General features: G+C 37.8%; 8 protein-coding genes across 24 annotated transcripts in view; 5 read left to right on the top strand and 3 right to left on the bottom strand.

The window, feature by feature from the left end:
• Positions 1-606: 606 nt before the first annotated feature.
• On the bottom strand, positions 607-42,111 carry LOC141349035 (SUN domain-containing protein 1-like). Of its 9 annotated transcripts, none has more exons than XM_073857620.1 (23): positions 40,100-40,385; positions 37,559-37,653; positions 23,328-23,522; positions 21,171-21,363; positions 20,721-20,949; positions 20,067-20,147; positions 17,625-17,732; positions 17,290-17,388; positions 13,767-13,862; positions 13,043-13,141; positions 12,279-12,372; positions 12,081-12,139; positions 9,936-10,138; positions 9,331-9,591; positions 6,496-6,588; positions 6,361-6,404; positions 6,038-6,182; positions 5,689-5,955; positions 5,498-5,582; positions 5,297-5,412; positions 5,047-5,214; positions 4,656-4,748; positions 607-2,138 (listed from the first exon to the last, which is right to left on the bottom strand). In XM_073857620.1, exons 1-23 carry the CDS (start codon positions 40,109-40,111, stop codon positions 2,022-2,024), a joined length of 2,952 nt encoding a protein of 983 aa, XP_073713721.1. In that variant the 5' UTR covers positions 40,112-40,385; the 3' UTR covers positions 607-2,021. The 9 variants fall into 9 exon arrangements, with proteins under 9 accessions (XP_073713721.1, XP_073713722.1, XP_073713724.1 ...); XM_073857621.1 differs by having other exon boundaries at positions 40,316-40,336; XM_073857623.1 differs by lacking the exons at positions 37,559-37,653; positions 40,100-40,385 and adding an exon at positions 41,820-42,111.
• A 471-nt stretch (positions 42,112-42,582) lies between these two features.
• Positions 42,583-59,565, top strand: LOC129436583 (centriolar coiled-coil protein of 110 kDa). Of its 3 annotated transcripts, none has more exons than XM_073857617.1 (14): positions 42,583-42,669; positions 44,337-44,485; positions 44,599-44,727; positions 44,821-45,784; positions 45,909-46,027; positions 47,097-47,265; positions 48,339-48,445; positions 50,452-50,568; positions 50,658-50,741; positions 51,794-51,910; positions 52,131-52,207; positions 54,871-54,933; positions 55,040-55,102; positions 55,683-59,565. In XM_073857617.1, exons 1-14 carry the CDS (start codon positions 42,648-42,650, stop codon positions 55,753-55,755), a joined length of 2,253 nt encoding a protein of 750 aa, XP_073713718.1. In that variant the 5' UTR covers positions 42,583-42,647; the 3' UTR covers positions 55,756-59,565. The 3 variants fall into 3 exon arrangements, with proteins under 3 accessions (XP_073713718.1, XP_073713719.1, XP_073713720.1); XM_073857618.1 differs by having other exon boundaries at positions 44,332-44,485; XM_073857619.1 differs by lacking the exon at positions 55,040-55,102.
• Positions 59,566-59,569: 4 nt separating this feature from the next.
• On the bottom strand, positions 59,570-87,650 carry LOC141351137 (dynein axonemal assembly factor 5-like). Its single transcript, XM_073857616.1, is given in 14 exon segments — positions 59,570-59,906; positions 64,431-64,622; positions 66,527-66,683; positions 67,158-67,308; positions 71,400-71,547; positions 72,017-72,185; positions 72,266-72,409; positions 79,433-79,663; positions 82,925-83,157; positions 84,232-84,350; positions 84,623-84,747; positions 85,062-85,246; positions 87,054-87,594; positions 87,597-87,650. Coding segments are annotated over 14 exon segments (2,559 nt in total). The 5' UTR covers positions 87,636-87,650; the 3' UTR covers positions 59,570-59,781.
• Positions 87,651-88,642: 992 nt separating this feature from the next.
• On the top strand, positions 88,643-173,919 carry LOC129436575 (cAMP-dependent protein kinase type I-beta regulatory subunit). 2 transcript variants are annotated; one of them, XM_055194785.2, is made up of 12 exons: positions 88,643-88,794; positions 89,449-89,642; positions 95,692-95,862; positions 99,188-99,279; positions 133,844-133,905; positions 136,529-136,575; positions 137,747-137,803; positions 142,501-142,659; positions 150,613-150,673; positions 154,549-154,670; positions 169,348-169,429; positions 172,295-173,919. In XM_055194785.2, the coding sequence occupies exons 2-12, from the start codon at positions 89,466-89,468 to the stop codon at positions 172,465-172,467; spliced, it is 1,203 nt and encodes a 400-aa protein (XP_055050760.2). In that variant the 5' UTR covers positions 88,643-88,794; positions 89,449-89,465; the 3' UTR covers positions 172,468-173,919. The 2 variants fall into 2 exon arrangements, with proteins under 2 accessions (XP_055050760.2, XP_055050761.2); XM_055194786.2 differs by lacking the exon at positions 137,747-137,803.
• A 14,381-nt stretch (positions 173,920-188,300) lies between these two features.
• Positions 188,301-212,370, top strand: LOC141348995 (platelet-derived growth factor subunit A-like). 5 transcript variants are annotated; one of them, XM_073857613.1, is made up of 7 exons: positions 188,301-189,002; positions 189,597-189,696; positions 196,023-196,148; positions 197,579-197,769; positions 206,593-206,722; positions 207,188-207,315; positions 210,116-212,370. In XM_073857613.1, the coding sequence occupies exons 1-6, from the start codon at positions 188,940-188,942 to the stop codon at positions 207,268-207,270; spliced, it is 693 nt and encodes a 230-aa protein (XP_073713714.1). In that variant the 5' UTR covers positions 188,301-188,939; the 3' UTR covers positions 207,271-207,315; positions 210,116-212,370. The 5 variants fall into 5 exon arrangements, with proteins under 5 accessions (XP_073713714.1, XP_073713713.1, XP_073713716.1 ...); XM_073857612.1 differs by having other exon boundaries at positions 188,396-189,002; positions 197,576-197,769; positions 210,119-212,370; XM_073857611.1 differs by having other exon boundaries at positions 188,405-189,002; positions 197,576-197,769.
• Positions 212,371-215,590: 3,220 nt separating this feature from the next.
• LOC129436576 (coiled-coil domain-containing protein 137) lies at positions 215,591-228,691 on the top strand. 2 transcript variants are annotated; one of them, XM_055194788.2, is made up of 8 exons: positions 215,591-215,704; positions 219,458-219,590; positions 219,743-219,888; positions 227,113-227,240; positions 227,719-227,938; positions 228,079-228,158; positions 228,230-228,309; positions 228,393-228,691. In XM_055194788.2, exons 4-8 carry the CDS (start codon positions 227,192-227,194, stop codon positions 228,579-228,581), a joined length of 618 nt encoding a protein of 205 aa, XP_055050763.2. In that variant the 5' UTR covers positions 215,591-215,704; positions 219,458-219,590; positions 219,743-219,888; positions 227,113-227,191; the 3' UTR covers positions 228,582-228,691. The 2 variants fall into 2 exon arrangements, with proteins under 2 accessions (XP_055050763.2, XP_055050762.2); XM_055194787.2 differs by lacking the exons at positions 215,591-215,704; positions 219,458-219,590; positions 219,743-219,888 and adding an exon at positions 226,309-226,471.
• A 1,115-nt stretch (positions 228,692-229,806) lies between these two features.
• Positions 229,807-236,978, top strand: LOC141351136 (BTB/POZ domain-containing protein 17-like). The gene is made up of 3 exons (XM_073857610.1): positions 229,807-230,020; positions 232,972-233,257; positions 235,672-236,978. Exons 1-3 carry the CDS (start codon positions 229,936-229,938, stop codon positions 236,744-236,746), a joined length of 1,446 nt encoding a protein of 481 aa, XP_073713711.1. The 5' UTR covers positions 229,807-229,935; the 3' UTR covers positions 236,747-236,978.
• A 6,301-nt stretch (positions 236,979-243,279) lies between these two features.
• Positions 243,280-243,793, bottom strand: part of LOC129436573 (inward rectifier potassium channel 2) — a 2,359-nt gene continuing 1,845 nt past the window's right edge. The window contains exon 2 of the mRNA XM_055194783.2: positions 243,280-243,793. This exon is cut by the window's right edge and continues 998 nt beyond it. Coding sequence (XP_055050758.2) covers positions 243,280-243,793 — 514 coding nt within the window.

Here is a 243,793-nt window from a genome sequence, read left to right as displayed (position 1 = left end):
TTTAGTTGAGGTAGGGTATATGATGTTAGGGTACAGTTCATCCAAAGATTTTCATCCTGACTTCTGTTGAACACAAAAAATGTTATTTACTGAAAATACGTAAACAGGTACAGAACATATGGAAAGTGAAACGCGCATTGTGTGTGCATGACCGTTTGGTGGAGGCGATCTGCGTGAATGTGAAAAAAATGCATCCGATAAATTATCACTCCTGCGATATTTCCCTCCTACAACACTGAACAATGTCCACATTACACACAGTACCTATTAATAATCAATAACACGCCTATAACATGCTTATTAATAACAAATTAATTCGTTTAGGGCTTTAAGCAAAACACAAAATGCATACACATTAAAAAAGCTTGCATCGCCAGGTTTGGGATATTAAACTTAAAAAGCAATTTACATGGTTGCCTTAAAATGAGTTAATTTGACTTAAAAATATGAGAATTAAAATTTTCACCTAAAAATTGTGTCTACTAATATTTTTAAAGCAACCAGGTATTAACTTGCTTTAAGTTGAACCAACAAACTTTTTTTTACAGCATAGTGATCTTGCCATTGTTTCTCACTTGTTTCTCTATAAGAGGAAATGACAAATAATTTTTTTTGGTGAATTTTGTTTTAATAACTCATTTGCTGTACTTCAGTCTGTTCTTAAAGCGTCAATAAGAAATCATGTACATTTTCTTAAAATTAAAATCCTTTACCAGTACATTTTATAAGACAAAAAAACCTAAAAATATAAACAGACCAATATGCACTGAAAAGCATTTTTACAAAAACACACAGCACAAAGTCCTATCTCGGTAAAATAAATAGTCATGAACAAACGAAAAGTATTTTACAAACTGAAAAGGTCAACATTGACCAGATGTGGTTCTATAAATGAACCTTTGACTTTTTAAACATATCCAATGAATTACATAGGACTTGTGCAACAAACATTTTCTTAAAACATGACAGTGTATTATCTACTGAAACTAAACACAAAATAATAACGTGGTGCACCCCTTTACGTAAAATCAACACTGATATGAGTAGATTAAAAATGACTAATTACAATAAGTTACATTCCTGCAGGTTATCACGACTGCAATGTGATACTGAATCAAATGAGTGACGGGTCCAGTTATGTTAAATCTACAGAGATTAGTCACACAGTGTCCATAGACGTCCATTTTCTTTCTGTCCAGATGTCCTCTGTACACACGAATCAGTGTCCCATACAATTTCCAAAAAGTAGAAAAAATAGTGCCTGTTTGGGTGAATCTAACGAAAATATGTCCGGGTTGCAAAATTAAAAATAATTACATCATACTTTGCGGTGGCATTTAACCATAATGCAAAAAATTCTTATACATCTGGAGATAGTAATGATTACTGTAATACAGTAAAATACTGTAATACGATTTTTTTTACTTAATGTATAAACTTTTTATACGCTCAAAATTTAACATTCAAATAATTTTTTTATATTACAAACGAGCTTGAAAATCTAAAAAAAGTCAATTTAATGCAATTTCTTTAACTAAAAATCAGTTTTGACCTGAATTTATTCTTGACACATTTCATGAGACTTAAAATAAAAAAATAAAGGTTTAAAACCAAAAACAATCACTTTCTGTGACCTTGCGGACAAATTAAAGCGGCAGTGACTAGGTTAAACTCAAGCTTAGTGACTTACATGAGCGTCTCTACAACAAAATGTACACAGAATGAGAAGTATGTCCTGTCTGAAGGCACAAATACCTCTACGGGTGAGAGCCTACGAGAGCAATTGTTTTTACGTGACACGAGGTGCCGCCGAACGTGGGAAATCAGTGCAAGAACAAGGAAATGAGTGTATGTGAAAATATTTAGCTTAATTTTTCTCCTGTGCTCCCTTTAACTCCATCATTCGTATTAAAGTCTTTAAAATGTAGCTCATGAAATCAGTTTCCTCTGTGCTGCGTCAAAGTCCAAGCGTTTTCTCTATGTACATAAAGGGATATAGATGTATTGTAGAGCAGATGTGATTATTGAGCGTGCGGGCTGCCGTGAACTCTGAAACGGTATAGGCAGGTGTATTCGGGGTGACCCCAGTTTGACAATACTCTCATCTCAATGATCTGGAAAGCCTTGTTGTTCTTCTCCTGTAGGAAAAGGATAAATCAACATGGTCAGTACACTATATATAAAGCCCTCTTTTAAAAAGGCAAGAGATATGCTTTAGTTATCTTAGTACATTACACATGTCACAAATTGTTAAAACATTTATTGAGCTTATTATATTGTACTGGAGTACACTGCAAAAAATTATTTTCAAGAAAAAAAAATAGTATTTTTGTCTTGTTTTCAGTAAAAATATCTAGAAATTCTTAAATTAAGATGCTTTTTCTTGATGAGCAAAATGACCCAAAAAATAGGTCTAGTTTTTAGACCAAAAATATCAAATTTAATTGAGTTTGTGCATAAAACAAGCAAAAAAATCTGCCATTGGGGTAAGCAAAAAAATCTTGAAAATTTTTCTAAAACACTAAATTCAAGAAAAATTTGCTTACCACATTGGCAGATTGTTTCATGCACAAAATCATTTAAACTTGATATTTTTGGTCTAAAAACTAGATTTATTTTCTTGGGTCGTTTTGCTCATCAAGAAAAAGTATCTTAAAGGAACAGTATGTAAGAAATTTATATCAATTAATCATAAAATGGCCCTGATATGTCACTAGACATTAAGAAATCATTTTCACTTCAAATACTTATATCACTGACAACAGTGGTCTGGCCAGGATATTGTCATTTAAAAAGTGGAGTTGCAGCCCTGAACTGATGTTTATGTTGTCATTTTGTGTATTGGCCACCTGTTGTGTGATTGCAGTACCAGTTTTAGCCACAAGTTTTGTGATTGCAATACCATTTTTGGCCACAATCCTACATACTGTTCCTTTAATTTAAGATTTTTTAGATATTTTTACTGAAAACGAGACAAATACAATTTTTTTTCTTGAAAATAATTTTTTGCTGTGTATAATACAGTAATACTGTACACTGTTTTTAGGATAAATAAATGCGTAGGCTGACTTGCATTAACAATGTATTATTTACTTTATATTGGTTATTTAAGTAATGCATTTATTATTTATTTGTCATTTAAGCAATGCATTTACCATTTTTTTTTGGTCTTATTGGTAGGCATGGGGTGGTATAAGATTCTGGCAGTATGATAACCTTTAACAAAAATACCACGGTGTTGCTGTATTGCCATTGCAACACTAAAATGTGTTATTTTCAAATGCCAGGTAAATAAAGCCTTTAAATTATAATATGCTTTCAAAAATATATAATATTTTCATAATATATTAAAATGTAAATATCAAATCAATCACATGAATTAATGATTTAATGAATTTTGTATAAACACAGCTCATACCTTGGAGACGGTATCACAGAATTTTAGTGGTTTTAAAACCTTGACTGTTTAAAACCTTGGTATACCTTGAAACCGGTAACTGGCCCATGCCTACTTATTGGTTATGCATTTGCTATTTATTCATCATTTGAGCAATGCTCTCACCAAATTTTGTCTCATTGGTAATGCATTTGCCTTTTTTTTGTCATATAAGCAATGCATTCACCATTTTTTGTCTCATTGGTAATGCATTTGCCATTCATTTAGGTAGCACTTTATTTCGAGTCCACTTTAGACATTTTACTAATTATAAGTAACTTTGCAACTACTTATTATCAACCACCAATCTTTAAAGAATTAGTAGACTGTCTGCTTAATATCTACTAACACTTTATTGTGATGATATCTCAACAGACATTCAACTGTCTAGAAGTATCTTTGCAGGTGCATGTCAACTTATTCCACAAACCCAAACCCTTCCACTCTACTAATACTCTAATGACAGTTAGTTGCTTTATAGTTGCAAATTAATGAAACTTAGTTGACATGTAGTTGCAAAGTTATTTGTATTTAGCAAGTGTGCAGCACAAGCACTGAAAAGTGAAGCCAAAACGTCTCAATCGCCCCCAGTGACTGGTCCCAGTATAGGTCATAAACCCGCTTCCCCATGTTATTCAGTGTGACCTGAGACCAACTAAAAAATTAAAAATTACACTTCAATTATCTTTTTTCCGAAGCTGGTTTCTGTCATTTACTGTAGTTTTTATCACACTGATGTAAATGCAAGTGTTTGTTTTTAAAATAAGTTTGTGTTTAGTTAGTTATTTAATGATATAAAAACGGGGGTGTCACGTCATGATTGACAGCATTGATATCGTGTGATATGCGCATTCTGCGAGGGCGGGGCTTGATTTCACGGCTTTACTTCCTGCTCACTACTGCGCAGGACTGGTCCCAAAATCGCTACTGCACAGACTGAAGATGTCAGCGCCGTATCGGGACACTGGCGGCTGCACTTTTCACCAATGGAAGAGAGCGAACGGGCGTCATCCATATTTTTTCAGTCTATGATAGTCCACTTTAGATATTCTAGTAAATATCGAAATATAGTGTAACCTTTATTCATCGTACAAGCAATGCATTCACCAATTTTTGTCTTATTGGTAATGCATTTGCCTTTTATTCACCATACAAGCAACACACCAATTTTTGTAATACATATATACATAAAATAAATTCAATCCTATATGTATTTTACCATAACAGGGAAGGTCTGTAGGGACTCTCCATCTTCTTCATAGGTGTAGTCACCTAACAGTTGTCCTCCTTCCTGGTATTCATCATCCAATCCCTGTGAAAAGGATGATACTTACTATATTGCAACATGGTGAAGTTAGTATCTAGCCAAAATGTGACTACTGCAGGGTACAGCGGGGTTCCCCAAATCTTACCCTGGAGGGCCGGAGCACTGCAGAGTTTAGCTCCAACCCTGATCAAACACACCTGAGCAAGCTAATCAGGTGTAACCTAATGGGTAAGTTTAATTAGGGTTGGACCTACACTCTGTAGTGCTCCGGACCTCCAGGGTAAGATTTGGGGAACCCTGCTGTACAGTAAGTAGATTTGACACAAAAAGCATTGAGTCTTACATAGACTGTGAATCGGCGTGGTGCGCTGGTGATGTTGCCGGACGGAGAGAGGGATTTGGGAATATGTTCCAGACAGAAGGATGTAGGGAACACTTTTAAAGACAGCCTGATCACCAGATAACCATGGGAGCCTTTGAATGCCCAGCAGTTGCCTGGGTACATTTCCGGCTGAAGGGCAGACACAAATTCAGATATTTATTCGAGTTACAAAAAGATACGCACTGACATAGTAAACAATGTGTGCTCTTACCTGAATGACAACACGTGGAGACTGCGAAAAATACCACAGCGGTAGTCCAAACAGGCTCATGAGAGCAGTTTTTGTCTCGTATGTTTCTGAACACCGTGTGCTGAGGATGCTGCCACCTGCACATACAGACTCAGGTCAGAATGACTTGAAACCATCAGTGAGTTCAGTGTGTGTGTGTGTGTGTTTGGTTGATGTGCCCACCTCCAGACTCCAAAGCGTAGTCCACCTGTCCCGTACGGTCCTCCGAGTATAACTTCAAAGCGCGCTGGACGATCAGCTGGACTTGCTAAGAGATTAAAGGAGCAATGAGTATACAAAACTACAAAGCAGGATTTTTTTAAGGGATATATCATGTACAGTAGCTGTGATGTTGGCATGATTTAAATGAGTACCTCCTCTGACATCCCCGCAGCCATGGCAGTCTGGGAGACGGTTTGAGTGACAGTTTCTGCAGTGGACTGCTTCACTTCGATCTCCTGCAGCCGAAGCGCCACGTTTCCCAGGATGCTGCGCTCCAGCGCCGTGAGGGTTGCGGTCAGATCAGACGAGCGCGTGTACTGAGAGGCCAACCACGGCAGCAGGGGCTCTGGGATTTCGGCAGCGCCACTGTCACGACCGTACAGGAGAGCGTACAGCTGCTCTCTCACCTGTGCTGATACCTGAAGAACACAATGGAAAATATGGGCCGATGTTTGTAGATAAATATTATTAAACGAACCTCCTCCATATGATAAAACTCACCGTTTCGTGCATGGTATCCAGCCGATCGCATTTCCCTTGACATCCCATAACTCCTTGCAGGTCTGCTCTGATGCGCCCGAGTTCGGCTTCCATCCTTTGAACCTCAAGGAGCAACGCATCGTGCTTCTCCTGAGACACTCCAACACTATAAACAGACCACAGCATTAACACCGAGACAGGATACAAGCTTTACAGTAAGACTGTTTTTGGGCCATTTTTGCTTTTATTAGATAGACAGGAGAGGACATGAAAGTACAGGGTGCAGAGAGGGGTAAGGGATCGGCAAAGGACCTCGAGCCGGAATTCGAACTTGGTATCTCTACCTGATGGGGGCTGCGGCAGGTGTCTCCTGTTTAAGATGGATTTCCTTTGATAAACATAAGAATATTGCTTTGTTTACAGGTACAATATAATAAATAATAAAAGTTTTCTTTATAAGTCGATAAATTGTGTATTACTGTAGTTCGGGTGTTCAGGTTCTGCAGATAAAGTTCAAGCTCTCTCAGTCGGGCTTCGAGAGTCGCCTGATGCCGTACATGCTGTTCTTCAATCTGAAATGCATAATAAGAGAAAAAACCCATACATTATAATTTACAATACAATATGGATACATTTTATCAGTGTGGATGATTCTTGCGAAATTAGACTTATGAGGTGTCATGAAACATTTTGATAAAAAGTAAATGCTATCAATCAATCAATGTACTATTTTGCACATGATTTCAAATAACATCATACAAACCAATTTAGTTGTTTTTCCCACATTTAAGGGGAAAATTTTCATTACCGCAACGTGTCGATAACTGGATTTGGGTTTTTTGACATGGAAATATTTGGGTCATTCCTGGGATTCGGTAATATTTCAGTCCCCTAGATTTTTGAAAGTGGTGGTTCACCAAAATGAAATGTTAAAAGCTTTTCACAATACTTTGGTATGTCCTTTATAATGAATAAAAAATAATTATTGTATTTTAATAATTTTTATCATTAAAAAAATCTTACAAGCAAGCATTTTGTCATGTCCCTAAGGTTCTTCGCTGAATTTGTACTTGGAAAATAATTAATAAAATGTGCACAGTGTCTATAATTTTCGGCAATAATGCAAGTATTTATTTGTGTTCTTTGCTTTTTAAAATATATATTTTTTTAAAAATGCAAGATATTTGATAAATAACAACTTATGAAGTTACGTCCCTCAGACTAAACTCAACCCCGTCACGCCAAACATTCTCAGCCCATAATTTAGACTCCACCAATATTTGACATCATTCACAGGAAGTTGCATCATTTAGCTCTCTTCAACAGCAAGGTGCAGAAGAAGATGAGTTATTCACACTTTTTATTCATTTTTTTGATGTGTATTATAGTCAGGGAGGGTACTGTCAACAACTCAACCCCATCACATAAAATTATGATGGAAAATTATGACTTTTCAAAAATTTATTTTCATCCATAAAATATACTTATTTCATTGGCTGCCATGAGGCGCACTCTTTCTTTGTTTAAATTCTCACTGCAGTTCAGATAATAAAGTAAAAAAACTAAATGTCTTTATTACATGGTTGCCTAAAATAAAAGTGTTTTGTTTGAGTCTAATTTTTGTATTAAACAAATACAAATTAAAAGTAGGCAGATGGGTCCTTTCAACCCTATTATAGTATTCTCAACCCTGTCACATTAATATTTTTGGAAAATAAAAAAAAATTATTACCACCCGACATGTTAAGGGATAACACAGTAATTGAAGAGTTTCGTTGCAAAACGAGATAACAGTTTTTTTAATTGTTCAGAAATTGCGTTTTTTGGTTGTGCATTCCAATTAATTTCAATGCACCTGCAGTTGGTTTGTTTTGATTCAAAACCTTCATAACTTAAAAAATACAGCTAAGTAGCACCATAAAACAAAATAATAACATGATAACATAATAATAAACATGTTTTGACAAAAATGTTAAAAAATGAATTTATCTCGTTTTGCAACGAAACTCTTCAATTGTGGTTTTAGTGAAACATTTAAAAAAAAAATTCTTACTAAAATAAAGAGACCACAGACAAACAATTTAGATATTTGCAACACATACAAAAGGTGAAAATTATTATGAATGTTACATTTGAAGTCATTGAATTGGTATGAGGGTCACATGAGCAATAGGTAAATGTTTGTTTTATAACAAGTTTTGTGTAAAATCCTGTTTAAACGTATTCAATTTTGTCCGTTAAGGGGTTAAGAATAAAAAGTGTACAAATCTGAAAAAAAAACTAAAAATAATAAAAAGTCTCTGAGATGCCTGAGATGGAAAATAGTTTGATATGTGCCTAATAATGTGGGGTACTTAGAAATGTAATCATATGTAGTTCAAAAATATGTAGTTTTTAGTAAAAAAAAAAAAGTCCAAGTTGAAATATTACTGAATCCCAGGATTGACCCATTTATAATAAAAAATCTAAAAAAGCTTCAGTGCATGTTATACTATAAACATTTACAGTAAAGAAACATGTGGTATTTGGTGATCATTGGTAAATGTAGAGACAATAATAAGGAATATAAATGTGTCCAAGACCAATTTTCTCATCCTCCGCAACAATTTTCAATCATTGTTTTGTTTAAGCCCTCAAGGAACTAACATTTTCAAAAAAAATAGTTGGAAGGGACATACTTGACTGTGACACTAAAAATGGCTACCAGGTAAGCAGTTCTTATTTTTTCTCTCCAGATAAAAGTTGAATTTTTGTTTGTCATAGTACCTAGACAACTTTTAGTTCTCATTACCAAAAACATGAGTTTGTAAATGCATATATTTAATGTAATATCATGTTGCGGTAATGATCATTTTTGATAATGATAATAAAAAAAGTAAATAATTTTACAGGAAATATTTGTTTAATCCCCTAAAAATAATGTTTATGGTAAGTTCAGACCTTAATCTTTCATGTGCAAAAAAATAATAATAATTGGCTTCAAGGCCTTTTGAAAAAAATCTGATGGATTTCGTGAGAATCTCCCGTATGCGTTTCTTTCCTGGATATCAAACTCATGACCTTTGCACTCCTAGCAGTGCATCAGTTTACCTACAGAAACACTTTTTTTCTTTCTTTCTTTCTTTTCTTTTAAACGCCATACCAGCTTCTAAGGCTATATTCATGGCGAGAATGAAGTATAATTAAGTATCTTGATATCAAAAGTATCAAGAGTAAAAAAAGGTTTCCAAATATTTTTATATATATAAACCTTAGTGCTTCTCATATATAATCTATAGGCATAAAAATCCCTTTGAACATTTTCACTGTCTCACCTGTGTCCTGCCGGTGGCCTCTTTCTCCATTTCTCCTTTGATCGCTGTGAATTTGGGTTCGATCATCTGTGAGACCCAAAGGCCGAGAGCGTCTCTGTCCGTCTTTGTGTCCACCTGCGCCTTTAGCTCCTGAACCAAACCCACAGCCTCCTGATGCTGCTGCTGTGCCTTCAGCTCCCCCTGCTGGATGTTCTCCCACATTGCAGCCACACGCTGCTCCAGTCGCAGCAATCGCTCGCTGTTAATAGACTCTGATGCAGGCTGCAAAAGAACAGCAACATTTATGCATCATACTATGATTTCAAATCTTCTATGTTAAATGCTAGTTGTTCACACTGCGCCCTCTCTTTTATGATACGAGATAAATTTGGATCCATCTGTTCGGGCAATGAAATCAATATCTGGCACATCTACATCTTTGGTTGCTATAGTGATTTCAGCCGGATACCGAGATACTATTTCTTCTCCAATAACAGAGTTGGTGTCAATATGCCGGGAGCTTGGATGCAATTCATGCTTTTTGTTGCTCAGTTACTAATGTGAATCAGATGTGTAAATGTCAGCTTACTAGCTTGATGGTGGATGAAGATGTTTAAGATCTTTACCTGTGAGGTGACTGGAGGTTGGATGTGATGTTCTTGAGCCAGTGGCTCTGATGGGAAAGCAGGAAGTGAAGGAAACGATGGTAAGGAGGGGAGAGACGGGAGGGAGGGAAGTGATGCAATAGTGGGCATCAGCGTCTTCCATTCGGTGAGGTTTACGGCGGGGAGGAAGGTCAGAAAACCGGCTGGACCAAGATACCACAATCCTGCAAAACAGAAGAGGTAAACATGGATTAAGTGTTTATAGGCTGTACAATGGCTCATAAAGTGAAATACAATTCACTAGCAAATTAAAAGACTCTTGGGATTTTCCCCAGTTTAGTGGGAGCAAAAGTTCGAGAGAAAACGAAAGTGAGATAGAGCTTGCGTGTGCATATTTTGGAAGTGTGTGAAAGCAATAAACAGATTTATCAAAACCACATGAGTTCAACTACAAATAATTGTCCAAGTGTGGATGTTTATCAGTTTTGGTTTCTCAGGGTGTACTCGTACTATGCGTACCGTACCGCACTGGAGTACGTTTGACCTCCAAAGTATGGTTTGTTTGTCTAGTGTGATAAGTGGCACAGTTCGTTTTGATATAGCGGCAAAAGTGTGTAATTTATCATCTATTTCAATGCAATATGTAGAGGTCTTCTTGGGTCCAGAGAAATGTACTTGAACCGAAATTACCCGAATCACTTTTTACCCAAACCCGACGTCCATTTTTCTAGACAATCCCGTCTGATCCAACCCAGTGGCAATTTTTTTAACCCCGCAGGACCTGAATGTAAACGGCACCGACTTGTGTGCAGTCTGCATCCCAGCATGCACCAATCAGACAGACAGAAACCCAGTGGCCTCGCAACCAGTTTGGCTCACTGCCCTATTTAATTTAATTTGTTATTTGACAACGACGCTAAAATGTGCATTCAAAATTGATTGACAGGTTTGGCACAACGAAGTTTAACCTACTTGCCAGCCATACAATGTCACAAACGCTCTTGGCAAACAGAGGAGGGGTTGGACTCGATGCACACGTTAGTTTGGGTCTTCTCAGATCCGTTTGGCAAAAATTCATTTATTTTAAATAAGCTAATATTATACCCGACCAGTGTCTGAGGCACACCTGAGATATTTAGATGCGATATTTAGGGTCTCTGGTCGGACCTCGGGTTTTCGGGTCCAAGTGGACCTCTAATGAAGACCAAAAGACTTGCAATGTAATGTCAATGTAATTACATTAACTATATGTGACCCTGGACCACAGAACCAGGGTCCATTTTTGGAAATTGAGATTTATGCATCATCTGAAAGCTAAAGGAAAATAGGATTGGACGATATTTGGCCAAGATACAACTATTTGAAAATCTGAAATTTGGTGCAAAAAAAGCTTTTAAAGTTGTTCAATGATGAATACATTTTTTATATTTACAGTAGGAAATTTACAAAATATCTTCATTGGACATGATCTTAGCATGCTTATGATTTTGAGCATAAAAATCTATAATTTTGACCCATGCAATGTATTGTTGGCTATTGCTACAAATATACCTGTGGGACTTATTTTTATTTTAGTGCTGGGCAAAGATTAATCGCGATTAATCGCATACAAAATAAAAGTGATTTTTTTGCATAATATGTGCGTGTACTGTGTCTAATAATTGTGTATATTTAACCACACACACACATTCATATATTCATTTCAGAATTGTTTTACTTATATATAATTGTTTTTAATTTATTTTTAATATAGAATATATAAAAATATAAATAAACATGTAAATGTTTCTTAAATACATACATGAATGTGTGTGTTTTTATTTATACATAATAATTACACACAGCACATACTCATATATTATGCCAAAAATCACTTTTATTTTGTATGCGATTAATCTTTGCCCAGCACTATTTTATTTATTTATTAATTTCATCAAACAAGAAAATAAAATTTTCTTCAAGTATACAAAATCACACAAAACGTAAAATCATAATAATTAACAAATTGCATCGTGATATGTATCGTATCGTGAGGCCCTTGCCAATACCCAGCCCTAATATTCAAGCCTTATGGAGATAAAATTACTTTCTATAGTAAATCAACAAATGTAAAGCTGTGAATCACACAGTCAAACTTTCACACCAGTATTAAGAGACAAAACTTACCGAACAGCAGCAGAAAAGGTAGCAGGAACAGAAGAAGCTTCAGTAGTTTGGGAAGACACCTAACAGATACAAAAACAAAAGTGATTTTTTTTGCAAACATTTACATCTTGACCCATCCGCAAATAAACACTATAAATATGACTGATAAATAGATAAATGACAATATTGATATTACAGTTAAAAGCCTTTAACTCTTACCTGGTGAGAAGAAAGACGTTGATCAAAGACATTAATGTTACCAGCTGGTACCACCCTGTTCCTAACCACCAGAAGGCGCCGGTCGCTGCTTTCCCTGTTCAGTGAATATGCGTAAAAGACATTAGTGATAAAAGAACATCACTTCAATTAGAAATTAAGTACCCAAGTCTCAATACGAAAGACTAGAAGTGTGACTAAAAATATAATTAAGGAATCAATTATTGAGTGCTTGCATTTAGAAAATTAAATATTTTTTTAAAAGTTTTAATAAAAGTTATGTGAATGTCAAATAGGGCATGCATGTGATAATTTAGTCATGACAACAAATGTTTTTGCATCACTCAAACTAAATTATTATAAAATAATTATTTGCATGCCCATTTGGTTAAAACTCACTGGTGGCTCCTGTGGGCCCAATCAACCAACCATTCAATAATTTTCCAACAAATTAAATTTTTTTTTATAAGTAGTACATTTAGTCTTTCATATTCATTTTAGAAAATAAATGATTTAGGGAGGAAAATAAGTAGTTCAAGAATCAAATACAGTTTGAGTGACATGAATCACCGAGCTGAAAGATCAAAAAGACAGTCTCTGATGCTTAAGTGATTTGACAGAAGAGTAGTGTGATTTCACTGTGATTGAAAACAGCCATTAAAAGAAAGATGAACATAAAACTGACTATATTAGTGCATGTTTGACATGAGGAAGAGCAGGACGTGATAGAGACAGACATGCTTTACAATACTCTAAAGTATATCAACCTGGAGACAACACTGCCAACCACAGAATGGACTTCAGCTTACGAGCCACAAACACAGGAGCTGAAACAAAACCTCTGCAAACCCTCAGCAGACCAGAACCTGAATGTAAACCAGCAGATATAAACTCACAATCCCACAACATAAAGATATGAATCCAGTAATTTTGCAGAAAATGCAACTGGGGATTCTCAGCAAATCCTGAAATTATTCTGGATATCATGTCATTGTTTGTTATAAATTATTATAAATCAACAGCCTTGTGACCCTGGACCACAAAACCAGTCATAAGTCGCACGGGTATATTTGTAGCAATAGCCAACAATACATTGTATGGGTTAAAATTATTTACAAAAATTAAGAGCCATATTAAAGACCAAATTAAAATGTCTTATCGTAAATATATCAAATGTATTCATCATTAGATATACATGTTGCTTATGACTTCACTTTAAAATACTTTTTTTGCACCCTAAAATTCCATATTTTCAAAATAGGACAATATATGGCCAATCTTAACATGAAAGCTGAATAAATTCATTGATGCATGGTGTAAATCTTAATTTTAAAAAATCTAACCCTTATGACTGGTTTTGTGGTCCAGGGTCACAAGTTTAAATTTTTTTTAAATAAGCCTGATAAACAAAAATCACTTTCGAATGCCCAAAGAAAGCTGTCAAATAATACAAAAGCATAAATGTATGTAGATTTGATAAATGTGTATAACCTGTGTAAGACACAACAGCCCACAGTGCGGTGAATATGTGACGGGTGTAGGAATAATGTTTCGATTCCACATACTGCTTCTCTTCATTAACATCACCTGTGAATCCGTGACATGAATCAGTATCATCATACAACTTTATATATGAATGCAGTAAAAAAACAGATACAGTGATATAAAGTGAATAAATTCAAAATAAACTATTGAAAAGAAGTCAAAGTTAAAAGACTAGAAATGCCACTTAAAAAATTATATGAGCTTTAATAATAATAATAGCTTTGCTTTCACTGGCACTCGGGTTATGTACAACCATGACAGCAATGCAATTTGGTTTCAAGTTCATGTGGTCGCTGCAACTTTCCAATGACATTTAACACGATTGGAAAATGTTTTAAAAAAAAAAGTTTAATTTCATATAATTGTATTTCATTCAGTTTATTAACTGCATCATTTAACCAAGATTTCATTCAAAAATAGGAAACATCTATTCAACTGAAACGAGCTTAGTGCTGGGCAAAGATTAATCATGATTAATCGCACACAAAATAAAAGATTTTTTTTTGCATAATATGTTTGTGTGCTTTGTGTAATTATTCACAATCATGCATGTATTTAAGAAACATTTACATGTTTATATATATTTATTTCTATTTTTCTATATTCTATATATATATATATATATATATATATATATATATATATATATATATATATACTATATATATATATATATATATATACATATACATATACATATACATATATATATATATATATATAGAATATATACTATATACTATATATATATATATATATATATATATTCTATATATATATATTCTATATATATATTCTATATATATATATATATTCTATATATATATTCTATATATATATATATATTCTATATATATATTCTATATATATATTCTATATATATATTCTATATATATATATATATTCTATATATATATATATATATATTCTATATATATATATATATATATTCTATATATATATATATATTCTATATATATATATATATATATATATATATATTCTATATATATATATATATATATATATATATATATATATATATATTCTATATATATATATATATATATATATTCTATATATATATATATATATATATATATATATATATATATATATATATATATATATTCTATATATATATATATATTCTATATATATATATATATTCTATATATATATATATATATTCTATATATATATATATATATATTCTATATATATATATATATATATTCTATATATATATATATATTCTATATATATATATATATTCTATATATATATATATATTCTATATATATATATATATATATATATATATATATATATATATATATATATATTCTATATATATATATATATATATATATATATATATATATATATATATATATATATATATATATATATATATATATATATATATATATATTCTATATATATATTCTATATATATATTCTATATATATATATATATTCTATATATATATTCTATATATATATATATATATATATATATATATATATTCTGAAATTATTATGTATGTGTGTGTAGTTAAATATACATAAAAATTACACAGTACACACACACATATATTATGCAAAAAAAAAAAGTTTATTTTGTATGCGATTAATCACGATTAATCTTTGCCCAGCACCAGCTTACGTTTCTCTTTAAAGTCCCTCTATGGTGAAAATCAAGTTGTTTTTTATGTATATATGGTTTTGTTAATATGCATTAAGACAAACCATGTACAACTTCATTGTTCAGCACCATTGCTAAGTATTTTCTCCATAAATTTAGGGACAGTCTCATTCCTGCGGTATAAAATTGCCTTGGATTCACAAGCATGTAACCAATCATATCAACACAGTTGAATGTGTGGATCAGTAGTTCGACTTTTATTTTTTAAGATGCCTTAGGGTGTTTTCACATATAGTTCATTTTAAAAGAACCAAACCCAGTTCACTTAAAGTGAACCAGGAAAGGAACTAGCTGAATGTGACCTCAGTCCTTTTGGTGTTCACAATATAGTGGACTCAAAAGAGGACCCAGTTCTTTTTTTGGTCCTCTTCAGAACTGAAGTGATCTCAGACCTTTTCTTGTTCACATCACAACTTCAAAAGAACTCAGATCCCAGCTTTCTGTGCAGCAGTTGATTTTGATACAATGTCCAAACAACATGCAAAGCGGACCTGGACCTTATTGATTTCACATATCAAAAAGAAATCGAACCACAAAAGAACCCAAAAGCGAACCGTACTCAGACCACCTCCTGACGTGGTCTGAGTTCGGTTCACTTATGGGTCCTTTTAAGGGGGTCTGAGATCACTTGGTTTGTTCACATATACACCCTGAACTGATCTGAGAGCGTTTGGAGGGCTCAAACGAACTAGGTGTGAAAACACCCTTAGACTCGGTGCTTAAACAACAGCTCTACTCCTGTGCTACTCAAACATGCAGGATAAGTGCTGTAACATGTTAACATCAGCGCAAAAAGATTATAGTGCTGCAAAAGCGCAGTTCACGTATGCATTGTGTAAAACCGAACTAAGAATCTATTTACATATACATCTATAGTCGCAGTGGTGCGAAAGAGTGGAGGCGGAGACAAATTAGCATACTATGGTCTGTGCGGCTGAGTAGAGGCATGGACTAATTTGCATATTCATAAATCCACGTATACTAAATGAGGCAAAGATGTATTATTACATTCAAACTGTTTAATAACAAAGTAATGGCTGTAACAGGTAAAACTTTTAAATATACTGTTATGATGCTCGAAAATGCGTTTTAAATGATACAATTCTTGACTATATGGAGACTTTAACATCAGCGCTGATAAAAATATGTGCTGCAAATGCGCAACTCGCGTATGCATTGCAAAACCATACGTGTCCGGAACTGCCGAATGCAGAATCTATGCACACGTATATCTATGATCTGAACTGGTATTTAATATATTATTTAATAGAGACAGGGACTTTTTCGCATGTTCATCGATCTGCGCATACCAAATAAGGCGTAGAATTACTTTTTGATCTATTTTAATTCATGAAGAAAAAGGAAAAAAGTTTGATGCTCAAAGATCAGTTTTAAGGGATAAAATTAAAATCGACTACAGGGGACTTTAAACAAAAATAATATTTGTTATTTTAAGTGGCATATCTAGTCATTTACTGATAGAAATTAAGGAAATTAATTGTTAGTCAAAGAATTTGAATGAGAGACAGTCACCAGATCTGAAAAATCAGAAAGGAAAATGTTTAAGATGTTTCTGCACCGCTGGTTAAAATGAGTTCAGAAAAGAGTTTTGTGCATTCACTGCGCTTGAAAAGAGCCATCAAATGAGTGACGGTCATAAGAGATTAATACACCACTGACTTTCAGTGCATGTGAAGAGTTTAACACACGTGAGAGAGGAAGACAGACATTCTTCATAACAGTAAACTAAAGTATATCAACCTGAAGACAACACTCCCAACCCCAGAATGGACTTCAGCTTACGAGCCACAAACACAGGAGCTGAAACAAAACCTCTGCAAACCCCCAGTAGACCAGAACCTGAATGTGAACCAGCAGATATAAATATCCAAAAATCTTTTTAAGGGATAAAATTATTGACTACAGAAGTATTTAATACTCCATCCATATTCAGTTATTCCAAGCATTAGTTACTTCTACCCATAAAAAAATACAGTTTAAACTCCAAATACAGTTAAAAATAAATCATTAAATAATAAAAACAAAAAATGTAACTTCAATTACAACTGTATGAAAAGATCTGATAAAAGTATAACCTGTGTAAGACACGAGAGTCCACAGTATGGTGAGTATGTGATGGGTGTAGGATGTGCGTTTATGTTCTGTGTGTATTTCCACACGCTGTTTCCCTTTACAATCATCACCTGTGAATCAGCAGTGATGATAAACACAATTGTAATACATCACAGTACGTGGAAATATAAATACAGGACCAATAAAAAGTTAATACACTTTTGACTTGAAAAAAACTGTATCAAAGTACCTGAATAAAAATCAAACAATAAAATAATACAGTAAATAATGTAAAAGCTCATGACAAAAGCATAACTTTGTGTGCGTCACATATGCGAGGCAGATGATTTTTACGGACTGAAGCTCAGGGACCAAAAAGAAAAACAAAGCTAAGCAGTGTGCATTTCCCATAATGCAAAACAGTTTTATACATCCACAAGAACCTTACTGGTTTAACAAAACACAGAAAAAAAAGGTAAAAAAATTAGGGGTGTCAAAAGATTAATCGTGATTAATCACATACAAAATAAAAGCCTGTGTTGTGTTTGCATTTGCATATATATATAAATAAATACACACATACATGTATGAATTTAAGAAAAATGCTATTTAGGTATATTTTTTATTTATAATAAAATATATCAAAATATTTATAAATATAAATGTTTCTTAAATACAAACATTAATGTGTGTGTATTTATATAAAATAAGTACACACAGTGCACACACATAAATTATGCAAAAACATTTATTTCGTATGCAATTAATCTTTTGACAGCCCCCTAAAGAAAGAAAGAAAGTTTGAATATAAATAAGCTTCAGTACTTTTCTTTCGCAAGTTGCATGAGAGCACTGTGACCAACACAGCTGTGTTGAAACCAACATAAAAAGTGTCTAAAGCCCTATTCGCATGGGAATCTGCCATGTCTGTAATTTGTAAAGTAAAAACATATTTCGTCAAACACAGAGGTCCTGCGATAATATTAGTCCCATGCGAATCGCCACCTCTGTAATTTGGCCAGGATTTGGCGGGGTCGTATATCAAGGCTGTGTGCTTTTTAATTCGTTTTTCTGTTTCTGGACCATTCGCTGAGGAGCGCGCACACATACAGAGAGGCAGCCATCTGCTTCTTATGGCTTTCCTTGCAAAACTTGAGGGTTTTTGTTATATATATCTGCCTTTAAATATCTAATCAGTCTCTCCTCGTCCATGTTTGATTATTGATATTTAAAATGTGCAGTACTTTCATTAAATGAGATCTCTGTATAGGGATCAGTGACAAGGTGAGAAATTGTTTTAAAAGCATGCATCAGGTTTATTTCAAAGCACATAGTGCATTTACGTTAATTTTATGCAATAAAAAATTATATTTGCACCTTTTGTATGAAAGTTAAGACCTGAAAATGTCAAATGGTGTAACCGCCAATTGCGCCAAACACAGAGAAATATTAAATATTTTATCCACCTTGATGGCATGCAAGCGTAATAAAAAATAATTGTATTAGTTGTTTCTAAATCTAAATTTTAATGCATTTTTGAAATATTTGTCCTGACATATGCTGAAAACAGCTCTGTTTTCTAAATAATCTTTGACACATGATGTAAAAATGTATGTAAAAAATCATATTACACTAAACTAGATGATTTTATTTTATTTAACTTTTTTTATGAATATTTATTAAAAAATACTAGTTCAACCAATTGAGACAGACCGGTTACACCACATTGACATTTTTGCAATTATCCCCGAATATTCTTTCAAAATGAAATGAAAACAAAAATGGTGCAAATAATTTTTATGAAAGTTAAGACTGAATGGACCAGAAAATGTCAAATGGTGTAACCGCCAGTTGCGCCAAAGATGGAAAAATATTAAATATTTTATCCACCTTGATGGCATGTAAGCGTAATAAAAAAAAACATTTTATTAGTCATTTCTAAATGTAAATTTTAATGCGTTTTTGTAATATTTGTCCTGACATATGCTGAAAACAGCTCTGTTTTCTAAATAATCTGACACATGATGTAAAAATATGTAAAAAATCATATTACACTAAACTAGATGATTTTATTTTATTTAACTTTTTTATGAATATATTTATTAAAAATACTAGTTACACCAATTGACACAGACCGGTTAGACCACATTGACATTTTTGCAATTATCCCCCAAATATTCTTTCAAAATGAAATAAAACCACAATTATTACACTTATTCCATAAAAAATGTATGTATGATAATGTATGCAAGTAATCTGCAAATTTATTGTGAAATTTTAACCCCATTACATTTAATTGAACCATACGGACACAAACTAATTAACGTCACGTCACTGACCCATAGGCAGAGCTGTCAGCCGCAACATTACAGGACCATTTCTAAACTGACGCTCAATGCCACATCACATATTAGTATTTAATAGTGCTTGTTTGTTACTGTTGTGTGTTTTGTGTGTGTACTTACAAAGTGATCCATTGAGATTGAGGTGTCTGTCTGTGGTCATCAGATGCCCCACATTTACACTGCCACAGTAACTGTCATGAACTGCAACACACATACACGCAACAAAAATCAAGACACGTGCAATCCCAGCATGCATTTCATAACATTAGCACTGGGGCGAAAAAGTGGGTGTGAATTTGCATATTTGCATAGATACCACACTGAGATCCTAAACAACCCTAAACATCCTCTGAGGCAACCAGGACTATTTTTTTAAATAGATATTGTACATCACAAACATGTGTAACCCTGAGATCACTAAAAAGCGACCCTGGACCACAAAATCAATTATAAGGAAAGATAGAACAAAGTTTGGTCGAGATACAACGATTTGAAAATCTGGATTCTAAGGGTGCAAAAAAAAATCACATTTAAAGATGTCCAAATAAAGTCCTTAGCAACACATTACTAATAATTAATACATTTTTGATACATTTACAATAAAAATGTACAAAATATCTTAATGAAACATAATCTTTACTTTTTATATCCTAATGATTTTTGGCATAAAAATTGATAATTCTGACCCATACAGCGTATTGTTGGCTATTGCTACAAATATACCCGTGCTATGTCCAGGGTCACACTTCACAGCTTAAATTAAGGACATCTCACCTGTCTTGTCTACACTGTTCATACAGGCGTCTGCAGCGGTCTGATGGGCGGCTGAGGACATCGATAAGGACTGCGATAAAGAATATGCAGTTTCATCATTTGTCATCTGGTCCGAATTGAAGGAGCAATCCTTACAGATGTAGCCGTTCGCTTTAGTGTGCGTCTCTGTTTTACTAGTGTCTCCATTCTCCAACATCAAACTGTGATCGGTTCGCCTCCGCCGCGTTGAACACAACATGACAAATAAACAGTAAAGAGTCAACTATTTTTGTGAAAACTACAGGAGTGATTAGAAACCTGCCCGATCTAAAATGTTTATAAAGTGATGATTGAAGAATATCTACAGAATTATTGTATAACAGGCAGTGCTAGTTATGAGACATGCTTTTCTTTTGGACTAGTTTAGGGTTAATAAGACCAAAAACAAGTAAATAATTGTCACTGACTTGAGTACGAGTGTGCGGTTGAGCTCTGTCTGAGAGTCGACTGATCCAGAAGGCTGGAGATCAGAGATGCATCACTGGCGGTGCTGATGATGCTCACGTCCGATGCGTACTGAATCTGATCTTTCTGAGGAGTCTGAGTCACGCTTTGGGACTCGTACATGGACGATTCTCGTTGTTGCCTTCTGCTTCGAACGGACCTTTTGGGAAAAACATAATGTTAACATAATTCATTTGAGGTGGAGATAAAGGTGAAAACACATCCAGACTTTAACCCCAGCGTGAGCCCCACAGCTTAAAATTTGAACACATGCGCTTACTAATGCACCTTTTGAAGCATTTCTTAAAAAGCAATATATTACACTAGATATGCACACTTCACCAGTTGTATGGTAACGTCTATAACTATTTTTTGAATGAACTACTGTTGAAAGTAGTTTCTGAACTCCTCATGTTCACGATTATAACTTTTCATACCTTTGTGTCAGGCAGATGGCCCATTAATCACCTGTGGCAGGCAGGCAAGTTGTAAAAACTTGCTTTAAATCATGCAAAAAAATGCCACAGAAAAACACCTTTCTGAGCAGTATTTATTCTTTCTTTGTTATCTTTAAATGCCATGCAAGATTCGAAGACTATATTCATGGCAGGAATAAAGTGTAATTATATAAAGTAAGCCTAGAAAAGATGTTTAATATTCATTTAATATTCGCTAAAAAACAACCAAAAAGACTATTAAACATGTAAATGTAATGCCAGTTTTTTGATCAATATTTGCATAATTACATGTAACGTGATAAATTTACATGTATTCATTCAACAGAAGTTGAGAAAGCCCATAGAGTTGTCAGATGATTAATCGCGATTAATCGCATACAAAATAAAAGTTTTTGTTTGCAATATACGTGTTTGTACTTTATGTAATTATTATGTATATATAAACAAACATTTATGTACATATTTAAGAAATTGTATATATATATTAGATTTTATTAAAAAAGTCATTTTTAAATTAGTGATGCACCGATTTTTGAGGAATTTGAAACCATCGGCATATCGGCGATGGTTAATAGCACGAGAAAGGCTGATACAGATTGCTTATAAATTGTATGTCTGTTGCATAATCCAGCATTAAAAAAAACCTCATTATCAAAATAATTAAATACTTCCCAAAACAAAATAAAATCTGTACAAATTATAGTTTGTCAGAAGTGCAATGTGGGGAAAAAATTGTAAATCATGTAGTTAATCACGTGAGAGATTACATATTCACGTAAAATATGCAGTCAGATTAAGAGTTTTTCGGAAAAATGTCTGCAGTCATTTTTTTCAAAATCTTGAAAAAAACAAAAATCGCCAACATTTTATCTTAATTTTATTATGTTGGTCAGTTGAATGTTAGATAAATCCAATCCATGTTCAGTAAAAAATTATTCGATGCAAAAAGTAACACACATAACTTATGCAAACACAAACTTTTATTTTGTATGCAATTAATTTTTAAATTAGTGATGCACCAATTTTTGATTAATTTGAAACCATCGGCATATCGGAAATAGCACGAGAAAGGCCGATACAGATTGCTTATTAATTATTAAGTTGCATGTCTGTTGCATAATCCAGCATTTAAAAAAAAAAAATTAATTAAATACTTCCCAAAATAAAATCTGTACAAATTATAGTTTGTTAGACATGCAAAGTGGGGGGAAAAAATTGTAAATCACATATAGTTAATCACGTGAGAGATTACATATTCACGTCAGATTAAGAGTTTCTCGGGAAAATGTCTGCGGTCTGTTTTTTTTCCAAAATGTCGGAAAAAATTGCCAAAACTTTATCTTAACTTTTATCTTACTCTTACGTTGGTCAGTTGAATGTTAAATAGATCCAATCTATGTTCAGTAACAATTATTTGATGCAAAAATAACACACACATAAATTATACAAACACAAACTTTCATTTTGTATGCAATTAATCGCGATTAATCGCTTAACAACATAAACCTAAGTGTATGAAAACCGAGCCAATGGGTGATTCTGTCTCTAACGTGAGGCCCACATTACGTAAACGTGTTGGCACGAGGGTGTGGATGTCTACAGATAAGAAGTGATGTCGCTCACTGAGGCTTGTTATCTTCTCCTGACAGAGAGATGACCATCTGACCTGTTCGCACTCGTTGTTGAGCGCTTGTAGGAGCTGACGTTGTGATTCTCTGTGAGCTCAGCAAAGCTGCCATCGGCGTAGAAACCGGCGCTGGTTTGTAGTCTTAAACTCCGGCGTGACATTCTGGGCGAGTCATACACAGGATTGATCTTGTGCTCCTTCTCGAACTCGAGCGCGGTGGAGGAGTAACTGGAGCTGAGGAGGACAACAGAGAAGATGAAAACTCAAACCTGTGCTTACAGCACTTTTTATAAAAACAAACACCTGCAGTCCCAGACTGCAGAATCCATCTAATCCAAGCTTATTTACACAGAAGAACAACTCTTAAAAACCCAGAAATGTTTCAGGCAGATCTGACTTAAGATTTTGAGGGCAAGTTTTGAACATTTTGGTCTATAATTACACATGTAAGATAGGATTTGTGCATCTGCCTAGGGCTGTCCGGACCAGTTAAACCTGGGTGTTGCAGTAAAGAAGGTCACCAAGATGCTTATGGCAATGCTACAGGAGTTACTGTTGTCTCTATGAGAGACCAGAGAAACTTAAAGGGCACCTATTATGCAAAATCCACTTTTACAAGATGTTAGGACATAAATATGTTAGCAGTGTGTGAACACAACAACCCTACAATAAACAAAATCTACCCACAACAACCCTACAATAAACACAAAATGCACCCACTCCTTTAAAAAAAATTTTATTGAACCAAAGCAGTCTCATAATCCTGAGTTTACACCAGTCGCGGTAGAGGCGTGAAGCGCGAGTGATTTCAATGTTAAGTCAATGTGAAGACGCGTTGACGCGCGTCTGGAGGTCCCGCCGGCGCGGATGAGGCGTTTGGCGCGGAAGACGCGTTTCCGCCTCATTTGCGCGTCTAGCTTGGCGCTCATTCAACCTGAAGGAACGCTTGATATTGTCCGTAAGCAGTCACCCGGAGCTATATGACACAAGTTCTTATTTCAATAGAAACGGGAATAAAAAGGACCTCGCTTGGAAGAGTGTCAGTGAGGACATTGGGGAACCTGGTAAGTTGTAATACACATTTCACTTTTGAGTAGAGCCCAACCGATATATCGGCATTCATAATGGCCGATAAATTAATATAAAAAAAAAAACGGACGACATAGCCTTCAACCATGTCGTGAGTGTTGCCGTTGTATAGTTTGTCCACCAGAGGGCACTCTACAACCTCCCTGTTGGCAACACTCGTGTATAAGGCGTCACACATCCTGCAACCTGCTGATCCAGCCAGAGTCGGGCAGAGAGAACAACAGTTAAGTGAGTTCATGGTGAGTTGGTCACGAGACAATAAAAGAAACAAGTTTCTTTTTAAAATGCATTATCATATTATTTTAGTTAAAACTCATAAATAACTACAAATAACTAATGTTAGGGAAATCTGTTAATGTTTTGTTACGCGTTTTTAAATAAAAAAAAATATATCGGCCGATATATCGGAATATCGGATTTTAAAACCAACAAACATTAGCCTGGGTGCCAGCCAATCTTAGCCCCGCCCACAAGAATTTGAGAACGGGCAGATCGGTCTGGCGTTTTTCCGTTGAGGAGCTGCTATGCTAGGACTAGAGCTGGGCGAACCAATCAAATTGTCAGGGCGGGCTTTATACGATGATGGACAGATAATCAACAGTAACGTAATGAACCACGTCACCAAAGAGCGCGTGTGTTGAATGGCTGCCGCTGTAGAGTTCAGATGTGTGGATTCTGACATTGGGTCTGTTCTAAAAGATATTGACAGAGCATTGATTTTAAAAGAGGAACAGAGAAACGCGAGCAAGGCATTTGTTGATGTTTTTGCCGTCCTTCCTATTCGGCAAAAGTTGATCGCAACTGAAATGGCTAACGTTATCATGGCGATGCAACTCAGCGTGCACGACGAGATGGATATAATTAGCGGTCGTTGCCAGCTTCTTTTCGAAAGCCCGGAATCGTGGTTGCTGAATAAGTGGAGGGACATGTTAGGCTCCAATATTTTCAAGCAAACGTAATGGGTATCGTCGTGGATGAAGTTCACCTAACGTACAAACGGTAAGAGATAGTCTTACTCTATGACTTAGTAAATACTTCATGTTGTGATATAAACTAAATGTTGTAAACATAATAGGTGTTGATGTACATTCGCTAACTCAGTATAATCACAATGTTAGTGTCATTGTAGCGAAATAACTAGCAGTTCGGTCAGGCTGCAAAGACGTAATTTCAACATACACTCACACACACACTCCGTTGCTCTGTTTGGTCGTAGGTCTATCCAATTGAGTGCAGAGGCATTTTTCGGTTGAGACACGCCTCATAATTATAGCTCAATGGAGCGGTATCAGACTCAAATTCTGACTAGAATTGAGTATGACAACGTCAGGCTAAACAAACATTTGTATCGGCCTTCAAAATCCTTTATCGGTCGGGCTCTACTTTTGAGTCACGTGACGTTTATAGACCCGCGCTGTTTATTTTCCCCCTATAGTAAGGTGACCAAATACAAACCGGTAACTCTCAATAAATGCACGATCAACATCAGCCATCTTGCAAACAGACAACCGCATAGCACTTGCCCCTCCCACAAGCAGCGGATTTTGCCTCTGACACGCGTCAAACGCTTGCTTTTTCCGCGCGTCTACTTCGCTCTACACGCGCGAATCCATTTAAACTGTTCAAGCAGCAAACTAGGCGCGGTAGAAACGCAGTTCTTGTAAACGCACCATTGGACATGCTGTTTTTTCAACTATAAAACAAAAATATAAATCATCATTAGTTATGTTCTCTTATAAAATTACGCCTTTTACACTTACACTGAAGTGCATTTTAGGGTGCTTAAATAAGCATTAAAAAAGTCATTGAGTCATACAACATCCAACACTTACAAGCAAAAACTCAAAAGGTTTAGAAATCTGGAGTAATGTGATAAATATTACTTTACAGGCCAGGTGCATCAAGTGGTGTGGTGTATACAACAAAATGCCCGTGGGATCAGAATGAAACCAAATATTTTCTAGGGCCTCGACAGACCCTACATCTAAACAATATTAAACATCAGGATAAGCACGTGTGCAAAGTAAAGATTTATCCTCAAAAACATAGTAGTTAAACTAGTAGGAAAGTGTAATGAAACACATCTTTTTAGTAGGGATATACAGATATCTTTTATCACCTACCTATGGTGTGAAAGGAAAGCAAATAATGAGTTTATATCAAGACAACAATTCACTAGGGCTGCATGATATTGAAAGATGTGATGTGATAATTTGATAAAAAATACGAAATACAATGTGATGTAATAATGCTGCAAGTTTTGTATAAAAAAATATTTATTTTTTATAAATATATAAAAATTACATAACCAACAAGTTTTACATACTTTCTGGGAAAAAAGCATTGCTCTTTCTCCCCACTTGTCTCTCTGCTATCTGCATTATACATTATACGTTGACTAAGGGTGTCACGATTTCGATTTTAAATCGAAATCGATCGAAATTAAGTCACAACCTCGAACTTCGAATTAAAAAAATGGGATCGTCGATGCTGCCACGCCCCCATGTCACGTCCGGTCGGCTTGCCAAGCAGGGGAAAATAAACTCTAAGAAGTGCCTTTAAAAACATCCATCCAGCGGAACGCGATTTATATTTTAAACACGAGGGATGTATTGCTACAACTCCTTGAAATGCATATTATAAACAGGATTACTACCTAGTGATCTGCCTTCGGACAGAGCGCAGCTCTGCAGGTGCACGAGAGAGCCGCAAAGATGCAGCGGGTTATATTTTAAACAAAAGGTATAGTTTGCCTCAGCTCGCATGAAACGCATAAAACTGAACAAATACGTAAGGATTATTACTTTAGTTTATGTTTAGACTTTGGACAGATGCGAGAGCACGTGCACGTGAAACAGAGAGAAGCGCAGCTGCTTATGACGCACCGGTTGTATTTCAGATAATAGGAGTCCAAGACGTGCGCATTAAGTCTATCTGCTGCGTGCAAGAAGGAATTCTCTCTCTACAAGCTCTCTCGCGTAAAGTAAAGCCCACAAACCCCCATGCGAGGAAAAGCACGCAATGTGCATGTTAATGTGAAACTATAATAATAATTATAATAATAATAATAATAATAATAATAATGGCATATACTTTTTTCTTAAAAAAAAATCATTAAAAAAAATCGAGAATCGAATTGAATCGTGACATCAGAATCTAAAATGTAATCGAATCGAGGATTTGTAGAATCGTGACACCCCTAACGTTGACTACAACATTTTAAAATATTAAATTAATTCTGTTATCACAAACCATTGCGATATGCACATTTGCAATATTTCAATAATTTTGATGTATCTTATAGTTTCCCGAAAGTGATAAAAGTTTAGCTCCCAAGGACACAAAAGCATGTTAATAATGTTTCATGTCAATTTTTTCATGTGTTAAATATGATCATGTTAAGATGTTACATACAGTCAAGTTTAACATAGGAAGCAAACTTCAATTACACTTAAAAGAAAAACACTCGTTCACTTCAAGTGATTGTTAAATGCTCATTTCTGACTCTAAATTAAGAAAAGCAACAGGATTACAGCATCCATCTCATCCAGAGCCAATTAAAGTCTTTTAGCCCATTCGTGCCTGATGCTGTGCGCCGAAACATTACATCTACAGCCGGTTACTTTTATTTCATGTTTCTAAGTGCTATAGAGGCTTAGATATTACGTTTTTGGTAGACGTTGACAATTCTTAGTATTTTTTCTAATAACCCTCAGGAGATAAGGGTATTTATCCTAGAATAACAGGTCTAAGGCGTTTTAGGAGTAAATGGGTTAGTAGCCTGCTGTCAACTACACCTACCACTGGAGAGCATCCACAATACACAGGTTACATGTAGGTCCAACATCACCATCGGCCTGGTACTCTAAACATGATCATGACAGTTAAGAGACCAAATCATTTTTATATGAAATAATCATCATTAGGTGATTATGTAAATGTAACAGGCAGAACCTAAAACTAACATTTTGCAACACCTGCCGATGACCAGTGACTTGAGTAAATGTAAAGGCCATAAAACTGCAAACTACTTCTGTACCAACTAAACATATTAAGGTAACACTGCAATAATGTACCATGCCCAAATATGATAAAAATGACAGACTATCTGGCGATTATCACGGTATAATACATTCACAAATGCATATTTTGTTTGCATTTGGGGTTTAGGGAGTGTTATTTTTAAGTCCCAGCAACAGGTCTTTTTTAAACTATTATCAAAAGATCTTTTTCATGTTTAAATACTTCCTTTTAGCTCAGCTTAATAGGAGATAACAAAACCAAGTAAGGGCAGTTTACATAGTAAAAGACACACCCTAATAATTCATGCATAAACGGTCTCAGCATCTGATAACAGACCAAAAAATAAACAGAGGAAATGATATGCAGCTCAAGTTTCTAAAAATAACATAACATTATGCATTCATTCAAGCTATACATCAATATGTATGTTCCTAGAAACCCTATGACCATTGCGCTGCAAACACAATGCTCTACCTATTGGGCTACAGGAACATATTAACTACTGTCAGTAAAGCACTACTAGTAGTATGTAGCAGAATGTCTGTGTATTGCTTTAAGAAACACCAACTGGAACAGCGCCAAATCAGATTGAATAAATTGCATCCACCCAACCAGGGGTTAATTCTTAAAACTTCCTAAAAAATTACTAGAAGTCAGATTATCTTTAGCGTGCACGCTCTCTGAAGAGGCAGCAATATGACATCATCACCCTTGTGGTCACACTAGACTTCACTTCTTCACCAGTATCTTACCATCACACACTGTGGCTTGTTTTCCAATGGATGACAAAAGTTTTACATTGATGCACTATTAGGCAAAACTTTTTTTAAATTAAAACATTTATTTGATTCAGTGAGTGGTTTTCAACCTACATCACTGCACGTTCTGTGTATCTTCCTTATCTGACAGGCACAGTTTAAGCTATAGACCCATATCTATCTATACATAGAGGCCCTATAGCAGCTGTTTCTGTGTGCAAATATATAGAAAGCTCTTTGCCATATTGGAAAGGTCAAAGTCGGTTCAAAAAAGACTTAAGAGCAAACCACAGGGTTCCCACACCTTAGTTAACTTCAAATTCAATTACCTTTCCAGGACTTTCCAAGTCCAATAACCTTAAAATTCAAGGACTAAATATGGGGACACATTTCAAGTAAGAGCAAGTTTACATCGTGTTACCTTTTAAGATACATTATTACAGTTCCCTTTTGAGGGAATTGCGCTGCGTCACTGCGCTGACACTTTTGGGACGCCTCCAGGGGTAAGTGCATCTGAATGTGTATATCAAATTCAACCAATGATGAGGCTTAACGACAAAGACAGGGTGACACGGGAGCCAGGGAGTATATCACTATCTGAAATATTTCCGAAGACAGCTTTAAAGGGACACAGGAAGTATGACAAGGGAGACGCAGCGTCTCATTCCCTTCTCAGGGAACAACAGTTACATACGTAACCCGAGATGTTTTCATGTGTCAAACACAACTATGCAAAAAAAGCATTTTGGTATGAATGAACATTTGCATACAGAAGAATATATAAGCATTTCAAGCGAACAGTGTGGCACGTGTGCTTAAAATGCTAGAAATTTTATGATATTATCCTACACTACACAGGGAATAATACGGATTTTATTTCCAGAAAACTTCTTGCATAATATAAATTCAAGCACTTCCAATGACCTGTATCTATGTATGTATATTTTCAAAAACTTCCATGAATTTTCCACCCCAGATTCACAAACTTACAAGGATTTTAAGGACCCATGGGAACCCAAAATGATTTAGCACTTGTATGAATATCTATAGCTGCATCAGTCTTTAGCACCTTTAGCATTAAATAATTCTCCATATAATGGTAAATAAGAACCACATAAAAAGTGCAGTGCTGTGGATTTTCTAGCACCAGAGATACAAAACGTGAACCCACTTTGGGAAACATAATTGAAGTTTTCTCAAAATTTGAAGCCACAGGCAGAACAACTACGAGACTACAGCTGAAGTCTGCGAACAAACACGATTGACAGGAAAATGTCTGTCAAAGAAAGTGCCAACAATCTGGTTGCTCTAGATTCAATAACAAACGTGAGAACATGCCACTATTAACCACTGACATGTATGATAAATGTGTGAAAAGATAAGAGATAAAGAACAAAGTTGTACAAAAAGTATTTCCCCCATCATCCAGAAAACATACAAAACCTTCATTGAGATGCACATTCGCTTAACTATGGCCAATCCACCCCCTCATACAGTCACTGCCAGACTGAAAATATTTTACAGCAAATATTAAAACTTGACCAGATCCCTAAAGCATCGAGTAAGAAGTGGGATGAGACTAAATATAGTATATTATATAATACACTATTATATGTAAAGTGGACCAAAATCCAGGTAGTGTGAATATATACTTTCTATGTAAGCATATGGAAAACGTATTTATCTTAAAGTACATTCGAATAACTTTTAATGCAAAGCAATATAAGAAAAACATTATTTATCACACAACAGTTCATATCAAAATCACAAATGTGCAGCCGTACCCACAATCCATCTCTCCGAAGACAAACACAGTAATACAAGATGTCTGACATGAGAAAATCTGATTATTGAGGACACACAGAGCTCCAAGTGAGATTAGGACGAGTGTTTGCACTGAGGCTAAAGAGTTCAGGCTTTACTTAGCAAGGTCCTACGGAGTTCAAATCCATGTCTGTTCAATGGTCAAGAGCTGCTGTTTCTGTCTTCACTTATACTGAATAAATACAGCACCAGCCGACCATTTGTGCCCACTTACTATAACAGCACTTGATCCTGCATCTTTCACACTATAAAACACAAATACAAAACACTTACTGGCAACATTTACACAGGGATTCCCTGATATTTAAAAAGTGTCTTACAACCTCACAAATAGTTATTTTCATCTTACAGTTAGATATGATCCATTATACCCCTTTAAAGCCATAATACATAGATTTCACCCGTAGAGGTCGCTATTACACAATAACAAAGGGGAAGCTTAATGACGTTAAAGGGCTCGTTATAGTCGTGCGTAGGTCCTACGGCGTAGCCGCGATGGCGTAGGTTCCGCGTCGATTTTCATTTATACTTTTGCATCGTCGTCCGCGTCGATGTGCAAACACGCGGCAGGCCGCTGGTAGGCAGTAACCACGCGTGTAACCACAGTAGCAGCGCGAACGCCAAAGAAGAAGCAGCTTTGCAAGTTAAGCCACAAACGAAGAAGAAACGGCAACATGTATATAATTTGAGAAGACCAGCAATGATGGATGTAAAAAACAGCGACTTTTGTTGCAGTTTGAGTTAAATCACTCCTCAACTTGGCTATTCTTTGTTTTCACCGTCGCAAACGGAAATACCTGACGCAGTTTTTTTACCTGACGGGAGGGGTTCTGGTTGACCAATAACAGTGCTTGTGGTCCGCGTAGAACTGACGCGCTGTTAAAAATTTTGCGAGGTGCGCGTCAGGCTACGCAGAGCTACGCACAGGCTACGGATAGCCAAAATCGCCCTTAAGAGGATAGCAAGATATCAAGATATCAAGTCTTTAAAAAGGCGACAATTATTATGGGGACAAGCCATTATTTAAAATAGGAATTTCTCTGGATTTACAAATCCCTACGGAACTTTTGGGATAATGTAAGCAAGTATACAACCAACTGCATTAAATATAACAAACTGTTCAAGTGGTTATTGTATATTTTAACACAATATTCTTACATATTGTGAAAACAAAGGAAGCAGAATGTAACACTCAAAAATGACTTATTAAAATCATTCAGTTATTGCAAACCATTGCAATATGCATATTTGCTGTATCACTACTATTTCGATATATCTTACAAACTTTTTTATATTTAGCTTTTTAAATGCAAATGATGAACATTATATTGATGAAGAAGAGGTTGCATTACCAGTTGATGTGACGTGCAACAAAAATTCAAATGTGATTGCAAATTCAGTTTTACATTTTACCTCATACATATTTACATTTGCCCTGAAGCTATCACTCGGATTAATAAAAAGTATTTTCACAGAAGCTGTCAGGCTATTATGCTTCTCTATCACGCTGTTCAAAAGAAAAACAACCCATTTTGTAAGAGAAGCATCTGTTATTAAACAAGCCACATATTGTTTGAAATTTTATACAATTCTCTTTTGAAATCTGGCGTAATATTAGCCTAAACTGAGGAGATAATGAAATATTCTAAATTCCTAAAATGTTGACAAATAAAACAAAAATGAAACAACAAATTAAAGGTGCAGTGTGTAGATTCAGTCCACACAACTCAACCCTCCATTTTGAAGCACATAGAGAAGCTACGGCAGCCGCTACAGGACAAACTTGTTGTCGTCTGAGACAACATAGGCCCTGACCCAAATGTTTCACTCCGGACTTATGGACTTTCTCAGTCCACACTTTGATAACATTATGAAGTGCAGACCTTAGGGACCCTTGAATCAAGTCCACTAGTGAGCACCGGAGTCGTATTTCGGGAAAGACTCGTCAGATGCGTCACAAGAAGTTGCCCAATCAGTGTGAAGGGCTTTCGCAAGGGCTTCTGGGTTGGTAAAGTGCGTGAAGTCTATTCCAGTGCAGGCTCCGCCAAAGACCGCATCAAGGGTGCAAAGGGGGTGCTGATGAGCACACTTCGGAGCGTAAAAATGACAGATGGGACACCTTACGGACTCGTAGACCAAGCGAGCATGCGCAATTTAAGGCCATGAGACTGAAAGTCCACATGAAGTGCGCCATTGGGGCAGGGCCATAGTGACAAACATGCTTTGTGGAGCAGTTTGTCCATTTAGGGCTACTGTAGAAACATGACAGCGTAAAATTCCGACTTCAATGTAAGGGGAACCACGATATATAATCACGAGATAACAATGGTTCATTTGTACATATATTATATCTCTATATTATACTCCATTTCTGTCAATAGACCCAACTCAAATTTACACACTGCACCTTTAAACACTGCAGGTATTGAAGATTAGTGATGTCACTCCATCTAGCACAAACTCTAAAAAAAAAAATAGGCCATAATGTACTGTATTAATATATACCAGTTTTCCTTATTTTTCACAGCTGTCTAACCTCTATGTTATATTTTCACTGCATTGAGGTTAACAGAAAAGTCTGTAAAATGAATGTAAAATTACAGTGCAGCTAATGCAGAACAAGGTTGCACTAAATGTCACTTCAGTGAATTCAGGATGCGACATGTACACAACATAATAATTCGGTTGTCAAGGCCTTCAGCAGCTGACTCATTCATTACTTTCTCCGTGTTTGCAATATTAACAACAACTTCTGCAATGTTGTCTAAGAAAACCCCTGCAGTTTCCTCCTGAGGTCTAACCTGCAGCAGCTATATTAAAACCATTCTTAGTTCTTCCTAACCCAGTTTTACTCACAACTGCTGTAACAACGGTAATGCATGCAAATCTAGAAAATATTTTTAAAAATCCTGCTTCTGAAATGAACTACATTGTACAATTAACAACAACAACAACAGATTCTGAGGCCAACATATCTTAACTACAAGAATGCAAAATACAATATTGCAGCTGCAAAATTGTCTAAATTCAGGTGTTACAAATTTAAACTTGTCATTAGAGTAGGCTAACTTTTTCAACCATGCAGTCTATACGAAGCCTTAAGACTCATTCAGGCTCCTCTTAAATAGATTTGAAATGCCCATTGATAGGAAAATAGGTTTAAAAAAAAGCTGAACACGCATGTGTGCTATTCTCACAGTTGAGCTCAAACAATTCCTCTCTTTGTGTGCACATGTCGTCTGTCACACGTTAAGTAACTCTGATTCGTCATGTCGTTCTGAATGCCAGCGACAGATGGCTCAACGGATCAGATCGACATACAATCTCACTTCTTTTTATGACACTCTGTGCCTGAGGTCTACACAGTCATGCATCCTACATACTGCTGAAACAGCCAATGAGACTTAAGCTTTCAACAGCAAAAGGATAAACAAACAGAAGGATCATAACCCGACAGTTATCTGCAACATAAACACAGACATATCAGCTCATTTACACCTCTAAAGCCTTTATTATTACAGTAATCAGTAATTATCCACATTATCAACATTTACAGTCAGAATATGCACGATAATGAACAATGCAATATACTATAAGTTAAAAGATGGGTCGATATTTTCTTACACCCCTAGGAGATTCCTTAAAGGAATAGTCTACTCATTTTCAATGTTGAAATGTGTTGTTACCTTAACTAAGAACTGTTGATACATCCCTCTATCATCTGTGTGCGTGCACGTAAGCGCTGGAGCGCGCTGTGACGCTTCGATAGCATTTAGCTTAGCCCCATTCATTCAATGGTACCATTTAGAGATAAAGTTAGAAGTGACCAAACACATCAACGTTTTTCCTATTTAAGACGAGTAGTTATACGAGCAAGTTTGGTAGTACAAAATAAAACGTAGCGCTTTTCTCAGCGGATTTAAAAGAGGAACTATATTTTATGGCGTAATAGCACTTATGGGAGTACTTCGACTCGGCGCAGTAACACCCTCCCTCTCCCATTATGAGAGTGAGAAGGGGAGCGGACTTTTCAGGCGAGTCGAAGTACTCCCAAAAGTGCTATTACGCCATAAAATATAGTTCCTCTTTTAAATCTGCTTAGAAAAGCGCTACGTTTTATTTTGTACCACCAAACTTGCTCGTATAACTACTCGTCTTAAATAGGAAAAACGTTGATGTGTTTGGTCACTTCCAACTTTATCTCTAAATGGTACCATTGAATGAATGGGGCTAAGCTAAATGCTATCGAAGCGTCGCAGCGCGCTCCAGCGCTTACGTGCACGGACACAGATGATAGAGGGATGTATCAACAATTCTTAGTTAAGGTAATAACATATTTTAATATTGAAAATAAGTAGACTATTCCTTTAACATATCCTTATGAAAGCTAATGATGGTTTTACTACAGTAAGCACACACACACACACACACACACACACACACACACACACACACACGGTACCGATAGTAAAACCATGATTTTGCCAATGGTCATCAATACAGTAAAAAGACATGGTTACATGACATGACTTTAACTTATTCACCGTATTCCCCAGAGTTAGATAAGTGCATACATACACTTTTCATCATCTGACGCACCCACCGCCAGCCTAGCTTAACACAAAGACCGGAAGCAAATGGCTCCAGCCAGCACACCGCTCCCCACAAGCAACAAAACAAGAGCCAACATTTTCCCATCTATATGCTGTGATCTGTATAGTCACAGTGTGTACACTACAACTAACAGAGTTATATGAGACACAGCCATCTTTTAACCGTATACATACTGGGAATTATATTCTCAGAAGGTGAAGCACTGCTGCTTGGGTGAAGTGATTTGCTCGCAGCACCTGAGAAGCCCTGTGGTGAGGAGTAGAGTAGCAGTGCTTTGCCTTTTAAAAATACAAATCACAACATATAAACAGGAAAATGTTGGCACCATTGTGTCACCCATTGGGAGCAGCATGCCAGCTGGAGCCATCAACTTCCAGTCCTTCTGCTAAGCCAGGCCAGGTTAGAGGTGGGTGCGCGTCAGACAGAGTTATGGCACACGCACAGAAATGGACTTATCGAACTCTGGGGAATAAGATGAACAAGCTAAAGCCCCCAAAAGTCTGCGTTTCCCTTTAATTTTCGTGAGAGTAGTCTGCTGTAAGTTATACCTACATGTTTTAAAGCTTGTACAGCAGAACTTTTGTCTGGTCTACATTATGGGGCTGTTTACACTTGGTATTAAGATGTGTTTTCATCGATCGGATCACAAGTGGACGAGAGAGACACATTATGTTTACACCTGTTATTTAAATCCGTCTCTTTTGTCCACTTTCGACCGCTTCTGTGCTGAATACTATGAGGGGGTGGTCTGTGAGACGGTGGGCGAGTCTCTCTGCTGTCATTCAAACCCGAGCGGGAGGAATTATGAGTTTATATGGACGCAAACTAATATTATGTCGGAGTGCACTGCTTGTTTAAGCAAGTAAACATGCTGCACAGTGTTTTGTACATGAGTATGTAAGAGCTTTCTTTGAATTTTCAGCGCAATTGATGAAATAGAATCGCGCATCTATCATACGCTTTCAAAACAAAACTACGGAGATCAGGCGCATAGTTTTATCAATGAAAGGCTAAAAATAGCGCTGTTCACCGAATGTTCACGCCAGAAGTCAAAAAAGACGTAAAACTTGTGTTTAATACCTCAGTCGCGTGTGGCTGTTCGAACGCATTCAACCACATGTGCGTTCCGCAACTCCAAAGCGATCCGATCGAAAGTGGTTTCGACCACCTCTGGATGTGGTTGAAAGTGGTCGAAAGTGGACGAGCTCAAAACGTTTTGAACACCGTTTACACCTGGCATTAACGTCGTCCACTTGTGATCCGATCGACGAAAACACATGTTAATGCCAAGTGTAAACAGCCTCAATTATGACTTTAAAGTAGACCTGCTTTAAAATGTGACTGATAACCTAGGACTGCAATAAAAGACAATTTCTAGCAAACAACTTTTCCTTACAGAATCATGACATTTAAATTAGCCTATTATTTATTACTATTATTTATTACCATTATTTTAAACAACCGTTTATGGAATTCCCACTGTAACTTTGTAACATGCCTGAGGTAAAACCAGCATAAAAGTAGACACCCAAAAGAGCCACACCTGCATACTATCATCTCACCTTCCCATAACCAAGACACTATTACACATCTGAACAAAACTGCTGACTCCAAACATCAATGCACGGATAATGTGATTTACAACAAACTTAAAAGTAAAACACGGACATGTTTGGATATTCTCGATATTCCAGATGTTCTTATTCAAAGCACAAACACAAAAGACTTCAGCGTCAAACAGGTTTAACTCGCTATGGAAATACCAGAAAAAACAGCAAATTCACATTACTTGATGAACGTCAGTGGAGTCACACATATCTATGTTTTCATTGAAATGCTTATCTGCAAGACCTTTCATTTCTGTTAATTTAACAAACATGTAAACTCATATCCTACAGACAGATATGTTGAAACTTCTGGGATTCAGAAACTGCATCATAGTTTCGTAACACTATATCTCACCTGAGTGAATAGGTATAGCCCGTGTTATCCGGGGTACAGTTTGGAGGAGTATACGTGTGCAGGCGGGAAAAATCCATCGCGAATTGTTGATCACGCTGTGAAGATGAAAGGCAAAGAGAAGAACAGACTTCTAAACCTACAGCAACAACTAACGTGTGATGGGTGTGTCTGTACACTACTCGTAAATGCAACAAGTCACACCCACCAAAGCATGCATACAATGCGCACGCATTTTTGTGGTCTATAGTTCAGCCTGCCTCTGGTGAGGAAACTTTTGAGTGAGAACAAAACTGTTCCAGGTGAATAAACATGAAGATATCATGAATTATAAACTAATCCTCTTTCATAGTAAATCATGGTCCTGCTGTTTTGTCAATTGTCCAGGAAGGGTGGTGGACCACACCTACAGCCAACAACAATACTGTACTGTACAACTAAAATACACCGGACAGAGAAGATTTACAATTTAAAAATCTCTTCACAAATGACTTAATGACTTCTTGTTTGTTGAATTAAGACTTTCAACATCAGTTATAAAGCTTACTATACACTTATTATTGCAGTTATATTGTGTAATTTCCATGTCAGAACTTTATTATGGCATTTTAAATGACGTCATATATTTCAGGATTCTCCATGAATGTTGTGCACAAAGGCCATCATTACCTTAACAATATCTTAAACTTTTGGGGTGGGTGGAGGGCAAAACATTTAGGTCTACATGTATTAAAAAAAAAACATGGGGGGGACAATTGGGCTGTTGTTTTTATTTTTGTTGGGGTCTTTTTTAAATAACTTGGTATAAAATTGTCCTCATTGTATTATTCATGACAGATTTGATTTCATTCAACACATTCTCCAAACTATTTTCTGTAGTGTGTAGACCATCAGCTTCCTGACAGAAGTTAAACCAATGCCTTGTTAACTTAAATTAGGTGGATTACTCCAGTCCAAACATTAGAAAATGGATAAGAGACATCATTGGTCCCAGACAGATCCTGAGGCAAAACATAAGAATCTAAAATGCTTGAATACATACAGCGTAAATGCACTATAAATGTAAAAATAATTGACGACGGGCCGTTGAATTATTCAAAAATAATGCACACCCATGGTGGTAACTTATGCAATTATTGAATTAAATTATTCCACTTATACTACGATTGCCACAGACATTGCCCTGGTGGTTATTTTAAGACATTTGACATGTCAGGTGTGCGTTTATCGAAAAATAATGCATACCCGTTTAACATTTCTTAACCAATCAGAATAAAGGATTCAACAGCCCTGTGGTGTAACTTTAAATAGATAACAGAATCTTTATAATCTTTGTTTCCTCTAAATGTTTATATAACATGGTTGCTCCAAAAAGCTCCCCAATACCCAGAAGGCAGGCTGAATAATGGGAATCAATCTATTTCCAAACTCGAAGACATTTCACAAGCCCAAACAAGCACAAGTATGTTTCAAATCTAACACAAAAATTCCAATAAAAATCAATGGGGCAAGCCAGAAGCTCCTTTCTACCAAAACGGACATACTGTACACTGCGACCCTCCTAAACTCTTATCTTTATGCCTTAAATGGATAGTTACAAAAAATAAAAAAATAAAAATTCTGTCATCATTTACTCACTCTCATGTTGCTACAAACCTGTATGAATTTCTTTAATAAGATGAACACAAAATATACAGTTTTATAACCAAACCAATGAGTCCCATTCATCTTCATAGCAGGAAAAAGAATACCATGGAAGCGAATGGGGCTCATGAACATTTCTCAAAATATCTTTCCTGGTGTTCACCAGAACAAAGAAATGTATACAGGTCCGCAACAATTTAAGAGTGAGTAAACAATGACAGAATCTTCATTTTTGTGTGAACTATCCCTTTAACGCTTATCTGCATGCAATTTGCATCGTTATCTCTTCCTCGAGGGCGGATTTCCATTTAGAAACGCGATAAACGCACAACTCTTCACACATGAACTCTCATATCTGCAACATGGGATTAAAACATTGGCAGGGGTTCAAATCTTAGTGAAGAGGCTACTTATGTTATGTTAAGATACATTTTGGGGGCCAGCATTCGTGTTAATTCGCTAATACCCGTTACGAATGACTTATGATGCTAAAATGCGTCTGTAAGATGCGTATGTATGGAGCGCAAATATGATTCCCTAGGTAGGCAGCTCAATAGGATTTGAGACGCAGCATTGGATTGCAACATTTTACAATTTTATTATATAACTAACTGTAAAAGCGTCTCTGCGCACGTCAGTAGTGTGTTTACAACTGAAAACGTATATAATATGTGTAATATAATACATTAACAAAGTATTAAATGCATGCAAGATAGTTATTTATAGGGCCGTGTTCCGTTTGGCTGTCAAGAGTTTTTGGAAAGAAAGGAGCTTTACTGACTGACTGTCCACCAATGATGAGTGAATAAAATTACACTTGAAATATCTACATATTATCTTTTCCCCGTGCACATTGCTCGAATGAAACCATACATAATAAACAAATACGGCAGCACTTGCCAGTTCGACCATCAGTGTCTATAATCTCTTGTTGTTTTGAAGATATTCCAGTTGAGAAATGACAATCCGAAGCTTACATGCGCAAAACGTGCGCCGCATTTCGATGGGCGGTTGAAAATAAAAAGTAATAATTATTTCGTGCAAATATTAGATCCGAACTCTTATCATTATCCTAAATCCTCGTGGTAAGAGAGAAAAGTTACGCGCTTGACTCACAATTACTACTAGGAAAATCCCAAAATGGCTTCCACAACACAGAGTCAAGCCAGACGGATAAAGTACAAGAACGTTCCTCCTTCCAGACTCAACGCCTGTCAATCAAGCGGCATACTTTGAATCTATTGGTCGAAAGCAAACGCCCCGCCTTATTGCTAACGTCACAAAACACTTGGTAATAAGGATTCAGAAGCTCATCCATAAAGCTGTCAACAAATTCAACCCTTGAGCGTTGACAAGTAAATACTTAGTTTGATAAGTAAGTAGGGCGATAAGCGCTTGAAGGTAATTTTATATAAATTAAGACGTTATTTTTAATTAACCGTAGATTGATTGAACTATTTCTTTTTAACCAATCTAATGTTTAAAGCAGCTACTAACCTACATTTAGACTTAATATGCATTTAAACAAACCACATCTTATAATACAAACCACAGCGTTTCCAAAAACGGACGTGAAACTATAAAAAGAAAACCACCACATGTGTACATAACTTCTTTGTAAGTCACAACCACAAAGCAAGTGATCTGTAAAACGTGTTAAACCAAAACAGGTACTTTATATTTACTGATCCCCAAACAGATTAGGAGGCGCTCAGACGCAAAAGCCGCTAAACGCCACCGCGTCAAAAAATCCTCCTCATATTCAGATGCAAATCATTGCAAAGAGGGCAACACGTGGAATACATAATACACAAGAATGAATAAGAGAAAATTACACAACACAATGTTTCGCAAACAGGTGTTACACAAGCAGACACAAAAGTGTATCCTTAAATAAGAAATTATTTAGTCCCAAACAATGTTTTAAATGTAAATTATTTATTTTGTACAATCAATATGTGTGTTTTCTTTAGTTGATAGTCAGAAAGTAAAACATTACACCAGTGGATGTTCTTCAACCCCGGTTTTCTCGAGGACCCTCTTCCAAAAGTTTTAGATGTCTCATTATTTCAAACACCTGACCAACTCATCAGCCTCCTTCCTCGAGGACCGGGGTTGAAGAACACGTTACAAAAATGCAATTATACAAAGCCAAACACAATTTCAAAGTGTGAAACACACTCTTATAAACCGAACCAATTGTTTGCATGATAAATGATGTGTCTCTTGTTGAAAGCAATGGCAACTTCTCAACACAACCTTTACATAAGAGATCCAACAACACCATCTGATGGTCATTCGACGTACTGGCGTTAAAACTTTATAGTGGAACATATTTGAACACTGGATACAACACGTACTGGGTGGAGTTACCGCCTAATGCCAAAAAATTACGGGGCACGTTACACATTAACTTCTGCTTTATGAACAGTTACAGGAAAAACGTGACTTTGGATACTTTAGTTTCAGAAAGTCCAAAGCATTGACTACTAATGCCTCTGCTATAACATAACACGAACTAAAACAAGAAAAGATTCACTCAGATCATACACCGCAATAAATGACTATAGTGAAAATGCACACACTAATAATTATATAACGTCAGAAAAACATCACTTACTGTTTCTTCTTCTGTTACTTCTGCAAACGCCCGAGGCTGCGCAGTTTGAGTTTAGCTGTCACTGGTTTGTTAGGTAGCTTCAGATTCCTCTCATACAATGCGTTTAGCCTAAACCGATAGTTTCCCGACTCGCTTAGTAATTTGTATGAACCAGTAGACTCTAAACTATGATGCCTGTCTGTCTGTATTAGAACATGATGTGAATAAAGTTCAAGTTCATCACCATGAGGCGACGCCGAAACCATTGAATTTGTTTAAGCGTTGAGGTGGCGCGCGCTCACAGTGAGCGAGGCATGAGTAAGAAACCACGCCCTCTAGTGACGTACCGCCCACAGCAGCTGCAGCGCATGACTGAAACGCCACTGGAAAAAAAATATTATTATTTTTTTTGTTTAAATAAAAAGTCCACAATCTCACAATTTTATATTAAAATAAACATAATATATGATGTTATCACTATATAACAGAACTGAACGGTATAGTTTGTTTGATTTCTTTTTTTGTTTCATAATATACGTAAATCATAACGATCAGGACTATTGCCGTAAATGGTCAGAATCCTTTCGATTTTTATGTTTGCTTATTTATTTGTTTGTTATTTGCCTCATTATGCAGAAATACAGTGCACGAAAAAAATTGTGTTTTCTTATGAATAAATTCATTAGCTAAATTAATTACTGAATTTACTAAATAAACTAAATTTACTGCGATTTTAAAATAAATCTAGCTTTATTTTCCAGATGTGTTCAATGATGCTGACGAACGAAAGGGGGCGGTGCTGAAGAAGAACATCCACGCGGCACCCGCAAGAAGATACCCCATCGTTAAATGACAGACGGACATTTGACAGGTAAGATTATTAAATTAATCTTCTGTGCACATGATGCTGTCTATGCAACGAGGATATGGTGATTGTTATTTGTCTTACAGGCCGTTTTTATAATTTTCTTTAACAAAAGACACGAATACGAAATATGCATCTGCAAAAACAACCTGCCTGACATCATCACTATAGACGAGTGATACAATAACATACACTTAAATGCATTTTTGCGTATGTTCGTGTTTTATACATAATCAGACATTTACCTTATTTTGTTGAAATTGCTATATAGCCTGCATTGCAATACAAGGTATAGGATGCTCAAATTTTAACCGCTGCGCATTGGTATGTGCTGACGAAAATGCTTCAACACCGTTAAAGCACCGTTAAATATAAAGCCACCTATTGAGATATTTTTGAAGCTATTTATATAATGTTATATTGTGTGTTTATATACCAAGATGTATCAGTAATTAAAAGATCCCTGTTAAAATGTTTGTTTTTTTTACAAATACCATTATGAACCTATGGTACCCACCAACAGAACCCAACAAATGATCAGTAATGAGTGACCCACAAAAACCATTATAACAATTAAACCCATTTAAAAGGGGGGGGGGGGGGGGTTGTAGGTAGCACGTATTAAAGAGTTAAAAAAATCAAATATCACAGATGAACCCATATGGTACCCACCAACAAAACCCAACACATTACCAGTAGTGAGTGACCCACAGAAACTATTATAACCATTAAACCCATAAGACATTTTGCGAGGGTTTATATTGTTTGGTAGCAGGTAGCTATTGAAGAGTTTAAAAAAATCAAATATCACAGATGAACCCATATGGTACCCACCAACAGAACCCAACACATTACCAGTAGTGATGAGTCACCCACAGAAACCATTATAACCATTAAACCCATTACAAATGTTGTGAGGGTTTATATTGTTTGGTAGCAGGTATTAAAGTAAAAAAAAATCAAATATCACAGATGAACCAGAACCAAATACATTACCAGTAGTGAGTGACCCACAGAAACCATTATAACCATTAAACCCATTAGAAATTTTGTGAGGGTTTATATTGTTTGGTAGCAGTTATTAAAGAGTTAAAAAACTCAAATATCACAGATGAACCCATATGGTACCCACCAACAGAACCAAATACATTACCAGTAGTGAGTGACCCACAAAAACCATTAAAACCATTAAACCCATTAGAAATTTTGTGAGGGTTTATATTGTTTGGTAGCAGTTATTAAAGAGTTAAAAAAACTCAAATATCACAGATGAACCCATATGGTACCCACCAACAGAACCCAACACATTACCAGTAGTGAGTGACCCACAGAAACCATTATAACCATTAAACCCATTAGAAATGTTGTGAGGGTTCATTTTGTTTGGTAGCAGGTATTAAAGAGTTAAAAAATCAAACATCACAGATGAACCCATATGGTACCCAGTACCCACCAACAGAACCCAACACATTGCCAGTAGTGAGTGACCCACAGAAGCCCTTATAACCATTAAACCCCTTTAGAAATGTTGTGAGGGTTTATATTGTTTGGTAGCAGGTATTAAAGTAAAAAAATCACATATCACAGATGATATAGGGGCAACATCTGTATTGATAACATGTGTCTAGCTTGTTTTTAACTATTTAATCTTATCTTGTTTTGCTCTAGAGCAGAAATGGAGAGTTATGAGGATTTCTGTGCAAGAGTTTTGTCTAATCTGCAATCAGAAATGATGCATCAAATGAACTGCATTCCTTTACCTGCTAAACGGGGAGCACAGTCCTTCATCTGCTTTCATGGCAGGGCCATACTGTCTCCAGTGGTAAGAGATATATATAAAAAAATCTTATTTTATAGTTTACATATAGATGCATAAAAAGGATCAGCCATGTGATATTTTAAATACATTTTTAAGTGTGCATTTTGTGTTTACAGCTTAACGAGGAACAAATAAGAGAGATGGATGAATACAAGAAAAGAGCTATACACCTGGAAGCAAAAAGACGGATGCATCATAAAAATAATCTCCTTAATCAAATCCAGACCGTTTTGTGGACGAGTAAGGTGAATAAAAACATTTTGTTTCATATTAAAGAGCATAAATGCTTTATAAAGTTAAAACAACAGAATTTACCTTGTAATCGCATTTAATTGCAGGAACCAAAAACATTGGACGTTCCAGATCTTGTGAAGCAACCCACTTCTTCTACAAAAGCAGCGCACAACAATGAATGTACAATGCATGATACTGCAAAACTAACACCTGGTGGTGGCACAGAGCCATTTATTTTAACTAGTACACCATTAGCTGAGAGCTCGGGAGCCAAAGAAGCAAAAGCTGGAGAGGAAAAACAAATAGAAGAGGAGATTAAAAGTGAAGAAGTGTCTCTGCAGCACTTACTAAAGAAGTCACGTGAATTTATTGAAAAAGAACAAGGTCGCCAGGGGTCAAAGGTCATCATCAGCAAGAAGGCCGATCCAAAAGTGATGCCCTCCGAAAGCTCGTCGGATAAAGAAAATGGCTCCTCTTTACCCTTCTATACACCCTGCAGTCTCCCACCCAGCCAATCCTCTCACAGTCCTCTGATCAGCCCGGAGCCCGGTGTAAGTCTCAGGCCCCACCGCGGACGCCCCCGCCCCATCTCCGCCTGCAGTATCTTCTTCACTTACCCCGACGACACCAACCAACCAAGCATCACGGCCAATGGGAGGTCACCGGATGCCTTGACTCCAAATCAAGAGAGGAGAACACTTGGAGTGGAAAATGCGAATTCAAATCGATTCGGTAACCACAGTAGGTTCAACACTGAAACCACGAACACAAAGGGGGGATTAAAAACCTCTCCAGTGGATCCTGAACTCACAAGCCCCTTGTTCAGGAGGAGATGTCACACGATGGATAGCCAGCCACCTTCACGTCCACTTATAGATAGGAGTCAGGAACGAATGCCTCGGTTTATGGCCGGGGTCACTCCGAAAACTCCTCCTCGACTCTCTCCTACTTCACCCATGAGGAAGACCTTCACACGAGAGACTCCCATATCTCCGTCTTATGGCAAACTAGCATCCGAGATGGAAGGAAACAGTGTTATTGGCACAGCATTGAAGGAAAGGAGAACAGGTAATAGGACTATTTTAACTGATGAAACGACTTACATATTTTATCATGTATTGGTGTTGCCCATGACTGTAACAATTAGGCTGCATGATTTTTAATCTTCATATCATTTGTGCCTGTATTTAAGATGAGATGCAATGGCAAATCCATGCTGCAGAAATGCAAAAGCCTCTGGAGGAGGACTATGCTTTCCGGATGTCGTGTCTGGTGGCTGAGCAAGAGAGAGAACAACTGCGTCTCATTCAGGTTAGTGTGAGTTTATGTGCCTGTAAAATCCAGACTCAAAGTCTCATAATCGAACTATGAGAATAGGAGCTTCAAAGATGAATTTCAATCATGATATTAATTTAATTTCAGTCTTTGACATGATCATACTCAGCAGTGTTGGGAAGTTCACTTTCTACATGAACACAAATTTTTAAATGAACTAGTTTAGTTCATATTTCAAAATTTTGAACTAGTTCACAGTTCCAAAAATAAACTAATTTATAGTTCTTTTTTCCCATATTATTTTTTTTAATATTATTGCCATTATAGCCCATATAGAACCACAGACAGCAATTATTTTATCAGTTTTAACACTGAAGCTTAATGCATCAGATATCCAACTTTAAATCCTTATCCAACCAGGCTTTACATTAGCATTGACTGAAAATTTTTTGTATTTACTTGCACATATCTTGAAAGGCTAGTCGGGTGCATCAAGGGGGTCGCACACCTGGCGAGAATCGCTGCGCGGGTATCACACACCGCATGTGCATGTTAAATAGCGTGCGCTTAGTCAGAGTCTATTTCAAGATCCAAAATATCTGTTAGCAGCCTATGTTAATTGTTTTTTTTTATCGTTAATCGTTAACGATGATAACGAATATGATGTTATTTAATGTGAGCGCGGCAGGGATTTCAGCAGCGTCCAGAGTCAGTGTTGTTTTGATGACGCATGCAGCTGTGAAACACTGGTGGCTGGTGTTGCCAGATTGGGTGTGTTTTCCGCTACACATTAAGGCCTGTTTACAGTGTTTTTTAGCCGGGTTTTTGCCTGGAAGACTCTATAGAAATCTGGGACCCTATTAAACAACGTTAAACTGAGAGAATGTGCCGTTCACAAGCACCAGAATGAACGAGTTCACAGTCACGTTCATCAGGCAGTAATATAGTACGTTCAGTACACGTTTGCCCAAAATATGAACTTTCATTCAATGAACTCGTTCAGGCACAACACTGGTACAGTACTCAGTCAATATTAAACATATCAAGGTTATATATGTTCTTTATATTATAACCTTCACTGTATCTTTGTTTGTGTTTCAAGCAGGAGTCGGAGGAGAGAGGTAGGATGCTCAGGGGTCAGGGTGTTTTGAGTCCTGTAGCAGACGGGGACGGGTGTGAATTAAGGACAGCTGGTGAGTTTTACCCGGTTGTCAGCCCCATATGCTCTCTGAGCCCTGGAGACGGATCATCGCATCATCCGTTGTCCTGCATTGGTATGTCAAACTTGTCTAAAAAACAGTACAAAACTTTATCTTTTTTGGTATACAAAAAGCTTTACAAAACATAATACAATGTTGTACCTTTTTGGGTACATTTTACTGTAAAGGACCTATTGTTAAATGCTTTGTACCCCTAATTTTTAACTGGTATACAATAGGTCCTTAGGTGGCCGGTGACTTCTCTTCCGAAGGGTGCGAATTTAAAATGTGTGTTCATTGCATCATGTGAACCATGTGCATCATGTGTCGTTTCATAATGCGTGCCTGCAGCACACTCGTCAAAAGGGTTTATAAAAGAAATGGTCGCGTTCACAAAATAATCACAAGACAGTAAACTCAGATTTTGTAAACGTATCTGGCAAACGTGTGCATCTTTTGATCATAAACCCCTTCGAAGCGTCTGCAGCAGACACTTATTTTGACATGACACATGATGCATAAGTTTACATGAACGACACCCTACTGAAAAATCCAGCTAAAACCAGCATAAGCTGGTAGCTGGTTTTGGCTGGTTGTGGCTGGTTTAAGGTGGTTTATGCTGGACCTCCCAGCCTGACAGAGCTGTCATGCTGGTGGGCCAGCTGGTATTCCAGCATGACTAGCTAAGTCCAGCTAGACCAGCTTAAAATGTGACCAAAACACAGCTAGACCAGCTTGCTACACCAGCAAAACCAGCTTCCTACACCAGCAAAACCAGCTGGAACCAAGCTGGGGACCAGCTAAAACCAGCTCACCAGCTTATGCTGGTCTTAGCTGGATTTTTCAGTAGGACAAACACATTTTGAAATGACGAGCCACACAAAACGGGCTAAATGCATGTTGTGATGAGCTTCGCATCATGTGCACTCGAAAAAGAAATCACCGGCCGCCACTGCCTTAGGGTTTAGTATTAGTAGTACAACATTTCAATGGGTTGTAAAGGAATAAAGAAAAGGTACAGTTTTGTACAGTGAATATGCTGTAACAAACACAACACATAAGATTTGTCTTAACCATATTAACCTAGAGCAACATTTTTGGATTGCAAACAATTGCCAGAATTTTCATCTGATTTCTACTTTTTTTAGGTTATCCATCTAACATGTTGGATATCCAGTCACCTTCCATACAGACTTCTGTTTACATACGAGGCCTAAATCACAGCACAGGAAAAAACAGAAACAGGATGAGCCAGGTAGTGATCATCTATTTTAAATGTTACATTAAATATAAATGTAGTTTAACCTTTTAAGCGTCACCCCACCCTATTGAGTTAAATCTACACTCTTGGAGCTTTCAAACAATATACAGTTTGTCATGATTAGATAAGAATTCATATGCAAACATTGAAGTAAATGTAGTCGTCCTGCTGGTGGGACAGTGACATTTAGCAGAAAATAAATGTTTTGAGGCACACTCTCTTCATGAATGAATCAATTACTCTCCCTACATAATTTATTTTATAAAACACTGTTGAAATGTCTAATCCTCCAGAATAGACCTTTCCAACGATATATAGTTTGTAGTGATGGATTAAAATTTACAATATTACAATATCAACAATATTAATGCAAACTTAGGTGTCCCGTATTCGGGACGGCGACGCTTAACAGTTTTTAAACTTCAATAAACCTCCAGACCAATGACGGCCGGTGACTTTTTTCGAGGGCGCACAATGTGAAGCTCATCAAAACTTGTATTTAGCCCAACATAGGTGTGGCTCATCATGTCAAAATACGTGTTCGGTGCGTCATGTGAACCTATGTGCATCACGTGTCATGTCAAAATACAAGCCTGCTGCAGATGCTTCGAAAGGTTTATGATAAAAGAGACGCTCGCATTGCCAGATACTCGCTTAATCTGTGTGTAATCAGAGTTTAGTGTTAAAGGGATAGTTCACCCAAAAATTAAAATAATGTCATTAATGACTCACCCTCATGTCGTTCCAAACTCGGAAGACCTCCGTTCATCTCTGGAAACACAGTTAAGATGTTTTAGATTTAGTACGAGAGTTTGTTGACCCTCCATTGAAAATCTATGTAAGGTGTAATGTCCATGTCCAGAAAGGTAATAAAAACATCATTAAAGTAGTCCATGTGACATCAGTGGGTCAGTTAGAATGTGTTGAAGCATTGAAAATACATTTTACTCCAAAAATAACAAAAATTACGACTTTATTCAGCATCGTCTTCTCTTCCGCGTCTGTTGTGAACCTAAAGTCACGTGACTGCAGTGACGCGGCTGACGTGTTATCTTGTGCACCCTAGCTGGTTGTTTTTTTGTGCGGCTGAGCTTCGTTTACAGTCTGAGGGAGACGCACGCTGTAAGTTTGAAAAAAAACAACAACTTCCCAAACATGTCTGAGGATAACACGTCAGCCGCGTCACTGCAGTCACGTGACTTTAGTCTTCCGATTTTGGAACGACATGAGGGCGAGTCATTAATGACATTATTTTCATTTTTGGGTGAACTATCTCTTTAAGTGATTGTCTTGTGAGTATTTTGTGAACATGAGCATCTCTTTTATCATAAACCCTGTGCAACAGGCATGTATTTTGACATAACGCATGATGCTTACGGTTCACATAACGCACTTAAAACACGACGAGCAACACACGACACTTCAAACAAATATTTTGAATTTGCGCCGCTCAGAACACACATTGTAAAAAAAAATGCAGCATGATTTTTAAACAATTTATTTATAAAGTCAATTCAAACTACCTTTTAAAGTTTTGACTTGTGATATATTGGCAAGTTGAAATTGTTTACCTTAACATTAAAATATTTTTGATATGATATTATTTTTATAGTGCATGATTGGTTAATATGGACACCCCAACAGTTGGGTTAAATTAACCCTTAAAAAATGTCCATATTTAACCCAATCATGGGTCATGTGAAACAACCCAGCATTGGGTTGTTGGACTGTGACCTGTAAAAAATAGTCAAAATATGTACCCCAGCTGTCAGTTAGTGCTGAATCCTTTCAAAAAGTACAGCTTTGGACCAAAAAAGTTTATGTTTGCATTTGGCACAAATGTGTACCTCGGAGGTACTTATATATCTATACTTAATAGTACATATAGGACCTTTTTAATGAATACTACTGCCCCAGTGATTTATTTTGACAATTTTTTCCTACTCTACAGAGACTAATTTGAAGGTAATATTCTTTAAATGTAAAACTTGTTTGCTTAGGTTATAACAGCAGAGCAGCAGAGGGCACTGTGTCACCTCTGTGCTATTGTTAAAGGATTTCTGACCAGACGACTCCTAACAACCGAAAAAGTCAAACATTTGCGTCAAACTGTACAAGTGAGAACATGAACTTATTTATTCAGATATATATATAAGCATATATAATGCATTGAGTTAATACATGTTACGTGTGGGTTTCTCCTCAGGACACGCAGGAGTTTATTCGTTCATTCAGTGCCAATCAAATGTCTGAGCAGGATTTCTGTCTACAGGAGCGAGTCAGAGCTCAGGTGATAGATCTGTAATAACTCACTATTCAAATCATTTAACTCAAAATCTTCTTAAAATAACATAACAGGTGAACTGTAAGAATTAATTTAAATAAATATTGAAGTGAAAATTAATACAAATTTTAAAGGTTTCCATTTCAAATACCATTATGATCCACTGCTTACCATAAAAACTATTGCCAAATTAATTTATGTAGTTTGTCTCTTTTTCCAGTAGGATTTAATGGTGTTATAGTTACCCATCTGTCAGATAACATCCCACCAACAGAACAGAACAGAACACATTACCAGTAGAGACCCCTAGAGACCATTATAGTGTCCATTAAAACCAGTACAATTCCCATTATAAACATTAAATCCATTAGAATATCTGTGATTTTTCTATTGTTGTTTCAGCACATCAACTAAAATTAAATAAATAAATAACATATCGATTTGAACTCAGACAATCTGGTTTGTTGTTAAAAAGTTATATTGTTGGTTTAACACGGTGCTTCTCAGTTGTTTTCTGTCGCGCCCCCCACTAGGAAGAAGTAAACATTTTGCGCCCCCCAACTCTCCACCGCGACTGTAAATAGTATAAAACATCTGCAAAACATTGTATCCTTATTAACATTAAAGAAAACACAAAAATAGAAATATCGATCAACTTACAACAAAGAATAACTTTATTAACATTGTTTTTTAGTCTGTAACAAAAAAGACTTAAAATGCATCAATTTGCCTGAAAAAAATCCTTATTTATGGTATAATATTTTTTGACCATTTGATACTGAAAAATTAAATTAAATATAATCAATAAATAATAATAAAAACTCAAGTGGCTTATCAGCGTGATTGGGGTGTAATGTCTATAAGTGACAGTGCAAAAAAATCACTTCCTGAAAAAGTATTTTCCCCTGGTGTCGCTTCGAGCCCCCCCTGGGGGTCCCCCCCACTATTTGAGAAGCACTGGTTTAACATCAGATACTATTTAAGTTCAGGACATAGTACCTTATCTTTATAAATCTGTGTGAGTTTATAGCTCTTGGTTTTGTCTGTTTACCCTCCAGTTACGCGCGGCCCTGTTTGACATTCATGACATCTTTTTTACAATGACACTGGAGGAGCGTTTGTCTTTGCTACAGCAGGACCGAGATCTTCGCACAGAGAGAAAGCTCAGAGAAATGGTACTGATGTCATCCATCGTTTTGTTTCATGATCCATTATTATTTTTCTTATGGGAGGAGATCAGTTTAGTTTGTGTTGATTCGACACACCTTGCCAATTGTTGCTTAGTGTATTATTATTTCTTTTATGGATAACACAAAGAATGTATTTTAATGTTTCAGCATGACTGGACCGTTTAATTGCATGTTAAGAAAATAATGTGTTTTTTTTGGCACACAGGAAAAAGCAAAATCTCCAAAAGACAAGATGATTCTGTCTGCTGCTACCCAGAAATCCCTTGATAGAAAAAAACAGAGGTGAGTGGAGGAATGACAATGGGACAAACCTGGCCGTTGTGTTAAATTAACCCAGGAAATGTTTTATTTGACACAACGAGTTAAAACAATCCACCAATGTAAGTTAAATTATAACCCAGTCGTCTGGGTTCATCCCTTTTTGACCCAATGCTGGGTTGAAAATAAAACAAGCATTTTTTTGGAGTGTATGAATGCTTTTTATTTTATATTTGATATGTGAATAAAGTGACTGGATCAAATAAACCAGATCCAGATTACCGGTTAAACTTAGCTGCATTATCTAACAATTTTTACTTCAGTGTAAAATTTCCAAAGTTTATTTAGGAAAGCCAAAAGCGTTCTTTCTTTCTTTTATGGTCATCCAGAACCAAATTCCATAGTGACACATTCCTGGCATTCACCCCATAAAATGAAAATATGATACAAGATCACAGTCATGACAGTACTTCACTAAGGTTGTGTGGTGTGTAAAATGATTTGCCCTGCAAGGTGATACATAAAAAAAATTACTTTGTCATAATGACATACAGTGAGGAAAATAAGTATTTGAACACCCTGCTATTTTGCAAGTTCTCCCACTTACAAATCCTGGAGGGGTCTAAAATTGTCATTGTAGGTGCATGTCCACTGTAAGAGATATAATCTAAAAAAAATTATGATTTTTTTAACTATTTATTTGTATGATACAGCTGCAAATAAGTATTTTAACACCTGAGAAAGTCAATGTTAATATTTGGTACAGTAGCCTTTGTTTGCAATTACAGAGGTCAAACGTTTCCTGTAGTTTTTTTTTTATTTGCACACAATGCAGGAAGGATTTTTGCCCACTCCTCCACAGATCTTCTCTAGATCAGCTTGTCGCTGAGAAACACAGAGTTTGAGCTCCCTCCAAAGATTCTCTATTGGGTTTAGGTCTGAAAGCTGGCTAGGCCACGCCAGAACCTTAATATGCTTCTTACAGAGCCACTCCATGCTTATCCTTGCTGTGTTTCGGGTCATTGTCATGTTGGAGGACCCAGCCTCGACCCATCTTCAATGCTCTAATTGAGAGAAGGAGGTTGTTCCCCGGACATCCTCTCCTTAATACAGTGCAGTCGCCCTGTCCCATGTGCAGAAAAACACCCCAAAGCATGATGCTACCACCCCCATGCTTCACAATATGGATGGTGTTCTTCGGATGGTACTCATCATTCTTCTTTCTCCAAACACGTTTAGTGGAATTATGACCAAAAAGTTATATTTTGGTCTCATCTGACCACATGACTTTCTGCCATGAGTCCTCTGGATCATCCAAATGGTCATTGGCAAACTTAAGATGGGCCTGTACATGTGCTGGTTTAAGCAGGGGAACCTTCTGTGCCATGCATGATTTCAAACCATGACGTCTTAGTGTATTATCAACAGGAACCTTGGAAACGGTTACAATAAATAAGATTTCCATTGATGAAAGGTTGTTGTTTTTGTTAGGATAGGAAAATATTCAGCTGAGATAGAACTATTTGAAAATCGTGAATCTTACGGTGCAAAAAATAAAATAAAAACTGAAATATTGAGAAATCGCCTTTAAAGTTGTCCAAATAAAGCAACACATATTTCTAATGATAAATACATTTTAAAAAATATTTATATTTACACAGGGACGTAATTTTCACTGGGGACGAGGGGACACTTAAAATCCTGATTGTGCCCCCCCCACTTTCAAAATCGTTTGTTTTGATTTTTTTGTAACATTGATGTTGTCATCGGCATGAAAGAGCAGGACAAGAAAGGTGTCGACAAGGGTGCCATAAGGGGGGATGCTTAGGCCAATTCTAAGGGCCCATGAACTTTTGTTTACATTATGTAGGGTGATTTTATGTAGAAAACAGTAAACCACAAATAAATGTATACATAGTTTAGTGGCATTTTTTTTCTTGGCAGAATTTCCTGAATTCCAGATTTTTTTTCTTGGCACTATTTCCTGTATTTTGTATCATCATAGTCCCTAAACGTATGTAAATGCCGGAAATGTGATTTAAGTCGAAAACATTTTGCCCTATTTTGTACCCCCCCTCACTTCTCAAAGTTTCAACCTTGTATTTACGGTAAGAATTTTCGAAATATCTTGATGGAAAATGATCGTCACTTAAATTTTAATGATTGTTGTAATTAAAAAATCTATAATTTTCACCCATACAATGTATTGTTAGCTGTTGCTAACAATGCTGGACCAAGGTCACATATATATTTAAAATAATATAATAAATATATACAAATATGGTGTAAAGTCTGGGGAAATATACTTTTGTGGCCGCGTCTGTGAAATCCAAGAAAAAGTTGCATAATCTAATAATAAGATTAGGAGCTTCAAAGTTCGATTTAACTCAAGTAATTTCAATCTTTGACATGACCTTACAATCAGTATTAAAGATATAGCAAGGTTATATTTTCACAGAATGTTCTTTACAATATGCAGAATGTTTATATGTAGAAAATAGTAAATGACTAAAAATGACTTTAGCTGGGTTTTCACAGGCATTGTCACAAATATCTAAAAACTTGCCACCAGCAAGTGAGACAATGATCTTTGAACTTTTAATGTTGTGATTAAATAAAATTCATCTATTTGTATAAAGGGACATTTAAAGGCATTTACTGACTGATCTTGTCTTGTATCTCATCAGAATGGGTGAATCTCCAGGTCAGACGAGAAAAGTGCAGAAAAGCAAGAGTCCTCCTACCAAACGGTAAACAATTACACACCAAGTAAATAAAACACTTCACAAAACAGTCACAAAGCATTATATACTTGCACAGGATTTCTAATAAATCCCCCTTCTTCTGTCATGTAAGGATCCTACAGCCCAGTCAGGGTCAGAACGCTCCTGTTTCAGGCCAGCAGCTACCGCGTCGAGGGTCAGTACTTCATCCTTTGATCAACCCGTCTCCCTCTCTAAGCACTTCCATTAACTTTAACACTTCTGTTGATGGAATTTGAACTTTAACTCAATCTGCGGTGGACACTGCTAAAAATGCCACGAAACCCACCAGACGTGTCAGCTGACATTTAAAATTGGCCGCATTTATTTGTAAATGTGTCTGGCAGGATCAGATTCATTCATTTAGTTAATAGAAGTTTTGGATTAAAATATCCGTGTATTGTATTGCATAGAGCCTCTTGGTATAAATAAATCTTTCTTGAAAGCTTCCTTGAAAATCTGTTTCAGCCTAATCCAGTACAGTAAACCACAATGCATTTACTTGCACCAAAGTAATGTGAAAAGGATTTAACTACAATCTACAGTTAACAGTTTTGAAAATTGACATTGATTTATAAAACAAGAATGTAAAACAATAAGATGCATAGTAGTATAAAACATAAGGCACATAATCAACTGTTTTATATATACTGTATAAACATATAAATGTATAAATTTTTTATTTCAGTGTGTGTGACCGATAAATAAGAAATGCTTTTTTTTTAAATGTGTTTCAGGAGTTACAAAAAGAGTCCAGAGGAGAGGGTTCAGCATTCGGAGAGGCTGAAGAAACAGCATTCATTGGGTTAATCTGATATTTTACTGTACATATAGACGGTTTCAGTAGTAACAACATAAACAAGCGGCTTTCGTGGTCAACAGGCAACTTCCGGTAAACTCCTAAGAATAAACAACAACAAAGTACTTTAAACATAGTTTATTTATAAAACAAGCAAAATAAACAACACATAGATTAACTAGGAAACCAAAACATTTGTTTTTTTCAACGAGGTATTTGTTCAAGAGTTCAGTTTAGCACCTGAAACCGGAAGTAAAGTTCAGGCCAGACGCGAATCGCGTCACCGCACGTGCGTCCGATGAAACGGTCTATACAGTTAAAAAAAATAATGCTGTGCAGCTAGCACATTTTGTTCCAATTTAAAACCCGAGAAACATAGAGATGTCCTATTAAAAAGATTTGCACATAAAAAGGAGCACTGTTACCCCATCAGCCAGTGTGACATACGTCATACACAACATATGAAGAGTTTCGTTGCAAAACGAGATAACCCCCGTTTTCTTAATTGTTCAGAAATCTCGTTTTTTGGTTGTGCATTCCAATTAATTTCAATGCAACTGCAGTTGGTTTGTTTTGATTTAAACCTTCATAACTTAAAAAAATTCAGCTAAGTAGCACCATAAAACAAAATAATAACATGATAACATAATAATAAACATGTTTTGACAAAAATGTTAAAAAATGGATTTATCTCGTTTTGCAACGAAACTCTTCACATATAGTTACTCTCAATATTACTCTATGGTTTGCTTCTGACTATTAGGGGGCGTGTACACCAAAGCATTTAAACGCAACTAAAATGGCAGGCGGACATCGACTGTGGGCGCTTGCCAGCGTTATTTCAGCTAAGCGCTTTGGTTGCCGTGATACTTTTGATTTGTGTATCAGTTGTTGAACGTTGTGCCGGTTGGTTGTTGTGGAATTTGTCCCGCCCCTCCACCACTGTGATTGGACGGTTGAGGGAAAAGTGACTTTGAGGGGGAGTGCACACCAAGGCGCTTACGTTGGCAGCCAGCGTACGTTTTCAATTGTTTCTAATGGAACCGTTGTGCTTTTCAAAAACGTCAGCACCTGGCGGGTTTTGTCAGCACTGAGCGTGGTTTTTCCACAAATGTTCAATCAATGTCACTTCTAACATCAACGTCACTCTCAGCCGTCCAGTCGCAGTGGAGGAGGGGCGGGACACATGTCGCAGCAGGCAACTGGCGCATCAATACAAAGCAGAAGTGTCATGGCAACCAAAGCGCTCGGCTGGCAAGTGCCTACAGTCGGCGTCTGCCTGCCGTTTCCGGCCGCGTTACAACGCTTCGGTGTACACGTCCCATAAGCCCAGAATACACTGCAGGATTTTTGCACTCCTATAAGACAGGGGTTCCCACGGGTCCTTGAAAGTCTGTGAATCTGGGGGAAATAATTCAAGGCCCTGGGAAGTTTTTGAAAATATACATACATAGATACAGGCCATTGAAAGTGCAGTGTGTAGTGTAGGATAATATCATAAAAATTCTTGACTTTTAAGCACACTGGCTAAACAGTTCACTTTAAATGCTTATATTTTCTGTATGCGATGTAATGTTGATTCATGCCAAAATGCTTTTTGCATAGTTGTGTTTGCCACATGAAAACTGTTGTTCCCTGAGAAGGGAATGAGGCGCTGCGTCTCCCTGGCCATACTTCCTGCGTCCCTGTAACGCCGCCTTTGGCAATATTTCAGATAGCGATATACTTCCTGGCTCATGAATCACCCTGTCTTTGTCGTTAAGCCTCACCATTGGTTGAATTTGATATACACATTCAGACGCACTTACCCCTGGAGGCGTCCCCAAAGTGTCACCGCAGTGACCCAAGTATATATCGCTGCAGCCCGGAGACTGCAGGTGGGAGGACCTTATGCCGCAAGTGGGAGGAGCTTATTCCGCAAGTAGGAGGGATTTCAGAAATGTGCAAGTAGGAGGAGTTTACGCTTCAAATGGGACGGTGGTGAATCCTCTGGAAGTTTGTACAGCCCACTTGTGGCTAAAGCTCCACCCACTTGCTGCTAACCCACCCATTTGCAGCTGGCTCCGACCTCTGTTTATACCCCTTTCCAGTGACGCAGCGCAAGTTCCCTCAAAAGGGAACTGTAACAATGTATCTTAAAAGATAACACAATGTAATCTTGCTCTCACTTGAAATGTGTCTCCACATTTAGTACTTGAATTTGAGATTATTGGACCTGGAAAGTCCTTGAATTTGAAATAACTAAGGTGTGGGAACCCTGTATAAGATCATTACCTTATCACACTGTGCGACATGGATTGTTTAAACTCGGGTACGACAAGCATGTAGACTGTACGATGATGACACAAAGCTTCGGCGGCTGTGCCACACGTTAGCGCAATGTCACCAGCATGCGCTCGTGGTAAACAAATATTAATACACAGGTCGTAGCAGCAAACACACGGTGCGTTGATCATGCTGAATCTATCGTAGGCTAGTGATGGGAGAAACGAAGCTTTTCGAAATTGATTCAGTTTTTCGAAGCAGTTCGAAACCCACACACGCTGGCGACCCCTGCTGGTCAAAATAGTGTAAAAGCAGATGTGTCCAAACATTTTACACTTTTTTTTTACAAACTAATAATAAGATTTTTATTAAAATATAAAAAAAATAACTTAATTAAGACATAGTTAAAAGTGTATTATGTGTTTTTAGTTTTATTTAGGGCAAACAAATGAATAAAACGAACTACCTTTTTAATTATGCACATTTTTGTCATTAAATCTGTCTATAAAAAAAAAGAAGACAACATGGCAGTGTTATTAGTCTGAAGGATAAATGTTTTATGAACTTTAATAATAAAACTGACCCGAGTTCACCTAAACATAACTGACTGGTCATGTGATCAACTCCCCCTAGTGGTGAACCATCGGATTTTCGAAACGTTTCGAAACAGTTATGACGTAATGAAGCCTCTTTTGCTAAAATCACGTGACTTGGGCCAGTTTGAAACAAGCTCCGAACCACTGATTCGAAACAAAAGATTCGTAAATGTTTCGAAGCCTCTCGAAGCAGTGCTTCGAAAACGACCATCGCTATCGTTGGCTATTTTTGGACGCAAGACCGGGAAAACGGCTGTCTTTGAACCTCTCTCACTGTACGACATAGAACCACCGATGAAGAGCCACGATCACAGAAATGGTGACGATTGTTTCACGATAGCAATCTTTCATCTGGGACAGCCAATAATCATGCAGTGTATCCCGGGCTTTAAGCGTTTCACACAAAGTTAAAAATTTTTTAACTCTTGGCGGAAAAAAAACGCAGAGCGCAGGCATTTAAAAAAAGTAAACCTGCCAAAATAAATAGATAAAATAATTGATCAAAATCTTGGAAAATTCTCTGCTCTCAAATGCTGGGGGCGTGTCCCTTGTCTGCGCTGAAACCACGCCCACTGTCAGGAAAGCCGCTGGAAAATCTTCAAGCTGAATGGATGCTTGTTGTCTTCAGTGCGTCACCATTTTTGCCTCAAATAATCTTGAACACAGAAATTTTGAAAAGCTGTTTACCGGTTTAACTCCACAATTTAGTACTTTAGTACCCAGTCTTTGTAATGTTTCAGCAATACATTTATAATGTGTTTAGAAACCATTCTCTGAAATTCCTTTTTTTTAAGTGCACCTTTATTTAATAAATATAGAAAGACTAAGTGGTTTCATTTTAAACAATTACACTGGCAAGAAATGTTTCACTCTGTATAGTTAACTTTCAGTTTTATTGAACAATATGAGCAGTACAAAACAATAACCAAATAAATTTCACATCTTTTGTGTTACCTCTTAGCTGATGGTAAGAATGTATTTTAAGTATAAATATTATTTCATATTATAAAATTACTAAAGTTGCAATGAGATTACAGATCACATAAGGATTAAAACATCATTCTGGTATCTCTTAACTCAAATTCATAACAGACAAACACTTTCCTTCACACAAGTTTGCTGAGTTGTGTGTCCGTTTGCATAAATGCTCATAGGCGTGTGTGTTTGTATCGAGTCTTATAATGATTGAATGTGCTGCAGGAGTTTATCACAGAAATCAGGGTTGCGTTGTTTCTCTCGTACGGCCTCGGTTTGTTGTTGTAAGAGATCACAGTCAACCTTACTGGCAACTTTCAGGACATCTGTGAAATGAAAAAAAAAAGAAATTACAATTTCATATGATCATAGTTTGGAGTTGTGGTGCAGCAATTCAGACATACTGAGCTTTAATGCTCATCTGGTTCGAATCCATCCTCTCTATCGATCCAACAAAGGACCAAAAACCAATAATAAAACAGACATCATGTTTATTAATAATCCACCAGGTAATACAAGTCATCATTTGTTTTACTCTTATGCTGTTTACAACCTACAGTAGCAAATTTTAAACATGTGACCAAAACTCTATACAATGAAGCGCTCTATTGTTGCACTTTGATATAAAAGCATCCATTGCTTGACTTTTACAAAAACATCAGACCTACCCTCACGAACAAAACAAACTACAAAGCCGGCCTGTGTTCTTTCAGCGAGCGTGTCTTTGTTGTAGGGATTCGGTTTGATCCTGATTTGTTTGGTGGTGGGGATTTACTTTTATCCTGCGCTTTATTCATTCGCGAATGCGCTAGAAAACAAAGTTTTCTTTGTGTGAAGACATGAGTGACTTTCCTCAGTAACTTAAGCACAGAGAGAGTGTGCTGTTATTACAAGCTTAACCCACGGAATGAAGGATTATGGGATATGGTAAGCGTGGCGTTATAAGGGAAATTAATCGCATCTGAGGTTTCTTTGAAATGTGAGACACAATAAAAAAACGACAAGATGAGATTAACATTAAAAAACAGACACACAAACGATGAATTGTTTTTTTTCCAGGCAGGCTGTAGGGAGTGTGCAGACTGAATATAACAAATTACAGATGTGATAACAGTTTCAACTTGCTACTGTCAACTTTGCTTTGCACAACTCCCCTAGCAAAATGTTTTAGATTTTATAGCACAAAAAATGTTAGAAGCTCAGTATAATGTAAAAGTATATTACAGTACACGTATATTATTATTAGGGATGCACCGATACATCAACCAATAATCGGTATCAGCAGATAAAAACACCTTTTTTTAAAACAGCCGATGATCATGGCAGTTTGTATGCTCTGGATTTCACAACATAAAAATTTAAATAAAAAGCAAAACATTTGGTATCTATTGGTATCCGTAGATGTCAAATGCCAGTACAGCCGATAAAAGCACTTGTTCCCACTATGGTACATTGGCCGATTGCTTAAAAACAGCAGATGATCAGGGCAAATTATATCACTTTAGAAAAACACTTTAGAACAACATAATAATTTAAAACAAGGAGTAAAAAGCCAAACTATCGGTATCTACCGTATCCGTAGATATTAAATATCGGTATTGGCAGATAAAAGGATTTGTTCCCACTATAAGAGATTGGCAGATTGTTTAAAAACAGCCGATGATCAAGGCAGTTTGTACGCTCTGCATTTCACAACATAATAACTAGAGCAAAAAGCTAAACTATCTGTATCCATAGATATCGGTCAAATATCGGTATCGGCAGATAAAAGCACTTGTTCCCACTATGGGACATTGAGCAAATTGTTTAAAAACAGCTGATGATCAGGGCAGATGATATCCTGGCAATCAAAATGGGTGGAAAAACACATCAGAATAACATTATAATTTGAAACAAAGTAAAAACCAAAACTATCGGTATCTATAGATGTCAAATACTATAAATGTCAAATATCTGCAGATAAAAGCATTTGTTCCCACTATGGGAGATTGGCCGATTGTGTAAAAACAGCCAATGATCAGGGCAGTTTGAATGCTGTGCATTTAACATTAAAATAATTTGAGGGGAAAAAAACGATCAGTGTCAAATATCGGTATTGCCAGATAAAAGCACTTGTTCCCACTATGGGACATTGTCAGATTGTTTAAAAACAGCTGATGATCAAGGCAGATTATATCCTGGCAATCAAAAGGGGTGGAAAAACACATCTGAACAACATAATAATTTGAAACAAAAAGTAAAAACCAAAACTATCGGTATTTGCAGATAAAAGCTCTTGTTCCCACTATGGAGATTGGCCGATTGTTTAATAACAGCCAATGATCAGGGCAGTTTGAACGCTGTGCATTTAACAACAAATAATTTGAGCAAAACCCGAAACTATCGGTATCTATCGTATCCGTAGATATCAAATACAGGTATCGGCAGATAAAAACACTTGTTCCCACTATGGGAGATAGGCAGACTGTTTAAAAAAGTGGGTGATCAGGACAGATTATATCCTGGCAATCAAAAGCGGTGAAAAAACATCAAAACAATATAATAATTTGAAACAAGCAGTAAAAAGCTAAACTATCTGTATCTGTCGGTATCCGTTGATGTCAAATATCGATATAGGCAGATAAAATCACTTGTTCCCACTATGGTAAATTGGCAGATTGTTAAAAAACAGCCGATGATCAGGGCAGATTTGGTATCGGCAGATAAAAACACTTGTTCCCACTATGGGAGATAGGCAGACTGTTTAAAAAAGTGGGTGATCAGGACAGATTATATCCTGGCAATCAAAAGCGGTGAAAAAACATCAAAACAATATAATAATTTGAAACAAGCAGTAAAAAGCTAAACTATCTGTATCTGTCGGTATCCGTTGATGTCAAATATCGATATAGGCAGATAAAATCACTTGTTCCCACTATGGTAAATTGGCAGATTGTTAAAAAACAGCCGATGATCAGGGCAGATTTTATCCTGGCAATCAAAAGGGGTGAAAAAACGAATCAGAACAAAATAATAATTTGAAACAAAAAGTAAAAACCAAAACTATCAGTATCTATAGATGTCAAATACTGGTATCTGCAGATAAAAGCACTTGTTCCCACTATGGGAGATTGACAGATGATCAGGGCAGATTATATCCTGGAAATCAAAAGGGGTGGACAACACATCAGAACAACATTATAATTTGAAGCAAAAAGTAAAAAACCAAAACTATCGGTATCTATAGATGTCAAATACTGGTATCTGCAGATAAAAGCACTTGTTCCCACTATGGGAGATTGGCCGATTGTTTAAAAACAGCCAATTATCAGGGCAGTTTGAACGTGTGCATTTAACAACAAATAATTTGAGCAAAACCCGAAACTATCGGTATCTATCGTATCCATAGATATCAAATACAGGTATCGGCAGATAAAAGCACTTGTTCCCACTATGGGAGATTGACCGATTGTTTAAACAGCCGATGATCAGGGCAGTTTGTACGCTCTGCATTTCACAACATAATAATGAGCAAAAAAACCCAAAACTATCGGTATCTGTAGATGTCAAATACAGGTATCGGCAGATAAAAGCACTTGTTCCCACTATGGGAGATAGGCAGATTGTTTAGAAACAGCCGATGATCAGGTAAGATTACATCCTGGCAATCAAAAGGGGAGGAAAAAGACATCAAAACAACATAATAATTTGAAACAAGGAGTGAAAAGCAAAACTATCGGTATCTATCGGTATCTGTTGATGTCAAATATTGATATAGACAGATAAAAGCACTTGTTCCCACTATGGTACATTGGCAGATTGTTTAAAAAAGTGGGTGATCAGGGCAGATTATATCCTGGCAATCAAAAGGGATAAAAACATCAAAACAACATAAAATTTTTAAACAAGGAGTAAAAAGCCAAACTATCGGTATCCGTTGATGTCAAATATCGATATAGACAGATAAAAGCACTTGTTCCCACTATGGTACATTGGCAGATTGTTAAAATACAGCCGATGATCAGGGCAGATTATATCCTGGCAATCAAAAGGGGTGGAAAAACATCAGAACAACATTGAAACAAAATGTAAAAACCAAAACTATCGGTATCTGTAGATGACAATCTAAGTATTTGAATATCGATATTGGCACAGAAATTTTGTGTCGGTGCATCTCTAACTATTATTACATTATCAGCTATACTGATGTTTAAATCTAATAATAAACTTATGAATAATTAAATGATTATATAGCATAATGAGTTGTTTTCTCAATGCAGCATCTGTAAATATAAACGGATGATGTGAGAAATGGCTTGGATGCTATTGTTGCTATGGTTACCCTCTAACGAAAATGACTTCATCTGTTTAGTGCAAGATGAACATGGGTGCTCTACAAAACTTGCACAATAAGACAAGAAACGTGTGCTAAGAAAATAATAGGGTTTAGGATTTAGATTTCATGTTGACTTAAGAAAGTGTGTCTTTGAACATTAGAGTTGCACCGCTCTCTCTCTCTCTCTCTCTCTCTCTCTGTGTGTGTGTCTATGTGTACCAGCACACTGGCATGTGATTATAGAGAGCTGTCGACAGCTCATGACTCTCTGAAGGCCAGTAGCAGAGAGATGTGTGATGGATAGAGTGTAAAACCACAGGATAAATGAGGCGCTTTGAAGTGACGAACGAGGAGGCTCGGCGGAGCTACCGCAGGCCAGCGCTACACCATTAACAAAGATCTGAATCACTTCCTGTTGGAGCAAGAAGAGATTTATCTTACACCACGAAAGTGTCAACGCCAGTATGACTGCCATGGGTTGAGATCCAGGTCAAAGTCATAGCAGATAATTACTGAAGAAACGAAAAACTGTTACCGAGCACAGAGTCCTTGACTTTGCCGTCTGGGTCGTCCATGTAGAGGAGAAGCTGCTGGAACAGGAACTCCAGGTGCGGCCGGCACGAGTGAACGTCGTAGTTTTTGCCCAGAGATGAGAACCACGTGCCGAGAGACCTCAGAGCTTCAATACGGACGTCTTCACTGCTGTCATCCACACGCTTCAGCAACTCTAAAACACATACGTAATCGTGAAAGCACTGCAGCTTTAGCACACCAAACACTTCTGAAGATACTGAATACACAATGACCATACTTATTATACATATTTCAATTGAGCTGGATAGTCCGATTAAATCCTATTAACAGGGAATGCTTGAATATTGCTAACGGCACTGAAACGTTGTATTAGTGTATTACCAAGTATTATTATTAGGGATGCACCGATACCAGTATCAGGGTTGGGACCCATATCAAGCTCATGTTCTTGTACTCATACTCGTAAAAATACTCGATACCAAAGACCCTTCCAGTGCACACAGAGACACCAGCTGCAGCGGACACAATGACGACCCACGCATGGCAATCTGCATGCTTTGTTCCCTTTGTTTGAGGTTATTGGACACAAAAATTTGGGCTTTGAAAATGTGGGATGATAAGCACATAAGAAAGATTTAGTTTTTCATAATATGAGTTGAAGTTGTTAAAAATAAAGATGCTGATATGTTCATTTACACCAGCCACAGTACAGGCTGATTAACATGTTAAGTCAATGCAAAAACGAGCAGTAATCGCGGTGCGAATGGCGGATGACATGTTCCGCGCGAATTGAGCATTGTCGCGGGAAACGAGTTGAAAAATCTTCGGCGGATTACTGCACCGTGTAACCAATCAGGACCTTGCTGTAGTAGTGACGTGATTACAAGAAGCAAGCAAAGTGGTGGAGTCTCAGCGGAGTCGCAGAAGCCCCTCCTATGAGACGAATTTCCGCGTGAATGTCTCGAATGACTAGAATTTCACTCGCGAATGAACGCAAATGTTCAAGGGTCCAACTACATGTTTATAGCGCGTTTTTGCCGCCTCTACCACGGCTGGTGGGAATGCACCATTAGAAAATTGACACATAAAAAACCAGAACAACAGGCATAGGTATCGGCGAGTACCAGAGGAAAAATATCGGTACTCGTACTCGATCCTTAAAAAGTGGTATCGGTACATCCCTAATTATTATATTATCAGGTATACTGATGCGTAATTCTAAAAATAAACTTATGATCAATTTAGGGCTGCAACTAACGAATATTTTCATAATTGATTAATCAGGCGATTATTTTTCTGATTAATCAACTAATCGGATAAAACATAAATGTTTGTTTTATATGTAACTAAATATTCACTTAAATATTATTTAAGATTTAAGCAGAACACCAATGCTACGCTCTGCATTTCACAACATAATAATTTGAAACAAGTTAAAAGCAAAAATTTCGACATCTATAGGTATCAAATATCAATAACGACACAGACAGTGTGTATTAGTGCCTAAGTATTATTATATTATCAGGAATACTGATGCATAAATCTTATACTACACTGATTAATAATTTATTTGATTATTTTCTTAATCGATTAATCGGGCAATTATTTTTTTCAATTAATCAACTAATCGGACGAAACCATAAATATTAGTTTTTTATATTTAACTAAATATTCACATAAATATTATTTAAGATTTGAGCAGAACACCAATGCTACAATGGTACGCTCTGCATTTCACAACATAATTATTTGAAACAAGTTAAAAGCAAAAATTTCGACATCTATAGGTATCGAATATCAATAACGACACAGACATTTTGTATCAGTACCTAAGTATTATTATATTATCAGGAATACTGATGCATAAATCTTATACTACACTGATCAATAATTTATTTGATGATTTCTTAATCGATTAATCGGGCGATTATTTTTTTTCAATGAATCAGCTAATCGGACAAAACCATAAATATTATTTTTTATATTTAACTAAATATTCAAATAAATATTTGTTTAAGACCTAACTTTCATCCATGTCAAATTAAACATCCCATCTCCTCCGGCTCAAGTCTCTCTCTTCTCTTTAACTAGTATTACCTGGATAGATCTTGTTGAGTGAGTCTGTGTTAAGCTGATGTGCTGTGATCTTCAGCAGTGAGTGAAGTGACCTGCAGGCCAATAACCGGGCCAGTTTGGAGTCTTCTTCCAGGGCAGAGATCAGCTGAGTCCTGAGGGTTTCCTCCACTGAAAGTACCTACATTAAACATCATCATTCACACTAAATACTACTACTACGCATTCTATAGCCCTAAGCCCTATTCGGAGTTTAGGTTTCATCATTGCTACACTACAGCGAAGACATTTAAAATGTATTTCAGCAGCAACAAGTGCTAATTACAATTTTAAAATGTATTCAATTATACAACAGTATTTTATATACATGTATTCAAATAACCGGGTCATGTGAATGATCATGCACATGCAGCGCAATAAACTCACACATCCACCACAAATTTATCTTCATCCGAATGAGTTTTATTGTGGAGGAGGCATGCAAATATATTTTTACAAACCTCATCCTCACGAGAAGCAATTACTGTCCGAATAGGGCTTATGAATAGTTTCATGTTTGCTGTTTGTTAAAAAATCTTTCATTAAAAAGTCACATTAAAGATATTTAATGCAATACTATTGTGTTATCATGGTATAGTGTGTTTTTAAGTCTTACTTGCTCGGCCGGGAAAGTCGCCCCGTGAAGGAGAGCCAGTAGACAGCTGAGAGCAGCAGTCCTTACAGCCGCAGCTGACCGACCTGAACGCCACACCAGATTAGGCAACAATAAGTCCTGTAAGACCATCTCCACACATTCACTAAATCTCCTATAGTGACACAGAAACCGAGAGAGGACACATCTATCTTTATGAGCATTTATTTATGTGACGATGGACAGCTCTCTATCATCATATGACCTGACCCTTCCTAAAGAAGATATTCTTCTTATTGACTACATATATGTCTGGTGTTTACCAAAATATGTAAAGAAAGTATTTAATACTAAAAAGTAGCTCGTCTGCACTAATCATAATAAGTTTAACTTCAAATTTTAACAATATGAGTTGGTTTCCCAAGAGGGAAAAAATGTCTTGCACCGACACATCTTAACATATATCAGTGCCATTGTTTTGTCTCAAGATGCACACCAGTATTGTTTTTTGTAATTTATGTTTGTAAAAACTACTTAAATGTCCTTAGTCCTGGATTAATCTAAACCCTGTCTGGGAAACCGCCTGCCTCTAGAAGGCTATGGTATGTATGTAATAATAATAATAATAATAAACTTTATTTTCTATAGCGCCTTTAAAGGTAGCAGGGTTTCCCGCAGCACTTTTCAGTTCAGGCGGCCCACCTAAGCTGGGATACCCTACCACCTTAACTCATTCACCGCCATTGATGAGTTATCTCGTCATTTATGAGTTCATATTTAACTAATAAATATGCCTTTCTGGACGAATTTCAAAGTGAAAGTGTAATACGCTTTTATCCACCAGATGGCGCCAAAACGAATTTATCAAAAACGGAAGTTAAAAGATTTTATGATTTATTTTAACTGCCTTTATGTTTGATAGTCATTCTGAGTCTGATCTCTAACATAAATTCCTTTAAAAAAACGCAATTTTTTAAGCTTTTTGCTCAAAATGTTGTTTTTTTGAAGAGAAATATCCATATTTCAGTGGTTAAATTAAGTAGAAAAAGTATATATATAATTAAACGTTTTTTCCCCATTTTGTTTGTTTGTTTGTTTGTTTGTTTATTGTTTGTTTGAAAGCAGAGGATGTGTTCTTTAATTTGATATAATTTGTATGTTTATATATTTATAGAAAATAATTTTTCCTGCAAGGAATTTTGTGAAAATTTTGTTAAAACCACAAAAATGCAGGTGGGCAACTTTTCTCAAAAAGGCTGGCGGTGAATGAGTTAACTAGGTCGTCAAAAAAAAAAAAAAAAAAAAAAAATCGCTGCACAAAAGGCTGTCAAGTGCATCTCGGAGAATAGCGTGGACACGCTTCACACCGCGAGCGGGAACGCGCCACATGGCCGAAATGAGAGAAAGACCTGGTCCGTCACTGTCTGGAGGATAACTAGCCTGTTGATAAAACATTTAATTTATTCATAATCTAGTATGTGTTCATTTTCTGTCATAGTTTCTTCAAAATTGAGTGTTTTAAATAAAAATATTTTCATCATGACGCGTACGCCCCTCCCCTTTAAATGCCACGCCCCCGGCACGCCCACCTGCACAACCCTACCACCTTAACTAACAAATTTTCTGCGGGAAACATTGGGTAGCATCTCAAAACGCTGCATAAGGGAAAAAAGAAACAAACAATTATACAAACAGTACATTAAACAAGTCAAATATAAAACCACACAAAATAAGAACGTACTGTCAGGATAAGTGAGTTAAAGCAGAGTTCACTATGTAGTTAAGTAAAAATGACTTACCCTGTAGATGCACTGAAAAGCGCAACAGTGCCTGGTTTAATCAATTTTTTTAAGGTAGGGGGAGTGTGTTGCAATCAACTTTATTTAGCAGCTAGGAGGCTGCTCAGGTTGCAGCAACAGTACAAGTTTGTCTAGTTAGAAGTTGTTACGTATCACTGAATCTTTTTTAGTTTAGACATGTAGCTTTAAAGGTAAATTGATTGCAACCACTTACCTTAAAAGAGAGTTCAAATTCAATGAATCATTTTTTTCAGTGTGGCTAGAGAAATATACATGAGTGTATGTGTGTGGTTCATCTTTTTTTACATTTTCTTATTTCACTTTGCAAATCAAAGAGCCACATGAAACAGAGGATTTTGTTTGAGGTTAACTATGTCATACCACATTAAGAGAAGGGGATTTTACTACAGTGTAGTATTTTACTGACATTTTAATATGAAGATTTAAAGGTTCATCTTTGAAACTGATGATATTTAGGCATCACAAAGTTTTAAGATCTCAAAATGCATATTTATCACTGTCACCATGAATCACTTTAAATCATATCATTTAAATAGTGGTGGGTACAGACAAAAAGTAAATTCATCTACTTTCTATGAGCCAAGTTGTGCTCATCTACGTTTATGAGATAAAGGAATATTTCACTTTAAAGGTGCAGTGTGTAATTTTTAAAAGGATCTCTTGACAGAAAAGCAAAATAGTATACAAAACTATATTATCAGGGGTGTATAAATACCTTTTCATAATGAACCGTTATGTGTTTATTACCTTAGAATGAGACGTTTTTATCTACATACAAAGAGGGTCCCCTTACATGGAAGCCGCCATTTTGTGCAGCCATTTTTCTACAGAAGCCCTTAACGAACAAACTTTTTTACTAAGTTGTCTCCAACGATGACATGTTTGTCCCGTGGCGGCTACTGTAGCTTCTCTATGTGTATCAAAAGCAAGAGGTGAGCAGTGGACTGAGCCGTTGGTTGAAATTCACGACCTCACCACTAGATGCCGCTAAAATTTACACACTGCACCTTTAATAAAAATCTGATAATTTACTTACCACCATGTCATCCAAGATGTTTATGTCTGTCTTTGCTCAGTCCAGAAGAAATTCGTTTTTTTAGGAAAACACTCCAGGACTTTTCTCCATATAGTGGACCTCAACAGTTTACAGCCTCAATGCAGCTTAAATGTTTTTAATGCAGCTTCAACGCTCCTAAACGAGGCATAAGGTCTTATCTAGCAAAACAATTGTAATTTCAGACAAAAAAAGTACTTTTAGACCACAATATCTTATCTTGCATATTACGTAATCACGCAGAAAGGTCCCACAAGACGTGTGTGAAACTACCGCTCCAGTGTTTACAAGTGTGGAGAAAGAGGACCGTTCCGACATTGTTGTATGTGGAATAATACTTATTAATGTCTTTGTTTCAGTTTATTGTTTTAAAGTGTGTGTTTCACATATATGTGACACATGACCTTTCGACGTGATTACATAATACGTAAGGTCACGCTGATGCATCAGACGGCTAGTGCAAGACGAGAAGTTGTGATTAACATTTTTTTTTTTTTAGGTGATAATGATGATCGTTTAACTAGATAAGACTCTTATGCCTTGGTTGGGATCGTCTAGAGTCCTTTGAAGCCTCACCGAAACAGCAAACCGTTGAGGTCCACCAAAGTCCACTATATGGAGAAAATCCTGGAATATTTTCCCAAAAAAAAGCATCTCCCTTCGAGTGAACAAAAAAAGACATAAACATATCGGATGACATGAGTCGAGTCAACCATCTGATCTTTATGAAAGTGGAGTAATTCTTTAAAAAATAGTGCTGTTTTGCAAGCTTTAAAGGTGCAATGTGTAGATTTTAGCGACATCTAGCAGTGAGATTGTGAATTGCAACCAACAGCTCAGTCCACCGTTCACCGAAATGCATAGAGAAGCTATGGTAGCCGTAAAAGGACAAATATGTTGTTGTCTAAGACAAAATACAGTAGTGACGAAACACGATCTGTAGAGGAGTTTGTCTGTTTAGGGCTACTGTAGAAACATGGTGGCAAAAAATGGCGACCTCCATGCCAGGGGACCCGCGGTGTATGGAGACAAAAAACGGCTCATACCAAGATAACAAAAACAACACAGTTCATTATGTAAGGTCTCCACACACCACCGATAACGCAGCTATGTATATTATATTGCATTTCTGTCAAGGGATCCTCCTTAAAGTTACACACTGCACCCTCAATGCTATTGGGTATAACTGCACACTTAAATTGTTAATGTTTTTGATGCATTTATATTTATGCAATTGCCAGATATTTTATTCAAAGCAACATAAAGTGCATTTAAATTAAACATTTTATTAGTATGTGTGTGTTCACTGGGAATCAAACCCACAATATTTGCAATACTCTAACAATTGAGCTACAGGAACTGCATAAAGTTGTGTTTGTGTGATGAACAGACCCCTGTGAGTCCAATGTGTTGTTGGCATCAAGCAGTAGTTTGGACAGCATGGTGAAGATTTGAAGCCTCATCTCTGGGTCTCGACTGGGTTCCACGCAATTCTTTAGCAAGGGCAGGAAGGCTGACAGGAACTCTCCGACTACTGGACCTGAATGAAAAACTTGTGTAGATTAGAAGAAATATAACCAACAAATTCATAATAAAAATACCACCACTGCACTGTAACGTAAAAAGGCAACTTAAAAAGTAAGTTATCTGTCTGCCTTAAAATCTTGAGTTAATTCAACTTAAAAATATTAATGAATTCAAAAAAGCTGCGTAAATTTTTTTGTCATATATAATATTTTTTAATTGAATTACCTTTTTTTACCATGTGTGAGAGAATATTAGATAAGTAAATTTTTAATGTCATTTTAAAGCCTTGTATTGTATGCATAATGGGTGATGCCCTTATGGTGGCTGCCTTGATATGTGTACCAATATGTACCTCTGAGGTAACTAATTTAAAATCTTTAGGTGCAAGGTTGTTGTGTATTTTTTGAAAAGGTACCGTCCCAGTGACAGCAAGAGATCATTTTTTTGACAGTGCACCTAGTATGATGTGCTTAAACTCAAACCTGATTGGACGGCGATGATCTCCAGCTGTGTTTTCTGAATGGAGTAACTCGTCCAGGTATGATGCGACTCAAACAGCCACTGCAACAGATCAGCCATGTGCCGTCTGTACAACTCATACACTCCTGTGAGACTCTGAATCTCACACAGACATTTCACCAACTCAACAGCCTAAAAGACAAATGACATTCAATCTATCCGAAACTGTGATGTGCCATACCATGTGTGAAATCTGTGCGTGTGTGTTTTACCTTACTGTGCTGTTCATGCTGCGATGAGAGACTCTGAACGGACACCAGAACCTTCAAGAGCTGTATACTGATGACATCACAGTCCACCTGACTTACATGCAGCACAGCATCCACACACGCCAACAACTGATCCAGATACAGCACCTGAGAGACAGACAGACAACATCTGTGCTTTAAAAATTCTTGTTCGATTGCACTTTAGCCATTTTGTTACTTTAGCTCAACTGTTAGAGCATTACGTTAACGGCACAAAAGGTCATGGGTTTGATCCCAGGGAATGCACATACTGATCAAATGTAAAATGTAGCATAGGGGGGTTTCACATAAGCACTGTTGGTGCGGGTCAGTGTGCCAAGAAAACATCTCCCACACCATTACACCACCACCAGTCTGCACAGTGGTAACAAGGCATGATGGATCCATGTTCTCATTCTGTTTACACCAAATTCTGACTCTACCATCTGAATGTCACAACAGAAATCGAGACTCATCAGACCAGGCAACATTTTTAACAATTTTGGTGAGCTTGTGCAAATTGTAGCCTCTTTTTCCTATTTGTAGTGGAGATGAGTGGTACACAGTGGGATCTTCTATTGTTGTAGCCCACCCGCCTCAAGGTTGTGCGTGTTGTGGCTTCACAAATGCTTTGCTGCATACCTTGGTTGTAACGAGTGGTTATTTCAGTCAAAGTTTCTCTTCTATCAGCTTGAATAAGTCGGCTCATTCTCCTCTGACCTCTAGCATCAACAAGACATTTTCACCCACAGGACTGCCGCATACTGGATGTTTTTCCCTTTTCACACCATTCTTTGTAAACCCTAGAAATGGTTGTGTGTGAAAATCCCAGTAACTGAGCAGATTGTGAAATACTCAGACTGGCCCCGTCTGGCACCAACAACCATGCCACGCTCAAATTTGCTTAAATCACATTTCATTCCCATTCTGACATTCAGTTTGGAGTTCAGGAGATTGTCTTGACCAGGACAACACCCCTAAATGCACTGAAGCAACTGCCATGTGATTGGTTGATTAAATAATTGCATTAATGAGAAATTGAACAGGTGTTCCTAATAATCCTATATATATATATATTTTATATATATATATATATATATATATATATAGTGACTTAAGTAAGGAATAATTGACGATGGGCCGTTGAATTATAAGAAAAAAAATGCACACCCAAAGTGGTAATGCTCGGAGTGGGGTTACACCGGGGTGTGCATTATTTTCAAATGATTCAAAGGACCGGATTCAATTACTCCGCTTGTACCACGGTTACTACAAACATTGCTCTGGTGCCTATTTGTAAGACATTTTAAATGTTAGGTCTGCTGTTATTGAAAAATAATCAACACCAATGAAACATTTCTCAGCCAATCAGAATACAGCATTCAACAGCCCCGTGGTATAATTGTTTATAATAAACACTGCAATATTAAATAAATAAAAGTTTAAGTTTTGATTTGGGGACTTTAAATGCACTTTGGATAAAAGCATTTGCCGAATGCATTAAAAAAAAGTTACATTATGTAATCAAATTTGATTTGCATTTCAATTCAAATGGGGTGTGTGTATATGTGTGAGAGAAAGTTTGCATTACACACATACACACACCTAAACTCGGTGATCTCCCAAAGCTATGAGTTTTTCTTTCCATTACTCCCTGTTATTTTCCCTTCCTACAGCTCTTATCCCCTGAAAAGTGATCACATGTCTAGACAAAGTTTCACATTCAGAGCATCAACAAGATCATGACATGGTTTCCTCTGCTTCACAGCTCTGTCATTAACAGAGGCTGAATGGTTAACCTGCAGATGTTTGGAGCGGCCTACAGGAACAGTGTGTGCGGGATACTTTTACAATCCATTTAAACGAACACAAAACTGAGAAACGCTTCAAGAAACGCGTTTAGGGCTTTTCTGTTACTGATACTCAAGGTGGCTTACCTCAAAAGTCTCAAATAACACTATTCAATCCGACAGATCCTAAAGAGGGCACCCGACTCATTTTAAACATGAGGGTTATTATTCCGATAATGTGCGAACAATAATTATAAATCTTTTTCCATACAGTTCTTCCACTATGTAATGCATATGACTACTTTTAAGACTTTATGAGCAGATTTCCAGATAAGAAGCAATGCTTGTAAAACAGGAACACGTTCTCCAGTTCACGCCTGAGGCTCTCAGCACGATAACAGTGTGTTTGACAGATCTGACAACTGTTTCAAACACACCGTCCTAACCAGAGCTCCCTGCCAATCATTTTTGTCCATAAACAAGCCGCTGCCTTGACATCAACCCCTCGGCAGAAGTCTGTCTCGCTTCGACGCCGTCTCCAGCCTCTCTTCTGTCGGGACAGAGGTGAGCAGGGCCACAGCTGTCAGCAGTGACATGAGCCGACAGGTTTGCATTTCAATCGTTTCCCTGAAGCCCACTTATGTTATGTTTTTTGAGGTCTCTTGAGCCAAAACATGGTCGTGATTTCGTTTTTCATGTTCGTTTTCTCTGATTGTAGAGGGACCCCAAGCCTGATGTCACAACGCAACTATCTGTGAAGATAGAATGCTTAATCAACGTTAGGTTTACAATGATATGACCCTTTGCAGGAAACGTCTCTCTATAGATCAAAACCTTTACGTTTTCTTCTCTTTGAGACACCTGCTTATCTCTGAGATTCATGAGCGTGCACACAGTCCCCCTATAGCAACCCAAAAACAAAACGCATACAAAAAGATGCTGTTTTTCCATGACCTGAAGGCATGACAAAACTATCCTGTATCAGGGCCAATTCACGAACCCATTACACGGACACACGTCTTCTAATAAAGACGACATCTGAGTTTTCCGTTTAACACGTCTTCAAAGGAAGAATGCAGGCGTATTATTTCCTACCTCTTGTTCCTACGAGGCGTTCTTTTCCAATGACTTTCTGACAACATCAAAGTGGCGGCTGATATCAGCTGTCCTGTACAGGACACAGGCCACAACATCTGTCTGCCAACACCTGCGTTCCCTAGGTAGTGTGCTGTTTATATCTTTTTAGAAGTGCAAATTAAAAGTTTGATGCACTATGTCGCATACTCGATTACATTGAAAAAAAATGATTCATTGAATATAATCAAATTTTTTTTAAGGTAAGTGGTTGCAATCAATTTATTTATTTAAGCTACATTTAAACAAAAAAGATGTAGCTTAAATAAATTGATTGCAACCACTTACCTTAAAAAATTGATTAAATTCAATGAATCATTTTTTTCAGTGTATACGCAACTCAAAGCTCGCAACAGGCCAATTGCAAGATATACCAAAACCTTAGAAATATCGCAAACATGCTTGACAATGTTTTATATCAGGGTTTCCGATACTGGGGTCAGCAAACCCCTAGTGGTTCGTGAAGGAACTGCAGGAGGTTTGTGAGTTGATGAGAAACATTCAAATAATTACTTACAATTTAAGGTGCATTAACTTTTAGATGGATCTCCGGCCTCAAATCCGTCAGTCAGCGGGACGAAGAATGTTTTCAGGTCGCTCATAATACCTTTTTTAACATCAATCAGGTACTGAACTTTTACTTTCTTAATAACTCTTTTAACATTAAGCAAGTCCTGCACTTTACTTTCTAAATCTTGCATGTTTCAAAACTGAAACCAAAAAGACACGCATGTGGACGGACGCAGTTTTGTATTTGATTAAGCATTTAGAATGGTACACCTCTCTGAAAAGTCCAAATAAAGATAATTTTAGGTGTTTAATGACTATTTAGAGCATTGAAATCGCTGGACAAGGGCTAGTCTACCTCAAAAACTGGGGTCCATTGACTTTTCTTAGTACGAATAAAAATTGCTATGGTCAAATCAAGGGGGACCCTTTTTGGGTGAAGTACTCCTTTAAAGGGACACTTTACTTAAAAAAAGGCTCATTTTTCAAATGAAAAATTAAAATTCTGTCATCATTTTCCGACTCTTCTGTTGTTTCAACCCTGCATAAATGTCTTTGTTCTGCTGAAAACGAATGAATATATTTTGAGGAGTGTTCGTAATCAAACAGTTTGTGAGCCCCATTCACTTCCACAGTATTCTTTTTCCTACTATGGAAGTGAATGGGGCCCACGAACGGTTTGGTTACATTCCTCAAAATATATTCATTCGTGTTCATCAGAACAAAGACATTTATACAGGTTTGCACTGCAAAAAATGATTTTCAAGAAAAAAAAATCTTTGTTTTATTTTTGTCTTGTTTTCAGTAAAAATATCTAAAAATTCTTAAATTAAGATGAGCAAAACAACCTAAGAAAATAAGTCTAGTTTTTAGACCAATAATATCAAATTTAAGTGATTTTTTTGTATAAAACAAGAAAAAAAATTCTGCCAATGGGGTAAGCAAAAAATCTTGAACATTTTTCTTAAACACTAAATTCAAGAAAAATTAAAGAAAAATGGTCCCATTGGCAGATTTCTTTTGCGTGCTTTATGCACAAAATTAGGGATGCACCGAATATTCGGCAACCGAAAATTTTCGGCCGAAAATGGCCCAAAAGAGCATTTTCGGTTTTCGAAACAATACGACCGAAATGTTGTGATGACACAAACAGAAACTGCGACCTGCACGTGCTTGTCTGAAGCAATGAAAAACAATGTAAAGTTTTTATTCTGCGCTGTTTGGGATTCCCAATCGGTCTCCGTGTGCGCGCGCGTTTAAGTGCCCTCAATAGTGCACACACGAGTGAGACGTAAACAAGCGAACGTAAAATCTTTCTGTTATTGACAGGGCACATATAAACAAAATGATCTTCAAAGTATTCTTTTTCTAATAAAAACATTTGTTTATGTCTTAAGTGTATGTATAGACTACAGTCAGAAAGTCTCTGCTTATTTAAAGAGACAGTAACCTCAATTAACCTACTTTAGTCTGTGTCATTAATGTTAATCAAACAACCCAAGACAAAAAAAATCACTTCTGTAGCTCTAAAATTAATATTATATTTAATGTATACAATAAAGACAGTGTTATGGCTCATTTAATTCGATTTCTGTACCCAATGCTAATGTTAGCCCTTATTAATGTGCAACTTTGTTCTTTTTTATAAATGTTTGCAATTTCTTTATTTGTTATTAGATTTCCCCATCCCCCTTTTGCTGATCTGAAAAATAACCCGATCCGTGCCTCAAAAACTGTAATGTGATCCGAACCGTGAGTTTTGTGATCCATCACACACCCCTAGTAAAGTTAGTACACAGTGATAGCCATAAATGCATTTGTACTAATAATTGGTCGTTTTACTCATCAAGAAAAAGCATCTTAATTTAAGAATTTTTACATATTTTTACTGAAAACAAGACAAAAATACTAAGAATTTTTTCCTTAAAAATCATTTTTTGCAGTGTGTAACAACAAAATTTTCATTTTTGGGTGAACTATCCTTTAATACGGTGCAGCCCCACTTTTTAGTATTCAACAACTTTGATGATTAGAAAAAAACTACTCCGACATTACACAGAGGTTACCCAATCAGAATAGAGATCATTCACATACACACATCTTAAAAGGTACAGTAGCAAAAATCGGCAGTTTAATAAAATATGACAATGTTGAGCATTCTTATTAATAAGAATGTGGGATAATGCACAATTCAATATGCCTGCTGTGGCAATGGATGTCCCGCCTTCAAGTAAAAAAAAAAACAATCATCAATTGATAAAGATTGATGCTTTTTTTGGGCAGGAGCTCTGCTTTCCAACCTGTGCGCATGCACAGTAGCTGGAATGGCTTTAGGAAGCTTAAAAACAAAATTATGGAACAGTTGATGTCAAGTTGGTCAGAAATATGTTGTTTAATTGTGATTTCAGAGATGTCTGTCTAACACCATTTAAGTAGACAGGACTTTAGTCTTGCATGACTGAAATAACTGCACAAAAGCGTTGCACAGATGGCCGTCTAGTGGTGCGATTTTGCTAAAGGGACTTTGGATTAATTCTCTTTAATGTAGTTAAAGCAACACTGTCACAAAGCTAAACAGCTGCTCATGTATTATCCTTTCTTCCTTGTTAATTACTGCGATATTAACACCACATGTTTTCATTTTCTTCTGAACCACCGACATCGGTCACTGTTGCACGGCCCTTTCTCTCTAGGGGAGGTTTAAAGGTCCTGCAACATCTGTGAAAGACCTTGTCTTTTCTCTGTCAGTTTGTCATTGTGTCTGTGGAAATGCTTTTAAAAAACAATTTATTTTAAGAAAGGAAAGTTCTGGTGGGTGGATGAGACAAGAGATTGTAGCTGTCTGGCATGAGACAGGGCCACCTGGGCCAAACCCCGTCTGAAGGCTCAACAAATCAAACGGGGTGTTGCAGGATTGCAGCAGACGTCGGGGGTCAGGGTGAATTTAGCCATTTTTCTTTTATTGCACTACAGAGGAAATTCCTGCAAAGCCCACATGGGTGGTGACTTGGCACAGAGGAGATGGCAAAGTCAGAAAATATAGTGTTATTTCTGATATCAAAGAGAGCCGAATGTGGATTGAGGAAAAGACTCTTGGGTCTGGGTGGGATTTTTCCACTCGATCTGAGCCCTGTGACTGAGATCTGTTCAAACACATCTGAAACATGAGCAGGTGTGTGTGTGTGTGAAGGCCTGGAAATGTGTCATAAAAAACATTCTTTAGGAAAACCCACTTGAAAATGTGGTGAAAAATAAACTAGCCAATTTGTGTGGCATCAGTGGCTTTTAATGCAAACGAATTAGAAAAACAATGATTATATTGAACTGATGTAAGAACAGGACAACAATTTTAAAGTGCACGTTTTGTTGGGCTGCATAATTGACCACAGCTTTAAAAATGTGATGAACTGTAGCTAAAATGATTTTATTGGTGCTAAAATTTCATTTAAAATGCAGACGATTTCTGATCCAGTTTACTACACTAAAAATATATCTTACATTTATTTATGCTTGCATGTGCATTGATACAATTTTTGTAACTTTGTTGCATCACTGGTCACACCATTGCCAATGCTGATGTCACCAGAAATCAGCTCTTATTCAAAATGGATAACCTGTGGGCACTTTGTCAGTGTAAATCTCTCTCTGTGTAAATAAATCTTTACGATGGAAACTCAAAATCCAAGAGCAACTAACTAGAGAAAATGTCAATGTGTCTCACCTGTTGGGAGCCCTGTGAGACATCAGGGTGTGCGATTGTTTCTCCGATCTGTAACAGGTGGGGGCGTAGCGCCTCTCTTGAGCTCCCTCTCAATACAGCAGCCAGAACCATAAGAGGAGCCCAAGGAGAGGCAGACGAACAGGAAGTGGAGTCTGTAACGTGAGGTAGAAGCAACTTGAGGTAGACCTCCGGACTGACAAACACCCCCAAGAGCTTTGCCGACTCCAAACACTGCCATAAAAGAGATATACAGAACTTAGCCTTTCAATTAAGGATTGAAGTGCATCTTTTAAGACAAACTTGAAGGGATAGTTTACTGGAAAAACATCATTTATTTACACTGAAGTTCAAACTTGTAGAAATCTCTTTGTTCTGCTGAATACAAATGAGGATACTTAAAAAAAATTGTAACCAAGCAGATCTGGGGCACCACTGAAAAATAATACTATGGAAGTAAATGGTGCCCCAGATCTGATTTACAAAATATCTTCATTTGTGTTAAGCAAAAACAAAGACACTACAATAAATTTAAAACAATTTCAGGGTGATTAAATTATGACAAAATTCAGGGTTCCCACACCTTAGTTAACTTCAAATTTAAGAACCTTTCAGGGACTTTCCAGGTCCAATACTCTCAAATTCAAGGATTAAATGGGGGGACACATTTCAATGAGAGCAAGGTTACATCGTGTTACCTTTTAAGATACATTGTTAGGGGCCAATCACACAAAAAGCGTTTATGGGAGTTGCAGGCGCCTTTTTGAATGATATTCTATGGGCAGGGAGCATTTGCACGCTGTTTATGCGCGCCGAACGCCTTGTGCGGCTTTCACATAGGAAGCGGTGTGCGCTGTGCTTGCCGCTTGTGCTCAATCGTCACAGAGCGCAGCGCAAAAGTTAAACTATTTTGAACTTTGACCGCGGCTTGCGCTCGTGCTTTGCTCGACGCAACAACAATCCGCCCTCGCGCGGCGCAAGCCATTGAAATAAATGGGTTTCATAGCGCAGCGCAGCGCGCACTGCGTCCTATGTGAAAGCCGCATTGCGTTTTTTGCCGCCAGCCACAGCACGTGCTTTTGAAGGAGCGCTGAGAGTGGAGAAGCGGCCAACGTCATTCGCGTCTTTCCATGGTCCAATCGAATGAGGGGAGAGGCGGGCCTTACGTTGTGGTGAGGGAAGTTTACAGTTGCTTTAAAGAATGGGTTAGTTAACAGCAAAAGAGCGCTCACTAGTGTTGGGCGATATGCCCTATTTTCAGATCGTCCTATCGTCAGCCTGTGAGATCGGCGATAGACGATATTATCGGGAGGCGGGGCAGTAGTTTATTCATTTTTTTATTTGTTAATTTTTTACTCATTATAACAAGTCACTTGATGGGTGGACAAAAAAAACAAGAGCAACACCGTCATGACCGCAACCTTCTTGAACCTGATGCCATTAATGCGAGCGCGTCATTAAAACCCTATCATGATTACTTAAGCAATGCATTGGTTTAGTGCTGTTACAGAAGACTACACGTGTCAAGCAGTGGTGCTCTCATGAGGTGCCTTTTTAAACGCATCGGTCCAGCGGAACGCTATCATATTTTAAACACAATCATATATTAAACACGAGGGACGTGTTTCTACAACTCCTTGAAATGCATATCATAAACAGGATTAGTGATCTGACTTCAGACAGAGCGCAGCTTTCTGCACGTACGCGAGAGTGAGAGACAGGCGCTAATATGCAGCGGGTCATATTTTAAACAAAAAGTAAAGTTTGCCTCAGCTCGCATGAAACGCATTAAACTGAACAAATACATAAGGATTACTTCTTTAGTTTATGTTAAGACTTCGGACAGACGCGAGAGCGCGTGCACGTGAGACAGAGAGAAGCGCAGCTGCTCATGACGCGGCGCGCTTTTAGTGGTAGAAGGAGACCAAGACGCGCGCATTAATGCAGGTACGCGCAAGAAGGAATTCTCTCTTTACAAGCTCTCCACGTAAAGTGAAGCCAAACCCTCATGTGAGGAAAAGCATGCATTGTGGGTGTTAATATAAAACTATGATGATAATAATAGTAATAATAATAATAATAATAACCATTCGCCAACTATCGTCGTGACTATCGCCATGAAAGCCTGACATTGGCGATATGTCTGAAGATCGTCGTTACACGATACTATCGTATCGGCACAACCCTAGCGCTCACGCTTCAATATTTGATTGACAAGACAGCTGACTTGGTGGTTGCTTAGCAATATAAAAAGCCGCATCGCACTGCTAATTTTTTTTTAAAACTCGCGCCTTGCATTTCCAAACGTTTAAAGCGCGTTTGGTGTAATTAGCCCCTTACATTTCCCTTTTGAGGGAACTCGCGCTGCGTCACTGCGGTGACACTTTGGAGATGCCTCTAAGTGCGTCTGACTGTGTATATCATATTCAACCAATGATGAGGCTTAACAACAAAGACAGGGTGAAACAGGAGCCAGGAAGTATATCGCTATCTGAAATATTGCCAAAGACGGCATTACAGGGACGCAGGAAGTATGGCAATGAAGACGCTGCGTCTCGTTCCCTTCTCAGGGAACAACAGTTACATACGTAACCCGAGACGTTTTCATGTGTCAAACACAACTATGCAAAAAAGCATTTTGGTATGAATTAACATTCGCATACAAAGAAATAAGCATTTAAAGTGAACACTTTAGCACGTGTGCTTAAAAAGTCTAGAAATGTATGATATTATAACACTACACAGGGAATAATATGAATTTTTCATCTGGCATAAAATAGATTCAAGAACTTTCAATGACCTGCATCTATATATGTATATTTTAAACAACTTCCCAGATTCACAAACTTTCAAGGACTTCAAAGACCCGTGGGAACCCTGAAAATTTAATGTTTTCAGTGATCTTCCCCTTTAAACATTGTGTGAAAGTCTTGCAGAGAAAATATGATTTTATGGAATATTGCTAGTGGTGTTGGGCGATATGCTTCATTGTGAGATTGTCCTATCATCAGCCTGTAAGATCAGCCATACACGATAGTATTGTGCTGGGCAATAGTTTACTCATTTATTTATTTGTTCATGTGTTACTCACTTATGACAAGCCACTTGATTGGTGGACAAAAAATAAAGCTGATTTACTCGAAGGGCTGCTGGCAACACTGTCACGACCACAACTACTGCCATTAATCCAAGGGCGTCATTAAAGCCCAGGCCCTCTAAAATTCTTACGCACCATGGATTGGGAACAACACACTTTCTGGTTCTAAACCCCTGAGTGTCTAAATGGAAATGTCTGATAGGGAACATTTTGCCTATTGAAACATTGGAGAGGAAGCCATAACCCATGTTTTTGCGGCTGGTAGTTTTTTTTATTTAAAAAAATCATTATATAGTATACACAACCTTGGAAGAGCACAGATGACCTGCCAGATTTTTAAAGACAATGCTACTCCATTACTAAACTGAAACAATGACCCTGACTGTCTGCACCATTACCTGCGTCCTAACATCGATCTCTGCATCTGCGCAGGCGTGGTAAATGACTGTGAGCAGTAACTGCAGGTGTTGCGTGCTGTGATCTTCAGCGTGCAGCAGTAAAACACGCAGCAGCTGGGCGGTCTTCACCCGCGTCTGCACTAACCAGTCGCCCATGTCCCGACTCACAGCAGGAAGCAGCTTAGACAGATTCCTCACCACCAGCTCCCTGCAGCCCAGGCCAGGACGCACACCTGTTGGATAGACAATAAAATAAATGTTGCTTTTGAGCATAGTCAAATATTTGATAACTATAAGACTTTTGGTTGTATAAGTAATACAATACCTAGATATAAAAATAAACAAGATCATTTCTGTGGCTTTATACTAGGATAGTTAAAGGATTAGTCCATTTTCTTAAAAAAAAAATCCAGATAATTTACCCACCACCATGTCATCCAAAACGTTGATGTCTTTCTTTGTTCAGTCGAGAAGAAATTATGTTTTTTGAGAAAAACATTGCAGGATTTTTCTCATTTTAATGTACTTTAATAGAGCCCAACATTTAATATTTAACTCAACACAGTTTTTTTCAACGGAGTTTCAAAGGACTATAAACAATCCCAAACGAGGCATAAGGGTCTTATCTAGCGAAACGATTGTCATTTTTGACAAGAAAAATTAAAAATATGTACTTTTAAACCACAACTTTTTGTCTAGGTCCGGTCCAGCGTGACCTAACGTAAATGCGTAGTGACGTAGGGAGGTCACGTGTTACATATATAAAACGCACATTTGCGGACCATTGTAAACAATAAACTGACACAAAGACATTAATTAGTATCAGTTGACATACAACAACGTCAGAACGGTCCTCTTTCAACACACTTGTAAACACTGGGACGGAGTTTCGCGTTCGCCCTCTGTGACCTCTTGACATCATGACGTATTGCATGGGGTCAGCTGGCGCATCACGGCCGGATCTACATGACGAGACGTTGTGCTTTAAAAGTGTATATTTGATATTTTTATTGTCAAAAATGACAATCGTCTCGCTAGACAAGACCCCCATGCCTCGTCCGGGACCGTCCACAGTCCTTTGAAACTCCGCCGAAAAAAACCGCCAAGTGTTGAGTTAAGTATCAAATGTTGGGCTCTATCCAAGTCCATTAAAATGAGAAAAATCCCGCAACGTTTGCCCCAAAAAACACAATTTCTTCTCGAAATTGGACTAATCCTTTAAATCTGATTACAGTTAATCGGTTGTTCATGATTTTTTTCGGTATATAATTGTCTATTTTTTTAATAATTGCCAAATTTAGACTTACTATCAGATGTGTAGAGAGCAGGTGCAGGCAACTGAAAGTCCATCTTATCCTTTAAATCATCTTCATTTTCCTTCTCCCACTGAGCTCCTATCTGCTTCCATAAATCCTCAGCAAGTAACCTTGAAAAAAATAAACATTTAAAAAAAACATACATTTGCAAAGTACCAAAAATATCTGAGGACAACAACAACAACAAAAAATTAATTCACTTTAATAAACGTTTAAATGATCTAAATGCTCTTTGCAAACATGATGTGACCTACTATTGCATAAACTACCCTCCAGTTAAAAACACAAGGAAACAATGCCATTAGTCTTTTTTAAAGATCATAAGGATATAAATATATTAAGACTGAGATTACAGCTTTTAAAAAGTTATATAGTATCTCACCTGATTTCAGGTATCTCGTCGCTGAGGCTGCTCAGAAGAAGTGGGATGAGTTTGTGGAAGTAGGAATATCTATCCGGCAGGTGCAAAAGCCAATCACCTACGACTACAGTAACTGCCTTCCTCACCTAAACAGAGCAGCATAGCACATGAGCCAAAGTCCTGGTTTGACTTGAATGACCAACAAAAGCCACAATTTTCACCAAAATTTCATGCCAATTGCACCTTTAGAAATATTATATTTACTGAAAAAATGGTGACGTGTTCAATACTTATTTTAACTGCTGTACATCAACTTATTTGATGGATAAAAATAAACATTCCTAATCAAATAAACCCTGCACCAAGAACTGAATTCATTTCAATTATATAGTAAAACATTTATTTTAGTTAATAATATATGTATTTTAGTAAAACGAGCCAAAGCAGCTACCAGCCTCACCCGTGGCGAGTCGTCAAACAATCTCTGTGCCAAGTGGGACAAAACATCGTCCACATTCTTGCCAGCGCTGTACTGAATGAGGGCACCGATAGCCTGTGTGGCAGAAACCCTCACTTGGGAATGCTGGTGAGAAACAGTCTGCAATAGGGGCTTCAGTAGACTCTCTGCCTGCAGATGGAAATGATCTGAACAAAAACAAACAAATTTAGACAAACAAATCACATCTGGCCCCATCATTTACTGGCTGCATTCCAATATGGTTTTCTTGTATTTTAGGGCATGGATCGGCAAACTTTTTATTACAGGTCTCACCTAGAAAGGTATAATCTATATAAGACCTACCAAAATATTTTAAAGGGGACATTTCACAAGACTTTTTTAAATCTTTGGTACCTCCAGAGTATGTATGTGAAGTTTTAGTTCAAAATACCATATAGATCATTTATTATAGCATGTTAAAATTGCCACATTCCCCACATTCAAAGCCAAAATGTGTGTGTGTGTGTGTGTGTGTGTGTGTGTCCTTTTAAATGCAAATGAGCTAATGAACTAAATGGCAGTGCCGTGATTGGATAGTTGCAGATCAAGAGGCAGTATTATTATAATAAGATCCCCTTCTTACATCACAAGGGGAGTCAAATTTCAATGACTTATTTTTTCACATGCGTGCAGAGAATGGTTTAACAAAACTAAGTTACTGGGTTGTTCTTTTTTACATTTTCTAGATTGACAGAAGCACTGGGGACCCAATTGTAGCAATCCCTTCAGACCTGATTTTTCAGGTGTTTTATCAGTGTGAATTATTTTGATTGGTTGATCAGGATTTATATTGGTTTATACTACAAAACATGTGATGTCCATTCCAGTGGACACAGGGTCTGAAGGGGTTAAACATGGAAAAGTCAGATTTTCATGATATGCTGCATTTAAAATGGAAAAACATTCATACTCTGTATGTAGAGAGTAGTTCATGGTTACATTGTCATCATTGTATGAATAAAAGTTTAATACCATGCAATAAGGGCTGCATAACGATTAATCGCAACTAATCTAAGTTTTTTTATGTCATATATATATATGTGTGTGTGTACTATGTCTATGTATAATAATTATGTATATATAAATACACACACATGCATGTATAATTTTAAGAATAAAAAATATATAAATTTAAAATATAAAAATGTATATACATACACATGTAAATATTTCTCATATATTAATATGTGTCTACAAACCATCATCGTTTCCTGGGTTGCGTATGTGTGAGGCGGGTCTATCAAAGAAGGTCCGGATTCAATTGGGGTAAATGTCAACATTGGCTTTCAGAGATCAGGCACCCTGCCTTTAATTGTTATGCTGCCCTACACGCATTAACTAAATAAAATATCAAAACCATTATCATTGATATTCATCAACTAGACTAAGCTGATTTTGTGTCATTTGTTGGCGCTACTTTGTTTGCAACTGCGACTTTATAAAGTGACTTTATCCCACTGTGTGACCCACATGGTCCATACCCACAGTATAATTATGAAAACCCCTAGTTTACATTTGTGCATAAATGTTTTTATCCTTAGGGTACATTAAATCTATACATTTTTATTAGTATGTCACATGGGATTGAACCTATGAACTTTTGTTGTGAATCCAGTGCTCTGCAAAATAAGTTACAAGAGCATCCTTTTGCAGTTTTGGCTAGATGGGATACAGCTACGGCCTAAATCTCGTGAGACGTTGGGTAGGGTTAGGTTTGGGATTAAAACAGCGCTCATTCGGCGAGATTTTGGCCGATGCTGTATCCTTTCTTGCCACAACCTCATTGCCCGTTACCGTGACAACCAACAACACATCAGGAAACAGTAAAAAAAACCTTTAGCATACTAAGTAAAAAAAACCAAGCTATTCTGTCGTATATTGATTTATTCATGATTTTTAAGACGACGTCTGTGCAATGTGACTTCCTTTTAGCTGTCAATTCTGCTCACTTACCAGGAACACACTTGGCAAAACTGATGGTACATTTACAGCTCTCCTTCTTGACTTCTGGGAAAGGATCTGTAATGGTCCTCTGCAGTACCTTCATCACGTCGTCCAAGTAGGGCGCCAGATGTCTGCCACACACCTCCACCACCAGGGCCAGCATCTCCATAAGAGCCAGTCTAAGCTCCTCCGCCGGCTCCAGGATCTCCTTCCCGCCGAGTCTCTGCGCCAGAGCGGGCATGACATAGGGCAGGGTGTCCTCTGGTTTGGGGACAGATCTAATAAAGGCTGTTATGATCTGAATAGTCTTGTCTCTGCATGCTTCCGTCGGGTCTGACAGACACTTTAACAGCGATTTTAACAAACACTCAAACACCTCCTGCAGCACAGCGCTGGACAAACTCTGATCGACGCTTTCTCTCTTAATCGCATCTAAAGCTCGCCTTCTTGCGCTTTTATTGTCGTCGTTTAAACAGTTTAAATGCCGAGACAGCGATTTTAAAACATCCGTTGCCGCTCGTTCATCGCTGGCGGCCGCCATTGCTGCTTCACACGTGTGTTGTTGTTGTGGTTGGAGACCACAGTTGTCATAGCGACCGTTGCTTTTACGACATTTCAACTAGTTTTACGGCTGTTGTACATTCAAAGTTGTAAAACTTTAATTGTATCATATTTATTTTAATAATGTGATTACAAAACAAATAAAAAAACAAGAAACTGTAAACTAAAAGCCGACACAGTTAAACAAAGAAAAAACAAACAAAAAATTAATTAATTAATTAAATGGCACAAAATATTAGCAGTGCTCAACCCACATTTGGTAAGTATGGGTGAAATCATTGTAAAATAAAATGATTTAATAATAGATAGTTTGAAAAATGGTTATAATAAAATATTGCCTTATATTTGCTGAATAAAAATAATGACATACTGAGACAAAGACATTTGTAAAGATATTATTTATTTACGTTATCAGAATTAAACTCCCATTATATTCATGATCAAGGCAAATCAAAACATACTTTTCAATTTAGGCCCCAGAGTTTGTAGGCTAAGTATTTGTTAAATAAATAAGTATTTGTTATAGAAGGTTTTAAATCAAAACCTTTTATATATTGTGAACTATCTGTATAAGTAATCTTCTCCCTTGCAACGATTAAATGAATAATTCAAGAAAAATCTGCGTATGATTAAAGAATAGTGCCTTTGGTGTTTGTTAAACTAGTCACTCATTATAAAATCTGACATGGTCACAGTCCTTTCCACATATAAGTGTGTATTCAATCACAAAAAGCCACTGTTTACAGAGGTCAGATCTGTGATCTTACAGCACGTGAAAGTATGCGCGTCATTCTATTTGACGCACAAATCTATAATGACGGGGATTGGCTAAACGGAGGATTATTAAAACCCCGTAAAAAGCCACGCGCAACACAATCCTTTAAACACAGAACAACAACACATTGTATTTTATTTCTTATAAATACTGTGTAGTGTAATATTAACGTATGTCATCTAACTCTATTCTATGACTGACGAATAATCAGCCAATGACATCAAGTACCGCGAGAGCGATTCCAAAACACACTTTTCGAAAAGCTCTCGCGATATTCTAGTGTCAAACGACGATCAGTCTGCGCATCGCTGCATGAATGCCAACGTCCAATAGGGAGACGCATTGACGTCACAGGGTCTCGTGAACAGCAGGACCAAACGAGCAACATCCCTGAGCTCAAGCCGCCAAATAACGGTAAGAAATATTATTATTAAATACAATGACGCATGTAAATGTTTCTGTCATGATATACAGACAGATGCGAACTTTAAGATCATTTAAAACCATTCACATTTATACACTACGCGTGTTTTATCTAGAACAATAATATCAATACGTGATAAAGGCGTAAACAGGTGATGACAGAGTGATGCTCGAGAGCCAAACACACCGACGCCTCATTTTTACTCACGACATATTAGGTGTTTCTGAAACGAGTTATCTGTTTTATGAAGGTATAGGTCGACGTTGGGGACTGAATCGTGAATTTTCAACATATATTTTGATGTATGAAACGAATCACTGCAATAGTCAATGTAACATGAATGGCCTGTATCACTTGCAGTGTTTGTTGTGAAAAATGAAAGACGTACAAAATGCACAAATATTAAAGCGTCTCTGTCTTTAGGAAATATTTGTTATGTAGACTATCAAATATATGGACTGAAACTATTGAATCTTGCATAAAATGAACTCTGTACTGTATGTATTGGCTGTGTGTACGCTTTTATATGGATATAATGTGTGTCTTTTTAATTGTGACTCATTTAGCAAGCTGACTTTATCGGTGATACTGTGCTTTAGTAAAGAACATCTCTCATTGCATCTCCCTCCCTCCATCTCCTGCAGCATTGATTAAAGATAAGATGGCCACCTCCTCCTCATCCAATTTGGAAGAAGACGAAAGTCTCAAAGGCTGCGAGGTTTTTGTGCAGAAACACAACATACAGCAGATCCTGAAAGAGTGCATCGTCAACTTGTGCATCGCCAAGCCGGAGCGGCCCTTGAAGTTCCTGCGGGAACATTTCGAAAAGCTGGAGAAGGTGATTTGCTGTCATTATATGTTTTTGTTGTCCATTCTAGTCGTATGGGTTACAGATTTAGTTTGTAAAGGATGATGGTTTGGGATCGTGGCTACTGGCACAAAGGATGTGGATGTATTCCCAAGGAACTGGTGAAGTAGGATCTGGAGAGTTATTGAGATCATTGCCGTCCCCTTTGACTTGGCACTTAACCTTAGTTTTTGCACCAGTGGGATTGTTGCTGTAATGAATGTACTGTACATTGCTTTAGGAAACTGTATCTGCTGAGAGCTGAATATGCTGTGATATTGGTAATGAATGGCTTTTAGTTTCAGTCATCTCTCCATTAACATTAACTATCATGAGCTTTTATTAACTTCTGACACATTTCATTCCACAAAGAATGAAATCCGTGTTCACACTATCAGTCCAAATCTGATTTTTCAGATTTTTCTACATATCCGATATAACTTACCAGTGTGAACGACAAAAACACATTAAATCTGATTTTTACAAATCCACGTCAAGCTACATTCATGTTTGGTTTGAAATCCTGAATTTTGGTCAATATTGCCCAGTCCTACATACAAGTATTGTGTTTTAAAAAAAAATGTTTTATATGTTTTCCTTATTCCACGTTTGTGGTCATTTATACTTTATATTTTATTTTTTAAAGAGCATCAATATTGTTCAAGCTCTCATATCTGGTCCTAAAAAGATCTCATAGACCTACATTAAATGAGGGACCTGGGCAATACTTTATCTAAGGACTAGAATATGATTAAGGCTTTATGTAGAAAATTCCTACTGCTAGTTCTTGTACCTTTTAAGTTTTTTTGGGAGAATTCCAAACTGCACCTTTGCACTGCGGGAAGGGGGCGCTGCTCGAGGGGTGCTTCCAGATTAAAGTTAGCAACTGAACTTATTCATGAATTTATCAATTTATGCATCATACCGACCTACTTATAACCCTCAGGTGTTCTTGTACTCTGAATAACTTATCGTTTCATACATTCATTTAGATTTGTTTTGATAATGTACACATGTGTATGCTTTACACTACAAACTGCGAAGTAGGGCTTAAATTCTTAATTGTGGGATGGTGATAGCAAGTAACCACCTAGTCTGAGCCTCAGACGTCATACCCACGGACTGTTGGCTGAACGTCTGATGAATACAGAACACTTATCCGGAAACACTTCAGCAAGTCGTCCTCTGATTGGTTGAATTAAACAGGATTTCCGCGAGACGTGTGTCTGTTATTGTGGCGAAATCTCTACGCCCCTAAACATGACGCGGCACAAAGCATGTGATTGGTTGCTTTACATGTCAGTCACATGGCCTCTTGGACAGTCCCTGGCCATTCAAAATATATACCTGCCCAGAACAAATGCATAGCAACACCTTCATCATTAAAGGCGCTGTAGCATGTAAAACTGAAGCATGGATGAATACTAAGATTTCTTCACATGGTAATGACATCACTATCAAACACGATTGTTTCCTTCTTATGTAAAACCTTGTGCATGCAAAAGAAAGCTGGAAAACAGGCCAATTTCAACATAACACCAACTGTGACGTTACAGTCGAGATGTAGCCCCAACTTAAATTACACATTAAATTAAGTAAAATGTTGTTATTATGCTAAAAAACAAAGTTGTGACTGCTGAGTTAGCACTTTACACTAGTTAATGCCATCGTTTAGGCTGAAGTTCTACTATTGACGTTGCAGTTACGTTTTGCAGGTCCATACTGGGAAACACACACATTTTCCACTCAGAAACGCCCTTTAAAGGGACAGTAAGGAGGGTTTTAAGAGTTTTAATAAACAAAATCAATGTCTTTATTCATAAATATGTCCTCGTTGGTGTCAAATGACCTCTGGCAGTGATCTGACTTTTCTTTGTAAGCTTAGAATTTCTCCTATTTACTTACATTGAACGGCTAAGTCCAAGAAGCTTTCTTGTCGTTCTGCCGTATTGATAAACTATAATAGCAGAGAGGGACTAAAAGCAACTAGCCTGCCAACGCGTTTCCACAACGCGTTTTCATTCAGAAGACGAGAACTAGCTGAAACGGACAAGGAGATCAGTGATTACATAACGGATACCGTAGTTGCAACACGCATTTGGAAAAGCGAGGCGCTAGAGAGCACTATTCGTTTGAATGCAAAATACAATTTCACCACTAGATGGGGGTAAATCCTACTTATTGTCCCTTAAACAATCACAAAACAATTGATTATTCTTCAAATTCCATATCTTCATCTGACACAGGCTCAAACATAAAGTCTGTTTACACACACATAGAGCTACTGAAGAAGCTGCTCTTTGAAACAGCCAATCAGAGCAGAGCTCAACATTATTATTCATGACCCTTTCAAATAAGGTAAAAATAGACCATTTCATTCTAAAGGTTGTCTCGATGCTATCTGATGTTTTTGTACAATTTCTGATTTCAACTACCAATCGTATGCACGCAGTGGCGGCCAGTATATTTTTTCGAGGGAGCTCGATGCGAAGTTTGTCGCAACATGTATGTAGCCCATCATGTGTGTGGTACGTAATTCCAAGATATATGTTCTGTACTTTGAGAGATCCTGTGTGCATCACGTGTCTTGTCAAAATAATTCCTGCTGCAGACGCGTCTAAAGGGTTTATGATAAAAGAGGCGCTCGCATTAATTCATAATTTCACGCGTAATCAGAGTTTAGTGTTGAGGGAGTGTCTTGCGTGTATTTTGTGACCGTGAGCGTCTCTTTTATCATAAACGGTTTTGACGCGTGTGCAGCAGGCACTTATTTTGACAAAACACATGATGCACATGGTTCACATGACAGTCCAAACACATATTTTGAATTTGCGCCTCTCGGATGAGCAGTCACGAGTCAGCACCGTTTGCACGTCTCAATGGTCATACATTTAACTGGAGGTGCTAATATCATGATCATGTGGTGTAGGAACAACAGGCGTTTTATACTCGCAGATGCTTTGGTTTCTAATGTTAGCATCAAACAGCCGATGGGATTGTGTATTCAAAAGACACGATCAAATGGGAAGATAAGCAACACAGGGCATCCTTGTCTCGTGATCAGAGAAGAAGTGTGTTTGTAGGATAGTTTGAGTCATGGTAGACATTTCATTGAGCCCCTTGGGTTGTTTACTGACCCAGATTTTTTAAAAGTCTATCACCTTCTGTTTAGACTGATGGAAATCTGTGTGTGCTAAAAAGCAATACACCACCCTGTGTTTGTCCTCTGAAAGTGTGTTAGAGATTGGATAGGATTAAAATGTTTTTTTTTTGTAGGGCACAATCAGCGTCTTTTTTTGAGTGACTAGACATGCAATTTAAGATGCACAATATTAAAGACAGACTCATGTATCATCTGGTAAGGGTTAGCTGGGCCTGCTTTGTTGATAAACAGTAGTATTTGCTCATGTAATAGCTAAAGTAAAATATGGCTTTGATAGTTTTTGTTTTAACATTTTTTAGTGAACTTTGTAACAATATTAAACAGCCATTTCACTGTAAATTATAATGTTTATCAAAATAATTTGCAAGAAGCAAGATAAGTCAACAGTGATTGCAAGGTATTTGGTTTCATTTATTTATGTAATTTCATTTATTTTTGGGCTATGGTCTATGAAGTTGTCACTGACAGCCCAAAGTTTGTCTTGTTTTAGCCTAGACATCTGGCCTGTGTTTGGACGCCTATTAGATGTCTTTTAAATATAAAATTGCTTGCAGGGTAGTCGTATTGGTTAGCAAACATACCGTAGTACAAAATTCATTATGAATCTGAATTTTGTATTCACAAGGGTTGTAAATATTAATCTGCGTATTCTCATTTTTTTATAGTTCTGCTTCTGTAGGTCTGAGCACATTTGCTGGTGTATTTATGGCTTCAACCTGTTCATAATTGTGTAGTCGTGTATGTAGAGTGCTGATCCTATAATGGGACTCAGTCAGACAGATGTTTAGATAAATCTAGTCTGTGTGTCTGCGGTGGGTCTCTATCTTCTCTGTTATAGTGTCAGGTTTCCTCCATGCATTAGTCAGGCGCATGATCATGTTTTCTCTCACAGGTGTGTTTGGACACTTAAAGTGTTGTTTCGCACACAGGCCTGTTGATGGCTGTCTATAGCTGTTGCGTGCGTGTGTGATCGACCCAGCTGTTCTGTTGCATCTGCCGTCACTTTGGTATTTGTGTCTTGGGATATTCCAGAGAAAGATGTTAATGCTTACTACTCAATCCAAATATTGTGTCTTTACTCTTTATCCTTAAAAGAGATGCTTTGATAATGGAATTAACAGGATGAGGTCAAATTTGTTTAGTGATGTTCTTTAAGAGTACTACAAAGGAAAAAATGTATCATTAGGGCAGTGTTTATTTATTTAAAGGGTTTTTGCCAGAAATAAGAAGATCCAGTTTTTTAACCCCTTATGTATTGTTGGGGATGTTTTTGTCTTAATTTGGCCACAACTTTCTCTGTGTTTTAGCAAATCCAATGCTTTTTGGTGACAAATCTTATATTGACACACATTTTGGGAAAATGCTTCAACATTTTTGAAAAACTTAACAATACACCGTGGGCTAATTTACTACCCTTTCGTGTTGTTTGGGACATCTACTAAATTAACCTACTGTAAAAATGTCAGACCACAGACTGCCCACACTGCAACTGTCAGATTTATATTGCACACTAAATAGGAAAGCACTTCCTTGGTCTGAAAAGCTCTAATCTGATTGGCTGACTACCCAACATCCAAGTGTAAAAGAGTGGGAGTTTATCAGTTTGTCTGGACACCGGACAAGTCATGGTTCTCAATAAAACAAGCCCTTCAGAAGATGAAACAATTACTGGATCTCGAAGTTAATGGCAGCACTTCTTTAAAAGATTTAAAGTTAAAGGGACACTCCCCTTTTTTTGAAAATATGCTAATTTTCCAGCTCCCATAGAGCTAAACATTTGATTTTTACCTTTTTGGAATCCATTCAGCCGATCTCCGGGTCTGGCGCAATAGTTTAGCATAATCCATTGAATCTGATTAGACCATTAGCATCGCGCTAAAAAATAACCAAGGATCAAGGACTTTGCTGTTGTAACATGGCTGCAGGATTCGCAATGATATTACGCAGCAGCCGAAAATAGTCCCCTCAGTAACTTTCAATGGCAGGGGACTATTTTCGGCTGCTGCGTAATATCATTGTGCCTCCTGCAGTCATGTTAAGGCAGCAAAGTCCTTGAATATTATGCCAGAATGAGAGTATACTTCATAGCCATATCTGCCTAGAAAATTGCAACTTTTAATTTGCTGTCGGTCTTAGTACACGATGTAACTACAGAAAAGTCAAGTTTTAAATGGGAAAAATGAAGAGTTTTGTTGCAAAACGAGATAACCGTTTTTTTAATTGTACAGAAATCTTGTTTTTTGGTTGTGCATTCCAATTAATATAAATTCAAATGCAGTTGGTTTGTTTTGATTTAAACCTTCATAAAACCAAAAAATACAGCTAAGTAGCACCATAAAACAAAATAATAACATGATAACATAATAATAAACATGTTTTGACAAAAATGTTAAAAAATGGATTTATCTCGTTTTGCAACGAAACTCTTCAAATATCCAAACTTTTTCGTAATTTTTTAGCGCAATGCCAATGGTCCAATCAGACCCAATGGACCGCGCCAAGCCAAGCCAAAAGTGGTAGACCCGGAGATCAGCTGAATGGACCCCAAAACGGCACAAATGTTAAACTCTAGGGGAGCTGGAAAATTTTTATATTTAAAAAAAAAAGTGTCCCTTTAAGGCACTTATAAGTTAACTAGATGTCAGCGGTAAAACCAGCTGTATATTCTGATTTACGTGTTGTGAAATCTACTGATCACTTAATAATCTTTCCATCCAGTTTGTTATTATGCTGTAACTTTTTTCATAAAAGAAAACAAACCGTGATTGGTTACATGTCACTCCGATGGCACCTTCCTGTCTAAGCAAACAGTTGTTGGAAAGAATTTGTATGAATATTAAATCAGGCATATCATTGACTTCCTCTCTCTCTCTACAGGAAGAATGCAAGCAGATCATGGCCCGTCAGAAGTCCAACTCGCAGTCGGACTCTCACGATGATGAAGTTTCTCCTCCTCCTCCAAATCCGGTGGTGAAGGCCCGACGCCGGAGAGGCGGGGTCAGTGCTGAGGTCTACACGGAGGAAGATGCCGTCAGCTACGTTAGAAAGGTTGCAAACACACACAAATATATCATATTCACAGTAAACATTGGCTTATTTACATTTTTTATATATGTAGTTTAATATTAATAGATTTGAATAAAACCACAATTGTGACCCTGGACAACAAAACCAGTTATAAGTTGCACAGGTATGTTTGCAGCAATTGCCATGTAGATATTTTATCATTAGTAATATGTGTTGCTAAGGGCTTCATTTGGACAACTTTAAAGGCGATTTTTTTTCAACATTTGGATTTTTTTGCACCCTCAGATTCCAGATTTTTCAGAATAGTTGTATCTCGGCCAAATTTTGTCCTATCCTAACAAACCAAACATCACTGGAAAGCTTATTTTTTATCTTTTTTTTATTGACTCTTATGTTTTGTGCTCCAGGGTCAGAATTAGTTTTGTTATTCCTGATTTGTGATGTTGGTTTATTCCTCTGAGTGTTGTTTGGTCACTTCATCTTAGGGGTCTAAATTCATCCCAGTTCACATACTATCTACTGTACATTGTAAGCTGTAGTATGCCAGATTAAAATTAGTGTGTCCCAATATCATAGTAATGGTTTAATCATAGTCATTCAAATTTATTTTGGTTTCTGGAAAGCAAATAATTTCATTGCAAAATATTTTGTCTTGTTTCTTAAATTGAGATGCATTTTCTTGAGCAAAATGACCTAAGATAAATAAGTCTAGTATTTATCAAAAAAAAAAAAAAAAAACCATAACATTTAAGTGAATTTGTGCTTAAACAAGCAAAAAAAAAAAAAAATCTGCCAGTAAGGCAGGAAAAAAATCTTGAACTTTTTTCTTAAACACTTAAATCAAGAAAAAATCATTGGCAGATTTTTTTTTGTGCTTGTTTTTAAGACACACTATGCAGTTATTTTACCTTAATATAACAGCTTCAAAGTTATTTCGGTGGTAAACAAAGTCATAGTAGGGCGAATCGTCCTCCTGTTGAAGCTCGGGGTGGACGCCGCTAGCAAAACCAGCAATGCAAGCTTGAGAGGAGCGACCCTGACAAATCTCGCGAGAATCACGACTTGCTTTACGGCAACGACGTCACACACGTTAGGCTTGTTCGACTCAATGATGGAAAAGTTAAGAGCGCGTTCGGAAGAGAGTAGGAAAAGGAAAAGAGAATATGATCGCGTTAGGAACCGGACAAGAGTCCCACTCGGTCAGGTTTTTACTCGTTGGCGTGAGCTAAAAGACAGCACTGGATGGGATGCTGATCTGGCGATCATGTTAATGGACTAGTAGGTAAATCTCTTATGTGTAAACTTGTTTGCGGTCTATGTTGTTGCACTTGCTTGTAGTTTGTCATGCAATTATTATGACAACAGTGGTCAAAATCTCAAATAATTATCAGGACAGAATAAGCCTAGAGGTTGTAAATAGTGTGTAAACTAGAGTTCTCAACGGGCCTGAAAATTACAACCCGACCCGACCCGGCCCGTGGCTTTTAAAGCCCGGACCCGATGTAACCCGACACATGAACGTGAATTATCTGTCCGAACCCGACCCGCGGCCCGACGCCGCCGACCCCCCCCTGCCATTTTTTCTCATACACGTAACGTTAGGCTATTATCATGACCAGCAGACGGAAATTCAAACCAAGCTTTAATGTTCACGCCTTATAACAATACAAACAACTGAAACAATAAACTTTAAATATAGGCTATATAAATAAAATATGCCTAAAAATGAATTCACCTGCGGCAAGTTTACTTTTCTCCATCTCTTCTTCTCCAGGCAACAGGCGTGCACGCACTGATAGCAATAAGCTCTGGGGCGGATCCCCAACGGATCTGCTCTGAAGCGGATCTGCAACGGATCCGCTCTGAAGCCGGCAGCTCCGGTCTGGATCCGTTGATGATCCACCCCGGAGCTTATTGCTATCCCCCGCCCCTCTCTGTGATGCATGTTGCAGCAGCCAGACCAGACTTTCTTTACGGTGAAAAGCAGTGATGATTAATAATTTTTTTTGCGGAGCGTAAAAGATTAAGCCCGAGGTCCGACCCGACCCGACTCAGTTGCTTATATTTTTGACCCGAACCCGGCCCGAATTCGCGGGTCCCGTCGGGTTTGTCGGGCTGGCCCGACCCGTTGAGAACTCTAGTGTAAACATGCACAATTTGCAAACTATTATGATAAATAGCAATAATCATGTATAGTGACATTATAACGACTAATGTTATTTAATGCAACGTACACAATTAACTTTGTCATGGCATTTTGTAATGTTTACATTACAATAAAAAAACACAAATGAAATTATACAGTAGACATAAACTAAAAACTGTTTACTTGTGATATAGCTGCAATCATGTAAAAACGTTATAAGCCAGCAAACGCGGTAGGCTACTTTATTATTATATGCCTACTCTACACTTGGAATAAACTTCTTATTATCCTATTACCATCATCTGTAGTTTAGTAGACTATGCAGCCTAATATTTGTATGAAATTGTAAAAACATTACCTGGTCATTATTTTCGGAGGTGGGGGTGGGAAATTATGACAGTTGCAAGTATTACCCAGCGACTCTAGGGGTCGCTGTTTGACAAAAACTGAAAAATGCATAGAGCGCCTTTAAGCACAAATTCATTTCAATTGTATATTTAAAAAAAAAAGTAGACATATTTTCTTAGGTCATTTTGCTTATCAAGAACAGAGGTCCCCAACCACCGGGTCGCGACCCAGTACCGGGTCGTGGACAAGTTGCCACCGGGTTGCAAGAATGTACCTCGCAAGTCATGTAAATATGTGAAGACGTTCAAGTGATATAGCAAATTAAAAGTAATTGCAGGCTTCTTCAAAACAACTTTAAAATGATCCAGCGATCGTGGTACCATGATCAAAATAAACTCTTTTACTGCAGTAATAATATTTTAACGGGTAAACTTTTAACGTTTAACATTTACCGTTAATTATTAAGACTAAAGTAAAAAAAAATCAATCCGCCAACATATGATTTTACACGTCTAAAGAATATACACTATAAATAAAGCAGTTATTAATTTTGATCTTAACTTCAGTTTAAAACGTTATACTGTATTCGAACAGCAACTCACTGACCCCACCTCACCCCCATGGTCCGCAATTTTTTTTAAGCTAAAACTGGGCAGCGGTGTAAAAAGGTTGGGGACCCCGATCCAGAAAATACTTGATTTAAGCATTTTTTGATATGTGTACTGAAAAAAAGACAAAAATACTAAGTAAGAAAGTCGTGTTTTGCAGTGTTGTCATCTACTGATTTATTTTTAGATAACACCTGGTGTACACTTTAATGTATTGTATTGTGCATTGCTGCAACATTTGCAGGTCATTCCTAAGGACTACAAGACTATGACAGCCCTGGCTAAAGCCATTTCTAAGAATGTGCTTTTCGCCCACCTGGATGACAATGAAAGAAGGTAAATGTAGTTTATTTGATGTAGTTGTTTTTGATACATTAAGTATAATTGCAAACGTATACAAACTTTTATGCTCCAGCATTTCCAAATGACTGGCACAATCCTGAGATACTACATGATGAAATAATATGACTTCAATTAATGCACATCTAAGTAGTTATTTGTAAAAGTGCTTCTGTCGTAATTTACGTGCGTACGTTTTAAATCTAACATTCGTAAACCTCAAGCAAAGGGTTTTTTATGTGCTTGTCGAGAGGGGCTTTCTGCGTAGCCACTGTATTCATTCTGTTTCTCTCATTACCATGGCAACCCATCACGAAATTAAAGAGGAGGCATTGTGAAGGACAGTAGTGGAAAGTGTGTTTTAATGTGGGTGTGGGGAAACGGTGCTACTTGGATTGTTTTGCTTTGACTTTGCGTCTGGGAGATGCCACAAACCCTAACAACACAGAGGGGGAAAACCTCTTTCAGGTTTCCTCCGTCTTTATGCGTGGAATACTGTTTCACAACTGAAGAAAATCCATTATCCGTTTAGATCCACCATGAAGAGGAACAAAATCTCAACTTTCTGCTTTTAAACCCTGTGTGAGAACATTCGAAACACCCAAAATACACAAAGTACCCGAAACATTGAGCGATTCCGTCCTGGAAATTCACCACACTTATTATCAGGCAACATGGTTTCTTGCCAGGCGTAGCAGATGTGTGTTTTTATGTGTTAGTGTTTACATCTTTTTTGTTTGATAATAATCATATAGTCATCATCATTTATCAAAATGACACGAATATTCACTGTACAAAGACCGATATCACGAGTAGCTCCTACATGATGTGATGGCAAAACTTCACTGAAAGCTCCAGAAAGCTCTTTCTATTTCTAATTCAGGGAACATTATTGTTGTTTCCATGGTTACAGTTCTTCGCCCCCGTCGACAGCCACGTACAGTGTTCAATTATCTGCTTATTTATCCGTAAATCAGAGCAACAGGGTTGACGTAGACAGACAGGGTTGATTTTTGCGGAATATGACACTGCGGTTTCTGGTAAACGATGAGGTAATGACATTATGTCAGAGTCATTTTATTGGTTTATAGAGTTATGTTGGCCCTACATCGCAAAACTGTTTTATGTTGGCGTATGATATGGCAAGACTGTTATCGTATTTTTAGGATGGAGGGGTAATTAAATCTAAACTTGAGGAATTAAATCAATGCACTGTTGGTTGCTAGGAAGTGTTTCTTTTTTTGCCTGCAGTATCTGTCTTTGTGGCATCTGCATTTGTAGGCTTTGTTACTGTAATTTTTTTAATAGTCTGAATGCTACTTAAGCCTGGAGTATAGTCTATTTTTAGGTGTATGCAAACGCATGCGCACAGTTGAATGCACAGCCTTGCAAAGTTTAGTTTATCACAAAATACATCTTGATTTTAGTTTGTCACATTGCAACACAATGTAATGCATCTCCTGGGCTACATACTACATTCTTCTGTAGGCGCATGCGCGACCTACGCATACAATGTATACGGGGTTTCAAAATCTGGTGGTGCGCATACAGTACCCACTCACTCTTCTGACTCTAATTTCGCTGTACTTTATATAGTGACATTTAGGGGTGGGCAATATAGCCTCAAACTTATATCATGATATTTTAAGAATTTTTGCGGTAATGATATTTATGATGGTATAAAAAATTATGGAAAAGGAAGGGCAATTTCCATCCAATGAGCTGTCATTGATGACAGACTATCTAATTCAAAGTGTAAATCTAATAGTGTCGAAAATAGTATTAAAGTGCAAAAGTAGTGACACAATTACACAGCATGAGTCAAATTTAAACAAAGTACAAACAAGAGATGAAATGGTATGAAAATTTTACATCACTATGACACTACCACAGATTTTCAGTAATCTTCACAGATCCCAGTAACTTAAGTCATTAGCTAACTATTTAAAATTTTGATTTTTGTTCGCATAAACGTCAAATAAATAACATTAACATTAATCATGGCACATTTGGGTTTGTGAGGTAAATGCTCATGTAGTTCAGATAAAAATCAAGTGAATAAATCAGATTTTCATATAAACACAGAAGAAATCAGCAAGACATGCTGCTCTTGCTCTCAGGTGTTGTTGCTGTGCGCGGTAGGGAACGTAAATGCACCATATGTCATGGATATCATGATATGACGTTTTTTTATCATGTAAAAAATTATACCGGTATTATTGTGAACGATATGATATGGCACACCCCTAGTGACATTAAAGGGGACATATCATGAAAATCGAAAAGACTTTTTTCCATGTTTAAGTGCTATAATTGGGTCCCTAGTGCTAACCTAAAAAATTTGAAAAAGATCAACCCAGTAACTTAGTTTTGGTAAACCATTCTTTGCAAGCATGTGAGAAAATAGCTCATTAAAATTAGGCTCCCCTTGTGATGTCAGAATGGGATAATACCGCCCCTTAATCTGCACTATCCAACCACGGCACTGCCATTTAGTGCAGAGGTCAGCTCATGTGAGCTAAAACTTCACATACGTACTCTGGGAACACTAAAGATTTAATTTTACATTTTAGAAAAGTCTTGTGAATGTTCCCTTTAAATGAATATGATTCTCTTGATAACGAAATATGCGTTACAAGCACTGTACACGGACCCTCGTGTACTTGCAAAAAATGGACCATACTTCGGCCTTTTCCCCCGATTTACAACCATAATCTTATTACAATTTAAGCTGTCCGATTGGATTTCATAGAGAATGTTAGAAGTCAAAGTAAAGATACCGGTAAGTACGTAAAGTAACTTGCAATTTTATTTTTCAAAAAGAGAAGAAGATGTAGTGGCAAAAGGTACAAACCACAGCTTTAATGTCTGTGGTTGTTATGGCCCTGTCTGTCTGTAGTGTATCATAGATATACAACAGGGGTACCCACACTCAGTCCTGGAGGGCCGGTGTCCTGCAGAGTTTAGCTTCAACTTGCCTTGTTTCTAGTAGCTTCTAGTATGCTTACTAAGACAAATTAGCTGTTTCAGGTGTGTTTGATTATGGTTGGTGCTAAAATCTGCAAGAGTCTGACCCTCCAGTGCCGATTTTGTGTCTGTTCTACAATATGAATGTTTTTTGAGAACATGGCATTGCAGTACACTTTAAAAGACCCAGCCCCCTTAGAGTAACCATGTGTTCCCTATCCAAGTTTATGGATTGAACATTCAGTTATCGGCCCAGATCTTTCAGCACTAGGCTGCACCTCCCCTAAATTGCTCTTTGCAGTAAACTTAATGTCCTAACGGGTGCCCCAGAGACACATGTTTTGTAAATGTAAGCGTAGTCACCATTGGCATAGTTCTGGGTTTGAGATTTCGCAGGCGTGGACGCGTACAGCCATATATAGTGGAATGTGCCATGCGTTGGTTGCTTTATTACCGCAGTCAGTCGGAGCTTCTTGTTATTATCATAAGAGACACAAGGCCAGATGTGATGATAATCACCACTGCTGGAGCTAAACATTACAACCAGATGGCAGATATTGTAAAGGGGTGTCTGGCATGTGACCCTTAGGCCCACCCCGCAGTGTGGATGTACAGGTTGTTTGTATATGGGATGTCGTTTTGTTGCTATGGCAATGAAAGTAATGACCTCATAGCTGCATGGGAAATGCCCTCTGGCAAATGTGATGCAGCTCAGCTCAAGCTGCTAAACTAAATATAATATGATTGATTATGTTACTACTTACTATATGTTGGTGACCAGGGTGGTTGTCTATTAGTGAAGGTTTAGACCTGCAAAGCTAATGTTCAATGATTGTAATGGCTTAATAGTCCATGATTGGTTAGTGTTTCAAGACAATTAGACATTTGATATGCTCTTAGGCCACATCTAAACGAAGCCAGAGCTTTCCCAATTCGATCTTTTATTTACTCCTATAAAAGTCCATAAACAGGGTGTCTTCTCAAGAAATATCTGCGTACACACGAAACCACTGAAGCCGGCTCATATCGATGTGGTATACATGCCAGACCAGTATGAGGCACTGCAATTCTACTAAAAAGAGAGATACACTAAAAATGGAGAAGACAACTTGGAGCATGCACATAAATCTTGTTGTTGTGTTAAATCATGTTGCTACGCGTGTTAAGTGACATAGTGTTGTCTGACAAGTGTCGAGGCCATAGACTGTAATAAATATAGACGTAGTGTCCGTGACGTCACCCATAGGTTCAAATAGTAGCCCGTGCACCCCTTGCGTATAGCTGAAAATAGGTAAAGAGCCGGGACCTGGGTGAATCTGAGGTGGCTAGGTGCTAAAATCATGCCCGCCTAGCTCGACTCCAGTGATACCCGTCACTGAAGTATCACAAAATGTGTCTGTACACGGATTGGCTGTACATATGAAAATGCAAGGGTGTTGTTCAAATATATCCAATATGGGACCCGGTTTCATGCTCCTGTCACTTTCAAATACAACAGGTCTCTGTGTGGACGGGCTCTTACTGTGGTTCACACCAGACGCGTTCAACGATTTGCGCAAGTAGATTACACACAAAGTCAATGCAAAGACGCGAACAGCCGCGAAAACACGCGCTATTCGCCTCAAACGCGCCTTCGTCCAAGTTGAAAATATTTAACTCGAGCGACAAATACGCATGACACGAAGTTAAAGCAACACTAAAGAGTTTTTGCTCTTTGCTCCCCCTACAGGTTGGAAGCGGAATTGTCCATTACCACTGTCGTAAATAATTTAGCCTACTGCAGCAAAGCTGGCTCTGATTGGATTGTAGGTCTGCAACACTAAAGAGTTTTTGCTCTTTGCTCCCCCTACAGGTTGGAAGCGGAATTGTCCATTACCACTGTCGTAAATAATTTAGCCTACTGCAGCAAAGCTGGCTCTGATTGGATTGTAGGTCTGCCGTAAAGCAAGTTTTTGCAGGACTGCGACCCGACGGTTGGAAACTTCTTTAGTGCGGTTTTGGCCGATAGAGGGCTGCAAAGCGAATGTGAAAGTGCCGTTCACCCTGTGGATGAATGACTGAAACTTTTATTATTTTGTTATTTTAAGATAAAAAATTAAAAACTCTTTAGTGTTGCTTTAAATCCCGCGAGTAATCTAGAGCGAATAACGTGATGCCCCGCGTTTGGTGTGTACGTAGCATTAGACTCTAAAAATGTTGGGTTAAATTTAGTGCTGCACAATTAATCGCATCGAAATCGCAATCGCGATGTCAGCCTGTGCAATTATATGACAGCAAAATGTTGCAATTATATTAAATAAATAAATGTGTGAACTTGTTAACACAAACTTTCTGATAACAGTTTGATGATTTTCCTTGCTGTTTAAAAAAAGAAAGAAAAACGAAAAAAATGGCAGTTCACGTGTGGCATGCACGTGGGTGGCGTGCGTTGTCACTTGTGTGTGCTCAGCGCGGAAATACCAGAGCGAAGATGGATGCAGAGGAGATTGACAGTGATCTGGTAGCAAAAAAAAAAAAAAACTCTGTTGTTTGGCGGTATTTTGGATTTAGGATTACTGACACTGAGCAGTTGCTACATCACGTGGCAATTCGAAAACATTTCTAGTTTTACAAATACACATTTTAGCATTATCACTAAACTGTGTGTGGATTTTCCTTAAAACCCATTAAGTTGACTCATGATACCATTTATTATAATCGCAACCGCACATCGCAATATTAGCATCAATAACCGTAATAGGAAAAATTTCCCAAATCGTGCAGCCCTAGTTAAATTCATATCCAGCATTGGATCAAAAAGGGATAAACTGGGTTGTTTTAACCCAAAAAGCTTGGTGGTTTAATCCATTGTTAGGTCAAATATAAACACTTCCTTGTTTCATTTAACCCAACGGCAGGGTTTGTTCCCTTTTTTATTTGACACTAGGTTGAAAATAACCTGGCATTTTTAAACTGTATATATACAGTATGTCTCCAAGATTTGTCCATGTATTCGAGTCGTTCAGATTTATAGCAGCAATTCTTATTCGTTTTAATGTGAAATTAAATAAGCATGCTTTTTTAGGGGTGGGCCGATACGATATTCAGTATACTATATTAGTCTGATATTGGCAAAAATGGCCAGATCAAATATTGTAGAAGTCGGGCGTACGATCTGATCCAATACCAACACAGACCTTGTCATGGCAACTTGGGGTAAAGCGCGACTTGCTGAGCATCATGAATTTGCACAAAGTTGCACTTTAAGTTGTCCAAAGTTACACATTAAATCTCATTTTGAATTTTTGTGCTGACTAACTAAAAATGTTGCTACTAGTCTGTTTGAAACATTTAAATAAAAATGAAGCAGCATTATTGCACAATGTTTCATTTAGTCTTGAATTTGCAGTCATTTGTTGCACAGTAAAATGTTTGAGTTTTTTGTACGGCTAACAAATGTGTTATTTGCAGCTTAATTGATTAGGGAGGAAAATTAAAAGAATAGATTTTAGGGTGACCTATGACAAAAAAATTCACCAATTTATTATATCTAGCATGAGTTTATAATTTATGTTTTTGTGTATTTCAAAAAGATTCTCTTTGTTTTCCATAAATATCCTCTTCCTTGTTTTCTGTGTCCCCAAACTCTCCCTCTCTCCACAGTGACCCTCCGCATCTCAAACAACAAGCTATTGTGTTCTAATTAAAAACCCATGATACCAGCAATCAGCAGTAACCAGCAATTAAGCAGCAATGAACCATTTAACTGAGCGACTTAATGTCAAGGGGCCTGACCATCAATTTAAGGTTTGGCACATGAATATTTCTAAAAAAAAAATACATGACGTAAGTCACAACGTGCATGTACAATGCCTACACAGAAGATTAGCGTGGCCTCTATTAATCTCCATTTAAAGGTTTTCCTTAAGTAAAACTAAATTAGTTTCAAGCAAACACTTTCATTATGTAGATAAGCCCGTTGTAACAGGTGTTAAATGTAGCAATAGGCTTCCATCCAAACCATAAGCTGTGCAGTGCAATTAAAAACATAAAAAGACTTTTAGTTTAGTTTTGAAACTTTCGATGAAGGATAAATGTCTCCAGATAAGAGTAGTTTTATCGTGTCCAACCACATCTGTTCTGCTTCCCTTTATAATGTAAACCTGCTGTTAGCATAATGGCTATCTGGTTTCCTGGTCAAATCTGATATAAACTTCATACGATTGTAAGAAACAGCTGTTTCACACACCTGCAGACCAGACAGCACTATTAAAAATGACCTTTAAAGTAGACAGTCACGGGCTTGTAATGGTAGCTAGTGTGGCTATTGAGTTTCAAATGCATTTCACGTCGCAACAAAGTAGATTAGAAGAAAGGACGATTGGTTTTAATATAGATTAAAATGAATGAAAAGTGTTCGAACTGTAAAAACAAGAAAGCAAAGCATCAGGGCAAACATGTAGTTTCTAGCCAAAATAAGTGATTTATGGTTAATTTGTTAGTGCTCTGCGTACAATGCTTTTCTTTTGCATTCCTTCATTTGTGGTGCTTGGTATGGCAAGCGTTACTACTCTGCATACTTCGTGTTATGGATTTGAAAAAATCCTTATTCACACTATTAAACTTTGGCACGTTACCCGAGTACTTCATGTTTTAAGGCCAGAAATCGTAAAAACTTGAGGATGTGGTTTTTGGGTCAGTACCCAAGCACTCACAGCACCCTAGCAACCACATACTAAAGCAACAGCTTAGCAACCACCAGCATCGCTCCAACAGCCACATAGCATCATCCTAGTAACTACCCACTCTCCCAGTAGCCACATACATGTATAGCAGCACCCTCATCTTAACCGCATAACAACATACTAACAACCAACCACAGCACCTTAAAGTCTAATTTATACTTCTGCATCGATTGTACCGCATAGCCTACAGTATGCAGAGACGCGAACCCGAGAGGTGACTGATGTGCACCTCCCTCAAAATGTAACAACGCTTCAGTTCTACGCAGTGTTAGGAGTAAAGGGCCGTTCACATTATAACGATAACTATGAAAATATAGTTTTGAAAATCGTTTTATATTAAAGACAAAAGCGGAGTTCACACCATAACTATAACCATAAAGATACAACGAATGATATCGTTGGCATCACTTTCCGGGCAATTTTTCCCCCACCTGATGAACAATAAACCATTGACAGCCTATCAAATCTATTTGAACTTCAAGTGCACGTGCACTTCAACTGACAGTGGAAAAGCTCAAAGCGGAGGTCTATAACATAAAATTACCTCGGGTATCCAGCGCTGAAGCATTTTTTGTACTTTGTAATGCTTTTTTCCTACCACACTGACTACGCCAAAAGGTATTGACTTTTTAGATTACACAAACTAGATTCACTGTTTAGACTTATGCGAAACGTAAATAAAGTTACAGTTATAATGTGGACGCTAATATATTTATTGTTATAGTTAACGTTATAGTTACCGTTTTAATGCGAACGGCCCTTAACGCTTTATCAAAGTAATGCAACTACAGTAATATGTTACTTTTTGCTGTAACATAGTAATATTATGCATTACTAATAAAATTTGGTAATATTATACCTGTTACAATCTTCAGTAATGCACGTTACAAAAATGTGGTAAAATTAGGTGTTATTTTAAAGAAATGACCAATGCCACAGGAAAAAGCTACGAGTAAAATAGTATGTCCGTTTCCGGTTGCTGTATGCAGCATGTTCATTATTGACTTTTATTTTGTATTTGAACTGCAACTTAGGTGCGCGTCAAAAATAGAATAGGTGCGTATATTTGAAGAGTTTGGTTCCAAAACGCAATAAACGGCATTTTTGAAAAAAATGAGTTACTGCCAGAATCAGTGTTATATCAGGTCAGTATTAAAAAGTAAATTCTTAATTTTACGCAAAATCCAATATCCGCCGTGTTATTCTGTCATCTTTTTTTTCCTCTTTTTTCCCAAAATGCAATAAACACCACTCCCCCTTTTCTACAGAATGCCATAAATCCGCTCCACAGATTACAGCGCGCCATTCACGCAATGTAAACAAACAATGGTGGCGCGTTGAATACACGGAATATAGTTTTCCTCATCTACTTTGTACTTTGTGATCAACAAACAAACAAAAGCAAAATAATACTTTAATAGCATTGATAAACCTGTGATGGTTTTCTGTGACGGGAAAGAAACGTAAGCCATCAACATCTAATAATTTACGCAAGAGGCACTCGGGAGACGAGTGCTTGTTTGCCCGGGCCGACAGCATCAAGTTTCTGTCATGATAACACATTGACCCCAGGGGATCTTATGAAAAACTTTCCATAATTTTACTCAATCGAGCAGGACCAAAACATTTTACAGCTGATCGCTGTGAAAAACGTTAAGCGACGACGTCAAGTATAACCTCAGCAATGACGGTTTTCTTAATATCACAAAGTAAGTGTTTTGATTAATGCCATTAATGTTTATATTTTTAATTAGTGTGTACAACTGGTCAACTAAATGAATATAAAATGGCAAAGATGAATGCACATTTATATAGGCGATTGATTCAATAGATTTATAGCATTTTGAATAAAAACTTGTCATGGATTTATTGCATTTTGTGGAAAAAAATATCAGTTTTTATAATAAATCTTTGAAAATCAAGTTATGGATTTGAATTTTGTATGTTTTTATAACCTAAAGATGCTATGTGAAAGTTTGTAACAGAAAATAGTGGTTTTCATCTTGTCACTTTCTTGGTATAGAAAACACGTTTTTACCGAAATTTGTCAAAATGGATTTATTGCGTTTTGGAACCAAACTCTTCATCTGGAGAATACTTCTGGGACATGCCATGGAGCGGTTGTATCAAACACTAACTAAAGTGGCACGATCAGCTCCAGTAGCCGTGTCGCAGCGTTGATGCGCCGCACACGAATGCAGTGTTAACATGAATTAGGCGAATGAGAGGGCGAGCAAGTCAAAGCAACAGAAATTGAGTTTCTATCAGTCTCCCATGGTGTTGCCTTGAACCCCGAAAAGTAAAGAGACTTTTAGAAAGCTTGTCAGTAAAACCTGTCAACACCAGCAATGACAAGGTAAGCTAACGTTGCTATACAGAATAGATTGCTAGGCTATGCCCTATGCTATCTAACAGCTAGCAATCTAAACTACAACGTAACATTAATGTAGACCTAAACACGGTTATCTAAATTTAATTTAGCCAATTTAAACATCGCTGTTTTCAATTTTTAGCAGCCTTTGTACGTTAGCCTATATTTTTTTACGCATTGCTTGCAGTGTTTCTCTGTTTGCCTGTGTTTTATTAAGCAATTAAGGGGTGGTTTCCCGGACAGGGCTTATAGTCCCAGACTAAAATGCATGTCTTAGCTGCCTTAATTGAAAAACATCTTGCACTGACACATCTTAACATACTTCACTGTTATCTCTTTAAGATCATGCAGCTATCTTTATTGTTATGCATGCGCTATAATTCCAGATTTTTTGGGCTTTTTTTCCCCACTACCCAGCAAGCAATTTTGCATCTAATAGCAGGTCAAACACACCCCAGACATCTAGGCTAAAACAATGCAAAATTTGTCTGTCAGTGAAACCTTTATAGAAGTCTAATCATAAAAGAAATGATATGAAATAAATAAATTAAACCAAACACCTTTTAATCACTGTTGGGATATCATACATCTTAGTAAAAATGGCATGTAACCAAATGTAAGATTATTTTGGCTAGAAGTGGGTTACTCATAGCTGGGTATATAGTTGTTTTCTCGCACTAAATACTAAAAGATAAGTTTTATTTATGTATGACCAAAGATTTTTTTCCACTTCATGGTACGATTACTAAGATTTTGATGATTTATCTGACATTGGCCGCCAAAGTTCTGCATAAAACTGCATGTACTTACTTGTTGAGATGGCACATGGATGTTTTCGGATTTGAGATGAAATTCTTGTAGCAGTCAACACTGAGACTGCGAGTGTATTGACTGCATTGACAGACTCTTCTGTCCGAGACAGAAATAAACGGGTCGTAATGTGATGCTGTGAAAGTTACTGAGCGGATTTACCTCCTGCCATCTGCAGTGACATTTTGTAAATAGAAATAAAATATTGTGACAATATGCATACTAGAACTTGCAGATATAACAGAAATATATAACCACTGTATAGCTCAATTGAGCGCACGCATATGTAAAGGAATAGTTTGGCCACTTTAGGGGTTGTAAATGACAACAGATTTGTATTTTGGGGTGAAAAATTGAGGTGCATTGTTTAAATACAATGACAAATTGGTTTACTGATAAAAACTGTTAATTGCTTTTCGTACGCTGAAAGATTTCATTAATCCAGTGCTGGTTTCTCAAATGTGTGTTGACGTATGCGTGTCCTTGTCTTCACTTAAGGAAGAGCATGAAGCTGAGATAATCCACCAATTAAGTGGCAAGTAATGACCCTTCTGCCCTTTGACCCATGACCCTTGACCCAGCAGCCTCTGCCCTTTACTCTTATAACTTAGCGCTGATGGACAGCGAACATCTTTGGAAGCCACAAGGTGAATCAGATCAGAAATAAACTCCTTAAAGTAAATTTTTCATTGATGATTCACCACACGCAGATTACGGAAAGGTGCGGAGTGAAATCACACGCGGGACGTTTCTGTCGTCGGTTCTTTGAGTGTTTTTAAATAGCGCGAATCGATAGGCCACACATGCAGCTGAGGTCTTGTGAGGTGAGTTTATTTTGTCCCGGTCTGTTTTAGACGGATGAAAATGGGATACGGAGGAAGTTGCAGGTGACGTAACTCTGCCGCATTGAATGAACAGACTACCAGACGACACCTGCTTTGGATGCATGGATGATCTGAATGACAAAGATTGAAATCAATGCGAAATCAAACTTTCATGCTCTTTGAGACTTCAACCTGGTTTTCACAGACAGGATCACAATAATCGACAATTCTCTTAGGTCTTCACTAAATCTGCTTTCTGCTAAGTTCACAGTCCACCAAATCCCACACATTTGTCATCTTTTTACCAGATAAAAATCTGGATAGAAACTAAAAGAACGGCACGTCTCAAAAAGCAAGGTATCCTCCTGTAGCATCTGTCAAATGCATATGAAACACAATAGTCGTGAGACCTTGCACTACCATCCACCATCCTGTAAGAGATGCTGTTTCTCCAATTCACGCTGTGAGCGGGATGATTAACAGTCGAAGTGGTTTAGCAGAGCGAAGGAAACATCAGCGTGAGAGCACACGGCGTTATATCAACTCTGTTATTCAGATTCAATGTTTTACTGCAATGTTAGTTGGTAAACTTTGGCCCACAGAAGGTTGTGGCGTTTGCCTGCAATGTGGGTCGTATATGAAGGTACTTGACCACTTTCACACAGGTGTGTTTGCTCTGGCAGCGGTGTCGTAAGCACGCTCGTATAAACATACACACACTTTCGAATGGAAAGGGAAGGAGGAAATAACGTTGTTGGCTTATGAGTAGCCCTAATTGACTTGGCCTGAGGGTCTGGGCAGTCATACAGCTTTTGTGTGCGTATTGGTGCAATGAAGGTTATACCAGCTGGATGTTACGCTCCTTTCATTCTGGCGCAGAATTAATGTCGGCGATTTGCCCTGTAAGTGCTACTTGAGGTTTAAGGTGCCTGTTGTAAATTGCGAGTCTGTGTGTGTGGTCAATGTTTAGCATAGCTTTGTGTTGTCACAAAGGAAGTTTCTGGTAATGAGGTCACTCTCTCTTTCTCTGTCTGTCTTTCTCTTTCTCACAGACTTCACCACGCTTTTCCTGTAAATTTGTTGTGTCCTACAGTATTTCCATGTCTTTAAATTCCTAATATCCTCCCACATGTTTATTCAGATATACAGTGTATAATGGGCTGTTTGGACCCATCTGGATCCCCTGACATGACCTTTGACCAGTCACTCTTTCCCCACCGGCCTTGTGGAATTTACTGGAACTATATTTGTGAGCATTGCTGTTTTGCATTCTTTAATAGGCTAATAAAATATATATAGCACATTATTACATGGTTCCTGATTCTGGTTGGTCAGTTATTTTCATATATTATTTTCGTAATTTGGCAGACCATTTTATTTAAAGCGACTTACAAGGTGAACTTGTTTTAAGGGGTGGTCACTTAGGAGTGTAACAATACATCTATATGGATCAATGCATCAATCAAATTTCAACGATTCGATGCCACACATAAAATATGGATATGAGGAGGACACTCTCCGCATCCTTATTCCTTGACGTAATGTCCATCTACGCATTTCCGCCAAAGCGCGCATTTTGACAATGGGGTCTCTGCAGAACAAAAAGAGGCGTTTCTCTCTTTTTGTGGCGTTTTCAAACTGAAAAAGGTGTTTTTCACCTCTTTGTCTGATGTCTGGCTCAAATTGAGTGTGCGATTCCCAAATGCATTTTTGAGAAGGAGGTCTCTGCGGAACAAAAAGTGGCGTTTCCCAATTTTGGGGCATTTTCAAACTGAAATAGGTGTTAAAAATAATTATGTATGTACTCCGTACTTTTTTTTTCAGATGTCTAATCTGAGTTTGAAACCGCCTCAGAATTGGGAATCACCCCTTTTTTGTTCCGCAGAGACCTATACTTCGGCATTTTCATTTATTTTTTGTGTGCTATAGTCTCAGCAAGTGAATGCAATGCAGCAACGAAGCAGTTGTAGCTGCGAAAACAGAGCGAAAGCGGCAGAAGATGTTGTGAATGCTATCGGACGCAAATCGTGGGTTTGAAAATATTTTGTATTTGGACAAACACATTGGCAGAAAACCTTTGTTAGCAACAGCTAAAACACTAAAGATTTTGACCATGCCGTCATAAGCTTGATTTTATGTAACATTTTTTCGCTCATTCTTTATTTTTCTTTATTTAAAAAAGTGTATTGTTTTCTTAGTTTTCTTAAATATCCCAATTGGGACAGAGATTGTACTTTTTTGTTATATATTTTGGTTGCGTTACTGAGTTATTAATAATGTTACTGCTTAACTAGGCTTGTAATATTAAAGCATCGTTAAATTAATCTAATCGAATCGTAATTGGATCAAAGAAATGTTTGATTTATTGGCAAACATTTCTGGCAGCGATAATCGATACTTTATTGTTTCATAATGGACTGTCCGATTTACACCCCTATGGTTACACAAGAGTTTTCGTTCCATTGATTTCTATTCATATGCATACGAATGTGTCAGACCGAATTAGAGGTCAACCGATTTATCGGCATGCGCACCCTTTCTGTCTTTAAACTGTCTCTCTGCTTTCTCTCTTGCGCCTATTACTCAAAACAAAACTGACACGATGGCGAAAGGTCGTAAGACCAAATCATATCTTGAGAGGAAATGTTTTTTGTGTTGTTACAGTAACACTTTGTATACATTTTTTTGTTGCTCAGCCTGGATTAGCACACAACACGTCCGATTTGCGAACTGACTCCTTTGAACCGATTCGTTTGAATAAACGGTTGAAACACACAGCTCTGTCCAACAATGAACTCACAAGACGTCACTGTCAGCACAATCAGTCACTCGTAGCGCCTCAGAAATGGAAAATGTGTTTAAAAAGATTTGGTCTAAACTAAAAAACATAGACGTTTATGTGTAGGAGAAGGTTGTAAAACTCTTCAGAAAAACCTGTCATCATTTTTTTAAATACTTTGGCTTAAATAGTGAAATTTTTACATTAAAAATATCTTCTAATCATGAGGACATTTTGATTATTATGTACAAATAAAAAAATCCCCCAAACCTATCACCCATTAAAATCGGCATCATATATCGGCCCTGATATCTAAATATCGGCATCGGCCAGAGAAAAAAACATATCGGTTGACCTCTAGACCAAATGTGTCGTGCAAAGATATTTCGCATTCAGCTGCATTCATATCACATGGAGATATGTAACCAGTAGCAAACCTGTACATCATAGTGTGACCTTTCTCTCTACTGAAAAACGAAAATGGACAAAGCCAAAGAACTTATATTGACAAAGCACTCTCCGCCCATATTCGCAGTAACATCAAAAAAATATTTTTATGCTTAAAATCTAGTGTGACCGCCCCTTTATCAGTAAGTGATAAAGGGATTCCCTGGGAATCAAACCCATGACTTTTTGTTCTCTGCAGTTATAACTATATAATTTAATGTTCATATCTGCATGTTATGTAAGGTTTGGATTTATTGGCAGATCAGTGTGCATGGATCCCACCTCATTTCCCATCTATGTGCCGTCTGATTCTCCTTCTGAACGTCTGTTAGTCTGTTAAACCTTCGGCTGACCTCTGCCGCCTCTTTAAATTTGTTCCAGTAAGTGCAAATCCAGCATTTGTAGACTCTCTTTTCCTCTCTGCTCCTCCCGTGAGCAGGGTAAACAACTTTTCCTGTTAACACCAGAACAGAAGGGTGAGATATTTGTGCTGAGCTCACCTCTGCAAACACATTGCTTCCTTTCTTCTGATGGTCAAAGAGAACCCATTGAGTTTCACAGAGAAAAAAAGGTTTTTAATTTTTTATGTTTGTAGGAATAATTCAAAGCTACAAGAAGAGAGGATTGAGTTGGGAGTAATTGGGGAGCTTGGGCTTAAGCTGGTTGTAAAATTCTGTTTTGTTTTAATGCATAGGCGAGTGTCCCTGTATAGCGTGCATGATAAAATTTCGTCATCAGAATTGTATGCGCGCATTGTATGTTAGTGGTGTACCGCATTGGTTCCCAGCGTTTTTCACTTTTAGTTTCCCACAACAATATTTAAAGCCCTCCACTCACTTATTTTTTTCCAAGTAAAATTAACTAGAACTTGGAATGACTAGACAGATGTATATTTGCTATTAAAATGCCCAAAAAAAGAAACAACTTGATTTTTGCTTGTTTTAGCTTATTTTAATCCTTGTTTTGTTCAATTTTTAATACTTTTAAGTCATCTTGAGGCCCCCTTGGAAATCTTCCGAAGCCTCCCTGTGGGCCCCGGCCCCCTTGTTGGGTAACACTGGTGTACCGGATTGCATTTGATCCGGGATTCATATGGACCACGACCCACGGTTCGGCTCTTATGCGATTTAAATAGGAAAGTTTATCATTTGCATGTGTTTCAAAGGCATATGAAATTTGCTTTCCATCTGTGTGTGCATGCGCCTTTAAGTGCACTAAAGTTTAAGTGCACTCAAAAGTGCATACATGGAGAGACGCGTTTCAAAAAGCAAGCAAACATAAAATCTTTCTCTACTTGACAGGACACATACAAACAAAATGATCATGAAAACCACAGCATTCTCATCTATAAAACCAGTCCGTGCTTCTCTTAAAGAGACAGTAGCCTCAATTAACCTACTCAAGTCTGTGTCATTAAAGTTAATCAAACAATCCAAAACAAAGAGAAAAACATTTTGCTGATCCACAAAATGATCTGATCGTGCCTCAAAAACCATAATGTGAGTTTTGTGATCTGTCACACCCCTGTTGTACGCGCACCGCTGAATTTTTGTAGCTGCGCGTAGGTCGCGCAAGCATGTACAGGAGAATTTCGTATGTAGCCTATAAGAGGCATTGCATTTTGCTGCAATGCGTTGAACATCTGTGTACACGTAGGAGTCAAACAAGGCTGTGCGTTCGACCGTGCATGTACATTCAGACATTTATACCACAAGCTATCCAACTGATTAGTAAATATATCTAATTTTCTCCTTATCCAGTCACTGAATATTTTTCTGTGGGTACATCATTTGCCCAGATTCCTCGTTTGGTTTCTTTATCAGACTTTTGTCATAATCTGACTTTGGGAGTTGGTAGTGCAGGCCAACTATGTGAGAACATACAGACGCTTATCATTAATCCCATTTTTGCATGCCGTGTCCAAATGCGAGTATGCTGTGTTAGTTCTTCCTGACCCAGAAAAAACATTTTATTGCTCGTAGATATTACTCGGGAGAATAAAGTTATGTGCTTTGTCTCAGATATTTCTCCTACAGTTCCTAGGGCGAGGTGACAATAGAAACAATTTGCTGACCTACAGTAAGGGTGGGGAGTGGAATTTTGAATTGTCTGACTTTTGATTGGAGACTTTATTGTCTAAGGCATTGTTAAAATCTTTTATTATGGCTTTTCTCAGTTTTTTCTCCAGCAATAATGTCCATCCTGGTTTAAAACAGGTTTAGCATTGTGTTAGCTGCGCAAAAGGTCATGGGTTTGAATCTAGGGAACACATATAGCGATAAAACTTGAATAAAGCTAGAAGTATAGTTCAGTTTTTATTCATACGCAAGGGTCCACATACAATGCATGTGATGCAAATTTGTCATCAGAATAGTATGCACGCACTGTACACTGCAAAAAATGACTTTCTTACTTAGTATTTTTATTGTTTTCAGTAGAAATGTCTAAAATTTCTTAAATCAAGGTGTATTTTTAATGAGCAAAATGACCTAAGAAAATAAATCTAGTTTTTAAACAACCAATATCAAATTTTGCTTTAAGTAAAAATATCTGCCAATGGGGTGAGAAAAAAAAATCTTGAAATGTTAACTTTTTTCTTAAATGCTTAATTCAAGATTTTTTTATTTTGTTGCAATGCGCATGCGTCAATGGTCTGTGTACACATCAAATAAAAAAATATTTGCAAGGCGGTACATTCGATTGCACACATACATTCGAGCACACATAAAAAACAAACCATACGCCGGGCTTAACTTGTAATGCACCATAAGTCGATTTGAATGAAAGCATCTGTCAAATGCATAAATGTAATTCAAATATTGTTATTGCATGACATGGATAAATGAATGAGATTAATTTGTGATTTTTCTTTTCTATGGTAAAGGTTAACAAAGGCTTTATCCTGAATGGACAATTATTGCCCCCACATCTCTTTCTCCTCTCTTCTTCTTTTCTGGCATTGTCCTGTTGTTCTGCTGTTTTTCCTCCCTCCCAAACATTCCTACATTCTTTCTCTTTCAACACTGTATGCATGTTGTGCAGGACGAGAGGTCATCACACTCACTGTTTCTGTATTGTGAGGGCATTTGTGTGTGTGTGTGTCTTTTGAGGTGTGCATGAGTCAGTAGATGTCTTCATTCATCCACATAATGGTTTAATTAGGATCTCCTTTGATGTGGGCACATGTAGGCGTATGCATTCATTTATTCATTCATTGGTGGTTTTACTAGATCGAGCATCACTAGTACTATTCTTCATACTTGGGGTTAGGCATTTTAAATATTAAATTTGGATGAGTAACTCCATTTATATGCTACAGACTCAAATAATGGAGGTGTTTGATTACTGATTACAGTAAGGTTCTTTGCATATTGATAACGAAATACTCAAAAGTTTTCGCGTAAAAAATAAATTTTGTGTCAATCACGTTTAAACACTGCATCCGAAACTTTCGTCTATCATAAAAATATTCAGATCAGGTTCGATTTTTTGCATCCGTAGCAAGCACTTTGAGAGGTGTTTTGACATCACAGCCACTATACAAGCGAAAGCCAAATCAAGAATAGAGTTTGAAGGGTTGATCCACATCGTCCAGGTCCAACAGCACAGCAAACAAAGTGAGGAATACAAAGAGACGAAATATAAAGACAGATAGTAAGTGATATGATTGTTAGTTAAGGGATTAATTAATACGCATGGGATACAGCATGCAAGGTTTGTGTGCGTGACAAATTTGTAAGATAACAAATACGAAAAAACTCATATGAAAATTACGGATGATTTACATTTATTCATTTAGCTGACGCTTTTATCCAAAGCGACTTACATTTGTTATATATGTCAGAGGTTGCACGCCTCTGGAGCAGCTAGGGGTTAAGTGTCTTGCTCAGGGACACAATGGTGTGTCACAGTAGATTCAAACCTGGGTCTCTCACACCAAAGGCGTGTGTCTTATCCACTGCGCCATCACCACCCCCAGATGCATTTGAGGCGTCAAATTCGTGTCTACTGTGCGTAGTTGGATGCTTGAACATTTTGAGTGTACTCGCTGCATTCGTGCGTGAAAGCCGCGCATGAAATTGTAGTCATCGAGACCTTCACGCGGAAATTCGCGTCATGGGAGGGGCTTCTGCGACTCCGCTCGCTTCCTGTAATCACGTTACTACTAGAGCAAGCTCATGATTGGTTAACGTGGTGCGATTTTACGCTCAAGTTCAGATTTTTCAACTCGTGCGATTGAGATTTCAAGCGAGGTCCTTTTTATTCCTGTCTCATCTATAGAAATAAGAACTTGTGTCGTATAGCTCCGGGTGACTGCTTATGGACAATAACAAGCATTGGTTGAATGAGTGACTCCAGGCGGGGCTGCCACCACAGCAGCAAGCAGGCTCCTGATTGGTTAAAGCGGCACGAAATTCCGCCAAAGTTCCAATTTTTCAACTCGGGCGTCAGTCGCAAAGTCGCGTGAACCGCAAAATGCACAAAAAGCACATTCGCGCATACCTTGTACAACGCTCAATTCGCGCGAGCTTCACGCGTGAAAGAGACAAAAACGCGTCTTCCGCGCCGAACACCTCTTCCACGCCGCGGGACCTCCTGACGCGCTTCAACGCGCCTTCACATTGACTTAACATTGAAATCACTCGCGCTTCACGCCTCTATCGCGGTTGGTGTAAATGCAGCATAACGCGCCACTTTAAACGCCTCATTCGTGCTGCGAGACCTCCAGACGCGCGTAAACAGGTCTTTACCTTAACTTAACATTAAAGTCACTTGCGCTTGACACCTCTATCGCGGCTGGTGTGAATGCAGCATCAGATGATTAAAGAGAGATCCAAGCTGTATCTAGGGACCAGTTTATTATAAGCCCTTTTTACACAGTGATTACGGAAAATGCACACGTGATTTGTCTGGCATCATTTGCTTTTTGGTTCATTCACATTGCCAATGATTTTCCCAAATCTGTGCGTGCATTCACACACATACTGTAAAGATCCTGTAAAGATATGTGATGTGTTTGAAGTCTTGCATTCGTAAATTCTTGAAGTTTACTAATGTTCCGTGATTTTTCTTCCGAGAAACCATGCGCTTGCATTATTGTTTATGACAAGACCATAAGGAGCATGTGATGCGCTGTTCTGTCATGCTGGTGAATGAGCTGCCTGATCTCTGCTTTAGTCCACTTTGTGGTGAATGTTGGTCTGCGTTTAAATCCCTGTGTCAAATAGTTGACACATAACTTCTTGTTGCGATGACAAGCGTGTCCACACTATGACACACCTCTTACGGCATTGTTTCTGTGGGTTTTTTTTCACATATAATGTGTTCTGTAAATGTTATGGCAATGCTACTAGGTCCTCTTCACAGGAACGATCCCAGAACATTTACGAGATGTGTTTGTGTTCACACTGAAGCCTCTTTGCCAATTTTACTGAACTGTTCTGGGAACAAGTGCTGTGTGAATGGGGTTATAGAGAGTTAAGGGTGGGTTCGGGCTAGTCAGTCTACCACCCAGAACCCTTTAGTAACGTCATTGCAACACCCTGGTGGCGGGTTTCTTCAGATGTCAAAATCTAGTTTTAATTTAATGAGGTAGATTGCATAAGTTATTTCTGACATTGACGGCAGTCTGGAATTCATTGAAGCTTTACAGCTTGGCTTTTGATGGGTGTGCTGTCAATCACTGACAGGCAGACAGACAGACTGCATACTCAGAGCCCAGACTTAGAGATGAAATCCCTAAAGGGAAAAGTTGGTCCAAAACAGCTGCAACAGAAAGCAACATTGGGATTTCCCTGCTTCATAGCAAACCTTACGCAGAGTGGACAAACACATACTGTACTGTATAAGAGCACTGTGTGTATACACTTTTGGCGCTTTTCCATTGCATAGTACACCACGGATTGGTTTAGTTTGGGTCGAGTCAGCCTACTTTGGGAGCTTTTCCATTGGCTGCAGTACATAGTACCCAATAATTTTTTTAGTACCACCTCGGTTGGGGTTCCAAGCGATCCGAGCTGATACCAAACGTGAAGCGAAAACACCGTAGATCACTGATTGGTCTGAGAGAATTGTCACTACCAGGGTTAGGTAGGGTGATAGTGAATGTGTTTATCTCAATCCTGTAAAACCTAAAAGTTAACTCAAATTAAACCAAACCATTTAAGGGCACTTCAGTCAGTCCAGTTCGAACTGGATGTGCACTAGGGGTGGAACGGTACACAGAAGTCCCGGTTCGGTTCGTACCTCGGTTCAGGCGCCACGGTTCGATTCACTTTCGGTACAATGGAGGGAAAAGCAAAACAAAAATGAAGAAGGCATTTTTTTAGTACTTAAGATAATCTTAAAAACATAGGTGTCCTCATCAGTGTTATTTTGAGATGTCATGAATATGAACTGAAATGCATTTAACATACTATCTCGTATTCAAAAATGTATACCACTTTAAGTAATCTTGTACTCATCTTTCATACAAATATGGGTTCAAATGTATTACAAGTGTTACCTAAATACATTTTAAAATTACATTTTGGCCTTATTTCATATTAATGTACTAAAGAACAAAAAAATAGGCTTGTAGGATGAATTAATAGGTGTGTACGACTAAACGAGGTGCTGCAAGAAACGACAAGTGGATGACGTCAGAGTAACGCGAGAGCGATTTGAAGTCAGCCTCCTCCGCAAGATTTCTCGCGGTACTCTGACGCTGATGGCGCTGCGTAACGTTGGGCACACTTTAAAAAAGCAGCTGAACTCGACAGAACTCGTCCATTAATTGTATATTAGCAGGACAATTTATCTCCTACTTCTCAGCGTGAGAAATACAAGGTGTGGCGTGTGAACTGACTGAAATGCGTGTGTGTCAAGGTGAATGCGTGAGACTTGAGAGCCCTGATTAGATGTATTTCCACTCACATACCTAACAATTGCTGAACAACGCCGATGCACAGTCCTCGTCTTTTCCCCACTCTCTCGCCTGTACTATTGTAACTGACTGGAAAACTGAAGTTTTGCCAAACTTGCAATCTTAAAGAGGCCGACAGAGCGTCTAACTCTTGTGGAACACCACTTGCCATCCTCGCTAACGCTGCTCACTAACTGACTGGACCGGCGTCGACCTGACAAAAAAATGCAGAGTGCCAGAATGTAGACGGGCTCTGATAGAGCGCATAAATAGGCGGAGCTCGGCTGCATCGGTGCCAATCAGAGCTTCAGAGCTAAAGCGGGGCAACAGATTAGCAGTCCATAAATAACCCGCGTATCTAACAGTAGTTCCGCATTACATTAATTATTTTGCACGCAAGTTTTTTTTATTTTCATACCGTGTATTCTCCATTTTAAATTAATGCACCGAATCGTGACCCCCGTACCGATTCGTTTCGAAACGAATACATGTACCGTTCCACCCCTAATGTGCACAAATGTTGGAATATTTGTTTCTGAAAAATATCATTAGAAAATTAAAAATGCTATTCCATTATTAGGGATGCACCGAATCCAGGATTTGGATTCGGTCGAATACTGGGCTTTTTGACGGGGTTTGGGTTTGGCAGAATCTTAGATTTATTTTCCACCAAACCGAACCCTAGGCTTGCGCTACGCTGGTCGACGTCACGCGACCGTTGATTACACACATCGGGTGCTGACGTGGAGATAAGCAGGGGTTTGTTCGGTGAGCCTTAGGGGCCGTTCACATTTCGTGGACGCACCTGGAAAAAACTAGCGCATCGCACCGCATCGCTTTCATTATGCATAGGCTTATGGTTATTGTCAAAATAGTTTTTCTCTCTTGTCATCCTGCATAATAATCCTTTTTTACAGTTAAGATCAAATAAAATGAAAAATACACTGCTGTGGACATTGTTTACTTTATTAATGTGTTTTACTGTGTTAATAGCATAAGGATGCGATTAGGATTCGGTATTCGGTTTCGGCTGAATCTTAAACAGTGGATTCGGTATTCGGCCGAACCCAAAAAAAATCTGGATTCGGTGCATCCATATCCATTATCTGTATTTTTCATGAGAAAAGAAAACTGTGTCACCAGGGTTAAGCATTTATTAGAAATGTCTCGTCTTATTTAACTCTTTTTTTTACTTTATATGTAATGACTTATAATATACAGAATATAAAAAAATCATTTGTAGGCTATGTGTTCATAAATCTTTGTTCATTAACATCTCAAGCTATAGTTCAAATATCTGCCAAATGCGTATTACACACAGCGGGCTGCAACGAACGTATGATGAGCATCAGAATTCAATAACATTACTTAATTACGTTAAAAATTAATACAATGTAAAATTTAATATTAAAGGAATAGTCTACTCATTTTCAATATTAAAATATGTTATTACCTTAACTAAGAATTGTTGATACATCCCTCTATCATCTGTGTGCGTGCACGTAAGCACTGGAGCGCGCTGCGACGCTTCGATAGCATTTAGCTTAGCCCCATTCATTCAATGGTACCAATCAGAGATAAAGTTAGAAGTGACCAAACACATCAACGTTTTTCCTATTTAAGACGAGTAGTTATACGAGCAAGTTTGGTGGTACAAAATAAAACGTAGCGCTTTTCTAAGCAGATTTAAAAGAGGAACTATATTTTATGGCGTAATAGCACTTTTGGGAGTACTTCGACTCGGCGCAGTAACACCCTCCCTCTCCCATTATGAGAGGGAGAAGGGGAGCGGACTTTTCAGGGAGTCGAAGTACTCCCAAAAGTGCTATTACGCCATAAAATATAGTTCCTCTTTTAAATCCGCTTAGAAAAGCGCTACGTTTTATTTTGTACCACCAAACTTGCTCGTATAACTACTCGTCTTAAATAGGAAAAATGTTGATGTGTTTGGTAGCTTCTAACTTTATCTCTAAATGGTACCATTGAATGAATGGGGCTAAGCTAAATGCTATCGAAGCGTCGCAGCGCGCTCCAGCGCTTATGTGCACGCACACAGATGATAGAGGGATGTATCAACAATTCTTAGTTAAGGTAATAACATATTTTAATATTGAAAATGAGTAGACTATTCCTTTAAATATAATATTTAACTTTATGTATTACCATAACCAACTGGAGCGGTTTTTGTGCAGTAATCACCAGGATTAGTAAATATCTTCCTCAGTTGACGGTCACGTAATAAACAGGACAACAAGCAATTTGTTTTTAGGATCTCAACAGTCGTCATGAAAGTAGCAAACTTGCTTTATTGTCATTATAAATGCAGATATTCCTGTCAGATCAGGTTTGTCACAGGGAGTTGGCAGCGCCTTTTATCCGTTGGCTTGTTCTGCCTGAGGAACAGACTTTCAGTTAATAGGCCTATATGCAAATTTTTCTTATCAACAAAATGAAATAAACAAGAGAATTATATACCACAGTGTGTCAGTATACACCAATATTATATTCTCTATATAGTTTGTTTATGTTGAAACTATTCAATGATAATTATAAGCTTGATGTTAAATTGTGACTTAATAAAAATTTAAAAAATGACATCTTAGCTTAATTTAAATTAAGCAATAAGGTACGAGAGGCTGTGCTGTATCGTGAATAAGTAACGGCTGAAGGGCGTTGTTAGGCACGACGCGAAGCGGAGTGCCTGCAACCCCTTCAGCCGTTACTTATTCACGATACAGCACTTGCCTCGAGTACCTTATTGCTTTTATAAAACGGTTACCACACAATATTAAAGTAAAAAAAAATATTAGTGCAACTTTCATGAAGTTAAATCAATAAAAGCATTCCTTCCGCTAGAAAAAATAGTCCTTGAATGCAAACAACAACATGGAAGCTCAAATAAAAACAACAAACTGCTCTCAGCCTTTGTCTCATTATATGTTTATGTGTTGCTAAGGGTGTTGCTAAGGGCGCAGTGATATTAAATAGAACCGTTGGGTGAAGCGGTCATAGCAGTGTTTTATTGTGAATAAAGCACACCTATTGACCAATCAGAATCAAGGATTGGAACTAACCGTTTTATAATAAATATTCGAATGTTCGCTTTTTATGAGCTCAAATATTAGAAGATGAAAACTACCCATCCCTAGTTGGAACCAGTGACCACCTGGTTACCAGTCCGACTCTACCTGACCTTCACTGACCTACAGATTATTCCCGACCTGTATATATTTCTTTGTTCTGCTGAACCCAAAGGAAAATATTTGGAAGAATGTGAGTAACCAAACATATTTATTTATTTATTATATATTATATCAGTTATTATTTTAAATACGATAGCAGTAAAATTAGGTCTGTTTGGTTACATAACTGATGACAGAATTTTTGTTATTAATGGACTATCCTCTTAAGTAACAAGCAATAACATTTAGAGTTTGTCTAAAAATATTATCGTTCAAAATTTTATTCTTTACAACCGTGTTTGATTACCATGAATTTGAAAACTTGTGGTAAATCCAGTACAGCCAGAATCAGTTTGACGCAGGCGCGTACATGACACATAGTTTTTTGCACAAGAAGGCATTTAAGGGAGGATGTATTGTATTCATTCATGGTAAACTTATTAGACAGATTTATTTATTTTTTACCACAGAAAATAATTTCAGGGACATGAAATATTAAATTGTGATTTTCTAAAATAAAACTTGTTTTAAGTGTGTGTATCAGTTAATTTTAACAAAACCATGATAATATTGATAACAGTCATAACTTTGGTCACTATAATCATGATATGAAATGTTCATACCGTCCCATCTCTAATACATGTCATACCTATGTTTATTACACTGTCAAAAATAAAGGTACGAAGCTGTCACTGGGGCAGTACCCTTTAAAAAAGGTCCTAATATGTACCATTTAGGTACAAATATGTTCCTTTAAAGGTACATTTTGGCAGTTCAAAGTACTAATATGCACTCTTTGGGTACAAAGGTGTACCTTTTTGAAAGGGTACTGTCCCAGTGACAACTTTTGTACCTTTATTTCTGAGAGTGTACATCTATGTCATGCAGCGTGACCTTTCATATTCTTATAAGATAATTGAAATTTCATTGTATGTAGCAGGCTTTACCCTTTAATTCTCCCTATGCCATAGTGATGCTGCCATGCTGCATGTCTTGGACAGGGACTTTACTGTGTGCATGTTATTTGTAAAATATATCCTGTCTGAATAAAGCTTGCTTTAATGATATTTGAAAAGTCCTGGAAAGTTGAGGAACGTCCTGGAAATTGATCTCTGAAAAAGAGTGGGAACCTTGATTTAGGACAGTTTCTCTGTTTGACTTTTTCATTTACAAATGCGGTCAATGATTTGTCGTTCACATACGTCCTCGCTCTTTTGACATGAACACTATTCTGAATTCTGGGATGCAGATAAATGGATGGTACATCACCATTCACCATTGTTTAGATGGGTAAATTGAGGGTAAAACAGTAGGAAAGCTCCTGTGTTTGTATAACTGATTCTAAAATTACTAAATATTTTGTCTGGTAATGTACTCTTTCATTTCCATGTAAGAAAATATTTGTTGCATGTTGAGCTTTGAGACAGAACGCAATAAATCCATTTTGACTAATAAAAATGTGTTTTCTATGGGTAAAAATGTGTTTTCTATACCAAGAAAATTACAAGATGAAAGCCACTGTTTTTTCCAAACTTTCACATAGCATCTTTAGGTTATAGAAACATAAGAAATTCAAATCCATAATTTCATTTTTAAAGGTGCAGTGTGTAATTTTTAGAAGGATCTCTTGACAGAAATGCAAAATAATATACAAAACTATATTATCAGGGGTGTATAAAGACCTCATAATGAACCGTTATGTTTTTATTGCCTTAGAATGAGACGTTTTATCTACATAAAGGGTCCCCTTACATGGAGGCCGCCATTTTGTGCTGCCATGTTTCTATAGATACCTTTAATGGACAAACTTTTGTACTAAGTTGTATGCGGTGATGACATGTTTGGCCGGTGGTGGCTACCGTAGCTTCTCTGTGTTTCAAAAGCGAGGGGTGAGCAGTGGACTGAGCCGTTGGTTGCAATTCACAACCTCACCACTAGATGCCGCTAACATTTACACACTGCACCTTTAAAGATTTATTATAAAAACTGATAATTTTTTTCACAAAATGCAATAAATCCATGACAAGTTTTTTTTTCTTCAAAATGCTATAAATCTATTGAATCAATATATGAATGTGATTCATCTTTGCCATGTTATATTCATTTAGTTAACTAGTGGTATACACTGATTAAAAAATAACATTAATGGCATTAATCAAAACATTTTTAAAACTTTTTTCAAAACATATTAGGAACACTGTCATTGCTGCTGTCACCCTTGGGATGTCGTCACTGAACTTTTTTGACAGCAATCACCTGTAAAATGTTTTGGTCCTGCTCGATTTTCGTTGACTTTGGGTAAAATAATGGAAAGTTTTTCATAAGATCCCCTGGGGTCAAAGTGTTAGCATGACAGAAGCTTGATGTTGTCGTGTGAGAACAAGCAACAGACGGCATTTTTCCCTTGCCCGCGTGCCTCTCACGTAAATTATTCGATTTTGATGGCTTACGTTTCTTCCACGCCACAGAAAACCACCACAGGTTTATCAATGCCATCAAAGTATTATTTTGTTTGTTTGTTGATCACGAAGTACAAAGTACATGAGGAAAACTAGGATTCAGTGTGTATTCAACGCACTGCTATTGTTGTTTACAATGCGTGGATTGGTGCGCTGTGAATTGTTAAGCGGATTTATTGCATTCTGCAGAGAAGGAGGATACAATACTGATTTTGGCGGTACATTTTTTTTTAATTGCCGTTTATCGCGTTTTAGAACCAAACTCTTCAAATACAACTTGCTATACTTTTTATAACTTACAGATAGTACTGTATTCGAAATCTTTACTTAACATTTGCTATTGCTTTTGAGATAAACCAGTTTCACAACCATTTCACAACTGATTTTTGCACTTGAGGCAGCAGAATAGGGGTTGGTTGCTCGAGAGGATGCATTTGTAAACAGGTATTTGTGTTCGACGGTTGTTGTTAACAAGTTTCGTGCTTGAAGATTCTGCTTTACGCCGCTTGTAAAAGTACACAGGTGTGTTACTGAATGTCAGACTCTATCATCTGTTTAACACACACTTTTCCACTCATGAAACAAACACCCACAAGACACACAGACATCCAGGGTGTGTCTCATAGTTAGATGTCATTTACTAGACATTTCTTGTTTTCGGTTGTCAACTCATTGATCACAGTATGTTCTGAACACTGCATACATCCCGAATAATGAGTCAATCAAAAGTTCACACTTTATATAGAAGGTAAAGTCAATCGCAAAGGATCAAGGGATGCAGTAGCCAGTGCAGTATTCTCTGTTGTATATTGCAAATGTACAAAATGTAGGTCTTCAAGGTGCATTCGCACCAGACGCGGTAGATGCAGCAAAAACTCGCTATTCGCACATAGTTGGACGCTTGAACATTTGAGCCTCGCGTGAAATTATAGTCATTCGAGACATTCACACGGAAATTTGCGTCATGGAAGGGGCTTCTGCGACTCTGCTGGTTTCCTGTAATCACGTCATTACTAGAGCAAGCTCCTGATTGGTTAACGCGTCACAATTTTCCTCCAAAGTTCCGATTTTTTCACTTGTGCGTTTTCCACGGCAAGCTCAATTTGCGCGGAAAGCACCATCCGCGCAGGAAGGCTATTCGCGTTTGTGACTTAACATGTACAGTAAATCACTCGCACTTGCCGCCTCTACCGCATTTGGTGTGGATGCACAGTACGAATAGTATGGTAGTATGCTATTCTGAGCAGATTCAAAATAATTTAGCGAAGAATGCAATTTACAAGTTATTGTTTTTTCCTTTAAAGGGACATTCCACTTTTTTTTTTTAAATATACAAATTTTCCAGCTCCCCCAGAGTAAAACATCTGATTTTTACCGTTTTGGAATCCATTCAGCTGATATCCGGGTCTGGCGCTACCACTTAGCATAGCTTAGCACAATCCATTGAATTTTATTAGACCATTAGCATCGCGCTTAAAAATAACCAAAGAGTTTCAATATTTTTTCTATTTAAAACTTGACTCTTCTGTAGTTACATTGCGTATATTACGCACTGCCCGAAAATAGTCCCCTGCTATTGAAAATAACCAAGGGAACTATTTTCGGGCAGTGCATATCATCACTACACCTGCTGCGGTCATGTAACATCAGCAAAGTCCTTGATTATTATCCCAGAATGAGATTATAGTTCCTAGTCATATCTGTCTAGAAAATCACAACTTTTAATTTTCTATCGGTCTTAGTACACGATGTAACTACAGAAGAGTCAAGTTTTAAATAGGACAAATATTGAAACTCTTTGGTAATTTTTTTGTGCGATGCTAATGGTCTAATCAGATTCAATATATTATGCTAAGCTATGCTAAAAGTGGTAGCGATAGACCCGGAGATTCCAAAAAGGTAAGAATCAAATGTTTAACTCTAGGGAAGCTGGAAAATGAGCATATTTAAAAAAAAGTGGAATGTCCCTTTAATTAGTAAAAAGTATATGTTTATGATTATGATTACCCAGTATGCAGCAGTCAAATGATCATTTTGTGAATGAGTTGAACATACTTTTTTTAGGAAGGGCCATGTAGTTCAACAGGTCTTTCTGTCAGTCAACTCATCTCTGTGGACCTTCAGGGGACGTAAAGATTGACACAACTAAATCAGCGAATAGGAACAGGGGCCCCAACCAGTTATATGACATCATCTAACCTATCTCTCTCTCTCTTCACTGTTCATACATCATTTTAAGCTTGATATAATTGAAATCACAATCTGTTCAGCTGTGTGCTTCCTGAGGTTTGACAGCACAGGGCAGGCTCAGGCTTGTAAGGACGTATAAAAGAGACCTTATGTCTGTGATTTTAACACTTTCCCTTTGAAAGTGTAAAAACCAATTAAAGAAATCAAAGCAAGATACTGATTTAGTAATTTCAAAAGCTTTGTGGTCACACGCACACGAACAAAGTCACTTACAAACCACTGTGTAAATGCTCTTTGTCATGTCATCATGTCTTTCTTTGTGTGATAGCTCTGTATCTTTAACTTAAGTGTAGTTGTTTGTGTTGTCTTGATAACTTCCTGTTTAAGTGACAGATCTTGATTGCGCTTTAACATACACCAGACTTTATGCCAAAGTTTTGCAGTGTATGCTGTTGCATTGAGGTGCGTCACGTGTAGTATGTCATTAATCAGACTCGCTTCAGTCACTCGTGATGTGAACACACACCCCATCAGATTGTGGTTTTTAGATATGAACAGTAAATACTCTGCTGAAGGTTTTCTTAGAAGTCTGCACTCAGTCTTCATGGTGACTTTAACCTCAATTGACACACATTATGTTGTTTGGTCTGTCCCACCCCAATTCTGCGGTGAATCCTTCAACAATCTAAATGAAGGGTCATGTGTTGTTATCTCTGAATCAAACTCGCCAACTTCTCCTCCTCCCACCCATTCATGGACAGGTCCAGACGAAACCCTCATACCCTCTCATGTTCTTCTGTACCTCCTCAGTTCTTAATTCCTTCCCCTGGTGACATGACCAGCTTAGAACAGTTGGGCCAGTCTGGTTTGTGATGGTTTGGTGCTGGTCACATAAACATAGGATTTTATGTCTGTTTTTGTCATATTACTTTCAGGCTTATTGCCAATAAGAGTGCTTGTAGAGGGGTTTTCAGTTTTTTTTAAAGAGCACCTATTGTCCGATTCACGATTTTATATTTATATTGGTGTTTATGTGTGTATTAGTACATGTTAAAGATATGCAAAAAGGTACAAACCCCAAAGTAAACGATGTTAAAGTTATCGTCTTTAATGTCAATCTCTTTTCTTGGACTACAACAAACACACGGATTGTAGGCAACAGTTTACTTCCTGGGATTGGTGATGTAGACAAGACCGACATTATCATAATTCCTCCCGCTTCGGACTTACAGCCTGTAAGTTAACTACTGTAAGCATTGCATTGTGAGCGAATCTTTCAAACATGGTAAGGAGCGTCACATTTTCGTTGACGTCGGAGGTATTCAGGCCAATCACAATGTACAGATTAGCTGGCCAATCAGGGACACAGAGCTTTTCAAAATTGGGAGAGTGAAATCTGGAGCTACAAAAATATATGGTATGTGGAAAATAATGTGTTTTAACCATAAACCACGCGAACACATTATATTATACCAAATACACAAAAGAACGTTGTTTTTAGCAATGAAATAGGTGCTCTTTAGCTGTGAAGAACCCTTGCAGGAAAACCAGTATCCCATTATATGGAGATCAGCATCCAATCCAAATGTCTGGTGATTTTTCCCCTTAAGGTCTTTACGAATAACTATTGTTTTGTAAAATAATACAAAATATTATATTATATATTCTCTATATTATGTATATTATTTACACTTTGCACTGCAGTGGCTTTCTGAGGCCTACATTAGAAATGGCATTGGGGCAACATAGAGGATGACAGCATCAATCAAAGACAGCCAGATGCTTTTTACCAAAACGAATTACAGTGCATTCAGTGCATCTATTTTACAATTATGTGTTTACTGGAAATGGAATCGATTCATTTCAAGTTTATTTTTATCACACTTTTAGCAGCTTTACAGTAAATGCATATTATTAAAGATAATATATAAAATTGTTTTTTACAAAAGATGGACAATTGTCTAAGGGATTGTAATCAGGATGTTATATTTTTTATGCATTTGGCAGATGCTTTAATTGAAAGCAACTTACAGTCCATCACAATGTAAACATTTTTTATCAGCATGTGTGTTCCCTGGGTTCGAACCCATGAACTTTTGCGCAGCTAACACAATGCTTTACCACTGAGGTATAAAGAAGCATGGATTAGGAGAAAGGATGTTTATAGTGCTATTTAAAGGGGTCATATGACTTTGCAAAAGAAAATAATTTTGTGTATTTGATGTACGCTAGGGATGTCAATTTATGCAATTTCCCATAATCGATGATAGGTTAAATTAACAAACAATCAATCGAATAATAGTTAAAAGTAATAGTGCAATAAGCCTTTACTGCAGTGGCATGTAGCCAAGGACATAAAAGTGTGCTTTAAAACAACAGCTTCCTCACTCGAATTAAAAGATTTAATTTTGTATAAAAAACATGCTAGTTGGATTGTAAAATGAGTCAGTGTAGTTAGTGTTTTGATAAAATCATCAATTTAAACTTATCTCGTAATGAAAAATGAGTAATAGACACAGTGTATACCCCTGCCTCACATGGGCACTCTGCAATAGTCACATGAAGTTAAAAAGCCCAGGTGTGTGTTTGACATAGAGCATCGTTGTGATCATGGCTAGTTTTGTTTCTGTGCGCTCGCTTCATTTTTTTCTCCGGCTGTATGTGTTTTGCGCATGTGCGTGATCTTGCTTATTTGACAATCGTTCAGTTTTATCTATTTAATTCTTATCGACAATTAATTGAAGATCGATTAATTGTTAACATCCCTCCTTTACGTGGTTCAAAAAACATTTTATTTTCCACATACTGTACATTATTGTTGCTCCTCTATGCCCGCGTTTCTGAAATGTGCTGATTTTGACAAAGCTCATTGTTTTGAAAAGTGTGGTGCTCTCTGATTGACCAGCTATCCAGTGCGTTGTGATTAGCCGAATACCTCAACCGTATGACGGAAATGTTACACCCCTTACCCTTATACGACATGGTGGTGACGGCAACAATACTATAGCAAGAATAAAAGTTATGCCTTCTTTCTTTGCATATACACTTGGGTGGAGCAAATCTTCCCACACAGTGTTATAAATATATGGGGGGGGCTTGTTTAAATGAAGCATTTTAGAAAGGCATGGATGAACCTTCACTTTAAAGGGCACCTATTGTGCAAAATCCACTTTTGGACATAAATGTGTGTTGGCACAATCACCATACAATGAAAAAAATCTGCCCGCTCCTTCATTTTAATCTTCATTAAACCAAAGCAGTGTCATTAGAGATGCCGTTTTGATTTTCTTATCAATGTGAGGTCACATTGATAAAGCCCCACCCTATCTATGGGGTATTTTGAGCTGAAACTTCACAGACACATTGAGACTTATATTACATCTTGTAAAAAGGCCATATTAGGTGCCTTTTATGAAAGCATATCTCTTTGGGTTTGAGACTTTAATCTTTGCGACTTTACAGATCTTTTATATGCACAAATAGCTTTTAACACTTCAAAGACAAAGGAAAACATGATCGCATCATGTAACCCCTTTAAACAAATATGCATATCAAATTCTCCAAGATGCATATTTGCACATAACTGTGTAAAATATTTGTCTGCAAGATTGTAAACCAATGAAGTTAAAGTTTCCTAAGGGGCCACCTTCTCAACCCTCTCCATCTCCCTGTACGTCAACATGTCTCTTCTGATCTTATAAAAATGGAAATTGTCATATGACATCACATTTTTAGATGAATTATCCTGCTTTAACTCATCATCTACTTTTTTAAATACATTATATATCACTGTTCACTTTTCCAGAGATGATCATCCTGTAACCCCTGTAAGTGGTGGACCGCCGCGGGTTGTGAATCAGTTTGAATGCGGGGAATCCCCACGCTTAGACAACTGATGAGAGCTCTCGTGTGAGCGGGGGAACGTTTTAAACAAACATCCTTTACACTTGGTAAACTTCTAAAACAAATGAGAAACCAGGAAGACCACCTACTAGACGCTTTCTCATTTTTACTTACGACTGGATTACGAGCTTTAGAATCTTTAATCATCACTATACATTTTCTTGTGATGTTTATTCCAAGCAATTTATTTTTATATTCACAAATATGAACTAAGGGGAACTCATTTTCACTGGTGCATGATGATTTTGTTTGGGTTTTTGTGATCGGGGACTTCCTAGCAACGCCCTAGCAACCGCTTAGAACACCAATGATACTGTATAACAACGTATATGACAACAATGTAACAATGTATATATTATAGCAGCAAAGACCATTTCTCCAATGAATGATATCCATTTCTCTCTCTCTCTCTCTCTTTCTCTCTCTCTCTTTTACAAACACAAACACAGTCTTTTGTTCAACAAATACATTTACTCACTCTGCACCCAAACACAACATTAATATAAACACAACATGCAGGGGCATTGACGACACCACACAAGCAGCAGTGAATAAACACTGTTATGACCTATTGCAGTAACCGGAGAGGTGTATTGTGGGAAAGGAGTCAGGGGTCGTGTGTAGTGACTGACACATCAGTAGCTATTGCAACACAACGAGTGGAAGTACATTATCAGGGTCATAAACTCTTTCACACAAGCGCAGTTGTGTCATTTTGTTTAAGGGGCGTGTTTCGTGAAGTTCACAATATGTGCATTCATTATCTGTGTGCTGTCTGTATGGCGGGCGGACGCGTGCTTCTGTGCATACGGTGTCAACTGCATAGATGACAGGAAGGGTGCAATACAGTAGCATTGACCGGGTCATGAGGCATTTGGTTTTAGCATCTACTGTACTAAAGATGTCATAAAGATTGCATTGATGTTACACTTGAAATTAATTCTGGCTGTTTTATGTGATTCCAGTTTAAAATTGAAAATGTATATGTTTTTTTTTTGCAGTGATATATTTGACGCCATGTTCCCGGTCACACACATTGCTGGGGAGACGGTCATCCAACAAGGTAAAAACAATAAGACTGACATAGCAAACACACATAGTTTATTTATCTATGTAAATTGGGATATACCATAGACGTTTTCCTACCCTTACATTGAACATGTGCATTATTAAAAACTTTTTGTGACTAAATATGTCTCCAAATGAAAATATTGTCCGATTTGCTGTAGATGTCTGTAAACTTTCCCCAAAAAGTTTTGTTATGTTGGTAGGTACACACACAAACACACAGGGTTGTTTCATTGTATTAGCGATAACCCTTCATTGTTGTCATACCAGTGTAATGATCTTTAGGTTTAGGGTTACCCTTAAACCTAATCCTCATACAAGCCTATAGACATCAGTAGGTTTTACGGCACCCCCACCTAGGATGTTGGTGCCCCCCTTATTGTACACTGCAAAAATGGCTTTCTAACTTAATATTTTTGTCTTGTTTTTAGTAAAAATATCTAAAAATTCTTAAATTAAGATGTATTTTCTTGATGAGCAAAACAACCCTGGAAAATAAGTCTAGTTTTTAGACAAAAAAAATAAAAAATTTAAGCGAATTTGTGCTTAAAACAAGCAAAAAAAATCTGCCAATAGAATAATATTTTTTTTCTTGAATTAAAGTGTTTATGAAAAAAAGTAAACTTATTTCAAGTTTTTTTTTTAATTCTATGGGCAGATTTTTTTTTTTTGCTTGTTTTAAGCGCTAATTTACTTAACTATATTTAACTTAATTTTACTTAACTACACTGCAAAAAGTGATTTTCAAGAAAAAAAAATTCATTAAAAATATCAAAAAATTCTTAAATAAAGATGCTTTTTCTTGATGAGCAAAATAACCCAAGGAAATAAGTCTAGTTTATAGACCAAAAATATCAAATTTTAGCGAGTTTGTGCATAAAACAAGCAATAAAATCTGCCAATGGGGTAAGCAAAAATCTTCTTAAACACTAAATTCAAGAAAAATTTGCTTACCCCATTGGCAGATTTTTTTGCTTGTTTTATTCACAAATCACTTAAATTTTATATTTTTGGTCTAAAAACTAGACTTATTTTTTGAGTCGATTTAAGAATTTTTAGATATTTTTACTAAAAACAAACAAAAATATAAAGAATTTTTTTCTTGAAAATAATTTTTGCAGTGTATAATTTACTTTATTATATTTTTGTCTATAAACGAGACTTATTTTCCTAGGTAATTTTGCTCATCAAGAAAAAGCATCTTCATTTAAGAATTTTTAAATGTTTTTACTGAAAACAAGACAAAAATACTAAGTAAGAGAGTCATTTTTTGCAGTGCAGACTTTCTTGTGCTTCGATAATTGTGCATATTACATTTGTGACTAACGCAAGTCAGGTACTAAAGTTAGACTTACTATACAAATCAGCAGATATTGTACCAATATCATTTTTATGGTGAAGTATTGCCGTACATATACAATACAGTTGGAGTGCCAGTTATTTAAGTTATGAAAAAGGTAATATTTCAAACAATGAGACATTTAGTTTTGCATATAGTCATACAGAGAGCATACATACATGTCGTGCATGTTCTCTCTGCAATGCAAATGTTGAAAGAGTTTCGATGCATGTATCTAACACGGGCAGATTGCCCATAAAAGTAAGACTAGGAATGTGCTCGTGTGTGCGCAAGCGTGTATGTGTGCGTTTTTGTTCTCGTCAAATATTTGACTGCACTCTGTGACTCGAGGATCGTTTGGCCAAAAAACAGAAACTTCAGAGCCGAGGTGATAAAAGACAGGAAGACAGGAACAATACGAAGAAAAATGAGCTGAATGGGTTGAAAGAGAGAGACACGGCGAGTGAGAGAGGGCACTAGCGCCCGGTGAGTGTGTTAAGATGAATTGCGTGTGTGATTTACGAGCGCTCGGTGCGTTGGGCGTTAATTAGACCCGTGAACCCGCGTGAACTCAGCAGAGCACGGATCACAGACTCCTTAAACTCTTAAGCACACACACAAACACACACACTTGCTACCAGAATCCCAAACACCAACTTCAACGCACTTACACATCAAAGCCCTTCTGAACCTCGAAAGAAACGCTCCACGCAACGGCCTTTAACTTGGAAATCAGAGCTCGTGGATTTTGGCACGCCCAACCGTCCATTAAACTCTCAAATGGGCTGCAGGAGATCTGGGAATCATTTATATGACATCGCTCTGGGAGGTGCTGAGGGGTTTTAAAGTGGTGTGCCATCTTTTATCTTTTATACGTATGTGTGTTCTTGGGAAATAGAAAGAGACTGAATCTGGAACTGAATCTTTTTATCCTGAATTTACAGTTTATATAAAATCACAGTTGCAGTTTATATAACATGCCTTTTTGTGCTTGTGGTGCTAATAAACATATTAATGGGTTGAAAAATAAGGTGAACTTGTGATTGCCACATAAATTTAAATTGTATTATATTGGAGCGCTATATTGACCATCTGCCCCCCTCCTTTTTGCTTTTAAATGTCAATGTAGATATTGCTTGAAAAAAAAAAACAAGTCAAACACTAGATGAGTGACAAAAACTTTATGTAGGTTTAAGGGAAAAGACAGAGAAAAGATTTTTTGTTACTAAAGTTGATTGATTGGACGAAACTGATAATGGTCTCTTTTTCCCTTTATCAGGTGATGAAGGAGATAACTTCTACGTGATTGATAAAGGAGAAGTTGATGTGAGTTCAGTGTTTTATACCCATTTCTCATAGACATCGGTTGGTGTGGTAGTGAAAAATACTAATACTAATTCATCTAAATGAATGAATCTGCCCCTTATTATCACCTGGGCACGCAGGTTCATTTGCACTGACTTTAAGGTACCTCATGAAAACTGCCGCAGTCATATTTCACCATAAAATCAAAAGCCAAAAAAGGAATTATTTGCATAAGTGTAATTTGCATGAAACAATATGTAGGATTTCAAAATATGGACACTTCCAAAGATCAATAGAAACTTACGAACCACATGAAGTAGGTTGGGATGTTTGTGTTTTACAGAAACACTATCTTCTGCTTTGTATTCCTTTTTTTTGTATTGTTTCGGTGAGAATGTGAATTGCAACCAACAGCTCACTCCTTAACGCGTGTGGTAGCCACCACAGTCACACAGGTAGCCGCCATCTCAACGCCTAAAACAATGTAGGGATGAAAAGCTCTTGGCGACTTTCATGACTTTCCGCGGTGTATGTAGATAAAACGGCTCATTCTAAGGTAATAAAAATAATACAGTTCATCATGTAGGGTCTTAACTGATAATATACACTCATCTAAAGGAATATTAGGAACACCATACTAATACTGTGTTTGACCCCCTTTTGCCGTCAGAACTGCCTTAATTCTACGTGGCATTTATTCAACAAGGTGCTTAAAGCATTCTTTAGAGATGTTGCCCGAAATATTGATAGGATAGCATCTTGCAGTTGATGGAGATTTGTGGGATGCACATGAAGGGCACGAAGCTCCCGTTCCACCACATTCCAAAGATGCTCTATTGGGTTGAGATCTGGTGACTGTGGGGGCCATTTTAGTACAGTGAACTCATTGAAACTAATTTTAAATGATTCGAGCTTTATGACATGGTGCATTATCCTGCTGGAAGTAGCCATCAGAGGATGGGTACATAGTGGTCATAAAGGGATGGACATGGTCAGAAACAATGCTCAGGTAGGCCTTGGCATTTAAACAATGCCCAATTGGCACTAAGGGGCCTAAAGTGTGCCAAATAAACATCCCCCACACCATTACACCAACACCACCAGCCGGCACAGTGGTAACAAGGCATGATGGATCCATGTTCTCATTCTGTTTACGCCAAATTTTGACTCTACCATCTGAATGTCTCAACAGAAATCGAGATTCATCAGACCAGGCAACATTTTTCCAGTCTTCAACCGTCCAATTTTGGTGAGCTCGTGCAAATTGTAGCCTCTTTTACCTATTTGTAGTGGAGATGAGTGGTACCCAGTGGGGTCTTCTGCTGTTGTAGCCCCTCCGCGTCAAGGTGTGCGTGTTGTGGCTTCACAAATGCTTTGCTGCATACCTCGGTTGTAACGAGTGGTTATTTCAGTCAAAGTTGCTTTTCTATCAGCTTGAATCAGTCGGCCCATTTTCCTCTGACCTCTAGCATCAACAAGGCATTTTCGCCCACAGGACTGCCGCATACTGGTCGTTTTTCCCTTTTCACACCATTCTTTGTAAACCATAGAAATGGTTGTGCATGAAAATCCCAGTAACTGAGCAGATTGTGAAATACTCAGACCGGCCCGTCTGGCACCAACAACCATGCCACACTCAAAATTTCTTAAATCACCTTTTTTTCCCATTCTGACATTTAGTTTGGAGTTCAGGAGATTGTCTTGACCAGGACCACACCCCTAAATGCATTGAAGCCACTGCCATGTGATTAGTTGATTAGATAATTGCATTTATGAGAAATTGAACAGGTGTTCCTTATAATACTTTAGGTGAGTGTATAATCTCATTCTGGCGTAATAATCAAGCACTTTGCAGCTGTAACATGGCTGCAGCAGGCGTAGTGATATTACGCACTGCCCGAAAATAGTCCCCTGCTGTTGAGAGTTACTTTGGGGACTATTTTCGGCTGCTGCGTAATATCATTGCGCCTCCTGCAAAGTCCTTGATTATTACGCCAGAATATAGTCTTAGTACACGATGTAACTACAGAAAAGTCAAGTTTTAAATATGAAAAATATCTAAACTCTTTGGTTATTTTTTAGCTCAATGTTAATGGTCTAATCAGATTTAATGGATTTTGCTAAGCTATGCTAAAAGTGCTAGCGCCAGACAATTCCAAAATGGTAAAAATTAAATGTTTAACTCTAGGGGAGCTGGAAAATTTGTATATTTTTAAAAAAAGTGAAATGTCCCTTTAATGTCAGGGTGACATTGTTGATGTTGATGCCAATGAGAACAAAGAATATGTTGAATAACATGCTCAGATTTTCTGATATGGCTGTTTATATAAGTCTCATAGATATACTGTTTATGATTAAAATAGAGACACTGGCTTTTCTTAACACTACAGACAATCAGACCTACTTATTGTAAGTATTGTTTTACTTCCCCAAAGATAAAGTTAGTGTGAAATCATATGCCATCATCTCTTCAGATATCTCTCTACTTGCTTTGTTTTAGAGGAAAGTGTTAAAATAGCTTTTCTTTGTTAGTGCATCTGTTTTATTCAGAATTTGATTTAATCATCCAGGGCATCTGTTCAACCTGTGTGCTTTTACTAAAATGAGCTTTCTAGTAACAGGCCATATGTCTGATTTATTTTTTTATTTTTTTGCTGAGGTTTACCTACAGGAAGTCATTTTTTTCTTTATTTCAACAAGATGCAATGTTTAAATTATTCCTGGATGCACTGTATGTGTGATAAAGCATTTCATTATATTGACATAGACAGCCATATTATTCAGTATGGCTGCATTAACTGGGGTCATTTCACCCACCTGCCTGAATTCTTCCACCCCCAAAAGCCTGTGTGGCTCATAAAAATGACTCTGTTGGATTCACACAGGCAACACTACTATATATAAAAGGTTTTTTTGCATGAGTGGTCTACGGACTGATATATCAGTGGTAATGTTTCTCCTGTGGTCTGGATGAGCGCTGAGGGCGTGTTGAGTCAGCGCTGGGTCAATGCCACATCAGATTGCTATGTATCAAGCTCTTGATTCGAGGCCAGCGTGCTAAGACCTGAGTACCTGAGAAGACCTCTCGTCTCGGTCAGCTAGTCGTACGGACACAAAATACATATTCACAGATATTAAGATGGTTTTGTGATATTGTTATCGAGGTAGCCTGAATTTATAAACCTCCCAAGTGACTGCACACACAAACAGACTGGAATGTCAAGATGTTCCTTGAATGTGACTGTAATGTCTCTAATTAGAAAAAGGGATAAATCTGCTATGATGCTGGAGGACGTCGTATTGCGCACTATTTGGGTGCAGGCTTACATTTGGGATTCATTACTGCTTGTGCACTCTTATACAGCAAACACAGTCAGATAAAGAAACTTAACTTAACTTGTACGGTTTGTTTCGATTGCATCATACAACAATACAAAATCCACTGTCTTTCAAAGTTAAAGGGATCGTTCACCCAAAAATTTGAAAATGTCCTGGCTATTCCAAGCTTCATAATGGTAGCAAATGGTGCTTTTGATTTGAAGCCCAAAAGTGTGCATCCATCATTCACAGAAGTAATCAACACAGCTCCACGGCGTTTATAAAGGCCTTCTGAGGTCAATTAATGCGATTTTTGTAAGAAAAATATCAAGATTTAAAACTTTAGGGGGCAGTTTCCCGGCCAGGTTTTAGATTAATCCAGGACTAGGGCTTAGTTATATTAGGACATTTTAAGTAGTTTTACAAACATACTTTACAAAAAACAATACTAGTGTGCATCTTGAGACAAAACAACAGCACTGATATATATTAAAGGTGGGGTGCGTGATCTCTGAAGCCATTGTTGACATTTGAAATCACCTAAACAAACATGCCCCTACCCCAATAGAATCTGGACCTTCTTTTGATAGACCCGCCTCACTCATATGCAACCCAGGCAACGATGTCGGTTAGTAGACACGCCCCTTACTGCTGATTGGCTACAAGTGTGTTTTGGTACTCGGCCCAACTCCCTTTTCCAAATTATGCAACGCCCCGCCAACAATTATTCCTTGTCTAAACAGGCCATTCAAACTTGAGGATTTTAAGGATTTGGGAGACAAAAAAAAGCAAAAAATCCTATAGTTTTACTCTAAGAACGGGCCCAAACCCTAATTTAGGATCAGAATACTATAAACACCCTGGCTGTGTTCGAAATAGTACACTATACCCTAAAATGGTGCACTATTAGAGGGAACATCCATTTCTAGTGATGTCGGAAATTAAAGTGGACATTATTAAGTGCACTCATTCAACCCCACAATGCACCACAATAATGAGTATACAACCGAAGTACATTCACAGCTAGCCGCTTCTCGTCCACCACTGCTCACGCCAAATGAATTCTCACGTCTTGGCAGAAGATGGCTCCCGCAGCGCTCTGGTGAGCTCAAGTGTTCAAATTCGCTCACTCGGTTTTCATTCACTCCTATATGAGTGGACTAATGTAGGGAATAATGAATGAGGGCTATTTCGGACAGAGCCTTGTTTTTTTATTTGTGCCAGTAAGTAACCACTAGCAACCATTGGGAACACCTTAAAATTCCCATAGCAAGAGTGAGTCCAAGATGGCGCCGTTACTGGAAGCTAATTATTACAGTTTATAAAGTTATATTTTTCGCATCAGTTACCCACAGAAGACCTTTATTAACCGTTTGGAGACGTGTGGATTACCTATGTGAAGGATGAATGCACTTTCTTGGGATTTAAAGTCAGAAGTTGTTCCCTGATCGCTATATTCCAGCATTATAAAGCTTGGAAGAGCAAGGACTCCAAAATGTGTTCGTCTGAAAGATGATGGACATATGTATCTAGGATTGCTTGAGATTGAGTAAATTATGGGATAATTTTAATATTTGGCTGGAGTATCCCTTTAACAATCCCATAGCATCCTCCTGGCAACCATCCAGCAATCGAACATTCCCACAGCAACCACCTGGCAACCGTTCAGGACACCTTAACTGGCCTATAGCATCCTCCTGGCAACCATCCAGCAATCTAACATTCCCACAGCAACCACCTGGCAACCGTTCAAGACACCTTAACAATCCCATAGCATCCTCCTGGCAACCATTCAGAAACAACCATTTAACAAATCCATAGCAACCTCCTGGCATCTACCCAGAGCAAATCAAGCGGCCACTCGCACCTTTAGAGAATATGCACTCCAAGGGACAGACCAAAATTAGCATCTGCAGCTATCGGCAGGTTTTCACAGATGCCTGCTGACATTCGGGTTGAATGTAAACCTGTAAAATAGCCAACTTTAGGACAGAAGGTTTATTGAAACGAAAATCCAGATCGCCTCACCTGCTCATTCCTTCAGCCCTCTGGCAGCTTCTGCGTTTTTTTCTCTCTGATGAGGCCGTGACCCAAACCTGCTCGAGTGGCCACAGCAGAGATACCTGAGGAATGTGCCTTCAGATGGCTGGCGAAGAGCCTGACCCAAGCAAGACATAGGATGATTTATTTCAGTCCATTGCGTTAACATTTTTTATCTGCTTTCATAAAATCTACAAGTGGTTTGTATATCAACAGGCGTAACCGAAGTACCCCCAGTGCAAAATGAGCTCTTTGTGTGTGGTTGTTAAAAAGATTTACTGAGATGTTTCTGGGTTTCTTCACTAACTTCTGATGGTCATGCCAAAGTATCTCAGGGTGAATGTGTTATCTTATTCCACTTAAGACACACTAGAATATCTAAGGAGGTTGGGAAGATAGACGCCCTGAGCAGTGTGTTATCAGAGCACCTGTATTCACCACCATGAATGCCCTCGACTGTCAGTTATATGAATAAGAGATCCAGCAATCCTTAAAGATTGTCATCCCAATTTACAGTTCAAATCACATCTATACCTACATGATCTCTTGCTGGTAAGAACACAACAGCAGTTCTTTTTGTCTCCACAGGTGTATGTAAACGGAGAATGGGTGACCAGCATTGGAGAGGGGGGCAGTTTCGGAGAGTTGGCTCTGATCTATGGGACACCCAGAGCTGCCACTGTTAAAGCAAAGACTGACCTGAAGTTATGGGGTATAGACAGAGACAGCTATCGACGGATCCTCATGGTATAAACACACTTACACACTTAAATTACATAGTCTACACTGTCTCATATCCACATATGCCCAAATGTAAACTGTCCCTGTGTATATGAGCGAAAGTGTGTGTGCTTGTATAGAGTTAGGCAAATAAAATTGAGTGGCGCTCTCTGCATTGAGGTGCATATTTGCGGATGTTGAAACATTTCGAAGTTGCCTTGCGACACTTTGGGTTGGGTCTGGAGTGTTAGGAATTATGACGTTAACCAACAGTTAACCCACATAGTTTTGTTACACTAGCACAGTTCTGTACAATTCAGTGTTTTTTCTTAAAATTTGGTTTAAAGTTAGTACAGATTGATTGTTTTGTGAGTACCAAGTGTAAGGGATGTAGTCATGTGAATTTGAATCTGCAGTCTTTTCCTGAGAGCCCTGCGCATTTCTTTATGATGCCATACATTTTCCAATAATCAGTGTGTATGCACATTTCATGATGTCATGTGTTTTCTTGTACTATCCCTGTATCCACATACTTTGGACTAGTGATGCCCCATTTTATTTGGCCTGCCCTAGCCCAGTGGTTCCCAAACTTTTTCAGCGTGCGGCCCCCCTTATGTACAGTGCATTTTTTTGTGGCCCCCCTAAAGAAAATTTATGACAAAAACAGTTTTAAAATGCAATATTTTAATTAAACAAAACATATAAAATTATACCTAGTAGTGCTGTTGGTTAGTTGGGCTTATTATTTTTTAGGTTTAGTTACACAGAATTCATGATAAATTAATGTATTTTATAAAATGTCATAAAACTGGGGCCCCCCTGGCACCATCTTGCAGCCCCCCAGTTTGAAAACCACTGTATCTATTTTTACAACCCGCCCATGCCCTACATACTAGGCATTGCAATGTAAATGAAAATAGGCTTTATTCAGCCTAAAAGTGCTTGGAAACAGCCATTAGATTACATTGCCATGTAAACTGGCACAACATACAATTATGAAACATAGAAACCAGCATGGTCATATTATTAACAAGATAGGATAATGATTCGCATTTACAAAGCAGCGTTTGTATTCATCTGTATAGAAGAACTATAAATAGATTTAACAGCTTGACCCTATTTTTTTAATTATGTAAATTCCCGACCTTAACTTCCCTGCACCTTGTCTTCAATCTTCACTTTTGTTGTTGTGGCTGACAGCGAAAGCTGCTTGGTGCTTTCGTGACGTGAGGCCAAAGGTTTAGGGACATTTAGGGCTATGGGGAATTGCGCGCAACATACATGTTTTTTATTTTGTTTTTAATGACCAGCCCGCGCAAATGAAGTGAAAATGTATTTACCTGCCCCAACCCGACTTGCGGATGAAGTACCTATACTCATCAATCGTTAAAACAGTACGTCCTATATGGTATGAATATGGGTAGTGTGAATTTGGACGTAGTACATCATTACGTGACATACGTCGTCTCGTCATAACATCAACTGAGCGTTAACTTGGATGATGTTAAAAAAAGTGCAATTTATCCACAACGATCAACTGTTTTCCTTATATATTTACACCTGAATAGAGCCGCGTTGCCGTTTTCTGACATTTTTCAATATGATCACACTCTTAAGGTGGACGCACACCAGACGCGCTGTTAATTGTTCTCCCGACAGCATCAAGCTTCTGTCATGCTAACACATTGACCCCAGGGAATCTTATGAAAAACTTTCCATTGTTTTACTTGAAGCCAACGAAAATCGAGCAGGGCCAAAACATTTTACAGCTGATTGCTGTCAAAAAAGTTTAGCGACGACGTCCCGAGGATTACAGCAGTTTGGATTAATGCCATTAATGTAAATTTTTTTAAATCAGTGTATACGACTAGTCAACTAAATGAATATAACATGGCAAAGATGAATGCACATTTATTGATTCAATAGATTTATAGCATTTTGAAAAAATAAAAACTTGTAATGGATTTATTGCATTTGTGGTAAAAATAATCAGTTTTTATAATTAAGATGCTATGTGAAAGTTTGTAATAGAAAATAGTGGTTTTCATCTTGTCACTTCATTTGTATAGAAAACACGTTTTTACCGAAATTAGTCAAAATGGATTTATTGCGTTTTGGAACCAAACTCTTCATATGGCCTATTAATAGAAGTCAGTAAAAGACAGAAATTGAAGTCGTGATTCAGTCAAATAAGATTCTTTCGTAATTTTAACCAAATGTGCTCTCTTCCTCATGCAAACTTATCATATGACTACAGAAATTCTTTATACTACAATACTTGTACTTTTTCTTTTATGGTACTTAATAAAGGCATAATTTTCATCTTTCTTTATAAGCTCTCTGCTGATTAGTGTAGATGCAGTGGTGTTCCAGGATGAAATTTTTGATACTCCAACTTACAAAACTCCTTATCCTTTGGTATCTTTTAGCTACTTAGGACCCATTTACACTGCAAGTTTAAAGTGACTCAATACCGTTTTTTTACTCTTGTGGCACAGATTGAATATGAATATAAATATGAGTTTAATCCGCTTACCCGCTTCATATCCCTACCGTGTCTATATATATAAATATATATTAATTTCTCCCAAGGGTTTTTGTCCTTCTAGGAGTTTTTCCCACCGGGTTTTCTCCTAGGGGGTTTTCGTCCCCGGGAGAGTCAGCCGGCTTAACTTAGCACTTTACTGTATACGTTACATCATTAATACGTTCGCTTGTGCTGTTTAACCTTAGCCGCTATATTCTACTTCTTATATTATCTATAGATTTTCTGTGTTCTCCCCTACATCTACTCATGTAAAGCTGTTTTGCAACAATTAACAATTGTGAAAAGCGCTATATAAATAAAACTGAATTGAATACCTATGAACGTGTAAGCAGAAAAAGCGCATAGATTCTGATATTCTCAGATCGGATTCAGGTCACATTTGAAAAATTTGTCAATCCGACTGAATTTTATACGGTTGAAGGTTACGACGATACACGATTTACATGCACCCTAAACATTGCAATCTAATTTAAATGTTCGTTTACATGTACATTATATAGAATCCGAACCGAAAGTCTGCGCAAGCGCACAGCCAGGGTTGTCAGATTCGTGTCTAAAAAACCATCGGAATGGACGTTCAAAATTAGCCCAAAAGCACCCCAATGACTATTCACAGCCCAAATACCAACAACTAAGCAACAAAATCATTTAATCTTTAACCCGCAAAAAAAAAAAACTGGTGGAAACAGTTTAAACAGTGGCCCAAATCTAAACTCGGAAAAAAAGCAGAGGACTTGGCTATGCTACGTGGCGGACAGCATCTCTCGACGAGTTCACGCTTTATCTCTGGATAAAAGTCAAAACTGAGTTGGAGAAAGTTGTTCTTAAGAAGTTTTCAGATATAGGTAATGAAAACACACTTTTCAGAAGGCACAATGCTATTTTATTACTTTAAGTCCCCTAATTTTTTAAAAGTATACATAAACGCTGCAGAATTTAGTACATTGCGTAACCCCATTAACGTTACCTTAAAGGAATAGTCTACTCATTTTCAATATTAAAATATGTTATTACCTTAACTAAGATTTGTTGATACATCCCTCTATCATCTGTGTGCGTGCACGTAAGTGCTGGAGCGCGCTGCGACGCTTCGATAGCATTTAGTTTAGCCCCATTCATTCAATGGTACCATTTAGAGATAAAGTTAGAAGTGACCAAACACATCAACGTTTTTCCTATTTAAGACGAGTAGTTATACGAGCAAGTTTGGTGGTACAAAATAAAACGTAGCGCTTTTCTAAGCGGATTTAAAAGAGGAACTATATTTTGTGGCGTAATGGCACTTTTGGGAGTGCTTCGACTCGCCTGAAAAGTCCGCTCCCCTTCTCCCTCTCATAATGGGAGAGGGAGGGTGTTACTGCGCCGGGTCGAGGTGCTCCCAGGGGTGCTATTACGCCATAAAATATAGTTCCTCTTTTAAATCCGCTTAGAAAAGCGCTACGTTTTATTTTGTACCACCAAACTTGCTCGTATAACTACTCGTCTTAAATAAGAAAAACGTTGATGTGTTTGGTCACTTCTAACTTTATCTCTAAATGGTACCATTGAATGAATGGGGCTAAGCTAAATGCTATCGAAGCGTCGCAGCGGGCTCCAGCGCTTACGTGCACGCACACAGATGATAGAGGGATGTATCAACAATTCTTAGTTAAGGTAATAACATATTTTAATATTGAAAATGAGTAGACTATTCCTTTAATAATGCGTGATGCTATTGCGTGTTTCTGTGAGGAGAATCATGTGATATAAGAGGTAAATATAAGACGTGAACTTGGAGCACAAATGTTTTGCGCATGTGCACAATGTATTTTTGCATACGATTTAGAAAATACGATTCATGTGTTTTCATTGAGCCATCAATACAATTACAAACTGATTATTTGGTTGCATGTAAACGTACCTACTCACATGTGTAAAAAAATCTGATATGAATCGGATACATGCATTCGCATCCGCAGTGTAAGCGGACAGATCGGATATACTTGTGTCAAGACGTGTCGTATGTCATTGAAAAAGCGATGCTCAGGTGGATACCACTCACAATAACATGACTTTTCTTACCATTGCAATGTAGGATGATGGCTCTTCTTAGTGGAATAATGCTGAAGTTTCATATCTTGTTACAAAAATAAAACGGTATAACCTTGTTTTTAAATATTGATCATTTCATCTGTGTCCATTGGATATCGCGACATTTTGTTTTCTCTGTGTTTTAAACTGTTCTGGGTCAGTATGTCTACCTTGAGTTGTTTCACCAAGCGTTTAGTGTAAATCAGATACGAGTCGCTTTTAAAAGATGATGTAAGTGGGTCGTCAAAAAAAAATCAGATATAGTCAACAAATCGGAATTGGGCATCAAGATCTGCAGTGTGAATCCGGCTTTATCTGAATGAAGTACTTTATCTGCAGCTGTGTATGTGTGTGTGTTGTGGGAATGAGTAAATGAATATTTCTAATGCTCCACAAGCCTCCGTGGTAACTGCTTTTAACACAAGAATTGAATTCAGAAGTCTGTCTCCTCTTTCGGTTTCTTTTCTGTTGCTGTTGTCTTCTCTTATGCAAACACACACAGTTCAGTGAAACAAGAGACATGCTGTCACAATTCAGCTATGCTGAGCTGCTCTTCATTAAGCTTTTGAATGATTTGTGTGTGTGTGTTTTTGTGTATAGTGTGTATGTGTGTGTGTGTCTGCAGTCAATTAGAGACGTCAGTAATTCATACAGTTGTTTATTAAATGTATTATGTTCTGTCAAAATTGACCTATGTGTGTCTGTGTTATAATCTCTGTGTTTAATTGTTTAGAAAATACACACTCTTAGTTTCTTCATCTTATGGATGGATTAGATTACCACATGCTATAGTATATTGTATTATAACCCGTATAAACGTAGTTATAGCATATTAAGTCATATACATTTCCACGTTACACACTTCACCAATTTGTACTTCCAAAAAAAACGTTATTATCTCAGTTATTTGAAGAGACGATAACACGTATACTGTATGTATGTGTGTGCGTTTCTTTACCTGAAGTGCATTAGTTAAAGATATCATGTTTCTTTCTTGTGTCTAGTAAAGAAATCTCCTCACAGACTTTTTTCGGCTTCATTAAATCCGTCTTTACAGAAAATATATTCTGTTTATTTGGGAAATGTGGCTGAACTAATCCATTAAGCCTGACCAACACTTGCCGGAACGCTGTAGATCATGATGTCATACCTCACTTAAGGACAGCTTAGATGTCCTGATGTTTTTGTATCTTCTTAAACGCCAGGGGTGGAGGGGTCACTGACCTCGTAAGAGAGATGGTCTTCACCGCCCAGCTTACAGATACAATCTGTTTTCTCAGATTTGCATGCTGTGTAGTTAATAATGTTTTTTAATTCAAGTTTGTTTTTTCATTGCCCATTAAGTTTTTAGTAATATTTTAAGTAGGTCTATCAGCTTTGTTTTAGGTGTTTCTTCATAGGTTAATAAGTACATCGAAAAAGGGACCCAAGCTATATCTAGCAACCAGATCACCATAGAGAGTCATGTTAAAGAGCAACATCTTAGCAACCCTACTAAACACCCTAGAAACCATCTACGGTAGTAATCACTAGTGTTGTAGTCAGGGTTGGGTAAAGTTACTTTCTTTTTAATTAATGAATTACAATAGTAAATTACTCCCCAAAAAAGTAACTATTTACGTTATGCTTACGTTACTTTTAAGTTACTTTTGGGTTACTTTTTCTTACTTGGCTGAGGCTTCATCTTTTTCAGGCCTTGCAGGTGTTTTTTATGATCACAAAAATGTCAAGTTCTGGCCTGCCATCTCTATGTTAATATGTTCAGTTTAATTCAGTACATTATTTTATTTTTAAATTGAATTAATTAAACTGAAAAGTAACTTGCATTACTTTTTAAAACAGTAACTCAAATATTAATGTGTACATTACTTCAGAAAAGTAATATTATTACGTAATGGACGTTACTTGTAATGCATTACCCTCAACACTGGTTGTAGTACTCGAGACCGGCTTTGTATCGATGGACCCTTTTTTTTAAAGGTCTTGGTCCATCGATACCATCAATACTTGAAAAGTAATGCTTACGTTACTTTTGCGTTACTTTTTCTTACTTGGCTGAGGCTTGATCTCTTTCAGGCCTTGCAGGTGTTTTTTATGATCGAAAAAATATCAAGCTCTGGCCTGCCATCTCTGTTTTGACTCAAACTGTTTCCGCTCAGGCGCACTCAGAAGTGCGTAATTCTACGTTAATATGTTCGGTTTAACTCAGTACATTATTTTATTTTTAAATTGAATTAATTAAAATGAAAGTAACTCGCATTCCTTTTTTAAATGCTTTACTTTACTCGTTACTTCAGAAAAGTAATATTATTACATAATGCGTGTTACTTGTAATGTGTTACCCTTAACACTGGTTGTAGTACTCAAGACCGGTCTTGGTATCGATGGACCATTTCTTGATGGTCTTGTCTTGGTCTCGACTGTCTTTGGTCTTGGTCTAAGAATTAGGGGCTGGACACACCAAAACTTTTAAATGCGGCTGAAAATGCCTTGAGGACGCCGAATGCCAGCTGTTTTTCAGCCGAGCGCTTTGGTAGCTGTGATACTTCAGCTGTGAGCAGGTTGGTTGCTGTGGTAATGCCCCGCCCCTCCTCCACTGTAATTGGACAGCCGTGTGAGAACTGACATTGACGAGCGGAGCTTTTCACTCAAAGTTGAATATTTTTGAACTCTCGGCCCTCAGCGCTGACCGCGAATAAACCCTGAGCGCCGGGTTTCAGCGCGGAAAAAACCCGCTAGCGGCTTGCTTATTTGAAAAACGCAGAGTTTTCATTGGAATCAATTGAAAACATGCGCCGGCCGCGGGTGTAAAAGCTTTGCTGTGTCCAGCCCCTAAGTGGTTTTTGGATTTTATTTCAAGACCCCAACTCCGGGAATTGGACTAAATAAGTCTGATTTATGTGTTAACATCATTAATGTGATTGGATGAAAATGTATTTTGGTAAAACTTATTATGTTGTGCTGGTAAGAGATTAAAAAAAAAATATCTGTCAACAAATTAATACAAAGGCCCACAATATCCATCCACAACAATTCCATCCATTTTTTGATGGTTTTGTCTCAGTCTCAACTGTCTTTGGTCTCGTTTTTGTCTTGCTAATACCATTGGCAGCCACATAGCAATGCCTTGGCAACCAGCTGATGTGTTTCTATGAGTTTTCTTCAAAGAATTAAAAACTGAGAAAGACTTTAAGCAAAGCGGAAAGACCACTATTTCCTTTTATCTAGAAGTTTATATTATCCAGAAGTTTATTCTGTGTTTCGTATTGGAGTACTGAAAGTCTGATTAAAGTGCAAAAGCTTTTGCTATCTGTAGCCATCCTCCACGTGTCTTGTAACTGTTGCTTCAATGTCTTTTATAGGGAAGCACGCTGAGGAAGAGGAAGATGTATGAAGAGTTTCTGAGTAAAGTGTCCATACTTGGTAAGTTATTATGACCTTTCAGATCATTTACCGTGCATTAGACAATTTGGTGGACCAAACTCGTTAGAACCTACGACAACTTTTATTTCTAATGGCTCTTGATTGACAAACACCACTGTGGTACGCACTGCCCGTTCCAAACCCACTTACATTCCAGCAGCTTTGTTTGGTGAGAGAGACAAAGAGGAGCAAGAGAGAAACATTAAGATGGTCAGTTTGGCAGTGACCCCTCGTCCTTCAGCACCCTGAGGTCACTCGTCCCTCTAAATGGGGTTATTAAATGCCTGAACAAACACACTCCTCCTCTCGGTTTCCTCTGTTTTTCTTTCTCCCTGTATTCTCTGTTTCAGAGCCCTGTCACGGCCTGTCTTCAAACGCCCACCTCTCTCGCTCTTCAAACATCTTTTCTTTGCTCTTCTTCTGGCTTTTAAGGGGGGGGGCATGTTGTTGTTTGTTTTAGATTTTTATGATTGCAGCAAAATCGGTAAGAGTTCCTTTGCAATGTTTTTGCGAGTGTTACGAATACTGGTAGGACTTATGTACTGATGAAATTCTAGTTTTGATATATACTGACACGGAGAGTTTTGTACTGTGTCGCATTGAGATACAACATTGGGAACGTGTATGCAAAAAATATTTGTTTAACCCCTTAAATGCAATCATTATTACATATGTGATCCTGGACCACAAAACCAGTCTTAAGTACCACATGTATATTTGTATCAATAGCAAAAAAATGGATATTAAGTAAAGATCATGTTCTATGAAGATATTTTGTAAATTTCCTATCAAACATGTATTAATCATTAACTCTTTCCACGCCATTGACGAGTTATCGCATCAATTAAGAGAAAACATTTGAATAAAAAAAGTGTTCCTGATGCATTTTTATGTTAATCTGCAATACAAAACTTACCCAATTTATGAAAAAACTGAAGCCAAAATGTTATTTACTAAACTCGGTGTATGTTTTGATAATTGTTCTAATTCTGATCTCTAACAAAATTCCTTCATAAAATGCAATTATTTTAGCTTTTTGCTAAAAAAATATAAAAAATACCCATATTTAAGAGTTTATAAACAGAGAAAAAATATACATAAAAATTTTTTTTGGTTTATTGTTTGTTTGAAAGCAGAGGGTCTGTTCTTTCATTTGATATATTTGTGTGTTTATATATTTTTAGAAGAAAAATTTCCTGGATGCATTTAGTGAAACTTTTGTAGCCTGGCTAACACCAGACCAGTCTCATAGAGGCGTGGTTTACGAATGCCCAGAGTCATTTATTGGGCGCTACAAATGTCTATCAAATGCGTATGTAGCTAATAGGCAATCGGTGTGTCGCATAGACGTCGTCGTCATCTTGCTGCCCCCTCTCTGTTCTGTGATTGGTTCCCTATGCCATTTATTGGGTGCTATGAATGTCTATCAAATGCGTCTGAATGTAGCTCATAGCCAATCGGTGTGTCGCATAGATGTCATCGTTGTCTTGCTGCCCCTCCCCGTTCTGTGATTGGTTCCCTATTTCAGGGGCAAAATAGGTCCATAGTTTTCATGCTAGACTAGCAGCGTGAATACATTTGCGTGCAAGGCAGCATGGGGAAACCCAGGCTAAAACTTTTGTGAAAATCACAAAAAATGCTGGCGGCCAACTTTTTAAAAAATGTCTGGCGGCGAATTAGTTAATAATATGTGTTGCTAAGGACTTCATTTGAACAACTTTAAAGACGATTTTCTCGATATTAAAATTTTTTTGCATCCTCAGATTCCAGATTTTTGCCAAATATTGTCCTATGCTAACGAACCATACATTAATGAAAAACGTATTAAAGGTGCTCTAAGCGAATTCACGCGTTTTAGACCATAAAACATTTTTTGTTACATACAGCAAACATCTCCTCACTATCTGCTTGCTGCCTGACCGCTGATCAAACTGTTAAAAAACGCGATCTCTGTAGACAGCCCAGGCTCCACAAACGGCAATAAAAACACAGTGGCCAAACCTACAAACAGAAACCATAACAAAGTGTTCCAGCCAATAAACGACAAGAAGAATTTGGGGTGGGGGTTGGGCGCGTTCATAAAAGCATGGAAGGGAGGAGCTGGGGGAGGAGTTAGCTATGCTCCGTTTGTTTGAAAACAGTTCAAACATCAACAAAAAGTGACGTCGCACAGATTCGCTTAGAGTGCCTTTAATTTAGCTTCCAGATGATGTATAAGTTTCAATTTCAAAAAAATTACCCTTTGACTGGTATTGTGGTCCCTGGTCACATATTTGGGCGTTTAGTGACCCGGAATGTATATGTGACACCGATCTCTAAATTTTCTCATTATTATAATAAAACTGTCCTAATACTTAAAGGGCACCTATTATGCAAAATCCACTTTTACAAGGTGTTCTGACACAATGTGTGATGGCAGTGTGTGAACACAACCACCCTACGATGAAAAAAATCCACCCGCTCCTTGTTTTTTAATCCCCATTAAACCAAAGCAGTCTCATTAGACATGCTGTTCTGATTCTTTTATCAATGCGAGGTCACGTTGATAAAGCCCCACCCACTTACACTTCTGCATTACCATAGTTTCCACCCTCAGCGAGTTGTACTCTGTCCACTAGATACTATTGTCTCAGAATGTATTAATCACATCTATTAGATCTGAAAGCGCTCAGTTTCTGTTTGTAAGGAAGTGAGGAGCTGTAGCTCATTTGCATTTAAAGGTACAGGCATTAAAACTGTGCGTTTTTGCTTCACCCAAATAGCGGCATTTTGGACATGTTATAATAAATGATCTGTGGAGTATTTTAAGTTGAATCTTTACAGACACATTTTAGGCACACCTGAGACTTATATTACATCTTGTTAAAAGACCATAATAGATGGCCTTTAATTTACCATTACAAAATGATAAAGCATATTTTATTATATTTTGACATTTTGTCATCAAACAGACTCCCCAAATTATACAACATTATAATGAATCTGTAATCTTAGGTCTTTGAAAAAAGTATTTTGATGTAAAAAAATGCTTTAAAGTCATATTTTCACATTTACCAACCCTACTGGGGACGCTTACATAGACAGGCACTTCTATATAATACTTTAGGTAGCTTTGTGAGTTTTTCTTTTATACATAATATGAAGTCGTCTTATGTATAAAACCTGTAAACCCTGTTACATTTTTACGCTACAGTATCCCGACAGAGGAATGTGTTAACATAGACACATGTTGATTTTTTTGTTTTCTAGCTAGCGGCTCGTGTTACAACTAAAGCAGGTGGACGTCTGCCCGGGCGTGAGGATGTCTTAGCCAGCCTGATAAAGTGACCATTAGTCTGGGGCATGCAGACAGGCCGGCCCCAACACGCACACACACATACACACACGCCTAAGCCGTGCACACACACACATCGCTCTTTAACTATTAACATGTTAATATGAGGACTGATCGCCCGCTACTGTATTTCTGCATCCTGCATTCTAATGTGATGAGATGATGGGAAACAGGGAGAAAGGGAAATGAAAATAGACGGACGGAATAAACAATCGAGTCCCTGCAGAGGCCTTCGTTATTATTTACAGCTGTAGAATGAGGCGGGCGGCGCAGGAGTCCGGCACGTTTTAACGCGGTCGTGTTTGTGGGTGGTACGCCTGTTGATGGATGCTGGAAGGTGGGAATAACCTCTGGAATGTGACGGGTCTCTTGAATAATGGCTTTGGGGATTTATTTCTCACAGTATGTTGTAGATCTTAAATTGTGAGGATTTACTTTTGGCATCACCGATTTGAGATTACGACCCGACATTGAAGTTTTGCTCCAGCTTGGTGAATAAATGTTTGACTCGGTTTAACGTTCATTTTTTTGTCTTCTGCAGAATCTCTTGATAAGTGGGAGAGGTTGACGGTGGCCGATGCCCTGGAGCCTGTGCAGTTTGAAGATGGAGAGAAGATTGTCGTTCAGGGAGAACCTGGAGATGACTTCTTCATAATAACAGAGGTGTGTACAGGAAATATTTAAGGCTGGCCTGTCGTCTCGTATATCTTTTCCAGCAGGCCGAAAAGAGAAGAATGGTTCTCTTGGTTCCTTATGAGTTTAATTATGCCATAGACGCTCAATTTCAGACATCTTGCTGCTGTCAACAATACCGAACGCATTAAGATGTTCAGAACCCCTCGGCAGTGCTTATTCAGCGCTCAGTTTCTGCCAGATCTATGAACAATATTTTGATTAACTCCACATTCATAGTTAAAAAGTCTGGGGGGATTCTTAACTATTCTCATTCCCATGTCTGCTCTTATTCTTACTCTCTTTCTATCCAAATCTCTCCCTCTTTTTCTTCTTAGCAGCACTCATCACAATTGCTCTTTTAATATAATCAGGCTGTTGAGTGATTGCTCTTCCCCTTCATTTGGCTGCCCTTGTTCTCAACCTGCGTTCCCAAGATGCTCTCTATGTATCCACCTGCCCACTGCTTGCTTATCAGTGATGGTCGCAATGAAATGTTGCTCATACTTGAGGATAGGGAATAAAGAAAACCCCTAACCATCACCATTAAACTCATTCTGGAGCACTTGTGCAATGGACATGAATAATGTCCCAGGTTTTTTACTTTTCTAAGTTCTTGCTTGATCTTGTAATTTGGGCCAACAAGCAACCACCCAATGCCTTGACAAACACCCACAATATACAAAACAAACAATTTTGTACAGACAATTCATCAAAAAGTTTGTAGGTTGTTCTAAAGAGCTGATGTTGATATTCAATACTACATCTCTCTTGACATAGAAAGCCATTCTTAGGACAGATTTACTGCAGATTTGAGAGTAAAGACGCTCAGGTAAACTCACAAATATGTGCATTTGGAGAAGGGCTTTGTATGAATTCTTCCTTTGGGAAAAGTTTAAATCTGCGATTAATGACCCATGTAAAGTACACTGGAAAAGCACACATCAGTAGCCGGAAGGTTAGACGGTCACTGGAGAATCTGCAAGATACACACACATCTGCAAGTGTGACCCATACAGCACTTGTTTTGCAGTCGCTATTTAAAAGGTGTGTCATTCTACTCCCTCTCTCTTTGGCTGTTGTAAAAGTAATGATGTAATTATCCCAGTTGAAAATCCTAAATATAAAACATGTTTGATATCATTGGGGTGGCCCTGATTTGCTTGCGAGCACATCGTAAAGTGAAACTGTGGGTTCACACCAGATGCAAGTTCAACGATTTGCGCTAATAGATTACATACAAAGTCAATGCAAAGATACGATCAGACGCATCCTCATGTGGGGCGATGCGAATGACGCGATATGGGCGACGTGTTTTCCCGCGAAAAAACATGCGTCTTCGCCCAAGTTGAAAATATTCAACTCGAGCGAAAAATTTGCATGACAAGTTACATCCCGCGAGTAACGCGATGCCCCGCCTTTGGTGTGTACATAGCATAAGATTTGATCTGTTAACTCTACACATTACATAATAATCTGAGCCAAAGCATCAGAACCGATTGTTTCTCGGATTGTCGGTAGGGGAAAATTGGGGTAAATTCGGGGCAATAATCCTGTAGTTTATCAGCATTGCCAACTATTTTCAATGGAAAGTAGCTAAAGCCTGCTTGGAAAGTCGCTAAATGTCGCTAGATTACGTCATACATATCAGTGACGTCATCATGTTGTATTTGCATTCTGACTACACTGGCACTTCAAATCTGTTTCATGTTTCTCTCAAGGGCTTAGTATACTTTTTCCACATGCGTCTGAGGAGTAGGGAGGGGGTTTGGTTTGGAAAGTGTGAGTGCGCCCTAAATCTAGCGACAATGTCACCAAGTTGGCAACACTGGCCTTTACTCTATTTTATATTGTATTCTATAGATCAGGGGTCTCCAACCTGAGTCTGTGAGGTGCCCATCAAAGCACATTCTATTCTATTAATCTCAATTGTAATATTTTTATTACGTATTTTTATTGGCTTGGCTTCTTTTATGTACGTTAACATTTTAAACAATACTAAAACATATCAACAAGTAAAATAAAATGAAATCAACAAGTAAAACAAAAATGTTTTGATTAGACTACACTCACCTAAAGGATTATTAGGAACACCTGTTTAATTTCTCATTAATGCAATTATTAAATCAACCAATCACATGGCAGTTGCTTCAATGCATTTAGGGGTGTGGTCCTGGTCAAGACAATCTCCTGAACTCCAAACTGAATGTCAGAATGGAAAAGAAAGTTGATTTAAGCGATTTTGAGCATGGCATGGTTGTTGGTGCCAGACGGGCCGGTCTGAATATTTCACAATCTGTTCAGTTACTGGGATTTTCTAGCACAACCATTTCTAGGGTTTACAAAGAATGGTGTGAAAAGGGAAAAACATCCAGTATGCAGCAGTCCTGTGGGCGAAAATGCCTTGTTGATGCTGGAGATCAGAGGAGAATGGGCCGACTGATTCAAGGTGACAGAAGAGCAACTTTGACTAAAATAACCACTTGTTACAACTGGGGTATGCAGCAAAGCATTTGTGAAGCCACAACACGCACAACCTTGATTCGGATGGGCTACAACAGAAGAAGACCTCATCGGGCACCACTCATCTCAACTACAAATAGGTAAAAGAGGCTACAATTTGCACAAGCTCACCAAAATTGGACGGTTGAAGACTGGAAAAATGTTGCCTGGTCTGATGAATCTCGATTTCTGTTGAGACATTCAAATGGTAGAGTCAAAATTTGGCGTAAACAGAATGAGAACATGGATCCATCATGCCTTGTTACCACTGTGCCGGCTGGTGGTGGTGGTGTAATGGTGTGGGGGATGTTTATTTGGCACACTTTAGGCCCCTTAGTGCCAATTGGGCATCATTTAAATGCCACGGCCTACCTGAGAATTGTTTCTGACCATGTACATCCCTTTATGACCACTATGTACCCATCCTCTGATGGCTACTTCCAGCAGGAAAATGCACCATGTCACAAAGCTTGAATAATTTCAAATTGGTTTCTTGAACATGACAATGAGTTCACTGTACTAAAATGGCCCCCCACAGTCACCAGATCTCAACCTAATAGAGCATCTTTGGGATGTGGTGGAACGGGAGCTTCGTGCCCTGGATGTGCATCCCACAAATCTCCATCAACTGCAAGATGCTATCCTATCAATACGCACCTTTTTGAATCAATGCCACGAAGAATTAAGGCAGTTCTGAAGGCGAAAGGGGGTCAAACACAGTATTAGTATGGTGTTCCTAATAATCCTTTAGGTGAGTGTTTCAAAAAGTAGCCCCCCAGATTGATTTATCTATTGTGGTAGTCCTTGCTCACAAAAAGGTTGGAGACCCCTGCTATAAATGATATTGAATAATCAATTTCTGAATTCTGTTTCTTTTGTTCAATTTGATTAAAATTGTTCCGTTCTATTTTCTAGTTTTATTGCATTAATCTCAGACCAGTTTACATTACTATCATCTGTTCATGTGTCATGGGTCAAGTGAAAGCAGGTCAGAGTCACAGATAAAAATAAGCAAAGAAGACTTTTGCATGAGACATCATCCTGTCTCGCGCATGTTTGTCTCTCTCTCTTCCTCCGTCCCCGCCTGATTCCCAGAGCAAAGCGCCAGCGGTTCAGGGATGGAATGTGAGCTCCAAACTTTCACACAGGGTCAGGCCCAGACTCCAGACCCAAGCAAGGGAACCAGAAAACAGACACGGTGACACACAGCTTGGGAAGGAAGATAGCTTGCTTCAGGGCACCCGAGTGTGTCTGCTGTCCGACTCACTTTATTTTGACAGATCTGTGCTTTTATGGCCCTTTATTGCACTTTGTATGGTTTCGGCCTAAACACACACACACACATATACACACACTTGTCTAATTACACACTTAGCATGAAGATTAAAGGACACATATTGACCACTGTAGGGGTTACACAGATCACTGAAATGCAGATTGTAGAAAATCTAAATTTGTATGAAAACATCTGGAGATTATAAATTAATTAGCTGATCTCAGACTAATAAAGCTAGGAATCTAAAATCAAGAATGATGTTTCCTGTGAAGTATTCCTGTGATCTGTCTGTCTCACAACCACATGTTGTGCTCGCATGAATATATTATTCACTACACATTTGTTGCTTGTTGACTGTGTCACAGAGCAACTATGTTTATTAAGACTTTTCGTCTTGCTAACTTTGAAAATGGTAAATGTGATGATCATAAAGTTGTAAGGACACCTGCTCTCACAGTTTTTAAATGTGTATCTTTCGCGTGTTCCTGTGTTCGCAGTGTTAGCATCGCAAGGTCCGAGTTTGATCCTCAGGGGAAGCACATACTGATAAAATCTTCGCTTTGGATAAAAGCATCTGCCAAATGCATAAATGTAAATGCAAGAGTCCAGGACCAATGAGAGATCTTCACTTACTCCGGTCCCGGTGGGCCACTGGCCTGCAGGGTTTAGCTCCGGCCCTCATTAAACACACCTGAATAAGCTAATCAAGCATTACTTGATTACAGGCAAGGATGTTTAAGGTTGAAACTAAACTTTGCCGGATACTGGCCCTGGGTCAGTATCAGGGCCGGAGTGAGACAGCCCTGCTCTACAACATACTGAACGAATCAAACTGTTTACATTCGACTGTTTGTGTTTCCTCTCTCTTCCCCCAGGGTACAAACAGTTTTTATTGAATGTATGTTAAACAGGCTTTCCCACAGAGGCTGAAACAATTTGCCGCCCATCGCGAGACTTTCAATTTGCTACTGATGTAAAACCAACAACCTCAGGGCATCCCCATGATGTCATAATGTGATTCTGCAGCCAAGATCCTGTGCATACCGAAACTCTGATCCATCAGGGTCACCCTTAAACATTAAAGAAAGCGTTTAGATTAAGTCTTAAGCTTTAAGCTTAATTTTTTTCATTTTTTTAAATTAATTTCTGATTAATTATATATATAAGGGAATCAGAAATTAATATATATATTGTCTTAACGTAGTTGAATATTTTGTATATATATTTTTAAAAATTGCAGTCTAAAGGAGCATACCAGACTTACATTTCACTACAGGTTGTATATGCATATAACTGTGTATGTGACAAATAAAAATCTTGAATCTTAAGAAAAAAGAAAGTAGAAAACAGAAGAAACTGTTATTATGTACCACATAATTGTAGGCAGTGGTTGCACATTGGGATTAGAATGAGATGAAAGGCAGGGCTGGCATATTAAATTTAATGTTCTGACTCCTACAAGGTCTTTTCCCATTAAATTTGTTTTTAACTGTGCTTTGATCAAACCTCATGGAATAACCTTTGGTGCATAGCTTACTTATCCTGAAGCATTTGTTTTATGGGCATGCATTACAACGGATCATGTGACTTGTTTAAAATACATTTTCGTTTATTCTTAGCAAACACACAATAAAATGGGTGAGAAAATTTCAGAGATTTACACTGATACATATCATAGAAATAGACCAAAATATCATAGAGGCTGAAGGGTAAGCGCTTTTGACATGGGCCAGTTAGCAACCATTCAGGCACCCTAGTTGCTGCATAAAGGGCTCGTTATAGTCGTGCGTAGGTCCTACGGCGTAGCAGCGACGGCGTAGGGTTCACGTCGGTTTTCATTTATACTTTTGCATCGTCGTCGTCCGCGTCTTCAAAGAAGAAGAAGCTTAGCAAGTTAACCCACAAACGAAGAAGAAACAGCAACTTGTTGTGTATAATTTGAGAAGACCAGCAATGATGGAAGTAAATAAACAGCGACTTTTGATGCAGTTTGAGTTAAATCACTCCTCAACTTGGCTCATCTTTGTTTTCACCGTCACAAACGGAAATACCTATGACACAGTTTTTTTACCTGACGGGAGGGGTTCTGGTGGACCAATCACAGCGCTTGCGGTCCGCGTAGATCTGACGCACTGTTAAATTTTTTGTGAGGTGCGTGTCAGGCTACGCAGAGCTACACACAGGCTACGGATAGCCTACGCCGTAGCTACGGCGTAGAACCTACGCACAACTATAAATCGCCCTTAAGAATGCCCTAGCAACCACACAGAACACCCTACCAACTGCATAGGAATGCCCTAGCAACCACATTGAACTCCCTAGCAACTGCATAGGAATGACCTAACAACCACACGGAGAACCCCCTACCACTGCATAGGAATGCCCTAGCAATGTCCATATCAAATAAAATGTGATTCATTTATAGGAAGGAATGCCCTAACAATCACCCAGAACATTCTGGAAACTGCATAGGAACACTCTGGCAACCACCCAGAACACTCTAACAACTGCATAGAACCCCATAGCAACCACACAGAACACCCAAGTAACTGCATAGGAACGCCCTTAACACAGAACACCCTAGAAAACTACAAAGAAATGCCCTGACAACTACACACAACACCCTAGCAACTGCATAAGAATGTCCTAACAACCACATTGAACACCGTAGTGATGCATAGGAACAGCATGTCAACCACAAGAAACACCCTAGCAACTGGATAGGAACGCCCTTATCACAGAACACCCTAGCAACTACATAGGAACGTCCTGACAACTACACAGAACACCCTATCAACTACATAGGAAGGCCCTAGAAACCACTGGGAACACCATAGCGCCTGCATAGAAATGCTTAGCAACCACATGGAACACCCTAGCAACTGCATAGGAATGCCTTAGCAACCACATGGAATACCCTAGCAACTGCATAGGAATGCATTTGCAACCACATAGAACACCCTAGCAACTGCATAGGAATGCCAGAGTAACCTCATGAAACACCCTAGCAACTGCATAGGAATGCCTTAGCAACCACATAGAACAGCAACTGCATAGGAATGCCTTAGCAACCACATGGAACATCCTAGCAACTGCATAGGAATGCCTTAGCAACCACATAGAACAGCAACTGCATAGGAATGCCTTAGCAACCACATAGAACATACTAGCAACTGCATAGGAATGCCCGAGTAACCACATGAAACACCCTACCAACTGCATAGGAATTCCCTAGTTACCACACTGAACACCTTAGCTACTGCATAGGAATGCCATAACGACCACAAGGAGCACACCCTAGCAACTGCAAAGGAATGCCCTTGCAACCACACATAATACCCTAGCAGCTACATAGGAAAGCCTTGGCAACCACCCAGAACGCCCTAACAACTGCATAGTAATGCCCTAGCAACCACACAGAACACAATAGCAACAGCATATGAACGCCTTAACAACCACCCAGAACACCCTGGCAGCTGCATAGCAAAGCCTTGGCAACCACCCAGATCACCTCTAGCAACTGCATAGTAATGCCATAGCAACCAGTAGGGCTGTGTATCGCCAACAATTTCCCGATACGATGTGCATCACGATACAAGACTATTTTGAATTACATTTTTGTTTAGAATTTAGTAACATTATTATTATTATTATCATCATCTGTTTATTGTACATTGAATAAGCAGTGTTGTTACAATTGTGTTTTTGACATTCATTTATTAGCTTCTGGGTAACTCATAGAAATACTTAAAATCCCAGAGTTAGTACTTAACTTATGTTTTTTAAAAGCAGATAGTGCCTTACTCTAGGCATTATATTTGTCTCTCATTATTCTATATCTATGTATATATCTATAAACATGCAGTCAGACTTAATACTATTTAATAGAAATCAGATTATTAATGTGACAGCTATAGTTTGAAGTAGCTCTGTATCTCTTCTCTAGATGTACACTTTTCACATGCAAATCTTTGTCGTTTTTCTTCTCAAATGCGTTAGGACTGTTTTGTAAGAGAGTGGCTAATAAAGCCCTTTGCAGTAGTATAGGCTAAGATATCTGCGCTTTCATACTGAACTCATTGATTTTAAATATGAGCGCGGGTATGCAGCTCGCTATGCAGACACGTGCGCTAGCGAGACAGACACGCAAAGTGAAAGTATACCCCGCTACCTTTAACTCTACGTAGCCTACTCCGCGGGACACATGCGTCCTTTCCATATGGATCACGGATCAACAGCGATTCGTCACGTTACTTTCAAAAGTGTATCCGAATCGATACGGAAGGTGCTGTATCGATGCACGCATCGTCAGGCGTCCACGACGATGTATCGTCATATCGATATTTTGAACACAGCACTAGCAACCACACAGAACACCATAGCAACAGCATATGAACGCCTTAACAACCACCCAGAACACCCTGGCAGCTGCATAGGAAAGCCTTGGCAACCACCCAGATCACCTCTAGCAACTGCATAGTTATGCACTAGCAACCACACAGAACACCATAGCAACGGCATATGAACACCTTAACAACCACCCAAAACACCCTGGCAGCTGCATAGGAAAGCCTTGGCAACCACCAGATCACCTCTAGCAACTGCATAGAAACACCCTAGCAACTATACAGAACACCATGGCAACAGCATAGCAATGCCTTAAAAACACCCAGAACACCCTGGCAGCTCCATAGGAAAGCCTTGGCAAAAACCCAGATCACCTCTAGCAACTGCATAGTAATGCCCTAGCAACCACACAGAACACAATAGCAACAGCATATGAACGCCTTAACAACCACCCAGAACACCCTGGCAGCTGCATAGGAAAGCCTTGGCAACCACCCAGATCACCTCTAGCAACTGCATAGTAATGCCCTAGCAAACACACAGAACACCATAGCAACAGCATATGAACGCCTTAACAACCACCCAGAACACCCTGGCAGCTGCATAGGAAAGCCTTGGCAAAAACCCAGAACACCCTAGCAGCTGCATATGAAAGCCTTGGCAACCACCAAATCACCTCTAGCAACTGCATAGAAATGCCCTAGCAACTATACAGAACACCATGGCAACAGCATAGCAATGCCTTAAAAAACACCCAGAACACCCTGGCAGCTGCATAGGAAAGCCTTGGCAAAAACCAAGATCAACTAGCAACTGCATAGGAACACCCTGGTAGCCACCCAGAACACCCTGGCAACAGCATAGAAATGCCCTAGCAACTGCATGGGAATACCCTTGCAACCACACCAAATACCCTAGCAGCTGCATAGAAAAGCCTTGGCATCTCTAGGGCTGGGTATCGATTTAAATGTTCCAGATCGATTCGATTTCGATTCACAAGCTGTCAAATCGATTCGATTTTGGGTTAAAAACAATTTTGACGCTTTTTATACTCGATTCTTGATTCAACTCAATGAATTTATATTATATTAAATTAGAAAATATTAGAATATAGACTGAATGAATGAATGAATGACAGGCTCGCCTCTCGCTCCTTGGTAACATCATGCAAGGCAACAAAGAGGGTGACATATAGTAGAGAAGACTAGTAAATAAATGTAAGTTAATCTTACGTTCAATGTTTGCGAAAATAAATATGGGAGAAAAATCGATTCGTGGCCTTTGAGAATCGATTTTGAATCAACCACATAAAAAAAAGGTTAATCGAAAAATCTATTTGTTTGCCCAGCCCTACAGATCAGAACACCCAAGTGTGATACATAAAAGCACTAATCAGACTTTGTTCAGAAAATGTAAAAATTTAGTCTCCGTGTTGTACTCCGTTTCTAAAAGGTTTGTGTGTTGAGAGAGAGAGAGCAGCTGAGAAATAAAATAAAGTTCGGCCCATGGCATCCCATAAAACCCCCAAACACACATCAATGCAGGGGTGGAGAAAAGATGAGACATTAGTTCATTAAATAGCATCATGCTCCACCAGATCAACCAGTAAACTGCCTAAAGGAGACTTGAGAATCCCAGATGCTGTCAAGAGCCTTTAGTTAACAGTCAGAAATATCCACACGTGAGTTTACCCAAACCAAGTCCAATGCAGCTTGTTGCAATAGTGACCTGTATGCAAGACTTCCCTAAACTGTATGCTTGACTGAACAGGAATGTTTTTATTTCTAAAATATTGGCAGCACGTTTGAATCTTCAGTATTGGCAGAGGTGAAGATGGCAGCTGTGGAGCTCTGTAACGTCATGTCCTCCGTCAGCAGATGTTCTGACTCTATATGAAGGCGATAACAGGCATGTATCCTGTGATTGAAGAAGTCTAATCAGTTCGAAAAGAGTAACAGCTCACCCAGCCTCAGTAAACCACATGATTAGATTATTATTGTAGCACAGACTGGGAAAGTTGAGTTACATTTAAGTGATAAGGGTTCGTTTAAATTGATAATCTCAGCAGGTATAAGTGTCACAGAAAAGCATTTATAGAGAGCAATATTCTGCTAATATATTCTACAGGAAGTCCTTTGTTCCTCTTTGCTATACATAATTGTGTTTTATAAGTGTGACGCCATACTTGACTCTTGATTTTTGTACTTGACCTGTGATTTTGAAGTCTTCCTACCAGGATGTTAAGGTTAATGGGGTCAACTGTGTGTTGAAAGCCAGAGAGAGATACAGCTCTGCGCAGTGGACTGTGATGCGTTATTGACTACTGATAAGTGCTGGTTTTGATCTTTGCAACAGTGGATTAGCTCTGGTTCAAATCAGTGCTTGCGAAGTATGACCGGGCGATATGTAAAAAAAAATTATTTTCACAGATTCACGATTTGGTTAAAGAAACGTTTTAATCCAAATGCATTAGAGAGTCATCAACATGGTATAAATATAAAATTAATTTATATATTTTTGTTATCGTTAAATATAATGAAAACTAGACCTGTAAAACCGATGTTCAGGAATTTTTATAATGTTTTGTTATTTTATTTTATACAACAGTTCTTTCTGGTTCTCGAATCTGATTGGCTAAGACCTGTGCGATATTGTGCTGATATCGGCACTGTAACCGCTTCACTTTTCGTATCATTCCGCCACCTAGTGAATGGAGGTCCTAAGCAGGCTCATCTCTGAATGGAAAAACACAGACGCGCTGTTTTGAATCACTCTCCGTTTGTCTCATTAGTTTACTAGCTCATAAATCAGTCTGTGAATCCCCAATCGGAGGTGTTGTTCCGTCGGGGATCAGCGCTCTTGGATGTTGCGTTGCAGTTGGTGGGAGAAATGTCTTGTCACATCGTGTGGATTATTGACACTTGGAGGGAGGAATGTAAGCACTCGTTTTTTTCAGGAGCTATATTTCTTATCAGAACGCGAAAACACCGTGAAACTGCAGGTAAGCACCGCAGCTTTTAAATGTGGACATTGATCATTTACTTTATCGTGACCTGACTATTAAAACATGTTATGAGATATCGCCACTGATATATTTATAAGCAGCATGCAAAAACATCTCTCTGACACTTGTGGAAAACAGTTTTGTATGGTGCTGACAAGAACAAAGTTTAATAATAATAATCGAGTGCTCGTATCACGTTAAGAATAAATGAGAAAGCAATAGTAACGTTATACAAGTATAGTTTTATTAACTTTTACCTCGCGCCAAAACAATAACAACACAAAAGACACTAAATATGAATTAAAAAACAAGTAATAGTTTGATCATGACACCAAATACTGCTGATTTGATCTCATTTTGACGATCATAAACAAACAAGGCCAACATGAGAGCCAGGGTATCTCTTTTAGAGATGTAGCCCAGAGAGGGCGGTGGTCAGCGGGGCGAGTGAACACTGATGTCCGCTCATGCTTTGGTTCTCATTCGTACCGAATCTCACTAAGCAAACGTTCAAACAGGCGCTATCTTTACTAATCGACTGCAGATTTAAATATAATACATATACATTCTCGACTGAACTAATCTTAAAACTACACTTTGTGACCAAGAAACGGTAATATAAAGAAACGGCTCTTCCGTCCATTGAGTTGTTATGAGCTTCAAAGCAGCCGAAAGTTTTACCTGTCATTCTGGCCGCCCTCAAATCCGTGGCGGAAGAAGTAGTTCTCAAACAAAGAGGCTTTTAAAATAACTCCGTTGTTGTTTTCTAGTTTTCGTTTTTCAAACGTGTGCCGTCGAACTGTTGTATAAAAGCAATATCGCTCTCGGAGTCGGGTGATATAGCTCTATATCATCACGGCTGTGATTGCCTCCGGCACTCGGCCTGCGGCCTCGTGCCTCTGGCCTAATCACAGCCGTGATGATATAGAGCTATATCACACTCCTACTCGAGCGATATTGCTTAAGTAGTACACAGTCATAATCTCACAACACATGTTAACCCAAACAATTCAACTATTATATCTGTTTAACTATTCACAATATTCTCCTATAATTTGTTTAAAATTTGATAAGATTTTTCATTAATAATTTGTAAATAATTTGGATGTGTGCTATGATTGACTTCTTTTAACCACTCTTTAAAATTAATTATTTAAGTCATTATTAGTTTTCGAATTATACATTTCTAGTCACGCTGTTCACCTAGCCAACTTTTTGTGTAGGCTATTTACTGTATTATTTGCTCAGACTGTTGCATTTTATTCAGACGAGCAGAGCGCGATCTCTGAAGGGAGAGTAATACTGGGTTCACACCAGCCACGGTAGAGGCGTCAAGGTCGAGTGATTTCAAATTTTAAGTCAATGTGAAGACGTGTTGACGCGCATCTGGAGGTAGACGCGATTCCGCCTCTTTTGCATAAGAATTGAGCATTGCCGTGGCAAACGCGCGAGTTGAAAAATTTGAACTTTGGTGGGAAAACATGCAGCGTTAAAAAAATCAGGAGCCTGCTCTATTAGTGACGTGATTACGCAGAAGCCCCTCGCATGATGCGAATTTCCACATGAATGTCTCGATGACTAGAATTTAAGTAAATTCAAACTGTTCAAGCGGCAAACTAGGCACGGTAGATGCCATTTTGACGCCTCAAACGCGGCTGGTGTGAACCCACGGTAAGATCGGCGAGCACGGGAACACGCACGAAAAAGGACAACAGCACCATAGATATGTACACTAGATGTCGCCTTGGCTACGGCAGTTCATTAGAACGAATGCGTGAAATGCGCCATCTTGAAACAGGGGAGCATTGCATCAGCGTCATTGTAGGCAATGGTGTAACGGAAATAAAATCACCCTAAATCGTCATGAATGTGATTTTCTAGGTTTTGTTTTGGGTTCTTCCAACAGTCAGACATGTATTTAGCATTGAGTCTAGAGAAAATGTAAAGTTTTGAAATTATGAAAATCTACTTTTTCTATAATGCATAGTGCTAGTAAGCCTAACATCCATACGCAGCACAAAATTCCAGCATGGTCCATGAATTCGAAGTACAGGCGGAGATAGCAGCATTACCTAGCTTCTTCCTATGACAAGACCCCTGTTCCAAGATGGCGGCGGTTTTGACGCATGCTTAGAACCCCAAGGCGACATCTAGTGTATATATATGAAGAGTTTTGTTGCAAAACGAGATAAATCAATTTTTTACAATTTTTGTCAAAACATGTTTATTATTATGTTATGATGTTATTATTTTGTTTTATGGCGCTACTTAGCTGTATTTTTTAAGTTATGAAGGTTTAAATCAAAACAAACCAGCTGCAGTTGCATTGATATTAATTAGAATGCACAACCAAAAAACGAGATTTCTGAACAATTAAAAAAACGGTGGTTATCTCGTTTTGCAACGAAACTCATATATAGTTCCGAAATTTTGCCTGGATGGCTGCCATTTCATTTTAACTATAACGAACTTCCATTCAAAATCTCAATACCCTGATTTAAATAAAATTGAAATTGCGTCAAAATGTACATTTGAATAAATCGAGAAAAATCGCCCAGCACTACTGCGAAGCCAGTGTAGCGTTTTTTAGGACAAAAGCTGTCAGGTATGGGGTGCCGCAAGGTTTTGGGACCTTTCTCATTTGTTTATTTGTTTTGGTCTGTAATATTCTGCATGCATTATATTAGAGACATTTTAATGCAAATATTAGTATTCGCCAAAACCACCTGCTTTGTCATATTTGCAATGTGTATCAGGTTGCAAAGCCCTTAAACGACCTCGTGACCTTCTAGCAACCCCCACATTTGCTCACAAGATACAAGTTTACACACAATCTGGAGAGTAATGAGGACGATCTGTTGAAAGCACAACATGTTTATTTGGAATGAGCTTTTTTAATGAGAATCAGATTTAAAGTGTTATTTTTCATTTTTAAGGCCATCAATTTGATCTAGATTAAAATGTTTTAGGTTTTTATTATCATTTCCAAATTATTGTTTTACCTGCTCGTCTTGCGCCGTAACATTCTTTCGTTTATATTCATTAACCATTGTTTGTGTTCGAAACGTTTTTCCACTGTAAAGTGATTACGAGTTGCGCAATCCTGACCTTACTTTTGTCATCTTTTACTGCTGTATTGTGGGTAGCGGTAGTGTGTTTGTTCTCTGTGTGACAAATGTGACCAAGCGCTGCGTGTCTGCTTATTTTTCTTTGTAAATGTGTTTGAGTTTTGGAGTACAGCGTGAAGCGCTGCGTACAGCGTAACCTGATAAAGGCTGAAAAATCTCAACACTGACAAGCCCAGGTGTGTGTGTCGTTCTGTTTGTGTGTATGTATGTGTGCTGAGTTGTCTAAATCCTGCACACCTGCAGGCATATAAAGTAAAGAATCTCTCTGAAACTAATCTTTCTGACACGTCTCAAACTTTCTGACACCGTGAGCTATGCTTTTCTCTCCCTTTCTCTTTGTGTTTTACTTTTGCTCCATATTTAACCTGTATTTCTTCTTTTTCTTTTCTCTCTCTCTTTCTCTTTTCTCAGGGCACAGCGTCTGTTCTGCAGCGCAGGTCTGATAACGAAGAATACGTTGAAGTGGGCCGCCTGGGTCCGTCTGACTACTTTGGCGAGTGTGTACTGTACTGTAAATGATGCCTGCCTGCAGTGTTGTGCCAAAATCAGACAGGAAGAGCCGCCCCATAACAGGTGGCACTTCGTCATGTGCGGAGCATGCAGAATGTAGATCTATGTGCTTGTTTACTCTGTGTGGTTTAGACTGCTGCACCACAGACACGCTGCTCTTTAGATTTTGACACTACACGGTGTGTGTACTGTGATAATATTTACATTATATAGAGAGCTGCTGTTTTTCGTATTGTAACTGTATAACGTTAAAGCTTTGTGTGTATGTTATCGGCACACGGAGATGATTGTTTAAAAGTGGAGTGTGCTACACGTAGTTGTAAAAATGATGACTGTTTACAAACGGGAATCTCCAAACATTTCCATCGTCTTCCATTGGTCAAAAAACAGTTAATGTTGAGCTTGTCAGAACAGTAAAAAACGCAATGTTTTTATTTTAATTAAATGTATTCAGTTGTCTCAAATTACCATGAGATTTAACCTTTTAAAAAATTGTCACTTATAAATGATTTTAAACTAATAAATCAGGAAAAATCTTTTTTATATGCTGCAATACATTTTATATTTGATCTGATCATTTTATCCACCTTAGTCCTGACTTAAATGCGGGCGCCGCCATCTTTGAGCTCAGATGGGTAAACTTCCGGTGAGCCACTACAGCTAATGTAGCTGATACAAACGCAGTAAATTAGGTAATTGAAATTTGGCTCTCCTTGTGATGTCATAAGGAGATCTTATTATAATAATACCGCCCCTTAATCTGCACTATCCAACCACGGCACAGCCATTTAGTGCAGAGAAAAAGAGAGTGAAAATAATTCACAGCACAGTTGGGTTTCAATTGCAACAAACCACCATCATTGCGATCAGTGTTTGAATTTCATCAGCTCATTTGCATTTTAAAGGACACCCAAAACGCCACATTTTTACACACACCTACAAAGTGTCAATTTTAACATGTTATAATAAATTATCTATATGGTATTTTGAGCTAAAACTTCATATATGTGCTCTGGGGACAACAAAGATTTATTTGACATCTTAAAAAATTATTGTGGCATGGCCCCTTTAAGTGAACAGTATATCAGTCCCTCCAGAAAAACGCAATCGCGCGATATATTGCATAATCAGCCAAAGTCCGCATATTTATGCGGGGCTGCATTTTTTCCAAATACGACGCACTTTCGCCGCATTAATTACATATTTCCGCGCACAAAATATGCAGGGCTTGCGTGATTTCATAATCTCCGCATTTTCGTAGCAAAAAGTCACATATATATTAGCAGAAAGTTGAAAAATGTTGCATTTACTTCCCAAAAGCGCAGCCGTGTCCTCTATTGCCATGGGAACCGTTATGCAGTGACGTGATTATGTGACGTGAACATCATTGCAGTTTTTGCAAGTTCCGCGATTTTCGCAAATTCCCGCAATTCCATCGCATAAATTGCATAAATATCCCGCATATTCCATCGCATTTTTTAAGAAAACGTGCCGCAAAATCGAGGATTTTTGCTCGCAACAATCACAAAAAAACTCTGCGTTTTTCTGGAAGGACTGGTATATTAAAGGGCACCTATTATGCTAAATCCACTTTTACAAGGTGGACACCCGCTCCTTTATAGACCCCATGACAACAAAAGCAGTCTCATTATTAGACATGCTGTTTTGATTCTCTTATTAATGTGATGTCACACTGATAAAGCCCCACCCACGGCCAATGACTGACAGTCAATAATTCCAATAATTTCTCCGCCCTCAGCGCATTGTACGCTAACCACCATATCTTAAAAGTGAGATACTATTGTCTGAGACTGTATTAACAGGAATCGGATCTATTTTAACTGAAAGCATTCACTGTCTCTTTTGGTAAGGGAGTGATTAGATGTAGCTCATTTGCATTTAAAGGTACACACACGAAAACAGAGTGTAGACTCAATGCGCTCTTGCTCGGACCTGAATGCATACGGCTTGGACTCCTTCTAGTACCTGAACTTGTAATACGCGCGGCTCTGACATTTCCTTGCACTATAGAGGTTGTTAGGCGTGCAGATGGTTAATGGCATCAGTTTTAAGAAGGTTGTGGTCATGAAAGTGTTACCCTTGCTTCTTTTTTGTCCATCAAACAAGTGACTTGTCATAAATAAGTAAAAATGAACAAATAAATAAATGAGTGAACTACTGCCCCGCCCCCCAATACTATCATGTTTCAGCGATCTCAAAATGGGGCATATCATCCAACATTATAAAAAATGATCTGTGCGGTATTTTAAGCTGAAACTTTACAGATACATTCTAGGCACACCTGAGACTTAGATTACATCTTGAAAAAATGTTTGGCTATGAACTTCACTATGTTGCTTATTAAGGTAGGCCAAGTTGCTGAGTAATAGCAAAGATATTAAATATAACCAGTTGAGCACTCCCATTACTACGAACAGGGGACAATGCAATGCTTAATATGGTCCCGCCTATTGAGTCCCGCCTTACAGTTAAAATACCTAATCATCAAAAGAACCAATTATCAAAAATATATTGTTTAATTGTGATTTCAGGACATTATTCTGGCATGACTGAAATAACAGTCCGGAGGCGTTGTAAACATGGCTGTCTAGTGGCGCGACTTCCCTAAAGGGTCTTTGGTTTTAAATAAGTGTTGGTGACTATGTACATGTAGGCAGACTTCTCCCTAGACGTCAGACCTGATGTCATACAATGATTTCTGAATGATTTTTGCAGCTAAGTTTCCACATATTGTCCTGTGTACTAGGAATTTATGACTTACTACAGTTTCTTTAAATGAAATCCATGCATTAAGCTAACCTATATTGTGGTTATTTTCTCTTCATAGGCGAGATAGCCCTGCTGCTGAACAGACCTCGGGCAGCCACTGTTGTCGCTAGGGGACCGCTCAAGTGCGTCAAGCTGGACCGGCCGCGTTTCGAGCGCGTCCTCGGGCCTTGCTCCGAGATCCTTAAGAGAAACATCCAGAGATACAACAGCTTCATTTCTCTCACTGTCTAACCCGACCATCTGAAACATGTGTCTGAGGTCAAAGACCTCCATCAGGTGACTCGGGTGCCTGGTTGCATAAAACGATTTGTAAAGTAATTCATCGGTTTTGCTTAAATCGCTAGCTTAATTATAATTGAGTGAGTTTCTCTGTTTATTAAAACACGCTGTCGATATTAAACACCTAAGTTATTTTATGCAGCCAAGCAATTTGTTGTTTTATTTTGCAAGAAGCACAAGTGCTCCACTCTTCTGCTCTTTTACTTATGTGATTTTTATTTCCGTATGTACACTTGGAATCGACCAGCGCTGTCACAAAGCTTTATTTGTGCTGGAAATGATGTGTCCAGACAGACTGAAATGAATATCTATGTGGCATGTGTAAATGTGTTACAACATGTGATGCATGCAAACCAGAATGCATTTCGTACACTTGCCATTCAAATCTGTAATCGACGGTGAAAAGAAATTGCGGTGGCACAACTATACGTTTACATAGTGTAGAAGAGCGCATGTTTTAAAGGGACAGTTCACACAAAAATGAAAATTCTGTCATCATTTACTCACTCTCGTATTGTTATAAATCCTGTATAAATATATTTTAAGAGAGATATTTTGGGGAATGTTTGTAACAGAACCGTTCATGAATCCAATTCACTTCCATAGTATTATTTTTTCCTACTGTGGAGGGGAATGGGACTCATGATTGGTTTGGTTGCAAACATTTCTCAAAATATATTCCTTCGTGTTCATCAGAACAAAGAAATTTGTATAGGTTTGTAACAACATGAGAGTGAGAAACTGATGAAATTATTTTCATTTTTGGGGGAACTATCCCTTTAAGCTGTGTGTTTAGCGTGCTGTGTTTAACCCTGCGTTGCGCAGTTTTTTATTTATATGACAACTGTGCTGAATCTCATGAATCCTGAAATATTTATTTATTGCTTAAAGAAAATGAAACCTGTTTATAGGAGCATTACATTTTTCTTTATTATTTTCGTAACAGTTACGCACTTTAAAACCTAAATTCTCTCTTATGCAAAAAAATAAGATGCCAAATAAACGATGAGCCCCTAAGGGGACATGGAGAAAAAATTAAATAAAGTTTGGTTTTGCGTGCGCACGTGAAACTATTGCGTGCGCACATGAAACTATCGCATTTGGTTTCGCGTGTGGACGTAAAACTAAACTTTTTAAAAAAATTCTGCACATGAAGGTTTTGCGTGAGCACATGAAAGTTTCACGTGAGCACAGCACTTGAAACTAACATTTTTTTTTACTCCAATGTCACCTTAGGGGCTCGGTACGATAATGCAGTCAAATACCATATTTATACACCATGGTAATATTTGTTGTACTGCCCTTGAAAATATTGTATTACTGAAACTAAATAGAAATCACCATTGCGAATTCAACAAAGGAAAAATTACAGGTAATTAATCGCATGCGAAACTAAACTTTGAAGGTTCACGTGAGCACGCGAAAGTTTCACGTGAGCACGCGAAAGTTTCACGTGAGCACGCGAAAGTTTCACGTGAGCACGCGAATGTTTCACGTGAGCACGCGAAAGTTTAAAACCTAAATTCTCTCTTATGCAAAAAAATAAGATGCGAAATAAACGATGAGCCCCTAAGGGGACATGGAGAAAAAATGAAATAAAGTTTAGTTTTGCGTGCGCACGTGAAACTATTGCGTGCGCACATGAAACTATCGCATTTGGTTTCGCGTGCGGACGTAAAACTGTTGTGCGCGCGCACGTGAAAGTTTCACGTGAGCACGGGAAAGTTTCACGTGAGCACATGAAACTAAACTTTCGATTTTTTTACTCTAATGTCACCTTAGGGGCTCGGTACGATGATGTAGTCAAATACCATATTTATACACCATGGTAATATTTGTTGTACTGCCGTTGAAAATTGTATTACTGAAACTAAATAGAAATCACCAATGCGAATCTAACAAAGGAAAAATTACAGGTGCTTAATTGTTACGAAAATAAAAGCATTTTACTATCCTAAAGTTAATGTCATTTTCTTTACGCCAGACATGTTTTCGTGAGGTTAAACCTGCATATTTTGCCTTTCTGTGATGATGATAATTCTTACATTTATCTACATTATGCTTTTAGTGCTGGTTGTAATGGGAGGGGGTTTTGTTACATTTTAAGAGATGTGGTTTAGTAAAAGGCCGCTATAAAAAGGGTTTTCATGCTCAACATCTGAGTACATTTTAAAAATCTTGCTGTTTCTTTGTTTTTCAAATTGCCGTTGTATTACAAATAATACACATGAACTCTTGACACATTTACTTGAGAAGGTACTGTAATATGTTTTACAATGTAACCAATGATCGCTTATGAAATGATAGAATTGGCCGTGTCTCGACATCTAATAAGCTGTCTACATATGTGAATGTCGGACAATTCACGACCAAAAAAAATGTTGTCTGGGGAAGCAGCTCACTAGGTTTAGAGACACAACCAATGTTGTTTTTGTAATATTTAAAAAGAGGATGAGTTTTGCAATCTACTTCATTTAAATGAGTGAATTTATGAGTGCGTTTGGGAGGAGACTGTGCATGCTTTGTTAACACAAACACACACACACACCAGCATTTCCACACATTCTGCTCTTCAGGCCAATAAAGAAAAGCTTCTGAACACCATTAAATGCTTTGCTGCTGTTTAATGCCGCTATTTGTTCTCAAAGAGGCTTTGATCTTCTCTGGATCACCTTATCATTCTTCCTGTCGGACTCGCCCGGATCTCTCGCTCTCTCGCTGCCAGTCAGATGTCAGCTTGTATTGTCAGTGGAAGGGGAGGCCTGTGAGATTAAACTCGGGCTTTTGGCTTTGACACATTCCATCAGATCTTAACAACACTAAATCAACTGGGGAATGTACTGAAGTCCAGCACTCAAGCCTTTTAAATACAAACACACTTCAATAAAGAGACCCCCAAACCAATTAATGACCTTTTGTAATCAGATCTACTAATGTTTCTGTTGTTAGTGTTTCATGTTTGAGTGTTTATCATGTTTTAAGCCTTTTAATTCTTTGAAGAATGCATTTTTCTAACATTTTTGTTTAAATTCTGTAAAACAATTACTTAAATTTATACTAATTTATATTTACTTAATATATTTAATTTATATTACTTAAAAGTATAATCAACTTGGATTTACAAGTCATTTTAAACTTTAATTTTTTATCCTGACTAGTGATCAGTTGCTGTAACTTAAAAATGCTAAATCAAAATAAGTTAAGCTAATTGAACTTTATTTTTATAAGTTACAGCAACTCATCTATACTAGTCAAGATAAAAAATGAAAGTTAAAATGACTTGTAAATCCAATATAATTATATTTAAGTGCAATTTTTACAGCGTATATTTTTATTTAATTATATTTTTGTCTTTACGTCACCATTCTGTTCTCTTTTCTTGTGCTGTGTTTTTATTTTTAGATTTGGATCAGATTTGTTCCTGGAGTAGATTTGATTGCCTCCGACCCGCCTTCACACCCCACCCTGTCATGAATCATTTAACAGATTTGCCCCCCCGACCATTAGTGTGAGAACGCTTTGATATTCATCTTTAAAGATATACATTTAAAATGCCGTTTTTCTGATTTGAGCTACAGTAAACCTTGTCTTACCATGTTATTATTACTGTATATGGACTTCATCCAAACGGGTCGAGATTAAACAATGGTTTGGATCAAATGAGAAAACGAGAATAAACGAATTGGATTTGCAGGAAAGGAGGAGCTGAGGTCAACATGAGAGCAGCAGATCAGGTCAGGAGATCAGTATTTGTCTGATTAATGGAATTCCAAGATTTCAAAAGAGTAACCGGAATAGGAAAAGCCGTAGACGGTCAGTTTAGATAATCTTCCAAGTTTGTAAAGTACAAGCAGAAAAGTTAATAGCAGGTTTGTGCAGGCCACTCATACAACACGAGTAGATTATGTATTACACAGGTGCCACAATTATTATTATATGTCGTGTGGTTCTCAATCTGTAGTCAAAGATCTGCATTATGTTTTTTATCTTATGCTTCTAGTTATTAGTGAGATTATTGGTCAGTAAATTAAGTTAAATAATAGTTCAACCAAAAATGAACAATCTGATATTATTTAGTGACCCTCATGTTGCTCTAAATCTATATAAAATGTTATGTTCTTCTGAACACAAAGGAAGATATTTGTTTTCAAACTGGAAGCAGAAGCACCATTGACTTCCATAGTAGGAAACATACTATTGGAAGTCAATGGTGCTTCAAACGTTTTTGGTTACAAACATTGCTCAAAATATTTTCCTTTGTGTCAACAGAATAAAGAAACTCATACAAGTGATTCTCATGAAATCCAGATTTAGAAAGTGTCCAGCATCAGAATTTTTAAAAAGCCCTTAAAGCCAATTTTTTTGCACATATAAGATTAAGGTCTAATTATTTTTAGAGGATTTAAAAAATATTTCCTATAGAATTATTTACATTTTCTAGATTATCATCATCAAAAATGATCATTACCGCAACATATTACATTAAATATATGCATTTACAAACTCATGTTTCGGTAATGAGAACTAAAATGTGGTCTAGGTACTATGACAAACAAAATTTCAACTTTTATCTGGAGAGAAAGTGTCACAGTCAATTATGTCCTTTCCAACAAATCTTTTTGAAAATGTTAGTTCCTTGAGTGCTTAAACAATGATTGAAATTTGTTGCGGAGGATGATGGACACATTTATATTCCTTATTATTGTCTCTACATTTACTAATGATCACCAAATACCACATGTTTCTTTACTGTAGATGTTCATAGTACTGTATAACATGCACTGAAGCTTTTTAGTTTTTAGATTTTTTAATTATAAATATTTCCATGTCAAAGAACCCAAATCCGGTCATGGACACGTTGCGGTAATGAAAATTCTCCCTTTAAATGTGAAAAAACAAACAAATTGGTTTGTGTCATTTGAAATCATGTGCAAAATAATTCATGAAGAGATGTTTGTAACTGTATGCTTCTTATTTTGTTAGCATTTACTTTTACTACCAAACTGTTTCATGACACCTCATAATCTAATTTTGCGAGAATCACCCATACAGGTTTTAAACAACATGGTTGTGAGTAAATGATGACAGAATTTTAATTTTTGGGTGAACTATCCCATTAGCGATAATGTCTGGACTCTCCCCCATAAGCTTACCAGTGCAAGGCCAGCACGGATGTAAAAATTGCACTGTGTTTGTTTTGTTACTGTAGCTAAAATAAAACTATATAATGTAAAATCTACAGTAAGGCATATTGTTCCTTAATTATAACATACAATCAAATTCCCAAAGGACATCATGCACTTAGATGATTAACAGAGAAGAAATTGCAAAAAGCGACATTGCATCCGCCTTTAAGTAAGTAAATCACATACGCACAAGGTCAGTCATAAAGTAAATGCCAGCTTTGACTAGGAAATATTTCATGACTTAAGCAAGTAATTCATTCATCTTCTATTTATTTGTCACATTAAAAAAGTGCATTCTGGGATATAATGCACACAAAATGCATTGTCAAATTGCAGTTTTTGGCAAGTGCAAGTCATTCTGGTGTTCACAAAATTCACTGTGTACATTCTGCATAAATAGTAAGAGTTGTATATTGTAGAAATATGCTTTTCTGAACCGCAAGGGAAAATCAAATGCAAATTAGCATGCATTGAACATGCATTGTAGGGAGTCAGCCATGTTGCCTTCTGTACTTCAACTTAAAATGTTTATTACATACTGTTTCACGTATATTTTTTCAAAATAATTTGTGACCCCACCTGTGAAATTAAGGTTATATGTAATGATAAGATTAGTAGCATCAAAGTTTGATTTTAATCTTTGACTCAGTCAATATTAAAGCTATCAAGGTGATTTTTCACATAATTTTCTTTAAATCATTTATGATGATTTTATGTAATTCACAAAAATTAGCTTAAGCTGGTTCACATATGCGGCATACAGTATGTATTGTGCAGTAACCAGTGTGCATTTCACACTTGTAAAAACCTTGTGTTGAGTAGATATTCAATTCATCGGCCCTGAGAGTGAGTGACAGAAACACACCCACACTTTAATCTCCTCTAGAGAAGGATGGAGAGGTCTCTCGGGTGTCATTAAGCAATAACAAGCACTCAGACAGTATTGTGCCGTAACACAAGCATGAGAAATGAACACTCAATTATTACTTCAGCTAAATGCCTCTTCAATGCTCTGATCGATGGCTCTTTGTCCTCAATCACATTTGACCCATACTTCAGGTCACAAGATAATTCGGACCCCAGGGGACTTATGTGATTTGTGGTATGCAGGACGGACTTTTTTCATCAGTCGCCAGGACATGTGACCAAGCTAATCGAAGCCACTTAAATACAATCTAAAATACCTGATTTCGATCATTTTTGTCATTTGACTGAATGGATAAACTGAATGGTCATTTATGTTCCTCCAGAATTAAAGAGATACTTCAGTCAAAATTACCACATGATGTACTCACCCTCAAGCAATCTGAGTTCAATTGTAGGCTTCAATATGTCCGTCATCTTTCAGACAAACACATTTGAAGTTATTTTAGTAAATGTTCTTTCTTGTCCAAACTTTTAATGGTATAAAATAGGGATCAGGGAACAACTTCTGACTTTAAACCTCTCATTAAGTATCACAGATATAATCCACATGGCTCCAATGGGTTAATAAAGGTCTTCTGCAGGTAATCGGTGCAATTTTGTACGCCACCATCTTGTTGTCCAAGATGGCATTGTTATTGGAAGCTAGACACTATAGTTTATAAAGTTTAAAATATGGATATTTCTCTTACAAAATCACATCGATTACCCACAGAAGACCTTTATTAATCCCTTGGAGCCGTGTGGATTACTTCTGTGAAGGATGAATGCACTTTATGTGCTTTAAAATTGTTCCCTGATACTGTACGTGTTTTCTCCCATTACAAGTTTGTAAAAGAAGACATTTACTAAAATAATGTGCTTGTCTGAAAGATGATGGACATATGTATTTGTGATTGCATGAGGGTGAGTACATCATGGGGTAATTTTGATATTTGACTGGAATATTGCTTTAAAGCCAAAATGTCTCTAAAAGAAGGAGATTTCCTGGTTTAGATTATAATTGTAGGCTTCAATCTACTGTATAGCATCCAACACAATCTCATGGCAGTTCATACATATTTTATGAGTTGGCTAATTTGTTTGAATTCGTATGAAGTGAATCTTACAAAACTGTATGATTATTAGGGGACAAATTTTTACCCCACCCTAACCCCAACGTCACAGAGACTAAAACGTGCAATACCCTTCTAGCTTACAAAATTAATATGTTTTTGTATATCTTTATCTTAAAAAAAGATTTGTTGTTTCAGCTTTAAAAAGTAAGTTAAAGGCGGGGTGCATGATCTCTGAAAGCCAATGTTGATATTTGAAATCACCTAAACAAACACCCCCCTACCCCAATAGAATTTGGACCTACATTTGATAGACCCGCCCCACACATACGCAACCCAGGGTTCCCGCACCTTAGTTAATTTCAAATTCAAGGACCTTTCAAAAACTTTCCAGGTCCAATACCCTCAAATTCATTGTTACAGTTCCCTTTCGAGGGAACTCGCGCTGCGTCACTGCGGTGGCACTTTTGGGGTAAGTGCGTCTGAATGTGTATATCAAATTCAACCAATGGCAAGGCTTAACAACAAAGACAGGGTGACGCGCTATCTGAAATATTGCCAAAGGCGGCGTTACAGGGACGCAGGAAGTATGGCAAGAGAGACGCAGCGTCTCGTTCCCTTCTCAGAGAACAACAGTTACATACGTAACCCGAGACGTTTTATGTGTCAAACACAACTATGCAAAAATGCATATTGGTATGAATCAACATTCGCATACAGAAGATAAACATTTAAAGTGAACAGTTTAGCACGTGTGCTTAAAAAGTCTAGAATGTTTATGATATTATCCTACACTACACAGGAAATAATATGGATTTTTTTTTTCAGAAAACTTCTTGCATAAAATAGATTCAAGCACTTTTAATGACCTGTATCTATATGTATATTTTCAAAAACTTTCCAGGGCCTTAAATTTTTCACAAACTTTCAAGGATTTCAAAGACCCATGGGAACCATGGCAACCCAGGCAATGATGTCAGTTAGACACGTCCCTTACTGCTGATTGGCTACAAGTGTGTTTTGGTACTCGCCCAACTTTTTCATAAATCATGCACCCCGCCTTTAATTCAACTTAAAATATTAGTTAAAGTAAACTAATATTTGACAATTAACTCAAATTTTTTTAGTTTAAACAACAAATCTTTTTTTTACTGTGTGTATATCTACTGTATACGCCCTGCCCTTAAATCATCATCGCTTTTGGACGATGCACTTACAGCGTAAGCGCTGCTGTAATCGATTCCTATATCAAATTACCTTACCAATTACTATGATCCTCTCCTATCTGACTCACAAATTCCTCAACTTTTTCTGGACCTGTCGTTTTATTGCTTCATATAGCAGTGAGCAGCCAAACTAATTTTCTTTTAAAAGCTGGCGGCCAGCCTGTGGCTTCCAGAGAAGCTGCAATGCATTATAGGAGGGGGCTTTAAAAAGCATTGTATGAATACCTCGATGTGTGTGAACATCTATTGCGGTGCGATTACATCGGGCGCGACACGATGTGATGTTACTGTACCACACACAAACTCATAGTGTAACTTAATGAAAATGAGCCGCAGAGGAGCTCCCCGTTCTCACAAAATGCCATATAAACTTTTGCAAGTATTAGAGCCAAGAAACACCTGTTTGTGATTTTTAGTGTCTGGTTTGGAGTGTTTCTTTTAATTGCCATGTTTATAGTTAGGTGGTTGTTTATCGGTCTACAAATGAAGGAATGTTGGCAGTAAATGGGAAGAAGTTAATACAAGAACATGCAAGTGCTACTGTGGGATGAACATTTGTTGCATCTTTAGAAACTAGAAGGCAACTAATCACATGCAAAGTACGTTAAACATAAAAATATTAATAGATATTCAATAATCTCTTTATTTCTCAGCCGCGATCCCTTTAGGACTGCCAGTGCTCACCTGCTTTTCCTCTTCCTCCCTAGTTTTCTGCTTCACCTCTGTCATCTAGAACAAATGACCAGCGAGAGGTGAAAGAGAAATCTGTCATGCCAATTGCCGCAATCAAGAGCTCAAGGCTCTAATAGAAATGTGAAGAAAGCCCGTTACGCTTCCACGCAAACAGAAAAGACCGTCGCTCCAGACGTACTCTTTCTTTTCATTCCTTTCCAAAACACGTTCAGCCATTCAGAAAGACAGGGTCGAGAAATCGTATATTCTGTGAATGGATCCTCCTCGATGGACGCTGACAGTGTTTGGCCTCCGGGCGAGGGCCAAGGTCAGACCACCACGACGCGGTAAGACCCTTGTCTTCCTTTTCTCCTTTCCCACATTCCGCGCCGCTCACACACGTTAAAAAGTCGAGCGTATGATGGGCAATTACCCCCCACACACCTCCTCCCCGAAATTCTCTGCTTCCTTGGCTTTTTTTAAAGAGGGAAAATAAAGAGGCACTGTTTTACTACAGATCTGGTAGACGAAAGCATGTTCAGGCCGGCCTCTGTTTTATGTGGATGGGAGTTCAGTGGAGACGTTTGTAATCCAAAGCCACTTGAAGATAGGAACAGTGTTCCTACAGCAACTTGTGGTCAAGATCCTTGTATAAACTGGTGCTTTACATGTCTGTGATGCAATGTCATGCTGTTTCATCTTTAAGTACACAGAACATCTTATTGGTGCTTTTGGAATATGCAGGTTAACAGCTACACATAGATTTTTTTATATGTGTCTTCATTGTGATCGAACCCATATTCCTTACATTGCTAGTGCAATGTTATACCTATTGAACTCACATTATCATCTGAAATAATTCTCTCTCTCTCTCTCTCTCTTTCTTTCAGCTGCTCTTAGACCACAGTGGGATATCAGTGAACCTGTCTGGTGCCTCGTACCACCATCTCCTCCCCTGACAAACCTCTGATCAATGCACGAAAGCTGGAACAAATGTTATATCACTAAATTCTGCATTTTAATGAGCTGTGTGGTTGTTACTGTGGATTCACAGCAACCACGTTTAAGGCGTCAAATTCATGTCTGGTTTGCTGCTTGAACATTTTGAGTTTACTCGCTTTATTCGCGCGTGACATTCTAGTCATCGAGACATTCACACGGAAATTCATGTCATGGGAGGGACTTCTGTTAATTTTTGAACTCGCTCGTTTCCCGCGGAATCGCGTCTGCCGCGGGAAACGAGCGAGTTGAAAAATTAGCAGGGAGTCAACGCGTCTTCACATTGACTTAACATTGAAATCACTCGCGCTTGATGCCTCTACCGCGGCTGGTGTAGATGCAGCATAATGCTGCCTTTGTGCTGCGTTTGCACCAGCCGCGGTGGAGGCGTGAAGCGCGAGTGATTTCAATGTTAAGTCAATGTGAAGATGCGTATTAGGCGCTTGGCGTGGCGCAGAAGACGCGTTTTCGCCTCATTCGCACGTCTACCTCGCGCAAAAGGCGCGAATTGAGCGTCGTGCGTGGTACGCGCGAATGGTGCTTTTTGTGCATTTTGTGTTTGACGCGAATTGCCGGCTGACGCCCGGGTTAAAGAATTTTTTAAGTTAGGTGGAATTTTGCGCCGCATTAACCAATCAGGAGCCTGCTTGCTGCTGTGGAGTCATTCATTCAACCTGAAGGAACACTTGATATTGTTCGTAAACACCCGGAGCTACACGACACAAGTTCTTATTTCTATAGAGACAGGAATAAAAAGGACCTCGCTTGGAAGAGTGTCAGTGAGGACATTGGGCAACCTGGTAATTGGTAATACACATTTCACTTTTGAGTCACGTGACGTTTATCGACCCGTGCCGTTTATTTTCCCCCTATAGTAAGGTTACCAAATACAAACCGGTAACTCTCTCGATAAATGCACAATCAACATCAGTCATCTTGCAAACAGACAACCACATAACACTTGCCCCTCCCACAAGAAGCGGATTTTGCCTCTGACGCGCGTCAAATGCTTGCTTTTTCCGCGAGTCTACTCTGCTCTACACGCGCGAATGCATTCAAACTGTTCAATGGCAAACTAGGCGCGGTAGATGCAATTTTGACGCCTGAAACGCGGTAGGTGTAAACGCACCGTTACACCAGCCGCGGTAGAGGCTTCAAAATCACTTAGCTTCTTGTGGGAGGGGCAAGTGCTATGCAGTTGTCTGTTTGTAAGATGGCTGATGTTGACTGTGCATTTATTGAGAGAATTACCGGTTTGTATTTAGTCACCTTACTATAGGGGGAAAATAAATGGCGCAGGTCGATAAACAGCACAGGTCGATAAACGGCACGTGGCTCAAAAGTGAAATGTGTATTTACCACGTACCAGGTTGCCCAGTGTCCTCACTGACACTCTTCCAAGCGAGGTCCTTTTAATTCCTGTCTCTATAGAAATATATATGGCTCAGATCCCTCCTTTAGGTCTAATGTGTTTTTCTTGTGTTTTAGGGCTTGCCATGAAAAATATTGTTATTATTTAGAAATATATGCGTGATTTTGTTTTATCAAATCATATTTTAATAACATTGGGTTTATCAAGTTTGATTTGGGCAGTATTAATAATAGTGATGTTTGCCTTAAGCACCACCTATATAGAATTCAGTTAAATCACAGAATATTTAATTCTGCTTTTGGTATAAGGATTGGTTTATAGACCCTTTTACAGCTCACACGATCAAATAGCCTGCGCATGCATTTTGGCAACAGAAGTGGTGTTATTCCCCAGTGGTTCTAACGTGTCAGAAAGTTTATAAAAACTTTCCCACAACAAGACGTCAGGTTGTTGCCTTTGATTGCACTAATATAATATACTAATATACGTATATTTATATCTGGCCATCTGCTAACGTCTTCTATCCACTCCATTAAAGCACACGGATCTGGTAGCTGTGTTGAAAAAGTTGATAAAGTCTATAGTTTCGGTGTGATAGCGTCTAAGAGCAAACTGCTATGTAAAGAAGTGATCAGTTGGACTATGTAGCACAAAGTGAACGGAGGTCAGATTCCTTGGTGGAGTAAAATAATCTACCTTTGAACACGAATCATTTGATTACCTCAGTATAAACGTATGTGTTTGTGTCTGTTTTCACGTAAGGTGTTTGGGCTGCTCAGATATGCGGCGTGATATTGTGTCGGCTTCTTGCTTTTAGATCTGTCGTGTCAGCACAAAATGTGAACACTGCACCTCATCTGGTCTGAGCTTAAAGAGAGAGAGACTGAAAATTGGTAATTCTTTGACTTACTGTACACTCTCGTGATATTACAGTTACAGTGTGGATTATCTGTCTGGAGCTTAGGTTCTGTTTTGTTTACTGGTTGCGTGGTTCATTCACATTAATGAAGTGTAAAGCTAAAAATAGTTTAACACAGTGGTTTAATGGTAGAGAGGAGGTGCCCACCTCCCTCTGCTGTATCTCATGTGGACAGGGGAGTATTATGAACTGTCTGATTATATCCTGACTGGAACATTCTCTTGATTTATCTCCTGAATTAATAACATTTTGCAGACTGAAATTACTAAACGTCTCTGTCTGTCTGTCATCTTTTGCTCTGTCTTACAGTCATCTTTAGATCTGTCTGTCTGTCTTTATTTCTTTCATCTTTAGATCTTTCTGTATGTCTGTCATTTTTTGCTCTGTCTGTCTGTCTGTCATCTTTTGCTCTGTGTCTGTCTGTCTGTCTGTCTGTCATCTTTTGCTCTGTCTGTCTGTCTTTCTTTCATCTTTAGCTCTGTCTGTCTGTCTGACATCTTTTGCTCGGTCTGTCTTTCATTTTTTTGCTCTGTCTCTTGTCTGTCATTTTTTGCTCTGTCTGTCTGTCGTTTTTTGCCCTGTCTGTTGTCTGTCATCTTTTGGTCTGTCTGTCTGTCATCTTTTGCTCTGTCTGTCTGTCTGTCATCTTTTGCTCTGTCTGTCTGTCTGTCTTTCATCTTTAGCTCTGTCTGTCTGTCTGTCATCTTTTGCTCTGTCTGTATGTCTGTCTGTCATTTTTTGCTCCGTCTGTTGTCTGCCTGTCATCTTTTGCTCTGTCTGTCTTTCATCTTTAGCTCTGTCTGTCTGTCTGTCATCTTTTGCTCTGCCTGTATGTCTGTCTGTCATTTTTTGCTCCGTCTGTTGTCTGCCTGTCATCTTTTGCTCTGTCTGTCTGTCTGTCTGTAATTTTTTGCTCTGTCTGTTGTCTATGTCGTCGTCTTTTGCTCTGTCTGTCTGTCTTTCATATTTAGCTCTGTCTTTCTGTCTGTCATTTTTTGCTCTGTCTGTTGTCTGTCATCTTTTGCTCTGTCTGTCTGTCTTTCATCTTTAGCTCTGTCTGTCTGTAATTTTTTGCTCTGTCTGTTGTCTATCTGTCGTCTTTTGCTCTGTCTGCCTGTCTTTCATGTTTAGCTCTGTCTGTCTGTCTTTCATCTTTAGCTCTGTCTGTCTGTCTGTCATCTTTAGCTCTGTCTGTCATTTTTTGCTCTGTCTGTCTTTCTGTCTGTCATTTTTTGCTCTGTCTGTTGTCTGTTTGTCTTTCATTTTTTGCTTTGTCTGTTGTCTTTCATCTTTTGCCCTGTCTGTCTGTCTGTCTGTCACTTTTTGCTCTGTCTGTATGTCTGTCTGTCATTTTTTGCTCTGTCTGTTGTCTGTCTGTCATCTTTTGCTCTGTCTGTCTGTCTGTCACTTTTTGCTCTGTCTGTATGTCTGTCTGTCATTTTTTGCTCTGTCTGTTGTCTGTCTGTCATCTTTTGCTCTGTCTGTCTGTCTGTCTGTAATTTTTTGATCTGTCTGTCTTTCATTTTTTGCTCTGTCTTTCATCTTTAGCTCTGTCTGTTGTCTGTCTGTCATCTTTTGCTGCCTGGTGTCTGTCTGTCATCTTTTGCTCTGTCTATCTGGCTGTCATCTTTTGCTCTGTCTGTTGTCTGTCTGTCTTTCATCTTTTGCTCTGTCTGTATGTCTGTCTGTCATATTTGCCCTGTACATCTGTCTGTCATTTTTTGCTCTGTATGTCTGTCTGTCATCTTTTGCCCTGTCTGTATGTATGTCTGTCTGTCATATTTGCCCGGTATGTCTGTCTGTCATCTTTTGCCCTGTCTGTATGTCTGTCATCTTTTGCCCTGTCTGTATGTCTGTCATTTTTTTGCTCTGTCTGTCTGTCTGTCTGTCATATTTTGCTCTGTCTGTTGTCTGTCTGTCTTCTTTTGCATTGTCTGTTGTCTGACTGACTTTCATCTTTTGCTTTGTTGTCTATCTGTCTGTCTGTCATCTTTTGCTGTCTGGTGTCTGTCTGTCATCTTTTGCTCTGTCTGTTTTCTGTCTGTCTGTTATATTTTGCTCTGCCTGTCTGTTATCTTTTGCTCTGTCTGTCTGTCTGTCTGTCATCTTTTGTTTTGTCTGTCTGTCTTTCATATTTTTCTCTGTCTGTTGTCTGTCTGTAATCCTTTGCTTTGTCTGTCTGTCATCTTTTGCTTTGTTTGTCTGTCATCTTTTGCTTTGTCTTCTGTATGTCTGTCTGCCACACTGTCATCATTTACACTGTCTCTATCTGTTTGTCTGTCTGTCTGTCTGTTTTATATAATCAAAATAAGGATATACCCTCTACAGTATTTCTTTTGGCTTTGTTTCAAAAACCTGCACTCATGACTTTAAATACATTTTAGCTTATAATAGGCTACAGTCATTATTCACTCTTTATGTCTTGTAGGTCTGAATTTATTCTGAGCTGCAATATAGATGGTGGAAACAAACAGTCATGCACTTGTGGAACATATTGCCCAGCTTTATGGCTCCTTTAACTACATGCCAGCCTTAGTGAAAGTCTTTAATGGGTATGATGTTGTGAAGAACACAGTCTCCTGTGAAACTGCTGTGAATGGTGCAAGACAGGGGATTCCTCTCAGGTGCCAGAACCATCATTTTTCTCCCTTGCCTTTTTCTAAATAAGATTTATATACATACTTTTCTCAAACACAGTTGCTTTACAACAGATAAAAACTACAGAAATTATATGCATCAGACAAAACATCAGATAGATAGTAAAGCTTTATATATACCATTTATTGATACTCATGGCAAATCTTGTAAGTCGCTATGAATTAAAGCACCAGCCAAGTGAATAAATAAAAACTAAAAAGTGAATCAATGCTAAAATAGATTTATCTTTAAATACTTTTTTCAGTTTCATTCAGTTTTTGATTTCTGCTTGTTGTATTCTGCAGTTTCACACTTGCTGTTCCTCTTTCCTTCTTTCATTCTTCAACTTTCATTTCCCTTTTTCCTCACTGTTCCTTAAGTTACTTTTCCAGTCACAGTCCAACATCTAAAAAACACTGCATGAATCATGACGAAGTGAGAAAGTTAGCCCTTTTGTTTTTTTCTCATGTCATTTAGTCATAATTCTGCTGAATTCAAGCGGAAATGCAATAATTCAGGAAGCGGCTCAACTGTCCAAAACTAAACACAAAAAAACAAGTGGCTTCTGTTGACCAAGTGGACAACATCATTAGAGATTTGACATGAAGACAAGATTTTCTCTTTTAATTATCAAGTAGTGTGTTATGATATTTCTCAGTTTAAATATTAAGGTCATTCCCACATAGCTACAAATTACTCAAGTATAGGCATACTTTAGTAAACTGTAAAATTCTTAGTGTTTATAACTATTTTAAAATCTCACTGTGGCCAGAGATTTATTGGAGTTGTTATAAAATGCCCAAATGATTTTAGTCAGCTCGTGTATTGTAACACATTTGAGGGTTTTAAGGGTTAAATTTTCAACAGCAGCTCCAGCCAACCGGGTGCTCGCGCGCTGTTCGGTGAATACCGGGAGCGAGGGGAGGCGCATATATTGCGCGCATCAGAAGAGCAGTCAGTGCGCGAAGGAGACTTCACGAGAGCGCTGCTTTATTCAAGGATACTAACCTGGGATTGTACAACCACATTTAACTTTTCAGCTCTACGCGAAGTGAACGGACAGCAAAACTTAGTTATACTATAACAGCGTTAAATATCAGTGCGCATATTTGTTAGTTCCTATAACACTATTGCGTTGGAATTATAACTTATATTGACTTGGGCAGTGCAAAACATTTGTGTATTTGGATTGTTTAGGCTTGGACAGCCATGACGACCTTCTGCAAGTTAAATCACGTGTGAGATCCAGTACAGGACGCATTGGACCAGCACCAGGTCTAGGTTTCTCCTATGTAGACTTGAGCTGGTGCGCGGGTTCGTTTAAAGGCAGATCTCTTCAAGGTATGGTTCTGGACTCCTCGCGCTCAGGAGCGACTCCAAGGCTCCTACGCTATTCATCTTTCTTACTGGCTGGAAAACTGACATTGGAAGGAGATGAGAACCTTATTCTGCTGCTTTCTGCTCCTCACCTCGCACCTCCTGCCAGCAGCTGCTGAGGTAAAGATCTCACAAAATCTTTTGAAGCACAGAAAGTTCTGGATTGCCATACATACATAATGTTTATTTACAAACGGGGTTTAACATGTTGTCTAAGTAGACGTCAAAGTGCAATATTTATAAATCACGTTGTTGGATCCATTAAATGTTGAAATGTTTACTGTACATAAATTTAATTGTCACACAGCTTAATGACGTCAGGTGTATTTGTTTTTTGTAGCAATTACAAATAAATATATCTGTTAAATATAATTTACTTATATCACCTATATGGTTAAAATTGTAATACAGTATCGTCCCAAACTGAAATACTTTCTATTCGTGTGTAACGCACATTGTGTGAACACGTGATGATAAAATTAGCTGTTTGTGGACTCTTAAAAAGTTTATTTGACTAAACTCACTGATCAAATTGTAAACACTGAATTCTTTATAGTGTAATAAATAACTGGATTCGCGTGAGCGCACGGATGCACCTGTGCGCGCGACGCGCTCACGTCACCGCACCATAAATATTTGTGCAATCACGTCATAAATCGTTTCGTAAATACCTTCATGTGTATTTGATGTTTATTTAATTTTTAATTTTGCCAGAAGGAATTCGCAATCCCTCAAGATTTCATCGACAGACTATCGCACAGTGAAATCAACAGCATCAGCGACCTCCAGCGGCTACTGGAGGTAAATTCCCCAGGTAAAAATTCTGCTCATTGTTTTCTTGACACCTTTGTGGACTTTGTTCAATACCTAATCTCGTGTGCACAATGTCATGGTTATTTACAGGTGTTTGTCCCAGTTGCTAAGTAAGTTGGTTTGAGTGTATAGCATGTATAGCCTGTAATGCGTTTTACGAATTTAAAGGTAATGGTTTATGCCGGCTGACGGCCCATAAATAGTTCATTTTAGATTTTGTTTCTGTTTTTAGAGCACGTATCTAATGTCCATACTTGCGTCACAGCCAACTGGTAGATTTGCTCCGGCCAAGTTTTCCTACACTTAAGCTGTCCGCAAATGGTTTCATTTGCCCACTATAATTTCATTTACAGGCAAATTACCGGTAATTACACAAACAAAAAACACAAGACGGTATAATTTGGGGTATGACTATAACCGGTCTGGTTTTTGTGGCGAGACCATAGGTGTGATAGGTGTACAGGGGTGAACATGGAAAAAGTTATGATAACCGTGTGTCATAAATGCATGCTTCTGCTGCAGTCTGGATGTGTTTGTTTTAAAGTCCTCGGGGTATTTAATGATGGAAGAGTGTCGGCGCTAACAGTAAAGTACAGGGAAATGTGGTTTACAGGAACAACGCTGAAATAGGTTTTTTTCTACTTTAGTCTGGATAATATTACAGGGATCACTAACATGAGCTGTCTCAAGACAACTTGAGCTGCTGTTTGCACAGGCACTCGTAATATATCAAACCCAAGATTTCCTTTGAAGCTTCGAATATTTGAACCGCTGTAACATTTGGACTTTGGTTATTTGAACATTGGGTCTCTGAAAACGGTTATAGGGTAGATTTATATGCATGTATGATTTCAACGTGGGTTCATTTGTGATATTTTCCCAACAAATATAAACTGTAAATCATGGGGTCAAACCTAATTCCCATTGCTGTCATGCAAAAACGTGATTTATAAAATAATGTCAAATTTAACCAAATAATTCAAATAGTCTTGATCTTTGGGTGAAAAGTGCATGGAGATTCACCTGTATGTGCTCAAAATGAAGTCAACGTTGATTTCATAGTGCTGTAGTTACTAATTATTCCTGGCGTCGACATAAATCAGACGGCTTGACAGACACGCTAAACCCAGTGAAAGATGACTGACGCCACTGATGGTGTATTTTGGATGTTTGTTGCAGTAGGCAACTGCGCTTTAAAGTCATCACATGTCAATCAAATAGAGAGAGACATGCATATAAAGTTTAAAATTCAGTTTAACAAACTACAAAGATCAGTATTATCAATCATCTATTTCCTCCCATCACGAATGAAAGATTCATCTGCACGGCATCATTCTCAATTAACATGATTATCGACATGCATTGTTTATTTAATTATAAACGCTTTCCTGTTTTCTGTCTGGATAGTCTTAATTTAGGAAGCAATAACGGTCTGTTGTTGCTCAGATCAGACCGCTAACCTTGTCAAGTGTCCATAAGAGGAGCGCAGGAAGGATCAGATAGGTATCTCCTGCTAATGGACGCATAATTAGAGGTCAGAAAAGCAGCGACAGTGATTTAGGGAGGAAACGGTGTCTCTCTTTCAGTGAAGTCACGGCGCGTGACCTCACCGCTCACCTGGAACAGGCCGCACTTGTTCCTCGCCCCGCAGCGGCCTTTTAACTTCTATCGGTCCATCTGTCTACGTCTCCCATCGCCCCGCGCTTTCACGTCCGAAGGGAAACGGCACAGATGGAGCGTCTTTTTTGTGTTTGATGAAAGGACAGCTGTCAATCCGTGAAGGAGGCCCCTTTGTAATTCGCTCGGAGAAAGCACGGAAAGGAAAGGTGTAGCTGAAAGCTCTTCATGAGTGACATGTAAGATGAAGAGGGTTTGGGTGGCCCAGCGGTTACAGATCTGCGTCGGTAATGCAAAGATTATACGTTTCGAGGCAGCAATTTACACAGTTACTGGAAGAATGCTTTCATCAGCATTGTGCAACGGCGAGGAAGGTTCATAAAACCAGGTAGCTGCTGGTAGATCGGCCCTGTTATTAAAGCACTGTAGACTAATGGGGATCAAAATCACCTGCCAAATGATACTTGATGACAAAAATGTCTGTTTTGTAGTGTTGGAAAGAGACGAGTTAGTTGTGTTTCGTTCGTTCTTCTATTAAAGTAAACTATTATTATTTAGATGTTTCTTGTATGGGTGGCAAAAGGAGAATTTTTTAGGAATGTCACTTTTGATACAATTAGAGATGTATATCAGCCTATATTTGAATATCGGTATCAGCACAGAAATGTATGTATCTGTGCATCCCTACATACAACCAAAGTACATACATATAGTACATTGCATGTGACCCTGGACCACAAAACCAGTCATAAGGGTCACATTTTTAAATTGACATTTATACATCTGTAAGCTGAATAAATTAGCTTTGCATTGATTTTTTTGTAAGAATAGGACAATGTTTGGCTGAGATACAACTATTTATTATAATCTGATGGTGCAAAAAATCAAAATATGAATAATTTAGCTACACTTAGGCCTGGTTTCACAGATAAGGCTTAGCTAAGGCTAGGACTAGGCCTTAGTTAAAGTAAGCATCTTTTATAAACATGCATTAGTAAAGATGTTACTGTATATCTTGAGACAAATCAATGGCACATTTTAAGATCTGTCAGTGCAAGTTATGTTCAATTAAGACAGTTTAAACATGAGTTTTAGTCTAGGACTAACCTTAAAGGGGGGGTTAATGGTATTTCATGCATTCTGACTTATTAACACAGTTATAGAGTTGTTTCCTCATGCTAAACGTAGACAAAGTGTCAAAAAAGCAGTTGGGTGTGTTACAGAGTATTTCTGTGCCGAATGTACTTCGCCAGGGTTCGTACAAGTTTCGGAAAGTTTTTTTTTCGATTACAGGTCCAGCTGACGTTTCAGGGGTTTCTATCCGTATCACTTCTTTATATGGGCACTTTCCCTGAAAAACCCCGCCCACCCGTCAATCAGCAGGAGACGCTAGAACATACAAACATCACATCACGCGACAAGCTTTGTTTAATTTCAAAACTTAACAATGGCACGAAAGAAGAAGTGTGTTTTTGGATGTAAGTCAGCCTTATGGAAACAATGAATATAGTTTATTATCCAGAGTAGCAGCAAAGTTTTGCGTGTGTGTTTGTTTAATGCTGGATTTCATTGAAAAGTCCCAACTGGGTCATGAGTTGCATGCTGTAAGTAAGACTTCTGTCTTATGTTGGAAATAGGCGCATGCATATTATATAAATGACACGAACATGTAGTGAATCATAAGTTAAACAGTGTTGTATAGTGTTGCATGACTCGTACTCGCTCCTCCTTCTTCATTTTTTCGTACGTTATCGGAAAGAATCGGTAAAGCTAATCTTTCTTTTATAAATCTGATTAAACTAAAGACTCTTCAGAGATATAAAGGATGTAATACTACTCTATAGGTACTCCAGATTAACATCAGAAATGCAGAAACAGCGCGTGTTATGTGAGCTTTAAGCCTTGGCTGAGAAACCAGTGATACAGTATTACTAAATATATTTAATAATATCCTAATGATTTTTGGCATTAAAATCGATAATTTTGCCCATACAATGTATTGTTTTTCTACAAATATACCTGTGCGACTTATGATTGGTTATGGTTTTGTGGTCCATATCTTTTCCAACATTTACAGATTATATGTTAATGCACACGAGTTGTGTGTATTCCAGTATTCAAAGTATTCAGAAGCCGAGCGTTACCTTTGCGTGACCAAAATGTAGGATACTATCTGAAAATCTTTCTATCCGCCTCTGATCTTGAATTTCGTTTGCACTTGTACGCATGGAGCCACGCGTAAACGAGTAAATAATTTAAAATTTAGTTTGGCAAAGTCACACTTTGACTGCGGTGCCTTCTTGCGCTTTTAAGTTTGTAAGAACAAAGTTCTCGGGTTTGACAGAATGACACACAGGTTTGATGTGAACATGAGATAAGGCATGTTTTGCAGGATCAAATGCTGAACTGGCTCTCGGTGCGGGTCAACTCTTAGTGTCTGAAAAACAGCGAAAAACAATGCCTTTCCATTTGGTAGGAAAGATGAGATGAACTAGAGACACAGAACAGAGGAGGGCTTTTGTTTACATGTCACTTGTGTTTCCTGCTTCAGAACTGTGTGTGGTCACGCAGTCTTTTAAGTTCAGCGAGTCTGTCTCTCTCTCTCTCTCTTTCTCTCTCTCTATTTCTGCATTCCTGACGGACCCACCCTCATCGTCCCGTGCTGGGTGCAGTTCCTCTGGTACATCACATATAGTTTGATGTTTAACTAAAGTACATGCCTGATTAAACACAACTGAACAATATCAGATAAAGATTGCAAAGACTAAAGTCATTACAATGTAACGTACACTCTCAGAAAAAATGGTCACGGGGCACTACCCTTTATAAAGGTCCTAATATGTACCATTTAGGTACAGATATGTATACATTTGGTACCAATATGCTAACTATTATGAAGTATTGAAGTGCAAAAGTGTACTTTTTAAAAGGGTACAATACCACCCCAATGACAGCTAGGGATCATTTTTGGACCACTTATATAGCTTCTGTTTTTGTATTTTAGTACACATTTATAGTTTTAAAGAGATAGTTCACCCAAAAATTTATTTAACCAACCTCAAGTTATATTATGTATAAATGTCTTTGATTGCTGAACACAAAGAAATGTCTGTAATGAAGTAGGAAACAGGAGCGCCATTGGTTTCTATAGTAGGAAAGAAAAATACTATGGAAGTCAATGGTGCCCCAAAATGATTTGGTTACAGAAATTGCTCAGAATCTTCCTTTGTGTTCAGCAGAACAAAGAAATTAATACAGCTCAGTAACAATATGAGCGTAAGTAAGCTAGGATGGCAAAATTGTATTTTTTGGTTGAACTACTGTATACGTTTTTTTTTTAAGCACTTTACATGGAAATTGTATGTGGTAGTTGACTGACACTCGGTTATGGAACAACACAAATGAAAACCTCATTGTTAAAGTGACTAAGCTTTTATATGAAGCATGAATTGGTTAAACAGCACATAATAAGTGAAGTTACTTTATATAGAAATAAAACTATGGAAGTCAATGGTGCCCCAAAATGATTTGGTTACAGAAATTGCTCAAAATCCTTCTTTGTGTTTAGCAGAACAAAGAAATGAATACAGCTCAGTATCAAAATGAGAGTAAGCAAGCTATGATGACAAAATTAATGATCGGCCGATCTATCGGACCGATTTTTGCGACTTTAATGTGTATCGGCATTGGCCGATACGTGGCTGTTGTGTTCGGCGATTTTTTTCCCCGGTATTATTTACAGACAGAGTGCTGGAAGCCGCAAGCGATTGCAGGTCATGTGACTAAAAACAACCACCCTTACATGACAACATCGAAATCTCGGCCTAACAGCTGATAATAGCTGGACAAAGCGGGTTTTTATTTCTCATATTTTTTAAGTTCAATAAATGTTACTTTTTTCAAATTGAGACTTCTAACATTTGGCATCCTCGTGTCATTTTTATGATGTAAATTGAGTGAGCAAAAGCAGTATCGGCCCCAAATATCGGTAGCCTGTATCAGTCATCGGCTAAGGCTGATGAAACAAAAATCGGTATCGGCACAAAAAAATCCATATCGGTCGATCTCTAGACAAAAATGTATTTTATTTGGTTGAACTACTGTATCCCTTTATGCTTTTAAGCTTTTTTAAGCACTTTGCATTGAAATTGTACATGGTGCTTGACTGACACTCGATTATGGAACAACACAAATGAAAACCTCATTGTTAAAGTGACTAAGCTTTTATATCAAGCATGAATTGAATAAACAGCACATAATAAGCTAAATGACTTTATATAGAAGCTACTTGCATCCCCGCCTCCTCTTTAAACAGTAAAAAAAAAACACTTGGTCTTACTCATCCACGCCAGTGGCGAAACCGTTCCAGAGGTTGTTAGAAGTTCACATTTATGTCAGCCGTACACAAGACATAAATACAAACTCGGGTAACCATAACCATGACGTAGTTCCTTCAGAAATCCATTATGGTGAGTTTCCAATTAAGCGCCTGCATAAAGCGTCCATTGTTGGTTGACAAATGAGTTGCTGAATACCCCTAAAGAAGGAAATTATATCATGCTTTGGTGTAGCACCCGTCTCTATATGCTGCGGGGCACCTACTGAAAAGTTTGAATAGCCTCATTGTGAATTCATCTTGGGTTAAAAAGGGAAAGCGGGATTTGTTGAGTAACATTAAAGTAATCAGGATAACCTTTTTGTTTCAACAAGGTCCTGGAAATGAGGTGATCGAGGAGGTCAAACACAGGCACCGTCAGAAGAACCATCACCCATCTCACCCTGCTTCCTCGGATTTAAAGAGTCTCCAAATGTCCCACAGACGAAAGAGGAGCATTAGTAAGAGACTTCAATTTTACATTACATGATTAGTCCATTTCTGGTATATATATTTTTGGAGGACGCTTCTTTACTTTATCATACATGAGAGCATTTCGATAGCCGGAGCCAGGAAATTCCAAACATTCAGAATTCATGTCACGGCCCGTCGAGCTGAACACGGTTCAGACTGACATCCACTCTTCCTTCCCTTTCACATCAGTCATGGCACTCAGCGCCGCGTCTTTGTGTGTGCCGGGATATTTCGGCCCCTCCGTGCCCACCGATCACTCGAGCACAAACAGAAATGGCTTCAGGCCTCAGAATAGCTGTGTGCTGTTTTTGTGTCTCGCTGAACTCCGGGATCGAACTCGGGATCTCGGCGCTGCGGTCGCTCTTATTTTTGGCTGGGTAAATACAGAGGCTCGCAGATATTAAAACCCTCTTTAATATTCGTGACTCAGGCCGTTTTTAAGAGCCTTTTGGTTTGGTTGGGTGGGATCCGTTACAGAAAAGCACGCAAACAGAGCACCTGTGTTGGATTATATAACTACCCAAAATAAACTTTATATATAAAATATTAAAAGTACTGTGGTGGTACTGTAGTACAGTAATAGTATGGTGATGTCATGAAATGGTGCGATTATCAAATTTTAAAGCGTTGCATTTACATGGCAGTCCAAGTTATAAAAAAAAAGCTAAATTACTTAATACCCATCCGAAAAACTGACTATAGTACTTTTGGTACTAATTAGACAAAATGTATGTTGAATCTTGTATATATACACTCACCTAAAGGATTATTAGGAACACCATACTAATACTGTGTTTGACCCCCTTTCGCCTTCAGAACTGCCTTAATTCTATGTGGCATTGATTCAACAAGATGCTGAAAGTATTCTTTAGAAATGTTGGCCCATATTGATAGGATAGCATCTTGCAGATGATGGAGATTTTGTGGGATGCACATCCAGGGCACAAAGCTCCCGTTCCACCACGTCTCAAAGATGCTCTATTGGGTTGAGATCTGGTGACTGTGGGGGGCATTTTAGTACAGTGAACTCATTGTCATGTTCAAGTAACCAATTTGAAATGATTCAAGCTTTGTGACATGATGCATTATCCTGCTGGAAGTAGCTAGCAGAGGATGGTCATACATGGTCAGAAACAATGCTCAGGTAGGCAGTGGCATTTAAATGATGCCCAATTGGCACTAAGGGGCCTAAAGTGTACCAAGAAAACACCCCCACATTTTTACACCATTGCATTAATGAGAAATTGAACAGGTGTTCCTAATAGTCCTTTAGGTGAGTGTACATATTTCATTGTGTTATGCTCCAGTTCATTATTATAGGAATCTACACAATCTTTACATTTTAGTATAAATGAATATGCTAATAAGTATATATATGTATTAATTTATTTGTGCATACATCTGTTATGCACAGCAGTAGAGGAGGCGGTGCCAGCCATGTGCAAGACAAGGACAGTGATCTACGAGATCCCTCGCAGTCAAGTGGATCCCACGGCTGCAAACTTCCTAATATGGCCTCCTTGCGTGGAGGTGAAACGCTGTACCGGCTGCTGCAACACCGGCAACATGCGCTGTCACCCGTCCAAAAAACACCACCGTACTGTCAAGGTAAAGTACTGCATCTTGCACCATCTTTACGGGTACAGAAACCGAGATGATAGCGCTGTGTTTACACAAACTTACACAAAGATGTACAATAAGCTGTTCTCTTAAGGTATGGACTATCAACAATATGGACTATGAATCTAGAAAGAGCAATTTATTACCAGATGCAAATGTAAATGCAAATGGAAAAATGACCCATGCAGTGTGTACTGCGAGTCATGTAAAGACGCATATTGTACGTGCAGACGTACATTTGGCAAAACCATCTCAGCTCAGGGCCAAGTGGTAAAAACTGCTCACAGTGATACGCTGGCAAAGATATAGAAACTGGTGCCACACCCACTTCAAAACTACACCTTTTTATAAATAATTATTTTATTGCATATAATCTCATACTCAAGTAAAGCAGTGTCAATACTACAGTCAGGTGCATTGCATTGTGGGATACGGCTTTCCATGCATGTGTCACTTTTCCAGTCACTGATCTTGGAAAAGTCACGTTTTATATATTTGCTTTATACGTAAATACCGGGAGACAACCACACGGTCTTCACCGTGCTGCTTGTTTCTACCCCTACCGTGGATAGCTACATATTTACTTCCTTATTTCTGTATTTCTTCATTTATTTATATTTCCTGATCTTCTGAATTCAGTGTATTGTATAGCTCTATCCACTCTTTCCACATAAAATGAATAAAAATGTGTGTTTTTCCGGCACAGACAGACAGGGATACAGGGATAGACAAGAATATATTATGTGTGTTTCTTTCCAGCGATGGCGGTGTAGTGTATATTCGAGCAAATAGTCTTAAGAGATTTATTTACCCTGCCCAGTTTTTCCTTCTCATCCTAAAAAAGGAGCAGACCTGGACAGGCCGCTGCTGTTCAGAGATGCTGTAGAAAAACACAGACTGTAAATAGGCGAAATGTGGATGTGTGTGTGTGTGTGTCTGGTGTACTTTGGTTCATTGCAGTGATAAGCTTGTTCAAAGGAGACACTGTTGGGTGTGGATCATAACAGCGGATAATGAGACTACTAACACTTACTGGAGTTTAACTTCTCTTCCTCTCTCTCTCTTTGCTCAGCACGTTGCCTTATGTTTTTCTCTATTGCACTTCTTGTGCTTTTATCTTTCTTTATGTTTTTGTTGGCATTTAGTCAATACCTGTCTCTCGCTCGATGCTCAGCATGTTTCTTTGATGGATTCTTGTGCACTTTTCAGGCAGGTCGGTTCATCTTGGTAAAGCCTCCGGGCAGCTATTTTCTAGTCGTGCACGTACAGCTCCTTTCTACTTCATCATCATATTAACCAAAATATTTAATAAATCAACGCAGAAAGAGTAGAGGATGTGTACAGCTTTGTGAATGATAGGCGTTCCAATTTTGTGGAAGCCTATAACAGACCAGTGGTCTCCAACTTGGTGCCCGCATTAAACAACGATAAAACATATCAACAAATAAAATAAAATTAACAAGTAAAAAAAAAGGAAGCCCTCCAGATCGTTTTATCCATTGTGGTAGCCCTTCACAAAAAGGTTGGGACCACGGCTTTTGTGGACTAAGCACAACTTCCGGTAACATACAGTAGAATCAATAACAACAGAGCCCATTCACTTTTAATGGGTTGCCAAACTGAATTGCGGATCAGTCAGCGCCACGTCACTGCCTTTGCTCGTGGCAGAAGTTGAACATTTCTCAACTTTTCAAGCAGCAGTAAGTGCGTCAGCCAATCAGATCGCCATATGCAAATAACCTAGGCAGAGCCAGCCAATTACGTTTATGGAAAACCGGAGCATGTATTGTGGTTGCTGTGATTGGCTGTTGGCCACGCTTCAGACAAGCCTTCTGTCAAGCGTTAACACTAAATTACCTTTGTGCATATATCATATCTAATGCATATTAACTTTTACACTGAGCTGGGTAAAATGAATGTATACAATGTTAGCTACGAGTCCATGGCCGCCAAAACTCTCCGCACAGTTGTGATCTATGCTCGCCGTCTCCCCTTGTCTTTAGCAAAACAAAACAATTTATTTTCGACAAGGTATTTGTTTCAAAGATCAGTTTAGCCGCTAGCCAGACCGATAAATAAATACAAACCAGACGTTCACTTCGGTTTATGCGCGTAACCGTGAGAACACGTGTGCGTCCGATGAAGTTATCTATTATAGAGAGGTGTGCATCACCTCCTACTCGTTCACCTCATCTCCCCTTGTACAGTACTGATGGTTTTCCCAGAACTCGAATACTCTCACACATGCAAACATAATCACGCAGTACTACAACAACAGGTGCTGCTCCAGATTGCTGTGGGCAGGGGAAGAAGTTGGATCGCGGACAGTATAAACTCATGTTACAGTGAAGACATTCGAAGCTGCCGTGTGTGAGAAAGGCCACATTTTAAACTTCTGTTCACTTCTTAGTCGAAGGGTAAAAGGGGTTTTCTTGAAATTAAGTTCAGACGTATTTGTCTGCAACACAAAGTTTCTTCCATAGTTTAGATGTTGGCTTCCGTAAAACAACCATTCATGTGTATGTATTTATATTCAAAGAGCTTGCCTGCCCTGATTAACCCCAATGTGAACTTTGCTAGAATGCATGGATTATCCAGTCACAACAGAGATCATTTACATATTAAAGTCTTAAAGGTACAGTAGCAGACATAGCACGTTTAATTCTATTGCTACGTACACACCAAATGCGGGGCATCGTGTTACTCGCTCTAGATTACTTGCGGGATTTAACTTTAATTTTTCGCTCGAATTGAATATTTTTAACTTGTGAATATTGCGTGTATTCACGGCAAACCCGCCGCCCATATTGCATCATGTGCATCGCCCCACGCGAGTACACGTCTGATCGGGCCTTTGCATGGACTTTGTATGTAATCTACTCGCCAAATTGTTGAACTCGCGTCTGGTGTGAACCCACAGTAAGGAGGCGTGTACACCAAACCGCTTAATTGCGGCTAAACCGCGACTTTAGGCTCTTCGCAGCTTTTTCAGCAGTGCGCTTTGGTTGCTATACTTCTGCTTGAATGATGCACCGGTTTGGTTGTTGTGATATTTGTCCCGTCCCTCCTCAACTGTGATTGGATGGCCAAGTGAGAATGAGATTGACGAGCTAAGCGTTTCAACCAAAGTTAAACATTTTTCAACTCTTGGAGCTCAGAGCTGAGCGCAGAAAAACGGGCGAGTGCCGCACTCGGCGCAGACAAAACGCACCAGCTGCTGGCATTTTTGAAAAGTGCAGTTTTTCCATTGAAAACAATTGAAAACGACAGTCGCCTTGGTGTGCTGGTTCAAAAAACTAAAAATGTTAGTTTTAGGATTAAATTGCAAAATGATTATGCTACTTAAATGTGACCCTGGACCACAAAATTTAATTTATAGATAAGCTTTGCATTGATGCATGGTTTGTTCTTAAAAATCTGGAATCTGTGCAAAAAAATCAAAATATTGAGAAAATCCCCTTTAAACGTTTTGTGGTCCAGGGTGACAAATCTCCAATTTAGCCTCTTGAATTCTATATAGTTTAACCAAAAATCAAATTTCTGTAATGGTTATATAAACGTATGTGTTGCTTTTTATTTAAATCGATTTATAAACATTGATTCGGTTTAGATCTGAATAAACATTTGAAGTGGCTTGCTGAGAGCATTAGATCTTTCTATCTCCGGCCCAGGTGGAAAAGTTGGTCAACTTGAACAATGAACAAGGCAGCTGTGGTTTCCTTGAAGTAGGAATATCTAGATAAGTCACTTCATTGGCAGCAGAGAGCGTGCGAGTGTTGTTTATTTAACTTTCATCGCTGGGAATCGGACTGCTACACGTACTAAATCAGGCACACCACTGTTGACTGGGAATGAAGAGACTAACTGAGGATATTCCCGATTCGGAATGTTTGCGGTCGCTATTAAAACAATTCCACACGGGTGCCTGTCATGTGGTTTAAATAGCAAGTGTTTATGTGTTTGGATGATCCGGGTTTGGATTTCGTCTTTAGAGGTTGATACGAAGGGAAATTAGACATGGTTTATATTGGCACTGGAAGCCAGAGGGTTTTTTTAAGAGTGTGGTTTTGGGGCACTAAAGACCCCCAAGTGGCCCCGGCTAGTGAGGACACGGGGCCCAACTATGACGCAAACGTTGAGGAAACATAAATAGTGCTAAATCGAATGAATGTGGACTCAAAGATATTAAAGTTGCATTAAAGGGATAGTTCACCTAAAGATTGTGTCATCATTTACTCATCCTACACTGCAAAAAATGACTTTCTTACTTAGTGTTTTTGTCTTGTTTTCAGTAAAAATATAAAAAATTCTTATATTAAGTTGCATTTTCTTGATGAGCAAACTGACCTAGGAAAATAAGTCGTTTTTAGACAAAAAATATATAATTTAAGCAAATTTGTGCTTAAAACAGGCCAAAAAAATCTGCCAATGGAATAAGAAAAAATTTCTTGATTTAAGTTTTTATGAAAAACGTAAAGTTAGTCCATTGGCAGATTTTTTGCTTGTTTAAGCACTAATTTACTTAAAGTTTATATTTTTTGTCTAAAAACTAGATTTATTTTCCTAGGTAATTTTGCTCATCAAGAAAATACATCTTAATTTAAGAATTTGTAGATATTTTTATTGAAAACAAGACAAAAATACTAAGTAAGAAAGTTATTTTTTTGCAGTGTATGTTGTTCTAAACCTGTACAGTGCAAAAAATGATTTTCAAGAAGAACATTTTTTTTTATTTTTGTCTTGTTTTCAGTAAAAATATCAAAAAATTCTTAAATTAAGATGCTTTTTCTTGATGAGCAAAACGACCCAAGAAAATAAGTCTAGTTTTTAGACAAAAAAATATCAAATTTAAGTGATTTTGTGAATAAAACAAGCAAAAAAAAAAATCTGCCAATGGGGCAAAAAAATCTTGATTTTTTTTGCTTGTTTTATAGTAAAAAAAATATGATATTTTTGGTCTAAAAACTAGACTTACTTACTTTCTTACTTAGTGTTTTTGTTTTGTTTTCAGTAAAAATATCTAAAAATTCTTAAATTAAGATATAATTTCTTGATGAGCAAAACGACCCAAGAAAATGAGTCTATAGTTTTTAGACCAAAAATATCAAATTTGTGAATAAAACAAGCAAAAAATCTGCCAATGGGGTCAGCAAAAAATCTTGATAATTTTTCTTGAACACTAAATTCAAGAAAAATTTAAGAAAAATTTGCTTACACGATTGGCACTTTTTTTGCTTGTTTTATGCACAAAATCACTTAAATTTGATATTTTCGGTCTAAAAACTAGACTTGTTTTCTTGGTCGTTTTGCTCATCAAGAGGAAGCATCTTAATTTAAGAATTTTTAGTTTTTTTACTGATAACAACACAAAAATACTAAGAATTTTTTTCTTGAAAATCATTTTTTGCAGTCTATTAATTTCTTTTTGAAAAAAACAAAAGAAAATATTTTGATAAATGATGGTAAGCACACAGCTAATTGTAACCACTGACTTCCATAGTAGGAAAAACAAATATGGTGGATGGGTACCGTCAACTGTGTGCTTAACATCATTTATTTTCTTCATCTTTTATCAAAATATCTTCTTTATCATTTATCACAGTACTTCCATAATATTTGTTTTCATACTATGGAAGTCAATGGTTGAAGTAAATGCAGAAATTGCTTATTTATGTAGATTTAGATGAAGCTTTCTTTGAGAACTTAATTGTTTGCATCCTGTATTCGCAATCCAGCATGCAAAAAAATGCATTTCTCGCTTTCCACCCCTGCGTGTTTGTTTTTCTTAGCATGTGGTGAACTGTAATTGTCGTCATATCTATATTTTTTTTCTATCTTCTGAGATTTGCTGCTGGTGTTTGGGGACATTTTTAAAGGGCCATGACAGAAAGCGGGCAGATTAGATTTTTCTTGTGATCTCTGTGTAATTGTCCGGGTGCCGTTGTGCAAGTACATGCGTTTCACAACAGAGATTTCGCTCGTCCTCTGATGGTAATTCTAGACATGCAGGTCATGAGATAAAAGTTCCCTTATTTTTCCCTCCTCCCTGCATCTTTCAGCTCTTATTGTCACTCGCTGAATAAGAACACTTGCTCCCCACACCCCTTTTTCTTTTCAGGTTGCCCCACCAGTCATCTGCCATTGAACCTTGCGTTTTCCCCCGGCTGTGTTTCGCCTCTGCATTTTGTTGTCGAATTTACCCACTGACAGATGTGCAGCAAAACTCACTCATGTTCAATTTCTATTGTGCTCATGCTAATTACCCATGATGCACCTCTGTGTTTTCTTTCTTCGGCATTCTCACCCTTTCTTCTGCTTTTTTGCGGGGAAATCCCAGTGCCAATTATCTCAACCTCGGACAATAGTCCTCACAGTGCACGGGGCGAGCGAGAGGGGGTTGGGATGGATTTCTAGAGGTCCGCTCTCTCTCTCTCTCTTTCTGTGTGTGTGTGTGTGTGTTATGGGGAGTTGGATCAGATGTCACGCCATAGCGCTGGGATTTTGCAGGGCTTTCGTTGCAGCGTAAAGCACAGTGGTTTCTACTAAATAGGACTCGGAGGAGCTCCTAAAGGGTCTTTTTATAAAGCCTATTTGAGTGAAAGCATTTGTGAGGTTCGAAAAGCAGCAATAGCAAAGATTAAATTGAATTTCAATAGAAATGTTGGGGTGGGGGCAGAAACGTATGCTGCAGAGGAATCTAGGGGTTCTTCTTTCATATTATGACCCTACGATGAACCTCCACCCCCATCCTTCTCAAGACCATCAGAGTCTGTCTCACCCTTCATCCTCGGTGGCAAGACATTCTTGCATGCCATGGGCTGCTTTAGTCTCGTCTCTGTAAATATAACCAAGCGCAAGAATGTCCGAAAGGGGGGAGAGCCGGGCAGCCGAACAGAGTAACAGGGTTGACAGGGTGGACAGAGGACACAAACAGGCCGACCTCGCTTTCTCTTCCTCTTCCCACCTTTATTGTGACACTATGTATGTCTGTCTTAGCTCAGTGCTCCGTGACATGTTACATAATGCTAAATCAATATTTGCCCTTGCAGAGAGGCTTTACCTGCTTTTTAAAGTTTGTGATTGTGTCTGCTATGTGCGTGTATAACATCCACATGGCATCCATTGATTTGGAAAGGAAACTTTGTGTCTGTATCATAGCAGCGGTAAACATTCATCGGGTGCCCGATGGCAATCGGAAGGAAGAAAGTCCACAGTATTCATTTGTGTGTTCATTAATCCGTCTTTATGAGGGCAGGTCAGGAAGATTCAGAGCTGGTTTATTCCAGATCTCTTCCTCTGTATGGCAGTTGCGATAATAATTTGTTCCAATGGGGCAGACTACTTTCCACCACATGTTTGAGCTTCAGTAACACACAAGACTTTCCAACCCCACCTCCACTTAGTTAATTTGTATGTCTGGAAGGTGTAGGCCTAACCTCGTCTCACATTTAGCCTAGTTAACTTTGTGTGTGAATGCCAGAATTGTAAAGTATGAATATGCACTCTTAAAAATAAAGGTGCTTCACAATGTTATAGAAAAACAGTTTTGACTATATGGTTCCATAATGAACCTTTAATATCTAAAGAATTTTGTTTCTAATTTTGTTTATATTTAATAAGTGTTTTATTTAGATATTTATTTATATATTTTATAATGTGATAATATTTTATAGTGTGAAAAGTCATGCAATACATACGGTAAATTACAATTTGCCCGCATATTATACGCCAGTCCGTTCACTTAATGAGGCACATCTTTTTGTGTCGTTTTATGTATTGGTTTCTCAACCATTATCGCTTGGGTTTGGGGTTAGATTTGGGATTTTTTTGTCTATTTTTAAACTATGGTTGCTTGGAGTTATGCTATGTACACACCAAACACGGGGAATTGCATTTCCCGCTCTAGATTACTCGCGGGATTTAACATCATGCAAATTTTTAGCTCGAGTTGAATATTTTCAATTTGGGCAAAGACGTGTTTGAGCCAAATAGCATGTTTTCACAGCAAAATCGTGGCCCATATCGATTCATTCGTATCGCCCCACGCAAGGATGTGTTCGATCGAGTCTTTGCATTGATTTTGTACACTGCAAAAATGATTTTCAAGAAAAAAATTCTTAGTATTTTGTCTTGTTTTCAGTAAAAATATCTAAAAATTCTTAAATTAAGATGCTTTTTCTTGATGAGCAGAACGACCTAAGAAAATAAGTCTAGTTTTTAGACCAAAAATATAAAATTTAAGTGATTTTGTGCATAAACAAGCAAATTTTTCTTGAATTTAGTGTTTAAGAAAAATTTTCAAGATTTTTTTGCTTACCACATTGGCAGACTTTTTTTTGCTTGTTTTATGCACAAAATCACTTAAATTTGATATTTTTGGTCTAAAAACTAGACTTATTTTCTTGGGTAGTTTTGCCCATCAAGAAAAAGCATCTTAATTTAAGAATTTTTAGATATTTTTACTGAAAACAAAACAAAAATACTAAGAATTTTTTTCTTGAAAATCATTTTTTGCAATGTGTAATCTACTCGCGCAAATAGTTGAACTCGCATCTGGTGTGAACCCACAGTAAGGGTTAGAATTACAAAAAAACAGAAAAAAATTAGAAACTAATACATAAAGCGTCACGAAAAGATGCAGCGTATTAGGTGAACAGGAAGGACTTGCGTGGCATACCCATGCAAAATTTTGGCATATGTATTGCACGACTTGTCACACTGCGTGCTATTTATGAGCAAATCATGAAACTGGGTTGGCTAAACAAACACATGGACGGAATAACAACTCGTTCCCTTTCTCTCTTCCTCCAGGTGGCAAAGGTAGAGTTTGCATCCCGTAAAAAAGCAAAATTGAAGGAGGTGCTCGTCCGGTTAGAGGATCACCTTGAATGCGTGTGCACGTCACAGCATCATGTGACAGAGCATGTGGAATCAGACACAGGTATGTCTCGTACAACACGTACACACAGAATGGCATGAATGAATACAGTATGTTATTTTGGAGTGTGCTTTCACTGGCCTGTTTTGCTGCCGCCAAAGGCAAACACACCTGTCGGCCGGTCCACTGTTGCCCACGTCAGCGCTCGCATGCGCTTACGTTTTACTTTGTTGTCCATGTCGAAGATATGATGCAATTGGGTGAATAAAAAAGACCACAGGTGTGCCTCTCCTTGTTTGAATGGGTTAAAGTGTGCGTCCTTCAGGGTCAACAAGTTTCTGGTCACGTGTTAGACAACCACGTGCTGAGATAAAAGCGTTGGAAACTCATAAGACTCAAATATTTATGAAGTGCAATTACAGTCTGCTTGCACCTTTCAGAGGCCATAAATTCTTTCTTTTTCTTTTTCCTTTCCACTGAACAACACTCTGTCTATCATCCGCTTGCACGCCAAATCTGTGTTTCCAGGCCCACGCACAGTTAAAAAAGGTAAAAAACGGAAACACAGTAAGCAAGCAATGGCACCACAGATGAACAAGGACGTTCAATAAAAAGTAAACGTTTCCTAACACTCAGAGGACCAAAATATCCTGCAGGTAGGACAGCCGCAGGAAAAACCCCTTCTTTTTCGTAACCAATCACTAAAGAGAGAGAGTTGTCCAATCAAAATCACACAACACTAAATAAGAGCAACTTGTGCTTTCACTTTGCTGCATGTGTCACGGGTTGGTTTGTTTGTTTGTTTGCTGAAATCAATCAATATATAATCATGTGTATAAATTAGCTCTGTTCCAAAATCTAGTTAGCAGCCTAACTTAAATATAATCTAATAAATAACCAATTTAAAATGCTCTTAAAGTTCTAGGATGCTAGCATTGCGTGTTAGCATGCTAGGTGTTAACATGGTGATAAAGCAATCTATTAGCATAAACTTCACAGAAATGCTCCTGAAGTGCAAGTATGCTAACATAGCGTGTTAGCATGCTAGGTGTTAAGATGCTGATACTACAAGCTATTAGCATAAAATTCACAGAAATGTTCTTGAAGTGCTAGGATGCTAACATAGCATGTTAGCATGCTAGGTGTTAACATGCTGATAGTGCAAGCTATTAACATAAAATTCACAGAAATGCACTTGAAGTGATATGGTGTTAGCATAGCGTGCTAGCATGCTAGGTGTTAACATGCTGATATGATAAGCTATTAGCATAAAATTCACAGAAATGCACTTGAAGTGTTATGGTGTTAGCATAGTGTGTTAGCATACTAGGTGTTAACATGGTTAAAGTGAAAGCTATTAGCATAAACTTCACAGAAATGCTCCTGAGGTGCTAGGATGCTAGCATAGTGTGTTAGTATGCTAGCGTGCTAGGTGTTAACATGCAGATACTGCAAGCTATTAGCATAAAATTCACAGAAATGCACTTGAAGTGTTATGGTGTTAGCATAGCGTGTTAGCATACTAGGTGTTAACATGGTGATAGTGGAAGCTATTAGCATAAATCTCACAGAAATGTTCCTGAAGTGCTAGGATCCTAGCATAAAGTATTAGCAAACTAGGTGTTATCATGGTGATAGTGCAGGCTATAAGCATAAACTTCACAGAAATGCTCCTGAAGTGCTAGGATGCTAGCATAGTGTGTTAGTATGCTAGCATGCTAGGTGTTAACATGCAGATACTGCAAGCTATTAGCATAAAATTCACAGAAATGCACTTGAAGTGTTATGGTGTTAGCATAGCGTGTTAGCATACTAGGTGTTAACATGGTGATAGTGGAAGCTATTAGCATAAATCTCACAGAAATGTTCCTGAAGTGCTAGGATCCTAGCATAACATATTAGCAAACTAGGTGTTATCATTGTGATAGTGCAGGCTATAAGCATAAACTTCACAGAAATGCTCCTGAAGTGCTAGGATGCTAGCATAGTGTGTTAGTATGCTAGCATGCTAGGTGTTAACATGCAGATACTGCAAGCTATTAGCATAAAATTCACAGAAATGCACTTGAAGTGTTATGGTGTTCACAGAAATGCACTTGAAGTTTTATGATGTTAGCATAGCGTGCTAGCATGCTAGGTGTTAACATGCTGATATGATAAGCTATTAGCATAAAATTCACAGAAATGCACTTGAAGTGTTATGGTGTTAGCATAGTGTGTTAGCATACTAGGTGTTAACATGGTGATAGTGGAAGCTATTAGCATAAATCTCACAGAAATGTTCCTGAAGTGCTAGGATCCTAGCATAACGTATTAGCAAACTAGGTGTTATCATTGTGATAGTGCAGGCTATAAGCATAAACTTCACAGAAATGCTCCTGAAGTGCTAGGATGCTAGCATAGTGTGTTAGTATGCTAGCATGCTGTTAACATGCAGATACTGCAAGCTATTAGCATAAAATTCACAGAAATGCACTTGAAGTGTTATGGTGTTCACAGAAATGCACTTGAAGTGTTATGATGTTAGCATAGCGTGCTAGCATGCTAGATGTTAACATGCTGATATGATAAGCTATTAGCATAAAATTCACAGAAATGCACTTGAAGTGTTATGGTGTTCACAGAAATGCACTTGAAGTGTTATGGTGTTAACACCATAACACTTCAAGTGCATTTCTGCGGATTTTATGCTAATAGCTTGCAGTATCAGCATGTTAACACCTAGTACATTAACACGCTATGCTAACATCATAACACTTCAAGAGCATTTCTGTGAAGTTTATGCTAAAAGCCTGCACTATAACCATGTTAACACCTAGCATGCTTACACACTATGCTAGCATCCTAACACTTCAAGAGCATTTCTGTGAATTTTATTCTAATAGCTTGCACTATCACCATGTTAACACCTAGCATGCTAAAATGCTATGCTAGCATCCTAGCACTTCAGGAGCATTTCTGTGAAGTTTATGCTAATAGCTTGCTCTATCACCATGTTAACACCTAGCATGCTAACACGCTATGCTAACATAGCGTGTTAGCATACTAGGTGTTAACATGGTGATAGCGCAAGCTATTAGCTAGACTTCACAGAAATGCTCCTAAAGTGCTAGCATTCTGTGCCAACAGTGTGCCTATAATATCTTAAAATGCTGTCTATTTAGGCAGCACACTAGGTTTTGGAATGGAGCCTGTATGTTTGTTATAATTTTGAGTGTTTGTGTAAGATAAAATATATGTGGATGGTTTGTTGAACTTAATCACAAAAATTTACTTTCACATCACTCGTTCTTTCTGAAATGTGCACAGACTTTGTCCGGTAATAAAATCACTGTGTGGTGGATGTGCATTGCTCAAGCACAAATCGCATGTCTTACTAAAGAAAATCACTTTGACGGATTTCACAGAGAAGCTATCTGGAATGCTTACAACCACTTTTTCTTTCTCTCCCTCCAGTAGATATGAGGTGAAACCGTAATAAACGCCGATCGAAGGACATCAGTGGCTACGAACCGCTCCGTCACACCTGAGACTTTGACCTCTGACCCTACTGACCCATCTCTGTTATATAAAGATACTGTATCCAGAGGAACTTCAAAAACGACAAAATAACACCAAAGGTGCTTTCTACTCCTGCTAGGATGTACTCTGTCAAACACTGAAGACGGCAAGATATGTATTCAGTTAATTATTAAGTGGTCACACACTGGGCAGAAACGATGAAACTGACAAGCAAGACATTTGTATCGTTTCTTTGTCGTTCACGCGAGAATCTCATAAAGGTCAAAGATGTAAATGAAGAGGAGCCTGTTGAAGAACACTAAGTTTTTAGAAACCGTGGCGTGAACAACACACTCTCTGGCTCGGATCCACTCGAGCGGGAATTAAGATAATCACGAGGAATGGATTCTATGAACTCGAGGAACGAGGAAAAACGCATAAAGGGATGTTTGGACAAAGCAGAAATGTTGTCATATAATCTTGCTAAACAGAAGACGCTATTATCTGCGGATCTACATCCCTCCGTTAGTCCTCCTGGGTCCAGAACATTGAGTTTGACTGCCTGTCCATGAATAAAGAAAGACTTGAGTATATACAGTACAGAAGGCGACGTGTAATTCAGTACCAGAATAAAGTATTTATGTATGTGATCTCTATCTCACCCTCTCATAACCTCTCTGTCTCTATGTCCAGTGTAAGAAGGACTCTTCCTCTTCAATGTACAGTAAAAGCATTATCAGTACAATTTTCTCAAAATTTCAGTTTTATTGTTGCATTTTTTACAGCATGTCACAAAACTAGCTTTTGTCTATGTAAGACAGTTATGGAAAGATGCTTTATTTTTGTTAAAATATATTTATAATGTGTACGTAGAATCAAGCAGGAAGTATGTTTATGTATATTTTTATTAATTGTGGTGTAATGGTGCTTAACTCTTTCCCCGCCAAAAGAGAAAATGCTTCCCTGCCAATGACAAGTTTTTACGGCAATCCATATTTCCGCTATTATCCACTAGGTGGCGCTCTTACACAACATATAAACACTGACGCATTCACGGATCAAAAAACAGTAAAAACTGTGTATGCTTTGATCATCGTTATGAATCTCTATCAAAAGTCCTTTACAAAAACACAATTATCTTTTTTATTTTTGAAGAAACCCATATTTGAGAGATAATAAAATTATAGGATAAAAGGATTTTTGATTGGATTTTTTGTTTGTTTAAAGCAACACATTCTTACATTTGATATATTGTATGTTTATATATTTAAAGAAGAACATTTTATGGAAGGCATTAAACTTTTGTGAAAATAAAATAAAAAGCTGGCACTGGCTGGCAACTTTTTTAACGCTGGCGGGGAAAGAGTTAATGTGATTTGCTCAAGAGGACATATTCCTGAATCAACATCCTTGTTGGTCCTGCCAAGACATTTCTATCAACCAATCAGATGTTCTTGTCAACCTGTTTTATTTCTCTGATTCTTAGAGGTCACAAGGTTGAGGTTATAAAGACTCGTGATTTGTGCTGTGATTGTTTGATGGGAATGTTGTACAAGGAGCAACAATCAGGAGTATGACTTGGCTAAAACTTATTGTACATGTCATGATTGCAAGGAACGGGAAGGAATGGTCTTGACCTTGATGCTAAAGAGATGCTACACAGCAGGGCTAGTCTGTCTGGATCCTGGATGCTTGCTGTCCCTCAAAGTTTACCTCCAACTTTAAACCAATGCACCTGCAGAAGCAAATCAAAGACTTTGTCCCAAATGCTGCCCTTAACACTTATGACCTTCCTAGAAGTCGGCACTTTAATGACGTAAAGTCTGCTGTGAAGCTCGCAAAAGTGCAGGCTCAGGAAAAGTTCACATCAAACCTAAAATGACAAATGAGACACCCTATGTGGACTCACTCGAAGTCCACTTGAAGTGCGCCATTTGGGACGTAGCCAAAGTTGAGATTGACAGGCAGGTGTGTAGGGTTGTTACTAAACTCTGGGACATTGGCCATTCAGGACTGGACTTGACTTGCCCTGCTGTACAGGATCTGCAGTATGGCCATTGTAGTAAGTACTAAAGGGACCATCTGTCACATTGTTGGTTCATTATTTTCTATTACTCACCATAACCTGCATACACATAGACAACTCAACTAGACAGTAAACAATTTCCTTACGTATAAAGCTATGTAACAAATAAAAAGCTCTGAACAAATTAAGAGTTCATTGTATCATGTTCTTACACAAGACACCAAAACAAGTATCGCAATGGTCAAACACTACAGTATTCACACTACTATTGCACATGAAAGATTTTTTTTACTGTAAGCAGCTAATTTTGTTTTCTACCACTTTTTAAATGTTTAAGATACTAGTACAGCATTTAAAAATAAATGCGCTTCATGATGTCATTGATTAGAAGAACGATTTTTGGCTGTGTCATTCCATTAAGAACCTTAAAGGAATATTCCATTTTCTCCAGATAATTTACTCATCACCATGTCATCCAAAATGTTGATGTCTTTCTTTGTTCAGTCGAGAAGAAATTATGTTTTTTGAAGAATACATTGCAGGATTTTTCTCATTTTAATGGACTTTAATAGAGCCCAACATTTAATACTTAACTCAACACTTAACAGTTTTTTTCAACGGAGTTTCAAAGGACTATAAACGATCCCAAACGAGGCATAAGGGTCTTATCTAGCAAAACGATTGTTATTTTTGACAAGAAAAATAACAAATATACACTTTTAAAGCACAACTTTTCGTCTAGATCCGATCCAGCGCGACCTAACGTAAATGTGTAGTGACGTAGGGAGGTCACGTGTTACATATATAAAACGCACATTTGCGGACCATTTTAAACAATAAACTGACACAAAGACATTAATTAGTATCAGTTGACACACAACAACGTAGGAACGGTCCTCTTTCAAGACACTTGTAAACACTGGGGCGGAGTTTCGGGTTCATCCTCTGTGACCTCTTGACGTCATGACGTATTGCGTGGGGTCAGCTGGCGCATCACCACCGGATCTACATGACGAGAAGTTGTGCTTTAAAAATGTATATTTGAAGAGTTTCGTTGCAAAACGAGATAACCACCGTTTTTTTAATTGTTCAGAAATCTCGTTTTTTGGTTGTGCATTCCAATTAATTTCAATGCAACTGCAGTTGGTTTGTTTTGTTTAAACCTTCATAACTTAACAAATACAGCTAAGTAGCACCGTAAAACAAAATAATAACATGATAACATAATATCAAACATGTTTTGACAAAAATGTTAAAAAATTTATTTATCTCGTTGTGCAACGAAACTCTTCATTTGTTATTTTTCTTGTCAAAAATGACAATCGTTTTGCTAGATAAGATCCTTATGCCTCGTTTGGGATTGTTTATAGTCCTTTGAAACACTGTTGAAAAAAACTGTTTAGTGTTGAGTTAAGTATTAAATGTTGGGCTCTATTAAAGTCCATTAAAATTAGAAAAATCCTGCAATGTTTTCCTCAAAAAACATAATTTCTTCTCGACTGAACAAAGAAAGACATCAACATTTTGGATGACATGGTGGTGAGTAAATTATCTGGATTTTTCTTTTAAGAAAATTGACTAATCCTTTAAAGTGTGGTTTTCTGAACAGGGCTTATCCTAGTCCCAGACTAAAATGCATATTTGAGTTGACTTCTTACACTGGCATAACATAAATCAGTGCCATTGTTTTATCTCAAAATGCACACAAGTAATGCTTTTTGTAAGGAATGTTTAAAATGTCCTAAAATAACTAAGGCCTAGTCCTGGATTAATCTAAACCCTGTCTGGGAAACTGCCCCTTAATGTCCAAAGCAGTGGCGGCTTTTGACTGCTCTTCCGATGGGCACAAATTTAAAACAAGTGTTCGGAGTGTCATGTGTGTTGCTCGTGCTGTCAAAATATGTGTTTGTTGCGTCATGTGAACTATGTGCATCACGTGTTTTGTCAAAATAAGTGCCTGCTGCACACGCGTCAAAACCATTCATAATAAAAGAGATGCTCATGTTCACAAAATACATGCAAGACACTCCCTTAACAGTAAACTCTGATCACGCATGAGATTATGCGAGTATCTGGCAAACGCGAGCGTCTCTTTTATTATAAACCCTTTAGACGTGTCTGCAGCAGCAGGCACTTATTTTGGCAAGACACATAGGCTCACTGGACGCGCCGAACACATTTTTTGAAATTACGAACCACACACACGTGCTACATACATGTTGTGACGAACTTCGCATCGTGCGCCCTTGAAAAATAAGGAAGCGGCCGCCACTGGTCCAAAGGGGTTCTTAAAAGGTGAGAAAAAAAACTAAGTGGTTCTTTGGGAATCAAAAATTTTCTTCTCTGGCATGGCTGTGAAACCTTTTGTAGCACCTTATTTTTAAGAGTGTAATGGGACCTTCTACACACTAGACCATGGGTCTTCAACAGGGGGTCCGGGGACCCTTGGTGGTATAACCGCGTGTCCTCCAAATATTGTTTGAATGCAAAAAAAAAAAACTGGAAAAACGTAAGTAGCCATCAATAGGCTATCCCAGGTGAAAAAGTAGTACACTTCCATAGTGTACTTAAAGTGCTTTATTTTCGCACACTAATTTTGTACTTAATATACTAAAATTTAATCTTTAGTACTTCTTAAGATGTTCTTAAGATTATCTAAGTGTACTTCACTGTGCTATTTTGAGACACTATTAATATAAACTAAAATGCACTTTTAACATACTATCTCTGTATCAAAAAATGTATTTAGTTAACACTTGTATTAAACTTCAATTCTACTTTCATACAAAGATGGGTTCAAGTTTACTACAAGTGGTACCTGGATACATTTTAAAATAACTTTTTAGCACATTTCAGTTCATATTCATGGTGTCTCAAAATAGCACAGTGAAGTACACTTAGATGATCTTAAGAACATCTTAAGAAGTACTAAAGATTAATTTTTAGTATATTAAGTACAAAATTAGTGTGCGAAAATAAAGCACTTTAAGTACACTATGGAATACAGTCCAAATTGTAGAACATGTACTAGGGGTCCCTGCTCCTCCTTTCAATCCATTAAGGGGTCCCCAACCAAAAAAGGTTGAAGACCACTGCACTAGACGACAGGTTATAGGGAAAATCTGTTTCTGTTTACTGTTTGCTGTAAAAGTGATCATGTAGTAAATTGAGACTGAGTCAGTACACATAGTCAGACGGTCAAAGTTGTCTGTGCTTTTCCAGAGAACCTGAGAAAAGTTGTTGGTCACTCTTTTCAGGTCAGCGTCTCGCCTGACTTCACCTCGGTCAAAACTCTTTATGTTCTTCCAGGCTGGTTGTTGACTCTGGCTAAAGTCGAGCTACAGTGACTCCAATAGTTCTTGTCATTTTTGACACATGCCAGACAAACAGAGCTATTCTGGCAGCGCCTCTAACAGAATGTAGAGCACTTTGTAAGACAAGTGACCCTCGGGTGGCACATTTGGCTACCTTGTGGCACCTGGATGTTCGAATCGCCATTAATCGGAGACGGTTCCGAGGTAGGGGAGCAAAACTTCGACGTGTTTTATTGTACTTTGTAACAAAATGTTTGTTTTGTTCCTTGAGTCATACAGTACAGTAGTATGTCGGGCACGACCCATGGTTACTAAAGCATAATGGGTGTAATATTTCTTGTGTATTTGTTTGTCTAGTGGTTAAAACCGATGGTGTGTGCTGAAGCATGACCGGATTTGGCTCGGTAGCTCCTGCTGGTCTGTTTTTGTTCTTTGGCAGCTAAATGATTTACTTTGTTTTTCATATTCATAACTTGTTGGAACCTGGAAGTCTGTTCAGTGTTTCTGTACTAAATGTTTGTAGGATTCCCCTATGTCTCTGGCCACATCCCAACAGGATCATCATCTCTTTTCCAACTTAAATATTTTTAAATTTCATACCTGCACTCTCAGGAATTAGCAAGACATGTTTGATATCTTATGTACACTGTTAGAAAATAAGGTACAAGTTATTTTACAGCAATAGCCAACAAATCATTGGATGGATCAAAATTATAGATTTTTTTATGCCAATAATCATTAGGATATTAAGTAAAGATCATGTTCCAAAATGTATTTATCATTAGTAATATGTGTTGCTAAGGACTTCATTTGGACAACTTTTAAGGCGATTTTCTTAATATTTTGCTTTTTTGCACCCTCAGATTCCAGATTTTTAAACAGTTTTATCTCAACCAAATATTGTCCTGTCCTAACAAACCAAACATTAATGGAAAGCTAATTTATTGATGTATCTTAATAAAAAAGACCCTTATGACTGGTTTTGTGGTCCAGGGTCACATAATACTTCAGAGATACATATTGCTATTGCTAAATGGTACATAGGACCTTCAATATGGTACCCTCCCATTGATAGTTTTGTACCATATTATCTGACAGTGTACATGAAATATCCTGCATATCTGGAGTTGTACATTAACATTATAAAGTGTAAAAAACAAAAGCTTCATCTGAAGACAAAGTCTAACGAGACATGGATTAGAGATGATGTTTATAAAGACATTTAGAGACGTTCTACGTATAATATAACGAATCACACATTCTCCATAATAACACCATAATCTAAATTATGATCTTTATATCAAGATTTCCCAACAGGTTTATTACACCTAGTGGATTTATGATGGAATGGCCAATGGTTTGTGAGATTAAATATTGTAATATAAATGCCAGTGCCTAATTAAAATACCTGAAAGTCTGTTTACACTAAGCGTACATAGCGTCCCTTGTTGGCAAACACTATTAGCACTAGCTCCGCCCACCAATGTCTGGTTATAGCACTGTTGGAGCAAGTTGAAATCGAGAGGCAACCTTCCAATCTCTGATGAAGCCAATACGGAAGTGATTTAAACTGCAATTCAACGATTGTCCGCTAAAGGTTCCAAAAGGGAGTCAATTACCTTAGACCTCCTTGTTAAAATGCCCGGCTTTACAGTAGAAAATAATATGTTTACAGCCTGGTACATAACGTGTTTTTGGTCTATATTGCAAATTTTGCACTCATGAGAACTGTGAGGAAGGGTGGATTTTTTTGTAACTCATCCGTTTAAATTATATTAAGCCTTAAAGTTCTGCTTAATTAAGGGTGTGGCCACTTGAGTGACAGTTTGAACAGCCATTGCTGTCACTAGAATCGAGCTAGGCGGGTGGGTTTGAGCAACCAGTCACCTCAGCTTTCCCCATGTCCCGATTCTATACCGATTTTCGGTTATCCGCGAGTGATTCACGGTGACGCGGGGCCAAGATGGCGATGACAGGCAACGCCTACTTTAAGCTTCAAAAACAATCTTCACAAACCAATGGGTGACGTCACAGACACTACGTCCATATTTTTTACAGTCTATGTTTAAAACGAACGGCGATGTCGCTGGTTCAAATCTCCCTTTTCCTAGTATTACATAGTATAACATCAGTTATTATTGCATCCTTTTCATTTACAAAAATACTGGATGCAAATAGTATCTGCCAATATAGATTACATCTAATTACTATTTACACTTATCTAATTATATCTCGTCAATCAAGAGAAAACGCTTCCCCGCCAATGACGAGTATTTCCGTCTTTCCGCAATATCGCTATTATCCACTAGGTGGCGCCCTTCCGCAACTTTTTAAACCCGGAAGTATTGCCCTATGGCAAGCTGCTGCATGTCGGTGTCTGTTTTAAAGATCGCTCTGAATGGGATCTCTATGAAAAGTCCGTCACAATAATGGAATTATCTCTGCTTTTTGCTCAAAATGTGGCGTTTTTGCAGAAACCTACCCATATTCAAAAGCTGATTGCAAAAGAACTTCTGAAGGTAGGATGAAACGGGTTTTTTTGTTTGAAAGCAGAGGGTCTGTTCTTTCATTTGGTATATTGTATGTTTATATATTTGAAGAAGAACATTTTTTGGAAGGCATTAAACTTGTGTGAAAATCATGAAAAACGCTGGCGCTGGCTGGCAACTTTTTTTTTAAAACGCTGGCGGTGAAAGAGTTAACGTAAAAATAGAAAATATCTATATTTTTACCTAGTTTAAATAGCATCTATTGCTTTTTCCACTAATACAACTAGTAACTACTGCTATGTGCACCTAGTGTAAATAGCCATTGCCTTAAAATAAATTGTAATACAATTCAAACTGCAATCCGTAATGTTTGCCTCTCTATCGCCATCTCTGTTTAAAACATATCATTGCATGTTACTTTCCCAATTTTCCTTTATGTGCTTTAAAAGTCAGAGGATGATGTCAGCAAAATCTTACCTGACAGCTCAATTTAAAAAAATCCTAATTACAAGCTTATTATTGGCAATAGATGTAAAACAGATTTTTGTGTATTTTTAACAATATGAGGTACAGATTGCAGCTTAAACAAGTAACAAATTATATAAGTGGTGGTTCACATTTCGCGTCTAAAACACGTGGAAAACGCGACAGTGGTTTGTTCTTGTCACATGACCTGCACTTGCGGCATTCTGAAAAGTTGAGATGTTTTTAACTTGATGCGGCGATTCACATTTTGCATCTTTTGCGCTCAAGGCGCGCCTACATTTCAAATAACGAACTAAAGATGCGAAATATGAATCGCCCCTAACAAGGTATTAAATAGAAATATTAATGTATTGCAAGTCTAAAGCATTATCTGACATCTCAAAGTATGCTTCTAGTAAATAATTTGAGTAACAAAGTTGGAAAAACATGCACGCTATGAGACAAGACGTCTGATTGTTCAATGTTAAATCATCATTCACCACTCTTGGGGCGTTAGGTTACCAATGGCCATCTTCCAATAATCCTATAATTTGTTAGAAGCTTGGAAAGATTTGTAAGTGGAGTCTATTGTGTCCAGAAGATTGGATAGGAATTACCTGCCACGCAACCACGGCAGAGATCCCAAAGGTTAAAGCAGTATTGAAGTGGTAATAAAGAAGGCTTTCAGTCAGACAAAAAGCCTCACAATTATCTCCAATTTGCCCATGGAACCTTGCCATCAACTCACTAACCGGCACATCCTTTTTTTAGACCCTTAGCGTGTCTTATGTAGGAGCATAGTTCGAACAACATATTTCCATAATCTACTGTTCTGGCAATATTATGGGTATGTGAGGCCAAAATCTATTACAAGTTTCAAATACAAGCAATTCTATGACTACCCTTATAGTGCAAGACTTACTACTGTATCTCACCTAGCCAATTTACACATCAATGCATTTTAAGAAACTAACATTAACCATAATTATGATACGCGATCAAGGAAATGCTTTGTGTGAAGGGTGCATTCAAGAATTAAGACACTGAATGAGAAAAGATTAAACCCTCTCCAGCTGCTAAGAGATCATGGCAACCTCAAATGCACGAAGGAGGCCAAGAGTTGAAATCTCAGACAGGTGAGTTAACTATATGAAATAGTAAAGAATACAGCGGCTCATGCTTTAGCAAAAACCTGCTCCAAGAGCACTGAATGATTCAGTAGTTATAAAAATGAAATCCAGAGAATTACAACATTTCATTCTGCTAATCCATTTCTCTCACCCTACAGTTGGCTTTGGCCTGACCCAAACTAGGAACAGTGGACAGTGGGCATGAGACTCTGGTCAAGACATCCTGGCTCCAGGGCTTCTGTATGAAACCTGGAATGTGAATATGAGCACATGTGTGTAAATGTGCACGGACACACACACAGAGGTATCATTTCCCCAGACCTCACACAGTGACGACAACTATTTATTGCCAATAACTTTCCTGGTGCCAAAATATTCTGAATAGAGACGTACTGTAGTAGATGATCAATCAGTAGCATATTATAACAGCTATTCTATTTCTGGTTTCCTAATGGCGTTTACATGACCAGCATACATACTGTACACATAAACAAAAATGCATGCTGGCCGTTATTTTTTAAAAATGGCCCGTTGTAAGGGTATATATCTTTTTTAAATAAACCGGAAGGACACAGTTGGGTTGGGGAGATATGTGGTGGTGTCTTGCAGACCAGCTCTTAGGATTTGCGTCAATGGCCCAATTTCAACCATTTTCATCTGGAGGCTTCATTCAGAGCGCGGGCTCGTCCTTTGCTTTCTTTCACCACAAATCCCTTCTTTAGCATGCGTAAATATTAGCTCAAGATTATTTTAAGAAATAAAAAAAGTAGGAATTAAGGGAAGCCACTGCCAAAGATAAGGAATCCATTTAAATGAAGTTCCTGGCACATATTTATTATTTGCACAGCAAGCAAAACTGACTCGGTTAAAGCATTCCTGTGGCTGTCTAAATTAAGAGTGGACATGGGGTCCTTCAAAAGTTAAGACTAAAACAAAAGACAAAAGAGAAAGACATTTCATTTACATTCACGCATCTGGCAAACACTTTTATCCAAAGCGACTTCCAGTGTATACATACAAGGTATAAATTTTTTATCAGCATGTGTGTTTCCTGGTTTCGAATCCTTTACCTTTTGCGCTGTCCTTAATTGATTTATATTTGCCTTAAAGGGTCTCCCCAAAAGTACAATTTATCGTAAGTCACTTACTTTTGTGTCTTTCTAAACCACCAAGTCCTCAGATTGTCTTCAGAACACATTTTTAGATATTTTTAATGAAAACCAAGAGGCATGTGTCCGTCTTATAGACGGTTTCAGCAGTAACAATATAAACAAGCGGCTTTCGTGGTCATCACGTAACTTCCGGTAAACTCCGTGAAGAATAAATAACAACAAAGTCCTTTTAAAGTAGTTTATTTATATAACAAGCAAAATAAATGTCACAGGTCGGAGCGGACCACCAATGTTGTGAGTCACACCCCTTCCCAGTTTCCACCTTGAGGAGGTCCCAAAAGTACCCCAATGACCAGACACACGAGAGAGTAAGTATAAATTAAAAAAACGTTATTAAATTATTTAAACTACGTTAAAATACGTGTCCTGCGGTCGTCCACTGAGGCGTCCAGCGAATCTGTGTGGTCCCGGAGGGTCAACCTAGGAAGGCCTAGAAAACACACAGGTGAGTATTCGGCTATTGAGGAGAGTGCAATGGGTCAGGCGTTCCATCTCCCGACATCCGGGTGAATTCTACAGGTAAGTATGTAAGGTAGTACACTGAGCTCTCAGCCTCAGACAAGACAGCAGAGGAACAAGGTAGTACACTGGCCTTGGGGTACTGGGCGTACGACCACGTGTTTTGGGCAACTTCCACTGGCTCGTAACTCCGAACGTACAGGTAGGAGTGAAGGGGCAATTGTACTGGGCTTGTAGCGTGGATGCTCAGGCAAGTGTAAAGGGACAGATACAATGGGCTCGTAGCTTGGATTTACAGGTAGGTGTCAAGGGGCAAATACACTGAACTCGTATCTTAGATGTGCAGGTAAGTGTAAGGGGGCAGATACACTGGGCTCGTAGCTGGGATGTACAGGTAGGTGTCGAGGGACAAATACGCTGGGCTCGTAGCTTAGATGTACAGGGGAGTGTATAAGACAGATACACTGGGCTTGCAACTTGGATTTACAGGTAAGTGTACGGGGGCAATTACACTAGGCTTGTAGCTTTCGATGTACAGGGGAGTGTATGAGGCAGGTACTCTGGGCTCGTAGCTTAGATGTACAGGTAAGTGTATGGGGGCAATTACACTGGGCTTTTAGCTTTCGATGTACAGGGGAGTGTATGAGACAGATACACTGGGCTTGCAACTTGGATGTACAGGTAAGTGTACGGGGGCAATTACACTGGGCTTGTAGCTTTCGATGTACAGGGGAGCGTATGAGGCAGGTACACTGGGCTCGTAGCTTAGATGTACAGGTAAGTGTACGGGGGCAATTACACTGGGCTTGAAGCTTTCGATGTACAGGGGAGTGTATTCCTTCCGATGCCCACTAAACACAAGGCAGTTGCAACACTCTCCTTATTTCCTCCAACGCGTCCCTCAGTGGCGCCGTCGATAAATACGGGAGACTGTAGAACAACTGTGCATGTAAACACAAGACCCAAGGAAACTTCTTCGATACTCAACTCAATTCTCCATCAAATCCTGTTCGTGCATGCTGCCAAATCCACAATATCCTTGTTACGTCTCTCTCAGTCAGCCCGCTCGTCGCTCCGTCTCACCTCCAGTCTCAACCGGAATAACAACCGCCACTGTAATTCAAACTCCGCACTTCTTTAAAGGCTACGTCACTTTCGGCCATAGGCCTCATCCTCCAAACGCTCGTCTTTGATTACAGTTTCGGTTTTCCTCTCTAGTTTCAGTGCGCGTGCTTCCCCGCGTCCGCCCCTTTCCTGTAGCAAGCCCAGCGGGCGCCCAGTGTGAACTCGCGGTGCCAACTCTGCCCTTACATTGTTCTCCGAGTGCCTTATTTATGTTCCTCCTTCACACTGAATTGTCCAATCCTCAAACGCCGCGTTCATTTTCGCACCTGTGCGTGATAAGCCCCAAATTTGGTTGCCCAGAGTTACAGGAAGTGACGGGGTGCATTAGAGTTACAGCGGTGAACAGCAGGGTGATGTTTAATAATTTTTTTTCACTGAGCGTAAAAGATTAAGCCCGAGGTCCGACCCAACCTGACTCATTTGCTTATATTTTTTACCCGAACCCGGGTTTGTCGGGCCGGCCCGACCCGTTGAGAACTCTAGGGTGCATCACGGATCATCGTCCGGGCGGAACCATTCTTTGCCGTTTTGTTACTTTTAGTCACTCCGTGACATAAACAACACGTAGATTACATAGGAATGCAAAACATTTGTTATTTTCAACGAGGTATTTGTTTAAGAGTTCAGTTTCAGCAACTAGTCAGACCATTAAACAATCGGAAACCGGAAGTAAAGCTGGGACCAGACGCTTACCGTGTCACCGCACGTGCGCCGATGAAACGGTCTATAGACTGCAGTTTGTTTCATAATTTATATATCCAGAAGAGAGAACACATTTGTGTGCAAAGAAAACAAAACAAAAGATTTTATTCAACAATTTGTTCACATGCTGGTGGGTGACCTGCTGATGTAGTTGCCAGCATTCAAACACAGAATCTGCTGGCAAGTAATTTGTACATTTTTATGGGGTGTTTAAGTATTGTTTAAATGTTTGCATAATGGATTAAATAAAAAAAGAAGGAAAAATCAAAAAACATTGGCAACTACATCAGCAGGTAGTCTGCTCGTGAACACGCAATAAAGGAGCAAGGAGGAGAACAAATTGTTGAATAAAATTGTTCATTTTGTTTTCTTTGCGCACAAACAGGTGATTCTCGCGAAATTAGACTTATGAGGTCATGAAACATTTTGATAAAAAAAAGTAAATGCAAAGTAAGAGTAGCAAAATAAGAAGCATACAGTTACAAACATCTCTTCATGTACTATTTTGCACATAATTTCAAATGACATCATACAAACCAATTTTTTTCACATTTAAGGGGAAATTTTTCATTAAATTTTCAAATATTTATAATTAAAAAATCTAAATAAATGTAAAGCTTCAGTGCATGTTTTTACTATAAACATTTACAGTAAAGAAACATGTGGTATTTGGTGATCATTGGTAAATGTAGAGACAATAAGGAATATAAATGTGTCCAAGACCAATTTTCTCATCCTCCGCAACAATTTTCAATCATTTTTAAGCCCTCAAGGAACTAACATTAAAAAAAAATTGTTGTAAGGGACATAATTGACTGTCACACTCAAGATGGCTACCAGGTTAGCAGTTCTTATTTTTTCTCTCCAGAAAAAGTTGAAATTTTGTTTGTCATAGTACCTAGACAACTTTTTAGTTCTCTTTACCGAAACATAAGTTTGTAAATGCATATGATTAATGTAATATCTTGTTGCGGCGGTAATGATAATTTTTGATAATGATAATCTAAAAATGCAAATAATTCTATAGGAAATATTTTTAAATCCTCTAAAAATAATGGTTACAGTAAGTTCAGGCCTTAATCTTATATGTGCAAAAAATTGGCTTCAAGGGTTTTTTTTTTTAATTCTGATGCTGGACACCTTCTAAATCTGGATTTGGTGAGAATCACCCAAACGTGTTCTCATTGCTTCATAATATTATTATTAGAACATGGACCTTTTTGGCGATGTCTTTCATTCTTTTCTGGAAAAAGAATTGGGAAAATCAAATTGCGGTCTATGACAGACGTTTTTCATCAAAAATATCTAAAAATGTGTTCAGAGGACTTGGTGGGGTGAACTATACTTTTAATATGAGCTCATGCATCAGTTTAACATAAAATGAAGTCAGTGCTTATTGTTTTTCTTAATGCATATTTTCTTATGTCTAAACCGTGAATGTGTGCAATTTGTGAACTGATGAGTTATTCAGGCGGATGTCTAGCCCATGTACTCATGCTAAATTCGTATTTCCTTGAAGGTTTGTTTCCAGACTGCCCAATGGTGACTCTGAGGTGGCAGCACATATCCCACATGTCTGCTTAAGATAAGATTGTTAGTCAGGTGAAATGTCCAAATGAAAGTTCATAGACAAAGCTACGTCAGCTTTTCTGAAAGTAGTGAATTTACTGACTCATGCCAGTGCTGACTGTATGTCTCAGTGCTTGTCAGTGATTCAATACTGACTCAATGGAATGGAGGGGCCAATATTTCAAGCACTGTAATCAAAAAGGCATGTTTAGCTTGCACACAAATGGTCTGCCTCGTTTTCCAAACAAACCTTCCTACAAGTGGTCAGAGGTCCGATTAACAGATCACAAGAAATACATTTCTCTCTTGCACAAACGCTATATCATCATTCGCAGCAGCAGGATTTGTCAGGACAAAAGGGAAAGCATGTTTTACCAGCAGGTCTATACAGTTATACATAACAATGTTAGTCACATAATATATGTTCTGAATGTGCTTTAAGCTAATCCACCAGTATGTCAAAATACACCCCTGTCGCAAGTGCTCCGCCAGTCATAAAACCCATGCCAAACTTGGATTAGCTTGGGTGAAACTTGATGACCTCTGGTGGTGTGCGTTTCCCCTTCCTCGCTGTGCTGTGTGTCGCGAGGGGGTTAGGGGCTGTCGTAAATTATTTTGTCAGGAAGTGTGTAATAAGTGTAAAATATTTAGGTTTCTTGACATGTTCAAGCTTTTGTTTCTTCTAAGCTTCACGTGTCAACTTTTGAACATAATGACCTGACCCTCATTGACCCGCAGACAGTTAAAGGAAACCAGTGTTATCCAAAAAACATACAGTATATTTGGGGAACAAGCATGTAAACAGGTCACAAGAGGCTGCTGTGTTAACAGGTCACTGTGGGTACCTGGGAGTGGAGCTTTCTCAGGAAACAGTGAGTCAGGGCCTTCTGAATAAGTCAATGTGTCTGCTTTCTGGACTCAAAGACCGTGTTGTTCCCTCGGTAAAGGTCGAGGGTCATCCGGGTGTCCCCGGCTCTTGGAAAGGTTTAGTCAGCTGATTTTGGGAGTCTGTAGACATTAGAAAACAATCCACTGACTAGTATGACTTAACCGGTGAGGTAAGCAAAACAAGCAATTTAAAATAAACCATTAACATTAGGAAAAAAACAACTGTTACCTCAGAAGAAGCTCAAGAACTACACGTGGCGACGTGTAATATTCATTGCATTGCATTGAATTACCAAAACAAATATTAAAATATTAGAAACTTTTGAGTTTTAGCCTTATGAAAATTATCAATGGTTTTGCTATAACTTATGTTTTTTGTCGTAAAAATATGGTAATACAACGCGTTTTACTACACTTACTATAAAACATTATTAATTTAATTTAAATGGGAATGAAACACCTCCTAACGTTACATAAACATCGTTGATATTTAACAAAAACAGTTCTCTCATTGTCATAATCACAAAAACATATATTTTTATAGAAAAAAAGCAAAATAATGTTTAACGGAGTGCAAATCTTTTCAAATCCTACTCACCATTGGCACGTGTGTCGATGGACTTGGGAAATAACAGCCGTTGTAAATATGCAAAGAATATAAATAAAAACGATATTTAATCTAAGAAATATGTGCAAATAAGATTCTCGTGTGCCCCCCAACAGAAAAAAACATACAATTAGCTTTTTAACTGGATTACAGAGCAAAAATGATTTACCTCAGTGTGTAGTTTCATTGATATGTCAGCAGGCGGCAGTAACACGCTGATGTGTTCCGCATCTCATCTCACAGAAGAAGAGCAACACAGACAACACGAGTTTACAGTCAGACACGAGAAACGCTGTTTAAATATAAAAATACACAATGAAAACAGAAAAACAACACAAACAACAGAAGAATGAGAAGTCTATCGGGTAATACAATCTTTAGTTAACGTGTTACAGAGATATGTATTGTTTAAGTTGGAGTATTTCATTTGACCATTTAACATATACGACTGATTGAACTGCGGGACAACCTGTTTTAAACTAAACTTACGTTAAATAATCAAGCACTTTCAAGTTAAGTTACAGTAAATTAGAAGTGTACTGTTTTGCTTTTCCGTTCTGCATTTGGCGCATGCGCAGCTAAGAACACAATACTGTAGTGAATGTTATGCAAGTGTACCCTGATATTAACTCTACATCCTTAAGAATTTCTTATGTTTCTATTATATAAAACATGTAGTATACTATAAAACTAAAATCATTTAAGTAGTTAACGTAGATGTGTCGAATCTAAAACTAAACAGGAAGATAATGGATTATATTTACTACCTTTGCACTAGTGAGCAGTTTTCTAGTAAATGTTAAATTTTGTCAGGCCACAAAGCAAACATTAATAACATTATGAAATTGCTACCGTTTTAATTTTCATTAATTGTAGCTTAGTAGATCTGTCTGGGTAATGTTATGTGTATCTCTGTTATGTTGCAGAATGACACTGATATAAAATTTTATTTTTATTTTATTGCAATTGACATCCAATTAAAGCATCTTCTCTTTTGTTTTATTAGGACAAAGAAGTTAAAGAAGAATGCTAACCCAGAATCAGATGACCACCTCCAGCAGATCCCTCACCGTTTGCGTGAAATCATGAAGAGTAAAGAAAAGATGAAAATGACCTCACGACAAAGAAAGAAAGGTAATGAATAACATTTATTTTATTGCTAGTATACAACAATGGAAATGCATGGGAAATGTGATTTTTTTTCAGTGTAATTTTGAACAGTGCTCTACTACTTGCATTAATATGTTATCAAAGTTTTAATTTACTTGCATATTATCTCAGTACATTATATCAATGAACAATTGTGTTTTTATATATTTATTATTTTGTATTATTTATTATAAATACAGATGCATAGGATGCCAGTAGTGTTATTGTGAAGCAATGGATCTACAATATAAGCATTAAAACTTGTAAGATATCTCTATTGGTCTAAAAAATAATAGAAACAAAAACAGTCACATAAACACCACCCCAATACTGTCTGGGCGCTGTCTGCTTACTCTATTTGTGGGTCACTAACAATCCTCTTCCACAAAGACATGGCCAGTGGCAAGGACAACAGAGACTATGGCATTGTGTTGATATATGTTAATATGTTGTTGTCTACTAGCATCTCTGTCAAAGCTGGAAGCAGGACAACAAGGAGACATTCCGGTTCCACACTTCCGCAAAAGGAATAACGAATCAAAGAAAGCTTATGTCCGTCGCATGACAGAGGAGAGCGAGCACGTACTCTTCCTTACCAACAACCAGATAGACCGCAAGCCAGAGACAGAGCTGCCGAAAGAAGAAGAACAGACAGAGGAAAAGAAATCGGCTAAAAAGAAAGGGTTAGTGTTAGATGCCATACTTAATTCATTAAAGATTCACAACATCTTCAGTCATATTTGAAAAATGTCGGAGTTGCATCATAAGAGATCATTAGGTTACAGATGATTTATATACTCATACATCATTCTTTTTTTTTTAGGTTAAGTCGAGGAAAACTAAAACTAGAAAAGAAAAAATTAGTTCAGAGGGAGAAACAAGAGGAGAAGGACATGTTTAAAGGTTTGTAATGCCTTTACTTCATCATTCTATTTCTAAACTTACACTGAGCATCAATTGCTTTCCTCTTAAAGATGAAGTACCATTTGGAGAGGTCGCTATGGCGCCACCATCACTAAGTGTGAAACCAAAGAAAGCCACAGTTAAACCCAAGGTAACCGTTACCTTAAATATCTGCCCTGAGATGTTGTTGTAATGTTTGTTCTCCATAATTCTTATCCTGATGCCATTTTCCAGGGGGCATCCAAAGGTCTTCTTCTGAACTCCCTGCTCGGTCACAGTCCCGTGTCTGTAAATAAACCCTCTATGGCGAGGAAGAGGATAATGGAGGAGGAGAGAGAAAGAGTAGTGCAGCTGTACAGACAGATGAAAAAGAAACAGAGAGACAAACATGAGAAGGACAGAGCTGGGAAGATTTTCACGTGATCCTGTAATAGTTTTTATAGAGTGTATATCGTGTATACATTTTCGGATGTAGATTCTTGCTTTCACTGTTGTATTTGCGAATTTTCTAAAATATATTTGCATCGACTACAGTAATTGATTATTGTGTTTTTTATCTGAAATCTGTTAAAAGCAAATACATATAAAAGAGATTTTGTTGTCATGGTACATATGGGCTTAGCAGGACTGTGGGTGTGTGATTTTAAAAATATGAAGTTCACACTTACGTGTTATCCACAGTATGTTCACAAACATTTGGTCCTTTATAACGGCGTATGACTCATATTCAAAACATTAGATAAAGGGGAAAAGTACTTGACAGTACAAACAGATAGTTAGGGATAATTCACCCAAAAATGGTGTCATGATTTACTAACCCTTAAAGGGATAGTTCACTTTAAAATGAAATTTACTCATCCTCATGTTGTTCTAAACCTGTATGATTTTTTTTACTGATGAAAACAAAAGAAGATATTTTGAGAAATGATGGTAAACACACAGCAGTAAGTGACCATTGACTTCCATAGTTGGAAAAAAATATTTTGGAAGTATTGTGATAAATGATGAAGAAAATAATTTGATAAATGATGGTAAGCACACAGTTAACGGTACCCATTTTATTCCTACTATGGAAGTCTATGGTCACTTACTGCTGTGTGTTTACCATCATTTCTCAAAATATCTTGTTTTGTGTTCATCAGAAAAAAGAAATTCATACAGGTTTGGAACAACATGGGGATGGGTGAGTGATGACAGAGTTTTCATTTTGAAGTGAACTATCCCTTTAAGGTGTATAAACCGTAACTTAGTTTTGCACGAAGGAAGATATTTGTAATCGAGCAGTAAACAGGAGAACTTCAATAGTAGGAAAGAAAAAATTGGTTACAGACATTGCTATATTCCTTTGTGTTCAGCAAAACAAAGAAATTTATACAGGTTGAAACAAAATAAAACTATCGTTTTAAGTTTAAATATATTTTTCTGAGTGCCTTTGTGTGAATTTATTAAATTATGAGCTTCAGACTCCTTTCGATCTCGCATATTTGAGCGAGCCAGCATATTGCAACAACACGCAATGATGTTCATAAAAATACAGTCAGAAAAGAGGCGATGTGTAGGCAGCATCCCACTTCGCTCCAAACCCAAATCAATATCATGTAACATTGAAAGAGAAGAAACTCACCATCAAAGGTGTCGTCATAGCAACGGCCCAGCCGGATTCCACCAATCAATGAGGCAGAGAGATGCTCGGCGTCCTACATAAAGAGTGTGGGACAGGGAAACTGGGCATCACTGTGCAGATTGACTAGAAAAAGACGTCGATACAGGACGAAACATGGTGAACTTCTTTGGAAAGAGCATCATCTATCTGGCGAACCTTTGTGTTGCGGTGCATTTTCTCAATGGGTCAGTGGATGGAGGTAAGATCATAGATATTTGGGTTTTGTTACTGTAATAGTTCCTGGAGTGGTGTGTAGGCATTTTTGTGTTATGCAGTATGCTGCATTCTTATATGTTGATGCTCAAGTGATGCAGCTGTTTCTCCTTTTGTTTGTTTTTTTGGTGATGCGAGATGATTTAGTGTCTTTTCATATATTATAGTCTTTTTTACATAGGAATATTTTTCTTTTGCAGAATCAAAAGATCTCAAATGCAAAAGTTTAACATACGCTGACCTAAAAAGCTACTAATAAACAATTTAATTTTGATTTGGCAATCTTTTTTCCAAAATGATGGAGTAGCAATCAAATGACTAAACATGATGTGTCACGTGACTTGAAGAGCGGCAGTGGCTTTCACTACAAGGTCTTTCTTCTACCCCTCATCCAAATTGATTTCGTATTCAGTTCACTTTTTCTTCCTTTATATAACAGAATGCAACCTAAACTAAGACTCTTTATATTGAAAGCGCCTCTGGGAGCTGTCACACAATTGCTTTAATATTTATTATTGTATAATGACTTAATTTTTTTAATGAAAGATTTAGTTTATTCACAAAAAGAAATGTCCTAAAAAGAATTAAGAAAATATGAACTATAAGTATTTAAAGGGATAGTTCACCCAAAAATGAAAACTCTTGTCATCATTTACTCACACTCATGTTGTTCTAAACCTGTATGAGATTATTTATTTTGAAGATATTTTGATCAGGGTTCCCACACCTTAGTTAACTTCAAATTCAAGGACCTTTCAAGGACTTTCCAGGTCCAATATCCTCAAATTCAAGAATAAATGTTGGGACGCATTTCAAGTGAGAGCAAGGTTACATCGTGTTACCTTTTAAGATACATTGTTACAGTTCCCTTTCGAGGGAACTCGCACTGCATCACTGCGGTGACACTTTGGGGACGCCTCCAGGGGTGAGTGCGTCTGAATGTGTATCAAATTCAACCAATGGTGAGGCTAAACAACAAAGACATGGTGACGTGGGAGCCAGGAAGTATATCGCTACGGCAAGGGAGACACAGCGTCTCGTTCCTTTCTCAGGGAACAACAATTACATACGTAACCAAGACGTTTTCATGTGTCAAACACAACTATGCAAAAAAGCATTTTGGTATGAATCAACATTCGCAATTTCGCATACAGAAGATATAATCATTTAAAACCAACAGTTTAGCACGTGTGCTTAAAAAGTCTAGAATTTGATATTATCCACTACTACACATGGAATAATATGGATTTTTTTTCAGAAAACGTTTTGCATAAAATAGATTCAAGCACTTTCAATGACCCTTATCTATGTATGTATATTTTCAAAAACTTCCCAGGGCCTTGAATTTTTTCCCCCCAGATTCACAAACTTTCAAGGACCCATGGGAACCCTGTTTGATAAATGATGGGAAGTGCACAGTTGTTGGTACCTATTAAATTTCATGGTAGGAAAAACAAATAGTACACTGAAAAAAATGATTCATTGAATTTAATCAATTTTTTTAATGTAAGTGGTTGCAATCAATTTATTTAAGCTACATTTCAAAAAAAAAATTGTAATGTAAAATAAAATATAAAATTTTTGTTTAAATGTAGCTTAAATAAATTGAATGCAACCACTTACCTTAAAAAAATTGATTAAATTCAATGAATCATTTTTTTCAGTGATGGTATTAATGCGTACAATGAGCAGGGGCGTCATGCACCAGTTTGTTTAAGGGGGCACACTTCATAGTCTAATCTTAATTATTAACATCCATTAATAGAATACATCAAAAACTTTATAGTCTCATGGACTACACAGACAAAAATGTAAAAACAGTTTTGTTAATTTAATGAAAATTAATGAAAAAACTGAGTGGAAAAATACACTTTAACATCAACAACTCGTTTAAAAGTTACATTGAGACGCTCATCGGCCATGTCTGTGATTTGCTTTAACGATCAACACTACAAAAACAGGGAATAAAATGAAACCTTTGATGCATCGTAAATAGATCTCGATGTAATGCTGTAATTGTTTGTTTATTTTTACATTTCAATTTAATTGCATTGAAAACATGCAACTTCAAAAAACAAGCCAACATATTTATATACAATTATTAGAGGAACACATTTTTGGCATCATATTTGACCACATGTGATTCTGTGCCCCCTCTGGAAGTGAATCTAGATAAAAACATTAAGGAATTGATTTTGAACCATCTTTTTGAACACATGTTGGGAAAAGTAAACATTGTTGTATCTGATGCATTTTGAAAGTGTTGCAAACATTTGTGATGGTGTTTCTTAATTTTATCCGATAACAAAATGCAGCACCTGGAGCAACGTGTCCGCGAGCATGCACAATGATGGCACCAGTTGTGTTCTGTTGTGTCTAAATTTTTATGTTCATTAATAATTCATTGCATTCAGAATAAAGCGTGTGATTTAAACAACAAAAATCTCATAGTGAAGTGAAGAACTGCTCATATTTTTTCCCTATAAAACAACAGATTAAAAGATGCTTCATTGATTTTGATGTTGCATAGAAAATTCATTTGGCTCAGAAATCCAGTTGGGCATGATGACACCTTTGACGTAAGCTATGTGGTTATCAAAATATTTTGTGTTTAACAGAATGAAGAAACTTAAACAGGTCTAGAACAACATGAGGGGGAAATAAATTATGACCAAATTTTCATTTTGCTTCTCTTTAACCTCTTCTAATACTACTGTTTAAGTCTAAATTTGTTTTTTATTTGTAAACCATTTCTGCATCACTAGTGTGCACTTGTGATGGACACTCTTAAAAATAAAGGTGCTTACAAGGTTCTCACAGCGATGCCATGTAGAACCATTTAGACAAAAAGGTTTTTGAATAACATTGTGACAATATTATATATACAATATATACATCTTAATTTATTATATTGTATATTGCATTTCTGTCCTTCAGCTGCATTAAAACATGAGGCCACTTTGGAGATCAGTGCTGCAACCATCAACCATTCAATGGCGCTGGTGCAGCGCATGGAGGCCCTGCTGAACCACGGGAATGGCAGCGACGTGACCTTGCATGTTCAAACGGTGAACACGGATGAAGTTAAAGTCATCCAGGTCCACACGCTGGTGTTGAGTCTCCAGAGCGATGTGTTCGATGAGCTGCTTCAGACTCGTAACTCAAGCGTACTGGTGCTCAGAGAGACAGCAGAGTGTGCAGCTGTGTTTGATAAGTTCATAAGGTAAGCCATTCAAGTTGTCTTCATAGTCATCGATCAACAGATGTTATTATACAAAGTGATTTCCCTGCTGAATTAAACTATACAAATTCTCCATCAGAAATACTATTAAGAACCATCAGCTGTTTACCAGTAAAACCATTACAGATATCCTTTATGTAGCGTATGGCTGCTACACAGTCTCGGAAGGTTTTGTCATATAGTCACGTAAAGTTTTGATTCTTTTTTCATGATATTTTCATGAATTTCCACGGTTTTTCGTGATCGTATAACAAATTTCTGTTTTCGTGTGATTATCACTAGGGATGCACTGATGTATCGGACCCGATACCAAGCTCATGTACTTGTACTCGTACTCGTAAAAATGCCCCAATACCAAAGACCAATAGCTCACGTGACGTACTTTATGACACTTTATGACCAATTTGATTGTCTTGTTGTCTGTGATTTCTTTAGCACTTTGACAGCTTTGTGACAGGCAGGTAAAAATAACATGCATTACGTCTTTGGTTTTGCCCTTTGGAGGTTATTGTGAAATTTTGGCTTTTAAAATTTGTGATGATAAGCACATAAGAATGATTTGTTTTTATAATATGAGTTGAAGTTGTTAAAAATAAAGAAGGCGATATGTACATTAGTTTCATTGTGTTGTTCTTAGAAAATTGCCACATGAAAAAAAACAGGAGGCTACAACAAGCATCGGTATCGGCGAGTATCAGGAAAAAATATCGGTACTCGTACTCGATCCTTAAAAAGCGGTATTGGTGCATCTCTATTTATCACGTATTGGTTACTCAACTGCTTTTTTTCTATTTTCAAACCAATGTCGCTTTGGTTTAGGGTTAGATTTGGTGCTTGCATTAGAATGTCACTTCATAATTGGTTTATACTATTTTTTCTGATTTATTTTTATATGTCGCCTGGCATTAGGGTTAGAGTTAGGTTTGGGTAGGGATGTCATTTTATGTAAATCTAACCCTAAACCAAAGCAACAATGGTAAGAAAATATGGAAAAACTGTTGAGTAACCAATACGTAATAATCACACGAAAACAGGAATTCGTTGTATGATCACGAAAAAACGTGGAAATTCGTGATATCACGAAAAAATAATCAAAAATTTACATAACTATATAACGAAATTTCATGAGACTGGGCTGTGGTCCATATTCCAAAAAGATTTAATATTGGTTTTCATACATCAGATAACATTTCACCAATAAAACCAAACGTATTATCAGTAGAGACCAGGGCTAGAGAGACCCCATTGTTACTCAAAACCAGCCTAATCACATTTCAGGGAGGGGGGTCATCCAGTAAAAATTGCGTTCCGGAATTTATTTATTTTTTGCCCAGTTTTATCCGCTACAATTCCCATTCCCGGGGGTAATTATGACATTATTGGGGTCGCTTCAACCCGCGGACATGAAAAACAGCCCACGTCAAAATGGCCAAAAAGTAAACTTGCCAACCTTAATAGAGACTCACACTGTAAAAAATTATGTCAAATCCACATATATTTTTATGTTACTTTAACTTAACAAATTAAGTTAGAGCCGATGTTGTTGTGGACAGTGCCCTAACATATGGTGCAGACACACTTCTGGCAACCCGAGTTCGAATCCCGGCTCGAGGTTCTTTGCTGATCCCATACCATACCCCTCTCTACACCCTATACCTTCCTGTCGTCTCCTCAAATACTGTTTGGCAAAAATGGCCCCAAAAAGAAACCCATAACAAATTAAGTTATACAATTTTAATTGTTTTTATAAGTTATTTCAACTTATCACAAGTCAAAACTTAAAGGGACACTCCACTCCAATATGCTCATTTTCCAGCTTCCCTAGAGTTAAACAACGCAATGATATTATGCAGCCGCCGAAAATAGTCCTCTTAGTTACTTTCAATGGCAGGGGACTATTTCCGGGCAGTGTGTTTTATCACTACGCCTGCTGCAGCCATGTTACAGCAGCAAAGTCCTTGATTATTACGCCAAAATGAGAGTATAGTTCCTAACCATATCGGCCTAGAAAATCACAACTTTTAATTTCCTGTCGGTCTTATACATGATGTTACTCCAGAAGAGTCAAGTTTTAAATAGGACAAATATCCAAACTCTTTGGTTATTTTTAGCGCAATGCTAATGGTCTAATCAGATTCAATGGATTGTGCTAAGCTATGCTAAAAGTGCTAGCACCAGACACGGAGCTCAGCTGAATGGATTCCAAAAAAGTAAAAAAATCAAATGTTTAACTCCGGGAGCTGGAAAATGAGCTGGAAAATTGGAATGTCTCTTTAAAATAGTAGGTTAAATTAACTTGCAAAACCAAATTGTTTTAACTTCATGCTGCATATTTTTTTACAGTGCACAGAGAAACTATAATATTGGTTATCTATAGTTAATGTTTCTCTGTACAGGTATTTATACTGTGGGGACATCACTGTGCGTCTGAACCAGGCCATCGCTTTACACAAGCTTGCCAGCAAGTATCACGTATGGGACCTACAACAAGGCCTCACCCAGTACATGACCCACCATCTGTCAAGTGATTCCCCGACAGGTCACGTGGTTGGTTGGTATCAATATGCAATGCAGATCGGAGATGTTGCTCTGCAAAACAGCTGTCTGCAATATCTCTCCTGGAATCTTTCATCGGTTCTTCACAGCGCCGAGTGGAGTTCTGTCGGCGAGGAACTGTTGCTCAATTTGCTGCAGCGTTCGGACCTGGTTCTGCAGAGCGAACTGGAGCTGTACGAAGCTCTGGAAACCTGGATCAACCAGAACCAGCCTTCAACCACAACAGCTGAAAATGCACTGAAAGCGATACGCTATGCCATGATCTCACCCCAGCATTTGTTCCACCTGCAGAAGAAGTCATCGCTGATGGGGAAATATTACGAATCTGTACGGGATCTGCTCTTCCTCGCCTTCCAGTTCCACGCATCCTCACCCGTGCAACTGGCAAAGTACTTCGACGTCAACTGCAGCCTCTTTACGCCACGCAACTACCTGTCACCCGCCTGGGGATCACCGTGGGTGATCAACAACCCTACAAGAGACGACCGTAGTTTTAGTTTTCCCACTCAGCTTGGACCTAGCGGCCACGACGCCAACAAGCGTGTGACGTGGAACGCCCTGTTCTCCCCCCGATGGCTTCCACTTAGCGTGAGATCCTCGTACCCTGAGCACGGCTCCATGCAGCCCACTCGTACAGATGGTGGGCGTCCGCGCATCATCATCACACCTGCCACCTCGAGTCCGGACTTTGCCGGTGTTACCTTTCAAAAAACCGTTATCGTATCCACCCGGAAGCAGGGGAAGGTTGTGGTACGCCACGTCTACAACTTTCACCAGAGCACAGAGGAGGTGGGCGACTTTCTGTTAGATGCTGACCTGCAGCGCAGGACATCCGAGTACCTCATAGACAGCTCGCTTTACTTGCATATTATTGTCAAACCCCTCTACCACAGCCTCATAGTAGCAAAGAAATAAGTATACTTTCAGTACTTACAAATAAAGGTGCCATAATTTTAAGAATGCAAATTGAAATTGGACCCAGCATCAGGTTTAATTGTTGATTTTTTTTCTTCAGTTCTTTAATGTCCTTAAATTTGGGTGAATCCTAAATGTTGCATGATCAAATTAAACGAATTCACTATCGTTGAATTTTATATTGCTCTTACACAGTGAGATTACTTTCAGGTGTACTATATAATTGATGCATTTACACACATTTTCTTTGTTTTAATGTAATGGTTTATTTATATGCTGTATTGCAATAATTGTAACATTTAAATAAAATCCCTACTTCAAAGATTACTGAGTGTATTTATAATAAATATATATTTATTATAATATATATTGGTCAAAATTGTCAAAAAATTGTCCCTATCTGTCCCCTCTGGGGTGATACCCTTTCAAAAAGTAGACATTTGCACCTCAACATTTTAAATGACCTCACAGGTGTATATTGGTAACAAAAGTGCAAATTAGTACATCAAAGGTACATACTGGTACCAAATTTATACATACCTTTTTAATAGATACTGCCCCAGTGACAGCTTGGGACCTTTTTTGGACCATTTTTCTGATTTTGCATTGCAAATAATTCACAAAGCCCTGATGTTTTTACAGGCGATTCAATTTACGTTTATAATTTACATCATAAAAAATGGTAAATATGTTCCCCAGCTGTCACTGGGGCTGTACCATTTAAAATAAAATCACCTTTGTCCCTAAAGAGTTCATAATAGTACCTCAGAGGTACAGTATATATTAGTATCTACAAGGCACATTTGGGTACCAAATTCAAATGAGGACCTTCTTAAAGGGTACTACCATGTGCCATTGATTGGTTTTTTGATACATTCAATTCTCTACTCAAGTGCAAATTCAGGCAAATCTGGCTATTATACCCTTACGGAAATTAATTTTATTATGGTAAAAGTGTAGTAACCATGTTTTTTTGGTGTATTGATCAGCAAAACTATGGTTTTACTACACTAACCATGGTTTAACTGTGTTTTATGAACTCCATGGTTGTCAAAACCATAGTTATTTTGTGGTTACAATGGTTTTACAGTAACCATGTTTTTTGGTTTTAACTGTACTAAAACCATGGTTCATTTTCGTAGGGTAGGCTCACTGTGGTCAGTGTACATATTGCATACATTCGATATAGTGATTTAATGTCTGTAGAGCTATGGCCTCCCTACCAGTTTTCAAACATCTGTTAAAAATAAGATTTGAGTTCTGTTTTTATTGTCCGCATTGTATGGCACTTTGAGTCAACTAACAGTTAAGAAAAAAAAAAAAAGAGAAAGCAATATGGTAGAAGAACCGTATATAGAGGTCATTATTGGAAACATTATGTAACCATTGTTCATTGTTTTTGTCTTCCATTAAAGCCGTAAAAATGTGTGTCATTATTTGTGCCCTGTAGGACATTGAAGAGGGATAATCTGATTCTCACAAACAGATTTCTTTCATCAGGAATGTGATCATAGATTAAATCTATATCTGAACTCATACTGCACCTTTAATCACACCAATGCAACAGCTGCTTCATCTTAACTCGTGTTTTTGGATTATGAAGGCTTTGAACTATTGTTTTAAAAGTGAGGGTGACTTTTCTATCAGACTGTGACCATTGTCATGATTTCTGCACAGATAGCTTTTGTGACAAATGCATGAATTTACTGGTTTGTGATATAACCAAGTAATTTTTTATGATGATATGCTCGCATATTCTATAGAAGTTTACAGCGTTAAAACATTATTTGATAAACAATTTTTACCTACACTACAAAACTGAAAATGCCATAAAGGTCAAATTTTTACTTTTTTATTGGCTTAAATATTGAATCAAATAAAATATAAACGTTTAAGTATGACTTAATTAAATTGGATTTATAAATATTATTTACTTACTTTTTAAAAAATTGGTTTACACTGTAAAAAAATTCCGTAGAAATTACAATGTTATTGCAGCTGGGTTGCCAGTAATTTACTGTAGATTTACATTTATGTTATTTACTGGCAAGAGTTTGTTCAAAGTCAAATATTAACAACAATATTTTAAATATTAACAACTCTTTATCTTTACAGAATAAAACTATACAATAACAGCCTCATGCAAAGCATTCTGGGAACCAGAAATCATCATCAACCTTTTTCTGTTTTTTTGCTTCAGATTTTGTTTCCCAGAATGTTTTGCTTGATGCTGTTTTTTTTTAGTTTTACTCTGTAAAGACAAAGACTTGTAAATGTTAAATGTTCATCTAACTTTAAACAAAATGTTGCAAAATTTAAATCTACGGTAAGTTACCGGCAGCGCAGCTGCAATTTCTACCGATTTTTTTTACAGTGTACTTAAATGTTTTGAGGTAATTTGTGTCCACAAAATGTTTAAGTACTCTGAACTTGTCGGGTTTTACAGCGTAATGATTTTTGGCATAAAAGAAAAATCGATAATTTTGACCCATACAACATATTTTTTTGCTTTTGCTGTAAATGTACCCATGCTACTTGGGTCCAGGGTAGGGTGGCCATTCGTGCCAGTTCCGCTGGACACGTCCCGAACACGTTTTTAGGTTCGTTCTCCAGATGAGGCGTTGCTCGACGGCATACGTCATCGAGGTTCTCACATTTCAGTTAAAATACATTAGAAAATTAAGATTTATTTCTTTTAAGACATAAAATCATTGTAGTTTCATTCTTACCTTGAAATGTAACGGTTGCTTTTCTGAAATTAAACCCGAAATATTTAACCTTGATGACTTATGCGGTCGACCAACGCGACTTCCGGAGAACGAACCCGAAAACATGTTTGGGACATGTCTGGCGGAACTGGCACCAATGGCCAGCCTAGTCCAGGGTCACATTTGTTGGTGTGAACAATAAAAAAACAACAATAACCAATTTTTCTTAACTGACTGCATTTTTAAGGATTAATTTGAACTTGTCTCTGAATAATGTGGAAAAACCCCTTAGGGAGAAATTAGAGATTCAGCAGAGCGAAATTAAATCCTCTCATTGCCTCTAGTCTACCATCGATCTCCTGTTTCACACAAACTGGGGCCAGGGATTCAAATTAGTCAAGCCAGTCAACCGTATGGTTAATCATAATGACAATTAACCAGTTTATCCAAAATTAATGAATGTCTAGTTGACTCCATGTCAACAGGCAAACGCACAGTACATGATGTTATTCTGGAATGCTATTAGGATTACATAATTTGCCATGTGATCAAATTTCAATTGTTATAAACTCATGTGGACAGCTTTAAAGATACATTTAGTTTTTACTGTTGTTTTTAACCCAGGGCTGGGTATTGGACAGAATACATTTCTGGATTAAAATGACCCAAATAATGGCTTGTTTTTACTCAACTGCTGGGTTATTGTTAATCAACCATGTTGAAACAACCCATTATTTGGGTCATTTTTAACCCAGAAATGTGTTCTGTTCAATAGTTACCCAGCACTGGGTTTAAAACAACCCAACCTTTTTTTTGTGTATTTAAATGCATATTGATTTCTTACACTGCATGTAATATTTTTATTAAGATTAGTGACTGATTATTTCCATAAAGTCTTATTTTATTGGAAATTAAATCAAACAAAACACTTAATATAAAAACAAATCCTATCATTACATGTTTAACCAATAGAGGTCTTGAACAGGCTGCTTTTGCACAAATATTACAGAATACTGTGTTGGGATATCAAAAAAATAAAGATAATTTACAGTAACTTACAGACTTCTATTAAAGAAACCAAGAAAATAATTGTGCTCCACTGTTTATAGTTTTAAAAACCGGCCACCATTAAAGTCTTTCTTGCCTGCATTGTAACACATATGATACAATTAAACAAAATACCTTTACTATCAAATATATAAATATTTTCCATTCTTTTGTATTTTCTTATATATATTTTTTAATAGCAGCAGATTAAGCTCATAAAATACACAAACCGTCTGTTAAAGGGTTAATTCACCCCCCCCAAATCATCATTTACTCACCCTGTGTCATTCAAACCCTCTCTGTACCTACAATCCACTCCCATTATAAACAGTAAACAACGCTTTACTAATAAAAATAATAAAACAGAAGAAAGTTAGAGGGTTTGAACAACATAATGACGAGACAATATTTTGGGGTAAACTAACCCTTCAACATATTCAAAGATTAGTTATGATGTATAGCTTACCATCTTTGACTTGTTTATGAATGTCAGATTTGATTCTAACCCTGAGATGATTATAATTTCTGGGGCTTGTATAAAAAGTGCATTACATGAAAAGAGGAGCATTCTGTTTGCTACAAAACAACATGAAGTTGCCTAGATTAGCTAGCAGAGATGTGGGTCTAATCTTCAATACTGATATCATAACACACAATAACCAAGTTAGTTATATGTATATGTTTAAATATACTGTAAGTGGCCTGAATATCCACACTTTATAATACACAAATTTCATTGCATAATGTAACAAAACACAAACAAACTGCTAGAAATTTGATTAAACTTTTTAGATTCATTTTTGCAGTTCCTCTAACTCGTAGTAACTAGTCTCACAATGATTTTCAGTAAATCTACACTATGAAGTGCCCTAAAAGTGTCACAGCTGTTAGGAGACCAGCTCATAAACAGATTTAGAACTAAGTTTCTTTAAACATTATGTGAACATATAGTTTTTCACATTATAAATTAAATAATTTATTGAAAAAACGTATTCGCTTTAATCAACAACCACACACTCTTTAAAAAATGCTGGGTTATTTTTTAAGCCAATAATAAATCAAAATGGGACAAACTCAAACCGCTGGGTTAAATTGACCAGGAAATGTTTATATTTTACCCAATGATGGGTTGAAACAACCCACCATAGGTTTACCCAACGTGTTAGGTCCGGCCCATTTTTGACCCAACATGGTGTATGGAAATATGGAGGTTATGTTAACATTTATGTTTATAATATTACTTACAGTAAGTACTTACAGAGTTTTAGGTAACACTTTCTAATAAGGTTGTATTTGGTAACATTATTTAATGCATTAGCTTACATACATTAAGCTAATAATGAACAATACTTCTACAGCATTTATTAATCTTAGTTCATCTAAATTTCAGCATTTTCTAATTTATTTTCAAAATTGTAAATTAGTTAATGCGACATGAACAATTGTACTGACATTAACACAATTTAATAAAAGTTGAAAAGTTGTTCATTATTAATTAATCTTAGCTATTTTATTTACTAATGTTAACAAATACATCCTTATTGTATTTTAAATACTTTAATTTAATTTAATTTAATAGCATAGTTGATATAAGATGACAAGAAAACATTTGCTGTTCAATCTCATTGTCATTATACCCAACTTAAAGGGGACATTTCACAAGACTTTTTTAAGATGTAAAATAAATCTTTGGTGTCCCCAGAGTATGTCAGTGAAGTTTAATCTCAAAATATCATATAGATAATTTATTAAAGCATGTGAAAATTGCCACTTTGTAGGTGTGAGCAAAAATGTGCCAGTTTTGGGTGTGTCCTTTAAAATGCAAATGAGTTGATCTCTGCACTAAAAGGCAGTGCCGTGGTTGGATAGTGCAGATTAAGGGGCGGTATTATCCTTTTCTGACATCACCAGGGGAGCAAAATTTTAATGACCTATTTTTTTCACATCCTTTACCTAAACTAAGTTACTGGATTGCTCTTTTCACATTGTCTAGGTTGAAGGCTCTCTAAGCGAATAATGTGCGACGTCACTTCCTGTTGATGTTTGAACTGTTTTCAAACAAACGGAGCGTAGCTAACGCCTCCCTCTCCCGTCCGTGCTTTCATGAACGCGCCCAACCCCCACCCCCAAATCCTTCTTGTCGTTTATTGGCTGGAACACTTTGTTATGTTTTGTTGTGCTAGGTTTGGCCACTATGTTGATATTGCCGTTTGTCGAGCCTGAGCGCTGTCTACAGAGATCGCGTTTTTTACAGTTTGATCAGCGGACAGGCAGCAAGCAGATAGTGAGGAGATGTTTGCTGTATGTAACAAAAAATGTTTTATGGTCTAAAACGCGTCAATTCGCTTAGAGCGCCTTTGATAGAAGCACTGTGTACCCAATTATAGCATTTAAACATGGAAAAAGTCAGATTTTCATGATAGGTCCCCTTTAACTAAACCGAATTGCTTACTTTATAGGGGCCACTGTAGTAAGAATGCTGTCTTAGAATATACCTTCCAAAGTATGCAGTAGAAAGCAACTTAGGAGTTGTAACAGAGCTGTATATAAAATGTGTGTTACTTCTTTTGTATAGTGTCCGAGAAGATTTTTGTAACCCAACCTTCACGTGCAGCTACAGTATCGTTAGGGTTGTCCTGAAAACAAACGACAATGTTTTAGTCTATAGCCTTGCCCCAGCATTTTCAATTGCGTGCATGCTGTAGACCAAACTCTTCATCATCATCATCATTATTATATATATAAATCATCCTTTCATTCAAATATGAAATCAGCCTGTCACATTTCAGGTTGTTGTCTAAAAGGTGTGAGCTGTAAAGGTAATGTATCCTGACTAGAAACTGTGGCCACATCAACATTGGATCCCTTTATGGCCACACTGTCCCTTGTAACGCTACTCTGTTTCTCGTCTTCATCGTCATCCTCCGTATCCTCTTTATCCATGAAGGCTACTTCATTCTCATAACAGAAAGAGTTTGAACTGGACCTCATGAGCTTCTTTTCGGCCAAGTCTCTGGCGCTGCATTGTGGAGTGCTGGGAACCTCGTAGGTGTTCTCAAACCTCGAGTAGTCCACCTTGTAAAGGTTTTTCTCTTCAAAAAGGACCGTCTCGAACCGATGGCCCCACAGGATTTCGCTTGTCACGTACGAGCTGCGACACTGAGTGGTCATGGCGGTTGCCTCCACCATCCCTTCCAAAATCACAACTATTTCCAACTCAGAATTTTCCAGTTCCTGTTTGCTCATATCATAAAATGGACTGTCCTCGTCGATCTCATGGACAATGGTAATA

This window comes from Misgurnus anguillicaudatus, chromosome 19 (assembly GCF_027580225.2).
Source record: "Misgurnus anguillicaudatus chromosome 19, ASM2758022v2, whole genome shotgun sequence".
In the NCBI taxonomy this organism is placed as follows: Eukaryota; Metazoa; Chordata; class Actinopteri; order Cypriniformes; family Cobitidae; genus Misgurnus; species Misgurnus anguillicaudatus.
The sequence above is the reverse complement of the archived record's forward strand: the minus strand, read 5'-3'. Positions and strand labels throughout refer to the sequence as shown.

Excerpts from the sequence above, each read along its gene's own strand:
- LOC141349035 (XM_073857620.1), bottom strand. Across the intron at positions 20,148-20,720 it reads GAACAGTGTAGACAAGACAG|TTCATGACAGTTACTGTGGC; the intron begins GTGAGATGTCCT and ends TGTGTGTTGCAG. Across the intron at positions 17,389-17,624 it reads GACTCTCGTGTCTTACACAG|GTTCTGGTCTACTGGGGGTT; the intron begins GTTATACTTTTA and ends GTTCACATTCAG.
- LOC129436583 (XM_073857617.1), top strand. The coding sequence starts at position 42,648 with ATGACAGACGGACATTTGACAG. Across the intron at positions 50,742-51,793 it reads AGGAGCGAGTCAGAGCTCAG|TTACGCGCGGCCCTGTTTGA; the intron begins GTGATAGATCTG and ends TTTACCCTCCAG. Across the intron at positions 51,911-52,130 it reads AGAGAAAGCTCAGAGAAATG|GAAAAAGCAAAATCTCCAAA; the intron begins GTACTGATGTCA and ends TTTGGCACACAG.
- LOC129436575 (XM_055194785.2), top strand. The coding sequence starts at position 89,466 with ATGGCCACCTCCTCCTCATCCAATTTGGAAGAAGACGAAAGTCTCAAA. Across the intron at positions 133,906-136,528 it reads GGAGACGGTCATCCAACAAG|GTGATGAAGGAGATAACTTC; the intron begins GTAAAAACAATA and ends TCCCTTTATCAG. Across the intron at positions 154,671-169,347 it reads ACTTCTTCATAATAACAGAG|GGCACAGCGTCTGTTCTGCA; the intron begins GTGTGTACAGGA and ends CTCTTTTCTCAG.
- LOC141348995 (XM_073857612.1), top strand. The coding sequence starts at position 188,940 with ATGAGAACCTTATTCTGCTGCTTTCTGCTCCTCACCTCGCACCTCCTG. Across the intron at positions 189,697-196,022 it reads ACTGGAGGTAAATTCCCCAG|GTCCTGGAAATGAGGTGATC; the intron begins GTAAAAATTCTG and ends TGTTTCAACAAG. Across the intron at positions 196,149-197,575 it reads CAGACGAAAGAGGAGCATTA|CAGTAGAGGAGGCGGTGCCA; the intron begins GTAAGAGACTTC and ends TGTTATGCACAG.
- LOC129436576 (XM_055194787.2), top strand. The coding sequence starts at position 226,422 with ATGAAAACAGAAAAACAACACAAACAACAGAAGAATGAGAAGTCTATC. Across the intron at positions 227,241-227,718 it reads CTCACGACAAAGAAAGAAAG|CATCTCTGTCAAAGCTGGAA; the intron begins GTAATGAATAAC and ends GTTGTCTACTAG. Across the intron at positions 228,159-228,229 it reads GGAGAAGGACATGTTTAAAG|ATGAAGTACCATTTGGAGAG; the intron begins GTTTGTAATGCC and ends TTCCTCTTAAAG.
- LOC141351136 (XM_073857610.1), top strand. The coding sequence starts at position 229,936 with ATGGTGAACTTCTTTGGAAAGAGCATCATCTATCTGGCGAACCTTTGT. Across the intron at positions 230,021-232,971 it reads CAATGGGTCAGTGGATGGAG|CTGCATTAAAACATGAGGCC; the intron begins GTAAGATCATAG and ends TCTGTCCTTCAG. Across the intron at positions 233,258-235,671 it reads GTGTTTGATAAGTTCATAAG|GTATTTATACTGTGGGGACA; the intron begins GTAAGCCATTCA and ends TTCTCTGTACAG.